This window comes from Lampetra fluviatilis, chromosome 3 (genome assembly GCF_964198595.1).
Source record: "Lampetra fluviatilis chromosome 3, kcLamFluv1.1, whole genome shotgun sequence".
NCBI classification, from domain to species: Eukaryota; Metazoa; Chordata; class Hyperoartia; order Petromyzontiformes; family Petromyzontidae; genus Lampetra; species Lampetra fluviatilis.
This window is the reverse complement of record NC_136277.1, coordinates 26828695-27113576: the sequence shown is the minus strand read 5'-3', so window position 1 is coordinate 27113576 and position 284882 is coordinate 26828695. Positions and strand designations below refer to the sequence as shown.

Here is a 284882-nt window from a genome sequence, read left to right as displayed (position 1 = left end):
TTTTATATCCTCTATAAACTTCATTTGCGTCTTGCGCTAAAGCAGCGTATGAGACTAAAGTAATAAAACGTGGAGATATTCCCGTTCGATTTTATTCTTTCCCCACAACAATCGCTTCACCTGCACCACGCTAAAATCAAGATGAACGGGATGAAATTAAGGTCACCCAAATGCTGTTTGCTCACTCACACACACACGTTCAAGTAGCCGAGAAGCGTCGTTGTTAGAGGGTGGATAGCGGGCGGTGTACATCCACCGTTGATAACGAGCTAATGGTGACAGCTGGCTGCAAAGAGAGGCAGGGAGATTGGGAATACAGTCCTTTATTCACCTCGGTCCACGATAACATTGTAAAGGTGCAGCCCTGCAATATCTCGTTCAATCCCCTGCTAGCAAAAAAAGATGCCTCCTGTTGACGGAGCTCTCGATAGCCTCTCAGGAGGAGGTGAATTTGGCCATGCCATCTTGGACGAGGTGGAGGACACCCACACTAACCCACCATACGCGATCTGACAATCAACTATCCGCGGTGTGCCCGTTCATACTGCTTGGTGGACAGAGGCAGGCGGGGGCAAGGCGATTAAAAACAAATTGCCCCATTATCTGTTTCAACCCTCGCACCGGGAGACCGACCCGGTGACCCCTGGATTGCGAGTCAAGCGTACTGACCATTACTCCACGACAACACCCCTTCGTTTCATGCAATGGAACACAGAAGGTACATATGCACAATTTAAATGTTTTTCTTAAACAAATGTTTAATCGACTGTATATTCTGACAACTATCGCATCAGTTTCAAACTTGTCTCCATGGTGCCACCTTTCTCGAAAAAAAAACTACCAGCCAACGACGAAACCCTGCCATGCATGTATGTATTGAATGTTGAACTTCTTTCGCATCGTACGTAGCCAACCGTGCTAGTCATCTGAATCATACAGACAAGGCCAAAGTTAAAGCTAAGTTTGGAGATGATGGTGGAACACAGTGCAGTTCAGTAATACAAGTCAGAGTAAATACAATGTTATATATAAAGCAAATGTTGTAAACTCAATCAATACAACAGTTGAAGAACTAAAAGTGGATATACATTAGGCTGTAAATATCAATCAATACATCAATGTTCTTGTTATAACTGTGTGAGAGTCGATTCAGAAACAGTGTGTAGGATATCTACATTGGCAAAAGACACTTTTCCGTCGATTCTTCGTATAAAAATTGACAAACTAGCAAAATAAAATTAATTATTGGCATGTCCAGATATTGCCTCTCAAGTATAAATGTACAATAGACCCATCTATTGCTTTTCAAATAGCAACCGGGTTACTGTCATGTCATCAGCATAAGCCATGGTTTATCCACTGCTGGATAAAGCCTCCCCATACCATCGCCATCCCTCACAATAATGCAGTTCCACGATCCATTTCAGTCCTGCACATGAACTCATCTCATTGCTCCATCTCTGTGATGGTCGTGATCTGTATTATTTCCCTTGGCTGTCATTCTGTCACCAGTCTCTTCCATCAGCCTTCCTTTCAATTGAGAAAACAAACACAGAGTTGAATATATAGTTTAAGCATTACATTATCACATCCCTGTATGGCCAGGCGAATCTAATAGATGGAATTATTACAAATGAAGTTGGCGTTTAGAATAAGGTTGATATTTTGGCACGACCTTTTTCTTTGAGTTCTGTCCCATTTTCAAATCACCCCATACGCGTGTCTTTGTGCGTTTCCAAGTCGGAAATATCGTAATACTGCATCTGAAAGAATGGGAAAAAATAGATTTAATTAAGTAATCACAATAATGAAAACTGCAACCTGCTTAATTTTGCTCATAACAGGCGAAAAGAGCAAGTGACAACGCAAACACAACACCTGAGCATTCACATTTAATTACTTAGTGCTCAGAGAATTGTTACCGTGATCCCACAGCGTCACAGAGCTTCAGGGCTTTACCGGGTTTGCTGGAAGAATTATGGCTCAGGACGTGGCAACTATTGTTCCTGTCGCGTGCATTCGCTTTCTTGTTTCAACGTGTTTCATTTCCATTGCTCATTGCGGTTGCTTCCACGAGACAGCATTAGAAACGTCCTTATTTTCTGGTGGCGGAGTGCCGTGAGCGTTTTTGCCCAGGAGAAGTCGGCACGTTCGCCGTACATTCAATCGTAAAAGACTCGCTGCCAATGTTAAATAGCAAATGTTTCTAAAATAATAACCGTGAAGACAAAAACATGGATCACATTGGGTGACATACACTGATGAAAAATGTTCTTCTTTATGGCAGTGGGATGTTAGTTTTCATTATCAAGATCAGTTTGGCAAAAGGACTCCTCATCCACCTCTTTATGCCATCATTCATATCCCAGTTTAACACGTAGCAGGCTTTCGCGACCAATATTATTCATAATCAACGTTTTTGGGTTTAGATCGCGTTATTTATAAATGTGTCGTAACCCGACACGGCCAATCAGTAAAAAAGTGTCACGTTGACAAAAGACAAATAGTTCACTGTGGTTTCACGCTTCAACACACCGGTGGGCTAAAGCAGTGAACTATTTGTCTTTTGTCAACGTGACACTTTTTTACTGATTGGCCGTGTCGGGTGGTGGATGGTTACGACACATTTATAAATAACGCGATCTAAACCCAAAAACGTTGATTATGAATATCCCAGTTTGCCTACAATAACTGCCCTTACTACACACACTGTTGTGTTTTACAGTTGTGCCCCACCAACAGTTGTCTTCGGTTGTTTAGTAAACCTGTTTCATAACTGTTATTTTTCTCAAATGTACCATGATCCTCATTTCGCAACCTTCTTTATTAAGTTCTATCTATCTATGATTTCATAGCGTTCCTTTCCATTGGTTGATAAAATAGCGCCTTTATCAAAGTTGCAATGGTGAATATTTTTGCCATTTATACTTCTGCCTTCATTTCCTCGAATCATTGCGTTCTGGCCGAAACGTCGTGAGAATATTTATTATGTTTTATATTTATTATTTTATTATTTCCCTTCTACGTAACTTTACCGAAAGAACCAATAATATAAACATTATCCTATTATTTTTTTACATTGAAATATGCATTGTATTAAAATGTTTGTCCAAGAACAGCGCCATTGCCTGAGCCTTGAGGCCCTCTTAATTTTTATGAGTTGTGCATATTGTAGTTTATTTACAATGTGCCTGCTTTATTTTGTTATTTTTGTGTGCTGTATTTTACATTTATTGTAATTTTCTTGTCATTTCAGGTAAAAGTATTTTTTTATTATAAATCAGGAAAATGCAGCGTAGCACCCCACATACTTTGAAACAAGATTTCACTCTTTATTTTCATTATTTCCTTTATGCAATCTTAGAGTGAACAATTATAGTTAAGGTGCAACCCTGCAGTTACTTTCGCATGCCACTAATGACAGAAATATCCCTCTGGAACATATTTTAACCTCCTCTTCCATGCCGGCCAGACCGTCTTGAAAGGGGCGAGAAAACATTTCCACGACTCAACTGTCACTCCTGGAGATCGAACCGGTAACCTCTGGATTGCAAGTCCCGTGTACTAACAAATTCACGACGGCACCACCTCTGATCTTAGAGTAGCTATTCCATTTTTGTAATCGGGTTTTATTCCAAATGTTTTATTTCGACCTTGGTTTTTGAGAGCTTAGATGGCTCAATCAAAAGCCTTTTCAGTCTACTAAGGCTAGGAATAATGGTATTTGATAGCTAGTCATTAGTGCTTTCCACAATCTGACGGATAGAATGTATGTGGTTGATTGTCGAGAAAACTTCTGAAAACTCGGCTTGCTCGTGTGGATGGTTGATTTCTAAATATTCTGTTCCTGATGATGTTCGTAAACAATTTACATGTGATGTGAGCCTCATGGGCCTGTAATTCTTCAAGTTAGTTGTATTGCCCAATTGTTAGAGATGAATGGCAGAAGAAAATGTTCATGATTAAGATATTTAATTTCTGTATGAACATTTAGTAAAGAGGTCCACTCATTTTGTTCCAACATTTGGTTCTGCTTCTTTGATGATGTCCACAGGTATTCCATCTGGTCCAGGGAGATGTACATTTTTCATAACGTGAAGAGCAGTGTTTACTTCTTCAAGTGTGACCCCTGGAAATCCTCCCTCTTCATGTAAAAAAATTGTTTGATATTATATGAATATAATATATAGTTTATACACATTTAACATATCGGTGGGTGGAGCAGTGGCGCAGTGGTTAAAGCACTGTGATATGAACCTGGAAACAAGAGTTTTAATCCTTGCCACGGCCAACCTCGGTGCTGAGTGATATGTGAAGTGGCCCTGGGCAGCTCATCCCCCAATTCATCAAGTCACACCGACCAGCTTGGTGAAGTATGCACAAGATCGACATGGCACGGAAAGGCCTTGATCCAGCAGTGCCTTTACACGTGGCTGTAAGTAGCATGGCTGTACAGGCGTGTCTACGCTTGAACGAGCCTTCTTTCTACGAGAATTCGCTCGAAACGAACAATTTGAATTAAGACCAATTTGTTCGCAAAACGAGTAAAATGTTCGCGAGCGGAGGACCGATCGATTGCAATGCGTTCCGGGGAGGTTGGTGGGGGGGCCACACCACGGGCTCGTAGCTGTTTGTTCATCAGCGGTGCTGTGCCGCGTGCGTGCGCGCGCGCGCGCGCGTGTGATTCGCCGTATCGGGGGGGGGGGCACTGGAATGGGTGGGTGAGGGAGCGTTGGGTGCGCGTTGGGAAGGGTGGGATTTGTGGGGTGGGGAATCGAAGCTAATTAATTGCAGACGCCGTGGACAGGCACCCGCAAGCATTGTGGTTCTTCGTGTGTGGCGAGTGTAACGTTTCATGTTTTACGACTCGATTTTTAAATTGCAATTTGTAATTCTCACGGTAAAAAAACACGAAGATAGTTGTTCAAGAGTGGAACACTCTTCAACGAAATAACCAAAGAGTAATTCCTGCAGTCACGAAAGCTCCAAATCAAGTTTGAAAGCTCCAAATCAAGTAAGAGTGGAACATTTTGGGGGTTGAAGTGTAACGTGGGAGTCAATGGGAAAAGGGACGATCGCTTTACGAATTTCCGCTGAACGAGCAAATTTTCGCGGAACGTATCACGCTCGTTAAGCAAGACACGCCTGTATTTATTATTAATGTGCATAGCGATCTCCACATCGATCCACATAAACACTGCAAATTGTTTAGCTGTACAGATGTGCAAATATCAGGCGCGCTGGTGCCTGTCAGGTCAGTCACATTTGCTCAGTTTTATTTTGACGGTGACCTAAGACGGAAGGACCACAATGCACTTGTTCAGGAGCTGCTGCTGGTGGTGGTTTGCATCATGCGCACGTGGTCGTGGCGCTCCTTACGCGCTTTTGTTGTTTGAAAACTTATTAGCAGTTGCGCTGCAAAAAAAAATATTCTCCACCGTGTGATATGCACATGACTTGTTGAGACTCGTGCTTTCGCGCTGACTTCCTCTCGGTTGTCAGCTCTGGCGGGTAATCTGTTGGCGAGACTTGTCACGAAAGTGCTTATAAGACGGCTTTAAACATTTGGCTTTGGCGGCCGTATGATACCGCTCATCCATCCGTCTTTCTGCCGAGAACGGTCTACATGCAATTTAGCGGACAGTGCAACAAATATACCGAACCTCACCGTTGTGGAGTCTTAATTTAATGCTCTAATTAGCCACAGACAACAACAACAACAAAAGTTGAACGTTACTAAAATGCTAAACAATGCTAAATTCGTGCATGATCGGGTAACGTTTGCCTCCGAGGATTTGCCATTTTCATTGACCGATAGTGATATCCGCAGACATCCATCAGATATGGATTCATACGGTTGTGCAGAACGTATGTTGTTCACCTATGGATTGTTTATTTTCTTATTTTTATGAGAGAAAAAAAATCCCCTTTTGGTAACAGCTATTCAAAAACGACATTCTGCTGCATTGCAACCCACCATGCTTATACGACTGCCGTCATTCTACGTAGGATATATAATAGGTCAATTAATTCTAGCTTGCTTTTGCAGCTCACTGCCGCTTGCAAGCTTGGAATCTCAAGGTTAGCACAGACTATAGATATACCGTAACACACACACGGTAAAATAGTGGTACAAGGTTCTGTTTTTCATCTGTTTCAGCCTATTAAATTGTAAAAGCTTATTCAAGGTGCGCAAAAAAACACATTCTTTTGTTTAATTTTAACAATGGTATTTTACGGCATGAATAGCTATGTATTCAACTCTTTGTACTCTCGAATGGACATAATGCTTCTTAGATCAGTTTTCTTTCTGTCAATTTAATGTTTGTGCGTGCACCTGGGTACATATTCGTGTATATGTTAGGATTGTGACTGGACATGCAACATTACGCGTAGACATTTAGGACTGAATGTTCAGTATCAACGGCATGTGCAAATACTCCACGTGTGTATGGCAAGTCCGTGTATGAAGACTGAAAGACGGCTCTGAATTGTTTTACCGCATAGGTTATTGAACAACACATGGCACTCATGCATGGCAAATGTGAAAAAAAATCTCGACTAAATCAAGCTGTACCCAGTGTTGGTTTTAGGCTGTGCCTGCCCATGGCTTAAGAGTCTAGGGATTACATTGAAATTCATAAGCCTCTGAGCTTAAAGCCAACACATCCCAACTGAAATTAACAAGACTGTGGTTAGTTGAGAAACTTAAATATATAAAACATCTAAATCTCAATTTTACTAAAAAAGTAAACAATATGAAACTGCTATTGCAATTAGGGGGGATGACAATCTGGCATTATTTATACATTCGAACATGTCAAAAATGGACAAAAAAACCCACTTATTACTGATAGAGTGGGGAAACTCATTAGTTGTAAAGATGTACACATGACTTATTTGAATTTTTTGCGAAGAAAGTAATCCCTCCCCCACCCCCCGTTAATTTAATATTTTTTTTACAGCACGCTTAGTTTTTTTTCCCAACAGATGCATCACAAATGGAACAACAACAAAATATTCCTGGCACACGCAGACTATGCAGCTTGTGCGCTTTGTATAAAACACCGCTGTTTACAGGCAACAGAAGGCCGTGTTGTGCCATTTCCCCCCCATTCCAATTAGAAGTACGGCAGTGTGGTTTTGCATAAGAGTGGTAGATTGACGCATCAATGCAACGCACTGCTATATTTGAATTTTAATCGAGCACGGATTTGAACGTGCCATTTCACAGCATCTGCGCGCGTGATTAAGGAGATGATTGTTTTGCGCCTGTGTTGGTGAGACTGAAAGTATTTGATTACAGAAACAACATAACACTCGAATTACTCTGTCGTAAATAAACACGTAAAAAATATCCCAGTCAAGAGGTGGTACGCCGTTAGAGCAGTGAACCAACACTAATTATGATCAAGTCAGGTTCTTAAGTTAGGCGTAGTGGTGGATGCCTTCAAGCCGGTGTGCGTTGCAGGTGGGGTTGGGAAATCAGACGCATCCATCGTGTGCATAGAATGTCCACATTTTATATACTTTGTAATCACAGGGTTAAAGAGTGGCCAGCAGATGGCAGTAAACAAAGCAAATTATTAACCGATTATTTGGTTCTTTCAGTAAAGTCACGTAGACAGAAAAAAATATTAAATAAAGTTAATATAAATTATAAAAAATGAAAATAATACTGTAGCCTGGTTCTTAATCGGAGTGAGTGTACTGGCAGCCTATAATGTAGACTGTAGCCTGGTTATTAAGTTTGGTGAGTGTACTGGCAGTCTATAATGGAGACTGCAGCCTGGTCCTTAACCTCGGTGTGTGTACTGGCAGTCTATAATATAGACTATAGCCTAAAAAATTTACCCGTAAAAACAAAGTTTTTCACTATAAATCCTTTATATGCGTGGCGGCTAGAGTCCTCTCGTCCTCTGGCTTGAGATGGCTGCCACCTATGGGTCAGATGATTGCCTGCCACCATTAAGCAATTGGAAATTAAATATTTTAAAAAAATTCCTAAAAAGTGTAAAATTTTTGAAAATAAATTGTCACGCACAACGAGTCTGTGTGCAAAATGTCAGCTCGATTGGATCACGGGAAGTGGGTTAAAAAACGACCGAAAGATTTGCACGGTCGTAAGCGCGCAAGCAAGCAAGCAAGTGAACTTAATATAAAGGATTTAAAAATATTTTTAAAAGCCATGACATGGCTTTTTTTGCGCACCTCGCAACACAAGTAGTCATCATCAGGAAAAGGGGGGTTAGTCTCTAATGGCAAGCTGTTTATAAAGGTTTGGAGATGGGCGTAGCCCAAGTGTGTCAGCAGCATGGGCGGGGCAGCTAATGCCAATGCAGGAGAAAACAACAACAACACCGGGAGTGGGTCTACACCAACCAAAGGGCTGCCAGACAATCACTGCACCCCACTCCACACACCACACTGCTGACGGTAGAGGTTGATTGACACGAAAACACAAGTCATGACCCAAAGTGGTTGATGACATCTTTCTAATAATTTTTGAGTTTATAACCATCCTCTCGGTGTCTGTGTCTGTATATATGGATGGCTTCATGAACGAATCTTTGTTGATAACCAGTAGGCTTGCAAAGTACCATCGTCTTAGAGAAATCAATGTCGTGTGAGCCAGCCGCATTCAAATAATGATCAGCCACGGCAGAAGTATTGGTCCTACCGTGTTTCTAATCTGCCTTATGCTCACGAACACGGTCCGAGACATGTCGCTTAGTTTCCCCGATGTAACTGCTGCCGCAGATACAGCTTAGTTTGTAGACGACGAGGTATTGCATGTCAGGAATCTTGTCCTTCACAGATGGGATCAGATCACGAATTTTATGCACTGTGTTAAATCGGACCTGGATATTGTGTTTGTTCATTATTTTGGAAATCTTTTTGGTTACCCCTGCTATGTATGGCAAGGTGATGGTTTTGATTGGATCATCAGATGGCTCCTTCCTCGCGGTTGGGGTGATGGCTTTGCAGATTGTGTAGTCAGAATATCCATTCACCTTGAGAGCTTGGTGTACGTGTTTGAGTTCACTGGTTATGTGTTCATGGTCGGAGATACATTGAGTGCTATGGTGTAGCATTTTGATGAGGGAATTCTTCTGGGATGGATGGTGGTGGGAATCGGGTTTTAGGTAGGCGTCAGTATGGGTTACTTTCCTGTAGACAGAATGGCTCATTGAGCCATCTGGTCTCTTTTTATGAGCACATCCGTGAAGGGTAGCATGCCATCCTTTTCTACCTCCATGGTGAATTTGATGGCTGGGTGTATGGAATTGATGTGGTTGAGGAATTTGTTCAGAGCCGGTCGGCCATGTGGCCTGATGTCAAACGTCAGCGGTGTGGTGTATGGAGCAGGGTGCAGTGATTGCCTGGGGGCATTTTGATTGGTCTAGACCGACTGCCAGTGTCGTTGTTTCTCCTACATTAACATTAGCTGCCCCGCCCATGCTGCTGACACAGTTGGGCTACGCCCATCTCCAAACCTTTATAAACAGTTTGCCTTTAGCGGATAACCCCCCTTTTCCTGATGACGACCGCTTGCGATCGAAACGTCGTGTTTTTTTTTGTTTTTTATTTTTTATGAAAAAAAAATTCAAGCTACATTATAGACTGCCAGTACACACACCGAGGTTAAGAACCAGGCTACAGTCTGCATTATAGACTGCTAGTACGCTCACCGAGGTTGTCTACATTACAGACTGCCAGTACACTCACCCAGCTTAATAACCAAGCTACAGTCTACATTATAGACTACCAGTACACTCACTCCAATCAAGAACCAGGCTACAATATTATTGTTATTTTTTATATTTTTATTTTTTATTAACTTTATTATTTTTTATTATTATTTTTACATCTACGTGACTTTATCGAAATAACCAAAGAATATGAATTCCTGCAGTGACGAAAGTTTTAAGTGAAAAAAGATTATTAACCTATTTGCATGGATTTCTCAGTATCATCCCATTTTACGCATGGACTTTTACCTAATCCGCTGGTCTTGCATCAACATTCTCAACAAATAAATTGACTAAACATCCAAAACAATATCCTCCTGAAAATATAATTTACATACAACGAGGCATTTTGGGATAAATGGTTATTTTCATAATATTATTGGACCGTATTATTATCAGGCCTGGTTGTGGTTATGTCAGAACACCCACCTCAGAATTCGGATTTATTCCGGCTCGTGTCACCGACATATCGGGCAACCCAAGTGCCCTCACTTGTCACAGTCTCGCGCCATCACTCGGAGCTCTTCCCACGTGGTACCTGTAGATGCGACACCCGTCTGCTTTGTTTGGTTCCGGCTCAAGGAAGTGGTCGTCCTCATCTTCGTTTTACCATTTCCTGCGACCTCCCCTTCCCCAGATACAAGGTCTTCTCTCTGATACCGTGCGGTACAGGTGGCCCAGCCGAGTTTAAACAACGTTTTTTGACGACCGATTTAGTTAATTGCTGATATTGTCTGTTAATGAACCTCTTTCAGTTTAACACGTAGGCTTTCGCGACCAATATTGTTCATAATCAACGATTTTTGGGTTTAGATCGCGTTATTTATAAATGTGTCGTAACCCTCCACCACCCGACACGGCCAATCAGCAAAAAAGTGTCACGTTGACAAAAGACAAATAGTTAACTGCTTTAGCCCACCGGTGTGTTGAAGCGTGAAACCACAACATTTACATTTGGTTATCGTGTCCTTATACCATATACTACAATAATAATACTACTTTCGTTTTATTTAGCGTCATTCGTGCTAATAGCATCCCACAACGCTTTAGATTAATTAATATTCACTTGAAGCATGTATGATGGGCACCTTTCAACCTTTTTTTGCAGTGAAGTGGTAGAAATTGTCAATCTTTATTCAAGTTAATAGACATCCCAAAAAAGATAAGTAAATCGTGATATTCAATTGTACTAGGTCCACGCATGTAATTACACAACTCGAACACATTTCATGACAGTTTCTACTTCCATTCTTCATTGCCAGCACATCCAGATTGGTCTTTTCTTTAAGGGTTGTAATGGCTAAAAAGTTCAAAGTCACATCAAGTAATTACACACAAAAGTGCTCAAATTTCATGCTCGATTACTCTAACAAGAAATTAAAATTCATGATTTCATTTTAAAATGTTTTCCATAGGATATGCTTTTGCAATGCCAACCCTGAACTCTTTTTCAAGAGAAATTCGTTTGAGATGATGTAAAGTATTTTCATAAATCACGTGGTGAAGCAAAACATGGGGAAGCGGTAAAATTACCTGCAGCCTTTTGTTTTGCCAGTAAATGTGCTGTCGTTGACTCATTTATACGTTGCATGAATTTATACGAATTTTTTTGTTGTAAATATCAATTTTAAGAACTCTAGGAGTTTGACTTCAAGTTAGCGAGTAGCGTTACAGTTGCAGGAAAGGCCTTTTATGAACGGGTGAAAAAAAAAGATTGTCCTGATTTATAAACTTACTCTTGTCATTCTGAATCAAATGAGTCTTTTTAATTTTAAACAAACAAACAATAGGTATCCAAAACAGGGATGCTGTGAATGTTGAGATATATATATATTTGGCATTTTCAAGAAATGCCTCAAACTTTTTCGACTAATTTTAAGGAAAGTCCTACTAGGGACCTCCATTTTATACAGATTCACAACACTACAAGAAATACAATCCCAAATGTTTCCAAACCGTGAAATTTCTCGAAAACCTGAATGACATAGCGTACGCTTTATTGGGGAATAAAAGTGATTGACCACAATAGCATACGGTATTGCTGTGTTGGCTAGTGTGGTATTCATATCAATTATATTTTGGCACAAATATTATGATTGCTGAAAAAACTACCTTATGAAATATCTAATTATTTCTCTTTCAGATTTTCGCTTGCATGCACTCCTATATATTCAGAATCAGTATGCATCAATATATTTATCTATGAGATCTTTTAACCAGTACCAAAATTATGAAGTTATACAAAATGGTGTTACCCTTCTTGGCAATAAAACAGGCGTTAAGATGTTTAAACACCAAAAAGACACATATTTCAAGGCATCAAGTCTGCATTAACCATGTGTGGTTATTGCCAGAAAGCGTTAAGCCGATTATTTTTTATTTCATCATCTATTTTTCTGCATCAGTTTGTTCCGCTTTGAATATTGATTCCCGAGGATGCAGATCTCAGATGCGATATCTCATTTGTAAATATGAATTTGGTAAAACGCATATTTTCACGTGCGGTAACCTAGGATGGCATGCCAACAGAAATATATAATAAGAAAAGATTGCACATCTTAAAATAAAACATTCGTTCATAGAAATATTACAATGAAAATAGTCTCCTAACTAGAATAAAACATTGCTGAAACAAAGCATGAACATCATAAGAGAATCCTGCTTGCCGAGATTTGTTATACCGTATTTTTAGTGAGCGGTGACAGATAACATTATGATTATCCATTCACACAACTGTCCCTGCGAGTCTTGGCTTTTCTTTTTATTTTCACACACCAAAAAAAAATCAATGCCCCACCTCGTGTCTGCACGAAACTTAATGTTATCACTATCACGCGGATTTTTGCACCATGGTTGATAATCAGCGACTGCTGTTGGCTATGATTGTGAAACCCACAGTGCACGGACCACAATGCGCATAACAAAGCCACCGGGTGGACAATGTGCAAGTGACACATCCCGGTCCCCGCTGTCGGCTTTGGCACCCTCAGGAGTTGAATCTTAAACAAAAGCCAGAAGATAAAGTATTACACACTACGGGCTGTGAATGATTCGACTGCAAAATAAGTGATAGCGAGTATTTGCTCTTGAATGGGTGACTTCCGTGTTTTTTTATAACAGAGTCTAGAACATTACTTTGTATTTTCATTCAGAGCTTTTACTCCTTTATCCATATGCTAAAGGCATTGTCAGTTGGTCTTTGACAATTTACTGTCATTTCTACCGAAGCGATATATTTCAAATGTTTTTTAAAAATTCCGATCTGTAATTTGCCCGTCATTCCAAACATGAACGGGAGAATCGAGTTGGAATCAATTTTAAACGATGCGGTGGATGTAATTGTCCGTGGCAGGTGACAAAACACTCTCGGTGGGTAACAGTGTGTATCCGAGCCTCGAAAAACATGGACGTCCCCTGCTCACAGTCGACACACGGTACCGTGTCACAACCCCACAGCGTTATTTTCGCAATAGTTTTATTTTTGTACGTCTTATTTCTTGTTGAGATTTCAGAAACATACTTTCAGCAACAATTCAAGGGCATCCCCCCCAAACGACTGACGGGCGAGTGCACGACCGCGGTGATCCCTAGCGGCACTTCGAGGGAGCAGACAAAAAAAAGGCAGAAGAGTCTAAAAAAAATAAGAAGGCGGAGAAGGAGAAAATGCGGAAAGAGAAAAAATGAATTGAAGAAAAAAAAGGGTGGCAGGAAGATATCACGAAAAATAGTTCCCATTTGAATATCCCTTCAAGTTGCATCATTATTTCGGGCAAGGCAATAGTTGGGTGCAAATTTATTTGAATTCTAACATGGGTGTGATTTATTAATGATGCGACCATTTTTGCTAATTGGGTTTTGAATATAGAGTAGTTGATGAATTTATTTATATATCTATGCATTTATTTAATTAATTTGTGGGGGAGGTGACGGGGGAGGGGTAGAGTGGTGGAGCGGCGGTGCGGTGGTGAGGTCACAGCGCCATGAACCTGCTCAGCTCGGTTCCGTTCCGGGCCGTGGATGTACTCCGTGGAGTTTGAACTCTTCCTAGCCCTCTGCCTCGTCACCTTCCACCAACCCACACTGACCAACGTGGTGAAGTATGATCAAACAACCCCCCACGGCCGACGTGGCATAGAGAGGCCTTCAACCAGTAGTAGTGGTGAAACAAATGGCTGTACATTGTGTATTAAATATTGCGTGCATATATGTTGGAAAATAAAGACGCAGCATCACTCCACCTCAATGGACGCCCTCATGCATTTGAGAGGACGTCTGCCGAGGAGATGGAAGCGATGCAATCAATTTGTGTGTGGAACTGCGAGGTGGATTGCGCAATTTTTACTAATATACTTTCTCTATGTTACGTTCATTGTTGTGATTTGTTTACCTTTCCTATACTCTGCACTCCCGATCGTTTTCGTATTCTTTGTTGTTGTAACTTTCTGACCCACCCCTGCTGGACATCTGTGAAAAAGAGCTTCATAGCTCCATTGGAACCTCATTTGCCAGTAAAAAATATGATAATTGTTTTTTTGCTCTTCTATCTGGCAACAAAACTGACACATTTTTTACAAGGAGTCATGTTTTCATAGACCACAATACCTGCAGCCATAATGCAAACAAAAAACATAACTCTGATAATGTATGCACTGTCCTTGAAGTTGATTGGTCCACACCCGAGACAGCTTTCCTTAGAGCCTAGTCTCACATGGTGTTGGACCAGATGACGCCAAAAGGCGTGCCTTTTGGCGTCAAACATGACTCCTTGTAAAAAAAAGGTGTTCGTTTTGTTGCCAGATAGAAGGGTAAAAAAAACAATTATCAGCTTCATAGCTCATCGGATTTGTTCAGGCTAAATGAAGATTTTGATTCTGTGTGATCTTGCGAGGGGCGTTGGTGGCTCGGCGAGGCCTTCGTCCAGCAGTGGATGGACCCTGGCTGATGATTAAAACAGATGTCCTCACAGAAGTTTACGGAGAGTGTTAAAAAATATATATGTATACGACATTTATTCAAAGAGAGCCACTCCTCAAGTCTGTCAACTTCATGATGCAGTGCGGTTATGAATTTTAAGTTTAACACGTAGGCTTTCGCGACCAATATTATTCATAATCAACGTTTTTGGGTTTAGATCGCGTTATTTATAAATGTGTCGTAACCCTCCACCACCCGACACGGCCAATCAGTAAAAAAGTGTCACGTTGACAAAAGACAAATAGTTCACTGCTTTAGCCCACCGGTGTGTTGAAGCGTGAAACCACAACCTTTACACGCTTCAACACACCGGTGGGCTAAAGCTGTGAACTATTTGTCTTTTGTCAACGTGACACTTTTTTTTTTACTGATTGGCCGTGTCGGGTGGTGGAGGGTTACGACACATTTATAAATAACGCGATCTAAACCCAAAAAGTTGATTATGAATTTTAAGTTGCAGGCACAAGGATGGAACATCACAATGGTTTTCGCAGTCTCACGTGCGGATTCTAATGTTGTCATTATAACCGATGTAAGAAAGTGACATTAACTCGGCGCATGTGCTATCTGCCAAACAACTTACAAAGCACTGGCAGGAGAGAAATTATGATAGTCAGCATTGTCAGTAAATGCAAAAGGGCCGTCGATAAATGACGTCACGCACCTCGGGGGGGGGGGGGTCAGACATTTGTGACGATGTGTGACGAGGGGGGGGGGGTTGAGAAATGTTACGTCACATCAAAATGCGCAACTTTAAATAAATATAGACAACACGTTCTACTTAATTAAATGACTTTTTCATAAATGTTTTTCCTACATCATCAGAGTGCAGCGCCACATTAAATACGCACTACAATAACAATAGTTTAAAGCGAGTTGAAGCATGTTTATTTTCAAAATGGAAATATGGTTTTAGGGGGGGGGGGCATAGCTTTGTGATGTCATATTTAGGGGGGGTCTGACTTTTTGTGACCCCGTGTGACGAGGTGGGGGGGGTCAAAGGGTCAAAAATCGTCCAAAATTGCGTGACGTCATTTATGGACGGCCCCAAAGGTGCATTTTTTCTTTTATAACTAACCAACGAATAAAGCACGATGCTTTTCCACCCTTTCATATTTGATGTAAGTTTTGGTGAAATGTTGCTTATTGATGCTTTGGGAAAATCGATTACATTTTTTCGACGAAATTTCACGGCCACGTCACGTGCATTCTCCCCCAACATGCTCAAATTCGTGTTCACATGGATACAAACATTTTCGTTGAGATACGTAACTGAAATGTTTTAGATAAGCCAACACAAATGCACAAGTCCTATTTCGCTCGCTGCTGTTCCACAGCATCTTATCTGCCCACAATTCATATGAAATGTGTGCATCCATTAAAGGTGGCATTGACACTCCCATGGTTTTTTACAATGACCGACTGCGAGTGTTCTGCCCCCGTGTCTTACTTTCCTCGGATTGGACAAGGAAAATTTCAGTTTTTACAGCAAGGAGGTGTTTGGGTCCAAGCAAAACCAAGAATATAAGCAACTCATTAAATTTCGATTTAAAGCTTTCGTGACTGCAGGGATTCATATTCTTGGTTCTTTCGGTAAAGTCACGTAGAAGGGAAATAATAAAATAATAAAAATAAAACATATTTTTTTAATGTTTTATTTTCATTCTTTTATTATTTCTCTTCTACGTGACTTTACCGAAAGAACCAATAACTAATTAAATGTCATGCCATTTATATGTGCCAGTTTATGTTAGGTCGAGACCATACCTATTAGTCTAACATCTAAAAAGACCATTACCATCATCATCATCATCTATGGTCAATCCACTGCTGGATGAAGGCCTCTCCAAACTGTCTCTAACTTTCACGATCATGCGATGCAAAAACCCACCTAGCACCTCCACAACGAGCTGATTTAATCGCTCCCTCTCCTCGTCCTCTCCGCGCGTTCCAGATGCATCCTGTTCCTTGGCTGTAGTTTGGTTCAACAACCTCCCCATGAACCGACGCACCTCAGAGACCTTGCATGAATAGAATTGTTATCGAGCGCAATGGGTGCACCTCAATATAAATGCATCCACTATTAGTACCTTTTGCTATTTGCCACTATAAAAAAATAAATCGAAGCTTAGTCACTAGTCCTCTAGGCCGTGGGTCTTCCATGAGGAGGTGTCAAGCGAGGGCAGGTAGGAGCAGGAGTTCTTCAAATGGATACGCTTATTCTTTTCCAGGGATCTAGAGATGCAACGGTGATTATCGCACCGTGCAATTAAAGCAACAGACCTGAGTTAGATTGCCAGCCATGACTAATATCAGTGGCGAGTGATCTCTCAACTTTCACTAACCCACACTGACCAGGATGGTGAAGTATGGCCAAACAATTCCCATGCCGACACTGCATGAAAAGTCCTTCATTTTACAATGGGTTGACACAGATCTGTACATTTGTATTACTATTATTATATCTATTTGAAGCATATTGTAAAAAATAATGTACATCGTCTACTTAAATGAAACTGCCTGGTTATGCCTGGTAAAAACAAATTTATTTATATATTTTTGGTGATTTGCTTCCCTTTCCCATACTTTGACCTGTTTTTGTATCGTTTGTTGTTGTAACGTTCTGATCTCCGTGCCCCTTATTGGACATCTGTGCAATAGAGCTTCATAGCTAATCGTATTTCTCCTGCAGTATACATACATACTTTGATATCAATACATGAGCATTATTTTCACGAGAAACTGAAGTAATCTCACAAGTAAATACACTGAATAAAATAAACCCGCTCTCTCCGTGATAATAAAGAAATAAAAACCACGTCCCCTATGTATTAACGAGAGGGAAAGAGACAGACTGCCAAACACATTTTCTGCACAGTGCTGTTATTTTACTTTGGGTTTTTTTTTTGTTACATTACCTGGGGGTAATGCATATTTTCAGGGACAAAATTTGCCCCAAGCAATGAGAAAAGGGAAAAAAACCCAACAGTCTTACCGCCATCCTATTCCCAATGCATGCACCTGCCCAGCACAGATAAACGCGTGACAACTACGGCCAACCCTACCTACCAAGCCCAGGGTGGCCCAACGCCACAACAACAGCTGTGTGACTGTTTAAAGCTACAGGCTTGTCAATGAACCTGCAAAAAGGAGCCCCTTGCAAGTTTGTGCATTTCTTTTCTCCCTGATGTTCGTCCTTTTTATACGTGGGGTGGATTATTACCATCGCGGGATCGTGAGAGATGGTGACACGGCTTGGGGGGGGGGGGGGGGCCTTCATCCAGCCGTGCGACTGACCAATCATTGCTAATGATAACTATAAGCTGTTGCAGAATACATATGCAGACATTTGTAAAAAAAAAAATACACTGCGATCTGGGGCAGTACACACAGTCAATCATATTCGTAGGTTTTTTTCGGTAAAGTCACGTGACTTTACCGAAAAAAACCTAAGAATATGAATCCTTGCAGTCACGAAAGCTTCAAATCTAGAACACAGTTAATCGTCGATACTCTCTAAAAACATTGCATTCAGGCCGAAATCACTTCCTTGCACTCAAATACACCCGGTGTTCTGGCATCTTGATATGTACTGCATGGAAGGCGCAGCAATATGAACAATAAATGATCATGAACCTCATGCTGGAACTGAGTTAACTCCAAAAATAAGGGCACAGAAATGACCTCTCGAAACGTTGCCTATTGTCCCCCCCACCCCCACCCTTAAGCGCCACAGCGTTGTTGGCGCATGTGTCGAGTTGCGTGTTTTGTTGCTTGTGCTCGAGCGCACACTCCCGATGGCCAGGAAGGTCGTCAACGATCAGCCGTGCGAAAAAAGCTGGACGGACGGTCTGCAACGTCTGGAACAAGGGACCATCCGACGCAGGATGCTCCTGTTGTTGTGGAGTGACTCATGCAGCCAGCTATGGCTGCAGGGTTTTGATAGTACATGTTGTTTATGCCATTTATTGTGAAAATTCCGTCACAGCTCCTATGATCACTGTTTCATTGCTTTCATGGCTTTATTTTGCTGATTTCGAAAAGTGTATTGGTTTAGTCATGTTTAGCCATGTTGGTTTGTTGTAGTACAGAGTTAGACTAATGGCCTTAATCTAAGTTGTCTTGTGGTTGTTGTTGGTTGTTTGACTTGCATCCCACTGGGATTTGTGCACACAGCGTTGGTGTACGGTGTTTTTTCTGCAATATTTTGCTGTCTTTTCTTGGATCTTCTGTTTGCACTCAGTCACATATTCACTTTAAGATGTTTTTTGTTCATGTTTTTGTTTGTTGCAGTTGCACCCGATTCAAGAGCCGAATGGCTCACAGGGCTATACCTAATAAGTTAACTTGAACTTGAGGAGTGGCCCCGGCTCCAAGCCCGCGTCGAGGACGATGGGCTCGGTTTAATAGTCGCCTTCAAACAACACACGGCAGGGTCCCGGGGCTATTTACTTTCACAAAGTGGAAACATTCAAGAGTCGCCCGATTGTGATTGAGGTGAGATTTGGAAATCTGTTAATCACGTGAACCGGACCGCTTTATACAGGAGGTGCGGACGCTGTACATCAGGCAACTCCTGATGCTGTCAAATAGATTGCCAAACGAAACATACTTCGTGACAAACCTTACTAATTGGCTGTGTCGGGTGGTGGCGGGTTTAACGACACAATGAATTTACCGAAATAACCCAAATAACCCAAAAACCTGCGTTATCGAAGCATACTGTTGCCTTTCAAATGCAATTCGAAAGAAGAAGAAAATAAGGTGTGTGATTGTGTCACCACTGCCAACGCAAACATACAAAATCATCATGCTAATCCCTCACATTAACATAGCCACTTCCGTGCCCTCGTTTAGGGGGCCGCTCTTCTTCCTTACAGTTACATGCTAATTTCTCACATTAACATCACTAGCCCCGGCCACTTCTTTATGACCCTTGAGCTACACCCATTTCAAACCTTTTAAAACAGCCTGCCTCAGCAGCAGACCATGCTTTCCCATCTGATGACGGACGCTTGTGTTGCGCCCGAAACGTCTGAATTCTATTTTATTTTGTACCTACGTGAATTTACCGAAAGAACAAAAGAGTACACAAAACATAGTTTTTTTTACTCAAAACTAAGAGCTGCACCTGAGTTTGATTTTCGAATATTGCTCAGGCGGATGCTGGATTTCGTCACCTGACTAATGTGGTGACATTGCACCTTGCGAGAGATGATTTTTCCAATTGAGACTATCTGCTCAGTATGGTGCTTGGCAGCATAGCACTTGCGACAATTAAAATTGGATAAAAAAAAAGTACATTGTAAAATGAGTCAACATTCTATTTTTGTAAAGAAAAAAAAAGAAAGAAAGAAATAATTATTAAAGCAAAGAGAGCTATGAACATAATATTTTGATTTTAATGAGTTCAGTGTTTAATGTACTCCTGTATTCATCAAAATTGTTGTATGCTCAAATTTTTCCGTGAAAACACGTGTAGAAACGACTAACGCAAATTACCTTATAATGCTGACAACACACTATTAAAATGAGGTTCGGAGAATTAAGGCTGAGCTTTTAAAAACATGAAAAGTTTTATTTTGCGCCGATCTGACGAGAGGTCGAGCTTGTACCATTCAGATAAAATTCCATGCCCTGTTTTTCCCCAGAGCAGCATACGGTCATGCATAGTACAAGATTGAGCAGGAAGACGTAAATTCTGTCCAACGTGTGTGCTTTTCTTTGTCACGGTGTACAAAAAAATGTGCCGCCAATTTATAACATTTCATAACAATGAACGCTCTTTCTTATTACGTTCACTGACCGTTGCATTTTTTTCTGCTTCCCATTTTCTAACAGTATGAATGCAGGCCAAACGGTGTCTAACGCGACTGTAGATATTCTCTATGTAACTACAACTGCCGTGATGATGTCACGGCCACAGAGACGTCAACTCACGCAACCTCAAAATGGATTGAGGGCAGGGGCATTAACAGCTTCATTTGACTGAGAGATCCTTGATTTTATATAAAACATTCCTTTTTGAGACGAAGCATTTTATTTTATAGACATTACCCCCCACAAAAAGTATATGTTGCACAAGTATGCAACGCTTCCGTTGTAAAAGATTATTTATGGGGGGATACACGTATCTACAGTCCTAAAAATGTACATTCACCATCATCAACCATGATCTAATCCACAGCTGGATGAAGGCATCCCCAAAACCATCGCCATCTCTCACGGCGCCGCGATGCAAAAATCCATCCTGCACATAATCTTATCTCGAGGCTCCCATCTCCTCAGTTGATGTCCCTTTCAGGCAAATACCCACCTTTGGCTGCCGCTTCATTGTTAGTCTCGACCACCAGCCATCATTCCCCCCAGCGATGAGTACTGCACCAATCCCACTTACCCTTCTTAACAGTCAATTAGATGTTGCTTCATTTGTGTTGTGTTCTCGAGCTCATCTGTCGCTCTTCCTTTCTCTCAGCTATCTGGGTGCTATGGAACCAGCAGTCTTGAGTTTGATTACCGGCTACGGCCAGCAACGATAGTGGTGATTGATATCTGAACCAGTCCCGGGCCCCTCATTCAACACCAACCTGCACTGAACAGTATGGTGGTGTATGGTCAAACAAGCCCCTCGAACAAACATGACACAAAGAGGTATTCATGCAGCAGCGGGTTAACAAAGGCCCCAAACGTATTGTTGTTACTTACAAAGAAAGGCAAACAAATTACTACTGCTGCGTATGTATTCACGGTTCTGCTGCACAGCTCTTCGTGATGTGATTTTTGGGTTGCACCACACGTTCATCATGATGTCTGACGTTCTCACTCCACATGCCGGGAAACTTCTACCAGGAAATTATATATCCGGTTGTTCGACATTGTGCCAAAGAACACGCTGTACAATTTGAAAACACTCGGGAGAGCTAGGAAATTAGTCGAATGGGTTGTCTCCTCGTGAGCCATCTTATGTCGAGCTAAACATGACGAGCATGTGCTTTGAGTCACGTGAGTGACAAGGCACATGTCGTGACACTGATGAGATCAGCATCAAAGCCACCGTGCAACTTCATCGTTGTGCCCTCAGAAGCACAACTTACGGGGAAGTGTTCATGGTTGTCAATTTGATCTTCATAACTACATATGTATGGATAACTTCTTTCGCACTATACATAGCCAACCGTCTCTAATCAGAAGTCGAGGTGCGGGGGGAAGGACAACAAACTAAGCACAAAAAGCAGTTAAAAAGAAATACGTTTTTCAATCTAGATGATTTAAAAGTGCATCGCTCCAGTGGCTTCCTAATATCGGAAGGAAGAGTGTTCCAGACGGCCGCAGAAGCGCGATGCAAATTACATTAATTTCATACAACGAATCCTATTTTTGCTCAAATTAATACTCTAACAATAGTTTTGTCATTTTCCTGTCTGTGCCATTCTTAAAGCACAAAGGCTATCATGAAGAGGCTACCTTACACAGACGAGGACAGATTGCTGGTAAGGAGGTGGGGAGTAATGTTTTCATGTAGTTTTAACAAGTTTAATAATTTGTAAGTTAAAAACATTTCGTTACTTTGAACCGTGACGCCGGCACACGTGGCCAACTCTACCATGAGGCAGTGCCCATTTTCATATGCCACAAAGTATTAATCAGGGCGACCGCCAGATTGGAACTACGAACCTCTATGACAAGCAGGAAATACTGCTCAGCCATGTCGCCGTACAGTGTCATGAATAAATAATTTCCGCGTTTTATCTTTTGTTTTTATACAATATGTACAGGAATTCATGTGGCTTAAGCAAGTGCAATGTTTCAATCAAAGCAAGTATTCACAAGAGGGGATTTATATAAGAATAGTAATCATTATAATGATTCTACTATAATGATTATATACACTTACTTGACCTTTATAACCAAGTGAGACCCCAATCGATCACAAGTCTCTTTTGTAAGATATGCGGTGTATGCGGCGCGACTCCATTATTTCCACCTCCAGCATGTCTTGTTAAATTGTAAGCTAATTGGACAATAATAAAACCTGTAAACCGGATCAAATGAGCCAGGAAATGTTTTATTAGAGACATTTGCATGTAAAACAAGTACAGTGTCAGACAGTGGATGATTAAAGCTTGCGTTGTGTTTTATGGATTTACCGGTATATTTGGTTGGCAGAAAACAACAAAAATAAAGCTTGAACCTTACCACCTCCCCCCGAGTTATACATTTTCATGAGAAAATAAACACATGCTATTTAAAACATATTTTATTTTACCAGGTAAGGCCCCACTGAGCTATGTAGCTCTTTGTCAGACGCGACCTGGCCACAAATGATAGCTCAACGAAGTGACGTATCACATGGACATTTACAGCATCCAAATACTGTAAAAGCACGTTGATTCTAAATGTGGAGGGGAACACCGGAGGAAAAAAATCCACGCGACCACGGGGAAGAACATACGAACTCCAAATATACAGCAGGGGTCAGGGGTCGGGATCGAACCCACGTCCTCCCGCAGGCGAGGTCGTTAACATCTCGCCACCCCAGCGCCCTCCCACGTAGCAAGTTCAAGTTCGTTTATTAGGTATAGCCCTGTGAGCCATTCGGCTCTTGAATCGCGTGCAACCGCAACAAACAAAAAACATGAACAAAAAACATCTTAAAGTGAATATGTGACTAAGTGCAAACAGAAAATCCAAGAAAAGACAGCAAAATATTGCTGAAAAAACACCGTACACCAACGCTGTGTGCAAAAATCCCAGTGGGATGCAAGTCAAACAACAACAACAACAAGGCACCAGATGAACCGTTCTCGTGATCACATTTCCCACGTAACATTCTACAAACAAAATGGTTTTCAAAAAGGGTGTCCGTGCCTCACGGGCATAATTGCAGTTGTGTAAATACTGAGGGCGCTGCGACAGTTAGGGCGCTGGACTTACAATCCAGAGGTCACCGTTTCGATTCTATCTCCATAAAACAATTGGCACGTTTCTTACCCCCCCCACCCCCTCCTCCAGCCTCTGTCCACCGAGAAGTCAAAATGGATAGACCACAATTATGTGATCGGCATGTTGTATGTGGTGGTATAAAGTGTGGGTTTTCCCACCTCCTCCAAGACGTCTGGTCAGTGTGAAAGAGTTAAATAAATGCTCTCTTCGAGGCCCTTCCATCAGCAGTGGTGTGAGCAAGCAATTGCAGGCTCCACACCTTTGCACCTAATTATATATTCAAAACAAAACTAGCCTATGTTCACTTCAAGATGAACTGCCATCGCATGCGCAAGTGTGTTCTGTTCTTGTGGTTAAGCCAGTGGTTCTTAACCTTGACTGCAGCATTGCACTCCTTTGGTTGTCAATCATTAAACACGTTATGTTGATAAATGCATTGGTTTGATGAAACAAAGTGTTGTACTTAAATGGCCGTGCTTAATTTGTCTTCCGATTATTTACCCTCTCAACAAATGTGGAATGTCTCGCACTCCCAGAAAGGGCATCTCGCACCCCAGGTTAAGAATCAATGCTTTAAGAAATAAAGTTCGTGATGGATTTGTAATTGGCAAAAATACAAATTCTAACACTTATATGTACCAAGGGCGAAATTTCAATCGTTAAATCCACTCAAGTTCACATAATCATGCAATTCATAAATAAACAATGCTATTAATTTTTCGATATAAAGCTTTCGTGATTGCAGGGATTCATCTGCTTGGTTCCTTCGGTAAAGTCACGTGACTTTACCGAAAGAACCAAGAAAATGCTATTAATATTGCACGGTGATGTCACCTTGTGGGGCACTCTCCAACGGCGACGTCACCATCAGTGGCTTCGTCACAAGGGCGGCAAAGAGGTGGCATCAACACATGAAAGAAACAGCGCACGCGCTTTGAACCCAGCAAGCAAGCAAGCGAGTACCCATTGGCGAACATTTTTTTTTTTACGGGCAATCAGACCACAGGCACATCCACTGAAACTTTTGCCCTGTTTTCTGCTCATAATCACGTGCACAATTCTCAGCAACAGACGTACATTCCGCTGGGAGAAACTGCCACGATACGACTTACACACGCACTGCCTTAATTCCCACCCCCCCCCACACCCCTTCATTTGGCGATCCCCGAATGCATTCAATTAAGCAGCGACGTACATTACGTATGCACTGCTCTGGAGGCAGTAATCATGTTGCACTGTACACATCAAAGACCACCTGCTGGGATTTAGAAAACCAATGGGGCTCGGCTGTGCCACAATTTTATGCTCGTGTGAGCAAGAGATTACGATATTTTTTTTTTGCCCCGGAAGCTTATTAATCCCGTAAATTTCCATGCCTGGGGATGCACACCGCTGGTGAGCAAATTAATGACTCGTTGGACATCCTGGGTGAAGCCTTGCATCGTCGCAGACGTACATTATGTTGGATTGAACCTGACAGCAAGCGCGAGAAGCGGGGTGCCCGAGCACAGATTTAGTCAGCGCTTGCTGCTGCTGGCTCTTTTTTTTTTAACACTGTTTCCTCCTCCTCCTATCTTCCCCCCCCCCCCTGCTGCCAGAGCTTCAACAATCTACTCTGGCGTCATCTTCACAGGGAACGGCAGTCTGTACTTCCATTTTATAATGGACAAAAAACGTGGCCACACAGACTCTCACCCTCTACCCCCCTCCCCCAGCTGCCTCCCGATTGGTGTGCCCAGCAGCATTCGAGGTACGACCACCACCACCAGTGCTCTAACACTGTCCATCAGCTTCACTCAGTCCTAAAAGAGCATCGCCTTCCCTCTTCTTCCCCCGTTGCCGTCTTTAAGTGAGACGGATGGGAGAACAGTGCATGAAGAATTGTACACGTGTACACTCAAAATGATAATCCTGCCACAGTCAAATCTGCAACACTGTACAGTATATAAAGCACGTCGTTTTGCGCCCACCTAATTGCCTGCCCTGCGAACTATCTGCAATAAATGTGTTAAAATACACAAACGGCGACATAGCACGCAATGCATATTCACAAATCTGAACTGCGTCGTCAATTACTGCACGTGCGCCCGCTAGATTTGACGGAGGAAATCTATCTGTTAGCTCCTGTGGGTAGAAGTGGATTCATGAAGAATTACCAAAGAACACAAATACTACGGTAAACGCAGAGCTCTTAAATGTGCAGAGCGAGCGACTGTGCTCGAGCACACAGAGAGAGAGGGGAGAGAGAGCGAGCGAGTGGTGTGTGTGTGATGAGCCATTATTGACAGCGAGGGCCAAGGATGCTGACCCAGTCGGTGCATGGAATCATCAGCCAGCCAGTCACGCGGAAAGAAAGGAGACAACTTGGGTGGAAGAGACAGGGCGAAGATAGACAGGAGGGCTGGAGGGATGAATGCTTTCGGAGGTGGACAACAACAACAACAAAAACAACAAATAGACCCACACATTCACTGGAGGCAGCACAGATGGAGCAAAATCCAGCGAAATGCAAAACGGTCGAGAGGAAAGCTGCTAAGTCCGCTTTCAGCGCAGACAGTCATCAACGATGCTTAAAATAGACGGAACAAAAGAAGCTTTAATTCTCTGCTTTACCCCCCCCCGGCCGCCGCCGTTTGCCGTGGTGACTACAGCCGCGCTTTGCAAATGGGGCCTCACAATTTACGGCGTAGTTTCTTTCAAAGCCAGTGCAGACTCTGCCCACGTGCAGTCAAATTTCTGAGCTTTCAAAAGGAACTAAGCTGAGAAATAATTTAAAGGTATTGCTAATAGAGGGCAGTTTTCACCGTTTTGTAATTCGAGTGATGATTGAACTATTGCCACCTATTCCGAACTTTGTCCGGTTTTTTTCATTGCTAAAAAGGGGGCTTGCAAATGTTGATACTGGCATTGCGATTTTAAACAGGTTTGGTTAGTATTAAAAACTTAGGTGACAATTATGCTACTTATCGTATAAGTATGGCCACAAAATTATTATTATTATGTAATTATTCATTCTTTGAAAATGTATTTCACGCAGATACTGTCTGTGTTACCAGAAAAAATGAAAATAATTATCTAAAAGCCTGTGAAAAACATTTTAATTTTATAATTTCACACGCAGGAGAAAATTGATTTCGGATGAGAATATTTAAAATTACCTCACGTACAGTCACTGAAGAATCAGCACATAATTCCATTATGTACAGTAAACGCTAAATTATACATGTAACTGGTAATTACGCTGAAAGTTCACACACGTAAGTATACTCACGCGTACACACCAGGCCTATGTTTAATCCTGAACAACAACATAAAGTCATCCTAATTAATGACATAATAAATAACATTGTTTGTGTTTGCAGCCAAAAATGCTGTAGCGCCATTACCCAACCCCACCATTCCGCTTGATGGATTATCTATTATGATGATGTTTGGTCAGCTCGCTGCAGCCACTAATGAGTTACATTTGTTTCTCTTTCAAAAAAGTCCCCACAGCTACCGCTGAGCTTCCACAAGCAATGGTTGCACGAGGCCCTTCCACCGTGGCATATGTTTGAGTATTACACAAAAAGCCATGTAAAGTGTGTCATTATTCAAAAGTGGTGCGAATTTGGTCAAAAGTCAACTGACAAACTGTATGAGCTGGGGTAATTTTTGTTGTATCTAACATTGGAATGATTGCAGTTTCTGTCTTTTTTCGTGACTATAATTAGGCTACTTGCCATTTGTGCCACCATCTAATAATGTTATATGCTGGGTATGTTTATGAAATATTATAGTACGTTATGTTATGTACAACTGGTTTTTTCCCCAGAATAAGAACTCAACAATGCGTGAGCATAATTGGCAGAGCTGCTTGATAGTGCCACCTAGCGTTAAGTCGATATCATTTTACTCTCATGTTTATTCACGACTGATGTTAATATGAATGGAAACATGTATTAAAGGTTCCATGAAATTGCTACGTGTGCTACGGTCAGTGAAGATCCCAAAGAAAACCGTCACGAGCGCCAAGTAAAATGTCCTTGCTTTGTTCCAGCACCTGCCATATGTTGTACGCGAAACGAATATGCCTTTCTCGAGTGTGGTGATCAGGGCTGGAAAAAATAAAGACAATTGTGAGGCAAATTATGGAAAGTAATAGTGATTCTCATTATTACTATCATCAACAGCCATGGTCAATCCACTTCTGGGTGAAGGCCCTCCCCAAGCCGCCGTCATGTCCCATGATCCTACGATGCGACAATCCATATTAACCGATTTCATTGTTCCACAGTTAAGGCGTGTTCTCTGCTTTTCGCAGGAAACAAATTGAGCCGAGATGAAAATAGATGCATCGACTGTATTTTGTTCATTGCTGATGATTCATCGTCAACCGTGTTGAATCCACTGTTGGATACAGACCTCCCTATGCAGACAGGCACCATCCCACAGGAACCCATGAAGGCACCATTCATCGAACTCCTGCACGGCAGCCGATCTCATTGCTCCATATCCGTGGTAATCCGTCTCTCAGATCGCGTTCCCTGCTTCAGATGCTCTTCCGTCACCAGTCTCATCTATCGGTTAATGCTTCTTTGGCATCATTTTCAGTTTATGTTCCTTTTCTCTGTTAGCGTGTTGTGATTCTGATCCATGTGGCGCGGTGAGTGATGGGCATTGATTAAACCATTTTATTCTTCCGCACATCGGTGTGTTGCTTTACATTCTAAACGGCGGTTTTAAACACACTACAACCTACTCTTATTCACCTCTTCATTTCATCATGTTGATGTTGATCCACTTTCTCTGATTGGTCTCTGTATACATATGTCCTTTCCAGTTGAGTCCCTCAAACAATAACTTCCTTTTGTTGGGTGAACTTATAGCACCTGACTTGTTTCGTACATATTTATCTTAAGCCCAACTTTACGGCACCCACGCTTTGTTACGTTTTAAAATAATCTTCCATGAAATGCCCATAGTTTTTTTGAACAATGTCATCAGCGAAATTGTGATGGCTAACAATCCTGTCTCCGTTTATATTATACCGTACATCTTTCTCAAATCCAAGTTTTTTTTGGAAACCATCTTTTAAAGTTGTTGTGAATAGCAATGGTAGCTCTCTGTATTACTTCTCTTTCGATTTGTTGAGATGTTCCATCTCAACAAATGGTTTAGATAATTTCTACATTTTTTATTGAGGCCACTGATGACGATTAAACCAATTAAACATATGCCCAACACTGTACCTGGTTTAACAGTGAGAAGAAAGTGTGATGGACACAGCACTGGCACCAACTCTTTTTTATTACACTTCCAGTCCGCTAATGCTTGCACTCGCAAGCATTTCCCTGCCGTGTATTTGGTAAGAAAATATACAAATTGTAGCACTATAGCCAAAATAACAGGTCTCACTTCGGGGAGTTTTGCCAGTGTTTAATTTGGCAACTACATTTCCTTTTTACTGCAGCTCAAATTATATCCTTCTTGCAAGAAGAGTATGAAACTTTGTGGGATTGTTATGAATAAAAAAACGGTCAGAACCAGAGATGTTATAAAGTGTGACAATGCAATGCATTGTCGAGATCCAGGGTGGCAATTAGATTCGAGAATTGATTTTTATTTTTACATTGCAGTGAGTCGTAGCACTTTCAAGCAAATGTACGCTCTGCCCACGTGACTGCAGTGGTCACGTGAACAGCATGCACGAATATATAAATACGTTTTTCGGTGTATGTATAGAATGGCAAACCATTGGTATACAATAGAAACCAGAGCACATCATGGGAATACAAAATATCTCACAATACTGGACGAGGGGAGAACATCGCGTAATTACATTGTCTTCAGTGGTGTATTGTTATATTACAACTGACAAAAATTGGGTCGTTTAATGTCCCCGAGAAAGCTTATGGATTTTCCAGGATGGTTACCTCAAAATAGAGGATGATCCTGGGAAGCCAGAATAGGTGACAACCCTAAGCAGGTAGTGTACGCTTAGGAACTGATATGAATCAATGAATCGATGGAATCGTTACACCCCTATTACACGGAGATGGCACGGTCCAACACATTTTCAGGGCAATCAAAAGTGCAGTGTACATCACGCATGAAGGAAATACAACGGCCGATATCAGGGATGGCCGGCCACAGCGAATTAAAGGTTGCTTGATCGTTCTCTGCAATGCACTTCAACAACATTAACACCAGTTCGTTATTGACTTCTCAGCTGGAATGTGTACGATTAAAAAACCCCGGTGCTCTTCTAATGCATTTCAATCCAATTATACGGTACGTATAATGGAGACTTGTTTTCAAATACACCCGGCCAAAAGGATCATCAGCAGCAGGAGCAGCGTCAACAGCAGCATCGTAGCCAATTACAGTTGACTGGAGATACTGATAAACATTACAACAAAAAGCAACGACTTTGGAGGAGGTAATGATGAAATAATTAGGTGTACTGAAACATAATTATTTACACTAATGTAATCACATTTTTTTTAAACTATCATCGGTGCAGTGTGTAATAAAGTAATGTTGTTTCGTCGTGAAACAAAAATGGTTTAAGCAATGGCTACTTGAAAGCCTCCGTTAAAGGTAAACACCCAGCGCGTTTATTCACTAGTGCTTGTCAGGCATAACATCTGAGTTGTCTTTTTATAGAAATAGGCTATTAACACATTAAAAGAAGAAAAAAAGTTCACAAACTAGATTATCATATTATCTCTATTATACCCAAAGGGCTCCATCAGACGCAAACATTTAACTTCCACGCTTCACGCTTCACTAATCAGACAGAACAAATATTTTACTTTAGGAATTCACATGTCAATGAAAAGATCATCATCATCACCATCAACCATGTTAATCAACTGCTGGATGAAGGCCTTCCCACAAAGCTTCCACTACCACCTCTCAGAAATCCTACGGTGTAGTAATGCACTCAGCACCTGCACACGAACTGCTCCATCTCCTTGGTGGATGCTCTTTAGGATGTGTTCCATTCCACGAGTATATGAGTAACCATCAATCATCAATTATTTCAGAAAATATTCTGAAAGGCTTCCGATATTCATGATTAAACAAACAAACAAACAACCAGGCAGTTAAAAAGGGCAGATATATTCTGTACTTCATAGAGTAACTAATGGTATATTATTATCCCTATTCAATGTCCTAGATCTGTGGTAGGAATTACTTATATTTCGATTTAAAGCTTTCGTGACTGCAGGGATTCATCTTCTTGGTTCTTTCGGTGTAGTCACGTAGAAGGGAAATAATAAAATAATAAAAAATACAACATAAAAAATAATATAATAAAATAATATACTAATTTTATTATGCTTTATTTGTATTATTTTATTATTTCCCTTCTACGTGACTTTACCGAAATAACCAAGAAGAATTACTTATATGTCAAGGAAGAGTTCTTCACGGGACTGCCACGGGTGACTTCCCACCATGTCGCATTCACCCATTAGTACCGTGTGACACCAATGTGTAAATGTGATCCCCTCGTAAAGATTACTGACCAGTATGGTGAAGTATGTTTAAATCTGCTCACACGACCAACCTGCTTGGCTTGATTAAGGGCAGTAAATTAAATAAATCATGAGCTGAGTCAACGTCGAACTCATGCTCTTGCCATTGTGAGCTCACGGTTCAACTGAGCTATCTGCGCCGTACATTTAGTACAATGAATAGCCTGTTTTACATCAGTGAGTTATTTGGCAGAGCATGGGTGTTATAGCTGTTCCAGATAAAAGAGCTCAAGCAAAAGAAAATTATGAAAACAGAAATGCTCCTGAAGTAATTAGGCATTGTCTCCATGAATGTATGGGTTGCTCCATCGGCAATGCTCCCATCTCAACAAAACACAAATCTGTTAATGAGCACCATTTATCAACAAAGCACCAATTAACCACGGGGAGAAAACATAATCTACACACTCATTTCCTTCTTCCTTCAGAGTTGCGTTATTTTAGTTAAACACGCGAAACAAACCTCTTTTTGTCTTAAGCGCATCACTTTTTTGGAGACTACTAAAAGCACGCGTCCTAAATATCTTATTTCTGCATGTGTGTTTATATGTATGTCTCAAAAAGGATCCAAAACGCTAACAGGCACTCTTAAAAGTCACGATTATCAAATGTAGGACATTTCTTACTCAATTTAAAGCTTTCGTGACTGCAGGGATTCATATTCTTGGTTCTTTCGGTAAAGTGACGTAGAAGGGAAATAATAAAATAATAAAAATAAAACATTCTAAAATTATCACGACGTTTCGGCCACAACGCAAGCAGCCGTCATCAGGTAAAGAAACAGAGCTGTTGGAAAGACAGCAACAAAGAAACGTCGTGAGAGTTTTATTTTATTATGTTTCTTTTTTATTTCCCTTCTACGTGACTTTACCGAAAGAACCTTCTTACACAATCGCAGCTTCGACTAGCTCCCCCTCTGTTTTTTCGGTGGATGCGTCAAAACCATGCATCTTCAGCAATGTCCCACATAATACGGTAATGCACTTGTGGTTGTAAAGTACACCTGTTTAAAATGTCACGACTAACCACGCTGTGCCGAAAATTGCAGTTTAATAGGAAACTCCACCCAATTTGCGGCACTTGACACGCTGGAAAAGTTCCGTTAGCCCGAGATGCGGAGACAGAGGTGTTCCGTGTGATGTCACTCCACTGTAATTTCGTATAAGAGGGCTTATGATTACAGTGATGATGTCGTTTTGTATTCCATACCCCAGGGAGGACTTACCACACCCGTGTTATTACTGCTTGTGTGCAACCTGCGCTGGCTTGCCTGCAGACGGGTGAAGTGGCATGGGTGGGATTTTGGTCAATTACCGTAAATACTGGACACGGTAGAATCACCGGTAGTCCTGTTAACTGCACATCTCGATCTCGCAGGGTGGTCGGTGCGAAAATTCCACATGGGGTCATTTGGAGGTGAAATCGTGCCTTAAACCACAATATCCCAGTGAAAGACGTGCCGTGCTCCACCTCCAACGGCAGGCAAATTGACTGCACTGTGCACCTGTCACACTTCAATGTAATTTCTTTCAGTGGTATCGATTATATTGAGTTCACTCCAGCTTCTCCGATTGCACCAATTGTCCAACCTTGCACAGCAAACGACGCTGGCGCTGTGAACTGCATTACCGGCACCCCTTGTCAGAGAGCAAATCCGGTATGCGGCTCTTCTAATGCCCACTGCATCTAACCACATTTTTTCGTTACCGAACACGTAAATAACCACGAATATAAATTGTATAGTCTTGCAAGTGTTTCAACTCACGGAATTGTCTCGTTTAATTTTAACTTTCCTTGTATGATTTTCCGGAGATGGGCAAGTGGCTCACATTTCACTTTGTTTTCAACGCAAAAATCCCACTCGGACGGCATCAGCGACAGCGCCCCCGAGCAAACGCAAAGCGAGTGGACAGCGTGAACTTCACGGCGACTTTTTAAAAAAAAAGTTTGGTAAAATTTAAGTTCCCGGCCACATGGGCTGGCGTTGGCGAGCTCGCGCAAGCACTCGCTGGCAGCGCGAAAAGGGCACGTGCTCACGTGCTCCCTGGCAGGTGCCTTTCCCAAGGGTTGTCCCAACACACTCTCTCCGCAAGCTAAAGATAGCGGGGGGTGCTCACTTTGGAAGTCATTTATCACGCCGTAATAGGAGTGCCATTTACGGACCCCGTACATTTACCTGCAGGCGTCCCGGTGCTCCGCATTAACCCCTTTGTCGCACACCACTCGGAGGAGGCCGCCAGAGCGAGCACCAATTTTGGACAACACGCGCAGCCTGGGAGTGCGTCGCTGATAATGAGCTGCTACAGCTGAATTTCTGGAATCCATATAACAACAACAACAGCAGCAAGGGCCACCCCACCCGGTTCAAATTAACCTGTTCGTTCTTTCGTGGGCTGGCGGCAACGAAAACGGTTGTTATGCAAACCGCGGCGCAGATGGCCAGACGTAATAATGCAGGCTCGTTATTTTCATGTTCCCACTGAGAATAATGACTTGCCTCGCCAAACGTAAGGGTTACACAAACTAAACAAGATTGCAACAGCCACTGAAACATCTCCCCTGTTTCTGACATTTCCACAATGTGAATACCTACGTTAACAATACACATTTCTCCTCTAAACGGACAAATGGGGTGCAAATGTTAATGAACGTGCAATTCCAGCTACAGATGGATTTAGAATAGGCAGAATTGGATACTCAACCTAAAATCCCCTACAATTGAAGTTCAATTTCCACAGGAACCTCTTGTTTCTTGACACTTTCACCTCAGATCATCGATATTTTGTCACTGGTGACCAGGTTTGTGGGCCAGCCATCCGCCCCAAGGCATTATGCAAACTTTACTACACGGAGCGCTCATGTGAAATCCAAATGATGACAGTTATTTTGAACATTCAAATCCCCCTTCTATTTTTATACCGTGGTGAGTGCAACTCTTGGGCACATTCTTGCAGCCTGCGGACAAATTATTCGGCCAATTTGTGCAAGAATCCTCCCTTGAAGTTTATTGTGACCTTGAGAGGGAGCAAAATAGTGAAAGGAGAAAGAAGGAGAGGAAATACCTGTGGAGGGGTGGACGTCGGGTGATGGAAGGGGTCTGGGAGGGAGGGAGGGAGAGAGAGCGGTGGTTGTGAGGTTTATTGGGAGAACTTAAGGGAGAGTTTGTCAGACATTGATGGGAGCTATATTTAGAGCGATGCAGTGATTTTGGCAAAAAACAAAACTTTAAAACTAATGGCGCGACATCGAATCATTGTGTAGGCATTCCCAAAATGAGGGCGCACAATGTCAATGTGATTTTCTTTGCTTTGCTCTATTTTTTGTGTTTTTTGTTCAGGGGGCAGCATTTCATTTTTATTTATACCCAAACTTCAGGGAAGTTTCCATCGCGTGACGATTAGCACACGGACTTTGCAATCCAGGGGTCTTTGCTTCAATCTCCCGGCACTGTAGTTCAAACAATTGTGTAAATTCTTAAATCCCCCCCCACAACCACCATATGTGGCTCTCTGCAGCGCTCTTCCTTCTCATATTAGGAATACACTGGAGCCATGCACTTTTAAATCATCTAGATTGAAAACCCATTTCTGTAGAACTGCTTTTTGGATTGTTGTCCTTCCCCTGCACCTACGATTAGCACGGTTGGCTACGTACAGTGTGAAATAAGTTCAACACACACACATCCCCAGCAGTATAAACGGGTATGCCACAACATTCGTCAATCGGTAGGTCAGGTGTGGTGGGAGAAAACGTTGGCGAGTCACACCTTTTCAAGCATGTCTAGCCAGCGTGGAAGAGTAGGCCAAATATCCTCCAGAGGGGGTGCTCTTTAGAGTTCCCTCTAGCGGAGGCCTTTCCGCCAGCAGTGGCGTGAGCGAGCAATTTCAGGGCTGCACCTTTACCATGTTTTACCTTAAACCTGCAAAGTGAAAAGTCAGAGTGCCTCCGTGCCCAAACAAGTACTCATCTTCCCTGGTCGCACGAGCCAGAGCATGACGCGTGTATACAATAAATAAACGCGGTGGGGGGGGGGGGACGCAGTCGTCAGCGCACTTCGCTTATGAATCCAACGACCTGCGTTTAATTCCGGCCATGGACAGATCCAGAGGCGGGGGGGGGGTTATGTGAACCAGTCCAGCACACCCCACCCCCTCCCGCCCCTTCACCGACACACACTAACCAGGATGGTCAAACATCTCCCATGACCGACATGGCAGAGGGAGGCCATCCATTAGTGGATTGACAAAGAGCTATACATTATACTGGTAGGAACGAAGTGGACCAGACCACCAATAGATTAATGCGTCCGTCCGTCCGTCCGTCCGTGTATCAACATCGCCCCCTACTGCAAACACTTGGCATGACCCTGTCCGACAAGATGGCCGCCCGCTCCCCCTGCGATCTGTGAATTAAACAAGATGGCCGTCGCTTCCGGCGCCTCACGGCGAAACTTTTTGATCGACTGACTATGGGCGAACTCATTTATTCTGGTGGGTGAACAGTGGCGGGGAGGGGTGGAGGAGGAATTGATGATAAAAACAAACTTGCACCATCGTTACAGCTGCCGCGACGAGAGATGTGGGAGGAGAAGCGGCGACCGCTGCCTTGCAGGTGAGAGGTGCGTGTGTGTGCGCGTGTGTGCGCGTGTGTGCGCGTGTGTATGTGTGTGCGTGTGTGTGTGCGTGTGTATGCGCGTGTGTGTGCGTGTGTGTTTGCGTGCGTGTGTGTGCGTGTGTATGCGCGTGTGTGTGCGTGTCTGTGTGTGCGTGTGTGCGTGCGTGTGTGTATATGTGTGACTGTGTGCGTGTGTGTGCGTGTATGCGTGTCCGGCCCACTCGAGCGGCGTGATGAATGGGCGCTATTGGGCTTCGAATCGTTATTCACGGCGAACTGGAAGCGTAGCAACACAACTTCATTACGTGTGCGTGTGCGTGCATGTGTGTGTACGTGTGTGTGTGTGTGCGTGCGGTGTGTGTGCGTGTGTGTGTGTGTGCGTGTGTACGTGTATGTGCGTGTGTGCGCGTATGTGCGTGTGTGTGTACGCGTGTGTGTGCGGTCGATATCCCTGTACCGGTATTAGTATTATTCCTACCAGCCCACCCCGCAGGGTCCTGTTATATATTTCTAAATGAGCGTTATACATTTCTGATGAAAGTTATTTTGTATTACAGTAGATACCGGATATAAGCACACCCCTAGGAACAAGGCTAGCTGTGCTCATATCCACAGTCACATGCTTATATTAGTCACATGCTTGTGTAGTGAGTTCAACTGAGTCGCAGACGCACTTCTTGGAGGCAACACATTTATTATAACCAACACACGGGGTACTACCCCTTAACAAGATAACAACCTATGGTGGTGGACCACCAGGCTAACTACACTAATTACACAGTAACTAACTACAATGGACCGGACCCCAGCCTGGGTCCAGGTCCACGTGTTGGAGACTCTGTAGGACGCAGAACGTAGATTTCTTCAGGATGACAACAGCAGCCGGTCCCTCTCGGGGACCCGGCTTATATCCTCTGTGGCGTGGCTGGCTCCGCCCTTCGCCACGCCCACCTTCTAGAATCCTCGAGCAGGATCTCGGCCCTGGCACGTGACCACCCCTAGCCCCCACCTGGGGCCCCTGTGTAGACTTTACCGGTCACGTGTCCTCGAGGGTCAACCAGAGTGCCATGGCCTATAGCAACCCCATTCCCGTGGCCGGCACCCTGACACCCCATCCTGTAGGGGTTGGCACTGCACGCAGAGTGTGGTACCATCCAGCACTGTCAGTCAGCGCTCACCGAGCCCCTCTAGGGCCGGTACTGCACCCACATGTGTGGTGCACGCGATGTCAATACATCTGTATCAGAAGTTGCCCTCTGCCTTCCCCATTGGCAGTGTAATGTGAGGATGTTTGTTTATATGAAAACTGTGCGTGTATATAAGAAGGGATGCCATGGCGGTAAGATATTAACTACCTTGCCTGGTATACAAGAGGTCGTCGGTTCGATCCGGACCTTTACTCCTGTCTATTTGAATTGTGCTTGTTCTCATTGTGGTTGCGTGGATTTTAGTCCGGATGCTCCGGGTGTTCCATCCACATTTCGAATCAACGTGCGTTTAGAGTATTTGGCCGTTATAAATTTTCACGTGATGAGCCACTTCGTGGAGGTATCATTTGTTATCAGGTCGCTACTAAAAAGAGCTGTGTAGATCAGTGGGCCTTGCCTGGTAACAAACAAAAAAATTGTTTCGTTAAAATACTATAGGGAGTGCTTATATCTAGCTGATACTTATCGGGGGTTTTATTCTTGCTTGAAATTAGTCTCGTTCGTATAATCCAGTGTTAGTCGTATTTTGTGTTATTTGGAACGCGGTCAAAAGACACACTCGCTATCATCTGAATGGGACATTCAGCTTCATGCTCTGCGTGTTTCTGCAGCACACACTTCCAAGGGTAAGCAGCACATTGTGTTCTATCATAATGACCAAATTAATCTGTAGCCACAAAAAAAAGAAATATTTCCTGACAGAAAAAAAAGTAAAAGCGACGTCCAGCATTGAGACGCTACTTGCTCATCGCCTGCTTACAGCCCTGAGCCTGTTTGGAAACTCCATGTTTCTATCGTGTGATTGTGAGTCCATCTATACGGCAATCACTGTTGACTTCCCAAAAAATTGGTTCGTGCTTTATTGACCCCGGAAGGATGATGGGCTGAGTCAACAACCCAACCGGGATTTAAATTCGCAACCTCCGATTGTGAGCTGCTCGTTATACTCCTGAGGAACCAGAATGTGGCTGTTTTGAAACGTCTACTGGCTACTTAGAAATATATTTTTCAATAAAGCAAATACTACTCATAACAATACCACTCACTCCTGACCTTGGATACACAGAAACAGGCAGATGTAGAGCGTGGAAAGGTTGTAACAGCAACAGTTAAATAATTTAATATTATATTTGGCCATTAAAGTGTCACATTTGACAGCACTCGACAACTGTTTGGAATAGTTTTGTTGTTAGACCTTGGCTGTTTTCTTTGCATGCATATATCACGCGCATTATTCCCCCCTGGTTAATCACTTCTGGGTGTTGAGTTTATTTGGAGGGGGTGATACAGAGATGCCTGCAATTTTCAAAGGCGTTAGCCACGAGGAAATTGGGAAGCCTCTATCTTCCCGCCACAGTGAGGATGGATTGCTTGGGGATTGCTCCCACACGGAGTACCGTTCGTTACTGTGCAAACAGTAACAACCTAACCTCGGCGCAACAATTCCCAGAGCAGTTATAAGAGGGGGTTTTCTGGGGCTTCTCTGAGACCCCGTGTCAGTGAGTGGTTGCTCCTTTTTGAGGGATAACTGGCGGAGTCTTTTCAGCGAGTGACTCATTGCAAACCGCTTTTAACTGAAATGGAAAGAGTAATGGGCAGGATTTCAGAGAGTAGCAGTGTGCTGTGAGCGGGCTGTTCTTTTTTTTAATGGCGAAATTCTAAGCTTTGGTTTTCTGGCAGTTTGACATTTCCGTCCCTTTGGACTATGCTAATTCACAAAACATATTTTAAAACTGAAATACCCCTCACAGAAGGAAAGAACAAAAAAATAATTCGTTCAGTTAAACAACACTAGGGCACACTTGGCTGGAATCATTGAAATGAAATGGGATGGGGGTGGGGGAAGAGAAATACAGAAAAAAAAACCTGCGAAAAGAATCACGACACATGGAAAAAATATATAGCTGGGATAGAGTCGGTAATAAAAACAGAGGGAAGCAGCAGCAGCAGCAGCCGCAGGAGAGAGAGAGCGAGAGAGAGGAAGGACAGCAAGTTCACGAGCGATTTATTTTTTTCGTTGCGAGACAGTAGTAGTAGTCGTCGTCGTCGTGGTAAGTTTGTGTTCTGGTGAAGAACTTTGTGAAAGTCAAAGTGGCCGTGCGCGCGTGCGCGCTGCGCTTTGCTCCGGGGCTGGGCGATGGCCTCACGGCCTCGGCTCCGCCAAGGGAACCCGGAAAGCTCTGCCTGAGAATCCCGACGGAGCGCCCGGCGAATGCCGTGCTCATTTATCTTGCTGCCGATGGGTCCTTAATGAGGAAACACGGCTGTATATCCAGCTCCATCATCACCGCGACTAAGTGGGCGCCCGAATCAATCACGGCACTGCGCTGCCCCCCCCCAACCCACACCACAACCACCACCGCAAAGCAACCAACCACCCTTACCTCTCCGTGCCCTCTCCGCGGGAGTTTGAAAGGGTGCGTTGTGGGCGACGAGAAAAAGGATGGACTTTTGTAGGTGTGTGTCTACGTTTGTGTGCGTGTCCACGTTCGTGTGTTGCAACAGCAGCGGGGAGCGGTGGTGTAGTGGTTAGCGTGCTGCGCTGCGAACCTGGCAGCACCAGTGACGATTTTCTGGACCGGTCCTTGGCCTCCAACCCGAGGTTGACTCAGCCTCAATTGAGTACCTGGTGCGGTGTACAAAAACAAACATCGCCACTGGGGAGACAAAGGCGGCCGGGCGTGGTGCTGGCACACCAGCCACCTCGTGTGCCGTGGCTGCTCGCTAACAGCACTTGCCCCTATAGTCTGTTAAGGCTATACGGGTGATATTTGTCTGTGTGTCTCTGTGTGCCCGTGTGTATGATGGGTATGCCTTAATAACAGACAGATATCTTGAGGCGCTTCTTCATTAGTAGATGGGTGACACGTAAGCTAATGCAGCGAACTTTTTTGTTTTGCGCTCTGACGTGCTGCCGAAATTAATTGAAAATCAGAATATTTTTTGACAATTTGAAGAAATGCGCATTCATTATATTGCAATTCTAAAGTATGTGTTGTAATTTGGTGAGATCGAAATGTAAAAATACATATCGACAATGTTTCTAAATGTGAAATGGTTAATACATGTCTCTGTTTTCACATTTACGCTTTCATCCTCTCTGAAGAGTGTTTCAGAAAATGTCATCTGTTGTTATTGTGAATAACCTTGGTGTGAGCATCACCTTCCCTGGCTCCTACTTCTAACTTGCATTTCCTTACATTCTACAGGAAGTCTCCGTATAGCGGTTTGGTATTTCCATCGCCGGAGACTCCAACTAAATCCCTCCCAATCCACCCCAAGTGCTTTTCACCTGAACAACCATGCAGCAGATGCCTCCCTCGATGTGTCCTTCTGTCGGGAGCCGAGTGCAATATGACACGACTTCATGGTATCTAGGCGTTATCAAAGATAGAAGCATGACCTTCAAGCCCCACGTAAAACATATCTACGAAAAGACCAAATCAAGAATCGGCTTGCTGCAGAACATTACAAAAACTTACAGGAACATCTTGGCGAACCTCGGACGATCTTCTGCAAACTGCCACCAAATCTGCTCAGTGTACTGCACTCCAGCCTGGTCTGTGAGCTTGTACACAAAACTGCTAGATGCACAATTGAATAACGTGACGCACAGCATACCCTCACCACTGAAACTGACGCCAGTCTCTCCTCGCTCCCTATTCTGGTGAACATTCTACTACGAAATATCGACAGAGATACGCAAACTGCAAGGGAGTTTACACGTTTTCTTGCCAACGACAACTTACCCATCAACCAATACCTCAACAATGTACCTCACCGCTCACTTAAATCCCGATCCCCCTTCCGGAATTGCGCTGTGACCATCCTATAATCTCGCCCAAATCTGGAAGAACGCTGGCAAACAGGGATGGAACAGCGTGGATGTCCAGAATAAACACCGACAAATTCGAGACCCAAAGATCGGACCTCCTGGCTTTGACATTCGTCGAAGACACTGGCGTGACCATCAACCGCATTAAAACATCAACAGGCCAATGCGCACATCTCCTTCATGAGTGGAAAATTAAAGACAAGCCCCTGTGCGATTGTGGGCAGACAACCTAAAGTATAAACAATATATTAAACTACTGTAGTCTGCGTTCCTTCAACAGATAAGCAAAACGACACAAGTCCTCTCCTGAAGCCCTCTTGTGGCTATCAGACCTCATCATTGGCTTACAGCTCCTGAAAATATAGCCATTTCCAATGATATAATATTGATAAACGGAATTGATGTTCATGTAGACATTGCTTGCTGAGAGCTTGGAGAAATGAAGAACACATTCCCTAAATATGAAGAATAAAAATGCAAAAAATAATCTCAGATTTGCCGATGACAATCATTATAAAAACCAATGCACTACAGAAAAAAGATTTTAAAACGTTCTAAAATAGGCTGCAAGAGTTCAATATGAGCAATTAAAAATTGGTATCCAACAATTTCGATGAACACCAAACAATTGTTGGAGAGACTATCCTGAAAAACGCAACAGAGACGGCGTGTTAAAACCGATGTATACGCTCCCGCTTATTAAAATTTTTGTGAATTTAGTAAATAGATTCTTAAAATGTATTTATAATATAATTATTTTCATGCTGAATGTCTGCTGCCTCGTCCTGTAGGGCGCTTTGAGATCCTTGATGAAAGGCGCTATATAATTGGAATTATTATTACATCAAGCGCAATTATTGAAGGTGCGCTGGGTTTGGAGTGATGAAATAAACAGGTGTGCAAGAATTGGATGGGGCACTTTAGGAAAGTTGAATGAGTCCATGAACTGCGACATACTGGTGTGCACGATGCGTAGTTCCTGAATCAGTGCATATTTCCTGGAATCGGAAACGTGGACAATGGCGTAAATTAACGGAACAAAGATGAATTGCGTACGAAGAAGCGTCGAGTGATTCTTGCTGGGAATTGCACCGAGTGAAAGAGAAGGCACGCGAACAAATGTAAATCAAGAGACGTATTGACCGCGAAGTGAGCCGGCGCACGACTCGTCACGGTGAGAAGGTGCGATGGCCGATATGGGTTATGGAATAGCAGCCAACAGAGGGAACGCACCCAAGAGGACGTTCACGACGTAGATGGAGTGATGAGATTAGCTTCTTGCGCGCGAGTGAGATGGATTACGGAACGTATTGCGAGACCAGGGGAGATGGTGATGGAACGGGGAAGGCTTCACAGCAATGGATTGATCATTGATGGTGATGATGATGAATGTTTACAAACGTTAAAAAATAACTATCCTTGGCTATAACACTAATATAGAATATGAACAGTTGATCTCAGCTCACAACCAGATTCTGACATTTTCAGGCATTTAGAGAGTATTCGTTGGTTCTTTCGGTAAAGTCACGTAGGTAGAAAAAATGATAGAGCACGACGTTTCGATCGCCACACAAGCAATAGTCTTCTCTCTCGCCTGAAGACGATTGATCTATTATTTTTTCTACCTACGTGACTTCACCGAAAGAACCAAAGAGTATGGATTCCTGCGGTCACGAAAGCGTCCAATCAAGATTTAGAGAGTCAATTTCTCAACCGGAATACAACTCTGGACAGCATCTCACACGAACTAACATTGCGTTGTACAACTCAGGGGTGCGTTGGATTAATTTATTTTCTCATAAAACAGACACATCAAGAAGTCCTTGTGTGTGTTTTTTATATCACCTGCGTATTTACAACAGCTAACGTCCCACGTGCCCACCGCCACGTGCCCACCACGTTGCACAGCTGCTGCAAACCCCCCCCCCCCACCCCGAAAAGCGAATACAAAAATCACCACCACAACAACAACAACACGAACCGGGACGGCGGCGGCGGGGGGGCATTTGTTGAGGTCGATTAAACGAACACAAATCAAATTGTGCGCCAACGCGCACCACCACGACGCGCGTTTGGAGAGTCGCTCGCTACGCCTCCTTACCGTGACGTTTCGGCTGCCGTCGACAGTGATGGATGGCGCTGTCTCCTGCCCCCCCTCCCCCCCTCGGCGAGACGTGACGCCACACTGTTGCGGACGGCTGCTCCTCCGAGGATGCTAAAACGCAAGCGCTCTGTCAACTTTGCCACGTCCCCGCCGCAGACGAGGCGTCGCGGCTTGCTTAGATTTGCCCCCGGCGCGCAACAAATGCATTACGCGCCTCGATCTTCGCACAGATCGCGTGCCAAGAGCACGTGTTAGACCCGTCATTGGACGTTCGATCGGGCGCGTACGTTTATCGACAACGGAAGTGACAATCGGAATGAGATGAAAGCGAGGTGTGCCACCAATTAAAAACGTGTTGTTTCGCCAAAATTATTTCGGAGATTACGTCATTTAAACCAAACAAACAAGGTCTATGCTGGTCAACCCCCACACCTTGCCCAGCAGTGTGGCACAGCGACCCGCGTGCGTGCGTGTGTGTGTGGAGTCGTCGCCGCGTACGTAATTGCCACCGCGAAGAGGTACAAAATGAATTATCGCCATCTGGCCACACTCCCCAGCCTCTCGCTCTGTGCCAGGCACCCTGCGAGTGCATTTGCTTAATGAATTGCCTCTTCGTCAGCCAGATAGTCAGCAGGGGGGGGGGGGGGCAAAATTATATAAAATAAACTTAATTGTAACTCTGTGGATGACACTTTCTGTTTCAGGTAAAACAACAAACAACAACAACAGAAGAAAAAAGAAAACTTTTCTCTCCCCACCCCCCAAAAAAACTTTTGACTTTAACTCAGGTGCGTCGTCATTAATCACTACGATTTAGTGGTGGTGACGCGATTGCAAACTTTCTCTTTGGCGACGTGGAAAAAAAAAACCCTACGGTGGCCTGCCAGGATGAGTTATGGAACGCTGGAGCCACCTACACACCCTAATTGGGATTGCGGGGGGGGGGTGTTGGGGACGGTGGTCAGAGAACCCCTTGGGATGCCACTGAGGACGAAATAACCTTTCTGTGTGATGCAAAGTGGATGCCGTTTGACAGAATATGTCTGCGCTTTGCCACGAGAAGAAAAAAAAATAAGGAAATCTAAAAGAGGAGCTGGCAAGCCACGCTCACCGGCCTGGTGAAGTTTCGTACCAAACAGCCCGATGGACGACAGGGCATGGGGAGGCCTTCATCCAGCAGTGAGTGGATTAGTGAAGGGATAATGAGAAATACAAAGGTTTATAGTTACACTTATCATTGTGGTATCTAGGTGGAGTGGTGGTGCAGGGGTTAGCGCACTGTGGTATGAGCCCTGCAACCTAAGCCTGATTCCTAGCCTAACCACGGCTAATATCAGAGATCATTGATATCTGAGCCGTTCCTGGGCAACTGCTCCGTATTCACCAACCTGCACTCGCCAAAGTGGTGAAGTATGATCTTGGTTTGAAGCTTTCGTGACTGCAGGAATCCATACTCTTTGGTTCTTTCGATAAAGGTAGAAAACATTTTTTATTTTGTTTTATTTTTCTACCTACGTGACTTTACCGAAATAACCAAAGAGTATGGTGAAGTATGGTCAAACAACTCGCATAAGGGTAAAAAAAAACACCCATGGTGTGGGCAGGCCTTCGCCAAACAGTGAATGGATGAAGGGCTGTAAATATTATTTATTGGTGTTATTCATTGTGGTTGCATTAAGCATGAATTATTTATTAATGGTATCTGTCAGTCTAAATGATCAATTTCCACTTGTCAAATGATGTTTTTTTTTATATCTGCTGCTTTATTTACCACGTATTGTGCTGCACAGTTGGTTCCCGATATTGACATCAATATCAAAGTTATAAAAAGGACAGCATCAGCAGTCTCTCACAGTCAATGCAAATGTACCAAAAGGTCTACGTATATATATCTCCACAACATTCCTACGGCAAAATCACCACGAATGTGCCCGCTATTGTTAGATCTCGGAAGCTAAGTGGTATTTGAGCCTGGATAGTGCGTGGCCCAACATGCACGCCAAGTTGCCAATGCACGGTTAGCTACGTACGGTGCGAAAGAGGTGCAACATACATAAATACAAAGGTGGCTGCGGTGGTAAATGTTGGGCAGCCAGGGGACAGTGCAGCACCATCCATTGTTGTCACTGTGATTCTGTGCTTCCACGTCTGTGGTGCCCACGTTCCGCAACACATCATCATCGTGAAGTATGCTCCAATATTTCCCACGATCCACTCCGCCCCCATCCAGAAATTTTATTTTTTTAACGACTGCACTCCAATGTCGATTAAATGAATTGAGTCACACAAAGATGGAGAAAAAAACCACTCCAAAATAGATAAATTCACAAACACAATCGGAACAGCAATATATTTTTTTAAGCACCTAAAAATGCCTTCCAATTGAGCTTTGAATAAAACAGCAATGTGAACCGAGGAGGAAAAGTTCAGTTCGCACTTTATTTGTCACTTTGGGAGTTTGAAGGAAGGCTCACTAATGTCTTGTTTTCATAGTCTCCCGGGCACGGTGGGTTAAGGCTGCTGCATAATTAATCAACCGAGCCGTGTTCAAGACCATCCATTCCCCCCTACCACACACACCCCCACCGATCTTCTTTGTCACCTCACAGGTAGGGGAACAAACAAGGCAACGGAAAGTCATTTGTAACTGTCAGGCGCACAGGCAGGGGGCTCCGAAAGGATATGTTTATGCTGGGAGCCTTTGAAACCACCAATCAGCCTTCAGGACACCTCCACGATGTTTTTTTCAGGTCAAGCCGAACAGAACCTGGACCTGGGGGGGGCGGGTGGAGCAAAGGGTGTTGTATGCCTCCAAAAATGTTCCTTGCCGAATTAAATTATTTTTAAAAAGTACATTTATATTTTTGTAATTGCCCTTTGTCAATCCACTGCTGGATGTCGGTTTCCCCATGCCGCTGCAGTCATGGGGGTGGTCAATGCAAGTTGGTGAAGCGGGGAGAGGTGGACACAGAACCGGTTCTGACGCAAGTAGCCACTGACGTTCGCGAGAAACATAACTCAGGTCGCCAGGTTCATAGCAGAGATCGCAACCGGGTACGCGATACCCGTACCCTACCCGATACCCGGCTACCCGTACCCGGCCAGGTACGGGTACCCGTTTGCAACCCTGGTGCGGCCGGGTACGGGTAGGCCGTGAGTCACTGGTGAGTAACCGTCTGTCACTCATTTCGGGTAGGGTACGGGTACGGATAGGGAACGGGTACCCGTACCCGGCCGGGTACCCGTACGGGTACCCATTTGCGACCCTGGTGCGGCCGGGTACGGGTACGGGTAAGGAATCAAAACCCGTTTGCGACCTCTGGTTCATAGTGAAGTTCGCTAACCACTACATCCAACTGCTCCAACCGTTATTAAATTCCAATGCTTATTTTTAAACGTATATACATGTAAACTTACGAATATGACGTTATTGCCACATAAATACATAATATTTACCACTGGGCTAAGGGTCACAAAGAGAAAACCGCAGAAAACGACACCACCCCATGGGACCCAAACGTTAAGGTTGGACCCACATCTTTAACAGAGAGTTCTTGCCTATACCATCCCGCAGTTCACCAGCATTTATTAACGCAATCCTGACTCTCCTGATGAGACGCTGTATGTTGAAACCAGTTCAGAGGTTGCTTGTTTTGAACCATTACTGCTGAAATTATGCACTCCCTGGAGGCCATGTGGTTGACGGGAAGGGTACACAAATACTTACATTTTTATGCGGAGGGACACGTGATCATCATCATGATCCATTGGAAAATATCCCGTAGGTGTCCACTACACATTTTTTCATTTGTTTCCACTTTCCTCTGTCTTGTACCAATATGCTCAAGTCGTGCCATATCTTTCTGGCACCAACCTCTTATGTCGTTTGTTAATTTTGTGACCACCCCATTGGTTAATTCTACTTAGAATATGTACAATTGTTATAGAAAAAGAGCACTGGTCCTGTAAAAATGTATGCTTCAAGACACTGACTGTGTCAAAACGAGTGTAACGCCTCTTCATGCAGCAGCTCATGTGACGCGTGTTCTGTGCGATGTTGTGCGAATGACGAATTGGCATGTTCTGTTTACGTGACAACCCTTACTAGTTGACTGTGTCGGGTGGTGGCGGGTTTTAACGACACATTCATATGTTTACGTGATTTAACCCAAAAAAACTATATTACGAGTAAAGTCACGTAGGTAAAAAAAATGAAATTAAAATTAATAAAAAATAAAATAATAAAAAATCACGACGTTTCGGAGGCAACACAAGTCTCCGTCATCAGGTGAGGCGCACTTGATACAGCAAATCTGGCTGTGACGGTCCCACCTGATGACGGAGACTTGTGTTGCCTCCGAAACGTCGTGCTTTTTATTATTTTATTTTTATTAATTTTAATTTAAAAAAATTTTACCTACGTGACTTTACCGAAAAAACTAAGAGTATGAATCCTTGCAGTCACGAAAGCTTCAAATCTAGAATCTATTTCGAGTGACGATTCTGTTGAGTTGCAGATAAAAAAAATCCTCCCACAGTTGTTACTGGACACTGGCAGACAAATACCCCAGGATAAAATGGTAGTGTGTATGAATGTGTTGCTGTGTATGCTTTGCCAAAAAAAACTAAACGCTTGAAAGTCATCAACATTCTTTAGCTTCAAGGTGAAAAGGAAAGTTACGCGAATACCTCTACGGCTAAGAAACAGAGCTCCGCTGTCTGCCAAGTGTGCAGTGGCTCCCTCTGCTGATCATTCATTTCATTTACGAATGATGGGACCTCGTGATAAAAAATAAAAATAAATCCTTTGCCAATCCACTGGTGGATGAAGGCGTCCCCACACCGTGTCAGTCGTCGAGGTTGTTTGACCATACTTCACCACAGCTGGGCAGTGCGGCTTGGTTTGGGGGCAGGAGGACAGGAACTAATTCAGGAGAGCCGGTTCGTAGCGTTGCGCGTGATTCACCGCGCCATCGCCCCCCCCCCCCAGCACCATGGGATAAAACAGCAACATTTAAAAAAAATACTCTTATACAGATTCCTAATATACAAGAATGTAAACAAGTGGAACCCAATGTTTCGTTTGCAACATTGTTTTATTTTCAGCCTTGAAAGAAAATGAAAACCAACACACTTTTTTTGTTAGGTATAAATGGTAAAGTAAAAATTATATTGGCACGAAACATCCTCACCCATGTATGTCCTAATGTGCTCCCCTCAACACCTACATTAACAGTTTCTAATGCGCAGAAAATTGTCATGATTCTACAATGGATTTTCAGATAAAACCCTGTAACTAAATTAACATTCTAAAAGTAGTCTGTGTAAATGCATTGAAGATCTTGACTTAAAGCTTTCGTGCCTGCAGGAATTCATATTCTTTGGATCTTTCGGTAAAGTCACGTAGATAGATCATCAGGATGACGACCGCTTGTGTTGCGATCGAAACGTCGTAGTTTTTTGTTATTTCTTTGGAACCTATCTACGTGACTTTACCGAAAAACCCAAAGAATATGCATTGAAGATGCCTAAAAACAGCTGCAAAAAAATACACCTCGTTACACTAAACCCACAATACGCTGTGCCTATAGATAACATTTGCAAGCTACACAGAGACAATAAAGTATTTGCCTTGAACTGCGATTAGGCCACTAAAACTACACTCAAAGATAGCATTACCTTCCAATACTACAATGAAGCAGATTGTAAAAGAGAAAGCCGAAACCTAATGTCATGTTCATTCTGTCATTTCGTTGGGGTTTCTGCCCATAAAAATGGGAATTCAAACAGCAATGCCGGCTGATTTTACACAAATGGCGATGAGGAATCATTTACGGTGTCCAATAAAATGATTACACGTCATCCTGACCACACAGGTTACACAGTGCAACCTCGTAGTCCCCCTTGGTGTCACTCTGCAACGAAAAAAACCCACAATTAATTAATAAAAAAAATACCAATTTTATGCTTTTAAAATGCTATCTTACATGAATCCACCACAGTAAACACAGCCATAGGCCGTACACTGCAATCACTGATGCAAAACAATACAGTCTGGCCACAAAAAGGTCACGACTGACAACTCAAAATGGAAATCAATACTGACACATGACTAAAATTAGCTTTTAATTAAAATAAAGTATGCGCGGCTGGGCATTCCGACCCACACACAAGGCGCACACACACAGCTCACCGCGATGGCGGAGTAGAGAGACTTCTTGTATTTCTTCTTGAACTCGGTGCGAATGTGCAGCAGGTCAAGCTCACAGCGAGACACCATAATGTGAATCAGCATGTGGTCCTTGGTCCCCAGACCCTGATGAATAAGAGGGCAAAAACGTATAAACTCTGCAAAGGTGAGCGCGCGCGCACGCGCACACACACTTGGACGAGCTATACCAGGCTCGCTATGAGAGCAAGTCTTTGTGCGTTGAGAGTGCGCATTGCTGTGATAGAACAAATTCTTTTTTTTTTGTGTTGCAGGTCATGTGTTAAATATGGAATAGATTCGAGAGAGTACGCTTGGTACCATTTTATGTACAAAATGTTATGGATTTTTATGTATTTATTTTGTGCGCATGTTAATGTGTGTATGCATAAAATATGAATAATGGCCTTTTAGAAAATATTGACGAGAATGCTAGAATGAACAATAAATAAAAATTTTTCTCATCGTTTAAGGATAAGGTTTCTTTACATTGTGTCCATCGCTTAAAAATGGCAGATGAGATCAATATTCACTTGAAAATGTAGTTTAAACTAATTACAATAATCTAATATTTTACAAGCATGTTAGGAGCTGTCAACATATCACGAATAACGATGGAATGCAACGCATTTAAAATTAAGAGTGGCATTGAACAATTAAACAATGAGTGGCCAACTTGCTTGATATTTCAACACCATGCTATGCATTTGTTACATGGTGGATGTCAACATGTAAACACGAATGCACGTAAACACAACTTATTGGAAATGTGTACACGTGAATAATCTGTATATTTCATACAAGTGCAGTGTTTTACCTTCATGGAATCGTTCAGTTTTTCAGCAAAGAACCCAGGCGTGTAATTGATGGCTTTGGCTATAAAACAGAAAGGAAAATATCACATGTTTTCTTAACATGCATGGCATGGTTACTACTAAAGGGGCAACGTTGCAATTTCCTGCTAACGCCACTGCTGAAGGAAGAGCCTCCACTAGATGTACCTCTAGAGGCACACCTCTCGACTCTAGAATCTATAGAGTCTAGGGTGTGTATTTGACCTTCTCATCCACACTGGGCAGATGTTTTTAGAGCGTTTGGAGCACCCACACTTTACCCCAACAAACACGCCTTCCTTATCGACTAACTGTGGTGTTCCCATCTGCAGTGCTGGGTGGACAGAGGTGTGGGTACTTAAGGAACTCGCCCCTCGTTTTAACTGCTGCGCCAGGAGATCCAACGAGCGACCTCTTGGATTGCAAGTCCTGTTTGCTAAACAATTTACCACGGCAGCATCCCATTCATCCTACCTACGGAACATTTACGAACATCGCAGCAGAGCAAATAAACACCGCTCTGGCTTTATCAGTTCCAACAACTTCATTTACATACGTTACAGAGAGAGAGAGAGATCCTTACCTAGGGACACAAAAGCGTTGCGCAGATCACCTCCCACCTCCTTTTCAAAGCTCTCCACAATGCCGGCGGGGTAGTACGACTTGTAAGCCTCAAACACTGAAACGAGGTGGGAAAACACGACAATGACAACACGCTACGTTTGCAACTTCAAATCCCCTGGTTGCTTTCACATGTGCTGCATTCTAAAATATGAATGAATGATCACATTTTACGAACGGACATCTTATTTTTATTCTCCATATACTTTACGTTTCCCCTTGAAAGCCACAACGGAGTCTCGAGATTTCCTGAGCATGAGGGGTCATACTTTGAGATGCTTAGCCAATTAGTTGATCAACATTCTTGAGCCCAAAATACCACCATTAACTTGTGAAAATTATTTTATTATTTATGAAATTATATGCCAATTCGTATTGTTAACGTGCCTATGGGTTGATAGGATGAATGAGCCAGATTAACTGAAAATATAAGAGGCAGGTGAGTGACAGTAAAAAGGAGAATAAAAGAATCACATTAAATCACGGGGGGGCATGTGGCGATGTGGTGATGTGGTGCGGGGGTGGGGGGGGGCAAAGTGTTACACGCGTAGGTGACAACACTTAAAAATCAATACCGATAGATTGGCATCCCACTTGCCCTTCTATCATCGAGTGGTCACCTAGCAACTGTGCGTGTTGGATGTCATACAAGGACAAAGATCCCCCAGATAGCCTCTAACAGACTGTTGGGGCAAGTGCTGTTAGCGAGCACCTATGAAGGTCAGTACGGCACCCGAGGGGGGCCAGCACCGCGCCCGACCGCCTTTGTCTCTCTCGTGGCGATGTTAACACACCGCACCAGGTATTAATTTGAGGCCGAGTCGACCTAGGGGAGGCCCACGACTGGTTCAGATAATTGTCACTGGTGTTTGCCGTGAGCGGGAATCGAACTCGAGGCGCCGGGTTCATAGTGCAGCGTAGCGCTCACCGCTACACCACCGCATGCACATGCACACACGATGATTTCAGCATGAGCCACCAACCCCGGCCTGCACGGTGCAGGCTAAGTCTCAATATACAAGCCCGCTACTGACGAAGCCCTAAGCATTCATTTCATTAACATTGTGTCAAATGAAAGCACCTTTCTTCAGATGAGAGAAGCTCCGTTGGGACATGATGGTGATGAATTTTCCCACATCCGTTCCCTTTCTTTTAACGCCCGCTTCAAACAGCTCCTGCGCACACATATTCAGATGTCAACATGTAAACGGCGTGTGCGTGCGTGCGTGCGTCTCCGTCGTCTTCATTAAATACTCGCGCGTCCCTTGCATCAATTCTCTAGTTCACCGCTCTGTGTAATTTTCAAAAGTACGAGGATGAGATCCAAAGGTCAAGCAGACCCGGAGATGTTAGCGCCCACTGTCTCGCCGTGTATGCGGAAACGTTTTTAATTTGTGCACGCACGAGAGAAAAAAACATGAGAGTGCTGCATAACGAGACGACTGCAATGGGGAAATACACAATGCTGCTTCAACAGGCATTGCCACTTTACCCTGGCATCCTCGTCGACCAAGTCATGGTCCTTTGTTGAGTCTTCAACCCTGGCACCCTGCAGCAGAGGAAATGGAAAACCAATTCCACATTTAGTCATGCTTTTACATTGCAGTGGGGTTAACAACAATAAATACAAATCAGCATCTTTGGTTTGATTTCGTTGAATTACACACTTCTAGAGCGAAAGTAGAGTGCGTCACATGGTACAATATAGCATTAAGGACATTCAACTATTCCACTGATTGATTAACACAGCTAACTCACTTTCGCCAGGGCCAGTACAAGTTTCTGGAAATCCCCAGAAGTCTCCTTAGCGATGTCTTGCATCATGTCCGATTTAAACTCTGCAGGAGACATAAAACAGACCGTGAAATAACAAAAAAGAGTACTTGCAAGACAAAACTGCTTATTTGCTTTCCAATGCACGCATACAATTGAATTTGTGACGAATGCCTGCCACAGGCTGCAGTCATCTTGCTGGTGGAAAACGATGCACATCCACATCACAGTAAACACAGGCGACACTATTACCCCTCTCCACCCTCGACCCATGTTTGTTTATTGCCCTGGTGCACTGCGGTCCTCATAAATGGTTTGTTGTGCGTGGGAGCACCCCCTCTGACTATATCACTTAATGCCCTTGATTAATTTGCCCACTTACCTCGGCACGCATTATCCCAACTCCAGCGAGGAGCATTACGGCATGTTTACCACTCTTTTTGAGCAGCAGCAGCAGCAGCAAGCGCAGATGCACTGGGCTGGTTTTGTTCCCAAATATAACGTCAGGGGAGCTTCGTGTTGAGACGAAGAGTCTTAAGATTTTTTTGGGAAGATAACGTACCATCTCCACACCGTCGTGCTGTACTGACGTCACAAGAAATGCCCGATTTTAATTGGTGGGGCAACGAAAACCGTTTGGAGAAACCTACAGGAGGCTACTGAATGAATACAATTGTTTACAAACAGTCGAACGATGCGTAATATGAATTGTTAATCTCAAGATACAATCGATGAAATTGCGCTTGTTAAGAATCGCCGTGTTTCGACGAGTACATGTTGGATGTAACGGATGCTCGTAAAGCTTGCAGCCACTAGAGGCGTGACTTTCACCACAATGTCACGGTTCTGATCTTCGAATTGAATCGATCGAGATCCCGAATCATGACAATTCATCAAAACACCGGGAGGAGGTGGGAGTTGGGCGTTAAGGGGGTGAATTCCATACCATTTTTATTGTGTATGTTGCTGCACAGAGGGCAAGGCAATTCATTGTTATTCTGTGATTATATGCAGCGTAGTTCCCCATCTTCCCTAGCATGCACTGACCGGTGTGGTGAAGTATGGTCAAATAACACCCTGCAAATCTGCATCGCAGGGGGAGGAGGGGGGAGACCCAAATCCAGAAGTGGGCTTACAAAAAGGGCTGTACGTGTGAATAAACATTCCTCCGCCTTGTTCAGAAAACACACAGGCTACTTGTGTACCGGTCACCCTCATGGAGTGCATCGCGGGAAAACGATGGATTGCTGATGAGCCATCACGAGAGCGAAACATGCATCTGGGTCTCCAATGCTCCAGACTGGCTATTGCCTTTTCAGAAAACCTACCAAGTAACATGTACGCTTTTCCCTTGAATATACTGTACGTGTTATAAATCTCACCGAAGCAGCAACATAATGTATTGCTAAACACAGCACGGTATTTATATGCATCGGTCTAATCAGCCAAAGAAAAATGTACTAGTTTTCTGTCCATGTCCTTTATATTTATAAGTTATATATAATGTTCTAAATAAATATATTATTATACATTAATATATATAAAATCGGCTAAGCTTCAATGTTTAATTCGCCTCTGACAATGTCCAAGGTACTGCGCGATGAGCGACGTGCGTACGCATTTAATGGGTTCCGCACCGTTCACTTCACTCACCGGACTTGTAGGCGACTGCCATGCTTCTCAGCCGGAGGTTATCGCGGGTGACGAGCATCTCGATCAGACATTCTTCGTCCGTTCCCAGCCCCTGCGACGTTCAACAACAATGTCAAGCCATCACTCACTCTTTGGGCGTATGACCAACGTTCCTAATGACGATAAGGATTTCAAATAGCGGTAACGTGATTTATGATTTGTGTGTTTTTTTTTAAATACTCTTCACTTTCTGGAAATTACACAAAGACAAAGAGCCTCGTATGGCGTGCGCAGACGATTGGGGCAAGTGCTGTTAGCAAGCACCTCCTGTTTTGGCCAACCCTTTGCAAGAGGGAAACTTGTGTGGCCAGGACTGCACAGCGATAGCACCACAAACACAACACTAAAAGGTATTTTAATAAATGCTTATGTAAAAAAAAACTACGGTATAGCAATCAGTGAAAATATATTACAAATCATTGTCTTCCAGAGTTGCGCTTGATTTCATATATGAGGCCGTAGGTTATTGTTTTTTATACGTTTACAGAACAATTATTTCTAAACACAAGCAATTTTTTTATCGCTATATGCCATTGTCTGGCACTGCTGTTTTGAGCAATTTTTTTTTTATAAATAACTAAGTGCCAAGACACATAATGCAATATTTACATCTTCATTTAGCATCTAAGATGTTTCCAATGGCCGATATTAGTATAACAGCATCATTTCATTTTGTATATTAAAAAATAATCGTTATTAGGGCTATGCGAAGTGATAGTAAATTGAGGGTCTACTTGAAATGCAAATTATTCAAACATTAGTTTAAGGCTCATTCACAAGTGCAATGGGTAATGAGAACCAAATCTTTCCAGCTTTTGACACGTGGCGTAACGAGTTTGAACGAACTGAGTGGCCTTTTTAAAATACATTTTTATTCACCCGCACTCGGATGACATTATTAGTTCATTTTGAAGTATTGGTGATCGCTCTCCAGAACAAGTGGGGCCGATATGTATGTATGTTGAACTTCTTTCACACCGTACGTAGCCATCCATGCTAATCGAAGGTGTGGGGGAAGAACAACACACTTAAACACAAAAAGCAGTTCTAAAGAATGAGTTTTCAATCCAGATTTGAAAGTGTAAAGCTCTAGTGGCTTCCTAATATCAGAAGAGTGTTTCAGATGGCCACATAATTGCATCTGAACATGTGCAATGCAGTGACCGTCTTTGTTCAATGGTTAACCAAAAGCCACCGCGAGGATGACCGGAGTTCGCGTGATGGTTTGTGCTCCTTGACGCGATCAGCGAGGTATTGTGGTTCATTTGTGGCGAGCGGTTTGTGTACCATGAATGCGACCATATAGATGAATTCGTTCGGCAACCAGAAGCCATTGCAGCATGTGTGCATGTGCAGCGAGCGGGGCCCTCGGTCTCCACCTGCAAGGACTGCCGGATGATGTGTGCATCATAGACGGCTGGAGTCATGAGCAGTCCAAGGATGACTGTCTCCAGGTGTCCGGAGAGGGCACCCTTCAGGTCCGTTGCAAGGTCCTGCGGAAAACAATAGAATGAAGCGGCAGTCGGGAGCTCCGCTCTATGTGAGCGCAAAAGGTGAATGTAAGAGTGAAAGGTCTGCAATCCTATGTTAACGTGAAGACTGCGCACTTAGGATTACTGTTATATAAGTTAATGTTCATGTCTGTGCGCTGCCATTTGCTTAAAGGAATGTCTCGCAAAATTAGTGCAATGGGTTTATACGGTGGGTAAAGATGAAGGTGCAGCCCTGAAAATGCTTGCTCGTGCCATTGTAGGCAGAAGGACATACACTGATGTGCTCTACAGGGTAAGTGGCCTACTCTTCGACGCTGGTGAGACGTCTTGGAAAAGCCGGGGGTAACCACACTTCACCACACGCGGCCTGCTGATCGACCAACCGGTGTGCACCCATTTATACTGCTGGCTTGACAGAGATGAGGTGGGGGGGTGTAAGAAACTTGCACCATTGTTTCTAGTGCCGTGCCAGGAGGTCAAATCAAACGGGTGACCTCTGGATTGCAGGTCCAATCTGCTTACCATTACACCATGGTCGCTACTTCAACAAACTAAAGTTTGATTGCGTTGTCTTTTCATTTATAATATGAAAAATTGTCATGCAAAAAAAAAAGTGTCAAGTACAATGGACTTAATTCGATAAATTGCAAGAGAAATATTACAGATTTCCACATACAATCTCCAAATTGGCAAAAGCAATGTTGGTGATTGACAATTGTGTTGACAAACATTGGAAAATAATTTTTTCTGCAATCAAATAAATGAGATCCCCTCTGGTGTCTTACCACTCGCTCACTGCCATTGTCCTTATAATTCAATTTTATGTTGTCGATTTGTTGTTGTTCATTATTACAAAAAGTCCCACCTTCAAAAATGTCGATGACGTACTGTATACACAGCAGTATGGCAAGAATATATTACAATGCAAATGCAGATGTAAACCCTCAAATGTTGAATTCCCAAGCCTTGTCTTTACTATAACGGTAAACCCCAGGGCTTAATTTCTCATGGAATATTTCTGGGGGCCACCCAACCCACAACCCCTGGGACCTCACTCACCCCCCTCCCCCCCCCACATAAGGGGATAGGGGATTTTTTTTTTCAGAGCTCAGCCCCAGACAACTCTGTCTGAAATTAGGCGCTGGTAAACCTATACAGCACCTTGGAGGTGGCGTTCTTGTAAGACTTGATGACTTCTTGGCGCTGGGTATTTGTGCGGTTGGTCAGGATGCTGATAATGGTCTTTTCATCCACACCTGCAACACCATCACATCACTTTACATCACCACAGCTAATCGAAATAATAAATTACGTAAGAAGGTGTTGTTTTAATTCCAGTCACAGTTATGTAGGATTCATTTTAATAATGACAATGTTTATATGCAAGAGCATCCGTGAATGTAATGCAACGTACTATTGACGGCTATGGAGCGAAACTGGGCTTGGGCAGGAGATTGGTGATAGAACCGTAGCCATGGGAGAGGTACATGCCCCGAGGGGATGACCATCGTGGGAATGAACCAATGACATCAAGCCCATGTGCAGGAGTGAGATGGGTTGTGGTCTCACAGGATAATGAGGGATGGGTGGCGATGGTATGGGGAGACCTTTAACTTGGCGCCCAGTAAATGCGCAGCGTTCACGTGTGGTTGGAACCGTTGGGCTCAGCGTTGACCCCCGGCGTTCCACGTTTACTGGGTGATATGTGTATTTATTAAATGGGCACCACCAGGGTGGCGAGATGTAATCTTCCTCGCCTGGTATGCAGGAGGTCGGGGGGTCGATCCCGACCCTGACGCCTGCTGTATATTTAGAGCTTGCGTGTCTCTCTCTCCCCGTGGTCGCGTGATTTTTTTCTCTAAGTCCCCCGGTTTCCCCCTCCACGTTAAGAATCAACATGCATTGATATTATTTACATTATTTTGGTACTATAAATATCCAAATGTTGGGCGACTTTGTTGAGCCATCATTTGTGGCCAGGTTGCTTCTGAAAAATAAATGAATACCTCAGCGGGCTTTGCCTGGTATGATGTGGATGGTTTAGTGTTGTATTTGTGTGTGCTGTTTGGGTGATTTGTTTACCTTTCTTGTATTTTGCACTACTATAATGTGTTTGTACTGTTTGTTGTTGTAATGTTCTTACCCTCCCCGACTGGACATCTGTGAAAAATATATTTATAGCTGATCGGATTTCTCCAGTATAAATAAATATTATGATTCTGATATAGACCATCACTGATGATGATGATAATGACACAGACCAGTGGTTTTCAACCTTTTTGGGCTACTTTGACCCTTGTTGAATTTTGTTTCAACTCAGTACCCACTTGCCTCACAACAACATGGTTCTGAGAAATAAATGTGTGAAAAGTTAACATCAATATTTTAACCAATTGTTCATTTTGTGAGGTTTCCTAACTAGCTAGTAACTGTAAGCGAATACAAAAAATCAACGGACGCTCTGCATGTGTGACGTCATTTGTTCGCACTCGTTTGGTTACTCTTGGCAACCTGCCATTCTTGGCGATCAGTGAGTTTAGAAAGGTCTTTGACATCATTCCAGGTTACAATGTGGCTTTAAATGTAATCGTAGTTATTTTACGTTGCCAGATTCATACGTGAGTAAACTGAGTATTCACCAGGCGACTCTGGCGTATGATATAATTTCACACATTTTTAAAAAATCACTTCACGCACCCCCTGGAACATTGCCACGTTTCCCCCAGGGGTCCCGCATACCCCCGGGTGAGAACCCCCTGACATAGACAACACACGTAGCCTCTACAGATCTCAAGAGAGGAGTCACCTTTGGTGGTGATGGCTTTTTGCAGAGCAGCAGCATCATTGTTGGCATTGAAGTTGGGGTAGGGCCTCACTGTTGGCCCATAGACATAGGGCAGGTAACAGGATCCAGAGCACTGCTGCATTGGGGAGACAATCAGCGTTAAAACACCCAAAGATTGGAATACATATACACAAACATCCCATTGGAGTGAAGCGAATACAGTGCCGCCATATAAATCGTAATATAAATAGCATACTGTAATATAGTGAGGTACTTTGTTATATAAATTGTGGATTGTGGCATCACAGAACTGTGAGGAATGGCAACAGCGTGGGCAAGGCATCATCCAGTAGTGGTTACACATAATGGCAGATTATGATAAATGAGTTATTAGGCTGTATACTAGACAGTGCCGGATTAAGCTAGTGCAGGGCCTGTAGCATATGTTATTAAGGAGCCCTAAATAAAAACACGTAAATATTAATACACAATTTTTTTACTTGCATAGTAAAATTATTGCATTTTTTCATTTGCTATACAGCAAGATAATACGACAAATCGCTAACTTTAAACACCCAGTCGTTCATAAACGTTGAAGGCAGTATAGTACTACAGTAAGAGCAAGTGCAGAATCACTGAACCGGAATTGATAGCTTGAAAGCATTTAGCGCGGGGCCCTTGAAAGTACGGGGCCCGTAGCATATGTAGCTACTTGCGCTACGAGGATAATCCAGCACTGACACTAGATTGAACTACATTCGTGCTGTTGTTCAAGCTACCATCGGTAATAAAGTCTAAATCTTTAACACACGAGTAATTAGTAAGCCAAATTTTCACGTTACCTTTTAAGGTGTTGAATACGACTTAGAACTTTCGTGACTACAAAAATTGATATTCTTTGGTTCCTTCGATAAAGTCACGTAGATAGCATTTTTTAAAAATATTTATTCACTTCATTTTTATTTTTCTATCTACGTTACTTTACCGAAAGAACCAACGAATGTGTTGAATACGTCAGAAAAGATTGTGTGAGCAGGAATGAAGTTTAGTATTGTAAGTGGATGTATTTGTTTTTGTTGTTGTGTGTTCTTCCAGTAAACATGCAACGTTGTTGGATTAATGTTGGTCCAATGTTTGCATGATTACTGGGTTTATACCCCCAGACACTAGAGGGCATTAGAGCACCTCGTTTCAGTCTGCAAAATGCAGCTTCGGGCACTTTGCCATTCCGGGACTTGACGTGAATTGGGCTTTGCAAAGGAGGGGAACATTGTGACGAATGCAGTGCCTCTAGTGGCTGCAGGGATAACGTCGACCAATTGCGCATTTAAGTTTTACCAACGGGAATACTATTTGTGCACAATCACTGAACAACGCATATATGTTAGAAAGTTTTTGTTTGGTAATGCTTACTGGTGCATGACTGTCTGATTTCAAAGTGAACTCTGGTTCACACTTCTGCAAGCTATGTTGTATATACCAAGGTGCATATACTAAACACTTATGGAATTCATAATTTGGCCCAATACATTTCAGCTGCTCATAAGTAAAAAATTAAAAAAAATCAGACCATTGTCATTCCATTGCCATAAGAAGGCCTCTTCGTGCCATGTCAGTTATGGGGCGTGTATGTTGTGTGACCGAACTTCATGCTGCCTCGTGCAGGTTGGGAAATTTCGCGGCCACTAGTGGCTGCAGGGGTCACGCACGTGAAATCATCACATCGATTTTCACATACGCGAGTAGATGCATTCATTAATAGCGAGCTTAAGAATCAGTATTAATCTATTATCATTTTAAGCTTCCAGATTTGAAGCTTTCGTGACTGCAAGGATTCATATTCTTAGGTTTTTTCGGTAAAGTCACGTAGGTAAAACATCAAAATTAATAAAAATAAAATAAAATAAAGATCACGACGTTTCAGAGGCAACACAAGTCTCCGTCATCAGGTGGGACCGTCACAGCCAGATTAGCTGCATCAAGTGATCTTTATTTTATTTTATTTTTATTAATTTTGATGTTTTACCTACGTGACTTTACCGAAAAAAACCTAAGAACATTTTAAGCTTCTCGCAGTCATTTTGGGTGGGTATTGATGTCCCCAATAATCCGTCAACATCGTTTGAACCATATACACTCTATCGCCTTACTCTTCAACTTTGGGAGCCAGATAAACCAGTTCTAAAAAAAGGAGAGGCTAAAGGCGACAGCTTTAAAACGGTTTACAGTTTTAGTAGCTCAAAAAACCCCTCCAGGCTCAACTAATTTGTTGCTCAGGGAGGAGCAGGTTCCGCCTATAAGCACTGCCCATCTCGACCCAAATCCCTGCTCCCTCAACCGCACCCACACAGATGTAGCTCTCCTCATCCTCCTCTACCGCATCACCCTCCACTCCCACCGCATCACCCTCCACTCCCACCGCATCACCCTCCACTCCCACCCCACCCTCTCCAACTCCCACCGCCACCACCCCTTCTCCGTAGCCCTCCACACCATCCCCTCTACTTCCATCGTCCCACGCACACTGACTGCCACCACCAAATCACACCATCCTGTGCAAATCATGTACATGTCTCCATTGCATTGGACCCATTGTGAAACTTGCCTGCTGACTCATCTTGACTGTTGAGTAATCTGAGAGGGAGGAGAAAACGGCGATGAGATCATGTTACATAAATTGCACAAACAAATTAGAATATGTTTTACCTGTACATTATTAATAAGATTGCTCTTTTATTGCCTGGTGTTCGAACAATTTTTAACAAGGTTCTTTTTTCAATTACCAACCATTAATTGTTTAAGGTGGGACTGGATACTTAGACCGGTCGCAACAAACAGAAGGCAGGCAACTGTTTCTAAATGTTTAATGTAGCTCATTACGGATGCCCACAGGGTTGGGCTGTGGTGAATGCATGAACACGCATTCCTTAAACTAATGACGAGTAGCTGCCACTTCAGCTCCCATTACTTTCAAAACAAAAATGAAATCAATTTAACCACAATGTTTCCTAATCCATTCACACCCACTCTCTATAACAGGTTAACAGCATCATTACTCAGAGAAACAACAAAAACACTGATATGCAAAACACGTATTAACAAATGTATACAAGATGGGGAGCTATCTGAAAACTCGATGCCATGTCACCTCAAGTTCAATTGAGCATAAGGCTTAAATATCATTTAGCTGTTTTTCATATATTTCCTTATTTACAAATTAGATTTAAACTGTATTATTATTATTATTTATTTTACCATGCATTTTACTCAGGAAAGCCTCACAAAGTCTTAGGATATTTATTCATGTTCGGCTGATTTTTATTAAAGAGTGTGTGGCACATTGGAGTAGATGGGAGCACCCATAGAAATCCTACTCACATGAAAGAATATGACTCAAAGTTCTGCACAGATAGATCCAATCATCCAAAGCTGTACTCGCATCTTCCAACTAACTTTCTGACTATTTTCACATTCTCTTCCCTGATATCTCCCCGCGCATTGCTTTCACGTGTTATCGTTCATGATTCGAACAGTCGAAGGAGCTGCAGCCCAATCATTGAGAAGATCAACAGCCCCGATGTTGTTCTATACAAGAGTCCCTATCAGAGGTCGCAAACGGGTTTTGATTCCTTACCCGTACCCGTACCCGGCCACACCAGGGTCGCAAACGGGTACCCGTACCCTACCCGATACCCGGCTACCCGTACCCGGCCGGGTATCGGGTACGGGTACCCGATTGCGACCTCTGGGATGAAGCCATGTTGCAGGCGCGGGTGGGTTGATTCTAGGAACTTGAATTGTGAGAAGAGACAAGACGTTGGGAAATGAGTGACAAATGGTTACTCACCAGTGACTCACGGCCTACCCGTACCCGGCCGCACCAGGGTCGCAAACGGGCACCCGTACCCCAGGTACGGGTAGCCGGGTATCGGGTAGGGTACGGGTATCAGGTACCTGGTTGCGACCTCTGGTCTCTATTCATTGCGGGTGGGGCCCAACAGGTGCGGTGCAGCCTCGTCGGGATATTGGCTGTCACCGTGTTGTGTTAGCCGATGCCTTATCATTACTGGTTTGGTGAAAACTAACCAGAGCCCTTTGCGTGGGTTGGAGATGAATCACATTTTGCTCGGCAGTTGAGATTTAAGAAGCCCCACCTTTACCAATGCACTGTAGTGCGAACGCATGGATCATTCCAACGAGACTGGTCTGCACCGGTGTTTTTTTTTATTTCTCCGCACACAATCAATCAAACATTCACAAAAACGTATGTGGATTTGAATGCATCTAAGTGCATTGCGTGCCTTTGTACTGGTACTGTGAGATGTCTGGAAATGTTATATCACGTTCAGATTTACAGAGCTTGTGGAGTGATACCAATAGTTTCTTACAATTTCATTGTTGGTCTTTTGAACATTCCTAACAATTATTAATGTGCTAACTCAGTCTTTTAATACAAACTCGAGGCAACATTTCATCTTAATGGTCCATATTCCAAATCACGTTTCGACATTAAAAGAATCTGGCTGGCATATGGACAAATGCATTAATTGTCATGTCAGCATGTGCATTCTAACTCCAGCTTACATTACTTATGACAATTTGTAAAACGTTACACAGCAAAAATGTAATGCATTTATACACTCATCGAATGAGTTGCTAAACTTGAACACATTTTGAAAAAGCATGCATCTCACAATTTTCTAATGTGTGTCAGGGGTGAAACTATATAAAGTAAAAAAAAATGTAACATTTAGACGAAACGATACACATTTACAAATTGTAATGTTTCTGCATAAGGACACATTCAGAGTTAAAAAAATATATCCTGTTATTTAAAAAAAATACTCATATATTTTTTTATTTTAGGGTAAAACAATGAAGCACGTCATATCTTCCTGTACACAGTTTATTTTTGTAAAACATTGCATTTTTACAGCTTTGTGTAAAATGTGTACTTTATTTTAAAATGAAGCACATAAACACTGGTTGAGGTGTTGCTTTAAAGGTATAGGCAAATATATTGAAGAATTTAGCAAAACATCTGCAATGGAAATGTGTTTATGTGTAACACCGATCCGGGCGCCAATGTGTTGCACCCACAAAAGTCCCAAGCTTTGTACTCACCGAGGTTAGTTCAGCCGAAGAGTGGACGGACAAGTTGAGGGTTCGCTCGACTGACAGATGCAGCCACGTAAGCCCTGTTTTTATTTGGTATCAGGTCATGTGGAGCCCGCGGCATGCCTGAACGTCAGCTGATCAGGTGGCTACCATGGTGACAGCCAATGGAAAGCTGCAAGGTGTCCACATTTGACTTACCTGTTCACTTTTTTTCGCCGCTGCTATGTCGCAATTCTTTTTTCTAGGTGTGGCCTTGCAGCCAAGATTTTTTTTTAAACAAAATGGTCTCACGTCATCGTAAATATACCTTTCCTGGGGAGAAAAAAACGAACAGAAAAAAACAGACACATTATTACAACTATCATATAAGGTTTTTGGGGTTAGAGCGTAAATATTTACGCGATTTTGATACAGGTTTTTTTTTATTAGATCGCGTAAATATAACAGATAATATTGGTCATGAAAGTCTAAGTGTAAAACTGATTATCACAACTATGTCATACTAATTTTATGTAACTGTAATATTTTTAAAATGTGCATCCTGCAATGTTAAACTACATGGTTCTATGCAATCGTATTCAGCTTAAACCAACATTTTCCATATGTATTAAATACATCTGGAAAAAACATGAAAACTATTGTGTGTGTGTATATATTGTATCTGGTAAGCCAAGCAAAACAACGTACGGAACTAGTAGACAAACTGGAACATGCAAGCTAACAACATGTGGGTAAAATATAGGGCTTCATAGTGACACAATAATACAAGAGACAAAGAAACCAGTCCAGAGGACTGGCTTCCAGAGGACTGGTTTCTGGTTTAAGTATACAACAGGGGTTTTAATATTAATAACATATACATTACTACAAAAGTCACTCTCTCATTGAGCATACATCATTAAACTCCAAGTCAGTAACTCCAGGTGAGTAACGCTATTGGCTTCCAACTAAATTGGGTAGGCACGGACGAATGTATAAAGTATTAACACATTTGTGAATGGATAAACGGTCTTATAAACTTAAGATATGTGCACATGTATAGAATTGTGCTATGAACCCGGAAACCTGAGTTCAATTCACAGCCGTGGCTAACACCAGTGGAGAGTGGTACCTGAACCAGTCCTGGGCCACGCCTTCATCACCCCCCACACTGAGCATTGCATTGTGAGACCATTAGGTGTGGCGATTACATGGGACGGCTTTTAATCCAGCAGTGGTTAGATCACTGGTGATGATGCTTATTGATGAAATACGTGTGAATCCATACTCTTGAATGTCGTTACGTTCCATCTCATTTGTGAAAGAACTGCGTGGTTTGTGTGATAGCAGTGCACAACGAAGGGAAAGCCGACGGGTATTTTTTTCCCACATAGTTAAAATAGCAAAGAGAATGCACTCACCATTCTCCGTTATCTGCATCTTCCATCTGTTACCACCAAACACGACCACCCCCTGCCACATACCTCTGCCACATATGTATCGTCTCCACCTAACGAGATATCGTTTCGCATACATTTGAAAATCTTTCAGCATGTCACTAACAACCACAATCACAGGCCAAGTCCTCAAGTGTATGCACTCCTCTGCCACCTTTAATCGGTGATTGTGAATATGTCCACGAAACAGGTTCCCACAAGAAAGAACCGTAGCCCTGTACTTTTCAACTTTAGCAATAAACTCATTGATAAAAGTCACTGGCCACACCAACACAAGCCGCGCGCGCACACACACACCTTCAGCAAACAGCACTAATGGTTGAATTATAATTTTACACATCGCATAATGAATACATATAAATCTTACTTCGGTTTAGCTTTTTTAGTGGGGAAAACGTTCAAATGGAATGTGGAATAGCAGCTCAGGGTTGGCAAACAGATGGGCCTCACCCCGTTTTCTCTGGCGAGTGGAGATGCTTTTAACTTGTCATCGTTTGAATCGTGGAAATACGGCTAGAAAACAGGGTCACGGCTTAAAATGTTTTATATTTAAGCGGGAGCACTGCCCCGCAAAATAGCGTAAGATTTTCTTTTCAGATATGATTAGGCATAGTGTTTTAAAACATTCTGTTAAAACACAAAAGTTCAGAATCGGTGCACAGAAATAGTCACGCACACAAATAGGCACCCACATTCACGTAGAAGGTAAATATGGGGAACACAGCGTCCAGATACATATACACGTTGACGTTTGCCATTTAAGACTCACTGACGCCACCAGCTTAATTACATTGTGTAATAAAATTAGTGATGATTAATTCGATTGCCAACATCCTACTTAACACAGTCATCCCATGTATCACTATGATGCTGGGCAATCTTCCATGACACACATGATAATAATATACTCCCTGTACATTTCCTCTTTTAGTCACGATGGACAGAAGTCATTTTTCACAATTCACAACTATCGCAGTGCATTTGTGCCTGCTTTTTGTCTTCTTCTTCTGCAGATTGCAACGTCTAAAAACACTTTCGCATACACATCAAGCACTTTAAAATCGTTACTCCGTGTGAATGAAGCAATACGAGTTGCTGTTTATGTATTTTACGGCAATATAGCTTTAAATGTGCGTATGTGTGTGGCTTTTTTTAAAGGGAACCGTATAATCAAACGCACTGGCATTAAAAGTGCAAGATCTCCACACAGAAGGCATGGCGAGAGATATTGCACACGCCAATCAGACCACCCGACACGTATCACCAACACTCATCTACTTTGCTGGCGCGATGACGTAAATGTTAGTTCACTCGCACGAAAACCTCACGGCGGTGTTCGTTTCGTTTGAGACGGCCCTTAATTGTTCCTGCACGAACCAGATCGCGCCCTCATCTCCATCTTTTCATGCCCACGTTCTCTGTCTTCGTTCAACACACACACACATATATTCCCCGCTGCTTTACACCAACAATCATTGGGACTCCCACTTATTCTGCTGCTGCGGCAATTTGCATTGCTGTTTGCAACTGGTATGCTTGGAGATATACAGATACGAGGTATACAGTTTTATAGTACGAGCATGCTGTATTTTGCCCAAGGCTTTCTTTGACCAGGCTCACCTTAAACCTGCTCTTTGTCAGCCGTCACTTTAAGTACATATGCACACCCATGCCAATTATTTTTTTCAATAAATACTGTGCAGAGAAAACCACGAGACATTTAATATTGTATAAGTATCTTCTTGGTTCTTTCGGTAAAGTCACGTAGAATGGAAATAATAGACAGACCCTGTCTACTCGACAGACCTGTTCTTCACCTGAGGACGGCTGCTTACGTTGTGGCCGAAACGTCGTGAGAATTATTTTATTATGTTTTATTTTTATTATTTTATTATTTCCATTCTACGTGACTTTGCCGAAAGAACCAAGAAGATGAATCCCTGCAGTCACGAAAGCTTTAAATTGTATAAGTACCTATCGCATATACAGTATACACACACCTTAGATATATCCATTTTAAATGTATTTTTAATACAGCATACTACATTTTAAAGATTGCATTCCCGATGATTATTGGTTGGTCAACAGGATAGCTCCATGCGTTCCTATTTTTCCATCTCCTATCTGTCTCCACCACTCTCCAGTCTTTACGTCTCTTGTGCAAGGTATTTACAATGCCATCTTTCCACCTCTTCTTTGCGCTGTCTCGCAGTCGTTTCACTCTTTCTCTCTGTCCCCAACTCAAAGGGCCACCTTTGCCAATTTGGTTTCTCCATCTGTGTGATGTGACCACACCAATTTATCCTCGCCTGTTCTCGCCTTTTCCAACAGTACTCCCTTGTTTCTTTGATCTTGCTGTGTGTCTGACGCTCTTATTTATTTTTAACCAGAGATTATTTATACTAAATTACGACTCCTAAATGGCTAAGTATGGTGGTACAATAACTGTAGTCCAGTGACTTGGAGCTAGGTTTGGTTGGATCATGCAAATAGGGAGTCATGTTTGTGAGACACCAACATGCAGAACAGGTTTTATATGCAAAGGCAAATTAAATTTGATAAAGAAACTCATAAAATGAATAGCCAGTTCCGAAGCCTTTGGAACATATCTTTAAAAGTCACTTAACGTCTCAACTGAAATTCAGTTTTCTCTTCAGTGAAATAGTTTTGCACTGTAACCATTTTAGTACCCTCTGCATAACTTTTCAACCCTTAATATTTGACAGTTTTAGTGTGCAAGGTGCGGTCTAAACATTTTGAGATCAAGATATGGCTCTGGCCTGCCTGGAGAATGAAACATCTGAATTACCGACAAAGCAGCATTCAATACATTTTAATTTCATACAATATACTGTCAAGTAGAACCCGATTCATTTCATGAATCCAATATTTTATGTTTCGTGCATAATCATGAGGTTGTAAAAATTGATCGAGCATGCCTTTGCTGATACTTTATATTTTCAAACCTTTTTTACGTGACTCGCGTGGGTATAGAACACAGTGCAGTTGTGGTTATCAACTGTGAAGGGTGTAATGATGTTATAGATTCATGAATCAATGTCGTTTCTTAAGCTCTCACTTCATGCATCGAACGATCACGTGTGTGACAATGTTTTTGTTTTGCATATGGTGTTTGTCATGAGTTCACGTGATGCTAGCCACAAGTGGCCGCTACATTCACCACATTCTTCTATATATAAAAGTAAAAAAATGTCTGCCGGTTTGTGTATTCGCGCGCTTGTGAAGGATTTGCCTCTCCAACGGTGGGGTTTACGATCAATAAAAATAGCGAGGTACCACGCCGTAAGCCCCGCCGTGAGCAAGCGCTATTCCTTTTTCACATCCGTCAACTTTTAATAAGTTTACTTAGCGATTTAGTGCGATTTTTTTTTTTGCATCACGAAAGTTTTAAGTCAAAATAAGAATACGTTTTACCCTTTCTGGCAATAAAACAGGTGTTAAGATGTTCAAACACACGTATTTGTGGTGAACATGCAAGCAAACATGCTCTGATAATATATGCATTGTCTATTATCAGAGCGTGTTTTTATGGGCCCTCTTGATACCGGGAAAAGATGTGCCCACTTCGTTTCACGAAGATCTTGGCTTAGCAGCAGGTGGCAGAAGAGAGCTTCAGTATCCGACTCAGTTGCAAAATCGACTCTCAACATGTCTTCTTTTAAACTTTTAACCAGGCCAAAATGTAACCACTCAACTTTAACCTCATCTTTACTGACTAGTGTCGATCACGTGGTGTTGCTACGCAACAGATTTAGCCACGAACCGTGGGATTAAGCGCATCAGACGTTTGAATGAAAAAAGTGGGGCTGAACAGTCCAATCGAATTAACATTTTTACAGCGTCTAAATGCAACCGCATTTTCAGAGGTTTCACAGGAGACAGACCATTGCTAAATGTAGCTATATATGGACTCATCTACTTACAAACGAGTTAGCTTCCAGAGTTCTTTTTCGATTTAACGCTTTCGTGACTGCAGGGATTCATCTTCTTGGTTCTTTCGGTAAAGTCACGTAGAAGGGAAGTAATACAATAATAAAAATGAAACAATTCTCCGACGTTTCGGCCACAACGCAAGCAGCCGTCCTCAGGTGAAAACCAGGTCTGTCGAGGCGACGGCTGCTTGCGTTGTGGCCGAAACGTCGTGAGAATTGTTTTATTATGTTTTATTTTTATTATTTTATTACTTCCCTTCTACGTGACTTTACCGAAAGAACCAAGAAGATGAATTCCAGAGTTCTGTTCGTAAGTCCAACTTTACTCCTGTCGATTCCAGACATGTTGTACGGCATGTACACTCAACACAGAGAATGGCTTTAAGAGTTGTATAATCTCCTGTAGATGTAGATGTAACTGGTTCTTCATGTTCTGCAGATGTAGATATCACCACCGCAATCTATTATGCGGCGGTTGAACTTACGACTCTTGGTGCGAACGGGCAACTGGACATACGGACAGGTTTGTTCGTATCCGTGAAAATTGGTAAGTCGAATGTAGTATGCACGTGAAAACAACCGGGTCAAGGTCTTAACTTGAAGTTCAAATTTGAAGAAAAATTCAGACAACAGGAGCAGAATCCAAGAAGGAGCGACCTCCCATGTAAGAATGAAGGATAACTATGGGCGTTTTTAAGAAGGCCTTTATTGCTGGAGGGGAGACAACATATGTAAATAAAACACATTTAACCCATTTAGTGGAAGTCACAGTAAAATTACCGACACCTCAAACGGGAGTGGCACTTTGACATAGAATGTGTATTCTATGCAAATGTGTATGTGCAGTACTTTACAATATCAATCAAGGCCGTAGCCATGGAGTCAACATTGGGGGGGACCAAATCTTCCAGGGGGTCTGGAGGTCCCCCCCCCAGAAAAAAAAATCTAAACTTGAAAACGAATTTCCTGCCTAAAATATTTAAAAAATTCACTAACACACAGGATGGACTTTATTTTATACAATAATGTCTAATGGTGTATTGTATTACATTGCTCTGTTTTTTTTATCTTTTCTTGTTTCATTATATTAAATGGCAGAGATTATGGATTAATAAAGTACAACCATAACCACAATCATATAAACAGAAATTTATTTAATAGCAATATATTGGGGGGGGGGGGATTTTGAGCATATTTGAATATTGTGGGGGATGTGTGTCCCCCAATATATATTATGATTACGCCCTAGATATCAATGAAGTGTTAAACGAGTGGTAACCATGTTTGTCACCCGAGTCACACGATAAAGGGGTTAATAGGCTGGCTCGTTGGTCCATAGAACGAGTGATACACACATTTCATGAAGCAGCGTTGGCTTGGAAAATTAATGTTAAACGGATATTGGACGAATTCTGCCGGAGAAGCCAATAGGCCACAGAACGACAACACAATGCATCTGTACAGTACGTGAGAGAGAGAACAGAGCTCTCTGCTTTATCTGTGTTGAGACAAGGAGGCTAGAAAACAGTGACTGCCCCCCCAGCACCACTCAAACCTAGATTAAGTAAAATTTTGACTTAAAACTTTTGTGACTGCAGGAATTCATATTCTTGCTTCTTTCAGTAAAGTCACGTAGATATAAAAAAAAAGCAGTTAAAAAATAAAATAAAAATAATAAAATAATAATAATAAAAGTTTGTACAATTAACTTATTATTATTTGCTATTTTATATATTTTTTGACATTTTTTATTTGCTTTCTATCTACGTGACTCGATAAGGTTATTCGCAATGTTTGTGATGAGACCCCCATCCCTATGTGATGCGTCTACCACTGTCTCCATGAACCTCTTAGAACGGATTCACTTTGTTGCCTTCAGTCGTTTGATGTGGAATGAGAGACGCCGTTAAACAGCTGTTGGGGCACACATGGATGTCATCACGGGCGCAGTCATGTGCTCATCGCCGCATTAAAGGGACACTGCCGATGTTGCTCAGCCGTAATTCACCGCTGACATTGGGGGGGGGGGGGTGGAGACAAAATAGCTATTGTCACCATCTTGAGAAACGTGGAATGTAAAGTATTTTGCCAGACTTTTATTTTCGATTTCACCCCCCCCCCGCCCCCCCCACCACCTCATAAAGTAAATGTTACTTCTGACGTAAGTTGAACTTTTAAAAGCGATGACTTTCGCATTGAGGGTGGTCCTTAAATATAAAAACAATTCTGGCTTAACTTGCGTGTAATTACTGCTGGAATTGCACACGCATCATTCACAACAGTATTGCCCAATTGTGGTGAATCTTGTTCGTGTGTGCAGAAACGTGTCTAAACCAAAGCTCCATATTAACGAACGATGAGTAAGAAACAAGACTCCACATCACTGGCATGCCACGGCCGGGCAAGCTCACACCATCTGCATCGGATTAGTGGGCTCATACAAGCGCGAGCTGAGCTGCGGACTGCTCCTTATTGAGGCTGGTTTTACAAAGCCCTGCTTGCAGTCAGAAAGATCTGAACCTCTGGCAATTTACAAGAGAGACACGCGATTAATGATCATTAATTTGTTCCCCATGCTAAAATATTTTGTGGTTCGTGGTGCTTTAAAAAAAACTTCCTCTGAAGGTTATGGTACTTTTTTTATTTTTTAACAAAAACAAAATTTACCAGGCAATCTTGATTTGATGACGGTTGCTTGTGTTGCGATCGAAACTACGTGATCTATTAATTTTCTATCTACGTGACTTTACCGAAAGAAGCAAAGAGTATGGATACCAGGCAACTTTTAAAAATTTGGACGATCATAGGATTATATGCTATTTTATACAAATGTGCATTTGTATCATGCTGTTAAAGAGAATGATGGCATCGAGGTTACAAAACAACACGACAATCTTCAAACCCAGAAATTAAGGCATCACTCCTTGGCACATACTAAGTGGCAGTTTGTGTCTGAGCCTGGCCTGAATGTTCTTCAGATCAGCTAAAGCTAAATGAGTACATGATGCAATGTGTAATTATCACCAGAGAGAATATAAATGCAGATGGGTGTTGTGCAGGCTACATCAGATCCCTATGGGCCATCTGGCTATGGTGGGTACTCACCAACAGTACTTCTCTAAATGTCCTAATTGGAAAAAGAAAAGTGTTTGTCTTTGTTGCTGTTAAGCAATACGTACTCAAATATTTATATCATCATTTCATATATTGTTTATTCACTAATGGATAGGGGCCTCAAAATTGATCCTCTGATGCCACATCCATCTCACTCCTGCACATGAACTAATCTCTACCATGGTACTCATCTTGGGCACATTCTCTCATTTCCGTTGGCTGCCATTCTGTCACCAGTCTCATTCACTGCCCATGTTTCCTTCTATATATGTGTCCTGCCCAAGCTTACTTTATTATTTGGATTTGTTTTCTAATACATATATTTCTGTTTCTGTGATTCCAAGCAAGCATCTCTCCATGCTTCCTTAATGTTTTCATTTACATTATCAAGTTGTTTTTCAAAGCAGACCCATTCTGCGCTTGTTCAGCCGATTATTTCAATAGCTTCCCGAGTCATGCATATCCTGTTGTTCTACATATTGTAAAGAAATATATTTCCTCACCCGCTCAAATGTAAACTTTTCAAACATACTGCTATTTGTAATATTGTGGTTTTGGCATATGTATTGGAACACATTTTACTTTCTAAAGTTCTCTTTATTTTACAGTATCCTTGGTTTATCTAAATTTGTGTTCCACAAACCAGCATTTAAATAAGGATTTTTAAAATATATATATAATAAAAGCACAATTATGAAACATATGTTCCAGTTTTCAATACTTACCCTAAGCTCATGTGTTTAGGGTCAAAATTGTAAACAGGGTAATAGCTGCATGTACATTTTTTTTTAAACCCTATATCACGTTCGTAACACTTATTCTCGTCTTGGACAATGGAGTCAATAAACTATTGCTACAAATATTGAAATGTATGTTGCAATTTGATTATTCTTAAGCCAAGGATTAGTTGGTTCATATAATTATTTCCATGGTCTGTGAACACAGTGACTCACAAAACTTGTGCGGGTGTGCACACTGACCTGGCCTGTCATGCCTTGTTTGTGCGTTGAGCTTAAGGCACCCTGGACCCTGGCCGTGGTTATTTTGTGCTGAGGTCTCCATGTCCCATTTTCTTTAACATGGGCCCGCAATCACAATCTTACTCTAGCCATGCAAGGCCATGGCCCAGGAGTACGCTTTCTAAAGTGTGCGAGTATAATCTCTAAGGGCCAATCCCAGAAATAGTCATGTGACCACCCTAGCACATACCACGTGGATGGTTTGGACGAAGGCATTGCTCACAACTCTCAAACGCTAAATTTGTATGTATGCTTGGCCAATCGATGTGTAACAAACGTCAGCTGCAGCCACCTAGATTGATGGCTTCTGTGCTGGTATCATTGCACTATCCTTTCAGGAGCATTCTCACCTTTCATTTGGCTGCCATTCCATAATCAATAATTGAATAGGTATTTATTTAATTCACCATAAAATACAGCTGTTTCACAATCGGCAACGATTCTGAATCGTTTACATAAAGCCAGTGAAATATTCGTGGAATTGTCTTGACAATTGTGAAAAGGTATTGTGTACAATTTTCACAAATGGTGCTTCAGTTTATAAAATGTAACAATCATCTACAGTATGTCTTCAATTGACTTTTGCAATGTTGATAAATAATCGGTTTGAAACAATCTGAGGTTTATATTTGATTTTTAAAAATATATAGTGACGAATGTAAAAATGGTCCATATAAAGATTTGCCCATTGTTTCATTTTTCTGCTTTGCGTTACGTTTCTGAAATCTCCTGATTCCTATCTTCCCGGCAGTATAAATGGACACACCACAGGTAGTCCATTAGCGGATTGTGTGTGGTGGGGTAAAGTGTGGGTAACTCCTACCTCTTTCAAATGCGTCTATCATGGAAGCGAAAACCAAAAATGTTGCCTAAAGGGGCTCTAGAGCTCGTTTTGCAGAAGTACCTTCTGTCAGCAGCGGCACAAGCGAGGAATCGAAGGGTTGCACTCTCACCCTTTCACAGGGCTATCAGGCCATACATTTTGTTTTAATTTAAGTGCAAAGGGTAGGAAGAGATAATGAAGTTTGATTTAAAGCAATTAAAAAATTACACAATTGCAGTCAGAATGACTCCAGCTATTATTAGCCAGTGTGTGCGCACGCTTGCGGTGGTTTTTATTTTTGTTTCACAAATCCCACTTGATTGAAAAACGAATGGCCTCCATTAATAATGGCTCTGTAATAGGCTCCTTCACTCGCCTGAGGACACTTCGTCTGGAAAACATCCACGCGGGTCGGGCGTGTGCAAAAAAAGAAAACCACGTCGAACAGTTGAGCCAATGAAGCTGGGGGCCAAAGACATTATTATAATTGATGGGATTAATATTGAGCCATTTTTAGAAGCACCCCAATGTACCGACGGTAATGGTGCTAGCACTGCACAGTTGGTCGATCAGCAGGTTACGTGCGGTGAAGTGTGGTGTGGCTACTCGAGCTTAAATTGGTGCTTCTACCGTGGTTACTGGCATAGATTACACTGTGTAACACATTTTTCATGTTCCTGGGTAGTAAGTGTTATTTTCAAATTGCTTATGCCTCAAAAGTACAGAAAATGATTATTATTCCCCACAAACTTTGCTTTTGTGACCAGGACAGTGATATTTTTAAAGTTACCTATTTTCCCGAACATTCCAAATAGATTAAGTGTTGAGCAAACTTGGAGTAACTTCTAAAACATTCTACAACAGCATCAAGACCTTGCTGGACGCCTTGGAGTATGATGAGTACGGCTGGGAGGTCATCAGAGACTTTAAAATGATGGGTCTCCAAGGCAGTTTTACCAAGTTTCCCTGCTATCTTTGACTTTGGGACAGCAGGGACACCAAGGCGCACTACCACAGGCGGGACTGGCCACAGCGGACCGAGTTCTCTGTGGGGAGGAGCAACATCAAGTGGAAGCCACTAGTGGACCCCCGGAAGGTGCTGATGCCACCACTGCACATCAAAATAGGCCTTATGAAACAATTTGGCAGAGCTTAAGGAGTCGGCAGCCTTCAAGTACAGTCAAGACTTCTTCCATAAGCTGTCTGAGGCAAAAGTCAAAGCCGGTGTCTTCGTGGGACCACAGATAAAGAAGATCATGGAGTGCAATGAATTCCCCAAGAAGCTCACTAGTAAGCGGCTTGGAACAGCTTTGTCGCAGTGGTTCGTGGCTTCCTGTGCAATTACAAGGTCGAAAACTATGTGGAGCTGGTTGAGACTGATGAAGAACTACGGCACAATTGTATATAGGGTGTCTCTCAAAGTCCACATCCTTGATGCTCATTTTAATAAATTCAAGGAGAACATGAGAGCATACTCGGAGGAGCAAGGCGAGCGCTTCCACCAGGATATACTGGAATTTGCACGCCGCTACCAAAGACAGTACAGTATAACGAGAAAATGATGGGAGACTACATTTGAGGGATGATTCGTGATAGTGATTTACAATATAATCGTAAATCTCGAAAAACTACTCACTTCTAAATCTTTTGTAGTAATTTTTGTATTACTTTAGTATAAATACATGTTAATTCTGATTCATATGTTGTTGTTTTCTGACTTTATGTAAACGAAAATACACAAATTCGCCCGCTTTCCCATTGAAAATAGGTACATTTCTAAATATCACTGTCCTGGTCACAAAAGCCAAGTTTGTGGGGAATAATAGCCATTTTCTATACTTTTTAGGCATAAGCAATTTCGAAATAACACTTACTACCCAGGAACAAAAACTGTGTTACATCGTGCTATTGCTCGGTGGAGCGCTTACCAACCCCAATGACACAAGCGCCGGGGTGACGTCACCGCCTCTTAGTGGCGAACGGCGGTTCTTGCTTTCGCTGTTGTGAGTATTCTACCCCCATCTCGTTCAAATCGTCTGGTCGGCGTGGACGAGTAGGCCAAATACCCTGTAGAGGGGCACTCTAGAGCTTTCTCTCTATTCGGAGGGCCTTCTGCTAGCAGCAGTGCGAGCTAGTTAAATGTAGTGAAGTGCTGCACCTTCGCTATATGAATACGCACTCTTCATGTGTATTCATAGTAAAATATACGCACAAGTATGAACCCATTAAATTCATTTTGCAAGACATGAATTCCAGAAAATGGTAGCGTAGGCATTTTCATCCAATTATTTACTCAGCTATTTACAAGTGCGCAGTCGTCGCGGGTTCTGATTATGTTGGCTTAAAAAAATCACACGTGGACTAGTTTCTTCAAGCTGTCATGCATATTTGATGACTGAGTAATATATCGTGGAAATTGAATAATTTAATGGATTTCATAAAGTTTGCAGAGTAGAACAAAAAAAACTTTGATTGTGGTGGTATAGTGGCAGTGTAGAGAGTAGCACTTAAATATTCACTGATAAACACGTTAACCCAAGATTAATGGTCAATATGTCCTGCCTCATTTCACCAATGCGTGGGTGTCCGCGGTTGTGACGCACGCCTCTCCGATGCGTTTTCGGGTTGCAATGCAGCACAATCCGAAAAGGCTTCGGAGAGTGATGCCTCATTCTGTTGTGCTGTTCTGAAGAGGAGAGCTCTTAAAGGTACAACTGAGTGTGAAGAGAAGAATTTTACAAAGCCTTGTGGGCTGCTCACTTCAATTAATATTTTGCACAGTATACGCACAGGCACTCAATTAAGAGGTAACACATTCACAACGGACATATAATTGTGCGTTTATGTAAGGCTTTACAAACAATTCAAATGTAAATTTCGATTTAAAGCTTTAGTGACTGCAGGGATTCATCTTCTTGGTTCTTTCGGTAAAGTCACGTAGAAGGGAAGTAATAAAATAATAAAAATAAAACATAATAAAATAATTCTCACGACGTTTCGGCCACAACGCAAGCAGCCGTCCTCAGGTGAAGACCAGGTCTGTCGGGGAGACAGACCTGGTCTTCACCTGAGGACGGCTTCACCTGAGGACGGCTTCACCTGAGGACGGCTGCTTGCGTTGTGGCCGAAACGTCGTGAGAATTATTTTATTATGTTTTATTTTTATTATTTTATTACTTCCCTTCTACGTGACGTTACCGAAAGAACCAAGAAGATGAATTCAAATGTACATTAAATACATGGTTTTAACAAAAAAAACTCATGGTTTCTTCCGATAGAACATTGTGTGGGTATCAATTGGAGAAGATAAAAAAAATCACTGAAAATATCCCAGAGCATTTATTTCCGCTTGAACCAGTTTCGCCCTTTCTGGGTCTCATCAGCAGTCAGGCCTTGTAAACGGACCCTGTTGCGATGCCAGATGTTATAAGGCAGGAACAATCCGTTGACGCTATGGGTCACGTGAGCCCAAAGTAAATACTGTCCACTAAAACGACTTTGGAGGTTGGGGGTGTCCAGCTAGGTCAGAGGTCGGCGACCTGTGGCTCTGGAGTCCCCATGCAGCTCTTTAAGGACCGCTTCGTGACATTATTTAAGGACCACCGTCTCGTAATCACACGCATTGCGGCTCTTGAAATATTGATTTGAAGCTCACGTAACTGCAGGAATCCATACTCTTTGGTTCTTTCGGTAAAGTCACGTAGGTATAAAATGAAATAGATCACGACGTTTCGGGCGCAACACAAGCGTCCGTCACCATGCTTGTGTTGCGCCCGAAACGTCTGAATTCTATTTTATTTTATGGCTCTTAAAATATTGAGTTTCTTACTGAATTCGAAAAAATATGGCTCTTCTTATTTTGGTTGCCGACCCCTGTGCTAGATAATGCTTCCCGGTGGTTATTGGTTAAATTATTGATAAGATCCGTGAAACTCACCCCTAACTGTGCCACAGATAAGATGAGTTCTGTTGCACTGGCATTGTGTCAAATGTATGCTACTGACTCTGTTCGGAGCCTCAGAAGCATTATCAGCATCTGTCACCTTGTCGAAGAAACTAGAAAACACCACGAATTTGTTTGTTTGCTCTAAAACGTCACGGGTGTCTCTTAGACATTTGTAAAACTGTTTGGGGGTGTCTGAAGACATCCGTGACACCCATAGATTAAAAAAGGTAATGTATGCTCCTCGGGAGCACGGTGGGTAACAAAAGAAAGGAGACAAGAGTCTATATCGACGTACTTTGAAGCTATTTTGAGCTCTGGTGCAAACCACACGAGGTGACCATACCGGGTAAGTTGTGCTCGTAATTTTGTGGAATGCAAAACCTGCCGAGCAGCTGGCTCTATGCTGCCACCCAGGACTGATGGGCAAACGAGAAAATAAAAGCGGAGCTCTCTCCCAACTGCTTAAGTTTGTGTGGCGGAAGAGAACAGGACCTTTACCCACAGCCATTACTCCCAGCAGCGTGATATGACCTCAACGAAACCAAAGAGGCTGTTTTAATTGCTATGGTTCCCCCTCAGCGCCAAGGGTTTATATTTGTAAACGTTTAAACATGTTATTTTTGGTAAAGTTTCGTTTTTTACAATAATTATATTTTTTACATAGCATCATTCGGGCAAAGTACATCTTAAAACGTTTAACATTTTGACCCACTACGCAAGCATCATTAAAAAATATACGACAATCCCACTCGATAGACAAAATAAAAATTCCATGGAATGATAACCTGCCCAGCATCATGTCCGATGTTTTGCTCCAAGTGCTGTGGAGAGCTTCTTTAGCAACGCACAACTGCAAAAACCCTACACAGTCGGAAAGCATCACGTTATTATGGTTCATTGTACTGTAATAATATTGTTGGCCTCAGTTATGATGAAGGACACAACACATGCTGAACAATCATCAGTGTGTGTTATATATTATATTTACAAAAGCATTAACGGCAAGTGATAATGTATTGTTACATGTATTTAATGCATTGTCAGTAATGGTTTGGGAAGTAAAAATTAAGCAATATTTATTTCCTCAATGTATAACAAATTTCAATTACACAACACTTTCAACGAGATTGAAATACCGTAGTGCAAGTTTTTATTTGTATATTTCCAACGAAATTTAAATAAAAATCCAGCATTTGCAAGACACATTAGGTTATAATAAATAGAATTAATCATTCACAGGTATTTCACAATCCACTGCTGGATGAAGGGCTCCCCACGTTGTTGCTGGTCATGGGGGGTTCATACTGAGCAATATAGGGTCATAACTGATTCAGATATAACGTGCTGCTGATATGAGCCCTAATTGGAAATTAACGCAGGGCGCCAGGTGTATGGCACAGTGCTAACTACTGTGCCACCACTCCACATCCAGGTTTATATATTAATTGTAAAACATTTATCGAGAAAAATGTATATAAATCGAGAATAAATTGCCAATATTTCACCATGTAACAATAAAATATACGCGCTGTATATGCATAACTAAACCACTATCAATTCAGTGCCTTGAAAACATGAAAAACGTGTATGGATGAGAACACAGTCTCACGCCTTTAAATGTAATGAAGTCCTGTCAACCACAATTAATATCATATGCTTTCAGTACTAAATTACCCACGTGCCGAGCACCAATTGGGTGTCAGACACTGTCAACACATCTCAATTTCAATCCATTAGGTAATAAAATTGGCCTCGGTTGACCGTCTGTAACGCAGGCTAAACTGAAGGGAATTCATAAACTGAATTCCTGGCATACGTTCTACCATTCATGTCATCGAATCTGTCGCTCCGACACTGAGTTACAGCCTTCAGCTTTCAGCCGCTCTGTGACCCACAGCTAACTGACCGTGCAAACATTTTCCGTTAATGATTTTAAATGAACCATACGTTGAGAAAGCAATTAGCTTAATATTTATATTCTACACTGCATTTTTTTCCAGCTTTAAACACATTTCAGCTGACACTGTTGAGCGATTCTAATTGACTATATCGCAGTTTGGTTCAGAACAAACTTACAAACAACGCTGTGAATATATAGCTGCACTCTAAAATGTTAACATTGCATGCTAGTGCGTACAAGAAACTAATGTTATGGTAAATGAACAGGACCAGTGGTCGGCATGACACGAGGGAGGTTGGTTTCCTCGTTGAAGAACAATTATGCAGTCAGGATTATTAAACCAAAAACTCCACTTATTAATAATGGGAGAATCAGCCAGAACATGCGGCCCCATTAAAAAAAAAAAGATTTCATTCTACGGAACACAGTTTTCACATCACCATTCTTAAACGCAACGAGTTTTCCATTGGTTTATATCACAATATTGAATAAAGGAACGATTCGTAGCACCGTCAACCCTCTGTTTTGAAGCCCCTTGCCACGCAGTGTGAGGTTGTCTGACACAGGGCCGGGTTACGGTTCTTGTAGACCCTAGGCACTTCTGTTTCGTAGACCTTCAGCGATAACTTTCTTCAGTTGGTACTGCTACCGCCCCTGTCACTCGGTTTGATTCACGTGGACTTCGTGCAGCCGCTGGACAGATGTCGTTACCGACACGTTCATTATTTAGTCTGTGCCCTAATTCAATGGGAGCGCGCTGTGTGCCGCAGATAAGCAGATTTAAATTGAAATGATTGCGGGGGAGAAAAAAATAAGGAAAGCCTAAAATATTACAAGCGGACATTTATTCAACAACTCTGTTTTTTACTACGATTATCATATCGGATAACGCAGCTTTAAAAAGATGCCGTTCATTTTCATATACAAAAAAAAACACTATTTTTTTCCCGTTTTCGTAGGCCCTAGGCACAATGCCGCCTGTACCTATTGGATAATAATATTGGATCAAGGCCGTAATTTTAATATTTATTCAGGGGGACACATCTCCCTCAATATTCAAATATGCTCAAAATGTCCCCCCCAATATATTGCTCTAAAAATGTTTGCTATGCTATATAAATAAAAACAACAATTTGCTAAACCTTGGCCACAATATCTGGACTTGCCTTCATATAAATCAATGCATAGATTTCTGTTTATATGATCGTGGTTATGGTTGTACTTTATTAATCCCTAATCTCTGCCATTACATACAATGCAAAAAAGAAATGATAAAAAAGTTAAAACAGAGCAATATAATACAACACACTATTAGACATTATTGTAAAAAATACATTAAAAGTCCATCCCATGTGTTTTAATATTTTAGGCAGGAAATGAGTTTTCAATTTTAGATATTTTTTTTGGGTTGGGACCCCCAGACACCCTGGAAGATTTGGTCCCCCCCAATGTTGACTCCATGGCTACGGCCTTGTATTGGATAATAGGGCCCTGGTCTGACCGTACACCGTCACGCTCGCCAGTGGTGGGTTAATGAAACGGGGTTATAGAGCCTGAACCAGTTGGGCTATCACGACTATTAATGACAAACATGGCCTGGAATGAAATTCCCCATGTTTTATAGCAGCCACGGAACTTATTGTGCTCATGTGTTGGTTGGCTATTATAAAAAAAAATCCCCGAAAAGTTGGACTATTATGTTAACAACTGTGTATATACATGGTATCAGTTCCTTCAAATCAGTGTTGCGTGCCTGCATGTTTCAATAAATGCTGTTGGACACAATTCAGGCATAGTATTGCGTAATTATGCTGAGCAATTGTTCTCGACAGGCATTAACATGTAGTTAACAGACTTAAGCAGCTGGGAAGCAATCTGCGTGCCCTTTCCAAACATGTAACTTTGACGCCGATTTTGTTTGCATTTGAGTCTGATGAGTATTGTTAACCCTGGATGGAAAACAAAATAGACATTTGTCGGCAGGCAGAAGGCAGGAGTGGACGTGAATTTTTAATCGTTCCACATTCACGGCTAAGGCCTCGTTCGTGACTAATTGTAGAAATGCATTGCATGCACTTTGCACAAACAATAAAATCATTCTCAAATTAAATTGCACGTATTAATGAGTACAGTACTTCATCCAGCAGCGGATTTATTATGACCGAATGTGTATTTGAAACATGAAAATTATTATGAGACCTCCTTTACCAATGGCAAAATATAGTAATAGGTGTTTACCCTTTCAACTGGTACAAAAACTGACACCTTTATACAAGGCATCATGTTTTGGCGTCATCTGGTCCAACAACAATGGAGACAATGAAGACTAGGCTCTAAGAAAAGCTGTCTCGGGTGTGGACCAATCAACTTCAAGGACAGGACAGTGCATATCCTTATCATCATCAGAGTTGTTTCTTTTTGTTTGCATTTTGACTACTTGTCTTGTGGTTATTGCAAACATGATGCCTTGTATAAAGGTGTCAGTTTTTGTACCAGTTGAAAGGGTAAAAACCTATTACTATGATAATTATTGTTATATGCTTGGTTCTTTCGGTAAAGTCACGTAGAAGGGAAATAATAAAATAATAAGAATATAAAACAATAAAATTCTCACGACGTTTCGACTGCAACACAAGCAATCATCATACATTTTAAATCAAATGATAATTATTAATATTATTTATCATTACAATTACTACTGCATTGGAATAACAATGAATGGGTTCTCCGTAAGGTTGTGTACTAATGTGTGTGCGTGTGGTAATGCGCACGTTTCTGTGTGCATGTTAGTTTGTGTGTACTCCTCAGTGTGTGTACCCCTCTGTGTGTGTACCCCTCTGTGTGTACCCCTCTGTGTGTGTACCCCCTAAGTGTGTACCCCTCTGTGTGTGCCCCTCTGTGTGTGTACCCCTCTGTGTGTGTACCCCTCTGAGTGTGTGTACCCACTCTGTGTGTGTGTACCCCTCTGTGTGTGTGTACCCCTCTGTGTGTGTACCCCTCTGTGTGTGTGTACCCCTCTGTGTGTGTGTGTACCTCTGTGTGTGTGTACCCCTCTGTGTGTGTACTCCTCTGTGTGTGTGTACCCACTCTGTGTGTGTGTACCCCTCTGTGTGTGTGTACCCCCCTCCGTGTGTCTACCCCCTCTGTGTGTGTCCCTCTGTGTGTGTGTACCCCTCTGTGTGTGTACCCCCTGAGTGTGTGTGTACCCCCTGAGTGTGTGTACCCCTCTGTGTGTGTGTACCCCTCTGTGTGTGTACCCCCTGAGTGTGTGTGTACCCCCCTGTGTGTGTGTACCCCTCTGTGTGTGTGTACCCCCTGAGTGTGTGTACCTCCTGAGTGTGTGTCCCTCTGTGTGTGTACCCCTCAGTGTGTGTGTACCCCTCAGTGTGTGTGTACCCCTCTGTGTGTGTACCCCCTGAGTGTGTGTACCCCTCTGTGTGTGTACCCCTCTGTGTGTGTACCCCTCTGTGTGTGTACCCCCTGAGTGTGTGTACCCCTCTGTGTGTGTACCCCCCTGAGTGTGTGTACCCCTCTGTGTGTGTGTCCCTCAGTGTGTGTGTACCCCTCTGTGTGTGTACCCCCCTGAGTGTGTGTACCCCTCTGTGTGTGTACCCCTCTGTGTGTGTACCCCTCTGTGTGTGTGTCCCTCAGTGTGTGTGTACCCCTCTGTGTGTGTACCCCCCTGAGTGTGTGTACCCCTCTGTGTGTGTACCCCTCTGTGTGTGTGTACCCCTCTGTGTGTGTACCCCTCTGTGTGTGTACCCCTCTGTGTGTGTACCCCTCTGTGTGTGTACCCCCCTGAGTGTGTGTACCCCTCTGTGTGTGTACCCCTCTGTGTGTGTACCCCCCTGAGTGTGTGTGTACCCCTCTGTGTGTGTACCCCCTCTGTGTGTGTGTGTCCCTCTGTGTGTGTGTACCCCTCTGTGTGTGTGTACCCCCTGAGTGTGTGTACCCCTCTGAGTGTGTGTACCCCCTGAGTGTGTGTACCCCTCTGTGTGTGTGTACCCCTCTGTGTGTGTGTACCCCCCTGAGTGTGTGTACCCCCTGAGTGTGTGTACCCCTCTGTGTGTGTACCCCTCTGTGTGTGTACCCCCTGAGTGTGTGTACCCCCTGAGTGTGTGTACCCCTCTGTGTGTGTACCCCTCTGTGTGTGTACCCCCCTGAGTGTGTGTACCCCCTGAGTGTGTGTACCCCTCTGTGTGTGTACCCCCCTGAGTGTGTGTACCCCCTGAGTGTATGTACCCCCTGCGTGTGTGTTGACGCGTGCTGCATTCCTGCGATGCACGTGTCGCGCTCATTACGCCTTTGTGCGTGGAATTGACTCGGAGCCCCCATCAACATCAATAAATCAGCGCTGGAAGGTTGAGGGGGGATGGTGTTGGTGGTGATGTGGGGGGTGGTGGTGGTGGTGATGTGGGGGGTGGTGGTGGTGGAGTGGGGGGTTGGTGGTGTGGGGGGTTGGTGGTGTGGGGGGAGTGGTGGTGGTGTGGGGGGTTGGTGGTGGAGTGGGGGGAGTGGTGGTAGTGGTGTGGGGGGTGGTGGTTATGGTGGTGGTGTGTGGGGGGGGTGGTGGTGGTGTGTGGAGGGGTGGTGGTGGTGGTGGGTGGGGGGTGGTGGTGGTGGGTGGGGGGTGGTGGTGGTGGGTGGGTGGTTGTGGTGGTGTGAGGGGTGGTGGTGGTGTGGGGGGGGTGGGAGGTGGTGGTAGTGGTGTGGGGGTGGTGGTGTAGGGGTTGTGGTGGTGTGAGGGGGGGTAGAGGCGTGGGGGGTGGTGGTAGTGGTGTGGGGGGTGGTGGTGTGGGGGGAGTGGTGGTGGTGTGGGGGGACTGGTGGTGGTGGGATGGGGGGTGGTGGTGGTTTTGGTGGTGTTGGGGGGGGGTCCCTTTACAGGGCGACCCCCCCCGCCCCCGCGTCCCCCGACCGGCGCCTGCCACACGCGGGCAGGCTGTCTGCTGCCTCGTTTATCAGCAGACGACGACGACGACGGGGTGACCTGGGTTGCCCATTGCCCCCCCCGCCCCGGTGTGAGTGAGTGGTACCCCTACAGTCTGTTAAGGCCATACGGGGGATCTTTGGTGCGGTAGTGTTGGGGGTTATCACTCCGAACCCGGCGACCCGAGTTCGATTCCCGCTCACGGCCACCCACGCCAAGTGACGATTATATCCGAACGGGTTACCTGGGCTCCCACCCCCCCCTCCCCTCCTAGGTCGACTCAGCCTCAAAATTAGTTCCCCCGTGCGGTGTGCAGTAAACACCGCCACTGGGGAGACAAAGGCGGTCGGGCGTGGTGCTGGCCACACACCCCTTCGTGTGCCACAGTGCCAGCCTTCATAGGTGCTCGCTAACAGCACTTGCCCCAACAGTCTGTTCAGGCTACAGGGGGGAATCTTTGTATTGTTGTTGTTTTCTCCATGAATTGTGCTTTTGTTATCAGCACGGTTGGCTACCGTACGGTGCGAAAGAAGTTTGATGTACTTACAGAATCGGAATATTTATTTGTACTGGAGGAATCCGATGAGCTGTGAAAGCTCTTTTTGTGGCCGCGTCTGAAAAATAAGTTAATCGCTCAGTGGGATTTACCTGGGAAGATTAAAAAAATTACTTTCATTTACATATAATTTTTTTCAAGTGATTCGTTTACCTGTGCACTCCTATCGTGTTTTTGAATTGTTTGTTGTTGGAACGTTTTGACCCGACAGGACTGCGTTCGACTCCTAGCCATGGTCAGTATCAGTTGTGAGTGATATCTGAATCTAAACCGGTCCTGGACCTCCTCTAGGGCGACTCAGCCTTAAATGTGTATTTGCTGGTGCAGTGTGTTAACACGAACACTGGGGAGACAAAGTTGGCCGGAGATGGTACGAGCCACACCACCCCTTTTCGCGTGCTGCTGTTCCGTCCTTAATAAGTGCTCACTAAGAGCACTTGCCCTAACAGCCTGTGTAGGTCATACGGGGACCCCCTTGTTCATCTTCTTAGGATGGAGTGGTGGTTGCAATGGCTAGCGCACTGCGCTACTAACTTCGCTACCGGGGTTCGACTTCCTTTCCCAGCCATAAACCAGTCCTGGTGCTACCCCGTTCACAAACCCACACTGATCAGCGTGGTGGTCTATAGCCAAACCACCCCCTTGGCGGCCTTCATCCAGCAGTGGATTGACAAACCACTGTGAATAAAATGCATACATACGAGTACCTACAACCCAAAGGGACTCACAGATCTTACTTTCAAGATTGACCTGAGATGCAAATAAAATATTTAGCGCTGAAAAATGTTCTACAACCATAAAAAATAAATGGTGAGAATTAAAACAAAGTTTTCGAATTGACAGTAAATCATGTCTAACTCACCTTTTATTTGCTGTGTAATATAACAGCAGATACAATAATATATACAATAGATTTCAGGATAAGTTTAACAAATGATGTTTAATTTGTCCAGCCAGAATCGCATTCAATTGTGTTAGGTACTACCTCAATATCAGTGCAAGAGTAGGGTTGTGGCGAAATTGGATAAACTCTGAAAAGCCCAAACTTCCGCTTAAGGGGGCATATGAACAAAGACACTGAAGAGCCACCGATGAACATGTGAACAGAGTCCAGTCTCAGCTTGGTTTTTTGAGAGATTTATTCTCAACGTCACCTCATGAATTGGTTACTGCCCAAATGTAATATAAACAGAGCCTCCGTTAAGATAAGAAATACATCGTTTGTTTTTATACGCTATCAGTGTTTTTTCACTGTCCAATCCACAATAGCTGTATAACCAATAACAGTATTTCAATTATTGCAATACGGTATATATTGTTGCACTCTGGGATTTTATCTCTCTATCACTGCCTCTGTCTCTCACAGCTGTTTTACAGGCATCTCCTGAAAAAAAAAGTGTTATATCCCCAGTGAGCTCTCATATGGCTTAAATAAACACATGAGTGAATAACGAAACATTGCACGGGCAATGAAGCGGCTGGACTGAATGGATAGGTGCAACTCAGATGGGTGGAATGACCCAGCAAAACAGCCATGTATCAAAACTGTTGGCGGAGCAGCTGTGGCACCAGTGGTTAGCACACTGCACCATGAACACACAATGCGCCACCCGAGTTTGATTATTGGCCACAGCGAACATCCCCATTCACAAAGCCACACTGACCAGCATGGTGAAGTATGGTCAAACAACCCCCGTGATCAAAAGGCATGGAGAGACCTTCACCCAGCAAGATTTACTTGGCAAAGGTACTGTAAATTAGTACATTAGCAAGCAAACAAATACACTGTTGAACACACATTGAAGACTCCATCTAATTTCAGTTTGAGTCCCATAAATTACAACGATGTAGTCTACATGAAGCCAATGACATGAATTATAATATTTTGAAAAGCATTTGGTTATGAATGCGTATGTACCAGAGTGCTCTTTCCACCTAAATTGCACACATCACCATCCTTAGTTTGGCAACAATAATAACGAGACAAGATGTGTAGGCGCTAAAGAATTGTTACGGCAAAATGTTGGCGTATCTATGTAAAGAGGAGATATAATTCATACAGCGTATTGTACATACAACATCGTCCATATTTTATTATGTTTTATTTTTATTATTTGATTATTTCCATTCTACGTGACTTTACCGAAAGAACCAAGAAGATGAATCCCTGCAGTCACGAAAGCTTTAAATCGAAAGTTAACATCGTCCATAATTACAACTTTATCATTTTGCTCCGACTAGTGTAGAACTACCGAATATATTGCATGTCGGCCCCTTTATAAATCAGACAAACAATAAGTTTATCAAATTCAACAAATTTTTTTGTGAAGAATGTGAGCCGATTCATCAAGTAACCTGTAATGCATTCGCTCTGTTACATTTAGTTTGTACACGCACACACAACAGAACAAAGTGACACGAAAGAAAATAACACACAAATATACACGCAGTGGCACATATACGCAATCATTTGCGCAGAATGACACAACGAAGACAATGGCACGCACGCACGCGCATGCACAAAATGACAAGCGCACACACACACAAAAGACAAACTACACAATTGCTTTAGAGCTCGGAAAAGCAGTTGCATGGGGTCCACAGGACGCCCTGCCAAAGTGAATTAAGGAGGTGATTTATGATGTGAAGATGGTTGGGGGGGGTTGGTGGTGGTGGTTTTTTGTGGCGGTTGGAGGTTGTGGTTGTTGAGTGAGAGCCGGGAGGGGCAAGCTTCAAGCCATTCCCTTCTTCATGCAACCTCAGCCCATCTGCAAACACTAAATGTGCTCAGCGCCGTACGAGCGGCAGGCGCGTTCCAAACCCCAGTGAGTCCGTGCAGCATCCAGAGGAGGACGATTAACATTTTAACTGTTTGTGAGTAGGGGGTGGGTGGGGGGGATGGGGGGCAACACAAAGAATAGTAATAAGAAAATATATAAATTAATACAAACGCCGGGTGCCGGCTCGCTAATGAAGAGAAGCTCAGAGGGTATCCAGTTTCGTCCCCAGCAATGTGTTGGGCTTTAAAAGAAACGGGGGCTCGATTAATGAATGAACGAGTCAGCGAATGAATGAATGCTTAAGAGATTGCGCCGGGACCGCAGCTAAGAGCACAAAAGCCGGGCTGTGTCTGGGTCGTGGAAGGAGCAAACATCTTTTCCTCCCGGCTCTGAGCGATAAATCCTTACGGCCTCCGTCTGTCCTTTGAAGTGAAAAATCCCTGGGCACGACTGTGAAAAAGCCCACTTGTGCCGGACTGGCAACTCCAGCGAGAGAGGGAACTCGGGCTGACTCGACTGGTTTGGATCGAGAGTTGTTCTTTTTTTGTACGTTCAATCGCCGTCGTCATTGTCATCATGGACTTTCGAGGAGATGGACATCTCTGGTTCCTCCTGCTCTCTGCCCTCGCCCTGTGTCACTGTGAAGGGCCCTTGCCACGGTAAGTGGAATTTATTCATTCAATTGTTCATGACATGTGGTCTATCACAAATTTAATTGGTACAGTACGTCACTTAACGGTACGCTGTAACCATCAAGAAACAAGGATTGCTGTACACAGCTTGGAATGAGTAAGTGAATGTACACGTTGCTCGGGGGAATTTGGGGGCACTGGTTGCTAAAGAATTTTAGTTTTGAGATACTGTATAAGTGAGATGTTCTGATTGCACAAGAATTGCATTGTTTGAGAGGTTAATAAAATAAATAATACATACATACATATGCGTTTTTATTAATTGCCTAGCTTCACGTGTAAATTGATGAGTTTCTCTCTCTCACAAGATCCACGTTGGATATTGTGTTCGATGGTGGTGCAAGCGATAATAAAAACAAGTGGTTAAGTGAAAATTTGACAATGCCCCTTTTCATACATCCCGTGTACAGAAAGCATTTTTGCCGCTGCCGCTGCCTCGTTGACAAGTCGGTAACACTTGGCCCTGCTTGTTGTCTTTGTGTTGTTGTTGTTGTTGTTGTTTTATTTTGTCGCTTAGCGGCTATCTGGTGGCAGCTCCCTCGGTATTCAGAGCCGGGGTGGAAGAGGCCATCAGCGTCACTTTTTTTAACCCCGCGGCAGAGACCGCCGTCCAGGCGTGCCTGGCGGTCCACGGGGAGACGGTGGCACACAGCCGTGGCGATGTGTTTGGTAAGCGACGGCGAATGATGGTGCTCGTCACGAAGCCCGTGTGTTTATGAATACTGCTCATTTTAACCCTCCTCCCCCCCGCACCAAAAAAAATATACGCGTAAGCACGGTAGTGTTTCTGATGCTGTGAACACGTCGATTTGAACTTTGTTACTTTTGTCGTTTGCAGAAAAGGGTGTAATAAAACTGAAAGTAAGTTTTTTTTTTTAACTCATTTGCGAAACACATTTTTGTTATCAAATGTTAATATTGTGCCGCATTTCAAGTAATGCCAGAATGTCGCCTTGACAAAAGAAGTAAATATAAAAATATGAACCAACCTCCCTCCTTCGAACAAGCCACACATGCTTGGGATCTGTCAAGCAATCGTCACAAACTTGTATTTATATTCTTGGTGTGGATTTCACACCTGCTGATGATTGCTTGTGTTGCAGTCGAAACGTCGTGAGAATTTTATTGTTTCATATTTTTTATTTTTTTATTTCCCTTCTACGTGACTTTACCGAAAGAACCAAGAATATGAATCCCTGCAGTCACGAAAGCTTTAAATCGAAACTTGTATTTGCCTGTTGTGCCCACGTACCCACCAAAGGTGCCGCGCGGATTGAGGGGTCAAGCTCACTTGAGGGTGTGGGGAAGCCATAATTCCACCTCCAAGAGTGATGATGCCTTCTCATTCCAAAACTCCACCACCATCACCGTGGAGCAGAGAGGTTCCACAGTGCTGATCCAGACTGATAAACCGGTCTACAAGCCCAAACAGAGAGGCAAGAAAAATGATATTTGAACCACGATAGTACGGCTTGTTTCATTCCACGAATGATCATTTCCGCACGGTACAACATCGCATATCCGACCGTTGCTCATCCACCATGACCAATTAACCTCCCACACGTAGGTCAGTATTTGTGAAGGGTGTAACTATTTTTCTGTAGATGTTCCTACATCTGACCATTTCACATATCCACGTATATCAGATTCGGTCTCTATTTATTCTGGAGGAATCCGATAAGCTATGAAGCTCTTTTTCTCAGATGTACAGAATATCGCTCAGTCCCTGACGAGTCGGATATGCGACATTGTTTTGTAACTGTCACGTTTCCGTGTGCATGTTGAAATGAAAAGATATGATTAGAAAAGAAAGCAAATAATTGTGATGGATTTCATTACATGAGATGTGGGAGCTGTAAAGTGTTGTCGCACAGCACATTTGCAATCCAAAAAGCAACTTAACGGCATTGGCACATTGGTTGATTTTTTTACAAAACCAAAACAGAATAATTGCAACGTAACACGTGGGATTTGTTTTTTTTATTATATATAAATGATCATAACAGGGTTTACTTGTACTTTTTGTGGGAATTTCTTTTACAGTTCTTGCCAACTTCATTATCATAAGTCCAGAACTGAGGCCTATCAATGAAAAGGTGAGGAAGAATAGATGCATTATTTTGCCTACACGTATAAACAAAAGTGTAATGTGAATACAACTTCATTGCCAGATTAAAAATGTAGTCTTTACTGATGACAAAGTGCATTGTTGATTCTACACATTGCACAAGCTGCCAAATGGTTTCCGTGCAGAATTTTTCAATCGAAATAAAACAGAAGATTGCATTTAATTTGCTTCCTAAACACAGGTCTGGTTATCGCTTCAGTTGCCCAGTTCACGTGATCTTTAATTGCCCATCTCTATTTTCCAGGTGGAAGCATACATTGTGGTACGTTCACAACCTCATACAATTTGACTTGATTTATCTGCAAACAATTAAGAGTTACTGAAAAAGTTGCTGTTTTGATGAATACATGGCGATGAATATAGCGAGTAAATAGAAAACAAAAGTATTTTAAAATACCTTCTCAGCCTCCTGCTCCACTGCGATAAATCCACAATTCATCAACATTGTACACGTTGTATATCACGTTAACAACTGTGTCTGTTGGGTAAATGGGCTTTGGTAGCTCTGAAACGCGAGTCAAAGCCATGCGCGTGTTTAAGTTGTTCCCAATTACTGAACTGGCATGAGTGCTGACTTGCCTTGTCTTCACATTCAGGACCCAAGAGGATCACGCATGGTCCAGTGGAGTGACCTACATCACATCTGTTGTGGTAAAAACGGATTCAACAATCGGGTTTTACTACATTTTCCTTAGCCTCTGTCCTTGCAGTATGGATGTTTTTTGGTTCATATTTGTGTGTTGAAGATGTATTGCAATCTTTAGCATATTTTATTTAGGATTCTCTTGTCGAAATATTTTTTTGTACATTATATTGATACCGACACGATCTAACCCAAAATAAACTGATTATAAGTCAGTTATAGCGAATGATTAATTTCAGCCAAAACAGCCAAAAACATTTTGGGAATTATTTTGGCATTCGACATCCATCTCACCTTATTTGGTCCAAAACCTGATCAGATAATTGCAGGCGTATAGCGCACAATAATATGGGATCATTATGGATAGGCGTACCTCGAGAATCCTTACTCTGTGTTAGCCTAGCAGCGTTCTGAAAAATATCGAGTGAAATATTAAGCCATCGTTATAACCCTGGTTAAATAAACTCATAAGCACAAGGGAAGTGGTCAAGCTGTCTCCTGAAATGTCTATTACCATGCGTCTGTGTGTATGCTTCCATGCACTTATTTTAGGAATCATGAATGTGAGCTTTCCAATCTCCGAGCAACCAATCTTTGGAGAGTGGATGATCTTCGTGGAGCTCCATTCCCACACCTACAACAAGTCCTTTGAAGTGCAAAAATACGGTGGGTTTCTTAACCTTTGCTATAGCATGCCAGCACAGGACTGGATGATCGTGAACTTAATGTGTAAACAGCAATGTACTACTGCACTCAAGTTAATGTCTGGCCACATACAACTAAAGAAAGGAAATTGAGAAAGAACAGAAATAATTACCAAGCATTCTACGCAGGACGGAAATCTTGATTATGCTAACAACTCAAGCCGCGAGTGGTGCCCCGTAAAGCCTTTGGTCATTTTTAAGTTCCAACAGCTCCTATTAACAGGGATAAAGTCTTCATTTAGGTGTAAAATCAATTCAACTTTTCGGAAATTAATTAGCTTTGGGATTTGTCACTTGCATAATTCACCACCGTTAAACCTCCGATTAAGTCAGGCAGGGCGACACGGATGAGCGCTCACGATTTATTATTCGAGGGAGAACTCTCAATTAATTATTTTGATAAATCGCTCGCCAAACCCAACTTTGTTGTATTTCCCTTCACCCATGCCCAGATGTTTAAATGAATATGACAAGCTGTCGGAACTGTGGTGGGACATATTTTGTCTCCCTGTTGGATTTGGTCAAAGTAACCGGCACATTCAGATAAAATAACGTCAGGTAAAGAATATAAAAAAAGAATAAAAATATACATATATATCTCTAAAACAGTAACCCATGTCTTTTTTTGCTCGCAGACAAAATGCCCATTGTTCTCATTCCCCCTCGGTGATGACAGGATGTTTTGTGAAGGAAGTTGTTGTTTTGAGCAGGCACGTGGCAGGATGGCAGCCTCCGTCCCTCAGGGGTCATTGCAGGAAGCGGTGGCTGATGCCCTTAAAAGGAAAAAACACATTAATGCCAAGGTTTAGCGTCCCTCGGCAGGAAGGAGCCATGCTGTGTTGATGGCTGTTGTCATGTGTTTGTTCCCCCCCCCACCCTCCTCTTCCAAAAGCCCCCCCACCTCCCCACAATCAATCTGGCGTAACAAAAAAGTTAAGCTTGTGTCTCTGCAAAAATAATCCTCCTGTACATTTCAAAGGTGTCCTGTAAAAAAAAATAACCCGTATATATGTGTTTTAAGATAACGCATACAAGCTTAAAGGGACACTTTACAATCCGCTTGCGTAATCTCCTCGCAGATGGCTGCACAGTGAATGTGATCATTCATATTTTTTTAACGACTTAATCCACCCACTCTCACATACTTTGTGGCCCGTGCAATTGAGTGGGTTATCAAGTTTTCCAAAACTGTGCACTTTTCTGGGGATTTTTATATTTTCCCTATCTATGCACACGATGGGTGGAATGGTTATTAAGCTCGTGATACATGCATTGACCGCGTGCTTGAATATATTACATGTTTGGATTTGTATACGTTGTGTGTAATGGGCTCACGTCACCTCTACAGGCACTATAGAGGCACTACCATTCACGTAAACGTAACAAAAATATAAATTCTCAAATCGAATTGTCGGCCTGAATTGTAGCGATTCATTGAATTCCCAGAAGGAAAGGGAAGGGGTGGTGAATCAATACAATTTTCAAAACTATGAAGGGCATTTTAATGGTGTGAGTTCAAGGTGCAGACAAAACCTTTCGCTTTCATGTTTTTTCCCCCAGTGCTGCCAAAGTTTGAAGTTGATATCAGCACTCCCAGCTTCATCAGAAACCTAAACGTCTGCGATAAAGCAAGAGTCCGGGCCAGGTTTGCTTTTAACGTCCGGCACGAACGTAGTCACACGCGCATTGCAAAAGTTTTTTGTTTGTTACATCACAGAAGAAACAAAAAGATAGTAAGGAGTAAATGCAGCTTGTGAATTATGTTCCTTTATCAGGTACACATTTGGGAAGCCGGTGCGAGGGAAGGCCACCGTGAACATGACCGTGAATGGAGTCGGCTATTACAGACAGGACCTCGGCATGCCCGTCCTCAAAACCTTCGAGGTAAGCTCTTCACGAGTTCACAGTCTCATTGGCTTCACCTCTCAAACAACGTGGCAATTCACCACGTTCAAATCATACTGCACACGTCACGTGGCGGACTGAATGACGCCAGCCGCGAGCTCCACCGCCATCGTCGTTTGCCTCCCAGGTCGATGGAGCGGCGTCCTTTGACATCTGCGTCAAGGACCTGATGCCCCCGAACGTGCCCGAGCACTTCCGAGGTGCCCTGAGCGTCTGGGCCACTGTGGTGGCCAGCGACGGCAGTAAGCAGATCGCGTTCGATGACTCTACGCTGGTGCACAAGCAGCTGGTGGACATAAAGTATTCGCGTGAGACACGCAAGCAGTTCAAGCCCGGGCTGCCTTACCATGGAAAGGTGGGGGAGGAAAAACGGCATCGAACACACCCCTGGTAAACATGGAACGTTGGGTTAATGTTGGTCCAATGTTGGTCCAACGGTTTGCAACCACATGCCAACCTTGGCCCGACGTTGCACATTTCCTGGGGACTGCACCCTGCACCAGGCTGAGAAAAGACTAATTCCGCTGGTTTGTGTTCACAAAGTAGTAGGGATACCACATTTTCAGAAGATTTGCTGTCATCCCTTTGTTAATTGCGGCAGGTATTTCAGTTTTTAGGTTGACAGCACGATCTTGTATACTGTGTTCGTAAAAATGTTTTTACGTGTAACTAGGGATTATGCCATCAGGGCAAAATTCATTTACATATGTGAAAATTGTTGATATTTTGCCCTGGTTTTTGTCTCCCAAGTTTCAGGCGACCCATTGAGATCAATTTGGCCGGTTTTCAAAAGGGAAAGTCCATAATAGCCACCGGTTCGTTCTTGTTGGATCATCTTTATGAAAGCAATAATGCCCCCTCGTTATTTATGGATAGACGGTCAGACGGGTAGAGTGCCAGTGCGTTCAACTTCAGTTGAAAAGCGTTAAAAACTAACAATGAATTGCAATGTCTCGACTCAAGCTGGAGGTGACATATCCGGACGGAAGCCCTGCGGATGGCGTGACTGTGCGGATCAAGGCTGAGCTCGCGGCAAAGGACAACATCTACACCAGTGAGCTGGTGTCCCGAGATGGCATCGTGGCGTTTCAAATCCACTCAATACCCACCATGGCCCAGTATGTCTGGCTGGAGGTCAGTAGCGTTGCCCTTTGTGCTTTATTAGAGAACGTGTGGCGTGGTTGTGGCCTGGTGGCTCGGGAGTCGGAGCTGGTACCGCAGAGAACCTGGGTTGGAATCGGAGCAGATGGCCAAGGTTAAACTGGAATTTCAAGCATCGCGAAGTTGATGGTATTAGCCCAGTCATCAACCACTGCAAAAAAGTGTGAATTTTTTTGGTATATTCTTTGGGTCTTTCGGTAAAGCCACGGAGATAAAAAAAAATGTTTTTTTAAACATCACGACGTTTCGATCGCAACACAAGCTATCGTCATCAGGTGAAAAAATATAGTGGGAGAGCTGCTAGCTAAATTCCATCGCTGGGACGTATAAGCGTTTGATTTGACATGCGACACACACCTCTTTGGGGGGTGTTAGATGGTGCGTCGATTAAAGAGACCTTTTGAAATTACTTTAGAAGTCGTTTTCTCATGTCCTCTTCTGGGGCTGTTTTTCACCACAGGGTGATGCACTGCTTCCTGCAGAGTTCCAAATAGAAATGTCTTCGTCACATGACACAACGCAAATACCTCCTGTACAAGCGTATGATGGGCACATAACCGATCATTGCACCTCCGATTAGCACAGTTGGCTATGTACGGTGCAAAAGAAATTAAACAAACATACATACATAGGAGGTACGAGCACATTCTATATCAAGCAACTCCTGATGTCATGGAATAGATTAACAATCTCAGCATACAGTTAGAATATATTGTCAGTATTATGACTTTGAAACCTCCCCCGCCCACCTCCTACGCATTTCCCATAAATATGCTAAATTCCTCTTGATATGCAAATTATTTTGTCAAGGCGCTCTTCTTCCACCTCCAACCCAGCTTAAATATACGCTCCAAGCTTGGTGGTGTTTCATTCTTCACCTGAGGACGGCTGCTTGCGTTGTAGCCGAAACGTCGTGAGAATTATTTTATTATGTTTTATTTTTATTATTTTATTACTTCCCTTCTACGTGACTTTACCGAAATAACCAAGAAGATGAATCCCTGCAGTCACGAAAGCTTTAAATCGAAATTGTCAGTTCCTCTTTAAACATTCAACAGAGAAGAGCTCAATTGGAATATAATTGGGGAGCGGGGGGGGTGGAAAGGAAAACATATATAAAAAGAGCTCGTGACAAGTGTGAAAATAATTTTCAGGTACACTGTGAAAATAATAAACCGTGTGAAAATAATTATCCCTGAAAGGCTGAAATGCACTCATGCTGGGAATGTGTTTCCACGCACGGCGACCTTGCTGTAAATGGATTGCTCAAATGAGAACAGATCCAGTGGCATGAATATTGTAATGGCTTCACAATTGAACCCATTTCTGTAAACATCACGAAAGGCCAAACATATACATTTTTAAAATCTATATTCTGCTCTCTTTAACACGCAGGCTTTCACGACCAATATCATCCATAATACAGGTTTTTTTTGGGTTAGATCGTGTAAATATATAAATGTGTCATTAAAACCCGCCACCACCCAACACAGCCAATTAGTAAGGTTTGTCACGTAAACAGAACGTGGCCAATTCATTCCTAGTACAGCACACCGGTGTGTTGGAGAGCCAAGCCACAACATTTACAATCTTATTTTGTATTGGCAGGGTGATCAGCAACCTTGTATGGTGATATCGATTTTAATCTATTATTACACCGTAATAAAATATCCAACCATGCTCACAAGCGATTACATGGAAAATACATCTACAGCCCATTGTCTAAATCCACTGCTGGACGAGTGCTTCTCCCATGCTTTTCAAGCCGTGGGGGGATACGTTACTGTACTTCACCACACTGGTCAGTGCAGGTTGGTGATGGTGGGCGGTAGTGCAAGGCAGCAAATTGATTTTGCTGCACCGCCCCATGCTGACCACAGCAGCTACTGCACTTGTCTTCTGAGCACGGCGGTCGCCCCATCGCAGCGCTATCCAGGATCAAACCCTGCTTTTAGCTTCTTAGATCTGACGAGACCTGGGCACGCATTCCGGGGTGATTTTGAATTTTTTGGTAATTCTTGCCCCCGTGGAAATGCATCCTGAAACAAAAATCCGTGACGATGAAGAGAGAATAAAGTGCGCGGCTCACAAGTGCGCAAGCAATGCCAGCGCAACCTTTCTCTCTCTCTCTCACTCACGCGCGTGCGAGCGCTTTCTCGGTGTGGGGGGTGGGTGACAAACAATGCGTCGGTCGGTTCTGTGCGTGTGGCCATTAGGCGAAGGTGACGGCGATCGATGGGAGAGAGGTGGGCGATCAGTACCTGTCCAACTTCATGTCCATCACCGGCTGGTTCTCGCCCAGCAAATGTCACCTGCAGCTCCAGCCTCCGGCCGCACCGCTCAAGGTGAAAACATCCCATCGAGGGCAACACGCACCTTCGTTCGCGCACGATAAATACCGAGTATGCACTCCACATGCAACAGAAGTAGTGTGCCTGTTTCAAGCTACTTGTATGAATAAATAAAAGTCAGATGTAAAAAAAAAATCTAAAGTAATATATAAATAGAGAGTGATTTCACGTTTTTAAATACACTATTGATTAATTCTGCAAAAAAAACAAGCGCGTGCATGCATTTATATGCACATACTCGTTCACACAGGTACATACCTGTACACCTCCGATTCGGATGGTTGGCTACGTACGGCGCGAAAGAAGTTCGACGTACATGCATACATACACACACACACACATTCAGGTAAATGAGTGGTTCGTGCCCGAGTTATTCTCGATCGTAAAAAAAAAAACCTGCAAACCGACGTTACCAGGTGGGCGAGGAAGCAAAGGTGGCGATCAGGTCCACTTGCCCCTGCAACGTCTCGCTTCACTACGAGGTGGCGGCTCGCGGCAACATCGTCCAGTCCGGCGCGCAGAGCCCCCCGGGGTCCGCCGTGCCGGCCGCCGCCGGCGCCGATCCCGGGGCCCGGCTCCCCCCGCCGCCGCGCCGCCGTCGTCGGGACGCCCTCGTCTTCGACAAGAATGCCGACGTCACTCGCGGGTCACAGGAGCAGGCGGGTACGGAGTGCAGCCAGGGCGCTGCCGCTTCGCCCGCACGTGCGTGTGACGGCCCTTGCCTGTCGATCTGCTGCCGCGTGACGAGGCTCGCCTCCGGTTAGCACGGTTGGCTACGTGCGGCACGAAAGAAGTTCAACGTGCATACGTTCAGGGCCTCCCCACCGCTGTGCGGTGTCGTGGCGGTTGCTTGACCGTACTTCACCATGCTGGTCAGTGTCGTTTGGTGAATCGGGAGGCCCAGGACTGGTTCAGATGTCGCTCGCCACTGATGTTTGTTGTGGCCAGAAATCGAATTCGGGTTGCTCGCTCTGTTCGTGGCGCAGTGTGCTAACCACTGGTGCCACAGCTGCTCCACCGCATGTTCCGAAATATGACTGTTTCACTGGGTCACTCCATTAATCGGAGTTACACCTATCCGTGGTCAGTGTGAGATGGTGACGGCAGAAGGTGCATAGATGTGGGAGCATAGTACGGTGCAACATTGGCTTTGGCTGCACTGGCCTTTGCTGCCCATAGCCTAGCCCGAAGCAGCCTTTACCATATGTGCATGGTGGTTGCCCATACAAGCACCATCCATGTTAAAACCTGCTTAGCTTCTGAGATCAGACAAGATGAGGCACATTCCAGGTGGTTTGGTTATAGGTTACCAACAGGGATGGTCAAAATATCATTGATTTTAAGCTTTCGTGACTGCAGGAATCCATACTCTTTGGTTCTTTCGGTAAAAAAAAAGCTTTTCCAACTCCGGTCGTAGCCACATGCAACCAATGTTTTTAGAAAGAAATTAAACTTGTCAACTTCACCAAATGTTTTTCCCACAAGGTTCATATTTGTGGTTTACTACCGAAAGAACCAAAGAGTATACAAAATATCATTGTTGGGTATTTGTAAAAAAAGATACTGTATTCCACATGGTACAAAGCATGAATTTCCAATGATAGTGTATGTGTGTCGTATTTATCTGTTTTTTCTGTGTACTGTTTTCTTAGAATACACAATCATAATTCATCAGAAATTGGTAAAACTCCCAAAGCAAGACACTCGTCGAAATTAGTCTTTAGACTCGTTTGAGGCTTTCCAGGGTAGATAAGGCATAGTATATTTTCTTAAGGTTAAAAAAGTCATTGAGTAATAATTAGACCACGAATATGAACCTTGTGGAAAAACCATTTGGTGAAGTTGACAAGTTTGATTTCTTTCTCCAAACATTGGTTGCGTGTGGCTACGACTGTAGTTGGAAAAGCTTTTTTTTTGTTTCAAAATGTTAACGTGCCAGGAGCTAACGCGTGGGTTTGATGGCAATCAGCCACGTCACACTCTGCTTCACTGTCACCACCCTGGCTCCCAACTTAAGGGACTTAGAGAGAGGCTTTATAAATGTGGGTCCTACTATTTACTCATTTAAAGGTGATATTTGAACTGATGTTGTCCCCCTCCCCCCCTCCCCCCAACACCAACCCGTACTAGCCAGCATGGTGAAATATGGTCAAAAACGACCATGGCTAATATCAAACTAAACTAGAAAACTAAACTTTTATTTTATTTAATAGAGAAGGCCCACTGAGCGATATAGCTCTTTTCAGAAGCAATCTGGCCACAATGAGGTGGCTTATCACGTGGACATTTATAGCAGCCAAATACTGTAAATGCATGCCGTTTCTAAACTTGGAGGGAAAAACCAGAGGCCCTGGATAAAATTCCACACGACCACGGGGAGAACATACAAATTCCAAATATACAGGCGTCAGGGTCAGGGTCAGGATCAGGATCGAACCCACGACCTCCTGTATACCTGGCGAGATAGTTAACATCTCGCCACCACGGCATCCCAATATGGTGTGGGGAGGCCTTCATCCATTTTTGGATTTTAAATGGTTGGAATTTGTACAGTTTATTTATTTATTAAAGATATACTATTAAAGATATACTGGATTACGTACCTCAATCTTCCACATACGCCGGGAAAAAAAGTGTCATTGTTGCTTACGTTCGTTTACAAAACAAAACATTAAAAAAATATATGACGCTTTAACAAAACAACTGTTTGCTAATATGCCACCCCGCGGTTCCAGAGTCGGTCGGCAAATCAGCGGTGGAGGAGCCTGTGGAGGTGTGCGAGATGTGGCTGCGCGTTCCCGTGACGCACGCCATGGTCCCGTCCAGCCGGCTGCTTGTCTACTACGTGCGCGCCAACGGGGAGGGGGTGGCTGACAGCGTGCAGATACCCGTCAAGCCCAGCTTCGAGAACGAGGCACGTTTATTAATTAATTATTTTCACAGTTGCTGAGCACATGGACCCCCCCTAAGGCCCCAAATATTCCAAGCGGCCAGAAACAAACGGATGCCATTGAAGTTGTGATCGATAAGGGGTGAAACACCTTTGTTCCGGAGGGGCGCTGCGGTGGCGAGATGTTAACTGCCTCCCATGGTAGGCAGGAGGTCGCGGATTCGATCCTGACCCTGACGCCTGCTTTATATTTGGAGTTTGCATCTTCTCCCCGTGGTCATGTGGATTTTTCTCCGGGTCCTCTGCTTTTTCCGCACCCCATTTAGAAAGGTGCGTTTAGAGAATTTGGCTGCAATACATTTCCACATGATAAGCCACTTCGTTGAGCTATCATTTGTGGCCAGGTCGCTTATGAAAAAGAGCTCAGTGGGCCTTGCCCGGTAAAATAAGAAAAGTTTAGTTTAGAAGATGGAAGGGAATTCCAGAGTGGGTCAGTGCAAGGGAAGAAGTAGAAAGAGAGGCATAGCGCCGTTGTTTTTAAAGACATTGTACTCACCGGAGGGAACTGAAACGACACAACCGCACTCTATGATAGCTGGAGCCAAACTGTGCCACACGCCCTCCCGATAAAGTTGTTGCATTTTTATACCGGTTTCATTTTGATGATGCACATTTACGTCATCAGAACGGGACGGGGTTTAATCGGAGAAAATAAAGGGGGCGTTTCCCACGATTCCCTGGTTAGGTCTCACTGGAGTTATCGCAGAACGAGACATCGCCTGGAGACAAAGTGGACATCGTGGTGCGAGCGGCGAAGGGCTCGTGCGCTTGCGTGGCCGCCGTGGACAAGAGCGTTCACTTGCTCAAGCCTGGATATCAGCTCTCCAAGGAGAAGGTGGCTGCACATGCGCAGATCTTTTGAAACCCACGCACACTCCTGGCGGATGTACTGTCAATTAATTTTGAGTGGCATTACAACGTCCGGATTTTCGCATTTTTATCACCGCAAAAGTTATTTTGGGTAAAGCGGTTTCTTCGTCAGTAAGGCGCAGAATATATATTCTGCTCATGGATTTAGTCTAGGGCTTTATATCTTGGCTGTGATGTCAAATTACATATTCTATAATAACGCATAGATGCTGGGGACTGTATTTTAACTTCGCAATCCTCTATAATGGGTTAAAGCAGTGTTATCCGGAATACATTGCTCTACTGTGGACATGAACAATCCACATTCGTTTCAAATGGGGCAAACCAATTCACAACGAGCCACAGTCAAACAAAGGTCCCTGATTTCAGGCACAAAGTGCGCAAGCGGCCGTTGCATCAATTAAAATGTTGCAGTATTGCTAATACATTTCAAGAATGGCACAGAGACAATCGACGACCGAAATACGAGCAGGGTTTACAACCTCTCTATCTGTCTTGCCGCAGGTGTTTAAGGAACTGGCGGAGTTCGACGTGAGCGAGTCGTACGGCACATCGAAGGAGGACAGCCACTTCTGGTGGCCGGGGATCTCCTCCCGTCGGCGCCGCTCCTCCATCTTCCCCTGGCACTGGGACATCACCAAGGACGCGCGCTTTGCCTTCACTGTGAGTCCACCGCACCGCTGATTTGTTACGCAGCGCTCAGGAGTGCGCCAAGTTGCTTCCTGCGTGGTCCGCAGCGTGCACCGCCGATAGGTCATCAAGCCTCCGCTTAAATTGTTCACGCACAAAATGTGCGGCTTACGAAACAAAACAAAAATCTCCCTACGTGCGTCCAATTACATCAGATCGCGGCCGTTTGGGCATCGTTGAGCATTGAGCATGGTATATTTATTTCAAAAGGGAGACTCCCAGGACATACCAGGCGTTATAGGCTTGGCCTCTGCAAGTTGTACACACCGCAGAGTGTTAAGCAGGCCCGAGACTGATTAAGTGCTTTGGATGAGTGACCGGCCAATCAGGATTTACTCGGGTGATGTAGGCAAGGTGGCCAGGAGCTGGCAGTGTTGAATATCACCTCCCAACAAGTGTGGGTTTTCTCCCGTGAACTCAAATTGTCCTCCCACAAGAACCCAAAGTCACGTTTATATTATCAACCAACACAGGACCCTCCCGAAGGCGAGCACTGAGACTCAGGCTTTTAATCAAGTAAATCATTTCCATGATCATATCATTATAATAATAAGCACTCAATGAAATGGCTCGGGACAACGACGCATCAGGCGCAGCTTCCCAAATCCACAGCGGCATTCAAAACGGTTGTGCGAGCGGGGGGAACTGAGGCCGGCACGTCCTGCACCGCCCACTCCTCTGGCACGCAGGAGGCCGGTCTGACGGTCATGACGGACATCGTGAGGCTCAACCACCGGCAGAATGGCGGCATGTTCACGGAGGAGGCCGGGCCCGCTTTCCAGCCGCACACCGGCGCCTTCTTCTCTGCCACCGCACACGGCCGTGCGGCCTCCAGGTGCGCGGACTGTCGCCGTTGGTACCCGCGGAGAACGGCGATGGTGTTTTTGCTCGTGTGCTCGCACGCTGGCGATGGTCTTCGTCGCGTAGCCACGACTAAAGTGGAAAATTGAGATCGGCGCTGTGGCGGCAATACGTGGAAGAGATCAGGGGTGGGGGGAACTGACGATACCTTGATCGTTTTCATTTAGCACATTCCAATTTAGTCACTTTGGGAATAATTTCCGTGCACAGTACAGATTTGTTGTCCTTCCCAAGCACCTCCGATCAGCACGGTTGGCGATGTACAGTGCGAAAGAAGTTCAACATACATACACGTACGTGTCAGTTCGAAAATGTTCACGATACGGGATGCCGTATTGCCGCTTATTAATTTCGTTCACATCATTGCTTCTGTTCACGCAGTTTCTATAACGGTCCCGTCACTATTAGGTGCTGCCCCAATAAACTGTAAGTTTCGCTCACACTGTAGAGGACTTTGGCGTGTCTTTGGTGCGATCGTGCAACCTGATCCCGAGAGCATTTGTCCTTGCGTGGAACGTGCGAGTTGAATCGACTTCGGCAGGAAACGCTGTAAGTTAACACTGCGGGAGTTCCTGTGGAGTGCGAGCGTACAGCCTTGCAGCAGCTGTTGTGCTGTGGCACCGTGCGGTGAATCACCACTTTGACAGCAGTGCGTCGCTTTCGTTGGCAGGGCTGATAAACGAAAGCGAACGTTTTTCCCCGAGACCTGGATCTGGCACTGCTTCAACACCAGGTAACGGAAATTTTGCAAGACCAGATCGCACGGGGTGGTGGTGGTGGCGGGGGGAATAAAAAAGTCAAAGAACTGACTACTCTAATAACTGCGTTTTATATCACTACATATACAAATGTTGTCATTTTAAATGTGAACTGTTAAAAGTACAAAAAAAACCTGTCATTCCAATTTGTAATACTTGACCTAACATTTATATATTTTTTTCAAACTAAAAACTCGCAAGGCATGATTCTAAACACGACACGGCACTTTATTTTGCAGTGGAAGAACCATTACTAGAGGGCAATTTGCTTTCATAAAGGTGACAGTGTTACCGCGTAGGTTGTATTTGTGTGTTGTGTTGTTTCTTTTTTCTACCTACGTGACTTTACCGAAAGAACCAGAGAGTATGGATTCCTGCAGTCACGAAAGCTTCAAATTAAGATTGTGCTGTTTATTTTCGGGTTGTTACCGAGTGTTGTTCGGCATGATATCCGACGTTTCACCGCAAGCGTTTTGAAGCTTCTTCAGCTCCAGTGCCCTAAAGATGCTCCTGGCAAGTTGAACGACATCATGCCGCACACAACGGACGCGGTACAACCCAAAAAACACATTGGAGAGCTACGACAGCGTCGTCACAATTAGAGCAGAAATCGCGAGACGCGATCACGACTCACAGTGCCAGCAATCGTGAGCCTCCACCCACCCTCGCCCCTGCCCTTGCTCACCTTCTTCTTGGTTCTTTCGGTAAAGTCACGTAGAAGGGAAGTAATAAAATAATACAAATTAAACATGATAAAATAATTCTCACGACGTTTCGGCCACAACGCAAACAGCGTCTGAAATTTCAGACGCTGTCTCCCCGACAGACCTGGTCTTCACCTGAGGACGGCTGCTTGCGTTGTGGCCGAAACGTCGTGAGAATTATTTTATTACGTTTTATTTTTATTATTTTATTACTTCCCTTCTACGTGACTTTACCGAAAGAACCAAGAAGATGAATCCCGGCAGTCACCAAGGCTTTCAATCGAAATTTAACTTGCTCGCCTTGTCCACCTTGCTCACCTTGCCCAGCGCGGCGACGGGGGAGGCACGGCTGCAGGTGGAGGTGCCGGACTCGATCACCAGCTGGGTGGCCGAGGCCCTCGCCATTTCTCCAGCGCAGGGCCTTGGCCTGGCGCCCGCCCGTTCCCTGCGCACGTTTAAGCCCTTCTTCGTGGACTTCACGCTACCGTACGCGCTCATCCGCGGCGAGCAGGCCAAGGTGCCGCTCACCGTCCACAACTACATGCCCCTCTGCGCCGAGGTGAGCATCGATCGTCGTTAGCGCTGCGCCCGCAGCGTTCCCCCGCCCCGATGAACACGTGCATTCACCTGGAGCTGTGGCGTCGATTCCCAGTTGTGGGTCACACCGGCGGGGAGTGACATCTGAACCAGTTCTGAATGTCCCCCCCCCCCCCCCACTTTAACACCGCGAACTGACCAGTGTGGTGAAGTATGGTCAAGGAACTTACACAAATGTTACGGCGTGAGGAGGCCTTTGTCCAGAAGTGGATTGACAAAGGGCGGAGACTAAAGGTGGCAGAGGATGCCATCAACTGACACAGCCAGTATTTTAATTACCACAGTTTATACATTTAAGTCATAAAAGATTGTGTCAGTTTCAAATGTTATCATTGCCATAATGTGAAATAAATAATTTAACGTAACAACATTTTTTATTTGTAATGTTAATGACAGTCGTGAAACCTTTAGTTGCTGGCGAAATATTTCCTGCTGTTTGCAAGATTTAATTGATTTAAATTGGCTCTCACCTGATTAAAAAGACGACATCACAGAATGTGGCTTCTTCCCATTTTCCTTTCTCCACACACATGCTGACCATAAAACTGGATGAAATGTCACTGCTTTAAAATAGTTTGAACTATTTAACGTCAATAGCCTTATAGAAAACAAAACGGTGACATTTTTAACTGTACGGTTATTATGTTTGAATACATTTTCGCGAAAAGAACACAAGTAAACGTACAAAGATGCGTGCTGGGAAGTACACTGAGAGACAGAAATAGGAATGTGAGGTTTAGAAAGTAAGTTGGCTTGAGGAGGGCATCTCTAAAATGGATAACGGCCGATGGACGAGACTGGTAATGGAATGGCAGCCGTAAAATTGGACTCGCCTGGAAGGATGACCACTGTGGAGATGGAGCAATGCGATCAGTCCTGGTGCCGGACAGGTGGCGTCAGCGCGAGGAGGAGGCCTTCGTCCAAGCAGTTGATAGATCAGGGCTGATGTTTGGTGACCTCTTTTGTTGTTGGCTTGTCAATGCAGGTGCACGTCAAGGTGACCGTCCCCAAGGGTGTGAAGTTTGTGGGCCACCACGGGAAGCAGCATCTGACCCGCAAGATGTGCGTGGAGGCCGACGAAACCAAGACAACGTCGCTGGTGCTCTCCTTTGCTGAGCTGGGACAGACTAACATCACAGGTGTCTACACGTTACATACATATAGCACATTAAACAAAAGGTGTTCCAAAACATACGTGCATTCAAACTGACCTATCCGTTGTAACGATAGGTTATTCGGTGATCCTGTGGTGACAGTGGTGTACAGACACAATGAACCAAACAATTACGTGCCATGAAAAAGGGCCGCTGCCTGAAACGTTGCCTTTTATATCTATTTTTTATAGGTTGCATTTGTATTGTAACGACTGTTTGTTCGGCGCCTGCAGCGCGAGCGTTTGCGTACGGCGAGGCGAGCTGCTGCGAGGAGGGGGCGCAGACGCTCAAGGGCGCCAAGTACGTGGAGGAGGTGGCGCCTGAGCGACGAACGCCCATGGGCCTCGACTACATCATGCGCAGCGTCTTGGTGGAGGTACGCACCGCAGCACCACCACCACACTAACTAAACCAGTGTTTACACCATTGGAACCTCATTTGCCAGTAAAAAATATGATAATTGGTTTTTTACCCTTCTATCTGGCAACAAAACTGACAACTTTTTTTTACAAGGAGTCATGTTTGCATAGACCACAATACCTGCAGCCATAATGCAAACAAAAAACATAACTCTGATAATATATGCACTGTCCTTGAAGTTGATTGGTCCACACCCGAGACAGCTTTCCTTCGAGCCTAGTCTCACATGGTGTTGGACCAAATGACGCCAAAAGGCGCACAACTCAAGGACAATGCACCATCAGAGTATGAGAGCTTGGGGTAAGCATTTACACCATTGGAATCTCATGCTTACCCCGAGCTCTCATACTGCAGGTATTGTGGTCTATGCAAACATGACTCCTTGTAAAAAAAAAAGGTGTCAGTTTTGTTGCCAGATAGAAGGGTAAAAAACCAATTATTATAAACCAGTGTTCTTCATTGCAAGGCCCGCTGGCCACTGGCAGCCCCTAGTGGCCTTTAGTGCGGCCCCTGACGTGCGGCCCCCGACAATGCACAAAATGTGAAAACGCATTTTTGTGTATTGTCAAAGCCAATGGCTTTAAATGTGTATCGGCCCTCACACTGATGTCTTATCGGCGAAAGTGACCACCCTCTGAAGATTAGTGAAGAACACTGAACTAAATTATTTTAAACTATTTTTTATTTTACCAGGTAAGACCCACTCAGCTTATAGAGCTCTTTTTCAGAAGCGACCTGGCTACAAATGATCACTCAACGAAGTGGCTTATCATGTGGAAATTTATAGCAGCCAAATACTTTCTAAACGTGGAGGGAAAAAACTGGATGACCCGGAGAAAAGTCCACGTGACCACGAGGAGAACATGCAAACTCCAAATATACAGGCATTGTCATTGTCGAGATAAAACCCACGCCCTCCTGTACACCAGGCGAGGTAGTTGATATCTCGCCACAATGGAGCCTCACGTTGCACGCAAAGACCACAACACATGACGGTTATTACAGTGAAGTTATCACACTGGCTACCTGTGCGATTCAGGATCGAGTTTAAGGTTTTTATTTGGCTGAGTTGGTTTTTAAAGTCGTGCTGCACAGCTCTCCGATGCGTTTTTGGGCTGTGCCATGTGTTGTTGGGCCCGATGTCTGACGTTCATCTCCAAAAGCCGGGGGCTTCTTTGTTTTTTTTATGCTGTTCCTGAAAGAGCTCCCAGCACGTGGAGAGAAACGTTGGACATCATGCTTAACAACACGTGGTTCAACCGAGAAGCACGGGGGAATTTCTCAAATGTACATTTTGATTTTTATGGTCTTATTTGGCCTGGAACCTTTTTCGCTTTCAGAACCAGTTGTTATGTCCTTGACAAAATTATTTTTGGATTTTCTCATAAAATAAAAGTTATATTAAGTTAGTGTCTATTAAATTTGTACTACTTCCCCACCATGATAATTTGATTAAATGCAATTTCAACCATGTTAATATTATCAGTATGTCCACAACCCACCGCTACCACAGAGCCTGGTTTAAATTTATATTTGTGCTGGTTCTGTTGATTTTCTCTTCCTGAATGCAGGCTGAAGGCATGCCAAGGGAGTACACATACAGCGTATTCTTCTGTCCCAACGGTGAGCATTAATCGATCGCCTTTGAGATGTTGCATTGGAGCGTGGAGAGGGCTCGTAGTTGGAAATGTTCCGTGAAGCTTACGAAGACGTAAGCTTAGCACCTTCGTAATAGCTTCCGTGCTATAAGAACAGCATGAATGCAGAATGTATGTGTCATTATTATTGTTACGAAAAGAAATTACGTTGGATGCACAAATAAAAAAAATCGTCACCACATTTCGTCAATAACACTGCTCAAAATGGAACACACATATTAGGAAACATTTCAGGCAATGCCCCATCGACACGGCAGAGAGATGAAGATGGACCATTGCTCAAAACGTCATCTAGCGCAGTGCGATTCACGAATATATTAACATCTTTATATTTAAAACATTTAAAATAAATATTCTGTGCATTTCAAATGGCTTCATGTAACCCCTGGCCTTTTGCGAATGAAACCATGTTGTTTCGTGTGCATCAATGGGGTTTTATTTCATTTCCTGGATAGATCAATGGATACCGACTGACTTTTGCTGACAAAAACATATTTTAGAGCACTGTGGTGGTTAAATGTTCACTACCTCGCTTGGTGTACAGAAAGTTGTGGGCTCGATCCCAACACTGATGCCTGTATATTTGGAGTTTGCATGTCTCTCTCCCCATGGTAGTGTGGATTTTTCTCCGTGTCCTCCGGTTTTTCCTTCCACATTTTAAACTCAACATGCATTTAGAGTATTTGGCTGCAATAAATGTCCATGTGATAAGCCACTTCGTTGAGCTATCATTTTTAGCTAGGTCGCTTCTGAAAACAACTAAATAGCTCAGTGGGCCTTATCTGGTAAAACAAAAAAAAAATTTGTAGTTCGAAAAAATACAAAAGTAAAAATCCATCGTCAGCTAACATTTTTTTTGGCCAACGGGGCCCGCCGTCCATTCCCGGCTCCCAGAGCACATCCACATCTCGACGCCGAACAAGTACGAGTACCAGTACGTGCAGAAGCCGGCACGCATCACCCACTTCGCGCTGGCCGTGAAGGCGCACAACGACGCGCGTCTGGCGCTGGCGCCGACGCACGCCGACTCGCCCGACATGCTGGAGCTCGTCCTCGGGGGGCAGCACAACACCCGCAGCTGGATCGCCGTGGGGCGCTCCGGCCCGGCGCTCGCCTCTGCCGCGACCCCCGACCTCCTCTCCTGGGACGAATTCCGCACTTTTTGGGTCAGCTGGGCTGACGGTCTGGTGCAGGTGAGAGCGTTACGTGGCCAGGGGGCGCCCCCGGTTACGAGATGTGAACTGCCTCGCCTGGTATGCAGGAGGTCGTGGGTTCGAGCCCGACCCTGACGCCTGCTGCATGTTTGGAATTTGCGTGTTCTTTCTCTTCCCATGGTCGCGTGGATTTTTCTCCGTAGAATCATGCATTTAGATTATTTGGCTGCTTTCAATTTCCACATGATAAGCCACTTTGTTGAGCTATCATTTGTGGCCAGGATGCTTCTTAAAAAGAGCTGTATAGCTCAGTGGGCCTTACCTGGTAAAATAAAAAATTATTATATTCAGTTATAGTTTATCTCCGCATATAAATTCAAATACAGGTAGTCTCCAACTTACGATTGCACGACTTACAATATTTCGATCTTACGATGGCGATAGCGATATGACAAACTTGTCAAATATTTAACATTTCGCGCGGCAGGAAAACACAGCAGCATACGAGGTACGATACTGTACATTAGGACGCTGCCGGGATGTACTGTACGCATATAGTTTATACAGTACGGTACTGTAAATTGCTCTGTTTTGCTAAATTATCACCATTCTTTAAGACACCTGGGTAGGCTAGGCCATTTTCGACTTACGATATTTTCGACTTACGATGGGGTCGTCGTAACGCATCTCCATTGTAAGTCACTGACTACCTGTATACATTTAGCCCCTTGTCGCTATTGGCTTTCCAGACCACTCTGCATTGTTAAAGCAAGAAAATCTGGCCGAAGCAAACAAACTGAAACTCTGGGGTGGTTTTGTTTTCCGTTCCATGGGTTGGCGTGATTCAAAAGTCACGCGCAGAATATTTTCTGCAATAGCACGGGTGTAGCAGGACGGGGAATAGGCGTATGAACTCATAAAGGCTGTGCAACATTGTGTGTACAATAGCTCTCGGCCTTATCCAGAACACCAGCTCAAAAAAGACATGGCAGCAGTGAAACTTGGATGCAACTGTACACAGGTTTAGTCCTCATCAGAACTCCTCAGCACATTGCAGTCATCAATAGTCCCTGCTGCCACGTGTCTCTGGGAGCTCCATATATGGAGCAGACTTGGCTTTACACGATGGTGCTTGCCTAAAGGCAACGATCATTTGCATGTGCGAATGATGAGAAAACCCATCACAACATAAAATGTATGCAGGATGGAGGAATTGAGATTTTAAGGATACAAAATTTAAGGATGGAAAAAACATTCAGGGTTAGAGCCAAAGTCTTTGATGTTCCTAAAAATAAACTTAAAGTCATTCAAACTAATAAAAAATTGTATTCTCACTGTATAATCCTGATATATCAAAAAAGAAATCAACATTCTCTTTACTGGCTATTACCTGAAATTTAACATTCTATATTATACATATTCACTTTTAGGACCATAATTTTATTGACGAACGTGGTGAAGTTATAGTACTCATTGTTTGTGCACCACTGCCAACGCAGCATCACAATGTAACATCGTTCCCGGTGCTCCCGCTCTCTTCCGCCGACCTCTCCTCGCTGCCTTGCCGTCACGTCGTCACGCAGGTTGGCCGTGGGCAGCTGCCATCACCCGAGACGGTGATGGTGCGCTGGCAGGCTCCCCGTCCGCTGCGGGTGAACTATGTGGGTCTCTCGACGGGCTGGGGCTCCCTGGGCGAGTTCAAAATCTGGCGCAAGGAGGAGTCGGACGGGAACCACAACGAGGCGTTCACACTCGCCGTGCCGCACTCCGTCGTGCCGGGCTCCGAGAGAGCCACCGCCTCGATGATTGGTAAACACAGCAACAACGAACACCAGACTCGGCCTTCTTTGGCTGTCGTCTTACGGCAGGGGTGCCGCGTTGGCGAGATGTTAACTACCTCGCCCGGTATGCAGGAGGTCGTGGGTTCGATCCCGACCCTGACGACACCTGTATATTTGCATCCTCCGGTTTTTCTTTCCGCGTAATCCGATTATCACTGTGCGAAAGATGTTCTACATAAAAGCATCAGCTATGGGAAGATGAAGTTGGCTGTTCTTGCTTCTGAACACACCACCTTCTTGTGTACCACACAGGCCTTAATCGGTGATCGCTAAAAGCACTTTACTCTCACTGCCTCCTTCCTACGCATGCACGCACACACGTACGCACGCTCGCTCGCTCGCTTGCTGGCATCAGCGTACGCCGTGCGCGTGTGTCACGCGTCAAACCAGGTGACGTGATGGGCCCCACGCTCAACAACCTGGACAACCTCCTCAAGTTGCCCTTTGGCTGCGGAGAGCAGAACATGATTCACTTTGCTCCGAACGTCTTCGTCCTCAAGTACCTGCAGCGGACCAAGCAACTCGTCGCCGACGTTCGGACGGAGGTCACCGACTACCTGCTCCAGGGTTGGCCACTCTTTGCACGTTTCCAACAGCGAGCCCTCTCTCGCGTTCCAATGCGACATGAGCTTTAACGGCGGTCTGTTCAATGCCCACCAGTTGGGGCGGAAGAATGCGCCCCGTACGTGTGCTCCCTTGGCGTGCCTACAGCCTGCATTCAGGAGGAGGAAAAAAAGCAACGGATCTGGCAAAAAAATATATAAATTTAAAGCAGCCTCTGTGGTCGCAGTGGGTTGTGGACATATGAATAATTTTAACATGGTGGGAATTAAACGAAATCTAATTATTATGGTGGGCACTGCGGGGGTGGGAATTCTAAGGGATGGGATGTGCCTCAACGTTTCGGGTTAATCCTAAACATGCCGGTAATCAAGCCTAGAAAGGGAAATGTCGATCATGAGAAAGCTGTTTTGGAATTGGTCCGAAATTGTTACAAAACTAACAAACGTCTGCTGCGAAGGTTCGTGGTTCGACCCCCCCCCCCCCCCACGTGGCTGCCATGGTCAATCCATCGGGTGCCATGTGTGTTGGTGGCATGGCCCACATTTGTCAAATTTGAATGACTGCGAATTACTCAATCAGGAAGACAACTGGGTAATTTAGTTGGGCCCTGTTGAAAAAGAGTATTGGAAACTCACTGAGGCTTTTTGTGGGGATAAATACATGTGAACCAAAACAAAACTTACATGACATCACCTCCGCGCGTTTTCCCACCGCAAGTGATGTTACGTAGCATCGGGTGACATTAATGTTGCTTGCGCTAAGGCACTCGTTAAATTATGAAATGATGTACATGATCTAAACTTCAGAAAAAAAGATCTGAAATTGTCCTTAAAAATCCAGAATGACAATCTTTAAATCCAAAAACTCATCCACACTGCAAACGCTTTGGCCCGTGAGTATTCAGAACGGCTCTCTTGGAGTCAAACATGAAGACAGAGCCAGGCAGATTTGCGTTTGTATGGTTGCAGCTTAGCTTTTTGGCTCGTACACTTGGCCCAAATCCTTCACGCACAACAGTCGAGTCAGCCGTTTGCTGAGGCAACGATTAGATACCGCGTACATAAACGTTATGTTTTATCTGCATCGCCATTAATGGCAACAACGCAAGTGTGTTGAAGCAGTTAGCGTCAATGCAAAGTTATACGACACCGTTGGGGGACAAAGTTTATGTGATTTTGCTGGCGCGGTGCATCGCAGGCTATCAGCGCCAGCTGACATACAAGCGGCAAGATGGTTCTTACAGCGCCTTCGGAGAGCGCGATTCATCGGGGAGCATGTGGTGAGTCATGGTTGCTTTTTTCTGCCCACGTGCCCGCCCTGCTCCCCACTTTCTCTCTCCAAAACCCCGTGGGTGCTTAACCCCATCGCCTCTGGCATCGCGACCATTTCCCCCGACATCAGCCAGAACCCAGCTCTGCTGCCGCTACGCCTTCGAGCCAAAGAAGCGGAGGAGCCAGCGCACGAGGACTATTTTTACGGGGTCAAAATGCGCGGCTCATTTAACTGCAATAGCTGCACACGTTTTCAACACCGCTGGAAGAAAAAAAACGCAAAGGCTTCAACTTAACGCATCCAGAATTATGTTTTTTCTTTCTCAAATGTTTTTCATTTTCAGGCATTTATGCATAAATGGTTCAATCTGCCACATGCCAAAGGAGGTGACTATTTTTTTTCAACGACCGTGGCTTGTCAATGTTTGGAGAAAGTTGAACCCACAGGGTGAGCAGATGTTTAAGGCTGAATTTTTATTAAAGTTACAAAACCAATTGATACAACTTCTACGACACGATTTCTTTACGTTTTAAAGGCAAGCATGTTTATAGGCGTATTACAACTAGATGAGGCAACATCTTACAACGCTGCCACGATTTCTTTTTTTAAATAATATATAACAACGGATACAACCAATATTTTCTTGATTCAGCGGTGGATGGCATCCAAATCTCTTTTAAAGCCTTTTAATTTGCTGCTATAGCAAACACTGTGGGGATATATCGATTTTATTTTCTACGTAACTTTACCGAAATAACCAAAGAGTAATTCCTGCAGTCACGAAAGCTTCGAATCTAGTTTGATATATCTGCGTTTAGCGATTTACATATTTTTACTACTGCTGCGTGGGTATTTGTCATTGTGCTGTACATCCCTCCGACGTGTTTTCAGGCTGTGCCACGGTGTCCGGCATGATGTCTGACGTTTCGCTGCAGCTGATGGAGGGCCTTTTCAGAAACTGAACTGAGCAGCGTAGATTCTACCTCGATCAGATATGTGAAAACCAGCTTAACAACAACTGCAACAATTATAAAGCCATAAAAATTATTTAAAAAGTGCAATATTTTCAAAGTGGCTGCAAAATAAAATGTCCTCTCCCCTGAAATGTTCTGCCGATGTTAGTGTTCGTGTTCTACAAAAATCGCGCTGTTTCAGGCTCTGCTGCTGCTGCTTCCTGCTGCTGCTGCTGCTGCTGCTTCTGCTGCTTCTGCTGCTGCTGCTTCTTCTGCTGCTTCTGCTGCTGCTTCTTCTGCTGCTTCTGCTACTTCTGCTGCTTCTGCTACTTCTGCTGCTTTTGCTGCTGCTACTTCTGCTGCTTCTGCTGCTGCTGCTTCTGCTGCTGCTGCTTCTGCTGCTGCTGCTTCTGCTGCTGCTTCTGCTGCTGCTGCTGCTTCTGCTGCTGCTGCTTCTGCTGTTGCTGCTGCTGCTTCTGCTGCTGCTGCTTCTGCTGCTGCCTCTGCTGTGCGTACTCTGGAGTTGGTTGAGCTGCGCCCCATCCCGAGCGCTGTATAATTGGAATCAGCAGGGGCAGGATTAAGATGCCGGGGTCTTCAGGGCCATTGTGGCACAGCTGAGCTCATCGGACGCATTGTGTAAACGTTTCCGCCGATTAAGTCCCGGGGCTCTTCCGTGGAGGTTTCTCCACTCTACAGGGCACGCAGCCATCATTACCACAGCCGCACTCTTAATTGTGAATTCACGATGCCGGGATTGCATATTCGTCCTTCCGTAGCCGGCTAATAGCAAGCGTACATGGGCGCCAGTAATTTTATCATCCGTTCATGAAGAATTGCGATGATGATGATGATGTCGTGTGGATTCTAGATTTGAAGCTTTCGTGACTGCAAGGATTCATACTCTTCGGTTTTTCGGTAAAGTCACGTAGGTAAAAAATAAATAATAATCAATAATAGAAAATCTAGCTGTGACGGTCCCACCTGATGACGGAGACTTGTGTTGCCTCCGAAACGTCGTGATTTATTATTTTATTTCCATTATTATTTCTATTATTATTATTTATTAATTACCTACGTGACTTTACCGAAAAACCTAAGAGTATGTCGTGTGGAGTTAGGGTTCTTGTCCTGACCAAGAGGTCGATGAACGACGTTGGGTCTCCGCAGTGGTGGCATTGGTTTGCATGCAAAGTGGTCGTTGAGACAGTGAGGATTGCATGCTTCTTAAAAGGAAGGAACTACGTGAAGGTTGCTACCATCCATTACCCAGAATTATGATGAGACATCAGAAAGAGCTATGCACACATTCGTGCTCGGTACTATGAAGATTCGATCGTACGAGTCTCACCCCTCTAAGCTTCCACACGTCCGCTATGGCATCGGTGACATGAAAATCCCGGCGTTTGCCATCATCTTGAGTGCTATCATCTTGAATGTTTTCGCAATGTGGTCTTGTAACTCACGCAAGAATATGTTGCCAACGTTTCAACCACGCAGTTAAATTTGCCGTCTAAATCTTTCATGATGGATGATACATTCATGGGCACCCCGTTTAGGCGAGTGTGAGCGTATCTTTGGTTACGAAATAAACAACAAGGATACTTTTAGCATTAGTCGCCTGTTGGGAAATCAAATGGATATTTTCCCTGCAGCAATGATAATAATCATTATAATTATCATCATATTTCCTGGGTTGTTATAGATCCAGTAACAGCTGTGGGTAAAAATGTATCTGTTACCTTGTAAACATTCGAGATTTATTTTAAATCACCAATTTAAAACAAATAATTATCCCTGCTGCAGAGTTTTCCATGGAGGTTGTGCGGCAACAGTGCTGTGCCGTGCTTCGCGGCTGCTGTAGCGCGCCGCTTTGGACCGGAACGACGTCCGACGTTTCGCTCCGTGTGCTGGGAGCTGCTTCGCATAACTCGTATTTTGGTTCCTCGAAATGGAACATCGTGCCCGAACCAAAATCGCACAACCCGAAATGATAATCTCCTCTCGAGCATTATCGTCGCAGGATATTAGGCGGCGAGTGTGGCACTCGTGCCTCGGCTTTAACTGTGAACCTCACAAAGAGTTGTCTTCTTCTACTTCTTCCCCCGACCTTCTATTACAAAGTTGATTTTGGTTTTCCGATCAACAGGTTGACGGCATTCGTGCTGAAGTCGTTTGCCCAGTCGCGAGCCTTCATTTACATCGACCCCAAGGAGCTTGCAGCAGCCAAGGCCTGGATCATCAACCATCAGAAAGAGGATGGCTCTTTTCCAGCCGTGGGCCGCATCCTCAACAAAGATATCCAGGTTTTGTTTGGGGGGGGGAGGATTTTAGTTTGCTAACCTGGTAGTGTAACGGGATGTTTCATGATGGTGGGTAGAGAGATATGAGGTTGTCATCGTGATTTGTGAACTTGTAACCATTATTCGTGATAATGTCTTTTGGGCTAAATCCCGTGAATGTGTCGTAAACTCACCTCCATCCGACACAGCCAAATAGTAAGGTTTGTCACGTGAACAAGATGTGCCAATTGGTTAATACTTCAACACACCGGTGTATTAGAGAGCAAACCCACAACATTTACAATTTGAGTATGACCAGCATCATCACGCGATTGCCAGAATTGCAAAAAACAATTCATCAAAATTGTGATGGCATATGAACGGTGATACTTATCCATTCCAGTATTAAGCACATGTGTTAGTAGCTAATACACACACACAGAGAGTTGAGCGATCACGTATTACGTTTTTTGTTTGCCTGCAAAAAGGAAGACCTTGCTCATCCCTTTTGTCTGTCGTCCGTGCAGGGCGGCATCCACGGGAAGATCTCCCTGACGGCGTACGTGGTCGCAGCTCTCATTGAGACCGGCACCGACAACGAGGCGAGCGCTCACGCCATCATCCCTCCACGAGCGATAGACCGAGTGCCGCTTCGCGATACGTCAACAAGGATTCTCATTTTAAAGACAGGCTGCTCCCCCCCCCCCCCCCCCACTGCGCCCCCACCATAATAATGTGTAATTTCCAAAACTGGCTCACGACTCCCAGCAGAGATGAGCCCTGCACTGCGATCCGCATGGGCATATAAACAATAAAACTTGACTTTTAGAAATACTGCACCTGTAATATATTCGCGAGGTTGATTTTTTGTTCTTGTTTTACTTTGAGCGGGACATCCGTATCAAACAACCATCGCCTCAGTACACTGTTAAGTCTTTCAAATCTACATTGAAAACGAATTTCTTTAGAACTGCTTTTTGTCTCTGTACAGCCCCTTAGGTGTGCTGCACAGATACTGTTAAGTCGAGTGTGGACGGGGTGAGAGTGTCTGGAGGTATATGAATGCTGGGTCTTGTTTGCCGAAAAGCACAAGCCTGCTTTGCTCGCTGTCCAAGAGATTGCGGCCGGGTGTAAGGTGCAGCCGGGTGTAGGTGCAAACTCCCACTCCACATCAAACTCTCACCCTCGCTTTCCACCTTTCGCTCGGCCCTCGGCTCCTCTCTCTGCTCTATCGCTTTTTCTCTTCCACTGCCTCCACTTCTACCGGTTGCTTCCCCCGCCTCTAACCTACTCCCAGCCCCCCAGTCCTCTTCCTCCTCCGACTCTAATTCCTGACCCGGCTCCCACGTCTCGCTCTCTTATGTGCATTCAACCACATCTCTCCCCCAGCCCTACGCTGTGCTCCTCCATCAGCTCAACTATCCGGCCACCAGAACTCTGCCCCTACCACCCGTCACCTACCTTCACCCATGCCCATTTTACCACTTCACGCACGTGCCCCATGCCCCACTGCCTCTCATCCACGTTGCACCCATCAGACACCCTCACTCACCATCACGTTCCACCTTATTCTGCCTTTCCTACCCCAGCAACATCAGTTCCATTCCCAGCCCCTGTCCCTACATCCATTCCGTCACCTCCCTCGCTGACCGCCGTCGGCTTGAATTTTAAAGCGCCCTGGAAAGGTCGCCATGTGAATCCGAAATAAAATAGAATAGGTGCATATTTTTGCGTTTAGTTTTGTTGTCCTTCCGATTCACACGATTTGACACGCACGGTGGTGCGATATAACTTCAATGTACGTGCACGCCCCGACCACGCTGCTTGCAGGGCGAGAAGACGGCGGTGGCGAGGGCTAAGGTGTTCCTCGAAAGCAACATGTACTCGGCTGAAGACCCGTACACCACGGCCCTCTCAGCCTACGCCCTGACGTTGCTACACAGCTCCTACGCCCCCGTGGCCCTCCGTCGTCTCAACAACGTGGCCATCACGCAAGGTGACTTCCTCCTCGGTCCCTGACTCCCTCCTTCCGCCGTAGTCACGTCAGCTCACCTCTTTACGAGCAAGCGGGCACGTGTGACGACGCGTTGGCCAGCCGATTTTAAAGTCCAAGCTCACGATCGCGCAAATCTGCATCGAACGTGCGTAAGGATCGATGAGTGTCAATTCGCATGTAATGCGTTACATCGTGAGGCCGTGAGAGATGTCTGACGTTGATATGTTTGCGATGGGTTTGTGTAAACCCTGATAACGCTGAATGTGCTACTGTCTCCACATTGTTGAAAGAATAAAGAGGTGATTCTTTAACCTAATCGTAAACTGTCCGTATTGGGCATCTGTGAAAAAAGAGCTTTTAAAGCTCATCGAATTCCTCCAGTCTAAATCAAGATTCTGATTATGATTTAATTTTGAAGGAGGTGAATTGTTACATGCATGATAGCGATGAGAATAAACATGAGCAATCATTACTTTTTCAAGTAATGAACAATAAGCGGTGATGCATTTATTCAAACGATTGAAAAACAAACTTTTTTCTCTCTTTTTCTCTTTTCCGGCAGATGGGTTGAAACACTGGAGTCTATCAGGCACAACCGTCACAAACGACGACACGTTCATGGGATTTAGCGACGGGCTCTCGCAATCCGGTACGATCGTTCGCCGTGCCACCGTTCGCATTAGTTTCACACAGAGCCTTGGCCGTCGTACGACGCTGCGCGGTGGTCACGTTGCATGTCCTGTGTGTGTGTGTGCGCGTGCCGTGCGGTCCCTTCCCACGCCGCGCCCGCTTAGTGGTGTCCGCCGAGGTGGAGATGACTGCGTACGCCCTGCTGACGTACACGGCACTCGGAGACGTGGCCACAGCCCTTCCCATCGTGAAGTGGCTCTCTCAGCAGAGGAATGCCCAGGGTGGGTTCTCGTCAACGCAGGTGAGTGGTGGAGGGGAGGCTACGGTCATACGTTAGACCGGTGGTTCTCGACTTTTTCTTGGTATGGAGGCCCCTCGCCGCCCCAATCAAGAACATTCATTTAAATTTTATTAATTTTAATTTTTTTACCTACGTGACTTTACCGGAAAAAACCTAAGAATATGAATCCTTGCAGTCACGAAAGCTTCAAATCTAGAATTAAGAACATTGCTCCCTCCTCCCCAGCCCAGCTCCCCCAAAACACGACTTTGGTTACTTAGGCCACAATACAGAGAGGTCACATGACCATGCCTCTGGTCAATGTGGTGTTAGTAAGGCATGCTGTGTTTTAGAGCGTGTTGTTGCCCCCAAAACGGCACCTCCGATTAGCACGGTTGGCTACGTACGGTGCAAAAGAAGTTCAACATACATTCGTACATTTATGCCACAGCCTGTGCCCCCCCCCCGCCACGGAAAGGCTTGGCACAGATCTGATGCATTAGACAATTATTTTGCAATTAAGATTTGAAAAGGTAGGTGGAATTGTGGCACCGTCTTGAACTTACAACCGGGGAAAGTCTCAAGTTAATATTCTGGTTGTGGTCAACTCAGCCAATCAGCCATTAGGGTGAATAAAATGCGTGGCACTTTGTGGACAGTCAAAAGTAATTGTTCTGTGGAGAGACTGACCGCTGCCATTGGAATGTGGATTTTCCACCCACCGCTTAAAGTCAACAGTCGAGGTGGGCCATCACCCACGTTTATTTGACTATGAATAAGATTATTTGTTTAGTAACCCTGTTATAAAATATAAACAGGCAAAATACATACACTTCCTGAAGTGTTTCTTTGCCTGGAGTGGTTGTACCATAAATAGTAGGAGCCGGATATAAGCACACCTTATGTAAGCATAGCAACTATATAAGCAACACATCACACTGGTGCATGATATAAAGCTGAAATACACTCGCCTACCGAGAACGCCATCAACTTGGCTGAAAAGCGTGGCCCCAAATATTCTGTGAAAAAGAGCCTCGTAGCTCATCGGATTTCTCTGACTCACTTCCATTCGGCTTAACGTAGCCATGCGCAAGACGAGACACTTCAGAAGTAAGCATTTATTAGTCGGTGCGAGTCGATTTCCTTCGGTTTTCCTTAAGGTGATGAAATGTTTTGCAGGACACGTGCGTGGCTCTCCAGTCGCTCTCCGAGTACGCCATCTTGTCTTACATCGGTGGTGTCAACCTCACCATCTCGCTGGCCTCCACAAACCTGGACTTCCAGGAATCGTTTGAGCTCAACAAAGACAACAAGAAGATATTGCAGACTGCAACGGTCAGCTGTGCCCAAAGTCCCAGTCCTCGATTGCACGTTCACAATAGTTTTTGTTTTCATAGTTGGTTTCTGAAACCTCCTTCTCCTCATTGAAACTTTCCACACGGTCGTCAATAAAGAGGAAAGATTAGACGCATTTTTATTACTACACGCTTTTATTTAACTCACTCTGTCTGTTGTTGTCGTCGTCTTTGTCGTATCCTCAAATCTTGTAACTCAATTTTAACCCACTTCCCAATGTGGTATCGACTGCAAACTTGGTATACTTATGTCATACTGATGACAATACCATATTCTATTTTAAAAAAAGTAGTTTTAAACATTCATTTTTATATGTTATGTTTTGGCTTGGGTCTAATTGTCCACGCTCAACTCACGTTGGCTGTAAATCACCACGTCCCCTTACGTTATGGCAAGCCTCGGGGCCACTTCCTGGAGTCGTGGAGTTCTGCCATTACTCGTACGGTACATTTCATTAAAGCGTGTTTATAAAAAAAGTATTTTAAAATATTACTTACTACGTGAGCTTTCCTCTTTGTCCATGGTGCACCATTACTAACGCAGTGTCACCAAATGTTTGTTCCAAACCACGTCGCCGATTTGCCACGTTGCTTTCAGATCCCAAGCATCCCAACTGGGTTGTTTGTCAGCGCAAAGGGGGAAGGCTGCTGCCTCATGCAGGTACAAACCGCACAGTCGTGAATGATGAACATACAGATTACTCCACAATATCTCTTAGAAAACTTGCACAAAACCGCTCATTCAAACGGCACTGTTGATGGTGTGAGCCCTGTGTCACCAATGACCGCGCAGCACAACAAAAACCTGTCGTATTAAATGTCTGTTCTTCGCTTACTTTGGCTACATTCCAGCTCTGATCATTTAAATGTCGGTTTGACCTTCTTGCGACACACATTACTCTCATATGATGAGTGGGTGTTAAATCGCTGCCATCTGCTGTGTGCACCGCAGAGATCACTGGAACGGATCTCAGAGGTAGCTCTGTGATCTCCACTTCCATCAGCTGTTTTCTAACACGAAGGGTTGCACTTCTCTGCAAAGTTATGAATGGATACTTCGTCTCAAGCCGTTATGCTGATAGCACAATCGGTATAAAATGGGTAAAAAAATGTACAACAAAAAACCAGACAGCACTGATAGATGCCACCGCGCTGAAAGACGCTACGCTGAAACGTTCCGCAGATCGACGTGTCGTACAACGTGCCCGATCCGGCCGCAAAGCCGGCCTTCCAGCTCACGGTGGAGCTCACAGAGCCACGTGGCACCCGAGCGCCCAGCTCCCTCGACCAGATCCAGGACAACCGCTCAGAGCGGCCACACGCGCGCCGCCACCCGCCACCGCTGCCACCGCCCCACCCTGGCAGCGCCAGCGGTAGCAGCGATAACGACGATGATGACCCGGCGGCGCATCACGACAGCAAGGAGTACAAGGTCACACTGGAGGTGTGCGCCAGGTCAGTGCGTCGTCGTCGTCGTTATAATTGTCTTTTAATAATCTGGGAAAGTGTCAATGGTCGGCTCAAGACTGTTTGGTAGGGTCAAGCTTTGGGGTTCGCCGATGTGTTTTCGGGTTTGTACCGTGCGTCGTTTGGGATGATGTTTAGATGTCTTTTGCCCCACGTTCTGAGCACTTCGGGAATAATTCGATTTTATCCGGACACGGTGGACACGTCGGAGAGCCATGCGGCACAACTGGCAACCGCTTTCTCAATGAGTACTGCTGTACCTCGGGAAAAAATCGCAGCACAGTGTCCGGATAAAAATATGTGCATATAAGGTGGTAAAGCTCAAACGTGCGTGTGACGAGGAGAAAATGATCTCTGTGCGCTCATCGAGTTTGGTCAGCTTGGTGTCTGCTGCACATGACAAAATCAGCATGAGTCACAAACCCCGCCTGTAAGAGTGCTGGATTCCAGGCGTGCATCACCACGCCCAGCCATGACTACTCACGGTTGCACAGGAAATAATTGTTGGTGTAATTGTTGGTGTACTGAATTAATGGAATCGTACCATTGCTTAACTTTAAAGTACGACTGCAGGAAAATACGTATTTCCGCTCATAACCGTTTTGCAAGCTTTTACAGAGATAAAAAATATAAGCATGCAAGAGTAGGCCAAAACACCTAAAGCTCCCTCGAACGAAGGCACCTTCTTCTGCAGCAGAGTGAGGAAGAATCTGCAAAGGCTGCACCTTTACCTGCATAATGTGGGTTCATTTGCGGGTTCAATCCTGCAGCATAGTTGTGTACATTGCTGTACATGTTGTGTCTTCACGTGTGCCTGTAGATGGCTTCAAACCGGCTCGTCCAACATGGCAGTGTTGGAGGTGCCTCTGCTCTCTGGCTTCCGTGCCGATGTGGAAAGTTTAGAACAGGTAAGCTTGGCCTAGGCAATCATGGACTTTTCAATTGGGATTTTAAACTCATTTCTTTAGAACTGCTTTCTTTTGTGCTTGGCTTGCTGACCTTCCCCTCGTACCTCAATTGGTGCGGTTGGCTATGTATGGCACGGAAGAAGTTCAATATACACTCATTGGCCAGTAGTGGTCCAGGTTATTCTTCTGAGGCTAAGTTTCATTCCACTTGAAATAACGGCCGGTAAAATACTTTGAAAACAAATTAGTTGAAAAGTTGCACACACCAAACAAAGTTTGCTTTGAAGTTGCCCTTTTACATTCCAATTGTATAATAAATAGCACACTACTTTAGCAACAAGGGTGACTTGCAAGAATGCGTTAATAGTATATGATTGCACAGACATGAATGCAAATTTGGTTCGTGTAGAAGTTTAAAGAATCTTGTGATTCTCAGGCCTGAAATAAATAATTTACACCACAATCTTCTCAATTACTCACAAAAGAAAGTAACCTAAAAAGCTGAATTGTGTTTATTTGATTTACGGCAATTCCTCGAGCAAACAATCATCCTGGGACATTTTGAGCTCAAGAAAAATCGCCTGAAAAGTTTCTTAAGTAGGTCACTCAAATATATTTTCTGATACCTCGTTCAATACTCGCTGATGCATCCCATAAGACTTGAAAACATACTCGCCAGCATCATTGTATTTGTTTCTAATATAATAGCTGATCTGGGGAAAGCAACCTGCCTTGGTGACACAGCAAGGCAGGAGAAAAAATGAAAAGTCGAATATGTTATCTGGCATATGGGTCTGAGTCTGTTCACTCAGCTTTAACCTTTAATAATAAGCCAGAGAGAGGACATCCGTGAAAAATGTTGCCGCTCTTATTCCAACCTTATCGTCGGTGCTTGTTAAAATAAATACGCAAATTCTGCAGTAAACTTACATTCACTTGGCCTGCTTCTTTAAAAGTTACCTACACTAATCAGCACGCCTGCACAATCCGCAAATTGTTCTTAGAGACGGCTGTTTTAATGCATGGCTTTGCAAGGCCTGATCTTTAACTTCCACCATAGTTTCACCTTTTCACGTTAGGATAATCTCCTCTGTTTAATTAATGTCCTAACATACTGAACACATCTTGTGTCAGTGGTGAAAAATGGAAGCCCGGGCTGTGTACGGGTGCTTGGACCGGAGTTTTGAGACTTTCTATTATTAGGAATGTCGTCCACATCAGTGAAATGTGCAACGTGTAATTAAAGGCTGCGCTTTAAACATATGGTTTTTGAGTAATGCGTAATTGCACTTGGTCCCAAGGAAATGCATGGGAACAATTAAAAGATTCCCTTGGGGTTGTGTTCACATTTGTTACTCATAAGCAATGCACACACAATTTAAGCAGTGTTTCTGAACATAATATCGTTTTTTAGCTTTTTTTTCCTTCCTGAACATGTTACGCAAAAAAAAACCATCACTAACACAACGAACATGTTTGCAGGTATTACTGGACAAGAAACTGGGTCTCAAACGTTACGAATTGGACGGCCGCAAAGTGTTGTTCTATTTTGACGAGGTAAGCAATGAACGAACAGCTGAATGTGCGTTTGGTAACTGTCGTTGATGACGCTATTATTGGAGACATATGGTAGAGTTTGGACGAAGCTTTCGGGGCAATATTAAAATGCACGGAGGCTTTTTTTTTTTTCAGCCAACCGTGACTGCAGCTCTCTCGTGATCACGTGCGCTTGGTTTACGTCCGTGCAGATCCCCAACCAGTGCATGACGTGCGTCAAGTTCCACGCCGACCGCGAGTACATCGTGGGCCAAACGGCTCCGGTCCCGGTCAAGATCTACGACTACTACGAACCCGGTTCGTCTTGGGGCAGCCTGGATTATTAATAATTAATGATCACTATAAGTTGCTCGGATGCTGCCGTAGTTACGATGGTTAGGACGTGCAAAGCAGAGGTGGCCGTTTCAATCGGTTGGCAAGGCGGTTGAAACATTGGTGCAGGTTTATCAATTACCCCAACCTCTTTCCATCCAGCAGTATGAATGGGTATGCCATGTTGAACTTGTTTCGCACAGTGCGTAGCCAGCCATACTAATCGGAGGACGGCGGGTGGAAGGACACAAACACAAAAGCAGTTATGCAGAAAAATGTTCAATCGAGATTTTGCAACAAGTGGTGTGGGTACTCTCACCTCTTCTAAGACGTGTAACCAGCATGGAAGAGTAGGCCAAATACACTTTGGAGGAGCTGTCTAGGGCTCCCTCCATTGAAATCCCTTCCGTCAGCGGTGGCATGAGCAAGGAATTGTGGGGCTGTGCCTTCACCTTTGAGGATCATCAGTACAAACTAAACATTACTTGTGGGAGAAGGGACACATTCTGTTGAAGTTTCTTTTCTGAAGGTGGCTCAGGGATTAAAGTGCTGAGCTGACACCTCTGAGATGCTGGGTTTCAATGCCAGTCGGCACCTGTGGTTCAACTGAGTTCTAAAGGACAGTGAGTTGATTATCTCGGCCTGGTAACCAATGACTGCACAATACATCTAATTTTAATATATATTACATTGATTTGGATAAATTTGACCTCTGATAATATTTATATATCAGGTTGACTGGCACTCCATACGCATTTCTCTCTGTGTGGCAGTGTATGTGGGAAAAATACACCGCTACTTTACAATTTATTTCGAAGCAGTGCTATGAAATCCTCTTTCCGCGGATTGCCTTCGAACGCACGGGGGGGGGGGGGGGGGTTAACGCTGCCCTACGATAGTTCCAAAAGGAGGCAGTTTTTTGGTGTCTCTTGGTGTTGATACCTGACAGCACGAGTGGGAGCAAGCGTGAGGCGAGTAACGGAGGGAAATGCTTAACGAATGTCCCCTCTCTTCTATGGTTCTTTCGGTAAAGTCACATAGATCGAAAATCTAATAAAAATAATAACATCAAAAATATAAAAAGCCAAAAAACTCACGACGTTTACCGAAAGAACCATAGAATATGAATTCCTGCAGTTACAAAAAATTTTAAGTCAAAATGTCCCCTCTCTCTCGCGTCGACAGCACTGGAGGCCACGCGGTTTTACAACGCGAGCGCGAACAGCCCTCTGGCGCGGGAGCTGTGCGAGGGCAAGAGCTGCAACGAGGTGGAGAGCTCCACCAATCAGTGGATCGGTGAGCCACGGCGCGCGTGTCTGCATGCGTGCGTGTTGCGTGTGAATTGCGTGTATGTCACGCCGAACTTCTTTCGCGCCGTACGTTAGCCGGCCGTGCTAATCGGAGGCGCGCATCGCAAGGGATACGATTGACCCCGTGTACCGGTGCATTGGCGATGTAATGAGCAAAGTGAACAGAGCATGCGGTTTTTTGTGATTTTTATGAAGCCCCGACACGCTGTAGGCTTGGCGCAGGCCCCCCCCCCCCCCGCGGGGGTCTCTCGGATGCCCACTTTGGTGCCCCCACTTTGAGTGCTCCCCCCCCCATTTCCCGCTGCAATGACTGCAAGCCGCCGCAATGTGAGCAGCGACGCGTAATGGTTCACGCCCGAAATACCGCAAACATACAGAGATATGAAGAATTCTACGGTGAAGGGGGGGACCGTGAGGAGCCACGTAAAAGCATAGGGGGGGGGGGGGGGCTGTAAGTTTGGGACAACGCGAACCTCTGCTGAACAAGACATCCGCATCAGATTTATCGTCTCCGCATTGCCCAATTTTATTTTCTGATGGCACGAATTGGGCTCCCAGTGCATGGCGATGGAATCGCCACGCTGTTCGAATTATAACGTTGGAGGATTTTCTGTTGGCTCGTTCCATTCGAGGTACGTTCCGAACGTTACATAACGCACGTCGACCTCCGAGACGCCAAGCGTATCGTCAAGAGGACACGCTCTCAATGGAGGCTTGCCACGTTCAACAACAACGACGACGACGACGACGTTGTTGTTGTTGTCGTTGCCATTTGCAATTAACGTCAAAGCGTTTGGTTGCAAAGGAGGAGGACCTTCCCAGGGACCGATGTCCACAGAGCCTGGGAGGTCCTGTGGGTCACGTCCACCCCTCAGGGGGCTTATTTTTCCCATATCCATGGAGACGGGGATACTTTTACACATTCCTGCGTAATGGCTGGCTTCCTGTGCTCTACCATGAGATGATGGCTTGTTGGGCTGCCTGTGGGGTGGCATGTGTACATTGCGTGTTTTGTTTAGGGGTCTGGGTGGGATGTGCAGTGATCCCTATCCCTTCGACAAACACCCCTCCCCCCCCCCTCTGAGGTTTACCACAGGGGCACACAACGGGGAGAATGACATGCGGCCACAACCGCCTACGCTCCTCCAAATCTGAGTTCATTTCCTTAATGCACTCTGGAGAGCCGCCGCCGCTGCTGCTGCACTGACGCTCGACTATGCAGCTATACTGAACAGTTTTCAAGAATTAGAAATGTACAGAAAAAACTATCACAGCGCTGGCAATCGCAGGCGAGTCAGCAAGTCAGCGCCTGAGATTGGTTTTCAGCGTTTCAAATTCAGGAAATATGCTGCAATACTATGGCAATAATTCCTAGCGGGGAAAGCCACTTGTAGTTTTGTTTAACAATCTGTAGAGATTATATTTTGCACAGGACATTCGTAATTGCAAAAGTGGTGTGATTTTAAAATGTTCGCGACGACGTAAAGCTCCTTGTTTTGTCGGCAAATTGAAAATAGCTCGAGTTACAAATTGCTTCCACATTTTTCCTGGCGAGGCTGCTCCTTGCCATCGCTAACACAAACATGAAGTGCATTCTCATTGTTAACGACTCCATCGTTTTGGTGGCGGAGACGTAAATTCCGCTAAAATTATTATTTTGTCACGGCCATTTCATGCCCTCACTTTCAAACAACCCGCGTTTCCAATGGGAAGCTGCCATGGCGAAATGTTTAGCAGACGGACTTGCAACCCAGAAGGTCGCTGGTTCGACCTCCAGGGGTGGCAGTTGAACAAATGGAGCGAGTTTCTTCATCACCCCCCAAACACTTCTGTCCACCAGGCGGCATGAAATGGATACGCCATAGTCTACCAGCAGGTCGTGTGTGGTGGCTTATAATGTGGGCCCTCCCGCCTGTGCCAAAGCATCTGGCCAGCGTGGAATGATGGGCCAAATATCCTCTAAGAGCTCACTCAAGTGGAGGTCCTTCTGTCAGCAGTGGTGTGATCAAGCAAGTGCAGGGCTGCATTTTTATTTTTACACACCAAGTTTCCATTACATCAACGCTGTTTTAAATGTTCAGTGTTTGACCGCTTGTCATGAAGAAAAAATGTGTGCTAACTGACTGCAGACAATCATACCGACCAGCGTGATGTGTTTGGGTTCACATTTATAAAAAAAAAAAATTACGTTGACAGAAAAATACATTGATTCAAATTCAAGTAAATTTACGCCGTTCAAACTGTTAAGAACAGTAAATGGGCTTGGCCGGGACACGTCAACAAGCAGGGATGATGGTCGATGGTCAAGAATAGTGACAGAGTGCAGCCTTGACAATGGGACGCGTCGAAGAGAATGTCCACGAAGGAGCCCAAGTGATGAAACCAGCACGTGTCGGTGATAGGTGCATTACCACGTGGCACAATCATGACAGAGATTGTGACGGTTTGGGGAGGCCTTCATGCAGTAGTGGATGGATCATGGCTGACGATCACATTGTAATTAATAATACCATTGTGGATTATGCGTTCGTGCAGTGGCGCTATGAACTCGGCGATCTGTATTTGATTTCCAGCCATGGATAACATCAGAGCCACGTGATATTTGAACTAGTCCCTGGGTTCCCCACCCTTCACAAAATCCACACTGAGCAAGTGAAGTGAAGTACAAAGCAAACTCTGCAGCCGGAGCGGTGTGGGGCAGTCTACATCCAACAGTGGCTCAACAAAAGGACGATGTTTTATTATATGATGTATAAGAAATATTATGCCTTTGATAGGTGTCGATCTCTTGCAGGTAAAATAGATAATGCTGTAATGAGTCACACCATTTCAGATTTAAAATTATTATTTCCAAGCTGAACAAGCCATGATTAGTTAATCTTCTGACAACATAGTTAAGCCACTCGCCCAATGGCTTTGTGACAACAAACGTACAAAATAATAGATTACACACATTTGAAATAATATGTCTGGGAGAGTATAAACATTTACATATGAAGACCAAACATTGATAGCAGGTAAAAGAGGGCATGCTGGCTGACACCGTGAATGTCAGGACAAGGTTGCATTGATGGAGCACTGAGAGGCCTTGTTCTCAAAGACTGTGTGGTCTTTTCTTAAATGGAATGAGTGCCAAATAAAAAAAAATGTTCTGCCCTTTCATTCGTTTGATTGGCAGAAAAACAACATACCAATATAGTCCAGTTGAATGTTGCGCGCTGAAGGGACTATTTGCATCTCTCAAACGCATTTAGGGAAAAAAACGATGGGAGTGCAAACCTCCGCAGGCACACACATTTATCTTGGTTTACTCCGCACAAATTGAATTTGTTGGAGAAATTTACGGGCGCGTCTCTCGCAGTATAAATGTAATCAAAACGCCCTCTTCCGGGCAGTCTGCGGTATCAAATATATATTGCGTCCAGGCCCTTTGTCTCCATCAGGGTTCTAGAGCCACTTGTGCAGTGGCTCTTTGGCTTCCCCCCTTGTGGCTCATTGTGGCTGCCCCCTCGCGGGCAGCCGTTAATCTTAAACGTAATATAACATAAAGATAATGTATTAATATGGCAGGGAATGGGTCACTATGGGATGTCTTGGTGCCAGCAAAATGAATAAAAGTCAAACTGTTCTTGGTTCTTTCGGTAAAGTCACGTAGAAGGGAAATAATAAAATAATAAAAATAAAACTAAATACAATTCTCACGACGTTTCGGCCACAACGCAAGCAGCCGTCCTCAGGTGAAGAACAGGGCTGTCGTCAAGACAGCGTCCGAATGAACACCACCAAGCTTGGCAGCGTATTTTTATCAAATATGTAGCCGAAACGTCTTGAGAATTGTATTTTATTATGTTTTATTTTTATTATTTTATTATTTCCCTTCTACGTGACTTTACCGAAAAAACCAAGAAGATTAATCCCTGCAGTCACGAAAGCTTTAAATCGAAAAATAAAAGTCAAACTGTACTGTTAAAGACTAACAAAAGGGGAAACCCCTAAATAGACGCAGTTTATTCCATCATCTATTTTGTTTATGTATGTCAGAATGTATTTGTAATCTGCTGTATTGCTGTAATGTGTACAAGTAACTCTGCGTGCGATACGGCTCTCGAACTATTTTTTGTCAAAGACAAAAAAAAGCATGCCTCTTCTTCTTTGAAAGGTTGCCGTCCCGTGGCCTAGACTATTTTATTAACCAGGTGAAGCCCACTAAGCAATCAGCTCTGTTTCAGAGGCGACTTGGTCACAAACGACAGCTCATCGCAGCGGCTTTCGTCATCATCATCATCATCACTCGTTGGAATTTATAGGAGGAACCCAAATAATGTAAATGCGTGTTTCTAAATGTGGAGAAAAATCCACGCGACCACCACGGGGAGAGAGAGAGAGAACACGCGGACCCAGGGTCCGGGATCGAACCAATGTCATCTTGGGTGACGGGTGAAAAGGATGAAATCTCGCCACCGCGGCGCCCCAATCAATGTCAATTGATTGTTGCTTAGTTGGATTAGTTATGAATAGGGTTAGAGTAAAAATGTATGTTAAAAGTTGATTTTAATCATTTCATCTATATCTGTGGCAATTGTGGTGGGGTGGGGGGCTTTAGAAGAATGAAACACTTGTTTGCTCAATACCCCATAACGGTGTGGCTATGGGTTTTTTTTATGGGGTCGGTGCGGGTTCGCAAATTGAGAGCGATAGGCCCAGGACTGGTTCAAGGTATCACCACTGGCTGTGAATGACCATCAGATGTATTTAGGACACATTTACACATTCGATTAAGTAAAACGGTACGTAGGTAGTGCTTGCGCTGTGAGGTATAATGGTCGCATGGATTAATATTGATTCTGAAATCTCGCAATAGACGCGTTGAACCGTGTGTGTAAGAGCGTGTCGAGATGTTACGTCGTGTACTGGACGTTGTACCGCTGTACCGAACGGTTTAATTCTAGATTTGAAGTTTTCGTGACTGCAAGGATTCATACTCTTAGGTTTTTTCGGTAAAGTCACGTAGGTAAAGCGGTTGTGCTTTCGCTACGTTGTCCCCACCTGAAGAAGGACGCTTGTGTTGCGCCCGAAACGTCGCGATTTAATTTATTTAAATTTTTAACCTACGTGACTTTGCCGAAAAAAACAAAGAGTACCGAACGGTTTGTTGGGACTCCCGCAGCCGCTAGAGGCCGCTACATTCACCACAATGTAAAAAAAACACTGTCGTTTTTTTAACCATCACCGAGTCTCTGAAACGTGACCAATTCCTTTAAATTTCCAGGGGGTGAATTCTTGCCACCGCGATTTTTCTTTTCATTTTTGCCCCATTGCCACTTCAAGTTATAGGTGAACGTGTTGTCGTGGCGTATATTAAACCTCACACCAGGGAGGGAACTGATCTTGATATTTTAAATGTATTTATATCTGTTGATGCTGGGTGTCTGCTGCCGATGACTCTTACTCAGCGCTTTGAGATCATTGATGAAAAGCGCCATCATAAATGTAATACTATGTATTATTAATGTTTGTGGTCACCATAAGCAAACGTCGCTCTCTGAAGTTTTACCCCCTGTGAAAACTTACAGAGTGGTGACAACGCTTCTGAGCTGACACCTCTCATGAGGTCTTCTTCACCACTATTATTGCAATTATCTAAGATGCACAACAGAGGGCGCTCTTCAGCTAAGAAACCGTCAGAGTTGCGCCCCTCAGAGCTGGCTTTGACCAAATCAAGTGCAAATACAGATATTTTGTTCAGGGCGTTAGGTGGATTATATGCATCTTTGGCAGGGCTGGGGTCATTAAACCGAACCAAACTGTTTTCATCAACATCATAATCCATGGTCAATCCACTCTGGGTTGACAGGCCACCCAAAGTCCCTGCCGTCTCCTCGTGTTCGTGCGATGGAGTTGTAATAATAATCCACCTATCGCCAGCACACAAACACATTGCATTATTCCAGCTCTCGAACGGGTTTCATTCCTTGGCTGACACACCCATTATTATTATTATTCGTGACCATCAGCCATCATCCCTCGTAGCGACGCGTCCTGTGCAGGCCCATTGACTTTTCTCAACAATTTTAATGTCATTAGGAAGCCCGCGTGTGTTTCTCTACTGCGTTCCCTAGTTCTGTCTCTCACTGTAATTCCAAGCTTGCCTCTCTCCACACCTCTTCGTGCACTTTCAGATTTTTGGTCCGTATTTTTGTTTATGACCATGTTTTTCTAAACCGGGTTAAAAATATAAATATATACGGTGTACATTTTTCACCGGGTTTTCAATATGTAGACTGAGCCCTGGATTCTCCGGTGTATCGGGAAAATTAAACATGCCATAAAAAACGTATTTCATTGGGCTTACACATAACTGTTAAACTGGACGTGGATATTTTCTCAGCCATGAGGCAATGTTGCGAGTCTTCAGTAAAAATATCAACACGTGTTTTCCCTAGGCAACATTACCTAAACACACTTCTGAATATATATCAATGGCTATTTGTATCGATTGTGCATACACCAGGTGACTAAATGTATGTGGTTACATCAGCAGCTACCATGAAGTATCCACTGATGGCTGAAGGCATCTTCCAAGCCATCACTGTCGGGGATGTATTTGGCATGTGAATATTATTTATTTTCAAATTTTATACAACTTAAACACTCCTGCAAGTGTCGGTCAAGCATTGCAAATCATATCTGTGTTTTTCTTGTGCGTGTCAGCATGTACAGTAATACAAGCTTGCCCTTTAAAAAGGTGTCCATAGAAACCCAGTTCAAATACAGTAGAACATTTCAAAAATTATTCTGGTTTCAGTTAATAACATATTTACATACTACCCATGCGAAGAAGATCCGTACATGTTTTTGGTCGACTAATATTTAGCACATTTAACCACACACACTGGGAACTATTTCTGCTGTTGTGCAGCTTTATTTAACCAGGTCACACACAGGCCAGATTCTCATCTTGGAAGAATACATGTTCCCATATTTCAACGAGGAGGTACTTCAAGGGACAAGACTAATTTTTGGCAACAAAATCTGGCACATGACGTCGGTATAGATCTTTTTAACATAGGAAGCAATCCCCAATGGTTTCAAATTGTACTCGAGGTTTATCACGGGTCTAGCTGCACAGCTCTCCGATGCGTGTTTTCAGATCGTACACTCCGTGTTGTTCGGCACAGTGTCCCACGTTTCGCTCCACATGCTGGAAACTTTAATTCAGTTGCTGAAGACGACGCTCCCAGCACATCGGAGTTACACCACGAGAACACGACAGAGAGCCAATCCCATTATTCTTCAACAAGTTGCTTCTTTAAACATTTCTAGAATTGAGAAAAATATTTTTTCCTGCGGCGAGCTATGTTTCATCATTTGAACTAAATGAGTGCTTAATTCCTGAACTAACTTAGCAAGGTTGACCCGGCAAATGTTACACAATTGAAGCAGTATTCACACTGACAAAATACAACATTTATTTACTAAAGTGTGCTTTTAATTTATCAATAATACATTTAGCACCTCCAGATGTACTGCATGAAAGGCGCGGAATGACTAATAAACGACGATGATGAAAACTAACATGTGTTGCTATTCGCAAACCTTACGAAGCCACATTTAAAATGCCCTCTTTTCATTTTGCCACTCGCCAGGATTTTCAAGCGGCAGTTCCTGCAACGTTGTGTACGGCTGCGGGGAGGAAAACCGCTTCTCCGAGCGCTGCACGTGCTACCGTGACTGCGGCTACGACGGCGAGCCGGTGTGCGGCTCCGACGGGGTCCTCTACCCCAACCGCTGCCAGCTCGAGGTGGCCGCCTGCCGCAATAACACGCGCCTCGAGCAGGTGCCGGTGGCACACTGCGCTGCATCCCGTAAGCACGCATTGCCAGCACCGTCGGCGGGTTATGCTGCTGCTGCTATTGCGCTCTCTCTTTCTCGGACCTGGAGAGAATTTTCCCCGCTGCGTTTAAATAAAAAAGCCGTGTTGTAGTTTGGGGGGCCGAAAGCCTGAACTCCCAAAGAATGCGCCCGATCTCATCATATCTTGGGAAGCTTCACGGGGTTTGGACCTGGCTAATACTTGGATGGGTTGACCACGACGCTGCGCTACGTTGCGGGCCTGCAAAGGGCAATGCAATAGAATCCATTGTTGCGCTGCACGTCTATGCTGCCACCTTCGCCGATCAACACCGACCAGGGTGGTGAGGTGTGGTTAAATGATCTGCACGGCGTGGGGAGGCCCCTCATCCATCAGTGGATAGACAAAATGGCCGTAACATGTGCATGTCACATGATCCAAGGCCTCGCGTCTCCAATAATGTGGTTCAACAAAAAAAAACCGTCGATGGGCCTCTCTCACGCTGCGTTCTCTTGCGAATCTTAAATGTTTTTTTTACTGGCTGCCAACAAGAATACATTATTAAACATGCCCATATGTCTTGGGGGGAAATTAGCCGCTCCCAATGAATGGGGTGACCTTAAGATGCTACAAAATTAAATTCCTCGTCCTACTGGTTTCAAAAGGATGGCGGCTCCTCCACAACACATTCCTGCGGAGGGAGCTGGTAGGAACGTTGGGTTGCTCGGTCAATGGCCAGGGTCAACGGCGGCGTGGTGTATTCCGCAAATATGCCCGACTGTGAGGGCGGGCACAAGCCGGCGTGAGTAGGTTAAACGTTGAGTTTTATAAGGGCACCACGGGGTGACCAGCCCCTCCCCACCCAGCCCCACCCCTCCCACCCCCGACCCAGTCCCACCCTCCCCACCCAGCCCCTCCCCACTCAGCCCCTCCCCACCCAGCCCCTCCCCACCCTCTCCTCCCCACCCAGCCCCACCCTCCCCACCCAGCCCCTCCCCACGCTCCCCTCCCCACCCAGCCCCTCCCTCCCCACCCCACCCAGCCCCTCCCTCCCCACCCAGCCCCTCCCTGCACGACGGACGGACGCAATAATCCCCTGTGGGCTGGTGGAACCAGTTGGTTCCTACCAGTATTAACTTGCCGCTCAACTTCCCATCATCGTGTGCAGAATTAGGAAATAACTGCAAGAAAGTAACATAGAACCAACATGGGCTGCCGTCACATGCGATGTTTTTACTCCATCGTGGATATGCACCAAGATTTTTTAATCAGGCATGAACATTTTTCTTTGCTCTCTATAAAAAATATAACAACCCCATGCACGACAATGGAAATCCCAATTATAAATAGATTGGTATGTTAGTGGGATGTTAATACCAATCTAAATATGCTGATAAATTAAAAGTGACAATCTACCGTGTATTTACATTACAGAAGTTTCGAGCCTCGAAGAACCCAGAGAGATAGAAGGGCTTCAACTACCACCACCGGTGCGCTTTTTGCCACCTCCACCAGGTAATAATTTCTCCCACTAACCCTGCCAATTCAACACCAGGCAAGGTGCAGGCCATAAATCACTGGCTTGTTTGGCTTGCGACTACTTTTTACACAGTATTTGGGACAGAGCTGATGGGAACGCGTTTTTTTTGTCTTTCAGCTATGATTCAGTTTTAAGCAATCTGATTTATGACCCTTTGCCCGTTGATTTACGACAGCCACTCCATTATCGTCAATCTGTTACCTCCTCTCTCCCGCGTTGTTCTCAGGAACTGAATGTTTGTATTCGGACTCAGATTTCTGATGGCAGTCTGCTCACTTGGCTGACTCCTCTCATCTGTACCGTGTTCAGTTGCTTCAACTGTGGGGGCAGAATTTTGTTTTTCTTGCGCAGCTTCTTGGAACTAATTTCCAACCCCACGTAACCCTGCTTTTTATTTAAAGAAACGTGTCAACTCCCATCCAGTAGCCTTATTATAGGGGTGGATGCTGCCACGGTGCGCTGGTTATTTACACAAGGGCCTGGAATCCAGAGATCGCTTGGTTCGAACTGCTGTCATGGAAATTGACACAATGGGCAAGTTGATTAAATCCAACCAGCAGTGTAAATGGGCACACAAGTGAGTCGATTGTCAGGTTGCGTGTGGTGAGGTAAAGTGTGGGAACTCCCACCTTTTTACAAGGTGTCTGGGCCACAGTGGAAGAATAGGCCCTTCTGTCAGCAGTGGTACGAGCAAGAAATTGCAGGGCTGTCCTTAGTTTATGGCAAATATGTATTGTAGGCTTTAAGGCGACCGATTCAAAACACACACGTTCTGTTATTCACACACAGAGCCCGTGCCAGGGGAAACATCGGACATTTTTTACGAGGGCGCAGAGCGAGACTACGAGGAGGAGACGTTTGTTTCCGACACCGACGGCGAGACTTTCGACGTGGCGTACGAGGAAGGCCACCGCGTGGAACAGATCGGCCGCATAGAGAGCGACGGCGGCCGAGCAGACGTTAACGCAGAAGTGCAGGAGCAGCGCCGCGGCAAAGACGTGCAGCGCGACGACGCGGCGACGGCAGATTTGACGCGGCAAGGCGACACGGTGGTCGCGCTCCCAAAACTCCACCGTGCAGCCGACGACGGTCGGGAGAGCATCGGTGCCGATGGGCTCGCAGGTGGCGGCGACGGTGGTGACAATGCACACGTCGACAAGGCTAAGCAGGGGCAGCACGCTCTTGTGCGGCACCTGGAGATTGAAAAGGTGGAGAGCAGGGTAGAACCGGAGGCTCGACGGGGAACGTACGAGGAGGACGTGCTTCAAATCAGAGAAATGGAAGCAGAGCTCGGAGACACTTTGAGAGCAGAGGGGGAGCTAACAGAACCGGCCACGAAAGAGGTCCCGCAAAGAGTGAGCTGGGAACACCTCGAGCAACGGGCAGAAATTCCCCCCCAGCAATTTTTTGAAGAGGGGGGCGAGCAGGAGAAAGAAGCAGCTGAAACAGAAACGCAGAGCAAAGACAACGCGGACACGAGAGATGAGCTTCCACGGGTCAGCAACGTGCGCAATGTCCAGCAACCTGGCACAGACGATCGGGAGCAGGAAGGACAGGGACAGAGCGCGCCGGAAGATTTGCTTTCACAGATAGCGCAGGAGGGCGTGGGCAGACGTTTCGAAGACTCAGAAGCTGTCCCGCTGACCACCAAGGTATTTACTTAAATAATGGGATTGTTGAAAAAAATGTGAAAACATAAAATAGTTTCCACAATAAACAATGACATTACCTAACTTTGTTTAAATATCATTTCAGGATTTGGAGTCTGCCTTCGTGCCAAGAGAGGACTAATCATTTCTCATCGTGCCCACCGCGGCACACACCACCAGTGATAGCGACGCAGACGTACTACTTTGGTACATGAAGTTGGTTCTTTAAAGACCTGCTTTGCTCTATGAAGTTCAGTGTCGTTTTGTAAAATATAACTTTTTAAAAAATATATTGGTTTAATCGACTGTTTATATCTGTACGGCTTCATAATACATTATATATTTGACGAAAAATATCGTGACACATTTTTTCTTCTATTTGCAACTAAGATGCAAGTACTGCTTGGTAAGATTTTAAACAGAAAACTTCAGTTAAAGTATAGATCTACTGACATTCCTATATTATTTATAACTACTATGCGGAAAGACAAAACCACAAATGTAAATACAGGTTTACTATATTTTTTCAGCACAATACCATAATCCCAGCTGTCCTACCTTTGCTAATTTTAAGAAATGCAAGCTTTGTTTTTAAACAGTAGAACATTGTATTTAAATAATGTTAGTGTAATGACTAGTTATTGGGATTAGCCATCTACAAATAATTTAACTCAAATGCTTACCTTTACGTCTAGTTATTATATATTCCAGAGACATAGGTGTGCTTTATTTTATGTTTGTGATTGACAAGAGCTGGTTGTATTTGTGTAAATTATGCCTACGTTTGTTAGGAACTGTCATACGACTGGCTAGACAATGACAGCTGACGTCACCAAAGAGGATGGACAACAATGAATAAATGAGACTTAGTGTAAGGTATTCTAAAATACATGCTTTATAATTATATTTTGTTTGGTTATGCACTTTTACTTTGTTTTCCAAAGTGCGTATTTAATAATAAAGTCAGTGAGTACTCTTGACATGTTGCTTTCAGATTGTTTTTCTATTTAAAAAGAACTCGTTAGAAGCGCTCTTAACCTTCAAACATGTGCACTTGTGTGCGCACTGGTTCTGGGTAGAATCTGGTCAAACAGTTTGTGCTTTGGAATGTATTCCACAAGCTACGAAATATCGTAAACAATTATTGGAAAAATGGGCCTTCTTAGCAGGCCCGTTAATGGTTGAACTGTACATTGAACTTGATAATGAAAGAGAAATAGTCATGTGCCAAAACATAACTATTTTGTAATCAGTGCGTGCTACTTGCTAAAACACATGGCTCAGAAATGTAGACGTCAGTGAAACAAATTGAAAACTGCAAAGCATCATGGCGAGATGCATGGTTGGAATTTCTTTGAGAACGAAAGAGGAACACATTAATTATGAAAACTTAATGACATAATCGAGACTTAATAAAATGAAGTGTTCTTGGGCAACACAGCAGGGATGAATGGTGAAGGATATTGAAGTGGCAGGCAATGACTGGAACCCATCAAAGATGCTCACTCTTCTATTGTATGACATTTTTGGCGATTGCAACAGATCAGAAATTGATATTGAGATTTGATATCCATTCGACTGCATCAGGAGTCGCGTTAATACTGGTAGGAACCTCCTGGTTACACCAGCCCACAGGGGATCATTGTGTCCGTCGTGCAGGGAGGGGCTGGGTGGGGAGGGTGGGGCTGGGTGGGGAGGGTGGGGAGGGGCTGGGTGGGGAGGGTGGTGGAGGGGCTATTTGGGGTGGGTGGGGGGTGAGAGGGGTGTGGCTGGGTGGGGAGGGGCTGGTCACCCCGTGGTGCCCTTATAAAACTCAACGTTTAACCTACTCACGCCGGCTTGTGCCCGCCCTCACAGTCGGGCATATTTGCGGAATACACCACGCCGCCGTTGACCCTGGCCATTGACCGAGCAACCCAACGTTCCTACCAGCTCCCTCCGCAGGAATGTGTTTTGTTTCAGATCGCCGTTGAACGATCCGATTGGGCAGTCATTCACGATACGTTGCACGCACCGAGAAATCGCACCACAGACACAAACTGGACTCTCGTTATTTGTTTTGCATTCATGGAGAAAGTGCCCAACCACATCTTCCTTCGAGTGTCTGGATCCAATTCAAGGAGGACCACATCTTCCTCGGTTGGTCAGATCGGGTTTGGAGGAATTTGGGATCGCTGCAACAGGTTGACGTGTGCCCAGGCTTCTCTTCATCTTGCTTCGGTGGTCTTGTCATCGTCACGGAGGTTCTTTGTATATTGCCAGAAAGGTTCTCTGGATTTGAGCCTGTGGGGTGGTGGCATGGAGATGTCCTTGTTTATTGGGAGATTTAGATTTTTGATGGCCTTGCGCTACTCCCTAGCACACGTGGCGTCGTGGCAATGTTTGCGAGGACCAGAAGCCACGGCAGCCAGTGTTGCTCTTTAGCGTCCCTGAGATGATCTTAATGGGCTGCATTTAGCTGTGTAACCACCAGCTTCGTGTGCACGCTGAGGCGGCATGTCTCGGTGTAGGGTGGATGATTACGGATTGAGAGGTGGCGGCTTGAGGAGGCCTTTATCCACACGTGGATTGACCATGGCTGACAGAACTGTAAACTGCTTCAAAATGTCTTCTTGGTTCTTTCGGTAAAGTCACGTAGAAGGAAAATAACGACGTTTCGGCTGAAACGTCGTGAGAATTATTTTATTATGTTTTATTATTATTATTATTTTCCATTCTACGTGACTTTACCGAAAGAACACAGAAGATGAATCCCTGCAGTCACGAAAGCTTTAAATCGAAATTTGCCTCAAAATGGTCAGCCAGGGACCCCTTACTTAAAAAAAAAACATAAAATAATTGACAAATTTGCACAAAGCATCGGTTACTAATTTGGTTGAGCGCATAAAAGTGCTTGTAAGCATATTATTAGTGCTTGGCTACATACAGTGCGAAAGTTCAACATAATTCCAACTAAAATACTTTTAAAAGTAGTGTAAAAAAAATCAAAATATTGCACACATTACAAAATATACATTTGTATAGAAATGTGGTCTTCTTCTTGGTTCTTTCGGTAGCGTCACGTAGAAGGGAAATAATAAAATAATACAAATAAAACAATAAAATACAATTCTCACGACGTGTCGGCCATAACGCAAGCAGCCGTCCTCAGGTGACGAACAGGTCTGTCGGAAAGACAGCCGAAACGTCGTGAGAATTGTATTTTATTGTTTTATTTTTATTATTTCCCTTCTACGTGACTTTCCCGAAAGAACCGGGAAGATGAATCCCTGCAGTCACGAAAGCTTTAAATCGAAATTTAAATGTGGTCTTACTATCATTAATTAGCCAGCTGTACTGACATTACCATTGACCAACAATTTTCCTCTTATCTTCAGCGTGTTATAAATGTTGAAACACTGTTTTAAAATACAACTTTTTTTTGCTACCAACTATTTTAAGAAATTGTTTTAATGTACTTGGTTATGGGTCACTACTGCTTGTGTACCTTTGAATTTTGCCCATTATGGATATAGCGCCAGATGGCACCACGACACATTTCAAAAACCCACATCTAGTCTGGCCGATAAACGTGTGGCATGAAAAGCTACACCAGCTGAAGGCACGTATTACAACTGGCCAAAAACACATTCCCTCTGGTTATGCATTTTAGCGAACCTTTTTACACAAACTAACATTTCGGCAGGCTGTGGCCGCCTTATTCCAACTCCTACAGAGGGCTTCTCGCCACTGCGCGCCTCGCCCGTCGCCCCCACTAATGTCATCTCTCCCATGTGCAGATCCTGACTATTCTAAATAGGGTGTGTACGCATATTTGCCTACAAAATACATTTCTTTTTTTGGGCAGGAGGGGGCGGTTGGCAATTTTGGAAACCTGTTGGTTCAACTTTGTACCCCCACATCTGGGGGGGAGGGGGGCGGTCCACTTTCTATAACTTTTTGATTCAGGACTTCTCTGAAGAGCTCACGTGCACATTCGAAAACCACACTCCTCTTGAATGCACTCGATTCCAAAGCGCTATAATGTAATACATGTGTAACCAAGTGACGTATGTAGGGTAAACACGACTTGGAACGCTTGCAAACAGTGTTCTCAAGCAACAAACATCCATGGGAAAAAGAGCCTTTCACAGAGAAAACAGCAAATCATTTACATTGAAAATTTATTATGGACTGCTTAATATGAAACGTCTTCCTACAAGAAAATAAAGGGCAAACCTTTTCAAAATGAGAGAACACCAATTTGTAAATAAAAACGCTCACTTAATACATCCTCACGTTCGAATTACTCACCAGGATCACGAGTTACTCGTATGTCAAAACACAATGAAAAGTATGCAAGTGCTTTTTCTTTTTTCAATGGGGCGAAACATAACCATGTGCACAGTGTTTATACGGTATACGTGAACACCAAAGGGGAGATAGCTTTCTATATTGTCCAATAACATTCAAACACTACAGCAATTACACCATTATACTGGAAATGCAAAGCAAGGTACAAGTGTCATGTAACAAAAAAAAATAGCCAAAGTACAACTACAATTATAGTGATTACCAGAAATGTTTTTCCCCCTTCTGCGGCCCAGTCACTTTTGAACAATACATGTATCGGTAAGCGTTCTGTCCTGTACATGAAGCTGCCCGAAGTGTAGATGAACCAGACGATGCCGGTCCAGCGGAATAAACGGAACGTAGGGAGCCCCTGCCCGCTCTTATTTCAGCCCGAAAGCGCACGTCCATTCACAGATATTCTTTGCAAATGACAACTGTTTTCGCAATGAGCCGAGTATGCATATTTTGAAAGGTTTTTTTTTCTTTCCCCACACCAAGTAAAAAAAAGACGAAAGTCAAATATGCACAATTGTATTAAAAAACCCCTATTGTTGTGTGGTACAAAACAAATAAATTAGGCCCTTTTATATTTTTTTTTATCGGAAGCAGGAGTTGGCAACCTGCACTGGGCAGAGGCTTTCCTGCATCAGGTGTGGTCACCGTTTTTTGTTTTTTTTGTTAAGAGGTAAAAAAAAAACTGACACTCAAACAGCAGATGTGTGTGTGTGTCGGGCAGCAAGCACCGGAGCTCTGGCTTCCAGACGGTGCCTGGGATGGATGCTCGTCATCTTGACAAGAGGTAGATGTGTACGCATTTGCACTTTTCGTGTGCGTCAATGCGAATGGGGGCAGCCCAATGGTGTGCTGCACAGATACCGTTAAGTCCAGGGTGGACGGGGTGAGAGTGTCCGGAGGTATATGAATGCTGGGTCTTGTTTGCCGGAAAGCACAAGCCCTGCTTTGCTCGCTGTCCAAGAGATTACGGCTGGGTGTAAGGTGCAGCCGGGTGTAGGTGCATATATTTGTGTTTTAGTTTTGATGTCCCCCCACCCCCCGCCGCACCTCCGATGAGCACGTTTGGCTACGTACGGTGGTGCGAAAGAAGTTCAACGCATACATACATACATGAACACAAAACAGGCGTTTGTGTGTTACGAACCACTGAAGCGGTAGGCACGCGCGCATGCATGCATGCGTGTGTGTATATGATGGCACCGAAAATGAATGGAGTGGCAGATTTTGGATTAACTGTCCATACGTGGGGTGGGGGGGCGGAAACACAAATACCATTGCATAACAAAAGGGCAGAGGACAAAGGAATCGGATGAGTTTAAATAGACGTGCCATGAAACACAAATGTACCAGCAAAAGCGTGTAACTGAATATACAAGTAGGCAAAGATGTCCAATTTGTTGTTTTCCTTAATGTCCTGCAATCATGACGAATGAGGCTGCAATGTTTTAATAGGTTGAAACGTAAGCATTCTAATAAAAAAAAACACTAACCAAATTAACAAGAGCGAAAAGGAAATTGCCAGACAATTTTTTTTTTTGTCAGGGAAAAGAACTTGCTGTACATTATCAAAAGGTATTTATTGAGAAGACGCTAAAGTCCGCCGACATTCCTCTTGCCCAGCCCAACAATTAACCACCGAATAAATAACCTAACAAAAAATTAACATGAACTGTAATCGTGTTCCTTTTTTCAATATTACAAAAAAGGTACAATACAAACTTTTTTTTTGTTTAAAGCAGGTAAGAAAGCAGGCAAAAAGCTCAAAGCCAGAAAAAATATGTCATCTTAAATATTTAGCAGTGGATTTTCAATATTAATATCTCAAAGAAGAGACCAAGTACAGTATATACAAATGAAAGCACAGGCATCCCCCCCCCCCCAGCTCCCTGGATTTAATGACGTGAAGGTAATAAGAGGGAAAAGCATTGCCTGCTTTTCCAAAAAACACGTTTGTATCTAAACAAAAATCTTGTAGCAGGCAAACACCGGTTACTCCATTATGACATTTAAATCATGATTAAAGGAATAATAATAATGATAGAAAAGAACCAATGAGAAAAAAACAACTTCAGATATACAGACGGTGATTACCGGTAGAATTTTTCTTCGCTGGTGCGGTTTGGTACTATTAGCTGCAGAGCATAGCTGACCTGAGTGTGTTGGTTTAGAGCAGTCTAAAATAATCTTATCAAAGAAACTAATCTCATATTAAGTTATTTCACTGCTACTTTCCAGTAAAAATATTTTCGCTGTACACAACTACGTGTAAAACAGACTAATCGCACACAAAATACATATATGTATATGAACACGTTGCAATAAAAAACGAAATTTAAACCAGCAGCAAGATAATAGTTTGAGACACGAAAGTCGATGATGATACATAACAAGACACAGTTTCTAGAACGTCTAAAAGAAAAAATACTTTAACTAAATTTCAAAAAGGAACTTAAAAATGCACACAATTAAATATGAAATGAAAATACACTGAATACTTTAAAACGTTTACAGCAATGTCATCTTCAGAAATGCCTACCCTGCTTTTTTTCTTAATTGACTGCCCAAACCAACCTTTGATGATGGAGAGTCTATTACTATCAGAAATCCTAAAATGTTAAATTATAAAGTGAAAGGGAAATTACCCTACTCAGGATGTCTGCAGTCTCGAAAAAAACATTTTGATGGCTCCACACACACCATCTTTTCTGAGGAGCATAATGTAACCTTCATATCACTATAAATGTGTATAAATCTACATCGGTGGGAGTGTTTTTACTAACAATTTACAGAGAAATAAAGCACATTCAACCATGACAGCCCACATGGCACCAAAAATAAATTTTCCCTTCTCAACCTCATCGTTCATGATTTTATTTTCAACTGTCAAATATATTTTTGTGCCCGCAATGGGCAAGTGGGCATCCAACCTCAGACTAAACATCAGCAGACCAGCTGAGAATGAGAACATTATCTCTTCCCTCCATCGGATAAAATGCCAGGCCCTTGACAATTAATCCCCTATAAGTACTCTTGCTTCAACTTTGGAAGAACAATTCGATTCTTTTAAATGTTTACGTGTATTCAGTTTCCCATAGAATTTGGAATGAAAGTACGCAAATTTAAACTTCACCACAAATGTATTGACAAATTCCTACTGGAACAGCTGGGACAGCCCTGTAAAATGCCTTTAATTCAGGATATAACATATGTGACAAGTGTAAACTGATGTACACGGCAAAATGAACCAAACAAGTAATAAAAAGAAACCCAAAACATCTTTACAGCTAATGCTTGTTGGTCAGATTTCATTGCAGTCTATTTTATTGCAAAATAAAATAGCCCTACATAGTCATAAATTTGATCCTTCTCTTAACTGTAAACCCTTCCCTAAAAATAAATAGTATAGGTAAATGCCAGGATATATTGTTTTTGTGAAAAATGTCAACTCACAGAAGTAACAGATTTTGGTGTCAAAAAAAAAAATAAGTGGAACGCAGAGAACACAAATGTCACATGCATGTTTCATTACAGGAAATACAGTTTGATGCCTTTAACACTAAAAATACATCAGCTGTAGATAGCTTTCTTCATTAACTTCTAATTCTACCATAATTTGATACAAAACTGTATCAGTCCTTTGTAAATAAAACATCCAATGGGGGCAGCCTTGCTTGCTTTATATCACGTTTTCAACTCACAGTAGCTAATATTGATGACGAGAGAGCCAACACTGTAGCCCTTAATTCTGTCCATGTTATGAAAAATGTAGCTGTTACAATAGGTGGTTATGGAAGGATCAATGCCCTTTCCAACAACAAAGTAGCCCAACAAAAATAAGGTACTGCACTTTTGGAATAAACTCTCAGGTTTCTTATTCCTTCATTCCTTCTTATTAAGGCTGCACACCATTGTTGTGCCGGGCAACAGCTCCTTGATGGGCCCTGATGTCTTCATCCCAAAACTGCAGACTACGCAGTGGGCCGGTGGCCCAATGAGTATATTGCTGTACAGCTAAAAAAGTTGCATATCACTATTACTTGATGTTGTGGTAACAATAATCCTGGTAAGGAGACAACTCCTGGGATTTTGGTATTGGCAGTTATAAAAACATAGGAGTTTCCCCGCATCCACGATTGCCGCACTTGATAAACTCTTGGTTTTTTTTTGGTGAGAAATAAAAAAAATGGGCAGGCTAACATGCTGTTGACTGAGGGAGTGGCAGCGCCCGTCCATCTTTTCTTCCACCATTCATGTGGGCATAAGGAAGCTGTTTGTTGCCCGATGCAGTTGGCGACGGTAGGTTGACCCCGGCCTTTGTGGGCGATAATGACACGGAACCAGAGCCGGTAGGAGAGGATGGCACCGAGCTCTCAGACGATGATTCAGCACACGGAGGCTTCTCTGCTGGGAGGGTGTCTAATCGTGCATATGGCTGATTTCGCTCATCCACCGCTTGAACACCAAGCACAGGGACTGGAGAGGAAGGCTCCCGCATGTCTGGCATGCCCGCAAAGGCCACCTCAACATCTACCATTGGCCCCTTTTTCTCAAAAGATTGCGGCACTTGCTGCTGCTGCTGCAGTTGCTGCTGCTGTTGCTGCTGCTGATGCTGCTGCTTTTGCAGTTGTTGCCGTCCTCCTTTCTCTGGGGTCGCCCTCATATCCACCGCCAAGTAGGGCGAAGATGAAGAATGGAGTCGACCGCTTGCCCTGCTGACCTCAGAGGGTGAAAGAGACTTGCTCGGTGATGCCCCTTCAAGCTGACAGGGTTCTTCATCGAGGGGGTAGCTCTGCATGCTCTGCATGCTCTGCATCTCCATCCCAGGTGGGTCACGATCGTGATCCGGAGGTCTGTTCTCCTCGCTGTGATAGAACGAGAACTCGTGGAAAGATGGATGAAGGTCAGGGGCAAGCCCGTCAAGGATTTCCAGAAACGTTGGTCGCATGCGTGGGTTGTACTGCCAGCACTTGCGAATTAGCTCTTGTCTGTGGATTAAAAGAAAAGGAAAAGTGTTAGGAATTTGACAAAAAAATATTTGTACCAACCCTTAATTTCACCATTATTACTATTATAAAAAGAGTTTTAACACGTAATTTAGACCAATTACATCATGTATTTTCCATTTCATCCTCTTGCATGAAATGCAATTTTCTTAAAATACATTTTTAACAAGGAGCCATGCTGAAATAGAACATGAAAAAGTAGCTATTGGAAAAATCATGCAATGTTTACTTGTGTAGTTTAAGGTGTGAAATGCAACAATAATTATCAGTATAATTTAAAACACACGTACATATATTTTCCATTAATTCGAAACCAAACTTCTGCATAATTACAACAATTACAAAGAAGAGCAAAAAATATAGAATTTAAACTCACAGCCTATCTGGACAAGCTGGGGGCAATACCAATAGCCCACCGTCCATGACAAACTTGAGGACCTGCTCGTTGGACAAGCCCTGATATGGTTGCTCAGCTTGCGTGGCTATCTCCCACAGAACAACTCCAAAAGACCTGTAAAACAAATCGGCATAAACAATTACAATTGCACACACTTGGAAGATCACTGGGCTCATTATTCTAGATAATTAAATCATAATATTCCAAAGAAACTGAGATGGTGACTTTTCAAAAGGAGTCAAGTTTCTACTTGTCAAGTCACTTTACACATTCATTTAATCACTGATAACTGACTTTTTAAAATACCTTGATATTAATAAACGACCGAGAGGAGGAGCCATTGAATTATTTTAACTTCGTGGAATCCTGAGGAATGGCTACTACTTGGTGAGACCATCATCCAGCAGTGGATTGATCATGGCTGATGATGGTTAACATCAGAAATGCAGCATATCTATGAAGCCAAATTGTAAGTACACCCCATTTTCCTTGTACGAGTTATTGCTGCCAAGGTCGTGTTACTCCCATAGATTAATGCAATCCATACTCACCAAACGTCCGAGTGGGTGGTGAACACACCGTCTTTGAGTGACTCAGGGGACATCCAGCGCACGGGAAGCAGCCCCTTCCCGCCCTTGCGATAGTAATCGGTTTCATAAATGTCCCGTGTCATTCCAAAATCTGCAGAAACACACAGAACAAGTGTGTGTAACGCTTGATGCATTCGTTTTGATGTGTAGAGATATAGGGGGGAAAAGGACCCTCTCTTACCATGAGCGCATCACAAGAGCGTGCATAGAAAATATAAGCGATGACGGAAACGTGGGTAAAATATGCTTCGACTTAAATCGTTAGAATAAAAAAACCTCAGGTCACATATTACATTGAACCCTTCATGATGATTATACACAGCTGGTAAACGACACTACGCTGCCCGAGGCCTTCGAAATGGAAAGTTTCCACGTACACGTTAAACCGTGCCTGGCTCAACACGACGTGAAGAATATGTCACGTGTCACACGTGTGTGACTCGGCCTTGTGAAAACGCACCGCCGATTTTGACGGTGAAGTCCTCTGCCACCATACAGTTTCTAGCAGCGAGGTCACGATGCACAAACTTTTTGGCGTTGAGATAAGCCATCCCGTCGGCAATTTCGCCCGCCATCTGCAGCATCTCCGGCAGGCTTGATGGGGGCCGTGTTGGCTTTTTCTGTAAAATGGAGAGGGTACTTTTTTTTTTAGCTCTTCACCTAGGGCTGAGGAACTGAAAGAGCTAAGACTCATGTCAGAACTTTTGCAACTGCACTGCAAAGACAGTCTGTCTTAAAGCAACTGGCCAAGCACACACAGAGTAAAACATTGTGATCACATCTTCTTGGTTCTTTCGGTAAAGTAAAATACATTGTATTTTATTATGTTTTATTTTTATTATTTTATTACTTCCCTTCTACGTGACTTTACCGAAATAACCAAGAAGATGAATCCCTGCAGTCATGAAAGCTTTAAATCGAAATTGTGATCACAGCATACGCTTCACGATTTCAGCCATCATCAGTAAATGTATTAAATTCACATTGCACAAATAACGGGTATTTTTACTTGCACATTTGTATTGTCAACTACAAGGCTATACATAGTATTAATATGGATACAGTAAAAGTCAAATGATAAAGGACACATGACACCTAGTTCTGTGGCTATAAGGCTTGTTGAACTCGTGGGGAAAACCCGATGGAATACATCTTCATGTTCGTAGCGATGACATTAACATAACGCCAATACTATGGTCTCAGTAAAATAATATACGGTGTTACAGAACAGTCATGGTTTATGAAACATATTTAATTACAGCAGTGTTTTAAAATTTGTTTTGCTATACTATCCAGTGAATATCAACATGACAAGAAAAATACAAGATTGGTAATGATTATTTATTTCATTATTTCTTGTACACAAGAAAAGTGGATACATTTGATTATTTCTCAGCAGTAAAAAAATACAAAGTGAAAAAAGAAAATAGGCTTTCCCCTTTCTGGCAACAATGTAGGTATTACAATGTTCAAACACCAAATATATTTCTATTGCAAAGCATCAAGTTTGCATTAACCACACACACTTGTGGAAAAACATGTAAACAACCCTTTTTGCATACTCAAACAGAATGTTTTAATATACATTTGTCATTCCAGACAGCAGAGTCCACATTTAAAGGATAATAAAAATGCAGCCCTCACCTCAGCATCAGGTCGCAGAGACCGGAGATAACTTTTCAGGTCACCACGTGTCATCAGCTCCATTATCACCAAAATGGGCTGAGCCTGCGAAACAACTCCCAAAAGCCGAACCTATAACCCATGCAAAACGAAACAAGTGACACACACACACACAGATCAAACTTAATATCATACCTTCTATACCTAATGCCAAAATTCATACATGTTTTCAAATATGAAAATTAGATTTCGATTTAAAGCTTTCGTGACTGCAGGGATTCATCTTCTTGGTTCTTTCGGTAAAGTCACGTAGAAGGGAAGTAATAAAATAATAAAAAGGTCTGTCGAGGCGACAGCGTCTGAACATTCAGACGCTGTCGCCTCGACAGACCTGGTTTTCACCTGAGGACGGCTGCTTGCGTTGTGGCCAAAACGTCGTGAGAATTATTTTATTATGTTTTTATTATTTTATTACTTCCCTTCTACGTGACTTTACCGAAAGAACCAAGAATATGAAAATTTGCTTTAGAATGTCCTCTACAAATCTCACCAACAAAGAATGTGAATGGTCTTCACAATGTGGCCTGAGGCTACAAGTCTCACGCAAGTAGTTTTTCGAGCTTGACCGTCTCGGTGTGTAAAAAAAAAAATACTCCAGTCTGGCAAATCACTACAATTAAAATACCAGTAACGTAAGACTGCCCTCCCCGCGTTTCACGTAACAAATACTTGGCCGCACGCGAGTTGCGTAAAAATACAAAACCTGCATTGGCCACAAATGAGCAGAAGCTCCGTAAATATAAAAAACCGTCTCATTCCAAAGGCTCAGGTTGGCAGACCTTCACGTGGGCAGGGAAGGAGCTGCACGACGCAATGAGAATGAATCCTTACCACGTGGTGACAGTTGAAGGACTTCATGACCGAGGCCTCGTTGAGGAACTCGTAACGCTCGCGCATGGTGGCCGTCTCGTTCACCGTCTTGATGGCCACGCGCGTCTCGTCCTCGCCCTTCACGATGCCGCGAGCCAGGCCCTCGTACACCATGCCGAACGTGCCCTGGCCCAACTCCCGCATCATCTTCACCTTGTCCCTCTCCACCTCCCACTCGTCAGCAATGTAAACTGGCCACGGCACAGGGCAGAAGGAAAGAGGGAAGCGATGGTTGTTATATCCTAATGCGTAGGTTTTCATGCTCGAGTCGTATAACGAGCTCCGATGTGTTTCCGGGTTGTGCCGCACGTTGTTCTCCATGATGTCCGACGTTTCACTCTCATGCGTTGTTACCATGATAAGGACCTCCGAAATGTGAGGTCTTGTTCTGTATTGGATGTTTTAATATACACGGTTTTTTTTATGATACATATAGATGGTTAGTTATTACACATCACAACTACATTGACATTTAGAATACACGATATTTACCATGTTGTGTCAATGGTTTAATAATAAGAGGCTAGTGCCAGATGAACTGTTAAAGCAATACCAAAATAGAAATTTAAAACATTATCTTTGACTTATTTTATCATTGTTCTTAAAATACACTTGGAATATATGTCGAGATGAACAGAGGCAAAAGACTCTCACCATCAGCTGTGCTGAAATACTCAGGGTTGACCGATGCATACAAAACTCCATTGGGTACTGCTGCTTCATTTCTGTTCAAACACAGAATGTATACACACAAAGTAAAAAATACTAACTCAAACGGGGCAATCATTAGGAATAAACTAAACTATAAACTATTTTTATTTTAGCAGATAAGGCCCACTAAGCTCTATAGCTTTTTTTTCAAAACAGACCTGGCCACAAATGAGAACTCAACGAAGTGGCCTATCATGCGGAAATTTATAGCAGGCAAAAACTCTAAACGAATGTTTCTAAATGTGGAGGGGAAAACCGGAATACCGGGAGAAAAATCCACGCAACCACAGGGAGATCATGCAAACTTCACAGTACACCAGGCGAGGTAGTTTAACATCCCGCCACTGTGGTGCCCCACAGGTATGAACAGGATGGCATTCTGTTCAAGGTATGAACAGGAAGCCATCTGAATTTCACCCCGAAAAGCCATGCGAATACGAATAAGTAAAAAAAAACGTCTGAATGCGGTCAAAACGTGTAACATCATGTATAGGTGAATTAAAAGCATAGATAGGTTAAAGGAATGGGAGAGGAGAATGCCTGCAAAAATAATATTTTTTATCCTCTTATAATGTAAAAAGAGAGTGCCAATTACAATTCTGAATCACAACTGTTGAAAGTTAAAAATGTTAAAACCGCACACATTGTACACGTGTTTTCTTTGCAGATACACGGTGAAAGCAATGAGGCAGAATTGTGCTATTTGAGCGATAACGTATATGCACATGAACTCTGGAAACTCGTAATGCAAAACTTGCAGCACAATCCTCCGACAATAGCCCATTTGCTCATGGTAAACATTGGGGGCCACTAATGTGTCCACGAGTGCAACTGTTGGGATTAAGACTACCATCTCTGGGAATACAACAACGCATCTTTACCTTTTCTTCATGAAGAAGAACCCAATCATAGCGACACCAAGGATGATGAAAACCACAGCAATGGTCACCGGAACGGCCAACATCAGTGGATCCTTTTTGGCTGTAAATACACGTGAGTAGTAAAATAATGTTTACATTCCACAAATACGCAAGTTAAAAAGGGGCACTCAACAGCCCACATTTTTGCACAAAAGACAAAAAAATCCCCTGTTTAGCCTGTTGGGGCAAGTGCTGTTAGCAACCACCTATGAAAGCCGGCACGGTACACGAGGGGGTTGGTGGCAAGCACCACGCCCGCCCGCCTTTGTATTCCCAGCGGCGACGTTTACACATCACACCAGGTACTTATTTGGATGCCGAGTCAACCTAGGTGAGGCCCAGGAACAGTTCAGAAAATCGTCACCGGTGTTGCTGTGAGCGGGGAATTAAACTTGGGTTGCCGGGTATGCAAAGCAGCACGCTAATCACTGGGCCACCGCTCCATAACAAACAACATGCACACACATTCACAATTTACTATGTTGTGCAGTACAGTCAGTCAACAATCACCAAATGGAATGCGCAAATTAAAAATAAAATGGGACATTCTCCGTAACCATGTTGCAGTTACCCAAACTTGGCCAGTAAATGGCCTCCCATGGAGGTGGAGCTATTTCAAAATGGGCTCCTGACACAAAGATGTGATTATGCTGCTGCTGCTACTGCAGCAGCCGCGATTAGATGGGTGGAATGCAAAGTTATACCACCATTAAAATTAATCACCTAGCTAATAACACTATTGTCTCATGAAAACTCCACAGTTAAATTTATAACCCAAGACAAACTTCTTTGTGTCAAATTATACCACGTTACCATGCTAAAGCTTCAAACTAATTTGGCACTTGGTGTATACCAGTGTCAGCAGATCACGCTAACATATACAACTATTTCTAGAATGGGACAATGAGGCAGAATGACAACTGAAATCGAGCCAAAACGAGTCTCTAATTATCCTGTCGACACAACCCAAAACTGGGTCACTTTCATAATTTTTCAAAGTTAGACGGCCAAACATGTTTACTGTATTTCAGTCATCTATTTTCGCAACCACAAAATGTATAGACATTTTCCAAACTAAATCCTTCTGTTGAGCATTACGTTAATTACACAAGTAAGCTATGACCAATGACAGAAAGTGGCATGTGTTTGATTATTCCATTGCTAAGGGAAGCAGTGAACATTTGCAATTGCTAAACTCGAAATGTAATAAATGACTGCATTTTTTTTCACGAATAAAGACCGGCCAAATATCACTCGGCAGTTAGATGATAATGCACATTTTCACCAGGATGTCATCCCATTCCAGCTCCGAGATGTCGAAATGAAAGCGAGTTCGCCGTCAAGGCTTTGCGTTGAGACCACTGGTCGTGTCTTATAGGTGCATTATAAATAAGTGCACTACCCACGATAAAGATGTAAATTTAAAGGCCCCATCTGCTTCCCCGTGGCCGTAAATGATCCCATAATACGATTCAGAAGAGTAAACTTTCGAGTTCCGCTGCCAAAACAATTTGCCTGCAGCATCCAAATTCCCACGGGAGAATTGTACAAGGTCTCCTTGTGAGCAGTGCTTAACACAGCTACCCTAGATAATGCTAATGAGGAGATAGACTGAGCACACTACTTTGTTAAGTGTTAAGGAATGCATCCAACAAAATTGCAACAGCAGACCTACGTGTGAAAATAAATCTTTTGGAATGTTTGTTAAACGGTTTGGTAAAAAATGCCAATAGGACGAACACAAACACAGTGCCGTAATTTGGTGGCCACAACAGTACACACGCGGTACGTCACAATCAGTTCAGCACGTGTCTCCCTCTAGCTGGAACTAGAATCTAACCACTGCATGGCCAAAAAGCCTCAAGGCAATGGGTCCATCAAAAGCATATGTTCTCCACCTAAAGTCGAGATGCTAATCCCTAAGAAAAGGACGGGAGGGGATATTTTAACGTGTGCATCCTTCATTAATCAGAGCTGAGCTATTTTGTTACAGTGGTACTAGCAGCAATGCAATAATTATATATTTTTACAAGTATTGTACTGGAAATTATCATGTTTTTGTACTGTTTGTTGTTGTAACGTTCTTACCCGCCCTTACTGGACATCTGTGAAAGAGCTTTATAGATCATCGAATTCCTCCAGTATAAATAAATATTCTGATTCTGATATTTCTTGATAAGATATTAAAATGATTCCAAGTTTTAATTGATTAATATAAAAAAAAATGTCTCTACTCTGACCATAATCCCTGATTACTGCGCAGAATAATAACACAAACAAAATGTTTTTTTGCAAATAATTCTAATAGCGTCCCATGTCCAAAGAACAACAGAGTTCAATCAAATACAACCAACAGGCCAAAAAACAGTATTTCCTACACTATAACCCATTGCCCCTCATACAAACTTATTTTGCATTGTCTTGGAGAATTATGGGTAAAAGCAAATAAGCATATCTCCATTCTGTGTCTCTACATATAAATAAATATATGTTACAGTCCATCAACCTATTGGTTTTCCCATCCAATATTATGAAGCAACATTTATTTAAGAAGCCCGCATGTGCCGATTGAGCTCCAAAAGGTCAAAACTGGTCCAGGGTCTGAATAATTAAACAAATGCTGCTTGAAAACGTTGGTATGGAAAGCCAATGGGCTGAACCAAAAACATTATTGTACTTTTACGTGAAGATGTAGGATGGATTCTGCATATAATTACTCATGGTCTCCTTTCGCATGACAAAGGTAAGTCAGACGGTTAAGCTGTAAAGAGGGTGAAACAAAAACATCTTGCATCGTAATCCAAGTGCAGCATGCGTTCCACATCGACGCAAACGCGAGCTTGCATGTTACGGTGCCAAACGCAGTGCATACCTGGGTCGGGAATGCGGAAGTGAAAAGGCTCGGTCCAGGAGCCATTTCCAGAAAGCGAGATGGCACGGATGTGAGCCGTGTAATCCCCCGGCAGCAGATGCCGAACCTGGAAACCTTTCCCTTCCCGGTAGGAGCTCCTTGAGACGCAGTGCTGCTGAATCTGGCTCTAATGCAATACAAAGACAAAACAAAAAAATCCCCCGTATAGCCTTTACAGACTGCTGGGGCAAGTGCTGTTTAGCAAACACCTTATGAAGGCCGCCATGGCACACAAGGGTGGACAGCACCATGGCCACCGCTTTTGTCTCCCTAGTGGTAATGTTTACACATCGCACGAGGTACATTAATTAGGCTGAGTCAATCTAGGGGAGGGCCCAGGACCGGTTCAAATAATCGTCACTGGTGTTAGCTGAGAGCGGGAACCCAACTCGGGTCACCAGGTTCGTCGCGCAGTGCACTAACCCCTGCACGACTGCTCCCCACATGAAATAATTCAGTAAAAAGACAAAAAAAAACATGTAGCCGACAGACTTTTGGGGCAAGTGCTGTTATCGAGCAGCACCAATGAAAGCTGGCAGACAGCATACAAGGGGATGGGAGATCAGCACCACACCAGCATACACACACATGCCACGTTGTCTACACGTACAAATCCTTGGAGATGTTAAAGATAACTGTTTAGTCACAATGCAGCTTTTTCTGTGAGATTCATTCAACGAAGCTGTCATCCACTATAAGTGCAAGCAAAATCCCTTCAATATTTGACAAGTGACTTCCCACTCAGATATACAATGAGCTGTCAAGATTCAGAGTCACTATCTATTCAGTAATCCATTCTTTTTCTATTTTTTCCATCTTGGCTGTATTCTTTTTATGTTTTTTGTCAACCTCATCTGAAATTGTATATGCTGCCTCCAACTAAATGTGTCATTCGCAAAAAAAATTCAGGAATTCATTCTCACGTGCCCAAATTCAAATTTCGTAATATTGCAATCGATGCATAATTATAAGCTTACCCAAAATATGGTGCATTTTTACGTGCCAAAAAATGAATAGTACTAACTTACACAGGCTTGGTGGGAATCTAATGAAAAAAGCCACTTGATAAGTAAATACTGAGCACAACTCTGTGGCCAAATCACTTGGAATGTACCCAATCTCGTCAGAGCTCAGAAGATAAGCAGCGTTGAGTCTGCATAGTGTTTAGATAGGCGACCACCATGCACAACAGGTTGGTATAAGCTATGAGACTATTCTTTGGGTCTTTCGGTATTCTTTGGGTTTTTCGATATGAGACTAGGTAATGGACAGCATAAGAAAGTGCAGTAAAATCCATTGTTGTACTTTACTTCTATGCTCCAATGTCTACGCGTTCTCCACCTTCACCAAACCACACTTACCAACGCGATAAAGCATGCTCAAATAACCCGCGTGACGACCTTCCATCCGGCCATGGACTGACAAACAACTGTACACAGCAAATATAATAATGCACGCTTATTCACCACTAGGAAATGTAGGATGCTCGTGCATTTCATGTCCTACCTCCGAGTCACGTTGGTACTTGACTTCGTAGAGCACCACAAGTCCATTGGGGTCACTGGGCTCCTTCCACTGAAGGTAGATGATGTTTTTGACAACCTCACATTTCACGTGGCCAGTAATGTTGTCAGCGTCAACTGCATAACCAGAAGCGGGACATGAACATGAGTGTATTTTGCCTATTTCAAAGTGGAGAAGCTGTACTTTTTTTGGGTAAATCGGCACCTAACAATATGAATGATGCGACTGAGATTCACTCTTTGATATGGAAGAGCTCTGTAACCACAGTTGTGTGTAGATAAGAGTCTGTTGCATCTCTTAGAATTTTTCTAATTCGAGATTAGTGGTTCTAACACTGACAAACAATGCAGACTGTGTGCGTGAATGTTTCACAAAATCTTTGGTGTCCATTCCATAGCGTGCTTTGTAAATGTCGTACACACTAATCTAGGCGAGTGTGGGAACCCAAAAACACATTTGGATAACCACTCATGGAAAGGTTTACAAAACTACGTTTTTTTTCCAGATTATTTTGGACTTATAATAATATATTCACGGGATAATTAAAAGGGAATGATAACAATGTTACTTTGGCGAGATTTGGTTGATAAATCCAATCTATTAACATTTTGACAGTTAAAACATTATTTAGAAAAATGTCAAGTTTCTTGCCGAAATTTTTTGTGACTAATAAGCCCAATTGTGGTTTGGAGCTGGCAAAGCTTGGACACGCCACAGGGCACATGATGTTCTGCTCTCATGGATGCTCAAGATTGGCTGCAGTGCACATGGGCCTAACATGATACAACCCTTGATATCTCTGCTTGTGGTCGAGCTATGGGGGCTGGTCGTACGCTCAGCACAAGAAAAAAAAGTTGAGACTAAGGCCCCCTGAGCGTTACTATATACGTGGCAGGAATAGAGGTATGAACATAAGAGTTTGCTCACAGTGGGGTTGGGTGCGAGCAGACACGTAAGCTGGGGCGCTGCAGCCCACGAGCTCGGAGGCGTGGTTGCAGGCTTGGATTTGGATGCGGTAGGCTGTGAAGTGGCGTAGTCCAGTGATGGTGATGCGCTCTTTGCCAAACACCATCTCTTCGGCGAAGGAGTAGACTACCGGAGTGGGAATGACCTCTTCGGAACCGATCAAAGAAGAGGTGCTGTTTCCGCTGTCCGTGGTGTTATCCGTCCCGAACATGTCCCGTCGTTTCCGATCAGGCCTGTGCGCAATGCAAATTTCTGAGGAAACTTTCAGAGTCGCGGTATTTTGATTCCAAGTTCAAAATGAGATTCACAATGTCTTGGCGGGAGATGTCGAGTTTCCAAGCAAAATGTGTTCGACGTTAAAATTGAGATAACAAGCCAAGTCGAACTCGTGCAACACTTGCCAAACTAACATTGAGTAATCGTATCACGAGTAACAGCATAATGTGAACATTGCTTATGTGTTTATATTTTATAAACATTATAATAAAGTTAGGACATATTTATGATTAAATTATTCCTACAGAATTGAAGGGGATTCCACATTGCAAAAAATAAGAACAATACATGTTTTCGGTAAAAGTTTATTGAAATCATAGCTGCTTTTTATTTCACGTCTACTGCCGAGCCCAAGAACTCGATGAACTATAACCCACCCACCAAACCCTAGACAACACATGGGCTTGGTATTTGGGCTCATGTTCTGTAGCCCAAGATGACCCTGCCCCATCCCCCACTCTCTACAGAAGAACCCATATGTCATATTGTGTTCATGCATGAAAACCTGCCACGTCAGCTGCTGTATGTGTGTTGAACTTCTTTTGCACCCTATGTAGCCAACTGTACTCATCGGAGGTGCGGGGGGAAGGACAACAAACTAAACACTAAAAGCAGTTCTAATGAAACGAATTTTCAATCTAGATTTGAAAGTACATAGCCTCCAGTGGCTTCCTAACATCGGAAGGAAGAGCGGTCTAGACAGCCGCAGAAGCGTTATCTGAAAGTGCACAATGCAGTGACCGACTTTGTTCCATGGCGAGACAAAACCCGCTGCAAGGATGACCAGAGTTCGCGCGATGGCTTATTAGGTTGAGCATCTCCACACTAGATGGCACTGCACGACTAAGACCGCTATGATTAAGAGACTGAGTTTTCGGTGCCCCCACCCCCGCCCGCCACTGCCTTCCCACCACTTTGGGGGTGGAGTATGAAAACAATGTCACATGCCGAAAAATAAACACGTGACATCTAGCACCTGAAATTAATCTTACTCGAGATTTTTTGCGGCAATATTGGAGACTTGTTTTTCTGATATATTTTTGTACTACAGTGCACATCCGCTCACATGTTTACAAGACCGACATATAACGCCGCAGAACTGACAGAAGTTCCAAGTTTGTGTAAATTCTGTGGAAAACAAGGTTTGACGAAAGCTCTAATGCGAACTTTGGCCTGCTTTATTAAATCAGCCAACTGGATATAAGCTAGGGGTCCACTTATACAAAATTTTGCTCTGTGTTCATAATCCATGGTTTAGATTCTGCGCAAAGGGAGCGCGAAAAAAACACGAGCTTTATCCAGGATTTAAAAATTAGACAAAAGAGAGCAACTGTTATATAACGTTTAAAAAATGACTCATAGCTTGCATTTCATTGAATAACATAAACATCAAAACAACATTTGATAAGCTTGATAAATGTACCTTCAATAAATGCAGATTCATGTATCTAACATATTTCTTAACATATCCATACAGCCCTTTGTCAATCTACTGCTAGATAAAAGCCTCCCCCCCATGCCATATCGGTCAACAAAGTTGCATGACCATATTTCACCACGCTGGGCATTGCAGGTTGATAAAGGCGGGGGAGAGGGGGGGGGCAAGAACCGGATCAGGTATCACTCACCACTGATGTCAGCTGTGGCCAGGAATCAAACTCAGGTCACCGGGTTTTTTAGCGCAGTGCACTAACCACTGTGCCACCACTACAGCCCAAACAAATATATAACCGCGGTTATCACGAAACGTCACCCAACGGTTTCCGATGCGAATTTAACCGATTAAAAAAATAACGCCAAGAATTACAACAGCCACAGGACTCTGGCAAAAAGTGAACACGAGCAAAGGAAACCCGTTCGTAAAGGCCGACTTAAAACAAAGAGTCAGCTTTAGTTATTTATTTTTGAGAAGGTTAATATGGAAGGTGACAGGGTGTCAAATAAAAGCGAGGTTTTTCGACCATGTTCTGTTCCAAAAGGAACAAGGGCAAGCCAACCTGTGATGCCCAGCAGGGTGGTCTCTACTGATTTACTACACACATGGAGTTGTTGTGCCTCAGATTTCAAACCGCATTGCCATCCGGGTGTGTATCCTTGCACGTATGTTTGTACCTAACAACTTGTATACGATAACAAGCAACGCAAGCCCTCGGAGTATCTTCCCCGATGTCTAAAACCGACAACAATCCTATACGTACATTTATTTGTCACAAAGGTTGTTTATGATTTGTTGTACACTTTAAAAAAAAAATATAACATGAATGTGTATACAGTGCATAGAGATGCACAGTATTAATATTTGATTATTTGCACATTAACCTAATATGATGCAATTTGACAATTTAAAATCATCGCACAGCTACTTCCCTTGAATGAAAGAAGTACAAAGTTGATTAATATGATCTTGTCCAGACATGGTGCATTAAACCACGTGTATTACATTACAAACACGCTTATCTGTTTTCCAGCGCAGCATTTCATTAGTAACGTCCAGTCTTCCACACAAACCCAACAGATGTATGTCGTCTGCCTCTTTTTATTTTTATAAAACGAAACGAAAAAAGAAAATGTCCTCAGTGTATATACAATGCACGTGTCACATTGAGATTCAAAGCCAACTGTTTGCGAATAGACTTCAAGAAAAAGAAAGCAAATGTTGAGACGTATGGAATAACGTTACTGAATCAAAGTGCAGTATTTTAGCGGGGCTAATAATACACTCGGTTGGCACTAATGCGGCTATGACAAAAAGTACGTTTGAGTTTTCCTTGGAATTTGTACCTAAAGCGTGAACTTAGGGTTTACTACAAACTTGTGGGGTTTTTTTTTATCGAGCCTCTCTATAGCAAACTTTTGATCTTGACTAATATAGCACTAATGGGCCATCATGTCGTCGTCCCCCAATCCAAACGAAATCCTGTCCATGCCAGGACGTAGAGGGTGGGTGAGGGGGGCGAGGGGAGGGTACGCTTCGTGGTATGAGGGGCCCACGTGAAGGGGGGAAGCTGTGAACAAACAGTAACCTGCATGGAGTCATGTGATGACAGGGCGGCTACTCCTACACGCACCCCACTAATGCTCATCAACTGCCACCACCAGAAAAAGGGTGGGATGATGGTCAGTGGAACTCTGCTCGACTGGTTTCGTCCTTTCTGGGGACATTGTTCTTAGAGTTTAAGTGACAAGCCCATGCCCACACCTAACCCTATTAAACGTGGGTACTGAGATTCATGCACGGCCTTTATTTTCAGTAAAGACGAAATTTCATCAAGAGAGTTAGTGGCGGGTACACGTTCTAATTATATGATAGACCAAATGATACATACAGTGTAATACAACTGTTTTTTTTAAGTTAAAGAACATTATACAAGAGCGATACTGTATTAACAATTTTCAACGTGCATGTCTGGAAACATCCAAAAAAAGAGCAGTGAAGGGATTCAACTGCTCATGACTTTACTAAGTGCTCATCTGTTTGAAATACAAATCAAGGAAAAACGAAGAAGTACCCGTCATGCCTGAATGTCGTCGGTTACATGCATTGTGCACATAAAACACAACTCATTTTTAAGAGGCAACATTCACCAAGCAAACGCTGGACAAGGCAGTGCCCTTTAAGCACCCTAAAATGCCGAAACTATGCAACGAGGCCCCCTTCTTCCGCCCCAGAAGCCTGTGCGTCACAGCGCAGCGTTTGTATTTTTTTTCCTTTGACACCCGAGCAGTGGCGACGGTGGGTCTGAGTGCTCCAGTTGCTGGCTGCCGGCGACAGCTAAAGCCCAAACATAGCTTCTTATTCACTCACCAGCTAACTCACCAATTCATTTATTTGGTGCCCGTCCAGAAAGACCCCTCCCATCACCCCAAGTGTACCTAGATTATTCAAGGAAAAGGAACCCATTTGTTCCTGTCAACCTAAACACATATATTAAAAGTGGCTGCCTTGTTCATTTTTCAAGTGTGCTACCTGGGATGTACATGATGGTGTGCAAACAAACAAAAACATATGAAAATTAAACGGTACAAAAAGAGCTTGAAAAAAAATACCAAAGTCTATCAATGGATTATCATCGGCTTTTGTTGAAATAATCTCGTACAAATTTTTATTTTTCGAAATTTGCATGGATGATTTAAAAAAAGGCTACACAGAATGTGGACACAGGCCAAGATAACCACTTGGCATGAGAAGCTTTCTCCCAATGTTATAATTGAAAGTTGCTGGGGAAACAAACAGTCTGCCGCTTTGATGTACCCCCCCCCCTTCTTTTGCCCTCAATCCATACTTCGCAGTCAAGTCAAATGCCAAAGTTTGGCGGTAAACAGGAAGGAAAGAGACATTCACCTAAAAAACAAAAGCCCCTCTGTACACTTTGGGGAGATTTTTTTTTATGACAGCGACTTGTCCACTGGCAGCCTTTCTTGCTTACGTGGTTTAAAATTGGCGATCTATTAACTACACTGCAAGCCAATATTAATCTCTTTATAAACAAAGTGTCATCGTGATGTACAGAAAGTACGCACAAAAAGAAAATACAAAAACACAGATGACAAATTTATAAAATTACATAACATAAGACATTTGTACTCTGGAGTGCATTGAGCATGAAGCACAACGAAAAGTGTTAAAAGTCAACTTTACTAGTGTATAAAATACTAATTTCATGGCATTATAAGTTGTTTATAATTATTATTTATCACCACGTAGCTACAAAGTCACGTGTCAATTAACATGCAATGGGAGAGATGCGTGGCAAAAATTTTTACCAAAGGTAACATTATCAATCCCATTTATTAGCACACTAACCCAGCTATACTTCGAGACATGCAGTCATACAACTGATCTGAAGAGTGGCACTTGTAAACGACTCACCTGGTGGCGAAAATCTGGTTGTGCAGGAAGTTCTCAAAGGTTTTCATGAACTGAGCCTCCTCGGCTTCCTGGCGCAGCTGTGCCTGGGTCTTGGGGCATGCGCAGCATTTCTCAGGAGCCAGGCTGGTATCCAGCTCCGACTGGTTCCCCCGTGCGCCCGGTTCCATGTCGATCGAGCTTGTTGCGGGCTCCCGCTGAGGTACCTTCAAAACTGTCGGGCAGCCAACAATAATGAGGAGGGAGGGGGGGGCACAATAGAATGAATAAATGTTGGTGCCCTGTAACTGAAGCCAAGCGCTTAGCGATGACGCTAGGAGTGGAGATCTTGTACAGCGTGCAAGGTTTTGCTGTTTTTGGCTTCCCTCTTAGTCAGCAGATTGTACCTGCTGACATCAGTTACTTTGGCATGTGAATGAAAGCCATGCACTCGGTATCCCCTTTAACATTCTTAAATCCTAAAAAAAAAGTACAATATTTTAACTTCGGGTTAACATTAGTTCACGATGACAAGAATTTTAATTGGAAATGTAGAAAGGCAATGCTGCATATAATTATTGAGTAAGCAGCACAAAACAGAATACCGACGCAGACCATTTATAGGGCTATGAGACTTGTGTAAGGGCATCTTACTTTGCCCATCCATAATAAAGGTTTTACTTTGCTTATGCTGGCTAAACATTTTGGAAGAGGTGGGGGACAAACAATCTTAAAAAAAAATCACCGGAGCGTGATAGCAATATCTAACAAATGTGTTGGTAAAAAAAATAGCCAGTCAATTTAATTAATTTGTAATAACACTATGGGTAAGATTTCATGATAACAAACAATCAGCATAAATATCTACGGGACTTTTTTTCCAGTATCAAAATGATGAAAAAACAAAAATAGGCGTTACCCTTTCTGGCAATAAAATAGATGCTGAGATGTTTAAACAATAAATAAGTTATCTTTTGCAAAGCATAAAGTCAGCATTAACCACACGTACTTGTGGTGAACATGCAAACAAACATACTCTGATAATATCCATGCATTGCCTTTGAAACTGATTGGCCATATACTAGACTTATTCATGGCCTCGTCTCACCAGTATTCGATCAGAGAATTCCAAAACGCGAACACAGTGCAAAAGCAATGCAAGTATCAAAGTATTAATAGCTCGGCCTGAGCAGCCATATCCACGGGACCTTTTTGCCTTTTGGCGTTCTCTCATCGAACGCCGGTGAGAGAAGGCCATAGACATTCGGCTGTCTCTGGTGTAGGCCAATCCGTTTCAAAGACAATGCATGGATATTATCCGAGCACCTTTGTTTGGCATGTTTTGCCACGAGTTAGTGTGTGGTCAACGCGGACTCTGGACGCCTTACAGTAAGGTATCGACGAACGCAAAATACCCTTTGGGCCATAAACCCATGCTGCAGCAAAAAGAAATGCGTGCCGAACCTTTGTTGCAATAGTCATGCTTGCGCAGCTCAGGGTCTTCGTGCTGTCGCTGCCAGCGGACGATGTAATGAGTCACGTTTCCGTTGGGGTACGCGGGCGCCCGCCACTTGACCACCAGTTGGGTGGACGAGTTTGAGCCAGCGATCACATCCAGGGGAATCGAAGAAGCTGCAGCCAGCAATACACACAAGCAGAAACAGCTGTCCCCTCATGGAATATTTTTATTGCTGTTGTTCAAAGCTTTATATTTGTGCGAGCATTAATACACTCTCGGTGACTTTGAATGAGAAGGGAAGGCAGTGTACTCTGATTTACTTTGTAATATGCAGATATTAATGTTAACTATGTTATGTAAATTGCTATGACTTCATGTCCATTAAGTATAGAATTTGTATTATCCCAACATCACCTGTATGTTATTTTAGGCTTGTAACAGCTATAACTATGTAATTAGGTCCAAATAAATATTTTTGCGATTTATACTTTAAAGGGAATGTTTTGTACTTGGACAAAGAAAACCTTACACAACTTAATGCACCTTCTTTATACTTTAAATAGTTCCAAACGTTGTATCTATTATAACTCAAGATTGTCTAAAACAATGAACATATAAATTATTGACTACACAGGGACCAACAAAGACCAGAACAGCGACAGGGCTACAATTTCTCATGCCCATTCACCAAATTATGCCGTTCCCTGTGACACTCCATCGGCAATGCCACCACCTGCCACTTCAGTGCACCAGTAAACTCAACATGGCATTTCAACTGTTATCGACGCGGCCCATCCAAAACATCAATGGGGAAAGTGGTCGTCAGCTCAGCGGGAGGAGAGCCCCTAACATACAATTCTATTAGTTGCTCATCTTACCGTTGGCCTTGGTGCGTATGTACACCACTTCGCTCTTGGCACCTTGGTTGTTAATGTCCCCAGAAGTGGTGGTGAGCGTGAAGGCACGCACAAAGATCGCGTACTGAGTCCAGGGCTTCAGAGACAGCAGGATGATGCTGGGATTGGACATCTCCTGTGGATTCAGGCCAGCCCTGAACTCCAGATCCCGAGCTGTCCAACTATTGGATCCACAGGCATCCTGCTGATCAAACTCTGACACATTTTTGAAGGGCCTGCAAATATAACAGCACCGATTTATATATAAAGTGTTGAACATTTACTGTAACAATTTTTTTTCTGTAAACAAGACAGTGAGTTGGTACAGTGCTTATTCTGCTGCACTATAAATCTGGTGACCTGAGTTGTATTCCCGACCTCGGCCAACATCTCGTGGCGAGTGATATCAGAACCAGTCGTGACCCTCCCACCTTTCACCAACCTGCACGGACCAGCATGGTCAAGTATGGTAAAAAAAAAATCCGTAAGAGTGTCATTGCATAGGGAGGCCTTCATCTATTCAATGAGTGTAAATGTATGGATTTTTTAAAATTCACTCTGAAGCGACCCTGTTCAAACAAGAGTCTAAGAAGTAATATCTTCCAAATTTAACACTAAGTTTTACAAACCATATTCCACGTTATAAATGTTGTAGTGCATGTTTTTTTTTTGCCACACTTCATTACTTACGCTTCCTTGTAGTACACCGTGTAGCTGAGCAGGTCACGGTCATATTTGGGCCAAGTGTGATCCCATTCCAGTTTAATTTTATCTGACGAAGTTTCATTGCCAGTAAAACGCAAGAATTTGCTCTCACCTTCAAAGAATGAAAAAAGCACGCAAAGTAAGTTTCAGCATAGCCACAAAATCGTGCCAGTTAAATGGACATGTGTTGCCAGGTTCACAAGTCAAAACGTTCCTAAAATCCATGCAGGTGTTTTTCTTACATGAGGTGCGATCGCCGTTTTCCTTAGGGTTGAGGTCAGTGCGGCTCTGCCTGCCGTAAGTGCCGGTCACCACCTCCATGCGGTAAATCTCTGACATACACAGCTTATGATTGAAGGCAAAGTAGAGCTTGCCGCGTAACACTGTGAGATTATGCTTGGTCCAGTCCCAAAGTTGCTGCAGATTCTGATTATCCAGAACGTAGAATGAGTAATTTCTGCAAGATAATAATTGTAACAAAAATAAGGAGAAAAAAAACGCGCGATGAAATTAGTTGAATGGTTTTCAATCAAAACAGTGATCAAGGCAATAATTTACCAAGATATCATCATGGACAAAGCTTTTGATGTCACCACACATCGCCAATGCAATTTATTAACCTGCAAACCATATTAATATTATGATTATAGTAAATTACTTTTATGACCACCAAAGTTACTTTATTTTATTTTTAAAAAGCAGCTCTAAAAACATAGTTAACGAACCCTCTCATGCTTTTGTTGTGCTTGCTTTTATGTGTTATTTACTGTTCATGGTAGCACAAAAGCTGCTGAGTTCACTCAAATAGCAGGTGGCACTTCTCGCTCAAGTGCCTTATTCTCATGCCATTGTTCACAACAAAGAGCAAACAACAGCCCACCTTTAGTTGTAATAAGCACGTGAATGCTCCATCAGCGAAAAATCCCCAGACAGTAGCCCGCGCTAGGAGGCACCTTCGTCCGCTTCTGATTTTTAATTCATTTAACACTTGACCAAATAAATTGTGCATGGCAATGAATTTGGATTTCTAGTGGTCAGCATTCATGCCAATGGATAGATTGATTTCCACAGCCGCCCAGTGATTTCCGCTGGGAATTAATAAAGCTCTGTCTGCTTTAATGTGGGCTTTTTAAGACAATGTGACATCGCTTACAAGAGAACTGCATGTGTGCCAAATCACACTGGCACAATCCAAATCACGCACATGAATATTCCAAAATTAAGCCGAGAATTGTGAACATTATAAAACCGGATAACACATTTAAACTACCCCCGTGCGTGCCTGGTTAAATACGTTATATTTAACTGGCATTAAGACAAGTCTAGCATTATGTACAAATTTAACAGAAGGCATATATATACATTCTGAGAACTGCTAGGGGAACAAATTAGACTGAGTACTGTGATGCATGCTGTGGGTTTCAGCCCTTTAACCACAAGATTACAGGGGATCAATGAATCAGAGGATCAAAATGCAATTATAGACAAGTGGGGACATCATCCACTACCTTGTAAGTCTCCACACATGGGGACCAAAAACCAAAAGTAAAATTGTGCAATGACAAACGATGGCGCCAACAAAGACGACTATGATGCTTATCCGATGACTTCAACACATGTACACAGTACCTGGATTCGTCACAAAGGCTAAGAGAGCAATTTCATCCCTGACGCAGAGCTCAAGATATATCTGCACTGTCAAATTACACCATATTCAAGGACTCACTTACATCACTTTCACAAAAAGTCAACTTTATTCTAGTCCGTAAAACATTTATCTGAAACAGAGATTGTGACAGTCCCACAATAAAATATAGTAAACATATCAATGGGCCCTACATGATTGAATGTGCTTCTGGGTTACAGGATGCTGCATTATAGGATAAGGGGCATCCGTAAGCTTTGGATGGAAACTAAGATAATTGCACATGACTTCACCTATGCCCCAGCAAGCTGCTCAACGAGCTTACCCCCAATAGAGTACGAATAAAGAAGGCACAGGTTAAGAAGGCACAGGTTAAGAAGACTTTGTCACTTGGCTCATGAAGTCCTAAAACATTGGGGAAAACATCATACTATATCGTCTTCACTAACAGTCGTTTTCACTAAAAGGCATGGGCATTCATTGTGTATATACTGCTTCAATATAATAAACTCCTACCTGATTTGCTTAATTCATTCATATATATCAGACCTTCAATAGTATAACACAGCCATTATCCACTTATCAACTCTCTCCCTCTCTAAATTGTTTTTTTTTTTACCATGGCTTATTGTTAGGCAACCATTGTTGGTGTATAATTTTCCATTAAGACAATTTTTTTTACCACAAATATGAAATTGTTAATTACATAAATTGAGCTTGACCCCACATATAATATATCTGCGTTAATTCTCATGTTTCACTAGGCATGTAGGCTCCAAAGTGTTTTACACTTTAGGTGGCTATAGCCAGTGGGATTCTAAGACTTTTTGCCAGATTCTGTTAAAATACCAGGCGCAACCTGTGTACAACTTTGTGTGAACATTTAAGCAAACAAAAAACACAATAGTTATTAACGATAAACTTTAAACAACACATGAAACTTCAAATCATAATCAATAGTCCAAGTAAATTTAATTGATATTAAGGTAACCTACACATTGACAGTTCCAAGGTTAACTTACAACTTTGTATCTGGATAAGAATATAGCTTAATATTATTAAATAGGCAGTTCTTTCATCAGTCGAGCCACCCTTAAATACAGCAAGGCAATTCTCCCACTGGTGTGACAGGAGTATACACGTGTGCCAATAGCAGACACGGCTCAAGGACGATCGCTCAAGCATTTCAGGACGTAAACGGCATCATCACTTTGGTACTCAATGCCAATGAAGAAGTGCTTCTTGGGCCACAATAGATGTAAATCAATGTTGCTGCTGCATGCGCGATTGCTTTAAGGAGTGAAATAATGGATCTCCGTCTCATTGCACTTGACAATGTTTGCCAAGAACTGTTTTTTTTCCCCCCCACGCTTGCAATGTTTCAAGCAGTAGGAAACAATTGTCACAAGCTTCCTTAACAAGACAATGCAAGTTGCTTGGGCGCCCATCTGGTGTTCTCTCTCTCATGTATAGGTATGCATGAGCAGCTAAACGGTTGTGAAATAAATGTTCTTGAGAGCAATGTCGATTGCAACATAATGCAGAGGAGTAGGAAATGTCAACTGCTCGGGAAGTAAAATATATGTGGGAGTACAAATATCCATGTAAAGGTGCATCATCTTTTTTTTTATTCATGATCCTCCCTGTGGCATTAACACCATTCACAGTTATGCACGAAGGGCAATTACTCCCAAGCAGCACAACTGCAAAAATAAACGGTATATTCGAAGAGCCTTCGTGTTTTCCATCACCAAATATTTCATCATGAAAATGGCGTTCCAAAGCAAAAGATAGTTTGTAATTCCATATAGAATATAACCGGAATGCTTTACCGTCACGTGAAGAATGTTGCTCGCGTGTACATTTTTATTGAACCCGTTTTTCTCTCTTCTAAGTATTTATTTCATTGCTTCGCACAAATAGCGCAGAGTAACCTGCCACCAGAGTTCCAATGAATGTATACAAGAGCTTGGCGATTCATGCCATAATCATTTTTTATATCTCTAAAATTCCATCATAGATTATACCTGCAGGCAACGTGATTCTTCTACAGGCAATTCCTCTGTTCAAATCTCCATTCGTTCAAATGGGTAACGGGGATTTCTGCCATGGAGAGATGCATGCAATTTAATGGGATTTCATTGCGGATCCATCTGAGTTAAGCTTCAAATTACATTGCTTAGTTTATTGATCAACCTGTACAGACCACTATGGTTAGGACAGGTTAGTGAAAAAGGGAGGCCAAGGAAGACTTATGATACCATTTGTCAACATTGTTAGACCGAGTTGGAAATCCAACTCAAGCTGCTGGGGTTCTTAGTGCAGTGCACCAAACCAGTCCCACCGTTCTATCCGTGCGTAATACTGCCAGTTAAATATCAACACCCATGAAAGTAGTCTTACTTATAGGACATGTAAGTATATATTCAGACAACTGTTTGACAGCTGTATGCACCACAAAAGTGGTGATATTTGCCTTGCCGATAAGTGGGGGTGACTGCTTCAGCAACAACATTTCTTCCGGTCTATTCACAGAAATAATCCCTGAACATTTTGAGACTGTTTGTGCTGGCAACAACCATCTCCTCATTCCTACGAGATGCAGCAGGTTCTGCATCACCTCATGAGAGCTTCCTTGAAGAGTTTTATATTTCAGCATCTTAGAAAAATATATACTTTAGCGGCGTGGTGGGAGACTTGGCAGCAGAGAGAAAACTATAGCCGTTCAACACAGTCGAGCCAAAAAATCCATTCATCCTTATATCCATTGTTTGTAGCCAATTTTTAAATGAGCAGGTGCAAGGGGGGGGGGGGTGCAATCTACATTATTTAAGCAGTCGTTGACCTTTAACTAACATGGTTTTGGGGGAAAAAACTCACTTCAATATTAGTGTCTCAGCAGCCAGGACAGGACCAGGGCTATTAGGGACACAAAAGGTAACGGAATAGTAGAGCCACAAAAGAACGGGATGGGGAAAGAATGCTGCAAAAAGCAATTCACCTGTTGGCACTCGAGCCTAAGGCTTTGCTCAAAGCTTGTTGAGATCACTACCGAATTGAGGAAATGGTAACAAAACAAGTGGGAGTCTCAGTGGTGAGATGTTAATCCCTCGCCTGGTATGGAGGTCACGGGTTCGATTGCATATTCTCTCTCCCCGTGGTCGTGTGGATTTTTCTCCGGATCCGCCGGTTTTTCTCTCCACGTTTAGAATCAACGTGCGTGCTAAGTATTTGGCTGAAAAAAATGTCCATGTGATAAGCTACTTCGTTGAGCTATCATTTGTGGCCAGATCGCTTCTGAAAAAGAGCTTTTTCACCTGGTAAAATAAAAACTATTTTTTTTTGTAGAAAAGAGTTGGCCTGGCTTCCAAGGCAACCTTACCAGCCAAATTTGAAATGCAATGCTTTTCTCTGAAAAATACAACCAATGTTTATTGGGCTGGTGTTTTCATATGATGGGTATATTGCTGATAAAATCAGGCAAATCATTGTTTTTCTATCAGCATATGGTAAAAATGGAATTGGATTGACGTAAAAAGAGAAACATGGATTAGGTAACATACAAATTAATGACAGAATTAGAACTGTTCAGGAAAGTGGGCTTGATCAGCAGAAGGGACTGATGGTAAAGCTATTCTTTGGGTCTTTCGGTAAAGTCATGTAGATAGGTTCAAGACAAATTTCTCACATTAACATAAACACCTTGGCGCACTCGTCGTGAAGGATGCTCGGCGATCTTGCATTAATTAACATGCTAATTTTTGCCTGCAGCCCTTTGATTGGTGGAAAGCCCACCACCACCACGGTCGCGGCCAACCACATGAATTGGCATTGGCTGCTAACATTTAGGCTATGCCCATTTCAAACCTTTATAAGCAGTGAAACGAATGAGAAATAATCAATGCGTCAACACATTGCAGATGGACCCTGTTTTGGCCAAGTACTATTTTAGTGCCGTTTTGTTTTTGTGCGAAAGGAAAACGAAACGCCCAGAGAAAACTCACGTGCGTGAGTTGTTATAGCCGACTATAAAACATATTTTCAATAATAAGGCATCATCTTTCCTCTTTCAGATAGATATCGTAAACACTACCTAATCTATGTATGATCCACGAACCGTGCTAGCAAGTTACTGGATTATAGAGATGCTATCTCACCTAGCAGATCATAACTTAACCGTAATAAAATGGGGTTCTGGGAAAGGTGATATGTAGTAATTCAGCGGTGTGCTGCATAATTCTCCGATGTATTTTCGGGTTGTTACCGAGTGTTGTTTGATGCGGTGTCTGACGTTTCACCCAACATGCCGGGAGCTTCTTCAGGAACTAAATTGAGCAGTTCACGTTTTCCTTCTAAAATACAGCATTGCTGGCTGCTGTTGTTGCCCATCAGCTTGTGTGTGTCCCCCCCCCCCAATCAGGCCAGGTCGGGTTCATGGGCCTGGCGGATATTCGCGTGCAATTGTTTTTTGTCACCCAACATTCTGCTGTGGGCCTTTGTTCATATGTACAGCAAAAAATCTAATACAAATATTTTTAGTTTTTAAAAGTGACCCTCACCACATGAAAAAAATACGTCGAACATCATGACAAAAAAAATAAGCGGTACAACCCCAAAACACACCGGAAAGCTAGTTCAGGCGAGGTATTCATTCTCAGTTGATTCAAAAGTAGTTTTCTGTTTTAAAAAATTAAGAGACATACCCTTCGTCCAGCATATCTCCACGGATTATCCTTAAGTTCTTGAGGAAAGCAAGGGTAACGAGGGCTGAAGAGCGCTTGATCTTCACAAAACCCGTCACCATCTCAATCAGTCCCAGGTTTGTCTCCAGTTCTGCTGCAATGTTGTCTGAGTGGGAAAGCAACGTGAACATGTTGTTCAAGAACAGAAATCCGTGTAAAAGTGCTCCGAAACTGCGTGCATTCAAAAACTAGCATACTACGCCTACACCTTAATGTAGCCAGCAAGACTGTCAGCGTGAAAGCAGTTTTAACTTGACTTGTAACATGAACGATAATGGATGTCAGTAAAAAACTAGGAATCATTGTGTAGACATGAAGTGAACTGATTTTAGCAAGAAGCCATCCATTTTCATGACAAAGTAGAAGCCAATTTTGTTCAACGTTAAACATCCTGTTTGCAAGAATTAAATCTGTAAACAGAGCTAAGTTCTTACTGACATCGCAAGCAACACAAAAATGACTGCGATGACTTTACAAAGGCCCCAATAAAATGTGGTTAAGGACACGGAAGACAGGACACGCGTAACTAAAGGGCTCTCCCCCTGTGCACTATGAATATTATTGAAAGCCGTGAATTTATGTGAAACTTACTTCCACCACGGATGTCGATAGTCAGGTTCCCATCAAGCTCGGTGCATCCGTACAGCTCCTGCGCCGCCGTGAGTGAGTTGATGTTGACGTTTCCATACTTGCACACTTTTGGACAGGGACCATCACATTTGGTGCAAGTCATGCTGAGGATAAAGAAGAAAAAAACGTCACTTAAAATAAGGTTTTGCACCTTTAAAAATCTGGTTTTCACTCTTCATCCCTGCACACGGCAGTACACTTTGCAATTCATACCTGCCAAGGCTTCACCCTCAAGAGGCTTCAAAAGCACACCTGCCTATCCTAGGCCCTGCCTAACTCCCCCCCCCTTAAGGCTGCCTCTGAGTCCCACTGCCTCATATAAAAAAAATATTCTTCATCAGAAAGAAACGGGAAAACCCAGCCCAGGTCGACCAGGATCTTCAAACCTGGTCAGGGTGAAAAGTGAGGAAAGGAGGGTGAGGATCGCTGTGTGCAAGAATGAAAACCAGCCTTTACAGGTACAAAACGTTACTCTTCATTCAGTTCATCCTTGCACAAGGCGTCACAACTTCGCAACAATACCAAAAGCCAGAGGAGACGAAGCCGGTTAAAACCATAACCGCGAGGACATGACTGCCCGACCAAAACGCAGCATCCTGGGAGGCCAAGGTGTACAATCTCCAGTGCTTCACAAAGGGTGTGGGGGAGACTCCACGAAGCCGTCTGACAAACAACAGCTGCCTGGGCCCAAGATGCGGCCTACAGCCTGCGTGAATTGCACTGTGTGCACTGTGTGCTAAAAATGTAGCACTTGCGTGATAGACTCCCAGGGCCAACAAGAGATACGCACCTTGGAGGCAGCCGGGTCCCTTCCATTTCCCACAGACAATTACGAAGAACTGCCGAGAGGACCAACGCGGCTCGGTCCTCGCCAGGGACGAACTTTATGGCCCTGGGGATGTCTAAGGAGTGCAAGGAAAGCTCTCAGCTCCAACCAAAAGGCCCCCTCCCCACCCATAGTGTGTAGGTAAGTGTGTATATCTTGCTGCGTGGAAAAGATGGAAGCGGCCACCTTAGACAGGAATTGTGGTGAGAGCCGTAACACCAATGAGTGCTGGTGAAAGGACAGGAAAGGCGTGCCCCACGGTGAAAGCCTGAAGCTCACTAGTCTGCCTGGCTGAACCTTGACAATCAGTGCCAGTTCAGAGTTCTCACCCCCAAGCCATTCAGTGACTTAGACTCACGTATTTTTTACTTGTTGGAAGTGAAGTGTAAACCCTTGGGCTAAAATGAAAGCTCTTACTTTCTCGCCACTTGTTTTCTTTTTGCTCTAGTATATATTATACTGAACGCTGTTGTGGTATAAACTAAGTGCACAAACAACAAAAACGCAGCCTTAAATATATTTATCTTGCGAATTATGGAGTTCCCACGTTGGATCACTGGATTTGAGTGCTGTGGACCAGGACAGTAAAAGGTAAAGGTCTCAAAAGCATTTGTCACGATCATAATTCATAATCTATCCATTGCTGGATGAAATCCTCCCCAAGCAATCACCGTCAATCACAGTCTCTAATGTAATTCCTATAGACAAGCAAATTTTCATTCCATCTCCACGATGGACATCCTCTAGTGTATGTTACCATCCTTTGGCTCCCACTCCGTCGTTAGTCTCGGCCATTGTAACTTTCTGACCCGCCGTTAACTTTCTGACCTGCCCCAAATGGAAATCTGTGAAAAAAAGAGCTTCATGGTATTCTTCCAGTATAAATAAAGATTCTGATCATCCCTTGCAGCAATGTGTTCTGTCCAAGCCCATGTACTTTCCCTAAGTCAACATGACGTGTCTAACGAATGATAAATGCGTTCAACTTTCTGTCTTTCAGAAACGTAATCGTCCGTACTTTTTTGTTAATCTTTGAATAATTATGTTACGTTGGACTGGGGACAGAATACCAGTCAAAAGAATAAATAAAATCAGTTCCTTGCGTGATGTATTGCGGCAATGCTAGACTATGAGGTATGGCGATAGCATGAGGAGTCCTTTATCCAGAAGTGGTCAGGCAATGGCTTATAATGCTTTAGAAGCAAATAAAGGAGCACATTTTACATATAATATATAATACACATTTTATATATATATAATACACATCTTTTTATATATATATAATACACATTATATATATAATACACATTATATATACACACACACAACATTTTCGAATTAACAATGATCTAAAAAAAATTGTTGAAAAAGTGTGTGGTTTTTTTGTGTTTCCTTGTTTGCAATAACAATGATAAAAGGTGTTTCCCACCAAGCTTGTTACCAAAGTAAACATCGCCAACATTTTTTTTATATCTCACAAGGCACTCATTGTGAAAACGAGAAGTATAGGTTCCCATGGCAAGGAAGATCGTAGCCCCGCTCCCAATAGCCACACCCAAATGAAACCCGGTCTCTACTGTACAGGGTGGTCCAGATGTGTTGTGACCCCCCCCCCCCAAATTAATTGACCTCTAACATTGTTTTTCTTTGCATATTCGCATCTGTTGCAAATAAACCTTATTTATTTTAGACGGTTGATACGATGTTCAATAAAGTTATTAAATGTCATTGTTATATTGCTTACATTACATTACACACCCACTGGTATGAAAACATACTTTTTAGAGAAATCAAAGGGGGGGCGGCGTCACAAGACATCTGGACCATCCAGTACATTGAAATAATGGCAGAAAAATTAGTTAAAACTACGGGGTAATCCATTTCTAGACACCTCACTGATTTCTCAGGGTTCTCCCAACTTTTTACTCAACAAGCAAACCATAACTTAGTGAAGACGAGGAGCGTGGTAACTTATATTAGAAGCGTACTGGGATTCGTGGGAGCAATGTAGCGGCTTTGAAATAAAATGTTGCTTTCTTTACAATAATACCTGCATCTCCTTATTAACTTAACAGGGTAGCTACATAAGGATCACTTCCACAGAACAACATATTCAGCGATTACACCGATACAATGGATTGGGGCCCAGTGCAGTTAAAAGAATGAGTCCAATGATGCATCGATTCATATCAGTTCATAAGACTCGTGATACATCCATAAAAGTTGCGTATATACGCAAGCAATAATTGTCAGGATATCAACTTGTGTAACGCGTACAGCGTTCGCTCACTCTCGTCGAAAATGGCTCAGAGGTGTAAGGAACCACAGTAAAAACAGCCACACAATGAGCTGGTGCCAACAATTGCCAAAGATCTGTGATCCTCTCTATATTAAGGTATTATCGGTCAATTAATGAGTGTATGCGGAACACCAGGAGAAAGCCCACGCATGCGAGGGGCCACTCCATCCCATACAGTTTATGCAAAAGATTTAATTTAAAAAAATTGGTAATGAGACAAAAAAAATAATAACAGCAGAGGCAACATTTTAAAATTAGACAAAACATTATTAATTCATTAACTTGAGGCCCTGAATTACTGTTCGATCAAATCGCAAGGCAAGTTAACCGAAACATCCCAAGCAAGAAGTCGGGTTCTCAACACCAGGGTAAGGGGGGGGGGCGTGGGTGCAAAAGAATAAAAAGGGGGTCTGTGGCTCAATACTGGGGGTGTGCACTGGCCGACCAATGTGTGACAACATCCCCTCACTTTCCTCCCGACAGCCGACGAGTCGCTGTATTGACGGCAATATAAAAACAAGACTGTTCACTCCTGTTGGTCGTGGATTGCAGCCACTGATTCCTGCCCTCCGCGCACCCACAACGCACCCCCCCCCCTCCCCCATAAAAAAAAAGGTTCTCGTGAAAACTAAAAGGTTGAGAACCCCTGGTCCACAGATCAACACAAGAGTGTTGTGTGTTGTCAGCATGGCACATCTCCACACCATACAGGGCTTGGTGCTGTTCAAGCTGTTTATAGCAACAGCTGGATGCACTCACAAGTCAATATTAGAAGTATTTTGCTATTTTTAAAAGTAAAGAGGGTAGATGACTATCCCTTCAATTTATTTGGTGTCATACTCCGCGTGCTCACAAACAATGTCATAATTTACTTGACGACAAATATTGTTTAACTGTTTATATAAAAAAAAACTCGTGATGATTTTTTTTTGTCAAGATAACAGTGGATGAGGAAATGATTGCAGAAAAACGTTGAGTGCGCCTGAGAAAAATCAAGAATTTGTTCCATAATTGCACTGGGCACTGGTTTGTAAGGGTAATATTAGTTGCTGTTTGAACTAAGTTTTCCACTTAAGATCATTTATATGGTAGCTTTTAAGATTCCAAGACAAATAATTGAATACATTACGTATGATTACAAAATTAAAACTAAAATATTAAATTACTTCATACTTCCTAACAGTGTGCCAAACTAAAATAATAGGTAAAAAAATGGTATTTAATAAAACACAGATAAGGTGTTGTCTTTTTTGTCAGTTGCAGTGAATAATTAAAAATGGTCTCACCATTGAATCCAATCGTTTATAAATAAATCACATTCAAAATAAGAATCTGTAAAAAGTGTAAGCTAACCAGGGTGAAAAGATAGGAAACTGTATTACTGCATATGAAAGTTACACACTGCGTACGAAACCTTGTTTCGATTTAATTCCTGAAAGCATTTACATTCCCATGTTCGTAAAAAGTGTGGGCACTTTAGAGTGCAAAAATCTGCGGGTGACGTGAATTGCTGCCGCACAGTCTCGTCAGACCACGGTAACAATGGGGCGATGTGTCTATCGCACCATGCCCGACCGCCTTTGTCACCCTAGTGTCTATCAGACACATCGCCATGGTAACAATGGCTTTGCTTGGAAAAGTTCACGGCACCAAGCCAACAAAGGAAGAAAACCGTCAGCTATGCCACCTCTTATCATTTTTGGCAATCACCTGGCCAGAAAAATTTCCCCCCCCCCATCTCCACTTTTGGCTTGGCCAAAAGAACAACATGCTTTAGCAGGCATTGGTCACATTTACACAGCTGTCGAGATGGCATGTGGAACAAGCACGACCTTATTGACTATTCGTAAGCGACCCTATTTTTTTGTAAACACATCCTGACATTTGAAAACATTCGTTATTGCATTCACCAACACAAACCAGCTGTGTGATGAGCATTAAATGGGAAAAAATCATGTTTGTTAACTTAAGGTTCTGCTAAAGCGTAGGCCAAAATTACTTGTGAACCCCCGCTATGGCCTCTGATAAAGGAAGCCATATGGTTTTCGGGAACAAACTAAATTAATATCGAAGTCAGAAGATGTGTCAGATAGGTAAAGTTGCTCCTCACACTTATGACCATAGTTCTCCCTATTGCCAGTGTGTCATCCAAGGTGGCAGTGATGCCCTCTGAATACTAATGCTTGGCGCATTCCTACATCTTGTGGTTTGGAATGTTGGGGTTGTTGCTGACTTCAGTAACATTTTTGTGGCCAAGTAGAGAAATACTTTGCAGAATGCTGTGTTTTCAAAATGTTCTAACTATGGTAGAGTATATATCCGTTATTTGTGAACAACCATATGGGGCAATTCGTCACAACATCATATTCACAGTGACCCTAAAAGTAGCAAACAATTAATTGGACAGTTCATCCAGTGTCTTAATGCAGAAGAGCTTTCTTGGGAATGGCAGTGTTTCTAGCAACTTTTGAAAATAAAATAAAAAAAATCCCTGCACACTGTATACAGATTACCTCGTGAGCCAATAATTCATCCAGGTACATATTTGGATAAGATAAAGTCCAGCAGTCCTCAGAGCTTCTATTTGAATGTGTGTATCTAGGGAACAGCAATGCAATGGCGGTTCAGACCCATTGACCTGGGTTAAATTTCAGGTCATAGATGGACTCGTCCGTCTGAACAACCGCTTGTTGCTGTCCGTGGTGTCCGTGGTGCTAACGTGAGGAAAAAAAACGCCACTTTTTTTAAATGTTCTTGCTGTGGTTTTCACACCTGATGATGATTGCTTGTGTTGCAGTCGAAACGTCGTGATAATTTTATTGTTTTATTTTTGCAGTCACGAAAGCTTTAAATCGAAAGATAGGTACCTGCTGCCTGGGGAGACAAAGGGCAGCCAGGTGTGGTATTGGTCACCACCTTCTCAATGTGCAGCGTCGGCTTTAAAAAGGTCCCCAATAGTCTGTAGGGCTATCTAGGGTTAATGAATGGTCAAGAATAAAAACGGAGTGGCAGTCAAAGAATGGAACGTGTCCGAGAGCATGTTCACCTCAAAGATGGAGCGATGAAATCAGTTTGTGTGCCGGTGCTAGATGGATTGTTGCACTGCAGGATTGTGAGAGGTGGGGGCAGCTTTAGAAGGCCTTCATCCAAAAGTGGACTGATTATGGCTAATGATGATGATGCTGATTATCGTCAACAGCATTGTCAATTCCTATTGGATGTTGGCCTCCCCAAAGACAAAGATCCCCCGAATAGCCTGTAACAGACTGTTGGGGCAAGTGCTGTTCGCGAGTAGCACCGATGAAGTCAGACACAGCACACGAGGAGGTGAGTGGCCAGCACCATGCCCGACCGCCTTTGTCTCCCTAATGGCAATGTTTACATATTCTACCAGGTACCCATTTGAGGCTGAGCGAGCCTAGGGGAGGCCCAAGACCGGTTCAAATAATTACCACTGGTGTTGGCCCCGGGTGGGGACTTGAACTCGGGTCAGCAGGTTCGTAGCGCAGCGTGCTAACCACGACACTACCACTCCCCACGATGGGGCGTCCACACACCATATACTACAAGCAAGAAAGAACATCAATCAAGCTGGCAAGTGCGAGCTGGTGAACCAGTGGGGGGGGGGGGGCATTCAGGACCAGTTCAGATATCACTCACCACCGGTGTTACTCATGGCCAGAAATCGAACTCGGGTCACTAGGTTCACATTCCAGTGTGCTAACCGCTGCACCAGGGCTCCACTCCAAAGTGATGCTCTTTCTTTATGAACTAAAGAGGTCGCACAAATCAGTGATCTGCGAGCCACCGCGCCTGTTGTCATTACCTGGTGACATTGCGAATGTAGCCAGAAGGACAGTCTGGCAGGCAGTCTCCGTGATGCAGGACGTTCTGCGTGGAGTAGTCGTAGGGCGCTTGGCAGAATTCCGCCGTGACGCAGCGCCAGCCGTCGTAGCGATAGGTGCCCAGTGGGCAATCCAGAACACAGATGCCCTTGTGCCAGTAGTGGCGACACGCCAGGCAGTGATGCTCACTGCCCGCTTGGTGGCAGCCACCTAAGCACTCTTCGTGGCAGCAGTGGCCCGACTTGGTGCACGCCCGCCGACCACATTCTGGTGGGCACACTGCAAGAACATACAGAAAACTAAAAATTACCAACAAGTGCATGTCTTGTAACGTTTAAAAAAGACAGGTCAAAAGGGCTCAATTCGTGCTAAATGTGCATGTAAAGACAACATTTTTCGCAAAAATGCTCTTGAATGATAATAAGGAATAATTTCTGTTTGGCATGTAAGCATTCAAATGGTTGCAGTTTCGCTGCTGGCACATTCAATTTGTGTTATTAAATTAGTCTTATTTAATGGCAACTGTATTCATGGTAGTTTACTATTTCATGTGATATGAGCCGTTATTTTCCCTTCTTATGCAATCTAACCACATAGCGTCCTACAAACAGACCTATAAACGTTGAAAAAAATAGCATCAGAATGCAAAGTCAATGACTTTGCTCATGTCAGATCATTCACGAACAAATGCATAATTGTACTGTTACAATATTTTTTTTGTAGGAACAACTTTGTAAAGTGGGAAAAATCTACGTCATATCACAAGATGTTTCCATTTTACAACAGATAAAACATTTCACGTAAAACAACTGTTTGTTTTTGTAAAGCTCACGATGCTTCCAAACTTAAATATGAATGTCAGCCTCCATTGTTTTGCGTGATCACAATTAATCAAGTGCAAGACATACAAACTATAGAGTAAACAATATAAGACTTCCAATAAACACAGTTCCCTCTCACATACAACCACACATGGACACCGACACAAAGGGCAATAAGTGGAGCCAACAAAGACTTCCACACTGAGACAGCCCAGAACTCCATATGGTGTCATCACGAAAGCAACCGGATGGAAAAACGGTGAATGATTTAAAAAGTTCAGATGTTCCACAAAGGCTGAGAAGAGGCGTCGTACTGACAAGAACCACTGTGGTGAAAATAAGATTATTTTTTTTACACAAAATAACCATTAGGACAAAGTACGAGGGCACTATCTATATTCCATAGGTTTTTCAGTTTTTTTACATTGCTTTGTGGAGAAAATTGGTGAATAGGGTTAAATACTACATCTTAATTCAGCAAGCGACTTGTGAGAAACAATTAGATTATACAAATGTGTGCGACTGCTTACAGCTCAAAGAAAAATACAAGCTCTGTCACGCAACCAAAGATATTAATCGATTAAGTGTGGTTACACTTATCATGAAGTTCACCAGGACATCCTTGCACAGACGTCATGTTTCAATGAAACAAAAGACACTTGTAATCCGAGCTTTGTTTGCGTCCGTGGAGCCTGTATTTTTCTTCCCGAGCGGTCATTCAAGCCTGTTGCATTGCCATTCATACCGCTAAAAAACTGAGACTTCAGCGAAGAACAGCTTTACCAACTTGCAATACAACCAAGAAAACCACATTTCTGCATGACCGCATGGCAAGCAGACAACTTTCAAAGCGAGTTTAAGAATGTTCCATGCTGTGACTCGCAGTGTGTCTAATGGAATAAATATTTAAGAGCTACTCTATAAATAATAAAATATCGATATATGTAGTGGGCTAACTTAAAGGAAGAATAACATTTGCAGCTGCAACTATTAAGTTGTGAAATGTTATTTTTCACGTGCTTTACAGCTAAATTGTGTGCTTTTAAATCACACTTAATCGTAAAAAGAACCCAATACCAGTAGTGCTGACACATTTATTCATTAGTTCTTGACGTATTTGTTCATTCATAAGTTTGTCCTCTTTCAAATACAAAGACCTTCTGTTGCGATAAACAATATAAGAAGACCTGGTCCTTTAATGAAAATATTAAATAATTAATTGCAGCCCTCCTGTCAATCCACTGCTGGATGAAGGCCTCCTAACGCTGTCGGCCGTAGGGGTTGTCTAGCCATGCTTCACCACAAAACCCAACGCGAGTTGGTGAAGCCAGGAGTTGTGTGGAGAGGGGGGGCAGCACCTAGTTGAGATATCATTTGCCACAGCCGACAGCCATGGCTGGGAACCGTCACGTTCATCGCCACATCGTGCTAACTAATCGCTGCTGTCACCGCGATGCAGCATCATACCGACAAAAACACATTTCCCCAGTGAATAACAAAAACACAAAAAACTAACCCCCCCCCACCCCCCTTGCAAATTACAGTGAGTGACACAGTTAGTGCAGCAAACTGGATGGAACCAGTGTGGCCTAAGGGGTTAGAGACAAATGGCCCCATTCATGGGGGGGAGAGGAAGAGTCTGGCTTGCAGTCAATGAGCACACATACTTTGTGGGGGGGGGGGCACTTTCCTAGCCCTGACGTCATCCCATGGAGCCATGTCGCAGCAGGCGGGCGGGGGGACCCAAATTTGACACACCAACATTTAGGAACGAAGACGTGGAAAGAGATTTAAGCGGAGAGGTAGAAACCGTGCGCACGCGTCGTGTAACCAACTGTTATGGGAGGTGGGTAGAGAGGGAGGGGGGTGATAGCCAAAAATGACTCACATTAGAGATCAGAGACAGTGTACTATGTCGCCGTAAATGCGTGATATGCGTTACGCTTCAATGAGATTGATATTCGAACGCCAAAAACTGACCACCCCCAACAATTAACCTCGCTTTCTCCTGTAACTCAAGTCGTCTGCGCTGAACAAACGGCAATAACCTCGACCACAATGTTATTCACCGAAGGCCAATCAGCTGTAGTATTGACATCTTTACTTTCTTCCCTGCTGACGGCAGAATACAAAGTTCAAGTTCGCGGAGAGAAAAAAGTTCAGGTTCATAGAATCACCAATGAGGCCGTCCATAAATGACATCACGCGATTTTGGACAATTTTTGACCCCCCCCCGCCCCTCTTCACACGGCGTCACAAAAAGTCAGACCCCCCTCAAATATGACGTCACAAAGCTCTGCCCCCCCCCCCCCAAAACCATATTTCCATTTTGAAAATAAAACACTTCAAATCGCTTTAAACTATTGTCATTGTAGTGCGTATTTAATGTGGCGCTGCACTCTCATGTTGTAGGAGAAAACACGTATTAAAAAGGAGGCGTTGGAAAGCTTAAATTTAGTATGAAATTCACTTGAAAATATTCAACGTCCAATTAAAACTGCAGATGTTCAGAAAATTATATTTCAATTATCTTATAATTATAAAATATTAAAAATAATTACAACTATAAAAAAAATACTTGAAAATTTGTAGTAGAACGAAGCAAAATGGTGAGTACAATTATAACAATCACATATTCATTCCACAGAATGAAAAGCCCTGGTAGAATCATTAGAATCAAAATGTTTAATAACAATAATTAAAACAAAATTCTCAATGTATGCTTCTCCATTCTCCCATGGAGAAGCAAAAAGCTCCTTCATGGAATAAATAAAAGGCGACCTTATAAAATGTAAATAATCAAATAGTTAATAATGAAAATGAATCAAAATTAGTATTGTTATAACAATTCTATATTTATTAAAAGTTGCGCATTTTGATGTGACGTCACATTTCTATAACCCCCCTCCCCTCATCACACATCGTCACAAATGTATGACCCCCCCCCCCCTCAGGTGCGTGACGTCATTTATGGATGGCCCCAATGTTCTTATCAAGTGCTTTATAACGCATTGCTAAAACAGAATTAAATATCGTATAAAGTGTATCATAAACTATGAGAGACTGCAACAACGAAGTGGAAGTGTTGTTTTTATGACGACCGCCGTAATAATTATATCAATGACTGATCTATTCATTATTCGCCTCTGTGGTTCCCTACGAAGCTCACCCAACTGAGCGACAGGGATCCATTGCTTATGGGAGTATTTCCACAACAAGACGCCAGGGACTGCTCTCCGGACCACAATGTCTAAGTTTTCAATCTCCAGCTGGTATCCACGTCCACTGCCCTCAACCTCACACTGACCGGTCTGGTAAGGTATGGTCAAATAGCTGCTATGACCTGCGTGGCATGGGGAGGGCTCCTTTGTGCACCAGTGACTTGCTAAAAGGCCGTGTTAGAGAGTGGCCCAAGTGAACTTACTGAAATAGGCACACATTTGTTTCCTTAGGTAAACTAATCGTTGGGTTAACCATGTATATGCAGATAAAGAGGCACATCACAACATCACAAAGTACACAACCATGGCGCATGAAGTCATCGAGTTATATTTTGACTTAACGTAGTGCATTAGTATCCCTGCGAAGGTTCTCAGTGTTGCTGTAAAGTGTAAAGCCCTAAACCACAAAAAATCGGATATTATGCCGAACGGTAAAGCGGTACCAACCCAAAAACCCACCAGAGCGCGAGAACATTGTCCACTTCGTATGAAAGCAATGCATGTGATTTCGAGTTCACGTAGCTTCTGATGAATATTAATCCGAATAAAAGTGCAGGAAATAAAGAGTGTTAATCAATTGTACTCATGGCAGTATTGTGCAAGTGGCTGCTTGTCCAAGTTGGGGTTTTTGTAAATGTTCACAAAAATAAACACTTTCAAATGCTGTATTACCTATTTTTGGAAAACTGCAGTAGTCATATTGGGAACATTATACACCTAACCACAACACCCAGGAGAATTGGCAAAGGACAGCCTCATTATGTTCAACATTAACATTACACTGCATATAAAATTAGCATTTTAACACGTAGTCTTTCGCGACCAATATTAGTATTTTATTTGCAATTTTTAGTTGTTTTTGTTGAATGACTATTGCTTTTTGTCTACGGCGTTATTTACATGACATCTTAAAACGAAATATGGAAAGAAATAAACACTCTGGCGACAAGGAAAAATTGACAACATGAAAAACTTATTGAATCACATTTTAGAATCACTGATAACTAAAAAAGAGATGCCGACCACTCGTAGTGTATGTATATTAGGTGGGTACATATTTAGTTTATTATATGGTTAGGATTCATGGACCATGGCAACATGAATACCACTAAAAGCTTTGTCACTTGATCATAATCTGGGATGAATTTTAGCAATCTTTAATCCTCCCCCCTCTTTACATGAATCACAGTTCAATGAAGCAGTACCCCGGCGTACCATGGTATCCCGGCTCTCGAACAATGTCCGTGATGCAGTAATTTTTAGTCTGTTGATGGTCGGCGATGCGGCAATCGACTCATCTCGACGAGCTGTACAAGATGTACGATGGTTCATACGAGCGTTCAGGCTTTCAGCGCAATCGTCCTCGCGTAGCACCGATTTCGGATTGATTGGCACCCCAGTCGGGGAGTTAAGTACACCCCTGGAAAAAATTGTTTCCCAGAAATAAAATATTTAATTGCCTCGGCCATTTTGTATTATTTGGTACCCCAGGGTACTGCCATAAGGATCATATAAATAAAAACACATTTAAACAATTATGAATGTGTATGTACAGCACCTTTTTTTCAATCTACTGCTGGATGAAGGCGTTCTTACACTGTGTGGACCACGGGGATTAAATGTCCATACTTCACCACACCAGTCTGTGGTTTGAAGAGAGAATAGATGCTGCAGCATAGAAATACAGTATGTACAGTACCTATTTAGCTGCAGTGCGTTATGCTGCCACGGTGAAGCCCTACATCAATGAGAGTGGAGAAGGTTGATGTATTTTCAATTCGTGTTATACCGTACTGTATGCATACCTGTCAACCCCTCAAGTGCCCACCCTATTACAAACCAATTCAGACCTTATTGGTCACCCCGTGAACCTTATAAATCTCAACGTTCATCCTATACAGTCCGATCACAAGGGAGAAACACAAACAGACAAAAAAAAATGGGTTTGCATGTATTGAAAAGGATGTACGGCATATGGATCTGAAAACTCAATTCCCTGTACAAAAATACAGGATAAACCGTATGGGTTGACAGGTATGTGTATTTCAATAGTTCACATGACATCTGCAGACGCTAGAGGCGCTAGATCTACCTCAATGTAAGAATAGAGATGATGCACTCTCTACACCAATTTGTGACCATAAATCGAATCATGAAGGGGGTGGTGATCCATTTACAATTCAGAATGCTCAATGAAAGTTGAGTAAGTCCATTACCAAGTACAATTGTGGCACAAAAGACAAAGACCCCCGTATAGCCTTTAACATACTGTTGGGACAAGTGCTGTTAGCGAGCACCTATGAAGGCCAGAACGGCACACGAGGGGGTGGGTGGCCAGCACCACGCACAGCCGCCTTTGTCTCCCCAGTGGTGATGTTTTTACGCACTGCACCAGGAACTAATTTGAGGCTGAGTCGACCTAGGGAAGGCCCGGGACAGGTTCATATATAATCGTCACTGGTGTTGACTGAGCGGGAATCGAATACGCACACACACACACACGTGCACATATGAAAATACCAATCGCCATTTTGGTAGCTACACAAAGATCATGGCATTGTCGAGAGGGACAGTGTCTTCACTGCATGAAAATACAACCCAATCTCTTGAGTCGAAGGCTTATCACATCAGGATGAAAAATAGCTTTTTTGGTAACCTTGACACCATGAGCTGCCATCGTGAAAACCTAAAAAGAAAGGTTAGCGTGCTCCACACTTGCATCACAGGAGCTGCTCACCAGGCTCTTCAAGTCACCAGCACTCTAAATGTTGGGTTTCTCGCAGGCTGTAAAGTGTTTTTCAGTTTTCATTTATTAGGTACAGCCTTGTGAGCCATGAGGCTCTTGACTCGGGTGCAACCGCAACAAACAAAACATGAACAAAGAACATCTTAAAGTGACGACGCGCAACAGAAACAGCCAGGAAAAAACAGTAAAATCTTCCAGAAAAAAGCACCGTATATCAACGCTGTGTGCAAAAATCCCAATGGGATGCAGGTCTAACAATAACAACCATAAGACAATTTAGATAACGTTATCAGGCTAACTCCGTACTTCAACAAACATGACGTTTTCGAAATCACCAAAATAAAGCTATAAAAACAAAGTAAGAGTGATCATAGCAACTGTGATTCAAATTTTAAAATAAACGATATACATAACATGTACGACCAAACTTTGCAGCCATAGCTGGCAGTATGAGTCGCTCCATAACAGCAGGAGTATCAGCAGGAGCATCAAAACATTTTCAATGCACCTTTCAAGTTCAGCACACTATAATCAATACTCAAGATCATACTTTGCAGCTGGTCATCCGGAGCGGTGCATTTGATTTCAGGCCACTCTGCATAGCAGTGGCAGCGCGCAAAGGACCTTCCTCCAGTATTTGTACGGCAATAAGGAATGTGAAGCTGGTAAATGAGCGAAGACCTTAGGTCACATTTGTTCCTTGAAATAGTGAGGAAATCCAGCAGGTAGTCTGCTGATTTTTGTAAGTACATCATGATTAATAAGATCTGATGCACAAGCCGTCGATCATTAAGATATATTAAGTTTGACCCAATGTAGAGATCGCAGTGGTGGGTCCTATATGGGCAGTTCAATGCAAATCTTAAGGCAGAGTGATAAATTGGGCCCAGCTTCTTCAGTACAGTACTGGGGGCTGATTTATATAGGACTAGCTTTACAACCCGGCTTCGCCCGGGACTTGGATTCACCACCCCCGGCTGCCTTTGTCCCCCCAGTGGCGATGTTCACACAACAGACCAGTTACTCGTTCGAGGCTGAGTCGACCTAGGGGAGGCCCAGGACCGGCTAAAATAATCATCACCAGTGGTGGCCGTGAGCGGGAATAGAACTCTGGTCGCCGGGTTCGTAGCGCAGCGCGCTAACCTTTGCACTACAATGCGTTATGCTTCCACATGCGGGGGTCACAAGACATAATCACAACTTTGCCTTTTATATATATGGAGATGTCACAGTAATCAAGTAGAGGAAGTATGGTAGCTTTCATCAATTCCAAACGGAACATAGGGGGGAAGCAATGCTTATGCCTATACAGAAAACCAATATTTAATTGTCTTTCAACCAATATAATCAATGTGATCTTGAAAATTCAGTTTTGAATCAAAGATGACCCCAAGATACATAAAAATATTGACTTGCTCTATTTGATAATTATTTAAGGAATGTAATTGGGGAAAAATAACTTCCTGCTTTAGTCCTGGTGAGAAGCATAGCACCTTGGTTTTGGAGGTATTCAGGACTAGTTTAAGAGCAACTAGCTGATGTTGGAATGATCCAGGTCAGTACCCAAGTCATTGACATAAAGAGAGAAGAGGGGGCCGAGGATGGAACCCTGTGGAACCCCTTTTGTTATCTTAACACTGTTTGACCTCCAACCATCTATGAATACAGTTTGGGTGCGAGAAGAAACGTAATTTGTTAACCATTCCACTGCCTGTTTGGAGAAAGAGGCAACTTAGTTTACTAAGCAGGGTGTTGTGGTCAACTGTATCAAAGGCTTTGGGCAAATCAGGAAAAAGACTTGCGCAGTACTGCGTATTATCAATGCTACTGTAAATGTGATTTAGAGAGGTTAATGCAGCAGATGTGGTGCTGTATATTTTTCGGAAGCCAAATTGGTTTCGATATTAAAAGATTGTTATCGGACAGGAAACTGCTAATTTGGTAGTTAATAATTTGTCTAAAATTTTCATCAACGGGGACAAAATTGAGATAGGTCGGTAGTTATTTGGATCATCTTTGACTAGTGTGGAAGAGTAGACCAAAAAATCCCTCTAAATTGGCTAAGAGAATACCTCGAGTGGAGGACCCTTCCGCCAACAGTAGCGTGCACGGGGCAATTGCAGGGCTACACCCTTTTACCCTCACCTCCAGAGATACGCTGTGCACAGCCGATAATTATATATCACCTGAGGTGAGACTAGTGTAGTGCAGTAGTCCCTCGGTTAAGTGACATCGGTTCACGTTTTTTTTTTCGGTGAACGTTTCGCCTCCCATAGGACACCATGGTTTCGACTAACGTTGAAATAATATTTGGTTCTTTCGGTAAAATCACGTAGATAGAACACTAAAATAATACAAATTAATAATAAAATTAACTTCAAAGGCGGGTGGGACTTAAAGGGGGAGGGGGGGGGGGGTTAGCCTCTAAAGGCAATATGAATAATACAAAATAATAATGAAATAATAATAAAATGCCTCTTTCAGTAATACAAATTAAATACAAAAAATGTAATTAAAACAAAAACCACGACGTTTCGATCGCAACACAAGCGGTTGTCATCAGGAAAAGGGGGGTTAGCCTCTAAAGGCAAACTGTTTATAAAGGTCTAGAGATGGGCGTAGCCCAAGTGTGTCAGCAGCATGGGCGGGAGGCAACTAATGTTAATGTAGGGGAAAACAACGACACCGGCAGTGGGTCTACACCAATCAAAGGGCTGCCAGACAATCATTGCACCTCGCTCCACATACCCACACTGCTCACGGTGGAGGTGAACAAGAAAACACAAATCAAGTCATGACCCAAAGTGGTTGATTCACTTATATGCACGCGGGCCCCATTTTCGGCCAATCAGAGCACTCGTACGTGGGGCCAAGACATTGCCCTCAGCCAATCAACGACGCCCCCGAAAATGGCTTTGTTCACATTGTTTTGTTTCGGCAGTGGAAACGGCTCTCTTGCAGACTCATGCAATTCCTATATTCGATTAGGATATCTCGGTTATCAGGGCAGACATTAGTTGCGATGGATGGCTTAGCAAGCAGCAACGCACGTTCGCTGTTCGTGTCCCTCTTGGGGTGGGTTTAATTTTATTCCGGGCAAGCACAGTGGGTTCTAAGGCTGATCTTGAGGCTCACGCTGCAAACACGATCGACTGTGTCATTACAGCATTACAGATCTTTACAGGAACAGAATAGCAGTGGAGGTTAACCATGAGGCAAAACGAGCGTGTTTTAGTGGCAGAATCATAATATGTTTAATTTAAGGTAGCCGTTTTAGGGTTACGGGGCCTTGTGACGCTTCACACAAGTCACTTTTGTAATGAAATTGGCAATTACTTCACGAGCAGCATTAAGGATTACCAACATTTTAAAAAGGCATACTTAAAATAATGTTCTGTTATGTAACAACTTATGAGATTCAAATTTCCTTAATCAAATTGCAGCTTCGTGGGGTATTATTACTGTATTTTGTTTTAAAATTACAACAAAGACAAGACAAAGATCCCCCGTATGGCCTTAACAGACTATAGAGGCCAGTGCTGTTAGGGAACACCTACAAAGGCAGCTGGCAAGGCACCCCAGGGGGTGGGTGGCCAGTACCACGCCCGGCTGCCTGTCTCCCCAGTAGCGATGTTTACACACCGGCACCAGATACTCATCTGAGGCTGAGTCGACCTAGGGGAGACCCAGGACCGGCTCAGATAATAATAATGTTGGTTGGCCGTGAGCAGGGCTCGAACTCTGGTCGCCAAGGTTTGTAGCGAAGTGCGCAACCTACGTCCACCAACCGCCTGCTCCTCACCATTGAATAGCATCAGCGTGACAACCCAATCATTGTGTTTTGCTTGTGGCGGCTGCGGTGCTTAGCAACATCAAAATGGTGGCAGACGGCACTCCCTTCACTGCTGCCCTCCCCTCCTCCTCTTCCCTCCCTCCCAGCATGGCCCCCCACCGCATGGCACATACACACACACAGAGAGAGCCCGCAGCCGTGCAAGCAAGACGACGGCTGGCGCGCCGTACAGTAAATCCTCAAGCACTTCCGTCAGCGGGCCAACAGCGAAGGAATCTGCACCACGCCACGAGGAATTCGAACAGCGAGCCCCAGTGATCTCGGTCCCTTCTACCACAACCAACCAACCATTTGCCCATCATCCACCACTCATGTGCTGATAATTCCACCCCCATGGCCCATCCTGCCAGCTTTCCAAACACAACGCATGCGATACCAGCACGCTTGATCTCTTTGTCGATTATTTTAGAAGATGTAAAAATGTCTATGCACAGTATTGTATTTTTTTTTATTTGGGAAAAGCAGTAAGATTTAGAGAAATGTGTTCTGCTGTGTTTGTAACCCATGAGAATGTATATCCCTGTATTAAGATTAATTATTAACACTTTGGTTTAAAATGTATTATTATTAGTTACAAAAAAAACTACGGTACTATATGGTCAAAAAACTACTTGCATGTAAATATTAAGTACAGGGAAAAACAATGCTTTGTAAAAATGAATAAAAATAGAGTCCGTTAATACAAAGGAAACATTCTACTAAAAAGGAAGTCTGCCAGACCTGATGGTAATTGATTGAGTAAAACTATTTCTAACGTAAATAATAGCTAATTCTTTCTAAAGCACAAACTCAAGAGATTTGATTGACCGGTACCGATTGCAAGGTTTATTCAAAACTAATACATTTTCCATATGTAAAATATTCTCAGCGTACTCACACCTGCGAAAAAAGCTCGTAAATTAGAGGTTCACGTCTGGTAGCGATCGCCACAAACCATACATTTTGTCTGCAAGACTCAAGCGAACTTTTCATCAATAAAAAATAACCTTACCATACAAGCCCACCACTCGCTCAAACACTGGAAGATGAAGCACTGGCCAGCCTAATGTTGATAAGGCGTGCAAATATACAGGAGTTTCTGGACAGTCAAGTATAGTCTCTCCCAGGTTTGTAGACATGTCAAAGGGACCCCCGCACATGTTCACACTTTACGCAGTTTTAGTCTCATCTCTGGGTGTCGGTACTGTGAAACATTGCTGAAGTTCTGCACACAATTTGTTGTAAAAGTAAGTATGATAAAAGACTATGGAGACAAAGCTTAGAAGAAAAGGAGCCCATTGGATGGTGGCACCTACGATTAGCACGGTTGACTCCGTACGGTGCAAAAAATGCAACATACATACATCAAGACCCAACATTAAAATATACATAAATTACCTAATTATGCAAAATGCACACAGCACAGTTATAATGGTCCCACTATTGTATGTTTACCAAATTAGCTATATCATATGGTAGCCCACCAGTATTCTGTGACCAAATGAAGTCCAATGCTAGAATTGGAAAACAGATTCATGAAAAACAAAATGCTTTAAACAAAAATGCATCACTTTCTTGCTGTGGCAAACAAAACATGGAGTTTAAAATACCAAAAATTACATTGCAGGGATCCAGTAAGTTTGTCTCAATTGACAAAATAGGCCATTGACGATTGACTCACATATGGTGATGATAACCATGTGTTACAAAATACACTTTGTCAATAAATGATGGGTAATGTGATTTTAATTGATTTTAGTCTGATCCTATTTAGTTTCACGGCCATTTTACACGATTGCATTACCATAAGCCCGGTACGTATTTGTTTTAAAACCTCAAGTTCTTATCATACACATGCAACAAGTCAATGAAGTGTTTCTTTTTCTGAAGGAAAACAGTGCTTCATATCTAAAAGTCATTCTGCATTTGTTTTAATCGCAGTTGCTGAGCAAAGGCCCAAAACTCAGTGGCCACCAACAACCAGCATTTTTATAAATAAGTATTGACTCTCAAGCTGTGCAAGACACAAGATGGTAGTGAGAGAAATGGTGCTGTTTGTTCAATAAAATTAAAGGCATAACTACAGAACTACATATGTAATGATCCACTTCATGGATCAGAAATGATGTGGAAAAGTGTTTATTTCCTATTGAATTAAAACTCCTTTTCATAAATATTATCCACAATGATTATAATGACGGCACTTTGTGAATTACACCGCTGGACGAAGGCCTGCATCACGCCGTGTCAGTCATGGGGTTGATTGACCTTACTTCACCACATTGGTCAGTGCAACTTGGTTAAAATCAGGGATCGAGGACCGATTCAAACATGCCTCCCAATGATGTGAGCCAGTCACAAACACAAAGGCAAAAATGATGAATTTAGGGTGCAGTAGATCTCTCAACAGTTATACACAAAAATAATGGATAACAATAATTGTGGATAGCTGGATTCATTGATCGAAAAGTATGGTGTACGTAATGTACACCATGCATCGGCGGGATTGGCAGCCTGCCTCTGGAGATGGCAGCAATAATAAAAACCTCAATGACGTAAATGAATATTTGTTCATCATCACAGATGTTGGATTATGGTATCAGCAGAATCTTCTAAGTAATTCTCCTTTACCCACCTACTTAGCTAAACAAGTATATAGTTCATCTCCTGCATGGCCATCAACCTCTGGATGTCATGCCAATGCCAGTTCTGGAAAGCCATCTCTTGTGGGCAGTGACTGGCATTGGCGAAGGCAATCATCAACCCCTATCATCATATTCTTGGTTCTTTCGGTAAAGACACGTGACTTTACCGAAAGAACCAAGAATATGAATCCCTGCAGTCACGAAAACTTTAAACCCTATCATCATCTTCACCATCATCGTCAACAAAAGTGGTGACAGCGGTTTATACTAATGAAGGCTACCACGATGACTATCATGTTCAAAGATATCCATCACTGTCATCATAGCCATCCATCATAATCACAATCATTCGTGGGCTACCACGGATATGATGAATTTAGCACCTCATTGTGGGAGACTAATTTTATTTACAAATCATGGATAACAGGAAAGGTGATCTACAGAGAATGGGAAACATTGTGGATTGGCCAGACTCCAGTTAAAACGAATTTATATCTGGATGGCACAATCGGAGGACTGGAACCCCAGCACTGAGATCCAGGAATGAAAACTACAGCCACCTGTGATTAATCTGTGCTCTCAAGTACAGCGAGTTGATGGTCTTTTCTGATCACCAATGACTGCACAAAAATATATATTTGTGTTTTTTTCCATTTAGTGTGCCTTACTCCAGCTCTGGGAATCAACATTTAGTTTGACATAAAATTAACGCTCTTTATAGGGCACAGAATAGATTTGCCCCGAGCATGCGATTAAAGCGGCAAGGTGAAATTACTTCCAAGGAATTTTGTGACGTTATATTCCTGGACCATTCTCCTGACAGGGTGGTGCACCGCTGGGCTGTAAGAGCTCCAAATGGAAATATCTCCATCTCGTATAAGTAGCAAAAAGCCACAGCACCTGGAGATTAGACGAATATTACTTCCCCCAATTAGAGAAATGGTGGAAAAGGTAAGGAGTGATTGTTTTAAAACAGCCTTGGCAGGTTTGGGGAAAAAAGGTTACATAATACATAATTCCATCAAAACAAACGATAATTTACAAGACCCAAATACCCAACCATTGATGAATTCAGAAATGTATGCATGGCAGTAATATACAAGCACAAATTAACAAAACTAACGAGTGAAGATGGCCAATGTTGCCGGTTTGTGATAAGAACACGTAAGTGGCATTTGAGACAAATGAAAGTAAGAAAGCATTAATAGAAGACACAGAATACCAAACTTGAAAATAAATGGTTTGAAAGCATTCATACATCAATGAGATCAAGCAAAACGACAGGGCAACTTGAATCACAGGAAAGGTTTTGTGATAACTAAGCACGGCTTTATTAGGCAAAATTTTCACCTAGAGTACTATTGAATGTTAGAAATGTAATTACGCCACGTAATCTATGACTATAATGTTGCTTTTCCCAAATGAGCCAGATTATTTAAACACTTTATTTCATTTTCTCCTGATCAGACTTCCTTATCTCAGTGTATTTTCTCACTTCCATCCCTTTCTCCTCCCCTTTTTCCTTTAAAATTGTATTTTCTATTAAACTCTCCATTTCCCTTCATTTCTACTTCTCTAAAACTAAATCACAGCCGGGGACTGCTACGAATATGATAGTTTTTCCGGTCGCTTGGAACTGCGTGCGAACCTCAATTTTTGTGGGCCTCTGTGTTGGTGGTTTATGAAAATATTAAGTGATTAATATTTTAAACAGTTGTCATAAATATTAAATGGCATCTATTGTGACCATTGCAAAATTAATAAGAAAATCAAATGTGCCTCTGCGAGTTAACACAAGACACACAAATGTATAACCAGACCAAATGCCCTCTGTGAGAGACCATGACAAAGATGAACATCCCATCTTGTCTCTAAGCCATCATCTCCCACACAAGCTCAACTCTGACTGCTTTACATTACAAACAAAGGCTTCTGTACCCATTTACAAAAGGCACCCCATCTGGCCAGTGGAGGGGGAAACACCTTTTAAACCCACTTTACCCCAATGACAAAAAGGACCAAACTGATATTTTCAGATGCACCCACACAAGAACTGTGCACTGAAACGATTGCAATGTGCAATTCAAAGGAAAGCACCACATTAGTGAACGGGCTCAAGCTGTCTTTCGATATCGACTTTTGAACGCTGTTGGTAAACACACTGAATGGGATGTTTCCACTCAACAAATTAGTCTGAATTGTCATTTAGAATACAGATCTATAATAAGTCGTCATATACTGAGAAATCCTCGACAAATGTAGGCATATCACATAGAGGCTCGTGTTAAAATAAATGTTTTCAATTGTGTCAACATAATACAAGCAAAGAAACTCAACAATATAATGTCGGGTAAAGTTAACACTACATTACTTAGACCCGCTTCGTATTATCATTTGTAAATGTTTTCAAAAATGGCATTTCCACATTTTAACACAATTATCGTTTGTGTTTTCAGATAATACCGTCATTTAATCCAACAAAGGTGCATTGTTGTTTTATATGCCACCGAAATGAACGCGGCACCATTGTAACCTATCCGTCGCGTGAACTACCACATGAAATTTAAGGAATACTGTACAAATAGCTTTGTTGCTAAGCAATACACACCCTCCCCCCCCCCCATTGTAGGCAGGCAACATTATTTAATGTGGCTCAGCCCATACCCCCCCCCCTCATCTGTTTGCCTCTGCAAGCTCCCTACAATCAAACCCTCCTCGTCTTTCCCTCTTCATTCACCATTGCGGGCAGCCAACATTTAATGTGGCTCAGTCCATACCCCCCCTCCCCCCCTTTTCATCTGCTTGCCTCTGCAAGCTCCCTACAATCAAACCCTCCTCCCTCTTCATTCACCCCCAACGCTCCCGGCCCCCCCCCACTCCGTCCCATTGCCCGTCATCCCCGCCCCCCCCCCCTTAACTCCCCTCCAACAATCCCTTGCCTGTGGAAAATTCCACTCCCAACTGGTTCCCCATCACCGCTCTTGTTTACCCAGTGACTCACACCAAAAACCAGCCTAGCAAAAAAGTATTGTGGGAAAAAAATTATTCGGTGTCTATTGCAATTTGCGATACAAAGTGGGGGGGGGGGGGCTACCCCACACACCCACCCCCTTTTTTTTATCAGAATCTTAATTTAGGCTGAAGGAATCCCATGAGCTATGAAGCACTTTTATCACAGAGGTCCAGCAGACCCATGGATGAGCCATCGCCGTGCCAGATACAATATATTCGAGCGCACACATAACGTCGTGTTATAAGAGAAGTAGGTGATTACTTAGCGGATTCACGGTTTGGGACTTCTCTTCAAGTGCTGTGCAAAACCTGGGAGATAATTCGGTGTGCACGCATTCACCGATGTCAATTTTAGGATGCAATTGTGGGGAAATTCTGGTCAGTAATGCATTGACAAACGCTTATGATTTTGACTTACTTTGCTGGACCAAATATGGCAAGAAAAAACACGGTGAAATTGTAGTATTTCCACAAGCTGTCCGAGAAACAACCTCGCATCGACATGGCACGTGGCCCAGCTGCCCAAAACGCCTTGTGTTGTTTTTTTTTACAGTAGTTTCGTCTGCTTGATATCGCAAATGAAAGAAAACGTCACTAGAGTTATTTTACACAACCAGCCAGAGACGTAAAACGTGGTCACGTATTAGTCACGAATGAAACGAAACACATAAGTTTAAAAATAATGAATTATTACTTCTGACTTCTGACCCATATTTCACCGGTTTCAACCATTTCAAGTGTAACCTTAAATACGCAGTGCTCATCAAACACATGATGTGCCAATGCTCTATTTTGGGTTGTTTTGAAAATTAGCAACATCTGTTATTTGCTAAAACAAAAATAACGTTCTATTTTTAAAGGCACTACACAAAGGATTAATGTAAACGATTCATCACTGATTATGAAGTCGCTAACATCCAGGAGTTTTAATACAATGCTCAATGAAAATCTGGCTAACAGAATGTTGAATTGTGGATGTTAATTTATGAGATTAAAACAATGCTTGTTACACTGTTGAAGTCAGTCGATTTCACTCTTAAAAGGATGCTATTACAGAATGGAACAAAACAATGAACAAAAATACTGGGAAATTTTCACTTGAAACTTTCGTGACTGCAGGAATTCATATTCTTTGGTTCTTTGGGTAAATTCACGTAGATAGAAAAATAATAAAAAATTAAGTGAAAAAGAATTATAAACAACAAAAACACGAATGTAGACTGTAGCCTGGTTCTAATCAGAGTGAGTGTACTGGCAGACTATAATGTAGACTGTAGCCTGGTTCTTAACCTGAGTGAGCGTACTGACAGTCTATAATGTAGACTTATTCTTGGTTCTTTCAGTAATTTAAATATAATACAAATAAAATAAAAATTATAAAAAAATCACGACGTTTCGATCGCAACACGAGCGGTTTATTTTTATTTTTCTATCTATGTGACTTTACCGAAAGAACCAAAGAATATAAAAAATACTGGGAGCCGAATTTGATGTATTGGTTATAATGAATAGATATAAACACAATGTTGCTTTATGTCTGTATGTGGATATGAATGCATCACATGAAGAAACCTCTTTACAAATCCCCATTTTTCAAGACATTTACAAATATGATATCGATCGAAAGCCCGTCGTCTCTAGATGTGCAAGCAAAACGACGTTTTTCTCCACGACCTTTCCTTGCCGAGTTATCGCCACAACAAAAACACAAGCACTTATGTGAACGACAACATTCAAAACCATGGGGCGCTAACGTGTTCATGTAGACTGCAAAATGAAGTGTCTCTCTGCTGGCCGCAAGAATCAACCATCGGTCGAGCAACAGGGATCCCCCCCCCCCTAGCAATAGCCGAGGCTGCAGAAAGCCACAATAGAGCACCAGGGGGCCTGGTGAGAGGTGCTGGATGGAAATATTGATTGAATTAAGCAAGAATGAGAAATGAGTGATGGAATAAGGTAATGAGGGGGTGCAGTGGTATGGTATAGTGCAGTGGTAATACTGTAGTGATACGATGCAATGCAGTGTGTGGTGTAGTCGTGTAGTGGTGTAATGCATTTGTGAAGTGATGTGATGTAGTAGTACAGCGTGTACTGTAGGATTGTGGTGTGGTGCAGTGGTATGGTGTACTTTTGTGGTTGTGTTAAGTGGGGTAGTTAAATTGTGTAGTAGTGTACAGCAGTGATTTAGTTGCGTACTGTCATGGTGTAGTGGGGCAGTGTATTCATACAGTGGGTGTGGTGAGGTGGTGAAATGTAGTAATATAACTTTTTGGTGAGTGGTGAGGTGAGTGATGTGTCGCAGGAGAGTAGTGTGTCTGGTGAGTATCAGCACAGGAGTGTTTGGTGAGCGTCTACCAAGTGGTGGGGTGTCAGGTGTGCCTGATGAGGTTCAGGTGAGTAGTGTCATGGGAGTGGTGCGGTGTTTGGTGACTGGTGTCTGGCGAGGTTCAGATGTCAGGTGAATGTCTGGTTGGGTGTCTGTTGGGTGAATGGCAGTGGTGTCAAATGAGTGGTTAGCATCTTGTGACAGTGTCTGGTGGCGAGGAGTGTCAGGTGTCTGGTGAATATTGAGAGTGGCCAACAGAGAGGTGGTGCAAATGGCCGAGAAACCTTTAAGGGGACAATCGGTGATTGAAGGGCACGGCGCCGATGGAGAATAACAAGATATACAAATCTTGACTTAAAGCTTTCATGACTGCAGGAATTCATATTGTTTGGGTCTTTCGGTAAAGTCACGTAGATAGAACTTTTCATTATTTTATTGTGCTATCTACGTGACTTTACCGAAAGACCCAAAGAATAAGATATACAAAATTATTGGTCAAATTGGCAGATTTATATAACAAAAAAGGGACAGTAAAATAAATAAATATGTGCTTCACAACAAAATAATTGTAATTCAAACATGAACAAGAATTCTTCATTTCCCCATGATCATTGCGTAATACAATTATTTTCAAAAGGCAATAAAAACAAATCAATTAACATACGCTCATTCCCTTGAAAATATTGCATCTCAAAGGGCTCTCACCTGTTACTATTCATAGGAATATTGATTTATTGAATCATTAAGTGAATGAATGTCGGCAAAATTCGATTTTTCCCTCTCATGTTAAAATATCTCCTCGCAATCCTCAATATCTACAACACCGTAGAAAGACTTGTTTTTACAAAATAAGCATTTCCGTGAAAAAAGCCATGCTCGTTCAGCCAACTCCCATGGGTCTTGTTGTTCCTGTTTAAAGTCCAGGTAGTCGCAGACCAAACATCTTCCATGCCTAATTGACAACCCTAGTGTTCTATATATCTCTCTTCAATACAGAGTGTAATGCATGTGAGTTGGTGTCTTGTATATCGGATGTTCCATTTATAGATACCCCACTGATTTCAAATGACCCTGTGGGTCATGTGATGCCTCTGAGGATGGCATAAACAAGTAAGAAGACCCCCTCCAGAAAGTGTGGTAAGTTCTGCTTTAGGTAGTTTTAGTGGTTATTGCCAGACAGCCTGTTCCTTCTTGATACATTAAAAAAGCATATAAAACGTGTTAACATATTATTCATTTTTACAACTGTTTTTTTTAACCCAGCTTCTTTTAGAAGACAGTATTTTTAGCAAAAATAACATCATTTATTCACCTTCAACACGATATTTTAACATGCATAAATAAAGTAAAAATATTTATTTTTAGTTGTGAATACAAATATCACCTAGACCGTGAATAAATTAGTTTTTTTGTAAATGAGTCCCACACTTTTCAAGTACTATATACAATTCACAGTGCGGGAGCAGTGGTGCAGTGGTTAGCACACTGCCCGATGAACTCGGCACACTGCCCGATGAACTCAGCGGACCCGAGTTTGATTCCAGGTCAGTGGTGAGCAATGTGTTTCCTGTTTTTCACTCCTACCCTTAATTTGTCCTCACTAATGATGGTAGTGAAGTGTGGTTAAGCATCACCCATGACTGACAGGCCATGGGGAGGCCTTCATCAAGCAGTGACGCGACTGAGGGCTGTAATTTATTATGCAGTATGAAGCACAAACCAGTAAGAAGTACACTTCGATATTTGTAAAACACAAGCCATCCACTGCAGCTACCAGCGGCATGATTGATTTTGTTGGTATTTACAGTTCATGATCTGCGAGGCTGGCAGTTCAAGGGTTAAATGAGTTTAGCTGTAGGACACGGAGACCATCATTTATGTAAATTACATGACAGGAACTTTACATTATGTGCGGCCAAACAATCCACATCTGTTCTCCAAGATGATTTTTACTTATTCAGGTGTTGTTTATCAAACAAAACCACTGCGCCTTTCGTCATCCGAAAAGCAGAGGTTTATGCACATTTCATGAACTACATGCACGGAAATATCACGCATGAAAAATACATTGACATACAACGAAATTACTACGGTATAAGGACAGATGAAAACACAAATTCTAACAGCAAAATTGATTTTCTAAATAAGCAAATGACACGTTTTACACTGTTGTAGTTCTAGATAAAATATGAACACAAAGTGCCAAAAATATGAGAGGATTAAGAGTTCACTTTTTTAAATCAACATGGGATCGGAGTGAAACATACATTGCTATGAAAACAATCCCCCATTTATGCAGCATCTTGTTACAAAAGGTAGAGGGACATCCCTCTGTAATCGCTGACTGACAACATTACTGGTGGAATGTTTTCCACTATTGGGAGCTCTGGAGAGCCCCTCCAGAGTACAGGGTGCTTCAAGAAAAATGTGAACACTTCTGACAATTTGCAACAATATCACAAGAAATGTGCCTCCGGGCTCTGGAGACCACCTGGAAAAGATTCCAGGCACGTGTTGACAATGATGGCGAATAAGTGGAGACTCTTTGATTTTTTGAAGCTATTACCATACATTTGTTATCATGTTGTGTTAAAAAAAGATTTGAAGCACCCGTATTCAGACCTACTCTTCCACTCTGAACCAAAGTTTTGCAATGTGGTATACCCATTTATACTGCCGGTATGAATGTGACGCGCTAAATACAAGAGATGGGTTCTTAATCTGACAATACAATGGGCAACACTGATGGAACAAAAACAACCTCTTCACCATTATACAGTACGGTTTCTGGAAATCCCTGTTCACTGTTAGGAGCCAACAAAATTAAAGGGGCCGCTCGTTATCTGCAAACCACCGTGCCGGATAATGTATAAGTGTTTTCTCATGCAGTTGCCCTACGTCTCCTGGTGACATCAGAAATGAGTCACTTGAGACAATTATAACACTGACCATTACGCATTGCCAGGAAACGTTCTGCCTATTTAAGTGGGATGAACGAGGTGGATCATGATGATCGCAACTCACTCCACTCTCCATCCTGGACGAGAGAGTCTCTGTTTTTTCATGACACTCATTTTACTGTAAACAACATGAAATACCATTTTCTGATTACGGTAAAGGGGTTGTATTTTTTATTTTAAAAGCTTTAAATATGGGCAATTACCTTACCTCATTGCCTCACTTAGCAACTGTGGGAAGGAAAACTAAACCTTAAAACTCCCTCCAATCTGAAACATCACAAACTCGTGCTTTCGGGCTATTCCCTTTGGTCCACAACATCACAGACCAGTGTGAGTTTTCACCATCGCTTACAAAAAAGGTTTGAAGAAGAAATCACACAAACAAGAAAGGAGTAGGTTAGGCGACGTTGCCCAAGGTGAGGCAATAGCGCCCATGTTTGTTGTTATATTTACACGTGTACGGCCCTTTTGTGAACCCACTGCTGGGTTACGGCTTGACCACGTGATGCCGTTTCAATTTGTGAAGACAGGTAACACAGGTGTAGAAGCACACAGGTACATAATAACAACAATGGATTTGGCTGCACTGTCGATGAAATCAGTTTCACAATAGGTGGTCACCAAACTAGGCACTATCCAGGCTCAAAGCTGCTTACCTTCCGAGATCTCATGAGATCATTTGCATTCCGGGGGATTTGGTAACAGGCATTGTTTATTATTTATAGAGGAAAGGGCTATTTGTTACGCTCTACAAGCATCACAGCAGGAAGCACGGTGACCCGCATATAAGGTAAATATGATCCGTGGCATATAAACTCTCCTCCTAGACCCTTAAGTGGTCCGCCACGGTATACAGATTAAATGCTACCATACACATCATATTACTAAATACAGAAATATAAATGCATTATTCATACGAGCGGTGGTACTGATATAAACTATAGTCAGGCACTACTCGATGAACGTGGCGACCTCGGTTGATTCCTGGCCACAGCTGACATCAGTGGTGAGTGATATATGATCCAATTCTGCCACCACCCCTTCACAAACCCGCACTGACCTGCGTGAAGTATGGTAAAACAACAGTGGATTGACAAACAGGTGTAAAAAAAATAACATAAACGTCCTGTATTCAGTATTGACGTGGTATTGCAATGTTATTGCCACTCGCTATGGATACATTATAAATGTGATGTAAAGACGTTATAAATAAGACGTGACATCAGCGCTAAGCATGAACCCGGCTCAACCCTTGTGGGATGTGAGTGACATCACACAGATGTGCGCGGTAACGTCACCACCGCACACTTACGCGCCCGCGTGCCCAGCTGGCCAGGAAGGCAGCAAGCAAAACTTTTTTTTAAATGCAGTATCATAAATTACAGCCCACACCTCGTCAGTCAGGTGGATTGTGATTCAAATAATTAACCAAGCTGCTCGTGGTAGCCCTGGCCAGGAATCAAACCAAAGTTACTGGGTTCATAATGCAGTTGATTAACCACTGTGCTACCACAGCCACATCTTTTGAAAATAATGCTACTGCATTTAAAGAATATGAAGGAAGGCACATTACACATGAAGCAATTTTGATGATGATGCCCATTGCTAACCGTGACGTTACATGACCTTACAAGTACTGGGAAGGTTGTTCTGTCTGGTTTTACAATAAAGAATGCTATTCAGCATCGCAAATGTCCTGAGTCAGCCTGGTGAAGCCTCACCTGGCAGAATTCCAGGTTGCCTACAAACTCAAAATAACGGCTTCTCTTCCCACATACTGACAACTACCTCTTAGCACTTAAGTTTTAACCTCCGCAATAAAACAATCAGGTGTTTACACATCTATTTCATCCAGGGTGGAAAGTGATGGGCCTTTTCTTCCTGTGGCAGCTTACATTGGTGATATTTTTTCCGTTGTGTATTTACGTCGATTTAATACGGAGGCTTATCCGGCCTAGTGGATCGGCGGCAGAGCGAGTCGGCTTGCAATCGGAAAGGGTGCGGAGTTAAAATTCTGGATGGGAGATTGACTTGACCCATCATCCCTCCAGGGTCGGTAAAATATGTACTGTACCACTTTGTGAGGTCAACAGTGGTCATCCTATGCACACTCACCCCCCTGTCAAACAAATGTGTAGTTTCCACCACAGGATCAGGGCTTTAAACATGAGATGAGCCCTGCCTCGATGCTAGTGGACATGAGTGAAAAAAAGCTTCATAGCTCATTGGATTCCTCCAGTCGAAAAAAATATTCTGATTCTGATGCTCATCAATTCACTTGTGAGCTTGATTTGACAGAGCAAGCTCAATAATGTTTTCACGGAGGAATAGGTATATAAAAAAAACTAGCCAATAATACTTAAATATCGTTGATCAGATGTAACAAATGGTACACTTGATGCTACATTTTATAGGTTTTTGAAACATTACTGCAACCGTTCCATTGGGTTCTGTGTGTGATTTTCTTTATTCCTTTGTTCATTATTTTCATTAAATGTTTATATATTTTGTGACATGCCTTAAGCTTTGTGTGGAACTTAAAACACAAAATTAAGAATAATAAGTGAAACAGGAGGCAAATTAAGATGTTAGCACTGGCTGGTAGATGAGATCTTCATTAAGCACAGGCTTTTAAAGTTTGCTTTGGCATAATAACTAGCACAAAATATGTAATCATTACTCGCTTAATTCACATTACTTTGGGTAATGCAATATTTTTATATTTTCAAAGACCCACTTGTTGAGCCCATGTCCAATAAATATTCCACGTAACATTATATAACAAGCACCAGGCTACAAACATACAATTTACATAAGAAAAATGTAGCTCAGTACTTAATAAGGTGAATGTTGCAAACCCCAATATTAAAATACACGTTATGTTCCTATAGTAATTAAAGTGGCCTACAAGTTAGTCCACTGAGAGCTAGTTTATCCAGAAACAATGAAGGCCCTCCGAGCCCAAGGAAGGAAAAGGTGGTCTCTCTTCCTTTCGAAAACCGACAGGACTTACGATGTATGCCTACAAACTGCATATACAATTAGGCTTCCCTACGGAGGCCAAGTAAAAGGTACGCGATGAACACAACAAAAAAACTGAATGTCACTATTCGTGACTGTTTTCATGGCGTGGGGAAGCGGTGACGCGATGATTCTATGAGCGCACACAGCCCTACAAAGCCAGCAACCCAAAGAGTTGTATCCCCGGCTGTGGCCGAAATCAGTGACGAGTGACGTGAACTGGTGGTGGGCCAGGCCCCTTCACCAACTGCACGAACCTTGTGTGCCGAACCCCCATGATTGACATGGCGTGGGGAGACCTGCATCTATCATGACAGTGTGAATGGATTCAGAAACATCTTTATTTTCTCTCCCTTCCTGTTGTTTACCAACTGGCCTTCTCGAACACCCATCTGTATGCATTTATATGTTCCCAAGAGATCCGAAATTGGGTTCTAATTACTCACGTACGTACTGAACTGCTGCTGAATGGTGGTGTTTATTGATATATACTGGCTGTGAAACTTATTTTGGTGAAACAGAAAAATAATTGTTAAATATACTACTATATGCCTGTAAATCTACCTAAATCTACATACACCATTAATAACTTGAGCTGGGTAAGTTGGGCATCTGTGGCTGCAGTGTCAAAGAACTACTATTTAATGAAAGGTAAATGCTGTGCACCATTCTTTCCAAGCTTCAAATTTATTTTTTCCATTGCTCGTCCACCACCGTACAACACAATTTTGATATAAAAGCCTTAACAACAACCACAACAGAACTCCTCTAATCCATAGCAATACTTATTATCTGTGACTCGTAATATCCACGGGGGCGAGTCAAGCAACTAATTCTTCCCCTTATCCAAATAATGGACTTCCCCATTCTCGATAATTTCACCGAACAAGCAGAAGTAACCATACGATGGTGCTAAATGTATCCTATTATCTGCAGCGTATGCAGAGTGAGGTGCTAAATTCATTCTATTATTTGCGGACAATAAGGGAATTGTAGCCGTCAAAACTGTACGTTATAGACTGCAATGGTCGCCGACTGTTTCTATAGCCGTCGCCGGTCACAGCGCCACCACAACCAGTCGAAACAACGTGTTGTACCTATATGGTGGGACGTCAAACAAGAATAGTTTGGCAGGACAGGTGCTTATATTCTTTGGGTCTTTCGGTAAAGTCACGTAGATAGGTTCAAAGAAAATAACAAAAAACTACGACGTTTCAATCACAACACAAGCGGTCATCATCAGGAAAAGGGGGGTTAGCCCCTAAAGGCAAACTGTTTATAAAGGTTTAGAGATGGGCGTAGTCCAAGTGTGTCAGCAGCATGGGCGGGGAGCAGCTGTTAATGTTGGAGAAAAACAACGACACCGGCAGTGGGTCCGCACCAATCAATGGGCCGCCAGGCAAACATTGCACCTTGCTCCACACACCCACATTGCTGACGGTGGAGGTTTCTGCTGGAGGTGATGGTAGTAGTGGGTAATGAGTGCTGGTGGTGGGCTTCCACCAATTAAAGGGCCACCAGGTCTAAAATGGAAACATTACAGCGAGTTATGACTTAAACTGGTTGATAACGTCCTTCCCAGTCATTGCTGAGTTTGTACCCATCTTCTCGGTTGGCAATGTGTCTATGTCTGTGTATATAGATGGCTGCATGAACACATCTTTGTTGATAGCCAGTGGGTTTGCAAAGTACCTTCGTCTTAGAGAAATCAATTTCACGTGAGCCCACCGCATTCAAGCAATGATCAGCCACGGCCGAAGTATTAGTCTTACCGTGTTTCAGATCTGCCTTATGTTCACGGACTCGGTCTGAGACATGTCGCTTAGTTTCCCCAATGTAACTACTGCCCCAGACGCAGCTTAGTTAGTCGATGCCGGGGTATTGCACGTCAGGGATCACATCCTTCACAGATGGGATCAGATCACGAATTTTATGTACCGTGTTAAATCGAACCTGGATCTTGCGTTTGCTCATGATTTTGGAAATATTTTTGGTGACCCCTGCTATGTATGGCAAAGTGATGGTTTTGATTGGGTCCTCAGATGGTTCTTTCCCAACGGTTGGGGTGATAGCTTTACGGATTGCGTAGTCTGAATATATATTCGTCTTGAGGGCTTAGTGTATGTGTTCCAGTTCACTGGCTAGGTCAGGGGTCTGCAACCTTTAAGACATAAAGAGCCACTTGGACCCGTTTCCGAAGGAAAAAATAAACTGGGAGCCGCAAAACCATTGCAACATTTAAAACAAATATAACACTGCATATATTGTTTCTTACCTTATTGCTATATACAGGATCGTGCAGTCAGCTGTCAATATGAATAAAAAAAGGACTTTTCACTTAACAATGTAAAATATATTTTTGCAAATTAATAGCTAAATTACCTGGTTAATGGGATTTTTGCTCCTGAACCTCAGTGCACAGTGTCTGCACATCAGGGCTGTAAGACGTCACCTTCATTTTCACACAGGCTTGCAAGCTGTCATCTGTGAGGCGTGATCGATGTTTGTTTTTAATATAGTTCATGTTGGAGAAGACCTGCTCACATACATATGTGGAGCCGAAGATCGACAGGACTCCAAATGCATACTTTTTCATATTTATATAAGTGTTGGGGATGGCATTCCATGTTTCGAATACAAGTTTGTCCTGTTTGGGAAGGTTTTCAATATCACTCCATTTATGATTCTGAGCCAGAATGGCCTTCTGACGGGCAACATCCTCAAGAGTAGCGGTCAAGCATTTGAACTTGGACACCCATATATCTTTGTCGGCTATATCGGCCAGTTCCATCTCAAGATCAGGTTGACTTACACCTGCAAATGCAGTCATATTCAATAGGGATGGATCGATCGCCAGGGGAGTGACAGGGAAGGATAATGTCGTTTTTTCCTCTCTGAACTCACAGAATCGTTTCCCAAACGAACTTTGCATTGTGGTGATTGCAGACTTGAAATATTCCAAATTTATCGTATCATGACTTTGTTTGAACTCTCTCAAAGAGGGAAAGTGAGACAGTGTACCTCTCTGTAAATCTTTGACAAACACTGTCAACTTGCGCTCGAATGCCAAAACCTCCTCCAGCATGTGCAGGGATGTGCCTCCTTTCCCCTGAAGGGTTGTATTTAGCGTGTTTAGATGTGCTGTCATGTCTACCATAAAATGTAATTTTTCCAGCCACTCTGGCTGTTCCAGCTCAGCAAAGGTGAGCTCTTTGCTGCCCAGGAAGGTTTTTACTTCTTCCAAACATGTGACAAAGCAACGGCAACGTTATTGCCTGTCACCGGGCGGGCAGTGTGGAGCGGAGCGGCGACCTGTCAGCAGCGGCAACGCCAGAGCAGGTGTCACAGTGCGCCTCCTCCCCTCGCTAGCATCCGCCCCGGAGCCGCGGTCAAGGTTCAAAAGAGCCGCATGCGGCTCCGGAGCCGCAGGTTGCCGACCCCTGGGCTAGGTGATGATGGTCGGAAATACATCTAGCTCTATGGTGCAGAGTTTTGATGAGGGAATTCTGCTGGGATGGATGGTGGTGGGAGTCAAGTTTTAGGTAGGCATCCGTATGGGTTACTTTCCTGTAGACAGTGTCCCATTGAGCCATCTGGTCTTTTTTCGATTAAAACATCCACGAATGGTAACTTGCCAGCCTTTTCCACCTCCATGGTGAATTTGATGGCTGGGTGTATGGAATTGATGTGGTTGAGGAATTGGTTCAGACCAGGACGGGTGCTGTTTGTAACAGCTACAGAATAATAAAAAGGATGATTATGTACGTAATCATCCGTATATGTATGTTGAACTTCTTTCGCACTATACATAGCCAACCATGCTAAATCAGAGGTGTGGGGGAAGGACAACAAATTAAACACATGAGGCAGTTCTAAAGAAATTAGTTTTCAACCTAGATTTTAAAGTGCATAGCTCCAGTGGCTTCCTAATAATGATGATGATAACAATTATAGTTTCCAATCCTCATTGCAGAAGCTATTTAGAAATATCTATAAGACCTTCCGAAAAACAATTTTATCCACTCTCACACAGGATAAAAATGTTGCTGGGTAACAGATGTTTTTGGAAAGAGCATTCTGCATAAACGATGGAGCCCCGTTCAACACAAAAAGTGTCTGTAAACAATGCCATTTTATGGTTATCCACGATTGCTGCTGATCACAGAGGTGACAGCGGACACAAAACAGATAGGAGCCATCATGGGGACAAATTTATCCTCCATCCATGACTTTTCGGTAACAACAGGGGATACAGTTTAACGTAAGCTCCTCACTGCAGTGTCTACACATGTGTCAACACCTCAGGGAGGTCGAGTGTAGCCTTGTAACACTGCAACTGCACACATTGCACTTTTTTAAAGGTCTTGAGTGTTAGGTTTGTGTTGGGGCTGACCTAATGCTAAGTTGTCTTCATGTTCAAAGCAAAACTCCATTGACCCGTACATGTGCTTCTCTGTCATGGGTTCCCCCCTTTGACTCAATTGTGGACAAGAGGTAAACGTTCAGTCCTTGCAACTGCTTCATTCCCGTGACTGCTGACGGAAGGGAAGGGTCTCCATTAGAGAGAGAGCTTCCAGAAAGCCCCTCTGTCTACTCTCCCATGTTGGCCAGACATCTTGCAAGAGGGAGTTCCCTACCCACACTTTACCCCACCGCATGCGACCCATCAATCTACTCACCCATGGTGTAGCCATTTATACTGGCAGGTGGACAGAGGTGTTGGGGGATTTAAGAAACGTGGCCCATAGCTTCAACTGCCCCCCGATTGGGAAAGTGAATCAAACCAGCGACGTCATGATTGCATTTCGAATAAGAGTGGTACGGCATTCCCATAATCTCTATATATTATGTACTTTAAAATTATTTTGTTGTGCGTTACGATTGCATTAAATACATATAAGCTGTGCTATATGCCAAGTCAAATGAGCGTGCAGTCATAACATCACAAGGCTTACATAAAACATTTTTTTCTTTTAACAGGGAAGGAAAAACAGTTATCCAACTATATTTCATACATTGTGAAGACATAAGTCGTACATTTTGCAAGTTCCCATGACTTAGGCAATATACACAGAACCTTGCAGTTGACATTGGATTTGTTTCATACAAATAATCTCTTATCTCAAAAAATGAAGTCTGGTACAAGACAAAAGTTGGAATGTTTATATAATATTACTCTCCATGCATTCAAGACCAGATCATTTTGTTACACTGCTGCATGTAGAGATTTCTAGCCAAAACAGCACATCGATAAAATGTATTTAATGACCGATTAATCTAAAGTAGCCTTGTGTTTTTTTATTAACTTCCTCCTAACCTTCATTATTTAACAAAAAAATATCCTGTTCCATTGTGCTCTTGACTTTAGCCAAAGGTTGCGAGATTATTTTACAACGGAATCGGTCAAACTGAAAAAAAAACGCACATGCAAACAGTGGTTTCATTGCTTTCCATAGATTGCAGAGAAGTAATCCGCTTCCTCAGGTCACACCGATAGTAGCACAAGAGAGGTCATTGTGTTCAACCTGCACTTGTGTGCATATATGTTGCACTTCTTTCGCACCGTACGTAGCCAACCGTGCAAATCGGAGGCACGGGGGATGGACAACAAACTCAACACAAAAAGCTGTTCTAAAGAAATGAGTTTTTCAATCTAGATTTCAAAATGCATAGCTCGAGTAGCTTCCTAATATCGGAAGGAAAAGCGTTCAGAACGGGCACAGAAGCGCATCTGTAATGAGTGCTAACTGATGTATTCGTTCAGCAATAGGAAAGCCAATGCAGCTCGGCCAACACTGGACGGACATGGTCGGATCTTGCAGTGCCCGTCACGACACGTGGCAGAGAAAGTTGTACACGCTGCAGCTTGGTAATGATTTTGCCAGACGTCCCGTAGAGTAGCGAGTGTCAATAATCGAGCCTTGTCGATACTATGTGACACAACACCGTGTTGGCTATGTCAAGACTCAATCGTGATCGAATGTCGTGGAGCCCTGAAAATTGCAAGGACCTGACTTTTAACGCACACACACGGCTTCACACGCTTTCCTTTCAACTCGATGGCCCTATATGAAGCTCAATACGCATAGATTTTGTACAGTTGTAAAGCAAGGAAGAACATAATGCCAATACTTATCCCCAAGGCAATAAGACATTGCATGGAACCGAATTACACGCATGAATATGGCAATTATTATAATTTTTAAGTGCACGTTCGTGTCGACAGAAATTGTAAAAACAAATTCTCATATGCAACTGAAATCTTCACATCAGTTTGCTTACAATGTCATAACTGTGTAAAAGCTCCCACTGCACAGTGTAAACAATTTTCACAAACAACCAGCATTTCGTCACACTACAATTTGTCAACTAATGCACTATATTTTCAAGTTAAAACTCCACTTTATTTCATATAAATGCCCTTTTAAAAATCACATTTGCACGCAAAATTACATAACAATTATAAATTAGAAACCCTTTGTCAATCCATTGCTATATTAAGGCTTCCCCCACACTGTGTTGATTATGGGGGGGGGGGGATACTTGAGCATACTTCACCACCCTGGTCAGCACCGCATTATAATTACACCTTGTATCTACTTAAATGTTTGCTTTACAGTGGGTAAAAAGTATTGATCAGGAAACCGTTACACTTAATTGAATGGTCTGCTTAAGTGCTATAAAATGTTCGAAACCAATAAAAAAACATATCTTCGAAGAGTATAATTCGAGAGTGATGTATCATATAGATATTCTTTGCATGGACAAACATCTGCCAGACAAACACGGAGTTTACATAATCTAATCAGAGAGAATTAAAAATCTGTAACCTATACTCTACACATGTCCAAAATATCAAATATCACTTAACATCCACAGCATGAAAATGGCAAAGCTCCTGAATAAATCTAATTGTACACATAAATGAGCACACCTGTGTGCACTGCCATACAACAAAAACCCCACAGAAGGGAGAGGTGAATGCTATCCAGGCCCTGAATAAGGTCATATGGGGCAAACACTTACCCCAATGTCGACAGGGCTGCCAACAGCAGAATTGTTATATCTTCGGCATACTTATTTCTGCTAGGGCCGTCTAAAAGTATTGGTCTTTAGCTAAGCCTATCACAGTACAGCAAATGATAAGTTAAAATAAGCATTATTGGCCACCTACATAACTGTGGACCACTTTGCGGAAATATGCAATGGCACACTTTGCATAGCAGCTAAGTCGGAGCGTGCAAAGCATATGAACCTTATAGCAATAACTGGAAGCTAATCTTCAGATTTTAAGAGTTCTATCAACCTACTTGCTGACATAAATATTATATATTTTTTGGCCAATTAAAAACGGATGGTGACATTCTCATGAAGATACATTTTAAAAATCCCTCTGATTGTCAAAATACCCCATTGGAGAGAATGAAGCCCTTACATTACCTCTGCTGCTGTAAAACTCAGTATTTAGAAATAATGTACTTATCAGCTGCCTCCAATTGTGTGTGCCTTTCACACACAGATAACACTACAATTCCGTGACAATCCAAACACTGCCAGAGGTTAGGCATTGCCATAAAACATTATGAACGGTGGTAGCAACGACAAAAAGGTGTTTTAAATTATGCTTTCACGACTGACAAAGACGAAAATAACCCTTAAAAACACGATTACATTTATTTACAAATACATGCACTTACCTCCTGTTGGTAAACTATAAGTAAATTATCATCTGAATTACTGAATGCAGATATTGTATAGGTTAAATTATTATGAGAAACAGAAGCTTTGTAATTTATTCAAGATGGTTATGGAAATAAAAGGTAGTGGTGGCGTAGTGGTGAGCAAACTGAGCCATGAACACAGCATACAGAGGAGTTTGATTTTTGGCATGGCTAAAATGAGTGGCGCATGATATTTCAACCATTTCTGGGATCCCGTTTACAAACCTGCATTGTTCAGTATGAGAAAATAACTCCCACGGACCAACGTGGTGGGGGAGGCTGCAAATGGCTACGAATTACGATGGTTTATTTTAAATGTTAAGGCACTTACTATCCCAAGATCTTAGTGTTGTACCGGATAAATACTTTCCTCTGCCCCACTATGAATGGCTTTTCTCTATATCCTGTTCCTGTTCCATTTTTATTTTTGCTGCATTGCAGATATACTGTATATATGGGAGCCACTCCGCGAGATGTTAACTACCTCGCCTGGTATACACAAGGTCATGGGTTCCACCCCGATCCGGACCCTGAGGCCTGAAAATGTGGAGTTTTTGCATGTCTCTCTCCCCATGGTCGTGTATTTGGCTGCTTAACATTTCCACGTGATAAACCACTTAATTTGTCTGTCATTTGTGGCCAGGTCGCTTCTGAAAAAGCGCTATTAAGCCCTGCGAGCCTTATTTGGTAAAATAATAATAGTTTAGTTAAATTTTTTGTTATATATTTTATTGACCTTCTATGTTCTCTTCCAACTCCATCTATGTAAGCAACTATACAGTGATAAGGAATTTGTGAATGTACCTCCTTTCGACATACATTTTAAATATAAAGCTTGCTCATATTTACAATGCCCAATCATGGAACAATAAACCTGCAATACTTTGGAGGTCCAAGAGAGGGCAATAATACATACACAAGGTCTTCAAGCCAACAATCTTTAAAGGCTGAAAGTCTGGCACATTTAAAATCCATGACAGTAAATGCATGACAAATGTATAGATTTTAAAATAGATATAATAACTCCACAAAATAGCGTTGTTATAATATTTGTTAATTAGAGATTACATAATAATCACAATGTCAAAATAATTGAGAAATCAACTTCCCGAATCTGAAGTATTACATGATTATGATGAAAATTTAGGGCTCAACATAAACCTTGTACAATGCTGTATTATATTAAGTGACCTTTTCTCATCTTAGTCTAAAACCTTTGCGACTGCCTGCCACACAACAGTAATATTGAGCTTCAGTCGCAAGTAAATCTTAAGCATCAGTACCAACCTATATTATATGGCAATCTGTCAATGGCAAGTGAAATTCTCAAGAATAAATGCGGGTAACGTTAGTCAACACAAAGGAAGACAACATTTGTTTCTACTTAGAAATCGAAACGAAGAAAATAAACGTTTAATAGACTGACAACAATAATGAATTATAATGTAACAAAACTAGCAGGCGTCAGTACTTCTTTCAAATATAATACTTTCAAATAATTGTCCAAGAGGTGGAGGAAGCGGTAGATAAGTTCACGCTCTACGCTACGAATCCAGCGACCCAAGTTTGATTCCTGGCCACAGCTAACGCATTTGATATCTGTGGCATTTGATATCGGACTCACTCCTGGGTCATCTAACCCCCTTTGATTAACCCACAATGAATGACGAGCATGGTGAAGTATGGTTAAAAAACCATCTCTAGGCTGGCATGGCGTGGGGAGTCCTTCATCCTTTGGTGGCTTGAGAAAAGCTGGAAATAATTCTCCCAACACCAGGATTACTTTTTTTCCTATTCATGCAATGTAAAGCTGCAGCATTCTTGAGAATGCAATTTTTGCTACCCTACTCAAGACACACATGGAACAGCTGTAAGCAATCAAAAATTTGGACCACCGTGATCTTGCCTTACGTGCTAATCAATACAAGTGTAATCTCCAGAATGTGCAGCCTGTTCTGGAACAGAAGACACACACAAATTAACCAGAAGCGACGTGCCGTCTCCAACGGTCACGTCACATTTTGTGCGGTCCCAGCAGCCAATGACCCTAATTGAGAAGATTTGCGGAACTGGGCCAAAAGGGAGCTTTGTGAAAAGCAAACGAGCTGAGAATATTCTCAGAGTATTGTTAACCAGACCAACAGATTTCATTGAAGTGCCAGCTGCATTTGGAAAAACAAATACGTTTAAGGTTGACGGGAGGCCACAATAAGGTAGAGATAGGCTTACAAAAATATCGAAATTAAATTGCAATGAATCCAAATACTATCGATGGTTTAATTTACTACTATATTTACCCAAGAATGTCAATGTGTAACGCGCATGATGTCACTTCACGTCGACCAGCCCCCTCATTAGGACACCCCCCCAATTAATAATAATTAGCGGGTCACGTCACGCCACATGAGGCGCCTCCTCCCTCCTCCTCAGCGTTAAAACTTATAACCCTCACTACAAAGGCAGAACCCTCACGTCATGCGATCTCCGTAACGCTATTGAGACATAGAAGTAAAAAGGACGTCATGATGAACAAGGGATTATAACCTTTAAATGAGTCTGTCACCGCGGCCTTACAAATTGCACACGAATGGATGCAATGAACATCACATCGCAGCCTTCTTTTCGCTTGCAAGTTTCAGATTTACTGCAATACACCCGTCCTTGGACAGGCGAAAGTCTAGTTAGTATATTATATTCTGCATCTATAAACTATGAATGCAACTTTTGCCAATTTTAATAGGTACTTAAAAAAGACGTCGTAAACATTTGTGGCTTTGATAACTTTTCTCACCATTATCATCAGTGGTCAATCCACTGCTGGATGAAGGCCTCTCCAAGCCACTGCCACCTCTCACAATCTTTCGATATACCAATCCACTTAATACCTGCACACAAACTGGACGTCCTGTTTGATGGATTCCATTCCTTAGCTGCCACTCCATTATTCTTGACAATTGTTCATCAAACCGTCTAACGGCGGAGTCCTGCTCAAGCCAACTTACTCTTAACAGTTCAGATGATTCCATGAACCTGCCTCTTCTCAAATGCAAGTGTTTCTTTTCTTGTATTTATGTTGAACTTATTTCGCATCGTACATAGCCAACCACGCTAATCGAAGGTGAGGGGGGAAGGACAACAAACTAAACAAATAGCAGTTCTAAAGAAATTCGTTTTAAATCTAGATTTCAAAGTGCAAAGCTCCAGGGACTTCCGAATATCGGGTGGAAGATTGTTCCAGACGGCCGCAGAAGCGCATCTTAAAATGCGCGATGCAGTGGCCGCCTTTGTTTGATGGTTAGCCAAAAGCCGCTGCGAAGATGACTGGAGTTTGTGTTACACGTGCGATTTCAAGCATGCACCTATCCATGCTTCTCTGTGTATAGTTCAGCTTGTTCTATATTTTTCGTGATGACCAGGTTTTTGAATCATGTCATCACAGGTAGCAAACATGATTAAATACTTTTTCCCTCAGGCACATTGGTTTGTACCCTTCCTGATAAGTATATGAGAATTCTAAAACACACATAGTAGAGTACAGAGCATTTTTCACCTTACAATATAAACATGTAAGGCTTATGTTTAGGTCATTAATTGCTCTTTGGGAAGCCACCTTTTTTACACTGCTATTTGTGCCAAAGCACATTAAGATTCCCCAAATAACTTCCTCCTGAAAAGGAATGTGTCACTAAGGCCAAATAGAGGTCAAATCAACCAAAAAAAATAGCAAGGCCGGGGAACAACACATACTGAAGAGCCCAACACCACTTGCATATCTGCAGTGGAATGTGATGCCACCCAAGTAGACGCATGTTTAAAACACACACGAGGGCCCTATTTACTTTATCATGAAACCCAAATAATTTTCCACTTCAATAAGGATGCATTAGGGCTGGCGCCAGAGGGTAGGGAGATGAAGGCATGCTTATGGACCTTTACTGGCAGAGGACACGATCAAATAAAACACCTTTACACTCAGGGGCCCCGATTTATGTCGTTTTCAAGAAACAGTTGCCATTATTTTCAGCAGAAACGTGGACATTGGAAATACAAAAACTCAGGGAATTAGCATATTTTCTCACCAAACATTGGCATACAATGCCCCTCTACAAATACATTATTTAGGCCAATGATCCTTGATGACTCTTAATCATTATTTGTACAAAATCAAAAAGGATGTATATTCACTCAGTCTTTATGCACGTATGCTCTTCATTTACTTGAAAAACACATTATTTTTAATAATGGGGGGGAACATCGAACTGCACTTTTTTCTGTCAGGCCAAAGAAGTATCCAGCCAAATGAAATGGCACCATGGATATGAGAAGTTTCACTGTATTTTAATATGTTGTAGATATAATTTTAAAGTATAGGCAATTGCCTCACAGCTAAACACTCTAATAACAGAGTTTTAGTACTTAAGCTAAACCCAGTTTTCATAGTTGATCACCAACACACTCCGATTCAACACAAATTAACACCATTATTGTGTCACGTTCAAGGCCTGCAGGCCCTAACACCAGACCCCCCTCTGCAAGAGCAGCTCCAGCCTCCGATCTGAAAAAACCAAGACCCTTCCCTGAGCTAGTTCGGGGCAATTAAAATTGCCCGAGCTCCTTTCCTGGCAATGTTCTCCTACATCTTTGGAACTTTGTGGGAGCAGGGGAAAGAAGTACGTCCCCCCCACCCGACCAACAATTGGAGACATCACGTCCGTGACTGCAGCTTTCTGCTGGCGGTATCATGAGGTGAATCGCCTTAACTTGAGTTTTGTTTAGATGCCAACTAATCCCTCCGGCTGGGGAACTTCAAACCTTCCTGGCAATGAACTGAAAACCTCGGGATAGATACAGTGACCACTCATCCGGGTCCAGGATTTATTAACTCAACTAATCTGCGGTCTCATTGTCTACTCTGGCGAGCTGATGAGCCAACAACCGCACTCCCCTGCTCTCCACACAAGATAAGAGGAGAGCTGATTTGCGCATCAACTTGTGGAACTGCGGGGAGCCCTGCCGATTCACCATGGCAACCACCGTAATGTTGTTGTATATCAACAGGCGATCCTTTCCCATCACTATCGCCCTTACTCCACACTAATGATAAGCCTTATTTTGCCCTGAACCCGAGGAGACTGAAGCTCTGCTAGTCAATGTCCTATATGCACTGCAAGGCTCTGCTTTGTCAGCACGCTCCCAAGCCAAACAGGCTTAGGTCCGTCTTCATCACCACCTGCTTCTTAAAGAAAGCCAGGGGATACACCATCCTGTAAGTGAGGAGACTCAAGCCACCACAGCAGGTCCTGCCTTACCGGCCAGAAAGCTTTCACCAAGTGCATCATGCCACCCCTCAGGGGTCCAAGTGTAAATTTCGATTTAAAGCTTTCATGACTGCAGGGATTCATATTCTTGGCTCTTTCGGTAATGTCACGTAGAAGGGAAATAATAAAACATAACATTTTTTTTATTTCCCTTCTATGTGACTTTACCGAGAGAACCAAGAATATGGGTCCAAGTGTGTTAGCAGATACCATTCTCGGGTTTCCATATGTAACCAGGCCCAAGGGACCATGTTTACTGTTGCTGCCATATTGCAATGTTACAAGGAAAGTGCCTCGCGCTCCCTACCTCGTTGTTCAACAACCTGACCGCCTCTGCTCCGAGGGGTATTGATGTTCTCCACAGTTGGGAAAATCTTTACTGGGGCCGTGTCGATTATGGCACCCTCCTTGCCGGTCGCAAACTACATTTGGGACCGTTCAGGACAAATTCCGAACCACCTTCGCCACCACGGATCTTCCCAAGTCCTCCTCGAAGGGAGCACCTGGAACCCAGTGTCTCCCGGATGTAATAAAATGCAGTAATTTGCGGTCGCTTTTGAAAATGTACACATTCAGACACATCTTTGGAATCCACTGACCCCATCCAGTTGCCTAGCTTGAGGGCCTTTGCAGCCGTTAATAACAAGTCTGGTTTGAATATAATAGCGAGTAGAACCTCTCACTGATCGCCTGCTACTGCTATGATGGACCGCTATCTCCAGGAGACCTCGACATTTTTGCTAACAAGGCTCTCTTCATCTTGGGTTCAACGGAAGTGGAGATTCCACCCAGGCTGGTTCCAGGGCGGACCACGTAAACGCCAGCCTGTATGTTAGCCCAGAATGGGACGAACTGCATTAGTGCCGGTTGCTGGGGCCCTTGCCTCCCCCCGCGCCCCCGCCATGTCATGAACGAAACTGCGTCCTGATCCCACACCCTGGGATCTGACAGCACCAGTGTTCATTGCCCCAAAAGGGTCGAAAGGAATGCCATCAGGGGTGATAAGTATCTGTCCTTTCCCTGATTTCCTTACCATGCTGCGAATGCCATTGCGAGCTGCACTTCATCAAACACTTCCTTCAGTGCTGTGCTGTTCATCCTACTCTTAAACTGCGCCAGCCCTACAAGGCCAACTTGCCACCGAACACCGCACACAACAGCAACAACCGTCATTCGCCACTAAGTGGCGGTGACGTCACTTGTGCCAGGCTAGGTGCATGTTAAGGCCACTTGAAGTGTCGAACGCCCGCTGGCAGGTCACAGGGCAGACCCAGGTGCCATGGCTCAACTGACTCTGATGACTGGTCGATGCACCACCTGTGCCCCCTACTGTGCCAACTTGCTGTGTTTTAGCCTCCCGGCGCTCCACTCGATGTTATGAGCGTCGCTCCTCTACCCTCGGTTAGTCGGCTTTTTTTTGTATGCCACATATACCCCGACTCTCATTGACAATGCTGCCACTTGAAAAGCCTTTTGCAGTACCTCTTAACTGCTATCCCCCACATCTGATAGGAGCAGAGCTGGCTTATGAGGCTATATACGTTTTGCTAGAGCAGAACCTTCCAAGCAGAGATCCATAACATCCTCCATTTGTTCCCGTGTCACGTTACTCAGCTTGTTCCCCACCTGAGGGTTTTTGAAACACTTGGTGGAGTTTTCCCCACTCGTGCCTTAACACGTCCAGGGTGCTCTGGTCCCTGGGAAACCCGACAACCCCAGAGACAGGGAGGGCTTGAGAAAATTGGTGGCTTCTCGCCCATCCTTGTCAGCATCTGCACACTTCAATAGGTCTGAGCTATCACCCCGCGACCATTCGGCAGGAAACTTTTAGGCCTCTGTGTCTCCCAGGAGGAAATTACTTGTGAAGGCCTCCTTCGTGCGCTCGATTCCCCAGATGATGAGCACTCCCTATCCTCCTTTGTTTTTTCTTGGCTCCATCTGAGGAGGGCAGTCGTCATCCAAATGCAGCCACTCATTGTCCTCGTCCCACGTGGGTTTTTCGACTTATTTTGGCCTGGTGGGGGTTGCCGAGACCCCCAAGGTGCTATGGGACTCGTTCACATAAACAGGTGGACTCGAGCAGTCGCCATAACTATTGCCTCCTCAAAAATCAGGCTCAAATTTTCTGACCCAAGACCCCCCCCCATGGGCCATCCCAGACCATTGGGCCTGCCGGAGGTTCTGCACAATCTGAGCACTTCAAGGCTCTACCAACGTCAAGGACACCATGTCCATCTCCCCCCCCCCCCACCGGGAATCGTAGTCCCAGTCGGAGGCCTGCTCAGAGGTATTGAACACAGGGAACAGTTGCATGCATGATGTTCGCACCAATCTGGCCCTCCTGGCAACCAATCTCTGCAGCGCCGTCGTCTAACAATGTTTCCTGGCCTCTATTGATAGGCCTCAGTGCTGCCACCCCCCCTTACATGTGCATCACCTTGGAGGGGCTGACAGACGCTGCCATTCAGCTACGGGGAGGCTGCATTTACTCCCAGGGACGTTGCCCCGAGTCACCATCTTTTTGCAGGCCGCAATGGCTTGGTGGGTGTGCTTGTAGGGCCGCTGGCGCACATCACTCCCTGCCTCAGCACTACGTGGGGTCTCTGAACGGTGTTTATAAAGGGCCTCCCCCTCACCTGGGCACTTTTTCACGAGCGGGGGACCCAGGGCTAGCTCCAGGTTGTCCCAATGGGGCAACCGCACCTTTTGAAGCTGCTTTGCCACACTGCCTCATGCTTAGAATGAGCTAGGTGGCTTCTTAGCACACTGCTGCTGGCATTCTCCGCAATTTTTTTTTACGCGAAATACACAGCCTCGAGGCAGGGAAAACATCTTGAATCTAGGTTGCTGGCCTTAATTCCAGCCCGCAATCAGGGCACTTTTTGGCACTGAAAAGGTCTGCCGGCACTAAAATACAACACTTTGCGTGCATGCAACCGTTAAATTACAAAAAAGGTTCTGAAGGGCTTCTAACTAGTGGTAAATACCGCTAACGTTAACTGCGAGACACTTTGTACGTCCCGTCTATGTAAAAATCTTAACCGTAGCTACTCACGGGCACTTAAAGGCTCTGCATCTGAGCCTGGTGCAGAACTCAAAAACAATGAGGAAATGGTGGCCGGAGGTCACGTGAGGTGGGGGTGAGGGGGGAGTCCCCCCCCCTCCTTGCTGATCTAAAATTGTGGTGCTCAAAAGGATTTTCACGGTAAATACAAAAGCCATCATCCTCTAAGTGGATGCATTTTCTTCCATTTGGTCAAATTAAACTCATTTATGTGACACTGCATTGGCAGTGGTAGAGATCTTTCTGCTGCGGAGAAGGGCTATTGCCATAAATGTTACTTGTAATTGTTCTCCTTTTTGAGCAGTGTCCTTTCATATACATCTTTGACATGTGTTTTTTTCCTTTTAATAAAATCCATCAATTAGATGGATTGATGACAAAACTTCACATAAAGTAATAATAACCACAAGACATCAAAATGTTCTTTCATGTCCCATTCCTTAAACCATAACACACATGTGAATGAACACACGTGCAGATTCTGGCTGCAATAAAACTTTTTTGTAGCAGAATCCACAAAAAAATTCATCAATAACACTGCCCTAAAGGGAAAATTATATTATTTGGTTCTTTCGGTTAAGTCACGTCTAAAGATAAAATAATAAATTAAATTAAATAATAGAATACGACGTTTCGATTGCAACACAAGCAATCATCATCAGGTATAATGAAATAGCGACATAATATCTAACCAGAAAACTATAGACAGACATATTAGCAGACAGATATCACCAAGATACATACATAGCGAGAGCAACACAGGTAACAGAGAGGGGTGATCGTCTCTGTGGGGTGGCCTTAAATAGACAGAGGGGGGGGCGGAGGCAGAGAGAGGGAGGGGGGTTAGAGAAAAAATTAGCATATCAATGAGTGGTCCACAAAACGTGGTGCTGCAAGTACGATGGCACAACAAGCAAGCCTGAAAATCAGGAGAAAGACACACTAAAATTAAATAACCTAGTAAAATATCGAAATGTAATGTAATACAACACAGAGGGTCGGTCAACACACAATTAACGCATAGCCTGGTTGATTACGTATTTCAAAGATTGCTAAGTTAGAATTTAAGTGTGAACATTCTAAAGAGGACACAGGCAGAGAAAACAAGTCGCCAGAGAAAAAAAAAAGATAAGCTTAAAACTTCCCCGTAGAAGTGGTTCAATCTTAATTTTAGAACTTTCGTGACTGCAGGAATTATTATTTGGTTCTTTCGGTTAAGTCACGTCTAAAGATAAAATAATAAATTAAATTAAATAATAGAATACGACGTTTCGATTGCAACACAAGCAATCATCATCAGGTATAATGAAATAGCGACATAATATCTAACCAGAAAACTATAGACAGACATATTAGCAGACAGATATCACCAAGATACATACATAGCGAGAGCAACACAGGTAACAGAGAGGGGTGATCGTCTCTGTGGGGTGGCCTTAAATAGACAGAGGGGGGAGCGGAGGCAGAGAGAGGGAGGGGGGTTAGAGAAAAAAATAGCATATCAATGAGTGGTCCACAAAACGTGGTGCTGCAAGTACGATGGCACGGCAAGCAAGCCTGAAAATCAGGAGAAAGACACACTAAAATTAAATAACCTAGTAAAATATCGAAATGTAATGTAATACAACACAGAGGGTCGGTCAACACACAATTAACGCATAGCCTGGTTGATTACGTATTTCAAAGATTGCTAAGTTAGAATTTAAGTGTGAACATTCTAAAGAGGACACAGGCAGAGAAAACAAGTCGCCAGAGAGAGAAAAAAAAGATAAGCTTAAAACTTCCCCGTAGAAGTGGTTCAATATTAATTTTAGAACTTTCGTGACTGCAGGAGTTATTATTTGGTTCTTTCGGTTAAGTCACGTCTAAAGATAAAATAATAAATTAAATAAAATAATAGAATACGACGTTTCGATTGCAACACAAGCAATCATCATCAGGTATAATGAAATAGCGACATAATATCTAACCAGAAAACTATAGACAGGCATATTAGCAGACAGATATCACCAAGATACATACATAGCGAGAGCAACACAGGTAACAGAGAGGGGTGATCGTCTCTGTGGGGTGGCCTTAAATAGACAGAGGGGGGGGGGGCGGAGGCTCTCGCTATGTATGTATCTTGGTGATATCTGTCTGCTAAAATGTTGCTTGTGTTGCAATCGAAACGTCGTATTCTATTATTTAATTTAATTTATTATTTTATCTTTAGACGTGACTTAACCAAAAGAACCAAATAATAATTCCTGCAGTCACGAAAGTTCTAAAATTAAGATTGAACCACTTCTACGGGGAAGTTTTAAGCTTATCTTTTTTTTTCTCTCTCTCTGGCGACTTGTTTTCTCTGCCTGTGTCCTCTTTAGAATGTTCACACTTAAATTCTAACTTAGCAATCTTTGAAATACGTAATCAACCAGGCTATGCGTTAATTGTGTGTTGACCGACCCTCTGTGTTGTATTACATTACATTTCGATATTTTACTAGGTTATTTAATTTTAGTGTGTCTTTCTCCTGATTTTCAGGCTTGCTTGCCGTGCCATCGTACTTGCAAGCACCACGTTTTGTGGACCACTCATTGATATGCTAATTTTTTCTCTAACCCCCCTCCCTCTCTCTGCCTCCGCCCCCCCTCTGTCTATGTAAGGCCACCCCACAGAGACGATCACCCCTCTCTGTTACCTGTGTTGCTCTCGCTATGTATGTATCTTGGTGATATCTGTCTGCTAATATGTCTGTCTATAGTTTTCTGGTTAGATATTATGTCGCTATTTCATTATACATGATGATGATTGCTTGTGTTGCAATCGAATCGTCGTATTCTATTATTTAATTTAATTTATTATTTTATCTTTAGACGTGACTTAACCGAAAGAACCAAATAATAATTCCTGCAGTCACGAAAGTTCTAAAATTAGGAAAATTATATGATGGGCGACGCTTCGGGAAATTTCCCTTCTTCATTGCACATCCTCCTTCGGCAGCATTATCAACTACTGTCAGTTTAACACGTAGGCTTTCGCGACCAATGTTATTCAACTAATGTGTTTAGTGTTTTCGTTACTTGTGCTCGTGCACCCCACTGCCAACGTAGCGTCACCAAATAACTTAATTAATTTTCAAATAAACGGTAGCTTTTTTTCAAAGCACATCACAAACAACAATCAACACAAACAACATAATGGCAGCATTACCTTTTAATTCTGGAGTAAAAATTACCTGATCGAATTGCAGCATTTTTTTACCGACTCGAGTTATTAAATAAAATGGCAATTAAAATATCTGCAAAGGAGTCTAAGCCGACAACAACAACATTCATCATTAAAACTGGCCAGAGTAAATGAGAGATCCTCGGTGAGTGTTGCATTAAAAGTGGTTTGGCAAGAGACATTTAATTTATATATTTACAAACAAGACCTGCTCCCTCTATTCTATCCTGAGTACCAGCAGGTGGGAGATCTCGACATGCCACAAGTAGGTTAGTTTACAGGAATGGAAAGGTTGATTTAACTTCAGAAAGACTCGAAACTTATTTTTAAAAATGTCACTTGTCCAAAACAATCCAAACTCCTCATTTATGGCATCAAACAGCAATTTAACCGACCAGTGTTGTGGTTCCAAAAAAATCCCTTTGATGCTAACATTGCAATGAAGTTAACGTTTTGACAACAGTGCAGAGTACTACGCAGTTGTAAAAACTCTGCCATATTTTCACCCACTGCAGGATTATTTCACATGAGACAGATACGGCTAACATAATTAAATTGAGGTCATGGTCACTGACCACCTCTTTTGTGCTGAATTCCTGACTGTCTCTTGGCAATCTGAGTCATGAGGGTCTGGTCTGCAGTCTGCTCATTTCAGACTGACATTACCGAGGTCAAAATGTGTGAATAACTTGATAAGATTGAACAACTTCAGTTCACCTGCTTCAGGCATGGTGGACAGAAACCTATTGAGTTTGTTAAGATTGTGGCATGTGAAAAGTCACTATCTTTTACTTTGTCTTCCTGTGTGGTCCACTTTAATGGTAGAATATATAAAACATTACTTAACAGGCAAAAGGCCACGTCCTATAGAAAAAATTAAAGTAAATAAAAGAAAAACAACGTTTCAAAAGTTTTAAGTCAAAATTTAAGACAAAAGGCCCTTGCACCTATCATGCAGCAGAGATAAAATTACCACTTTCACGTGGTCACGCGTCTTCCACTAATAGCCTTGCTTTAGTTACACACAGCTACGTAATCGTGTCGTTTGTTAACTACAGTACACATACTCGACATTGCACTGTGCATTCACCCCTCTTCTAAACACCCAACTCACAGCTCCCAAAGAAAGAACAACTTTTGCTCCAATTCAAGCCCTTTTTTATGAAGGCATCCATGTGTTGGTCATGGGGGTTGTTTGACCATACTTTGCCATGCTCATCAGTGCGACAACATGGAGGAAGGTGGGGCCCAGGACCACGTCAGATATCACTCACCAGGAATACGTAATTAGCCGTAGTCAAAAATTTAACGTTCGTTATTGGGATCATATCGCAGTGTGCTAACCACTGCACCACCACTCCCATCGACTTTTTTTATGGAGAGTAAATCACACACAACACTTTTAGGACAATCAAATGGCCATACTTGGCCTAAAGCTAAACACGCAAGTCTATGACCCTCTGTCACCTGAATACAAATGTCATGCTTCCGTTGTTTTCATCATCCTTGCCTTGCATAACAGTAAGCAAGATGTGTGAATGGAGTCTCTCAACTCAAACACCATGGTTGCTAGCATAGGCAAAAAAACGTGCGTGAGTTTTACATATTTCAATCGTTATTTTGCCTACAAAACTAAAGCAGTCGTTACAGGTAATCAGATTAAATAAACTGTAAACTAAAACATATTTTGCTCACGATACTGTGCACACAAATGCAAATCAAGTAGTAAAATATTTGTTTAGTATTTGTATAGAAATCAGCAGGGTAGGAATGTTTCACTGCCCCCCTGCAGAAATTAAGTGGATTGTCATGAATTAGGATTGTGATTTAAGATTACATTTCCACTGAAACATTGCGAACAATATAGCAGCCTCTAGTGGCTGCAGGGGTCACATTAACCCATTACGTAGAGTGTACGAATGAAAATCATCAATGCTTTTCACAAAAATTGGGCATGCATATCATGAGCTTAAGAATCAATATTAATAAGTAAATAGATGCATCAATTAACCACTATCAGGCACATAAAGCCATTAACATTGTAAGATAACAAAAATGTGATCTGCATTCTTCAATAACATTTATAATAAAAATATGAATGCTTCATAGTCCACAAACATCACTATTATTAATCCTGACCAATCCACTGCTAAATGAAGGCTTCACCAAGCTTTCGGCATCCCTCACAGACCTTGAGCCAGAAAAAACACACCTAGCACCTGCACGTGAGCCGATTTCATCACTCCATCTTCATGGTGAATGCACTATCAGGCATGTTCCCTCCCTTGCCAGCCACTCCAAGTAGTTTGTCTTGACCATCAGCCACGATCCCATCAAGGACATCTCCAGCCCAAACCCATCTACTTTTCTCAACAGTGAATATTATGTCTAATCTGCGCAATGTTCTCCAAACCATGTTATTCTCATTCGTATGTTTTGCACACACAGCAATCGTATATATATATAAAAAAATGGACAGGCAAGTCCATTGTGAAGGGCAAACTTGTGCGGGAACATACTGAGTGTCCAAGATACAGCCCCGATCGGCAACGTTACAGTGCAGTAAATTATTTGAACGGCAAAATGCATGGCGACATCACACTTACGCAGCTTGACAGGTCCACTGTACGAATGTGCATCCAATGCCCTGCAGCTCCACTCCAGCCTGGCCGGCTTTGTTTGAGTGTACTGTACAAGCACAACAGCTGTTGTTCCAGATATCCGAGCTTGAAGACTCACGACGCATTTCAAGGCTCGCTTCTAAATATACTTCGGGCCCCATAAACACAACACACTTCGGCATCCGGCCATCTTTTCCATGTTCATTTTTGCAGACACTGGTTAATTGGTGGGGGGGAGAAGCTAAACGTGATGCTTGAAGGTGAATAGTGCTTTGGCAGCGGACAACCAAAGCAGGTCGAAAGATAAACAGGCTAATCACTGAACTTAAACTCTACACCATGAAGATGTATGGCACCAGAGAGATTTTCATAATGCGTAATTTAACCAAAGACGTTAACGTTACAAATCACTGGTTTGTGGATGGAAGAATGGGTAACACCAAGCATGTGCGAGGGATTCTCATTTGTAATAAGACTGAAAAATGTTACCAAGTTTCTGCTGGTGGATGTGCATGCGGATTGTTTGAGTTGGGTTGTCGTTTGTGCATTTAATGTGACGAGTAGAGCCTGCAAAAGATGACACCGAAGAGAAGGTTTTAAAAAATTCCATGTAAATTGACACGGATATCAATAGTTGATAAGGCTGACATGCTGAAAGATTTCTTTAGAACTAAAGAAGCCCACAGGCTATTTGGAATAAAGATTAGACTTGTACTGTTCCTGCTGAAAAATCCTCACTTCACATTTTGGTTGCTTTAGAAATACGATTTCCGTTGGTAGGTAAACGAGCGAGACACACACAGGCGAACACTTCGACACATTTAGGTTCCCGAAATCTGACAATAACAGATAATAAGCGGTAGATATGCAGCTGTTGTAAATATTATAAGCGAGTGCACCAGACACACTCTGGAAATTATGTCAAACAGATGTGGTTGTGATAACAAGAAATGTGCATGTTTAAAATGAAAAAGAACATAAACTTAGTGAGCACACGAACCGAAAAAACGCATATATAAGGCCAGTAAACTTAAACAATGAAAAAGATATGGCTGCTGCAGAAGAGCAAGAAAGAATGTTAGGATACGTTAATAGCAGAAAGACAATACATTCGAGAAAGACTTGCTCAATACAGGACTGCGTATTAACAAAAGTAGACATCTGAAATGGACGTTGGTAAAAACAATCGGGAAAACGAATTCTCTGTATGTGTACTTGAGAAACTTAGTGGCAAGGAGATGTCTTAAGATACAGGTTGAGAATTGATTAGGGAACAGCAGCAGTGGAAACGTTGCAAAAAGGATGCTGTCGTAGAGGTTTGGTGCAGGTGCGTTATAATTCAGCTCTTTAACACAGAAGAGCCCACAAGACTCCGTGGAATCGCTGATAAACATCAGACAGCCGGGGAAAAGTTAATTGCAATAAGTAATATTTGAAAATACTTTTTTTTTTAAACACGCTTTAATTTAATGTACCGTACGAGTAATGGCAGAACTCCACGACTCCAGGAAGTGGCCCCGAAGCTTGCCATAACGTAATGAGACGTGGTGATTTACAGCCATGAGTTGAGCGTGGACAATTAGACCCAACCCGAAACATAACATATCAAAAAGAATGCTTTAAAATATATATTAAAAATTGTAATGATAGAATATAGCATTGTCATCAGTATGACATACGTATACAAAGTTTGCAGTCGATACGACATTGGGAAGTAGGTTAAAATTGAGTTACAAGATTTGAGGATACGACAACAGACAGAGTTGAGGATACAACAGAGTTGAGGATACAACAGACAGAGCGAGTTAAATAAAAGCGTGTAAAAAGGTAGAGAATACTGAACAGACGGGGGAAATATATAACCTTAGAAGAATTTGAAACTAAGGTGAAAGAGTTGTATCTTTCACTATGAGATCTCTTTTACCAGTGGCAAAATATAATAGTAGGTTTTTACCCTTTTAACTGGTACAAAACTGACACCTTTATTCAAGGCATCATGTTTGCAATGACCACAACACAAGTAGTCAAAAAAGCAAACAAAAAGAAGCAACTCTGATAAGGATGATAATATGCACTGTCCTTGAAGTTGATTGGCCCACACCCGAGACGGCTTTCTTTAGAGCCTAGTCCCCATTGGTGTAGGGCCAGATGACACCAGAAGGCGTACAACTCAAACACAGTGCAATATCAGAGTATTGAGAGCTCGGGGTAAGCATTTACACTATGAGATCTCTTTTACCAGTGGCAAAATATAATAGCAGGTTTTTACCCTTTTAACTGGTACAAAACTGACACCTTTATTCAAGGCATCATGTTTGCAATGACCACAACACAAGTAGTCAAAAAAGCAAACAAAAAGAAGCAACTCTGATAAGGATGATAATATGCACTGTCCTTGAAGTTGATTGGCCCACACCCGAGACGGCTTTCTTTAGAGCCTAGTCCCCATTGGTGTAGAGCCAGATGACACCAGAAGGCGTACAACTCAAACACAGTGCAATATCAGAGTATTGAGAGCTCGGGGTAAGCATTTACACTATGAGATCTCTTTTACCAGTGGCAAAATATAATAGTAGGTTTTTACCCTTTTAACTGGTACAAAACTGACACCTTTATTCAAGGCATCATGTTTGCAATGACCACAACACATTGCCAATCAACTTCAAGGACAGTGCATATTATCATCCTTATCAGAGTTGCTTCTTTTTGTTTGCTTTTTTGACTACTTGTGTTGTGGTCATTGCAAACATGATGCCTTGAATAAAGGTGTCAGTTTTGTACCAGTTAAAAGGTTAAAAACCTACTATTATATTTTGCCACTGGTAAAAGAGATCTCATAGTGTAAATGCTTACCCCGAGCTCTCAATACTCTGATATTGCACTGTGTTTGAGTTGTACGCCTTCTGGTGTCATCTGGCCCTACACCAATGGGGACTAGGCTCTAAAGAAAGCCGTCTCGGGTGTGGGCCAATCAACTTCAAGGACAGTGCATATTATCATCCTTATCAGAGTTGCTTCTTTTTGTTTGCTTTTTTGACTACTTGTGTTGTGGTCATTGCAAACATGATGCCTTGAATAAAGGTGTCAGTTTTGTACCAGTTAAAAAGGGTAAAAACCTACTATTATATTTTGCCACTGGTAAAAGAGATCTCATAGTGTAAATGCTTACCCCGAGCTCTCAATACTCTAATATTGCACTGTGTTTGAGTTGTACGCCTTCTGGTGTCATCTGGCCCTACACCAATGGGGACTAGGCTCTAAAGAAAGCCGTCTCGGGTGTGGGCCAATCAACTTCAAGGACAGTGCATATTATCATCCTTATCAGAGTTGCTTCTTTTTGTTTGCTTTTTTGACTACTTGTGTTGTGGTCATTGCAAACATGATGCCTTGAATAAAGGTGTCAGTTTTGTACCAGTTAAAAGGGTAAAAACCTACTATTATGAGTTGTATCTTTGTTAAGGCAGCATATACGAGTAATATTACTGACAAGATGTTAAAGAAAGGCAGCTAACAGATACATATCAATAAAATAATCCAAGTTGCAGAGCAAGGAATGGGTTTCACAGGATTAAAAAAAGGTAATTGTCATAACATGACATTCCAGACAAAGTGTTTACCAGACTTTTTCTGAACAGGATAAGCAAGCAGGAATAAGTAAGACAAGTGTGGGTTTAGAGCAGGATGGGTTTATAATATAGGGATCATATATTTTAGTCACAAACAAAGAGGACAGGCAGTGTTGCATGGGACCTTTGAATTTGTATTGTACGCTTGAAGCAAGCACATGATTCTGTTTCAGAGAAAGGCTATCCAAACATCTAGGTTGTTATGGCTTTCCAGGTAACACAAGCAGACTGCTTGTATTATGTGGATCAGGAACGAGTTACATGAGAGTGATTGTAGGGGAGGACGGATTTTTTTGGCAGGGGGTATATTTTGTCACCCACTTTGTTCAATGCTGTGCTTTAACTTGTGCTCACTAAAATCATGAATAGGTTAGTAGAGAGAGAGGGGTAAAAAAAAACATCCAAGAATCACATTGGGGGTGCTTTCAACGGAGGGATTTCGAGCAGGCAGTTAACACGGGATTTCATTAGCTGTGACCCTGGCTGGGGCACTGCAACTTTTTGGCAAGTTCAGTTTACTGAGTCTGGTTACTACTGAGGCCTTGGCCTGCAAGATATCAAAAACAAAGTTGCTGGCAAGTGGTTTGTGATGGCGGGTCCCCCCCAAGCACCTTTACCACAAGTGTAATTTTAGGTAGTAATGAGGCATAATAAAAGTGATCTGTGATCAGGGTGATGTTTTTGGAGAAACACGCACAAACTACGTTGACAAAAGCAGGGGTCGACTTTAGTTTTAAAGTGATATTGGTATCCGAGACGGGAGTTAATGTGTGTGTTACTTTATGTAAAAAGAGCGCTGGAATTGAATACAGCACTATTAAAAAGAGACATATGGCCTTTGGATACAGGACACTAGAATTTCATGGGAGGATAGTGGAAGAAACTTGGAAGGTCAGAACAGAACGTGGAAAGAAAAAGCTGCCAATTACATAAAAAAGGAGAATGTGATAGGTGGGACACGTGCAGGTACGGAGGATGGCATATATCCAACATAAGGCATTGAAGTGAGCACTAGGTCTGTGACTAAGTGAAGCTTGGTGTCCTGGCATTAACTTTGCAACAACTATGGGATCCAACAGAATCATGGAAAACATCGGGACATTAATGGATTTAGTTGTAATTATCTCTTAACCTTGGCACTTCTTCCAGAGGCCTACATCGACCCTCGCACATTTAAACATGTAATTTCTTATATTTAGGGTGTGGTAGAAACATTGTTTCATTGTACCGCCCGCAACAAATTATATAAAGTATGGTTATCTTGGTAAATTTGGAATCAAATGATACGAGATGAGAATTAAATACCAATTGAGTTATTACATGTGGTTTAATGAATTAAATATTAATTATATCTAACTAGCTTGCTTGCCCGAACAAAAGGATGGGTGTATATTGCAGTAAAACTGAAATATTCAATAGAAAAATTGTTCAGCTCATGATTATTAATGAGGGGGGGGGGGTGCCCCATGTGGACTTACGTCACCCACTAATGGTTATTGGGGAGGGGTGCGCCATGTGGAGTGACGTCACCCGCTCATGTGGAGTGATGTCACGCGCGGGACACACACATTCTTAGCTCATATTAATATCAAATTCTATGGTTTCTGTTTACTTGTGAAAATCAAAAGATGTCTGATTAATTCTGAGTTTATTTAGGTGTCGTTCAAAACATTTACTATTGTCTAGTGAAAAGGACAGATTTATATGGTTTACTCGTACTTGTAAATTTTCACAGTTTCTTGTTGCACTTTGCAGGACTCTCCACAACAGCTTTCTCAAGGGGGACTGGAATTTGCTCCTCTCTTTTTCTTTTTGCGGGAATGATGTGAACACCGATTGGCTGTGTTGGCCAAGGTAGTTGACTTTGAGCCGACAGTCATATTGTTTTGCTTTGTCAAAAAAGGCAAGGTAGTTTAAGAGTTTATATTTATTTTGTGATGTCCCGTTACAGCACCTTATCAAGGCGTTTTCCCCCACCATTTTCATTCTGCGAAGGGGAGAGTTTAGTTTTTCACTGTGTGACATCTGTAGTTGTTGACTTGTTTACTAAAGTAAAGGGTGATAAAACTAACTTTAAGAACAACAGACCCATTCGCCTGCCTAGTTAAAAACAAATTGTTCAGAAAGATTTGTCGGAACAGTAAGCGGACCTAGGCAGGACATGTCTCTGCAAGAGATGGTAACCAATGCTTAAGAATATGCAGAGGGCGTATTATGAAATGCATCCCAGTATATCTGCCGAGGAGATGGAGCAATGAAGTCAGCTTGTGTGTATTTGCGAGGCGATTACATTACAGGATTGTGAAAGAGATGGTCAAGGCTTGGAGAATGATGTTATACTTTAACGTTACACAAGTTAATGAGGCTGTTGCTTAAATGATGGAGAGCAAGTAGCCACACACATAATAAAGGGGTTTGCTGCTCAAATCATGTGGTATATAAATACAACAGAAGTGGCAACAGTGTTAATGGATGCAGGGAGGAACTAAATCCACACATAAATGGCAACTTGTTCACTACCTGTAATATGTAGAGGTGTAATTGTGTATGGGAGCGGATGGCAAACAAACACAAGGGGCGTGGTTAGGGCCGTACACATAGGAGGTGGCCACACCGACGTCCGCACCTGCATCCCCCACGGGCCCCTCCCGGGGGGGCCGCGGACTATAAGAGGGGGTGAGCCGGAGGGCTCGAGGTCGAGGTATCAGCTTTAACCAGTGAAGACGGAAGACCAGCTAGAATAGGCCCCGGAGCTCCCCTGGCTCGCTGTCCTTATAAGGGCCGACCAGGGCAAGCCGGTGGCGTGGCCCCGAGAGCCCAGACTGACGAGCAGGTCTGGGAACTCAGGGGGTCGGATCCCAGCTTGACCAGGGCTGGGACAGGTAGCCTCCCCTAGCTCCCTAGTGGAGGACTTGGGCTTAGGTTAGCGGGGCTTAGATGTTGTGTCTCCCTGTTAGCCGAGTAAGGGGACGTTACCCCTTAGGTCCTGTGTATACTCGCTAACTGTATACAAGTTGTGTTAATAAATAAGTGTGCCTCCGATCCCGTCGTCAAGCCTCCTGAGTAATTACTACATCTGGTGTCAGAAGTAAAACGTCCAAAGATGGACACACGAGGGACGACACGTACCAGGGAGTCGGAGAGGGAGGACACCGCGGCCGAATCACCACCAGAGATGGCCGAGGTCGGATCGGAGCAGCCGGGGCCGAGTACACCCGCGCCGCTACGACAGGAGGGGGGGGATGCGTCGGCCGAGGGACTTCGGCTGGCTCACTCCCACCTGGCGGAGCTGCTCTACGCCGCGGCCGCCGTGTTGGAGGAGATCACGCGGCTGGGAGCTGGAGGGGCTGCGCGGGAAGACGGCAGCAGCCGACGCACGCCGGCATTTCCCGCCACCCCGACGCGGCTCGCGGTTAAATTTCCCGCCATCACTACAGTGCGAGCAGAGGGCGGGGCCGGCCTGCGTCAGGTGACTGCTGAGGGCCAAGCACGAGCCGTGACATCATCAACGCCGGCCAGCGCGTCAACAACGGAGCGACCGGCGATGCCATGCTCACAGCCCGCCCACACTGTAACGTCGGCTGGGAACGAGGGAGCGAGATCCGCAGCCACGGACGTCGCCTTACAACAGCGACTGCCGCCTCTCAAGGAGTTCGTGGGAGCGGCTGGAGATTGGGGCGGCTTCAAAAGGCGGTTCATCGCTCATCAAGAGATGGCGAACTGGACGGACGCCGAGGCACTATGCGCGCTGCCGGCGATGCTGGACGACGACGCCCTGGCTACCCTCACCTCGGCGCCTAAGGAGAAGCGCGCCACGCTGCACCTGGCGCTGCAGCTGCTGTCAGCCGTCTATGGGCCGCCTTCGGACTGCAGGCAGCTGTTCCACGATCGGCATCGGGGCGCCAACGAATCGCCCCTGGCCTTCCGAACGGCTCTCCTGGCCCTGGCAAAGGCAGCTTTCCCGCGGATGGACGAGGAGGGAGTGGACGCCATGGTGGCTGAAAAGCTGCTGCTACTCGCCGATGAGCTGGACATCGCCGTCTTGGCTCAAGACGACGGAGAGATGTCGTCCCTGCTGGTCGCGCGCCACATCCACGGGGGCTTGCGGTCCCTGCGTCGCAAGGCTGCCAAGGGGGTGGCCGGCCATGCCATGGCGGCCACCGCCCTCCCATCAGAGGAGGTCTGCGGGGTGGAGCGGCGGGGGGAATGGAGATCGGCGGCACCGCAGGCTCGGAATGGACCGAGCCGCCAGGAGCAGCCCAGGCCATCTGGGGCGCTCACACGCTGCTACAACTGTGGCCTGCAAGGCCACGTTGCGTCAGGATGCCGGGCTCCCCGTCAGCGCGGAGCGACACCTCGTCAGGACGCCACGCCGTCTCCACCCAAGCTCCAGCAGAGAAATACGGCGAGTCGTGGCACCTCACACGTTTGGCCCATGCACACATCCGACACACACTCACGCGCTCAACTGAACAGGGTTCGAAAATCGCCGCCCATCGCGCGCGATTGTTCTGAAATGCGGCGAGCGCTCCAACCGGGTCAGTGGTCGGAGCTCGCCCATCGTGTCGTTGCTGCGTCGGCGGGATCATCGGTTGTGGTCGGTCATATTGATGGGGTAGAGGTGCGGATTTTAATTGACACAGGGGCATCGGCGACCATTATATCTGATTTGATTTATAACATCCTTCCCGTTCAAAGTCGTCCCTTGCTCCCTGTTGACGTGCCATGCTATGCTGCTAACGGGGGCTCGCTGGGCATTATTGGGCAAATCCGCGCCAAAGTTTGCATTGGAGACATTAAATTATCCGGGCCTGTTTTGGTTTCCTCCTCACTCGCGGTTCCGTGCCTGTTGGGGACGGATTTCTTGGCCAAAATGCCCATCCGTATCTTGATTGACCAGGGGTGCATCGAGCTCCCATCGGGCCGACGTGTTACATTTTTGTCTTCCCCCACCACGGAGCGTCGGGCGTTTGCCACCGTGCAGGCGCTCGTGACAAAAACTGTGCGCGTACCCCCGGGGGCTCAGATGCTCGTCCCTCTTAGGTTGCGTCGGCCGTTTGCTAAAGGGGTTGCGGATCGGGGGGTCTTGTTGGGACCATCTCGGGCCGGGGTCAATGGACCCGATTTGCTAGCGGCTCAGACCATGGTGAAAGGGGATGGGGACCCCTTCATTGCAGTCCTTAATGTAGGATCGCGAACGGCCGTGGTTCCTCAAGGGACCGTGCTTGCACACGCAACGCCGGCGCCCTATGAGGAACCACTCGTGGGTCAGGTAACCACCGATCCTCCGTCGCGACCGCATTCGGACTGTGATGACGGATGGCTGGATGCACTTTGCGCGGGATCTGTGGATCTGTCCGACACGCAGCGTGCGCAGCTGCGAGTTCTCCTGAAAGAATTTGCCGACGTTTTTAGTAAACACAAATTTGATATTGGTTGTACTAAATTGCTGCGACACCATATTGACACGGGTGACAGCGCGCCAATCCGCCAAAATCCCTTTCGGCTCAGTCCCGCCGAAAAGGATCATGTCAAATCGGCTGTTGATGACATGCTTGCCGCCGATATCATTTCCCCTTCCAACAGCCCGTGGGGCGCACCGATCGTTTTGGTGAAAAAACACGACGGCTCACTGCGGTTTTGTGTCGACTTTCGGCGATTGAACAAAATTTCTGTGGCAGATGCGTACCCGCTTCCTCGAATGGATGAGTCGCTCGATGCCTTGGCGGGGGCGCGATTCTTTTCCACCCTCGATTTACTATCTGGATTCTGGCAGCTTCCTCTGGATGACGAATCAAAACCTAAAACTGCTTTTCGGACACCGCAAGGTCTCTTCCAATTTAACCGCTTGCCGATGGGCTTACATTCTGCGCCGGCAACTTTTCAGCGGTTAATGGAACTGGTCTTGGCAGGCTTACAATGGGATTCGTGTTTAATTTACTTGGACGATGTCATCGTCTTTAGCAAATCCTTCGAGGAACACCTCCAGAGGCTGCGTGCTGTTTTTCTCAAAATGCGGGCTGCCAATTTAAAATTTAAACCGCAGAAGTGCCATTTGCTCCGCGAATCGGTGCGGTATTTGGGTCACATTGTTGGGCGCTCGGGGATATCCACTGATCCCGCCAAAACGGAATGCGTCAGCTCCTGGCCGACTCCCACCTCGGTGGGAGAGGTCAGGAGTTTCATTGGGTTCGCGTCGTACTATCGACGGTTTGTGGCTGACTTCGCTACGATCGCGAAACCATTGCATGCCTTGACGTCCAAGGGAGTCAGGTTTCATTGGGGGCTGGAGGAGGAGGCTGCTTTTCACGCCCTCCGGAATGCCCTGGTGGGGGCTCCGCCGTTGAATTACCCCGACTTCTCACAACCCTTCTTGCTCGATACAGATGCAAGTAACACGGGCATCGGGGGCGTGCTGTCCCAACTCATTGGGGGCGTAGAGCATGTGGTGGCTTACGGTAGTCGGGTACTGTCTCCAGCGGAACAACGGTACTGCGTTACCCGTCGGGAATTATTGGCAATTGTTTATTTCATTCAGCAGTACCGCCCATATCTGTACGGTCGGCGTTTCACCGTCCGTACAGATCATGCGGCCCTACAGTACGCTCTGCGGGTTCAACAACCATCGGGCCAGTTGTCTCGATGGTTGGAGATTCTCCAGGACTACGACTTTGTCACCACATATCGTAAGGGCGTCCGCCACACGAACGCTGACGCCCTGTCACGGTTGCCACCCACTTCGGAGTGCGCTTGCCTCCTGGGTTCGGGGCGTTGTAGGCCCCCGAACGTCACCACCGATTCGGTCCTCGTGGCCGCCGCCGATGCGCCTTTGGCTTCGGGTCCTATCGAGCAAGAAGGGAGGGATTCGTTGCTGGGGTTGTCGGTCGCGGAATGGGGACGCCTCCAAATGGAGGACACCTCCCTCCTCGCTCTGCGCCGTCGCGCAGGGGGGGTTGGGCAGGGGGTGGCGAACATTGACTCGTGGGGGTTGTTCCAGGGTCTTTTAATGCACTGGGACGGAAAAACCCGCCGCCAGCAGCTCGTGGTGCCTGCAGCATTGAGGGGTAAGGTGGTATGGGCTGTTCATGAGCGGCTTCTGCACTTGGGGGTTCACAAGACCTTTGCCACGCTCCAGCTCGATTTCTTCTGGCCGGGCATGGCAAAGGACGTGGGGGATCTCCTGGGGTCGTGCACGCAATGCGCGCAGCGAAAGCCACCAGCTAGGGGGTCCAACCCTCCGCTGCAGTCCATAAAGGTTTCCCGGGTTAACGAGCTCGTTGCGCTAGACATACTCGGGCCATTTCCCGCTACACCCAGGGGGAATAGGTATTTATTGACAGGGGTCGAATACTTCACGAGATGGCCTATGGCCTGGCCCCTGGCCAACCAGTCGGCAGCAGCCATCGCGGAGGCCTTTGTCCAGGGCTATGTCCTCGACAAAGGTGCTCCGGAACGGCTGCTTACTGACCAGGGTAAGAATTTTTCGGGAAAACTCCTCCGCGAGGTGTGCGACCTCTTGGGTACGGAGAAAATTCGGACCTCCCCGTATCACCCTCAAACTGACGGGATGGTGGAACGGCTACATCGGACCATCACGTCTATGCTGTCCCAACAGGTGTCCGAATCCCAGACAGATTGGGACCTTCGCATAGCCGGTGTGTTGCAGGCCTACAGGATGGCTCCCCATGCGGCCACCGGATTTTCCCCTTTCTTTTTAATGTATGGCCGCGAGGCTAACCCCCCTGTGACGACCCAGCTGAAGCTCTCGGCGCCTCAGGCGAAGTCTACCTTGTCCGAACACGTTAAATTTAACATCAGCAAATTGTCTGAGGCGCGGGAAGCGGCCGTGCAAAATTCTGAACTCCGCCAGAAGGCGAACGAGAGGCTTCGGCTGGGGCGGGTACATGTGTTCAAATGGAAACCAGGGGACAGGGCATGGTTGCACTGTCCCCAGGTGCCACTGGCAACCTCGTCAAAGTTGGTACGGCCGTGGCGGGGGCCAGTGGAGGTCGTACAGGTCTTACGGCCGCAATGTGTTCGCGTCAAATGGGGGAGGCGTCGGTGGTACGTGCACCCCTCAAGGTTGAAACCGTTCATTGCGCCGGCCCGTGGTTCACACACACACACGCATGGCCAAACGTGTGAGGGGTCCGCCGACTCCCCGACGTCGCTGCTCTCGCCTGACATGACATCAACTGTTCCATCTCCAGGTGCAACAGGAGTGACGGGTCCACGCCCGCCAACCCCTCCCGGAGGGGTCGGGGGTCACTCGGCAGCGACGCCAGACTCTCTTGCACCCGGACCGTCACCAACCACCACTGAGCGTGCCGGGTCGAGCCCTTGTGACGGGCCCGCCGCGAGAACGCGCGCCAAAACGCGCAGACTATTGTGAGGTCGGCCGTTGGGGGGCCCTTGCGGACAGTGGGGGAGGGGCATCCGGAGCGCGTGTATATATGTTGGGTTTGCGGAATGGGGTATTTATTCGGGAGGGTGCGCCGGGTTATTTTTTTTTCTCTTTCTTCTTCTACCTGTTTCCTGTTGTTGTTGTTGTTATGACTGTTCTTGTTCTTGTTAAATTTACGCGAGGCACACACGGTTTTGGGGAGGCATGCACCTTTATTCTGGTTTTTTTGCAGCCGGGGACGGCTGCGAGCTGTACAGGGGGGGGTGATGTAGAGGTGTAATTGTGTATGGGAGCGGATGGCAAACAAACACAAGGGGCGTGGTTAGGGCCGTACACATAGGAGGTGGCCACACCGACGTCCGCACCTGCATCCCCCACGGGCCCCTCCCGGGGGGGCCGCGGACTATAAGAGGGGGTGAGCCGGAGGGCTCGAGGTCGAGGTATCAGCTTTAACCAGTGAAGACGGAAGACCAGCTAGAATAGGCCCCGGAGCTCCCCTGGCTCGCTGTCCTTATAAGGGCCGACCAGGGCAAGCCGGTGGCGTGGCCCCGAGAGCCCAGACTGACGAGCAGGTCTGGGAACTCAGGGGGTCGGATCCCAGCTTGACCAGGGCTGGGACAGGTAGCCTCCCCTAGCTCCCTAGTGGAGGACTTGGGCTTAGGTTAGCGGGGCTTAGATGTTGTGTCTCCCTGTTAGCCGAGTAAGGGGACGTTACCCCTTAGGTCCTGTGTATACTCGCTAACTGTATACAAGTTGTGTTAATAAATAAGTGTGCCTCCGATCCCGTCGTCAAGCCTCCTGAGTAATTACTACAAATATATACAGATATTCATTAGGCACAATTTACTATGAACCCTTGAAGGATGTATCATGTTAAGCAGGGTTATGCATGATATTTTGCTATTCAAAGCGCTTAATGCAGGTGCCATGGTATATACAACACCAATGTACCAAAATAAAACACGTCCCTAATATAGATGCACTGGAGTATCTGGAGCTGTTGGGTCACATTAGGCTATTTCACATGGATACTGGCCAATGTGTCATGTCAAACTAACTCTACTATTACTTGTAATTTATTGACCAAAAAGCGAGACTTTTCTTTACAGATTTTTTTTTGGGGTGTGGGGTAAGGATTTTCCAACCATATATCACGACGTGTCCTGGTATCGTCCAGGTCGTTCTTTCGAAATGTGAAAGATTCAACAATGCTCAACGAAGTTCTCTTCCTGTCCATAAATGCGGTGGTATTTTTTTACAGGAGACTCCTTGTATTGAGCGTACAGTCAAAGCTGTATATGTTTAACAGATTAATTTGTTGTAACTTTAGCACGGTGAAACACCTCTTGTCCAGAAGCCCTCTAATTCACCGCTTCTAATACCCCATAGGGTCAGGTTCTTCCCCTGATAAAGAAACTGGCACTCATCTGCGGTTATCCTTTGCCGTCGCAGCACCAACGTTTTGGAACAATCTTGTTTCCTTCCTAAACTTCGGGACATCTACCTTCAAAAAAATATCAAGTAGAAGATTATGTCTGGATACAATTGCTTTTGCAAATGTGATTTGTAAGTTTCATGCTTACCCATGTAGTATCGATAGCTAAATTTTAATGTACAAATTTATTCAGGAACTGTGTGTTGTCTTGGTGTGGTCTGAGACTGTTCTTGCTGTTGTTTTCCTGCCTTGCCCAAGCTCGGGAATTGGTGTACTCATTAAATTTGAACTTAATTTGCAAAGATTCTGTTTTATTCATTTTTAGTTATTTGCTTCCCTTTATTATACTTTGCACTCCTATTGTTGTCTTGTATTTGTTTCTTGTAACTGCATGATCCGCCCCTTCTGGACATATGTGAGAAAGAGCTTCATAGCTCATCAGATTTCTCCAGGATCAAGATACTGATTTTGATGCCATAGCAGATAACATAAATAAGAGTACAAGCGGTGGTGGAAGAGCCTCGACAAACTATGTCAATAATCATTAAAAAAGTTTGAATTAATGAAGACTACCAATGAAGTTGATGGTGAATATGACAATTAAGACGATAATCTTTGCAAATTAAACTCCTGAGTTGCAGGGGGGGGAACAACAATTAATGAGAATGTTGCAGAATAACGCATTGAAATGCCCCACCATAAAAATGTGTTTGTTGTTTTTCACAATATGTATTAAAATATATATATATTTCCTATACCCCCTCCACAACTGCCTCGGCATTGGCACCACCGCCCACGTCTTGCTGAAAATACAAATCTGAATTTGAATATAAAAATCAGGATTCGAAAATACAAAGATGTAGTTTCACGACGATGACATTTTTCGATTTAAAGCTTTCGTGACTGCAGGGATTCATCTTCTTGGTTCTTTCGGTAAAGTCACGTAGAAGGGAAGTAATAAAATAATAAACATAAAACTTAATAAAATAATAATATAATATAACAAAATAATAATATAATAAAATAATATACTTTTTTTTATGTTTTATTATTTTATTACTTCCCTTCTACGTGACTTTACCGAAAGAACCAAGAAGATGACATTTACTTCTAAGAAAATAATAGAAGCATCTAATCTAATGTGTCTTTGGCAGCCATTTAAAAGATTGTAAGACTTCATTTTAAATTCCCAATTTCCATAATCACTGTGACCTCTCTGGCAAAATTGTAGCATTTTATTATTGCTATGGCTTGTTTACCCATGAAATCCTCACTTCGTTTCACGACAACATCAGGAGGGTCCTGCCAAGTTTTCGCAATAGAGGGCAATGATTTGCTATGGAGGTTTCAACTGAGTAATTTGCAGGTGTATTATTTAACTTTGGCCAAGATAACTGTAATTGAAGATGTACATATTTTAATAAAACCAGGTTGTGTTCATCTTCGCAGCCATCTGCAGATAATTCTGACCCTTTTGTAACAGCAGACAATATTCACCTTTTGCAAACTTCTTCAGGCACACCGCCGGTGTGATGCTACTCTTCATAACATTTTCAAAAAGCACTCCAACCAACCCTAATCTCACCCACAATTTCATCAAAGTGGTGGTTTACCTTAACCTATTCAAGATATGCATACTGCATTGTGTTCTCCTATTGTGTCCCTCCACCACTTAATGTATTTGTTCAGTGAACTTGTTTATACACTTTTGTTTTACTCGTATTTAGCACCAATTTCAGTCTTCTTTGTAAATTTCTTCAATCTTTCCTGGATATAAATTGTTCATGAAGATCACATAGAACCGAATAATGGGCAATTTAGAGGCCAACCAAGCGTGGCGAGCAAGCTGGATTTAAAAAGAGCCCCCCCCCCCCCCGCATTGATCACTCGCATACTATCAGATTCTCAGACAAATATCAAATACCACGCCTGGCTTTTGTAGACTTTTGAAATACAATGTACGTATTGAAAATGGATGCTTGGATGCTGCCGTCTCAAGTTCTCACAAACCAAGGTCTTACTTTAAAAAACATGTAGAAAATACCATGCAATACTGTTTTAAAGGCTACAACTGAGATTGCATGTAAAAAGTTACGTTTTTAAATATACAAATTAGAATAAGGCAAGGATATGCTTTCTTCCCTAAGGCTACTCAGACCAACGTTTGAATATACTTTACAAACAATGGACAGGTGAAATAAAGGTATAAAGATAAATGGGCAAAAAGTAATAACCATATAATATATGCTAACAGTCATCATTACAACCAAATAAAATGAACTACAGGAAAATGTCCACGAACAAAATATATTATGATAATCATGATAATGAAGATGACAATGAATGAGGATGAAGACAACAATGGTATAAAATCAAAGGTGGGTGGCGGAATTAATGAAGAAACAATCCCGCATGATGGCAATGCTTAAGATTAATGCGTTGAACTACAGCTCACGGAAAATTATTCCTGTTAATCGCAGTTACTGCACACTAAAGTCATCCAATTATCTCCCATTGTCCAAGGACTTCCCATCACAGATGACAGAAGTAATTTTCAGGAATAAAAATTATGAAAACTCCTCTTATACACACATTTGTGCATTATGGAGTACCTTGACCATTGCTGATAAAATCTGTAAAAAATCATTATTAAATTGCATACAACAAAACACGGGTACCAACATAAGGAAGAAAAACTGGTTTTAAAATGAACATGACCAATAAATGTCACTTTGCGCAAATACAGTCATTTAACACCTAATTTAAATTGCTATGGTCATACCTGCACATTAAGACGTGCATGGGCATGCTACAAACTGTACAAGTACAGCTGTGTGTTCAGAGCATGCAGTGAGTCTGGGAGCCACCTGTCATTATGCATACATTAGGTTCATGTTGCTTGTGCAAAAAGGTCTGATAATACGAAAATTTGCTGACGATATCAGACGTATATTTCAGCTGACACAGGCATTGATGAAAAACATGACCAATTTGAAACATGAGTGAAAAAATTGTGCATGTGGATATATACTCTCAGATGGACCTCTGCTTGTCTTTGTATTTAGCTTCTGGATATCAAACAAGGAATACAAATCATACGTATGTGTGGATGCTGTAATGCTTTCCGAACATGCAATTGTTCTTGGAAGTGTTTCTGTAACGTGTCCTACCTATTATGACATGATTCAGAAACATTGGCATTCATAAAGACAAGGCAGCAACAACAACAACTGAAACGTGTGCAAAGGATCATGGGGGAGGTCGCACTTGGAATTACTGCTTTCACGTCTTGACGTCATCGGCAGGCATGCATGCACATGGCAGGTGATGTCACAGAGGAACACGACATGGATGACATGGCATTACACGGTACAGGACATCGCGAGATCACATTACACACGCCGACGTCATTTCTGGCGCACGAATGGCGGTGCAACGCGATTGCATTGGCCGAGGAGGCTCACCCATTTTCGCTTAATTTCGTTTTTCTATCGCGAAACATTAGCAATAAGAAAACGCATTTAAATTGCCCTTGTGTTGTCTAGGGTAATCCTTTAATATCAATACAACTTAAAACGAGTTTCGTTCTCATTGTATCATCTTCATGAGAGTTGTCATACCCCCCCCCTCCCATTAAAGATTGACAGACAGTGATGGGAAAATATACGGACAGAGAAGGACAGGTTGGTGGAACATGCAGATATTACCATGCAAGGCTACAAGGTGGTTAATATATGGCAATACAGCAAGCACATTGCTGAACTATCTGTGCAAACCCCCCTTGTATTATTCCCGCATAGTAGCAAAACATTCCAAAGCAGGCCTTTCATTAGAGAAAAAACGCAACGGGTGACCCAGTCTTGCTTTGATTAAACACATTCCTGCGGAGGGAGCTGGTAGGAACGTTGGGTTGCTCGGTCAATGGCCAGGGTCAACGGCGGCGTGGTGTATTCCGCAAATATGGCCGACTTTGAGGGCGGGCACAAGCCGGCCCCTCCCCACCCAGCCCCTCCCCACCCAGCCCCTCCCCACCCAGCCCCTCCCCACCCAGCCCCTCCCCACCCAGCCCCACCCAGCCCCTCCTCACCCTCCCCACCTAGCCCCTCCCCACCCTCCCCACCCTCCCCACCCAGCCCCTCCCTGCACGACGGACAGACACAATAATAACCAGGAGGTTCCTACCAGTATAAGGTACAGTTATAGCATGCCACTAAAAGTGTGCTTATAAACTGGAGCTTAAGGACCAACAGCTCATAAAGATAAAATGGCAACGAGGAAAATAAAAATGCGTTAGCTGTATTGAGATATCACTTACATCAAAAGAAAAGTCAGTCGCATCAAAGCGCGAAGTTAATGTAATATTCCGACACGCTTTGTCCGGTCCACTTCTCTGAAAACATCAGATTATCACCTGGGACAGGGGCACTTTCACCCTACATAATTCTGAAAACTCATTTATAGATACACATTTTATAACGAGATTAAATTATTTTAGAGATGCGTGCTCACATCTTCTAACAATACGTTTTTTTTCTTTAAGCAGCCTGCATACAGATGCCATTTAATCCACCACAATTTACATTGAAATACATAGACTGACAAAAACATGCTTTGATATATCGGACCAAATAAAATGTAAAAAAAAGCCTAACAAATAAAATAAAGAATGTAAAGCTGTGGGGGGAGGGGGAAATGGAGACAAGTTCAAACTGGTCAGTCAAGCTCATTCATGATCGAGAGAAAGAACAAGTGACAATAAGCATGCAAGCAAGGTCACGGAGTGCCAACTAGAAACATCCTGCTTGGTTGGGAATGCTCTCATCATTCGAATAACGAATGCCCAGGTAGGTTTTCCAGTCCTAACATGCAGTAATACATAGCATGACATGTCCGTGTAACAACACACACCTGGAGAATATGCTACCGTATTCATTAGGTTATATATTCAGAATACAGAACTCGGACAAGAAACATCGATTCGGGAGAACGATTATCCGTTGCCCTATCACCCACGATTTCGATAATCGATGGGGGCTGTATGGACAGCTAAAACTCCGATTCATTTTCAGTTGACCTTTTCTTCCTATTATTACACATTTTTTTCGCGAATTATAACTGCAAGTTAATTCGCGGATAACTCCACGAATAGTAGGATCCGTGACATTGGTCCCCTCACATCGTGATGGATGAAAAGATTTATCGCATATATTTGTATGGTAATAGATTATTACGTGCTTAGATTATCGCTTCGTATAGAGGCTATTCTGTAAGATGGGTTAAACGGGGTTTTTTGGCGATGGAAAAATTAGACATTCACGGAAAACTGGCCTAGTTCGCACTGATATGCCAGCAATATTCTCACAACAAAATAATTTACGGTGCAAAAAATAACTTGTTAACAAAAATAAATGAAGACCATTTCATTGTAACATTACATAAAAGGTGCAATCAGTTCAGCAGATTTAACTTTGACTGAACACAGATAGGGGGGGGGAGGTTTATACAAAAATGCCCCTTTCAAACTAAACACAATTGTAAACACAATTCATATTATTAAAATAAATTAGTCATTGCGCATAGCGGCCAAGGAAAAACATCTGTCCACACATATTTTGCATTAGAAAAGACAACCGAGGCGGTGTTCTTTATGTATTTCCCCCCCACACACACTTTCCTGAGTTATTCTTTCCAGAACAATAAAGTTCCTAATTGGTGCGACCTTCTCGTGATCAGGAAGCAATTGTTCTCCGGGTGCTATGGGACTGAAATGAAAATAATTCCCAAAATAATTTGGAAATGGCGGCTGCTCTTAACAATGATCTCAAGCTTTGAATGCACAAATCTCATATATATAGAAAAAATACATACAAATAACAAAAAACAGGTCCTCATAAAAACACATATGATAAATATTATTGATGTATTCTTTTATTTTCAATACGGCTGTCATGTCGATTTATGTTGTATAATATTTCAGCCCATATGTTTATTAATATAGTTATACTGTTTTCTTAATAAAGTTCAGTATCTCTGGATATAAATGGATCAAGAGATACGATGAGTACAGCAATGGTCTCTTATCCTGACTGAATTTACAGTGAAAAGTTATACCATCATATGCAATACATTTAACAAATGGGATTGATTACAATTTTTTTTTACTAAATCAAGAGATCAAATAAGCGCTAAAAAGAGCTCCTTATTTAACCAACGCTGGCAAAAAACGCTCAAACCTTTCCAGATTACGAAAAATTGCGCTTGCTAAAGTGGAATGTTTCAGTACAGTTTAAACACAACCATAATCCTTCATGAAATGTCACATGCAGAAGATTACAAAAGCTCACAAACTCACTCGCAACCGCTCTCGGCTATGTACAAAGCAAGCCAGTCATGCATTTACCTAAAAAACAACTCCTTTTCCAGCAGCACCACCACCACCAACTATAGTCTTGATGGAAATGCAGCAACCATGCAATTAGGCCCAGCCCACACGCTATTTACCAAACCCAAGACAGGCCCAATTCTATACAAATTCCTTCACACGACAAATCCTCCTCCACGTAAAATTACGCACAATATCCAACCAAGACAATAAGGCCCCCCCCCCTCCTTTTCGATGGTTACTCTTGAGTGCATACTGTTTGACAAGTTAAAACAAGTCGAACATACCTCAACGGGGATGGTAAGGTACTTAAAGAAAGTAATAACATTGGGCAGCTGTTTTCTTTCTTTCCTTTGGGCTCTTCAAAAATGGGAGAGGCGGGATACGCCACCAAAAGCTTAATTTTTTCCACAGTGATGAAAACGTGTTTGCAACTTGAGATCATGCTGTACAGTTCTGCAGATTATTTTTACAACCTTACAACATTTACACCGAGGGTGATAACAAACCTGAGCATGCCCTTCTTCTCCAACGTAAACAAATGGACAACTACATACACAATACTGATAATATAGTTCAACACGTAGGGCTTTCGCCGCCAATATTATCAATAAGGTTTTTTTATTGGGTTAAATCGCTTAGGGATACATCTATCGCTAAACCAGCCACCACCCATCAGCCAATTACGGTAGTAAAGTTTGGCACGTAAACAAAACATGCCAATAAGTTTCCAGTTCAGCACACCTGTGTGTTGGAGACTAGACCCACAAGATTTACAATTTACTCTCCATACAGGTGTGCTAAGCTTGTAACTAATTGGCATCTTTTTGTTTACGTGACCAACCTTACTAATTGGCTGTGTCGGGTGGTGGCGGGTTTAACGAAAAAATCATATTTATGCGATCTAACCCCCAAAACAACCTCTATTATGGATGGTAATAGTGTGATTAAAGGAAGTGCAGCCCTGCGAATAATTTGCTCACGCCACTGCCGGTGATAGGCTCTCCAGAAGAGGAAGCTCTAGAGAGCCCCTCGAGAAGGAATTGTGGCCTACTTTCATGGCGACCAGACATTTAAACAGGTGGGAATCCTCGCAATTTACCCCCCCACCACTACAAGTGAGATCTACTCACTGACTGGAGTGCAACAATTTTATACGTGCCGAGTGGCCAAAAGCAGAGGGATTTAAGGAACATGCCAATTCATCTTCTTGGTTCTTTCGGTAAAGTCATGTAGAAGGGAAGTAATAAAATAATAAAAATAAAACATAATAAAATAATTCTCACGACGTTTCGGCCACAACGCAAGCAGCCGTCCTCAGGTGAAGCCGTCCTCAGGTGAAGACCAGGTCTGTCTCCCCGACAGACCTGGTCTTCACCTGAGGACGGCTGCTTGCGTTGTGGCCGAAACGTCGTGAGAATTATTTTATTATGTTTTATTTTTATTATTTTATTACTTCCCTTCTACGTGACTTTACCGAAAGAACCAAGAAGATGAATCCCTGCAGTCACGAAAGCTTTAAATCGAAATTTAACATGCCAATTGTTTCGGCTTGTCACGCCGGGAAACCATACCAGTGACCTCTGGTATTGCAAGGCCAGTGTGCTTACCATTACACCAAGGCGAGCACAGTATTGTATTCGCAGATTATTGTAATGTATTCTGATGTAGGAGGAAAACACAGCTTAAGCCAATAAGTAGTAGTAAGAAAGGCCAATACTGTACTGCAAAACGTGAAATTCAGTGGTTCTCCACTTTACTGCAATATACTAAACACACTGTACTAAAACCCACAGACATTTTAAAGGAATGCAGGATTTCCAGAGATCAGTAAATGCCTAATATGGTTATGAAACCCCTTGACATGAGTGGGACCAATTATTAACACAATGTGCACAGACACACACCCACACACCCAGATAATAGCCGACTGCTGACCGTATGCACCAAGTAGTGACCTAATGAAATGTTCATGCACGCAACTGTTTTAGGACTATTGATCCCAGCAGCTATCTAGCAAATGACTGCAGCATTGCACCCTTTTATCAGCGACACGATTGTCGCATCACAGGACAAGTGAGGAGACGACACTCATCCAGCAGTGGATAGACAATGGTTGATTTTTTTTTTAAATAACAACGTATAAATCTTTCTCTTTCCCAGTATTGTGCCGTAGTTTCACAAACACACAAAGCACGTGGAATAATTTTTGCATTCTCTGAAAGAGAATATTGTTATTGAAGCCTAAATCTGAGAACAAATATTTCCCAAAAGAAAGTTAAGAACAATGTATGGACAATATTACTAGTCTTGAAGTCATCTGTTTTAAGAAAGAAAAATACAAGTGTATGTAAAGTGGGTCAACCTTTCTCTTTGACAAATGCTATCCTCTGGAAGATGTAATATGTGGAATAGTGCTCAGTCATCTCGGCTGCTCGGGCATTCGCTGCCTTGACAGAAGGCATACATTGCACCAGCTCCGGGAATTTTAGTCTCTGCTAAAACCGTGAACTATGTTTTCATTTCCAAATAAGATATAGCACTGAAATAACTTTGCGCGATTATCACATCATCGATCATACTGATGGTGATGTTATACAGATCTACAACGACCGTACAAGTACCTTTAACTTTCACGCAGTTCATTGAACATGTATTCTGGACATTCTTCAGAAAGCAAATGAATGTTGTCATTTCCTCTGCTTCAGCAATCAAAATGGCATAAAGTTGATTCAGCCGCTAGATTTTTTACATCTGTCAATAAAGAGGCACTCATCTTGCAAAGAGTCGCAGGGTACAAAGAATGTCCCTTGGGCTCTTTTGGCAAGAGTGTTAATAAGAATTCCATTCCAACATGAAAATACAATCATGTAGGCTCTAATTACCGTACCGAATAGTTTATTTTTAACAAAAATAATATTGTTCAACTGTTGCAGTCTCAACATGCCATCTTCAATGGTGAAGAATTATTGATGCTAAACGCCTTCTTTTCGTGCTTGACCAGGGGTCAGCAACCTGCGGCTCTTTAAGGACTCCTTTGTGACATAATTTATTAAGGACCGTCTCATATTCACACGCATTGCGACTCTTGAAATATTGAGGGGTTTTTTTTTTACCAAAATAGAAAAAAACCTGGATGTCTCTTCTTGTTATTTGGTTTTCCAACCCGTTCCTAGACACTCAACTGAGCCAAAAGGAAAAAATGGCACTCCCCAACCACAGCGAGGTAAGGTAAAGCACCTGCAAATTGATTGCTCAGTTGCCTCCATTTGAGTGAGCTTTTATAGCAAGACCCTCCTGAAAGTATTTGGCCTACTCTGCCACACTGGCTAGATGCTTCGGAGGAGGTGGGCGTATCCAAAAGTTACCCCACCACACGCTGACCTACCGACAAACTGATGCGTACCTATTTATACTGCTGGGTGGACAGGCAGCGTGATTTAAGAAACTTGCCCCATTTTTATATTGCAACGTCGAGAAAATGAACCAACAATCTCTGGATTTTAAGTCAAGCCTGCTAGCCATGACACCATGGCAGCAGCATCCACAGTACCTGTGTTGTAAAAAAAAACTACCTATTACTCAATGTTCTGGTGGCACATTCAACTATGACAATAAAAAAAGAGATTTCATTGGAAGTGTCCATTTCTTTTAGGTTCTTGACATAGCACAAGGAGAGTGCGTGCTTTCCAGAAATTTCTACAGCTGATTCCATCCTAATTGACAAAATCCATCCCAAATGACAGAGCTTTGTAAGTACATTACTAGACTGCAATGCAGTGTTGGTTTTACCAAACATTGTTGTAATGCCGAGCGTTGGAATTGTAACACACAACAACGAAAAAGACAGTTGAAAAAATACCCTTTAGTCATAACAGTGACGGAGTACTTAATTATATATATGCACCTTGTGCAAAGGTGAAATAGACTGCAAACAAAAACAATGTATTAATGCCAAGTACTAATCAGACGAGTTTGTGCAAAAATAACTTTGCTGAATTTAAATACAACACGTACACTGTAGTGTTTTTTTTTTAATAGGTTGAAAATATGTGAAAACAATACTTTGAAAACAAAACCTTACCAATAACTGTATTCATGTGGGTTTGTAAAATAACACCACTATACATGAAGTATAACACATCAAGCCCCCATTGCATATATCAGTGTTCGTCACTAGTTTTCAGAGGGGGGTCACTTTCGCCGATAAGACATCAGTGTGAGGGCCGCTACACCACCTTCAAGGAGTGTTTTTACACTTGTGTATTGTCGGGGGCCGCACTAAAGGCCATCATGGGCCGCCAGTGGCCCGCAGGCCTTGCAATGAAGAACACTGGTATACATCAAGTGTAATATTACTGTAATCCTAATTGAAAAATAATGTCTGCAAGTGTTAATTGTATTCCTTACGGCACTTTGTCAATCCACTGCTGGATGAGGGCCTTTCAACACCATACTTTACAACACTGGTCATTGTGGGATTGGTTCAGAAGGGAAAACAGACGTGGATGCATAGAAATAAAGTACTACGATGGTCTTCGCACAAGCACTTTCCCCATTCCTTTCCGGGCCAAAATCAGTGAGTGATTAAATATCATCAGTTTTTTTCCAGGACATACACGCAAGTCAAACAAACTGATGTGGTCTAATCCACACCCTTGAGTGAAATTCACTGAACAATAATATAATTTCTCATGTGAGCCACACGTTAAGCCTCGCCTTTTGCAACCAAAGCATCCAAGGTGTGGTGCTGGCCCAGATAAACAAATATCATCACTGTTACATAAATGATAAATATGGGATAGGTCCACCATATAAAACTAAGCAATGCTCTGTTACAACACCCTCTCTGTATGTGTGAACCCTGTTGGGAAGAGAAATACAACTCATGGTACATCTTCAGATGCAGTTACGCCACAAGCATTGGGCACTTTTACTGTTCATCCTAAATTAGGTAGTGCTGTCAGACGCAAACACAACAGTCTCGAAAAAACTATCGTGCAGGTGTTCTATACAAAAGGACAATGCACAATAGGTTCGTTAATAATTACAAGGTATTTTAAATGATGCCTATTCATCACTAAAATAGAGCAAAGTTAGATGTGCTTTAAAAGGACTGATCGGGTGGTAAGAATCAGAAGGCCGTTCAGTCCTTTACTTTCCCCATGAAGCATGATTTTTGTACTGAAAAGGGGCACACCAATATTGAAGCCTGGATTGTGTGCAGTGATCAGGCCATTGCTATTTTACAATAAATATACAGTACTGAACATTATTCAACATCACAAAAAAATCAGCTGTACTGTGATTTATACTAATAAAAAAAGATGCAATACAGTATAATACATAATCAAAATAAGCCGAAATCTATCCACTGCTGGATGAAAGGCCTCCATGTCGCTACAATCCATCTCGATCCTGCGATGACACAATTCATCTTGGTCCTGCACATCAGCTGAACTCATCACTCCATCTCGGCGATTCTTTGTCCTCTGCATGTTCCTTCCTTTATACGCTATTGTCACCAGTCTCATCTGTCAAATTAGCAATTCCTTCGAGTGATATTCTACCTAAACACGCGAATCATATTCCCAGCATGCACGTCCATGCTCTTTAGCGTACTTTCCACCTTTTGTTCCATGGCTGTTTGATGTTGTAACAGGTAACATGAGGACTGAAAATGGTATGCAGGTACATTCACCAACTACTTTTTATTAGAAATTAAAGGTTCCAAAAGTAGTCCATCCTGCTGTAATATTCCTCTTATTTCCTTATCTTGATTCCAGTTAATCTTTCAAGAATTACTTGAGATACACGTACAAAACTGTTGTTTTCCAGTTGTGTCCCTCAAAATAAATATTTCCTTATTTTTTCAGTTAATTTGTTGCACATGATTTTTCTCTTGCCCCTATTACAGTACTGTTTTTAATCAAATACCAGTGGCACAATGTCAGGTGTCAAGTTATGAAGCCGGCCAGGATATTGAAATATTTTAGTCTCGTAGTAGTGCTTGCCAAAACGCAAAAATACTGTTCTGTAATGTCCTCTACTCAGAACTCTGAAGTCAGAAGAGACGCAATACACAGGTATGGCCATCAAGTGGTGTGAGATTTACTTGTGGGACAAAGTTACCATGAAGGTGGGCGTTACAGAGGAAAGTACTGTACAGTACTATGTTGTGTTTATGTTGATCGGTACTGGCATGACACTGAATGAGAGGGGATTGGAAGATCAATGGTAGTTGTTATGACTGGTGGAGGTGTGTGAACATCTGTGAAGAGGGACAATGCTTTGATGCTGCTTTTCAATGACACGTTTTAAGCTCACAGTCACCACAAAACTGTAAACATAAAACATTTCCTCACACAATAAAGGATTTCTATTTAAAATCACACAAATCATGCCATGTGCCTTTTGTTGAAAACACATACAATGTATACGTTCTGCAATCCAAAGAATAGGTGAGGTCTGTGAATCACAAAGAGATGCAAAGAGCATATGTCACATACAGTGCAATTAGATGTCTGTAGATGTTTTTGACCTATCCAAGGTGAGTCTAAGTGTTGTACCATCACACGCGTGACATTTCCCTGTCCACCACTCTGGTTTCATTCCAACGGTGAACAGCTACCAAAATACATAATAGATCATCAGAGTATGTATACCCAAGCCTGGACCTTTCTGAAAATGCCTCCAGATGCAATAATTTGTATAATAAATTTTACTGAATCTTAAGATTTAATATAACTGTAGAGTAACAGTATAGTATACCGTACTTTCATAGAACACCTGAGATGCACGCATCACCTGGCTAACACACCATCAACATGCAGGTGGGCACGTTAACCCAAGGGCATCTCTTCAGTATGCCATTACAAAACATTTCATCTTGCTGCTAGAAATATTTGTACCCTACGACATATAACTATCACACACTGCTCAGCTAAACGTTTTGCATGCATGCTTGAAAAATGTATGGAGGGGAAGAAGTCGGCCAAACAACACGACAGCCTGCTCCGACATACAGAAACCACCCTGGATTTCCCTATAAATCTGAGGTGTACAGTACACGTGGCAGTTTCAAAAACTGGTAACCAGGATGCCTCAAAAGAAAATAAACAGTAATTTCACTGCTTACACTGAACACGTAATATAGATGCACACAAATATAACTAAAACAGCAAACAATTTAACTCTCTGTAAACAGTATGTGGAAAAAAATCAGCTCTCAAATGCAGTGACGTATGCGAGCTATTGGCTTACATTTAGTTCGCCCTCTTTGTTTACACTTTCAGTTAGTGTTATTATTTCCTTTCATAAATTGTCATCTAACCAATTTACACCAATGTGTCACTCCGAAGATTGATTGTAGTAAGGCTTATAACACCGACCAATGATACCATAATCTACAAATAGGCAGCAAGCGTTAGCTATTTCCTAGGTAAATAAGCATAATAATAAGAGCATTTACAGTAGAGGACACCGAAATAAAGTAGTACAATCACTAAGACAGTGCAAAGCTTAGTTTTGGATCATGGGCACCACAGTCATGAAGTGTTCAAGTAACATTTTCCGATTGCCCCCACGTGCACAAACGTGGAGGCAATCGTGTGCACGTGGGTCTATGCCCACTCAATCTGCTGCTCTGCCAGACATGTTATTCTCTGCAGACAAAGCATTGATATTGTCGGGTTTTACAAATGCACTTTCGTGACAAGGGGGGCTTTAGCCTGCAAAACAATAACAACTGAGCGATGAACCAGCAATGGTTTCTGGGTGCCCCACGGGTGCACAACATGTGGGAGTGTTGATGTTCAGTCATCTGCTGTTTCTGTCAGATGTGTTTTACTCTGCAGTGGGATTGTTATGTCGCTGGGCATGCCTTGTTGTGAGAGTTCCCAAGTTTGAGGAGCTACTAAGAAAACCTGCATTTTTTCCGTAGTGGCACAATCCCATGAACAAAATAAATACAATTAATATGAAGTGGTCAGGGAGAACGTGTGAGAATGCATTTCATTAAGGTAAGGACAATCGCACGAACGAATATTAAGATGTGTTTTAAGTCACATATGCTCTGCTACAGCCCAACTCTAACCCATCTTTACCAAGAATGATGAAACACACAAATTACAACTCTGTCAACCATAATTAGGCACATTAAATAAAGCTTTAATTGGAAAAGTTTAGACATTTATTTAGCAATTATGCATGTTTGGGTCACCTAGGACTCTTCTATATAAAACCCTTAACGTTTTTAAGGACCCTGATGATACTACGTCCCTCTGGGGGAGGGGGGTAAGTTAAACCTTGGGTTAGAAGCACTGGTAGAGTACTATAGAGTTAATTATAACGTTATAGTGCCAAAATAAACATGCATCAGCTAGTCCTGGAAAGTACAAACAAAATATTCAGCCAAAAACTAATTTATTTTGGCAACAACACCAACAAGCTTTCTTAAAAACAAATCCTGCAATGATAATTCATCACTCAAATACAATGAAACAATGCCACATTTAACTCTAAACACAAAAAACAAGGCATACCCTGTTTTCAAGAAAGATTGTCTGATAATTCACATTGCCATATCGTTCTAACGACATACGTAACTTTCTCCATAAATGAAATAGATAAATAGATACGAAGGCAATGTTATTATAGTACTTTAGCTTTGTCTAAATTGTATACTGTACGGTATTTACTTATTACCATTTAAAAACGTCTGCCGTGTAAATGCATACTTATCAGACTAGCTAACGCACTATAGGTTTATGGATGCATTGTATTTAACAAAAAAGCATGGAAATTTACCGGGCATTCATGCAAAACGACATGGAGTTTGACTAGAGAAACTGTTGGCACAAGTGCGGTTTGTGATTGTGTACCTATGCCGATGACAGCCAACAACCACACCCAGCCAACCACCACGACACACACACACAACAACATTTCTATGCACGCAGATTTAAAAAAAACACATGATTATGATGCATATCTGGAGATAATAGTAAAACAGTAAAACGCGTGCTGTTACAATGTTATTCTTCGCTGATAAGTGCCTGTGAACTAAGTACCGCCTCTTTTCCGGACGAATGTGATTCAAACGATCCGCAACAGAAAGTGAAGAAATCGCTGTCTTGCAAAAGGTCACGCAATGGGTGATGTATGGGGCTTTCCAGAAGAAATAACCTAATTACTTGTAGTGCCACTTGAAAAGTAAAATGGTCGTGGCCGCCCACTAAAAGTACGAAGTGGTAAAATAAAAAGGTGCAAACATAGTATGAGCACTTCTTAAATGCAATGCGGAGAATTTTTATCGCCACAGTATTGTCTTTAAATGTAAACAATATACATTTGATAGAAAGTATGTGAATGCATCAAGTCAGGCCGATATTGTATACTCTTCCCCTTCGTTATTTCTGGCCAGAGGTGTGGACTCGAGTCATGTGACTTGGACTCGAGTCAGACTCGAGTCATGAATTTGATGACTTGCGACTCGACTTGGACTTGCATAACAATGACTTTGTCCCACCTCTGTTTCTGGCAGTCTTAAACTAAATTTTCGAGTTTTCTCAATCCAGCTTTAATGAAGCCGAAACAATATTTTGCGATAAATCTTGAGCAGCTCCTCAATCCAAAACACCAGCATTTCCATATGCACAGAATCCAGTTTTGAATTCAAGTGAAGAATTCTTTCCTGGTGTCTAATACATAATGACTCAGCGTCAGATGGTCAGTTTCATGCTTTAGCAGGCGAAAACATGTTTTGAAATCTTAACCAAACGAAACACATGCCTGATAGTTAAAGTAATTAAATTATTTACAATGGTTGTCTATGTCAAGGTACTAAAAATGTATAACTTTGGAAAAACACAAATTGATGGCGGTTTTTTTTATTAACAGAGTTTCCAGTTAAAAACAAATGGATTTTAAAATCAAAAATATAGTTGCCCTCACCCTTCTATAATCATTGCCAGTTCGGTCAGTTCTTCAAATGCAAGTGTGATTCCCATTGGAATGTTATGATAAACATTAAGCCAGACCATGTATGTTCAGTTGAACAACTGCCAACACTCCTATTTTGGTTTGTGAGACACTACATCACAGGACGGCATACTGAAGAAGTTACAGAGAATACCTGGTCATATACTCAAGGAGGATATTTAACTTAACGTTACAAACATGTTATTGACTCTATACATAGTTTGGGAATATTTTTTTTGCAAGTAACTTCATGAAGTTGATTAATTTTGGAACAACAGTATACAGTACTTGCCTTGGGTTAACAATGTATAATATAAAAAGCTATTTGTTTAAAGACATGAATCATTCACTTCAGTGTTGTATTGTTAAGTCTGCAAAAAAAAAATATCTTCCCAACCGCTAGATTTTTTGTTGTTGGTCAAAGTGCGAATTTAATGTGCAGTATTTTATGAAAAAGCCAAGTAATACCAATGTCTTCAACACAAAAAACAGCAACTAATTGGTCATCTTCATGAGCAGTGATTCGCTTCAAGATCACTCTTTATCGCAACTACCTTGGATTCACGTTCCTCTGAATCTCACCGATTCCTCCACGCCACGTTGACGACTTGGTATCCCACCAAACGTGTTGTCTCATTCACACTTTGTTCAACCACCAAACTTGCAGGCCAAAACATTCCTCTGCTTCCTTCCCCAAACTGCTTGATTTTTGGGGGGAATTTCCGTATCACTGCCTACTTTCCCAATTTACGACAAACCTTTTCAATTCAGGAAACACGAACTCTTACCCACTACACCTTCAATAATAATAATACAGTTTGTTTCTGGCAACGCAGTGGCATTTTGGGGCCCTTTGACCCTGTGCTCAGCAACCATGATTTCAACAAAAGAATGTTAAATCCTGCACACATTTTCGGTTTTGTGATATTGCATTGTTAGTTCACCTCCCCGTACCATTGCAAATGCCTTAAAAGCACGTGCACTCCATACCACAACAGCAGCTTTGGCATAACTCACCTAGCTGACAGTGCTCCGATGTCCAGCAGCGTGAGATGTTCCGCCCATTGAAGGAAGTGTGAGGACACGGGTTCCACTGGGACGTCCCAGAAGCAGACCCGTGCGAAGACGCACCAGAGACGTGGCTTGACCCCGCAGCAACTCCAGTGACCACCGACCCCAGGCAGATGTTGCTGCACTCCCGGTCGGGCTTGTTCCCATTGATGTAGTTGTTCTCCTCCGAGTCCAGGATGAGGGACCAGTCGATGGTCGTGAGGTAGCAGAGGTCCGTGTTCTTCTCGACGCGCACGGCGCCGCGCGTGATGTTGGTGAGACTGGGCAGGCCGATTTCCTTGAGGCTGAGCATCTCGTACACGACCAGGGCGTAGTTGAAGAAGAGCCGTGTTCCTCGGATCACGGCCAAGTTGGGGAAGAGCTCTCGGAGGGTCTCCAGGCCAGAGATGCGGTAAAGCAGCAGGTACTCGGTGATGACGTTCAGCCGTGGGAAACTCAGACCTCGGTAATGCTCTGTCCTCGTGTTGGATATCAGCACGATCTGGAGGTAGCCCTCAATGATGGTGCAGCTCTCCAGCTCCTGCAGCAAGGTGATGTTGTTGCGGATATCGATGCTTCCACAGACTAAATGGCAATGGTGAGATGGGGGGTGGGGGTCAAAACAATAATAACGCAATTATGTTTCAACGTCAAATATGAAGCTTATGTTTAAAATGCTGTCCACCAGAAATACACGACCGTGTCTACAAAATGTCATCAAAGTACTTTGGCGCAAGATAACGTAACAGTGGTGTTTCAATAACTCAAACCAACGCTTAAACTTCATTGACATTGGTGGCTGTGTAAAAAGTTGGCAATGTTTGCCGTATTCCTGTTCGTGCCAGGCTATTAAATGACGTTATAAATACATACCATCTTTTCATCTTTGCTCATTGGCGGGACGTGCCGAGCAATGGACATAATTGCTACACGTGTGTAAAATACTGTACAAGCACCGTTGTGAAGTGGTTATCAAAAGAATTCACATGCCAGTAGGCAGAGGTGGGACAAAGTCATTGTTATGCAAGTCACAAGTAAGTCTCAAGTCTTTGCTCTCGAGTCCCGAGTCAAGTCGAGTCAAAGATGAGGCAAGTCCAAGTCGAGTCTGAAGTCATCAAAATCATGACTCGAGTCTGACTCGAGTCCAAGTCGCATGACTCGAGTCCACACCTCTGCCAGTAGGACATTTGGTACTTTATAGCGGGTGGCATACTCCGAACCCAAAACACAGACTTGTTTATAATGAATCTCGGGTGGGTACAAAACATTCCAACAGGGAAATACCGTCAAATAACAACGGCGTTAAATTACAGTCTGAATACAATTTCAAGTACAATAGACTGGTTAAATGAGTTTGTTTGCATTCGGCTTTGAAGTCATCTTATACTGCGATATAGGAAGTCTATATTACTTCCTACTTGTGTAAACATTGACATGCGGCAGTGTTTACTTCGAAGCAATATGAATGTTGCATAGAATAATTGAAAATACAGTCAAGCAATGTAGAAGAGGTTATAGGCTGTGTTTACACAAAGCACCACACTTCCCACCTGTCCAAACAACGTGCACATTTGCAACTGGTTTAGCAGGTTTGAATTGATCGGTATTGTGTAAAATTATGGAAAAACAGAAAGTGCAAATGCATCTAAAATTAGAAATTAACCCATTCTATCCTTTACTTCTCACCAACACGACCACACACACACACATCCCAGTTGTGCAAGTAGCAGGTACCTTCTTTAAGCATTTATACTGCACAAATTGAGTTCAACGAGGTCAGTTTCTAAATAACCACACATCTGAAATGTTTGAATGAATTATTGAATTGGCGAAAACGCCGTACACGAGACGCATTGGCCATCATGGCTGCACGTGGAGCAAGGACGTTGATCCAAAAACAACTAACATTATCCTGCATTTTAAGCACATAAAATAAAACGCTATGGCGTTTTACAATTAAACCGTTATTGCAAGCCGGCAATACACAAAGTGGCCACAATAACAACAATGAAAACACCCCCCCAAATACGAAACACGCACACACAAGCAAACAAAACTGGAATTTTTTAAACACAAAAATGCAACCTTTAAAGCATTGTATCTTTCCTAACAAACGGACATTTTGGACGGGGCTTGCAACAACAACATCAACATCATCATGGTCAAATATTTGCCAAGTGTTCACCGGTGGGAAAACGTGAGAGAGAGAGAGAATCCTTGGGAAGACGGTGGGTGGGGGTGAAGAGAAACTGCAAAGACGACACGCACGCAGGGGCCATGGCAATCATCACGACTCTGGGTCCTTCCCAGCACAAAATGGCCTAAATAAATAAATAAAACGCCACGCTATCCCCCTCCCCACCACCACCACCTCTTCTTCTTCTCCCTCCGCTCCTTGTTAGCAAAATGCAAGGTGCTGGTGTGTTGTAATGTGTGTTGTAGTGTGTGTGTGTGCCCGAATGTCAGCCCCACACGGCCCACGTGAATCTCACTCACTTTCTCCGGAGCTGGGTTCCACGTTGGCCAAGACCATGAGCAGCACAAGCAAGAAGACGTAATGAGGTCCTCTTCTTCTACTGCCACCGATGATCCCTCCTCCACCAGCACCACCACCACCTCCTCCTCCATCCCCCGTGTCCTTGTGGGTCTCCATGAGCCCAGCGGGGCCCGGGGGCCCTGGTAGAGCGGCCACCACCACCCGGTGTCCAGGTCGCTTCGTCTTCTTCATTGAATCCAGTGGGGGGGGGGTTGTTGAAAAGGTGACAACGACGAGCTCTGTGGGGGGGCTATTTAAATCTTGTGATGGCACTCTTAAATATACTATATACTGTATGCACTGTCTAAATATATACACACGCGCGCGCACGCAGAAATACGCGTACGTAAGACACGCACGTACGCGTGTGTATGTCTAGCGGAGGATCTTCCAAAAACACCAAAAAAAACAAACCCACCCACGATAAATCTTTGTTCAAAATAGCCACAAAGACACCAAACCCCAACCCCCTTGGCGGCCCGCTCCTTCCTTTCAACAAAAAGACATCCACTCGCACGTAATGGTCGTCATCATCATCATCCAAGTCTGCGTTGGTCGTCCTCTTTTCGCTCTCTCTCTCGGTCTCGTCCCTCCTCCCTTTCTTCTCTTCCGTCGTCGTCGCAGACGTTCCAGACGTCGTTGTTGAGATTACGAATTCACGACACCACCACCACCGCCGTCACTGCTGCTGCTGCTGATGTTGCTACTGCTGCTGCTACACGTCGCGGTGCCCATTTTGATGAAACACCATCATCACCTTCGCTGCCATCACAACAACAACCACCACCACCACCACGCCACCAACATTCACATCCACTCACCACTACCCGTCGTCTCCCACAACCCCACCTCCTTCTCTCCTTACCCCCCCCCTACACCACCACCACCAACAACAACAGCAGCAGCAGGAGCCACCTCCCCTCCTTTCCCAAGGAATAAAACAAATAATGAAAGCGGGTAAAGGAGGAGGGAAGAATCCCTCTCTCCTCCTCCTCCAGCACAGAATGAAAACGTGCTCCAAATGAATTGGGGGGCCCCTCGCAAAAGTGGTTCGGGGGGGGTATTCCTCTCGCTCCGCACGTATTTATAAACCCTCTGAGCGCAACTCCCTCCTCCTGCTCCTACTATGCAGTAGCGGTCGTCTACACGCCGATGTAATGACACCAGATAGCAATATATATTTATTTCTATATAAATCACAGAAAAAAAGAACGAATTAAAATTCCACGTCCTCTTCGTTTGCTAGTCCCACCCCCCCCCCCCAAAAAAAAACGCCAGTTGTGTTGTTTTTAAATACAAAATAAAAATGTACGATTCAAGCGTGGAAATTAATATTCCGAGATATGATGATGCTGATAATACATTAATTGATTACGATGTGTTTTTAATGGGATGAAGGATTTGACCGTGTTCCCTCCCTTCTCTATTCCCGCCTACCAGAGGGTGGCGGGTCAGGGTTATAAAACGACTCTCCCTCTCATACTCGCTCCTCCACCACCACCAACAACAACAATCACCACCACCAACAACAACAACCAACCACCACCAAACCCAGCCAGCCAACCAACCCACCCAAAATAAAAGAAAAAAATGCTACCGTAATCGCTTAAATTACCGCAATTAAATTCGACTCGTTGTTGTTTCTATCTCGTCCTGATTAACGTTCGTCGTCGCCTGATAACCGTCCTGTTGCTATAAGGTAAAGCGAGAGGAGAGAACGATCGGGGGAGAGACGTTCATTTGTCGGCTCTTCTTCCTCCTCTCTCTCTCTCCTCCGTCGCCGTCGGAGTAAACAAGCGGAGCGGAGCTCGCCCATTGGCCCACGCCCTGCTCCCAAATTAACCCCTGCAGCGCACTCGGTCCGTGTCAATCATTCCACGCGGTGCGCTCTGCCACTGATGCTGCTGCTGATGATGGTCATGATGGTCATGATGATGTTACTACTCAACCACAGTATTATCATCATCGTCATCATGATCAGCAGCACGATGATAGTGATGATGATGCTGGTACTCAACCACAGTATCATGCTGCTGCTGCTGCATGATTGTCATGATGATGATGATGTTACTACTCAACCACAGTGTTATCGTCATCATGATCAGCAGCACGATGATAGTGATGATGATGCTGGTACTCAACCACAGTATCATCATTAGCATCACGCTGCTGATGCGGCGTGATTATGGTGGTGTTGGTTGTTATGCTGCTCAACCACAGTATTTTTTATCAGTTTCATGCTACTGATGGTTCTGGTACTCAACCACAGCATCATCATGAGCATCACGCTGCTGATGCGCCATGATGTTAGTGGTGGTGATGATGACGAGTATCCACTCAAGCACAGTATTATCACTATCATCATGCTGCTGATGATTCTGCTACTCAACCACAGAATCATCATGAGCATCACGTTGTTGATGCTGCTTGATGTATGATGCTGATGATAATGAGTCTGATACTTGAAGCATCGTCTTCACCATATTAATTACATCCAATCACAGACAGCTCTAATCAGGGGTCAACTATTAATATACTGTACTGTAATGCATAATCACAATAAATTACAGTACATCTACACCAGTAGCCCATGAAGCAGAAATAATTGCATTACTCAGCGATCACATTCAATTTTGCAATATTTATTTGTTATAGTTCCTTATGGAAACTCAGGAATTAACCATGGATTACTACACCGAGAATTATGTGTACAGTACACAATTACTATTTTACACATATTTTACCATGTAAAAAATATAGAAAATCTGCTTTTAATTGATTTAAGGTCTACTTTAAACAAACAGAAGTAAACATTTTACTCTAAATAGGTTCTTACCTGCTGTTAAATAATGTTTACCCAGTTAAGCTTTACTTAATCTCAAGGTCCTGCTTGGAATGTTTTTTTTTCAGTTGCAATCTTTTGCTGCTTCTCAGTGGCATGTTTAAGATAAATAAAAAAGCAATTTTAATAAATGCTATCTCACCAATTTGACCACACTCATCAATGACAATATATACTGATTAGTATGTGGCAATAAGCTAACATTCCAATAAACAACCCTTCAGAGAAAAGAGAGGGTATATTAGTAGAATGTGACGTAAGTTGGAGATGCCATTTCACAACGTGGTGACTCAGATATACTTAAGTTTGATTTGTATCTAAATATTTTTCCTCTTGGCCAAAAGTAGTTAAAATACAAACCCTCTATGTAGCAACAACGAAAATGCCCCAATATTTGAAAGATGTAGCTTGAGAAAAGACAGCAGCTTTTAAAAAAATAGGTATTTTAAAAAAACAGGGCATGTATGTGAATGGATTTTTGTCCAATTGTCTTGTTAAACAGGCCAGCTGCCAGTTTGTTGTGGCTATTCTTACACTGGGATAAAAACTGGTGTTCGGTATTGTTGTCCACACAGACACATTCCGAATGGAGATATATGACTGGACAGGGTTTTTTTTTAACACAATACTATAATAAAATTGGTTGTCATAACTTATTTTAAATGAGGTCTGTCTTGCAAAATAAACGTATTTTAAATCAGGTCTCTCTTGCAAAGTAAACGTGTCACATGCTCTCACTCACCTGGTTAGTAAATATTTCATAAAATATCCGTTCAACATTTTTGTTGTGCCTTGTAAGTACATTAATGTAATGAAAATGGAAAACATTGTACTGTACAGTACAGATGAAATGGTACAACAAGAACAATCGACAGAAATGGTCCTGCACAATATTACTTTTAGAGAAAAAGATATCAGGTGAAAAAAATACGGAATAAATATATACCGCATGGCTTTCAAATCTGAATACATAATATGATGCAATGGGACACATATTTATGTTAAAGAGAAGAACAATTATGATCAGAAGTTGGTCTATGAAGGGATGGGGACAGAATTGGACTGAGGAACAAAGACAAGGGCGTGGTTAGTTTAACACGGAGGCTTTCGAGACCAATATTAGCCATAATAAAGGTTTTTTGGTCAGATCGCATAGATATGTGTCGTTAAACCCGCTACCACCACCAGACACATCCAATTAGTAAGGTTTGTCACGTAAACAGAAAATGCCAATTCGTTAATAGTTTAGCACATGGGTGCGTTGCAGAGTAAATCCACACTTGTAATAAATTAAATTGTAAATGTTGTGTATTTACTCTCCAACACACCGGTGTGCTGTACTAGTAACGAATTAGCATGTTCTGTTTACGTGACAAACCTTACTAATTGGGGGCCGTCCATAAATGACGTCACGCACCTAGGGGGGGGGGGGTCAGACATTTGTGACGATGTGTGACGAGGGGGGGGGCGGTTTAGAAATGTGACGTCACATCAAAATGCGCAACTTTAAATAAATATAGACAACACGTTCTACTTAAATAAAAAATACTTTTTAATAAATGTTTTCTCCTACAACATCAGAGTGCAGCGCCACAATAAATACGCACTACAATGACAATAGTTTAAAGCGATTTGAAGCATGTTTTATATTTTTTTTGGGGGGGGGGGAGATCTTTGTGACGTCATATTTGAGGGGGGGGGCTGACTTTTTGTGACGCCGTGTGACGATGGGGGGGGGGGTCAAAAATCGTCCAAAATCGCGTGACGTCATTTATGGACGGCCCCTTGGCTGTGTGTGGGGTGGTGGCGGGTTTAACGACACATGTTTGTCTACGCGATTTAACCCCAAAAAACCCCCTCTATTTTGGATATAAGGGCGTGGTATTGACTGAATGGGCTGCATGTTACAAAGCCTCCACCCCCAACCCACCACTCGTGGCTGCATTGTAACCCTTTGGTAACGTAGGTGGCGCTCGTGACTCAACGCTCCCTTGGGTTGGGCGAGTTATGTGGAGGAATCTTTTTAGATCTTTTTCCGTGTTGGAATGCCCCCCCCTCCCCGAAGTGTTTATATAAGCACAGCACGCTGCGATGTAGTGAGAGAACAAAGAACCAGCTAGCTTATTAATTGGCTCCAACGTGGCTCTTTGCTCACAAGACAGAATTCTGCTTTATAAAAATGTTTTGTGAGATAATGACTGGTGACTTAATACAGAAATACGTTTTATTTAGATGTACACAGCACCACATCACATCAAATGTTAACTTTAAATAGCTGTTGTGTTTGCATTGACAAGTGGACACAATGATGTGTTTGACATATCTCAAGTTCACTGTAAAAAAGAAAGTTTTCTTACAATTTCGATTTAAAGCTTTCGTGACTGCAGGGATTCATCTTCTTGGTTCTTTCGGTAAAGTCTTACAATGTTTGTTGCTCGTGTCTTCGTACTTTTTATACTTCTATATGCCTGGCTGCTCCTGTTAAGTTGACAGTACGTTGGGGCTTACGACGTCAGCGTCTTTATTTTTATCTGCTTATTTCATATCTAAAAATATTAAATTTACTAATCGCAATGACCTGCTGGAAGAGCAAACATCCAGTTGGATAGCCTATTAATGTTATTATTCAAATATGGTCACCAGCATAGCACAGAGATTTTCACACGTGGCTTATGCTTCCATGCCACGCCGAGTATATACTTGTAAGCCTCAGCCCCTTCTTGGAGATACAGCTACTTTTATTTTACATGCAGCGACGAATCTTTATTAGCAAAGCTAGCAAGGGGTTTAGAGATTTACCCCCATTTCATTCACCATTCACACACGTGTACTATAATGGCATGGGCACAGCCACTTTGGGTGTCTGTGTACACGACCCAACATGTATATAAAGGGTTCAACGTGAATATGCTCACGTTGAACCCTTTATATACACAATATCAAAAATAGTTCAGCATCGAGGCAGTATTTATATAGATGTATCATTGTTATTAAACACAGTTGCTGTACTATAATTATAATTTACTGCATAATACAGCCGTAGAACTACCGTACGTGTATCCGTGATGCAGTAAGAGATAGCTGTAATCTAACCAACAACCACTGGGAGCCGTTCGTTAATAGCTATGATAGCCCCAACTTCAAAAGTATGCACTCCGATGTGTCTAAAGCAAAACGAAAGAATAAAATTAGCTCTGCGTTTTTCATTGTATAGATTTTTCCAAACATCTTTATAGCTAAAAGGACAACAACAAAAAACCGACCTAAATATACAGTACCACATTTTAATTCATGACTAATAATTGCTGAATATATGTTAATGTCTCACCGATACAGGGTTTTATAGTATTAAGGAGCAGCATCACTGTATACATTTATAGACACATGATATTCTTGCGTATGGCAATATGTTCAGGAGCCAAATGCCAACAATGTCTGATCGGTTTCTAGCCGTTAATGTAATTTTTGGCATTTATCTCTACTGAACATATCTGGATTTGAATTAACGACGTCCATTTTACCTCGATGACAATATTATAGCTGTGTTTCAGGTAACACAAAACATCTACCATCTCCCAACCTTTAGACAGGTTTTATGACTGGTATTTTGACTGTACTCGATGCTTGGTGGATGAATAATATTTTGTCCTTTAGAATTCCTGTGAAAAAAACGACCCTTTAAAATGTAATGTTATTATACACATTATACATTTGCATTAATCATTTAAATATTTGCTTGAAATGTTTAGTCAGCTAGAATTTATTTTTATGAAATGTGATTGCACAGGACATTTCCATCCAAGTCCATCATCATATAGAGTCAGTGTTGTTTTAGATTGCTTTGTACATTAGCAATGCGTATCACAACCCCATTGAAAATGTCACTAATTCTTTACTAGGATTTTAATTGTCCATGGTAAACAAGGAAACCAGGTTATAACCACCTCATAAAAGAAAAACGACCTTTTAGATCCTCGCAAATAGACCGAAGACGTAATCATCCGTTTACTGATATACACCCAACTTGCGATTTATCTCCCACGTGTCTAATAACCTGCTACGTCGGTCATATATTTATAGAAAGCATCGGTAACTGAAACCCTTTGGATTAATCTCTGGGCAAACAGGCACATTTTCACAGACCTTTCTTGTAATTGCTAATTAAAGGAATAGGTTAGCATTATGCACAAACCTTTTCCCTCCACTATTGAAACTCCACGGTCATCTTGAATTGTGTACAAATAAAATTACCTTCTTCTGTTCATGGACCTTTAAGTAAGTGTGATTTCAGTATGCATTAATTACTGTATTGACTTATCGTGGGCTTTTATAAGTAAAAAATACAGTATTTAAATTTAAAATACTGTTGAGTATATACTCGATGAATGAGCCATTTATTCATAAGACTTTTTTTTATTCATATTGGTTTTTCGGTAAGGCCACCTGGTAGTTGTATGCCAACAATTTGTTGTCGTTAACCCTGCACCACCCGACAAGATTGTCACGCTTGTAAAGATATTTATGCCCGCCAAAGTTGTTATCAAGTTATGAACTAATACATCTCACCGTTGGCTCAAGACGTATAGCTTAAACTGTTTTGAACTTCATCAGATAAATAACTCAGAAATCGACGTTTAGCTTAAACTGTTTTTAACTTAATCAGATAAATAGCTCAGCTGTCGGATGCACAGTTTCATCTGACCGTGCTGAAGCATCCAACTGCGAAAGCATGGGTCATTTACATTTCTTTGCAATTTAGGCCTGACTACTTTGAATGTTGATTATTTCCAGTAATGGCAGAACTCAATTAAAAGTAGCCTATTGGAATAGACCTATTGGAATAGGCTACTTTGAATATACTATTTTTTTGTTAGCGACAATGCATAGGTAAGCAGAAATGTAGATTGTACTGTGCATATATTAAAAAGTATAGGGAAGGTTTGTTGTGCATGCACAGTTTTCATTCATATTTTAATGTGTTTACAATAGCATATATGTTTCTATTTCTGTAACCATGTGTAATTAAATTAAGACATAAAGCCAGATGGTGAGATACTTTAAAATATGGTCTTCGAAATCAGGTATTGACTTGCAACAACGCTCTGTGATTCAGCAGAAAAAAAAGTTCAAGACCAATTTGAGGTCCCACGGGGATAGCATTGTTCTGATCGGCAGATAAAGCTGCCGCAACGCCCTCAACAACCGGGATACAATGTTGCAGAAAACCACCAACCTGCCCTCAATCTCATAATGACAAGTTAAAACCACCCTTGACCTTCAGGGCCGTGAAGGAACAGCTATTCTCCACTTCCTCCACAATGAATTTCAACAAAATGGGCAAGTTACACTTTAAGGCATCCTGTTGACATCATCACTACATATTTATTCCAGTGGCTGCTTGTAGACCGAAGTGGAAAACTTCCTGGTTCAACAACACAAGGCCGTAATTATAATATATATGGGGAGGGGGACACATCCCCTCCAATATTCAAATATGCTCAAAATGTCCCCCCCAATATATTGCTATAAACTATTTTTTGTATTCTATGCTATGTGCATAAAAACAACAATTTGCTCAACCTTGGCCACAATATCTGGTATTGTCTTCATATAACAATGCATAGATTTCTGTTAATATGATTGTGGTTATGGTTGTACTTAAGAAATCCCTAATCTCTGTCATTACATACAATGAAATAAGAAAAGGTTAAAAAGATAAAAAAAAACAGAGCAATGTAATACAATACACTATTTGACATTATTGTAAAAAAAAATAGTAAAAAGTCCGTCCCATGTGTTAGTGAATTTTTAAATATTTTAGGCAGGAAATGGCAGGAAATGTTTTCAAATTTAGATATATTTTTTATGAGGGGTGGGGGCCCTAGACCCCCTGGAAGATTTGGTCCCCCCCAATGTTGACTCCATGCCTACGGCCTTGCAACAACAGGTCTTGGATTTCCTTCAGCAGACCTTGTCTGTGGAATATTTCCATTTAATGGCCATGCTGTGAGTGAAAACTTGTCTGGAGAAACCCCGTTATAGTCGATATCATCTGTTCCGCAGAAGCCACAGTTCACCGATTAGTAGCCTCCTCAGGTCTGAAAACCACGAGTGGCATGTACTCGGATTCCACTGTCGTGGGAGACACCATTTAATAAGCTCGTATCCTCAATCTCGCCCACTACACATGTTCCATCATGGCTGCCATTCGGCTCAGGTTAATTAGGAAGGATATCACATATGCTATGTCGCTCACTGCTTTCTCCAGAGGAAGAAACACCAAGCATTGGAACTCAAGAAATTCCATCTTGAAGTGTTGACATTTGGTACTCTTAATAAGCCCTCCCAGGTCCAGAATGAGATGGTTGTTGGGGTCATGAACAAGATAGTAGAACCCCGATCTCTGTTCCAGTTATGGAAAGACCAAGATCACTTCAATTTCCAAAAATATCTTACTCCTGTTTGTTGAGGCTTCCTTTATTATGTAGTCCCTTGGGATATTTGACAATACAACAGCTGCCACCATCTTGAGCTCCACATAGTCCAATCTGGTAGAGGATGTGGTGCTTTTAGGTTTCACTTTTTCCAGTCACTTTTGCATAACATTCCCTATGTATGCGAACTTTGTTACCACTCTTTATCATGACCATTTTGGATGTTTAAGACTTCCATGACCTCTATGTCAACTATCCTATCTAGAGCATATTGAATCATTAGAATTGGGTTTTTGCAAATGAAGATATAAGAGAAAAAGCTCTGGAAGCCATGATGGCACCGTAACAAACTTCCGTTTTTGCTCCTCTGGGAGTGCACACAGGCAGTCCAACGATTAAGTGCTTTAAACTGTTCCTCCAGATTCCACCACAAGTGGAGAAGAAGCATTTCTGTCAGATGCTCACTCAGTAGGATTTTTTTTTTAAATACGGATTTCACAAACATGTGATCCTTCTCTTTTCATCATTTTTCTTTCTTCAAATCAGGGATTCCGTCTTCTTTTCCTCGTACAGGACATTCTTAATCTGGGACACCCATGAACCGGCACCTGCGGCTGTGTCAAATCCCAGTGTAGTTCTCCAGGGTTGTGAGGCGTGTGCTGCTTTGTGTCCACTGTTTTTCACCGGTAACAAATATTGTGCGTGAGCATTTAGACGTCCTCAGAGATGGATGCGCCACAGTCCAAACAAGCTCCGGGTCGTGTGGCCCATCACTCGTTCCAGGGCGTCTGGACATGCCTCCCGAGTAACCAATATTGAATAAATCCACTGATCGCTGGTCAAATCGGGCACTATCTTAGACTTTTACACTCTCCTTCCGTGAGCGCTGCAGGTATTTCTGGCAATTGGGGAGCCATAAATTCCAATTTTTTAAATGTAGTTAGGTATTATAATTTATGATTGCATATTAGCATATGCAGGTTCACAATTGGCTTCACCAATGGTAAAAAAGAAAGTTTTTATATTGTGGCAGCAAAGAAATGGAACACGTCCGAGAACACGTCCAGAAAGGAATTCAACTCGTGTGCAGATGCTAGGTGGATTATTAAATCACAGGCTCATTAGAGGCGGTGGTAGCTTTGGGAGGCCTTCATCTCACAGAGGACTGTCCATTGATGATTATGATTGCATATTAAATAATATAAATACATAAGCTGGTATATTTGTTAAAGCTGGATGTCTCGTACGTCTGAACATACAGTCCAATACAAGATATGTTATGGGCAGGTAATCAAATCCATTGAAGGCAAAGTATATAAGTCGCGATTCATGTAGGAAATCAAGACACCAAACTGGCACTCCTCTGAAGTATAAGCACGAACGTGCCTTTCAAGGACTGCTATACATTGTTTCAATTTATGTACCACCTGTTTCTCCTTTAGACAAAAGAGACGAAGGTCATTCGTGTGTTCAAGGCTGAGCACATACTGTAATTTAAAAAGTTGGTATGTAAGGGGATAAGTAAAAATGTGAAAACATACACTGTACTGTACGTTATGAAATGATATGCTGGTGAGAGATGCACAAGACCTTAGTTCAGATGGCTTAAGCCACATCAATGGCTTGAGCCACAGTGACCTCTTGACATCTAAAACTGTTATTCAATATGGTTCGTATTTATATACAGTGATGTAGTGTATAAACGCAACCACATCTCAAGATGCTGTAAATATTAATGGAACTATTATAGTAACGTGAACAGTGTTCTACATTTGAAATGAACTAAAAAGCAAACATCCTTGCTTAGAAATCATTAAATAGCCTTAAGGTTCTTGAGGTTTTTCCCAATGTTTTTGTGCTCCTGTAAATGTTCTCAGTGAATTATTCTTCAAACGTTACTGTAATGGTGGCGATGCCTAAGAAAACTTAAAGGCCAAGGTCGCTTTCAAATTCACACAGTCCTAGAATCCTGTAAGTTCAGGTAGCTTTTATGAATCTAGTTCTGGACCTACATTATTTCAGTGTGTAGTTTGTTAAATGTATTTCCATGATGAACCTGAGAAGGAGCTGTGGAAATCACCCACCGGAGAAAGTAGATTTTTTTTTTTACACGCTTTTATTTAACTCACTCTGTTGTTGTCGTTGTCGTATCCTCAAATCTTGTAACTCAATTTTAACCCACTTCCCAATGTGGTATCGACTGCAAACTTGGTATACTTATGTCATACTGATGGCAATACCATATTCTATCATAAAATTAAATTTTAAACGATCTTTTTACACGCTTTCTATGAACTCACTCTGTTGTTGTCGTATCCTCAAATCTCAATTTTAACCCACTTCCTAATGTGGTATCGACTGCAAACTTGGTGTACTTATGTCATACTGATGACAATACTATATTCTATAAAAAAAATATTTTTAAACATTCTTTTTTATGTTATGTTTCGGCTTGGATCTAATTGTCCATGCTCAACTCACGTTGGCTGTAAATCACCATGGTTCCTTACGTTATGGCAAGCCTCGGGGCCACTTCCTGGAGTCGTGGAGTTCTGCCATTACTCGTACGGTTTATTTCATTAAGGCATGTTTTTAAAAAAGTATTTATTTTACTTTAAATTAAAGGTGACACAGGACACAAAAGTGCATTAACGTTCCACACCACCATACTTTAGGAATGCCAGGATAATGTATATGCTGGTGTTGTTTAAAGCTATTAGTATGTGTCCAAGATGCCTGAGCAGCTAAATATATGTTCATTGAAGATATCTAACTAAAAACCCAATAGCAAAATGTTGGTGCAGTGTAAGCATTTAACTGGATATTAGAAAACGATAAGATAAAAACAGGTGTTAATTACACTACACATTTTTACAAGCCAATAAATTTGAACCCTATGGAATATTCTATGGAACAAAAATGGGTATCACCGACCATCCACTCCAACTTAATGTTTTTACAGCACTGTAATAATGATAACTTCTTTCACTATATGTAATGTACATTTATGAAGAAATTTTGGGATAATACTTTGTTTTGCGCAATTATATTATTTAAAGCAGTTAACCTGCCTACATGCCAAGTTAGGGGCCGTCCATACATGACGTCACGCACCTGGGGGGGGGGGTCAGACATGTGTGACGATGTGTGACAAGGGGGGGGGGGGTGGAGAAATGTGACGTCACATAAAAATGTGCAACTTTAAATAAATATAGACAACACGTTCTACTTAATTAAATAGACTTTTAAATGAATGTTTTCTCCTACAACATCAAAGTGCAGCGTCCCATTAAATAAGCACTACAATGACAATAGTTTAAAGCGATTTCAAACATGTTTTATTTGGGGGGGCAGCTTTGTGACGTCATATTTGAGGGGGGGTCTGACTTTTTGTGACGCCGTGTGACGTCATTTATGGACGCCCCTTTATTTATAACTTTGAGGGACTTTATAACACTGAACTGTATTCTCACGCTAGTGACGGTGGTGAAGTGGCCATCGTGAGTTAGTTTTGGACATTCCATATTTCTATGGCAGGGGTCTTTAAAAAGTACGTTATTGTCAATGTGGCATTTTTACAATTTGGGAACTATTTAATTGACTCCAGAGGGATGATCTATGACCCTCGACCAAGAATGAGAAAATTCAAACTTACAAATGTTGTATACCCTAACCACAGCGCCACCTGGCCATAATAATAATACGTACGGTGTTGTATTAAGTATTTTGTCATTAAATGAAAAGTATTTTTTTTGCTGTAAAGGGTACACTTCAGTATGTATAGGGCAATGTAGTCGAGATTACAATTCGTTCACAAAACAATATTCCGTATACAGAAATAAATGTTTGGCATATCGAAAACCGTGCAACTAGAATACCGTAGTTTTTACATTCGAGCAAAATTTGGTGGAATATTTATTTTGGTATATAATTCTGTATACATGAAACCGCGGTTGGCAAATCCGCGGCTGGCGAGGGATTCCTGTAGAATAAATAAGTGTGTAACTTTTTCTAGTTTATACCATTCTTAAACCTGATGTTCCCAAATACTATATGCCTGTATAGTAGCAGTGTATAACACAGAGTTGCAGGGGCGGTTTCTTCATTAGGGCGATTGGGCGACGCACCACCAATCTCAGCCGTTACTGTGCCTCTGGATATAGTCCAATAAGCGTCATGTCACGTTCTGTGGAGTACCGCCTCTTTTTGGGCGATTTCACTCTGGCTGAGAATCGCCCAGAGTGTTCCCATAGACTTACATTCAAAGATGTTTTTTTTCGAACGGCGGGCGCTGCAATGCATTCTCTATGGCTTCCGGGAGGGCTCGCACTAACGTGCTTACGTCATCATACGTAAGCACGTTTCAGTCAACAATATTATTTGTCGCCACCTAGTGGAATCTTTAATAAAAGAAACTGAGTGGATTGTAATAATAGTGAGATAGAAACAAACAAGATGTATTGTAAGAGTCACTTTATTTTTCATTAATATTAAAGAAGTGAAGTTGCCTTTACATGCTTAAGCTGTTAATTTATCCATTGCATGGGTGGACCTTATCCTTATCAATCATCCAGACATTTGCCCCCCCTGAGAGATTTTGCAGGAGCCGCCACTGCAGAGTTGACAATAACCTACCATAGAATGCAAGGGAGACCTTATTGCTCAGTAATCCTAGCAGCAGCCAATAAGCACAAGGATATACTGCAAAGTAGTTCAAAATATAATTATGGTACATTCGTTGGGAAGTTATTTAGAACATTTCACTGTGCAGATGTGGTTTAACATGGATAGTTTATTTATTGTATGGTTTTACAGATTATTGCTGCACTGTGTACTTTAAATTATCACAGCATTACATAGTAAATGCCAATTATAGTATATTTGTCACGATTACATTTTTTTTTACAAAATATACGAATTTAATCGTATACATAAAGTACGTGTAGTTCCAAACGATCATGTGTGTGTGTTTATACGAACATGTTAGCAGTGTTAAGCTATGCAATTCAGTGACAGAATGTTGTTCAGGGGCTTAGCTGTGCAGTCACGAGCTGAAATGTCACCTTAGAAAGTCTTGCGAGCTTACTAATCACGAGCATAGTGTTGTTTATGAAATGAAAACCCTGATACCATGATGATGGAGAGGCGACTAAAGCCTTGCTTTATCCGAAGAGGGAGGGGGTGATGCCTGTTAAAATGGTCACAAGGACAGGGTGATTATATAAGTATGATCACATGTTTACTGTGATATCATAATGCACAGTGGCGACTTCTCAAAAATAGTACCGTACACTAATACTATTTTTCTGAAACAGTATACAGTACATTACTAAATATACGTTAAAAAATCATCAGGAAAGAGCCCATCAATGTTCTATATATGTCTCTTTTGCAAATGAAACGATGAAGAAATGACAATGAAACATACAGAAGGCCATTTAAAAGCTAACAAAAAGACACAATTGTTATGGCTGTACTGGACTATAATTCCAAATTCAAAGTTGCCACAGGTTACCGTCTGGGACACAAAAACCCCCAATACCCAACGCAGGCAAGGCCAGACACCAACACTTGAATGCCAACATCAAAAATAGCCACATTGGCCAATGTTACAAGTCAAATTCATGGCCGTGTCAAGGGAATTAAGTTACCATTACTAAGTCAACATGAAAAGTCAAGTAGTCCACGAGGCATATCACGGGTGCCAACAACAGAACTACTTTGATAAGTTACCCGCTGTGCGTGCAATACATCACTTTCGGTCAAGAAAAAGCATTCCGCTTAATGGAAGATGACAAGTGGTGGATGCATACGTTTAGAAAGTAACACAACTTTAGTTGAAGGGGGAATGTCAAATCAAGATTGGGGGAATGTAATTTTAGTCTTGTATACAGCCAATAGCTCTGCAATGGGATGCCTAACCTCTATAATTGGCAGGTGTATCCAGCAGTGTTTTAACTTAACACAGAATATATGTATATGCAGTACCAAGTGGTGCATTGTTTAGTAATTTATAGCACCATACTGTAGTGTATTTTGCTACATGTGGAACTCAAGTACTGTACATAACTGTAGAAGATCAAAGCATCTGGCTACAGTGATAATGGAGTTCTGTGAACTTGTCTGAATTGATAAAAGAATGAAATGAAGTTGGTCACTTATGATGTGAAATGAAGTTGGTCACTTATGTTGTTACCAAAACATACAATACTGAATTTACTTCTCAACCTAGATTTGAAGCTTTCGTGACTGCAGGAATCCATACTCTTTGGTTCTTTCGGTAAAGTCACGTAGTTACAAAAAAATAAAAGATCACGACGTTTTGATCGCCACACAAGCTATCAAGATGTATGGTGATCGAAACGTCGTGATCTATAATTCTTTCTACCTACGTGACTTTACCGAAAGAACCAAAGAGTATTACTTCTCACCGTTAAACATCTCCTTGATTTGATGTCACAGTCAATGTGAATAACACGGATAATTGTTGTGACGTTCTAAATTCATGGCAACGCTTGGAATTAAGACAAGACAGGACGTGTAACCAAATACTGTACCTCTATCGTAATTGTTATTTGAAAATACAGTACTGTAAAGCCTGTTTTGCTGTAACTTTTTTCGTATTAAAACGTGAGCTATTTTTTATAAGAATTTTAGTTGGAAGTGCAATGATTGTTAAGGTTGTTTCCTGCCAGAGGTGAAAAATGTCAGGTTTCCAAACAAGAAAATAGTTTTAAACATGTTCAATCTTTAAAATGTCTGAAAATGTGTCCTTCCGCTAGATGTATGGCAAGGCTTGCATACCATACATAGTTAGCAAAAGTGGTACCTTTACAATAAAGAATTGCTCATTTCTATCAACAATAACCATTAATACGGTAACGCGGGTCAGGAGTGGCCTAGGCGACTACAGATTGTAACATCTGTTTAACACCAATGCAATAATAACTGGGGATTCTATAAAAATGTCAGTGTTAATACCAGTCATGCAAGACGTACTGTAAATCTAAAAATGAATTACAGTACATTAATAATGCATCTGTTATTTATGACCTCATGTACTGTATGTTTTTAATACAGTCCAAGCTTCAATATGTTGAGCAGTTTTAGCTGACATTCACTTTGCAATATGAATGTTTATGCATAAGATCAACACTTACATTAGTCGTACATAGTGCTCTGAATGTTGGCAATATTTTAATTATACTACTGCACTTAATGTAATTACTGCACAGTAATACCAATTAATGTGCAGTAACACCAAATTGGATAGTGATACCAATTACTGTGGACTCCATTGCTTCTGTATTAAAGCTGGCAGTCCATTCTGTATCCACAGTAAGGACCGAAGAATTGTATGGCATCATAGCCAATGGGTTATTTTTGGTCTTTTCTCTTAAATGCGGTTAGCATACTCTTTGGTTCTTTCGGTAAAGTCACGTAGGTATAAAATACATTAAATTTAATCACAACGTTTCGGGCGCAACACAAGCGTCCGTCATCAGGTGTGACAACCACAGCAAGAAACAACTGCTGAAGTGGGCTAAAGGGCTGCTGCAACAAGAGGCTATATAGGTAAGAGAGGGGGGAGGAGCCATAGACATAACTTAAACCGAGAAGATGGATACACATTGAGCAATCATTGGAAGGATGTTATTAACCAGGTAAAACCTAAAATGCTTTATGGTGTTGCCTTCATATCCACATCTCCTGTTGCTTCAGCTCCCCACTCCCAGCCCCGCTCTCTTCCCCTTCCCACCCCCCCCCCGATATTTTGTCGTTGCTCGCCCTTTAATCCCTTTTAGCTGCTCTTCACTCGGCAGCGCTCGACTCCCCCTACCCCACAACCCCCTCTCTATCTCTCCTCCCTGGCTCCTCCCTCCCCCCTCTCTTACCTATATAGCCTCTTGTCACAGCAGCCCTTTTGCCCATTTCAGAAATCGTTTCTTGCTGTGGTTGTCCCACCTGATGACGGACGATTGTGTTGCTCCCGAAACGTCGTGATTTAATTTATTTTGTTTTATACCTACGTGACTTTACCAAAAGAACCAAAGAGTATGGATCCCTGCAGTCACGAAAACTTCAAATCTAGATTGCGGTTAGCATGTTATTGTCTTTAATTAACTCATGAACACATATATTGGCAAACGGCAACGTTGCCAAATACTGTACTCTACAGGGTGGTCCAGATGCCTTGTGACCCCTACGTAATAGACCCCTTACATTATGTTTCTCTTACATATTCATTTTTGTATCAAATAAACCTTACTTAAAAAATATATAAAGTTTTATAGAATGAAATGAGGGGGGGGGTTCACGAGACATATGGACCATCCTTCATATGAGCCCTCATTTTTAAGCAAGTTTGCAAGGAGATGGCCACATTTTCAGATTAAAAGAAACTCTGTCGTCTATTTTCTTCAACGCTGTCGTGCACTGTTTTGAAAAACAGTGTAACCTTTTGTTTGCTATATCACGTTACCGTACAGTAGGTGTCTATGAAATAACAAACCCCCACCCACTAAATATAACCTACAAAAAGGCAAAACTTTTACGTATTGGCATTGCTCCTCTTCGGGCAGCTGTGTTTGGTATTCTTTGCATGTCTGGTGAGGGGGGGGGAATTGCCAATTGGAATACGTCGCGTAAAGGTTTTCACTACGATCTCAGAGCGCCATCTGCTGCATTTACAAACGTCTTGGCACCATGCACAAAGAGGATGATGGGGTCAAGCGTCAAAGTAACTCGTGGATGTCATTCACGTCTAAAAATGTTAAACACAACTTATGACTTCACGTCAAAACAATTTTTTTTTTTTAAAAACGGTTGGGGCGGGCGCTGTTCCTGGTTGGCAAGCGTCACGCCAATTAGTGGTGGATTCTTCCACATTCCCAAAGGCAGGAGGCAATTTGTATATTGTGATGACAACCGTTGGCAACAAACAGCAGGATCCTGATTTCAATGATCCCTGAGAGATGATGAGCGGAATCAATCCCTCACCAATATTTAAACCCCCTCCGATGTTGAGTAACACTTTCTCATCACAACACAACTTTCGGAAACAAATTCTGTTTTCCTTTCTAGTCATAATATGTGTATGAACAAAGTGTATATTTTTTAAATAGCAAATGTTTTATATGTGTAGTGTACTTTTAATTATTTGGTAAAGCATTACCTTAAAATGCAACTGATTACAAAAGTGAAATTTAAAGCGTTGATCAATATGGCTTTGATGTGATGATTGGGATTCACTAAAGATGACAATATATGCATGTGCCATATTGCTGTGAATATTAGCACGAGATGTACAATATATGTGTAATAACTGCATTAATCTGAAAGAGGACTTTTCAATTGATTGTCATACGAACATTTGGAATTTCAATCTACAACCGTTTCTCATCCACTGCTGGATGAAGGCCTCCCCATTGAGATAGGTGATCAAGGAGAAACCAGCACTGGTTCAGATATCACTTGCTCCATGTGCTAGCTGTGGCCAGGAATCAAACTCAATTTGCTGGGTGCATAGCTTATTTCTCTGACAAGTGCACCACCACTCCACCTGAACATGAGGGTTATTCAGTATATGCTTTAAATAGAGTAGAGTATTCTGCTGAAATAGTTAACAGACCCAGACTATACATTTTTTTTAGTACCACCTAAGGCGGCAAAAACTTCAGTGGTACTGATTTATTAATATGGTCAATAACATTGAATTATGTGATGTCTTCTTCAAATTCATTATTTTTTCACACAATTCATTTATATTGGCAATTTAAATTAATCGGTGCCAATAAAGTTTACTACCTCAGGTGGTTCCAGTTCACAGTCTGGCCCGTGGCTAAATATAATGATATACACTACTGTATTTTAAAAGTTTATATTTTTACAATTGTCATTGTGATTAATAATGGGACCTCCTTTGCCAGTACCAAAATATGATAAAAGGTTTTCCCCCTTTTTCTGGCAATAAAACAGGTGTTAAGTTATTAAAACACCAAACTAAAACCTTTTACAAGGAATCATGTCTGCATTAACCACAATGTGGTCAGAATGCAAAAAAAAGATACTCTGATAATAAATGCATTGTCTTTGAAACTGATTGGTCCACACCAGAGACAGCTTTCTTTTGAGCCTCGTCTAAAACTGTGTTAGACCAGAGGACGCCAAAAGGCGTACAGCGGTTAATGCAGACATGATTCCTTGTATAAGGTTTCCGTTTGGTGTTTGCCAGAAAAAATGGGAAAAGCCGATTACCATTGTGGTTAATGTTGAGATATTTGGAACAGTTTTAATTTTTTGCAGTGGAATCTTAGTTGACCTTATGAGTACATGAAAAAAATATCTTGCATGTCTAGACACTGAGACATAAAACAATAAATAGCGTGAAATACTCTAATGGATGTTTTTTTTTAAAGCATTACTTATAATTAAAGTTGATGAAGTGGGATGATATATAATTCACTTTCTAAATCAAGACACTGCAGACATGGCTACTTAATGTGACAAACTGCTATTTTTTACTTATCAATTGTGTAATAATGCAAATAAAATCCAGTATTGCAGCATTAATATAACAATACAGCATTGACACAAAGGTGTGTGAATGTACTGTATCATTACGCCTTATTTCATATTTTTTTGTAAAACATTACTGAAAATGTCCAGCAGAGGGCAAAAACTAATCTCATTTTCAGACTGTTCTTGCCATGCTGTTTCATGAATATGAAATTCGTTTCATAGTGAAAGCTCAACATACACATGTCTCAAAAACCGACGTAGATCCAAGAACACTCCTTACTACTGTAGATGCGAATCTGATGAATTCATATCCAGAAGCTACCTGTCCTCAAAAACTGGGTCATGGGTTCACTGCATTGCAGATTTATGTGAAAACATTGCCAATGACGCATGACAACTTTAACAGAAAGCAGGCAACATGTTATTGACAACAGATGGTGTAAAGTGGGTTTATCACAATTGATCTTCCTAATGTTAAGCATAAATAATAAAAGCCGAGTACAATTATCACTAGGTATTTTGTAGCCTTGTATGTAGTGTATGTATGTTGGACTTCTTTCGCACCGTACGTAGCCAACCATGCTTCTCCGGAGCCTTAGGTGACACATTTTGGCGACCTGAATGATGAAACTCATTGCTCCACCAGGCCATCACCATGCCACTATAAAGTGAATCTGTGGCAGGTTGTTCTCAGCAATGTTCATTATACCTTCTGATTGTCTATTCCAGAAATCAGGCAACAGTATATTTATATCCTATTTGAGTACCAAAGTAAACCTATGATTATATTTAGTATTTACAGAATGCACATCATAAAGTTTATATAGTAAACGATTGGTATTTTTCTGATACTCCAATCGCTACAAATACATGGGTGAGGTATCACTTCCATAAAAAAATGTAGGTTTATTTCTAACCATGGGACAAAACAATTTATATTTTACATGGGAGAACTGAGATCAAATACAGGCGAATGAAATATTTCACAAACAGGAAAAGATGAATATTTCAGTTATGTTATTTATTTAAGCGCACATCATTATCATCATCAGCCATGGTTAATCCATTGCAGTATGAAGCCCTCCAAAATCTGCCGCCATCTCTCATGATCCTGCAATATAATCCACCGACCACCTGCATAACAGCTGATTTAATTTATCCATCCCCTGGGCGGATGAATTCTTGAGCTGCTTTTGTTCTATCAATGAAATACACATGTATAATACGACATTTTTACTTAAATACAAAAGGACCGCATAGCACTTATATGTATAAAAAAGAATAACCCTGACATTTAACATAACATTGTCGTATTGTACATTCCAATATTTTTCACGGCGTCTTGAAATGCTGTTGCACTTAGATGCTATATAATAAATTCAAATTCTATCGTGCAATGTAATAAACATTGGCATATATTAACGCCACTAACTTAACGGGAATACTTTCAGCCGACAGTGCGTATGTAATAAACATCGATTGTTTGTTTACGAATACCTCATATGTTGGTTGCATTACAGATTTGCACAGCTTTTACCGTGGCATTTTTAGGGGACAAGTCTGTGGGGCTGCTTTGAAAAAAAAAACAAGTTAATGTGTTCTGGGATCTGGTTGGCATCAGGAAAGCTTTACGCAGCTGTAAACAATTAGTGTTTGGTGGGGGGACTCATGCAAGGATTGAGCGATATGTTTGGGTAAGGTTTCAGCCTGGAAATGCTCCCAGGGTGACATCATACAAAACGCGACCACTAATTGAGGCCCAAGGTACCATCATTAGGCGGCCGTCTCAGCCTCACTCCAGGGACTGAAGAATTTCTTGTACAATTAAACCACTGTTTTTGCATTGTTCTTACTTGAAAATAATGTAATCTAATAAGATGTGTATGCCTTTCCATCTCATAGCCAATCGTTGACACGTTTGCTTTAACAGTAGGATGGTCGTTTAGTCCTCAAATGTTAGGAATTTCACTGGTGTTGAATTTGTTTTAAGTGTCCCACATGCTCAATTGCAGCATCTTTTATTGCTTCCAAAAAATCCTCCAAATCACTTAAACAAATCAAGTCCTGCCAACACTTTGCAGATCTAGACATTAAGCCCTCAGAGAGTACATTAATATAGTGATATATACACTATATAATCAACAATCTTCTTGCAAATTGATGGTATATTTTCATTCCAATCACGAAAACCTGGACAGCTATCACATATTTTGCTTGTGTATGGCTTCAGCGGAAATGTTGTTTAATATGTTTCATACACGTTTACTTTTGTCTCTTCATTTTTCTACACAGTGCCCGTCAAAAGAATATTAATATTCAAGTAACATACATGAAATCACTCTACTCAAAATTTGCCAAAAGAGTAAACAGGTCTACTTGAGCAGGTGATGATAAAAATCATGTGACGCTTTGCTTTGTGTTTTGTTGAGGAAAATCATGGTCATTGGTGGCATCTAGTTATCTTAAACAAGCCTTCTTCAGCAGTTGTTTCTTGCTGTAGTTGTCCCACCTGATGACGATCGAAACGTCGTGATTTGTTTAATTTTATTTCTACCTACGTGACTTTACCGAAAGAACCAAAGAGTATGGATTCCTGGAGTCACGAAAGCTTTAAATCAAGACTATCTTAAACAAATTATCACTGATGTAATCAAGTATAACCATACATGAAGTCAACCAGGGATATTGCACACGAATTGCAAAAGTACACTGTCAGTACTCTATGTCTAATACATTTATATACAGTACGTTGAATACTCTTTGTTTTTTTCGGTAAAGTCACGTAGGTAAAAAATAAATGGAGAAAAACGAATTCATTAATTTACTTATTTTTCCTCCTAAGTGTCTTTACCGAAAAAAACAAAGAGTATTAATCCTTGCAGTCACGAAAACTTTAAATCTAGAAGTACGTTAAATGGTAATATTATGAGCATATCTAAATACTATATGTATCATTAAACTGTTTGTTTAATTATAATTAAAACAATTAATATATGCGAACAATGTACTAGTTTTTTTTGGCAAGTGACCACTTTTTTTTTTCACACCTACATGTCCACTTAAATGTGCCAGCTATCGAGAGCTATTTCGATGTGAATAATTACATAGCATTTAACATCATTATATAGAGCATTGCTACGTTTTGAGACTACCCCGGTACATACATACTGTTACTCATTTCCCAATATTATTCTTCATTCATATAGTATATGTTAAGTTATCTGTCGACTGGGTACACATTTAATGCACCACGCAGTCCTGAGTGTACGTTTCGCTAAACAAGCTTTGGCAGAGTGTAATATGGTAATGTCAACGTTTGAACATAATGCTTTGAGCATTCATGTGACACTATCAGGTACCAAATATGTACACATCCAAAACATACACGGTTGGCACCTCCCAAGGCACCATAAACTGAAAATTGCCATCAGTTCAAGGACTTTTTTTTTCTTCCCCCCCCCCTCCAAATATTTCAGAAAGCCACAAACTGTTGCTGACAGCAAATTTTTCACATGTGTGCTCCTGTGTTTTTGTAGCGCATGGGTCACCCTACATTAATGACGTCAAAGGGGTGTAATTTGAACCTTTACATTTGTGTAAAGCTATCGGGAGCTGTCTAGAAAGAAATTCACCCCCCCCCCCCCAAAACAGTTTGCAGCTGCTCCATAGCTGGTCCTAAGGCGGTGCCGTGCAATGACGAATATTGTGATTTGTCTAGGGGATGCTTTTCCCACGATAGATCGTGTGCATGTTTCTCATTTTTTGAAGTTCAATTTCACCATCACCAAAATTGTAGCACAGTCTTGACACAAACCACTCCATTCAGGCCTTTAAAATTTAAAGTCGCCTCATGCGCAATTAGTTACAAGATGAGTGATGAATCAAGAGAAAAGGATTGAGAGTGCTTGTGTACTCATTTTCTCCGGTAACACATTTCCTCTGAACTGCAGTTTTCTAGCTTTGCCTTGAATTATCGTGCTTTTACACGTGTTTTGTATACAGCATAGATATAAAAGTACGCGGTCATCAAAAATATGTGCTTAGAAAACAAATGGAAAAATGAAATGATCCCAACAATACATTTTCCTACTTTTATTATGTAGTTGGACACTTCTTATAAATATGTTCCCACATTATAACTCTGTGTGTGTTGGATTAGGTTGATTTTTCTTCATCTAAGAATGTTTACAGATTTGAGGCCATATTAACCCCATTTTAAAAAATGTTATCGATATCTTTTGATGCTTTATTTAAATATATTGTATGCTATTGAAGTGTTAGACCACACACACAGATTTAAACCAAACTATGTTCAAAAAGCAACATGCTGTACATGTTTTTCATCCATCTGTAAAAATATTTTTTTTAAACAATTTCAATCTTAACTTTGTCATGACCGGCCTCCAACAGTTTTTATGACCATAACGAATTGGAGACTTTTACATTTCTGAAGTGAAAAATATAAAAATATATTTGTACATTCCTCTTTAGATGGTTAGATCGGAAACAAGTTGCTTTGTCACGATACTTCTTTATTCTTTTGTCATGACCCGCAAGTCAACTTATGAGGTTTTTCATTACATCTGCAATGACATTTGTAATTGAAACATTTGAATTGCCTTTAATAGAATCAAAGGTATGGCGAAAGGGTCGTTTATGGAATACTTTTAACAGAATTTAAATTGATGACAAGTTGCCATCAAATACAAACTCATTTTCCTTTACAAAACAGATGTTTAAGTCACTGGGTTCTGACCTGGTCACAAATAAAGCTTGTAGTGTACATTATGCACATTTGATAATTGTTTTTTTAAATCTGAATTTATAATCCCATCCAATCTTCATAATATAATAAACATTCGAAGCACATGAATGAATATGGTTTAAACTAAATGGAATGAGAAAATGTAAGTGTAAATTAGTATTTACATGTTATAGGTTTAACAGTATCACTGATGACAACATCGTCAGCGATGGTTAATTCACTGCTGGATGAAGGCCTCCCCAAGCTGCTGCCACCTGTCATGATTCTGTGAAATTATAATGAACGTAGCACCTTCACCCTAGTTGTATGATCGGTTTGTACAAGACTTTAGTGACTTTTGAAATATTTCAGATTTGTAAGTGTCAAAATATTTATTTTTACAAAAATATGGATGCATCATGTATATTGCCTTAATAAGTACTGTACGTTAAATTATTCTGCTGAAATTACATAAACACATTTGAATTGCATGAGCTTGAGGAATACAGTTGCTTTTCCCTCCATTCTCCATTGAAGTGTCCCTGTGGTATTTGACATTTGCATTGACACCATTTCCCAACAAAATGTAGTGTTTTTCTTATTGACCATTGCCTCATTGAGGATGCCACGGTGCTGCCAACCTTCTGAAAGGATGCCCTGAAATTATGTTTATCCAAGCATGTTGCAAATCCACAAGAGGCACACTAATTCTTGTAATTGCGTGCACATGCCCATGCGAATAATGAAAAGGGACGTGACTTCACTCTTTCAACATCCATTCCAATAAGATACCACTTGAATTTCATTAATTTTGCTCTTCGACGTCGTCTAGATCTTGCGTTTAAATTGCTCAACAGTGATAAACATTTTGAAGGACAAAGGCCAGATTGGTAAGACTCCAAAGTGAGGTGACCCCAAACTGCCAAAACGTATTCTTAGGTTTTTTCGGTAAAGTCACGTAGGTAAAACATCAAAATTAATGAAAATAAAATAAAAAACAAAAATCACGACGTTTCGGAGGCAACACAAGTCTCCACTTGATGCAGCTAATTCGGCTGTGACGGTCCCACCTGATGACGGAGACTTGTGTTGCCTCCGAAACGTCGTGATTTTTGTTTTTTATTTTATTTTCATTAATTTTGATGTTTTACCTACGTGACTTTACCGAAAAAACCTAAGAATATGATTCCTTGCAGTCACGAAAGCTTCAAATC

At 42.9% G+C, this 284882-nt stretch overlaps 3 protein-coding genes across 4 annotated transcripts; 1 reads left to right on the top strand and 2 right to left on the bottom strand.

The window, feature by feature from the left end:
• Positions 1-48040: 48040 nt before the first annotated feature.
• LOC144950169 (annexin A2-like) lies at positions 48041-60978 on the bottom strand. Its single transcript, XM_078880243.1, has 12 exons — positions 60967-60978; positions 58383-58497; positions 56738-56832; positions 55463-55576; positions 54045-54135; positions 52377-52456; positions 52111-52167; positions 51700-51793; positions 50581-50676; positions 49982-50040; positions 49150-49272; positions 48041-48871 (listed from the first exon to the last, which is right to left on the bottom strand). The coding sequence occupies exons 1-12, from the start codon at positions 60976-60978 to the stop codon at positions 48809-48811; spliced, it is 999 nt and encodes a 332-aa protein (XP_078736369.1). The 3' UTR covers positions 48041-48808.
• A 27121-nt stretch (positions 60979-88099) lies between these two features.
• Positions 88100-138077, top strand: CPAMD8 (C3 and PZP like alpha-2-macroglobulin domain containing 8). The gene is made up of 43 exons (XM_078885958.1): positions 88100-88595; positions 89146-89297; positions 89467-89489; positions 89890-90064; positions 90672-90724; positions 91001-91018; positions 91353-91407; positions 91952-92065; positions 93664-93748; positions 93879-93987; positions 94136-94363; positions 94972-95142; positions 97386-97514; positions 97937-98183; positions 100256-100434; positions 101156-101305; positions 101845-102003; positions 102720-102865; positions 103562-103624; positions 104681-104912; positions 105936-106089; positions 106338-106480; positions 108096-108147; positions 109077-109375; positions 110920-111145; positions 111568-111744; positions 112939-113020; positions 116116-116272; positions 116776-116850; positions 118079-118244; positions 118807-118893; positions 119039-119175; positions 120334-120489; positions 121108-121170; positions 121693-121964; positions 122797-122884; positions 124367-124441; positions 124633-124738; positions 125939-126049; positions 133710-133928; positions 135350-135430; positions 136245-137107; positions 137211-138077. Exons 1-43 carry the CDS (start codon positions 88513-88515, stop codon positions 137244-137246), a joined length of 6396 nt encoding a protein of 2131 aa, XP_078742084.1. The 5' UTR covers positions 88100-88512; the 3' UTR covers positions 137247-138077.
• A 3180-nt stretch (positions 138078-141257) lies between these two features.
• On the bottom strand, positions 141258-260868 carry LOC144955791 (insulin-like growth factor 1 receptor). Of its 2 annotated transcripts, XM_078885957.1 has the most exons (22): positions 260743-260868; positions 259088-259313; positions 256559-257176; positions 179177-179474; positions 172187-172329; positions 171557-171701; positions 165451-165665; positions 165194-165320; positions 164486-164739; positions 163613-163780; positions 162173-162383; positions 156988-157259; positions 156043-156176; positions 154498-154663; positions 151587-151686; positions 150649-150719; positions 149956-150185; positions 149086-149196; positions 147902-148061; positions 147403-147532; positions 146831-146965; positions 141258-146436 (listed from the first exon to the last, which is right to left on the bottom strand). In XM_078885957.1, the coding sequence occupies exons 2-22, from the start codon at positions 259242-259244 to the stop codon at positions 145644-145646; spliced, it is 4638 nt and encodes a 1545-aa protein (XP_078742083.1). In that variant the 5' UTR covers positions 259245-259313; positions 260743-260868; the 3' UTR covers positions 141258-145643. The 2 variants fall into 2 exon arrangements, with proteins under 2 accessions (XP_078742083.1, XP_078742082.1); XM_078885956.1 differs by lacking the exon at positions 260743-260868 and having other exon boundaries at positions 259088-259996.
• Positions 260869-284882: the final 24014 nt, after the last annotated feature.

What these genes read in the sequence shown, in the direction of transcription:
- LOC144950169 (XM_078880243.1), bottom strand. An exon ending in CTTCTCTCATCTGAAGAAAG is followed by an intron (nt 50,677 to 51,699) that starts GTGCTTTCATTT and finishes ACCTCGTTTCAG; the next exon opens with TGTTTGAGGCTTACAAGTCG. An exon ending in CTCTCTACTCCGCCATCGCG is followed by an intron (nt 48,872 to 49,149) that starts GTGAGCTGTGTG and finishes TTTTCGTTGCAG; the next exon opens with AGTGACACCAAGGGGGACTA.
- CPAMD8 (XM_078885958.1), top strand. Translation starts at nt 88,513, where the DNA reads ATGGACTTTCGAGGAGATGGACATCTCTGGTTCCTCCTGCTCTCTGCC. An exon ending in CAGCCGTGGCGATGTGTTTG is followed by an intron (nt 89,298 to 89,466) that starts GTAAGCGACGGC and finishes TGTCGTTTGCAG; the next exon opens with AAAAGGGTGTAATAAAACTG. An exon ending in GGCACACTGCGCTGCATCCC is followed by an intron (nt 133,929 to 135,349) that starts GTAAGCACGCAT and finishes TTTACATTACAG; the next exon opens with AAGTTTCGAGCCTCGAAGAA.
- LOC144955791 (XM_078885956.1), bottom strand. Translation starts at nt 259,319, where the DNA reads ATGAAGAAGACGAAGCGACCTGGACACCGGGTGGTGGTGGCCGCTCTA. An exon ending in TACATTCGCAATGTCACCAG is followed by an intron (nt 172,330 to 179,176) that starts GTAATGACAACA and finishes CTTTATCCTCAG; the next exon opens with CATGACTTGCACCAAATGTG. An exon ending in AACCAGATTTTCGCCACCAG is followed by an intron (nt 157,260 to 162,172) that starts GTGAGTCGTTTA and finishes CATTGCGCACAG; the next exon opens with GCCTGATCGGAAACGACGGG.